The sequence below is a fragment of the Schistocerca nitens genome, chromosome 9, assembly GCF_023898315.1.
Source record: "Schistocerca nitens isolate TAMUIC-IGC-003100 chromosome 9, iqSchNite1.1, whole genome shotgun sequence".
In the NCBI taxonomy this organism is placed as follows: Eukaryota; Metazoa; Arthropoda; class Insecta; order Orthoptera; family Acrididae; genus Schistocerca; species Schistocerca nitens.
In genome coordinates this window covers 153,639,099-153,927,456 of record NC_064622.1, presented here as the reverse complement: position 1 = coordinate 153,927,456, position 288,358 = coordinate 153,639,099, and positions in this window count along the sequence as shown.

Sequence of the window (288,358 nt, the reverse complement as noted above, 5' to 3'; positions counted from 1 at the left end):
AGCACTATGGGACTTGTCTTCTTTGGTCATCAGTCCCCTAGAACTTAGAACTACTTAAACCTAACTAACCTAAGGACATCAAACACATCCATGCCCGAGGCAGGATTCGAACCTGCGACCGCAGCGGTCGCGCTGTTCCAGACTGTAGCGCCTAGAACCGCATGGCCACTGCGGCCGGCTGACATTAATCAAACTGGTAGGATCTCCTACACAACTGTTCAATCCAAATCTGAACGTGGAGACCAGGTTTCTAACAGAAAGACAGCTGACTACAGACAACAAAACGAAGAAGCAAAAACAGGAGAAATATGATAGCAGTATCCTGAAGCCGATCTGGGACCTGCTTTAAGCAACGAGGTTCAACTGCAAAGCACCTGTTAAAGTTAATTCTAGGTATTATATATACATTTGTATTATTTGTTTATTTTAAGATGCGTGTTAAAAGTATATTACCTTCTCTTGCAGCAGTAATTTGCAAACGTCAGGCATTAGCAACAAGTAACTCGGAGTGCCAATTAATATTTCTCCAGAAAATTAATACTGGACATACCATACCAGAAACCATCTCGGAGTTACTGAAATAAGCAACAAATAGTTGCTTTTAATTCGAATCATCTTAAATGTATTCTTATGAACAGAAAATAAATGGTCTTCGAACTGTACGCAAGAAAATTCGAACAGCAGATAACAAAAAAGAAAAAAAAGGTGTTATTGTGCTTCCGTTTAAACTTACGTATACTGAAAATTTGTCGATTTTGGGAATCGGGGTACTGAGATTGTTTACGTGTTACCGACGTTGATGAGGGCAATCGGTCCCAGGTATTCCAACACTTTCGACAGTGTTTTTATTTCAAGTTTGAAGTCGGATGACTAATTAAAAGAAAGCTATTTTCGTGTGATTTAATTTCATTTAACTATTTGGGATTTTTCCCTTCATTTGTATTGAAAAAACTTGATTCCTGCCAAATTTCGTGATTTTAGGTCAACGGGAGTTACCCTATAGAATATAGATTTCGAGTATCAAAGTAGCCTATGTGACACAAATGTGATTGTATTTACTTAGAAGCTCCAAAAATTTTGCACCGCCAAGAGGACATTAACCTTAGTAAGTGACATAAATTTGAACTTCATACGTCCAACTGATCCACAGAAAATTGGTCTTAACAAACGAACACACAGAAAGACAGCCGGCTGAAAAATGACAAAAAAATTTGTTGTATAATTAGAAATTAACAATTCTCAGATTTTTTCTCTTTGCTTGTATATGGAATCCTGTTCCTTGTAAAATTTTGTGGTTCTAGGTCAACGGAACCTCCATATAGTGTTTGACGAGTGTGTTTTCTAATATCAAAATACGTGATGTAAACGGCCGTGTCTTTTGACTATATTGACATAGACATTTGAAATTTTTACGCCGCCAAGAGACCATAGATCATAAAACGTGATATTAAATTCAACTGGTGGCGTTCACTCGTTCCTGAGAAGAAGGGTTCTTAACAGACAGGCAGACGGACAGCAAAGGATTCCGTTTTTACGCGTTGGGGCATGGAGTCCTAAAAATGATTACGAATTCAATGTAATTACGATTTAGCGCACTCTCACGCCATCTGAAAATGAAACAGTAATTCCCATGCATAGTTCGCAATAAATCTAGCGGCTTTCGCACAGTTTTGGGACTATCCCGCATGAATTATTGCCGACTTTAAGATCCTCTCTCATCTTTCTCATTTCGGATCACGGAAATTTATCTTTATTTCACTCGTGTTCGAAATAGAGCACTACCTAGACGTTTATTTACGGCGCGACCGAAATTGAAGAAATCCCTCGCGAAATGAATTTCGGACTGCTCAGCGCAGTCGCCGTAACAGGAGCCCAGCACGTCGCGGGACGACGCGATGTCATATTAATCTGAGACCCTCTCGCGACTGCCATACCGGAAGAAATCGATACGCTCCTCCCTCACTTGGGCTGAACTGGTGACCTTTCTCCCAGTAGTGAAAAGCCTCTTCACCGCGCTGTGGAAGAAAGGGAGGGTGTGGGGGGAGGGGAGTGGAGGAGGGATGGAGTGGGGAGCGAGCGGCCAGAAAGTGGTTGCGGAGGGGGGAGAGCGTGGTGGCGAGAGTGATGGTGGAACAGCCGCTCGGTGTCGCCTATTGAATTACTGGGCTATTCTTGCTGCGCACTACGCTTTCTCCATTTCCTTTTCGTGATTAGACGCACGTTCAAAGGATCCAATGCTGAAGTTTATCTCCTCCGTCCCGAAAGCACCGTAGTGGCAGGGTAAGCCATGCTTCTTCAATCGCACTTCTAAGTTTTCATGTTACGTAGTCCACAGTGAATCAGCTGGTACAGTGTTCCATAGGTTTCACTGTGCTGGTAAACTTGAACTAAATAATGGTAGCAATTCGCTTTTCTGTTGTCAGTGTTGTTTAATATGATAATTGCAAGAACAATAATCCAACAGTCAAAATATTAATCCGAATACTGAATTGTGATGAAACTGAAATGTCTAGGCTAGCAGGAGAGAGCGGATTAGGTTGTGTAAAGGGGCCAACATGACTTTCTGTCAGTTGCACTCAACATACTAATTTTATTTATCAACACACAATGTTACAACAAGGATGCAAAACACTCAACACTTTAATCGATCTCCTTTGATTAACTTTAGATCGGCTGAAGGCCACATTCAAAATACAAGACTTAAATACACAGACGTTGTTGCTCTCGGGAACGTCCCAAAAGCGCGATCTAGGGTCAAATGAAGAAATGTTGACAGTTGAGGCTCGATAGTAAGTTAAGTGAGGACCCAACTTTTATGTCCAACATCGGTGGACGACGAACTTCGTAGCACTCGCAAGCACCACCTGACACTCCAACCGCACGTGCACGCCGCCAGCGGCTCCAGCCCGACTCTGCGCGATGGGGGCTTGCTTGCTGCTCCACGCCAACGGACCGACTGGACTGCTGGTCCGTCCGCGACTGTTGCTCAGTTGCGACTGCACTGCTGGTGCGTCTTCCACTCACTCCCTATCTGACACACGATGACCCGGTAATGCTATCGGTCGCTCCAGAGATGGTGCGGCATTGCGCTTATGGATACGCGCTGCTGCTGCCACTCAGGGGCAAGTAAGGTAGTAACTTAGCGACGCCAGTAAATGGAATAAGAAAACGAGGCGGCATTACCATTGACCCTCTCGCGACCGCCATACCGGAAGAAATCGATACGCTCCTCCCTCACTTCGGCTGAACAACATGACTTCCTGTCAGTTGCACTCAACATACAAATTTTATTTATCAACACACAATATTACAACAAGGATGAAAAACACTCAAAACTTTAATCGATCTCCTTTGATTAACTTTAGATCGGCTGAAGGCCACATTCAAAATACAAGACTTAAATTCACACACTTTGCTGCTCTCGGGAACGTCCCCAAAGCGCCATCCAGGGTCAAATGCAGGAGGATCTGCAGCGAATTGACGCATGGTGCAAGGAATGGCAATTGAATCTCAATGTAGACAAGTGTAATGCGCTGTGAATACATGGAAAGAAAGATCCCTTATCATTTAGCTACAATATAGCAGGTCAGCAACAGGAAGCAGTTAATTCCATAAATTATCTGGGAGCACGCATTAGGAGTGATTTTAAAATGGAATGATCATATAAAGTTGATCGTCGGTAAAGCAGATGCCAGACTGAGATTCGTTGGAAGAATCCTAAGGAAATGCAATCCGAAAACAAAGGAAGTAGGTTACAGTACGGTTATTCGGCCACTGCTTGAATACTGCTCAGCAGTGTGGGATCCGTACCAGATAGGGTTGATAGAAGAGATAGAGAAGATCCAACGGAGAGCAGCGCGCTTCGTTACAGGATCATTTAGTAATCGCGAAAGCGTTACGGAGATGATAGATAAACTCCAGTGGAAGACTCTGCAGGAGAGACGCTCAGTAGCTCGGTACGGGCTTTTGTTAAAGTTTCGAGAACATACCTTCACCAAAGAGTCAAGCAGTATATTGCTCCCTCCTACGTATATCTCGCGAAGACACCATGAGGATAAAATCAGAGAGATTAGAGCCACACAGAGGCACACTGACAATCCTTCTTTCCACGAACAATGCGAGACTGGAATAGAAGGGAGAATCGATAGATGTACTCAAGGTACCCTCCGCCACACACCGTCAGGTGGCTTGCGGAGTATGGATGTAGATGTAGATGTACCATAGTAGAAGCTGACAAACAATTAATGGCCGAACACGAGCCTTGCACGGCTCAGATTCATTTTGAATAGAATAAAATACGCCCCAAATGTGAATTGAGAGGCTCAGCGCTCCAGATAATACACTACTGTTGTAAAAAGTTAAACAATCGAAGCAATGGTCTGCAACACGATACGAGGTCTTTCAGAACATCGTGAGCATAATAAGTGATTTAAATGACAGAGGTGGCTTGGACGTAGGCTCAACAGCGTCCTCGTTTGTGATACTGGCCAGGTTAATACTGCGCAACGCTCAGTCTGTGTAAAGCCGTCACACGAAGTGGAAACACGTAACCAAGTGCAAGTTTGCCTCGCCGACATCACAAGGTGTAGTACTGGCATGTGAGTGCCTTTTAACTGTGCAGAGTTATTGCTGTTCAGGAGGCTAATGTGTCGTTGACATTAAGGCTCGTACAGGCACACTGCTTCAACACTGAAGCGTATGTGAAACCACTGAGAGGGTCACACGCAGCGTCGCAGGGTACTGGAGGACACATGTCACCATAGCGTGAGGTGACAGCCATCTGGTCCACTTTCGTCCACAGTGTTACGCAACATTGGAGCATTAGAAATGCAACGCCCATGCACCTTCGACGACGTCTTCTACGGGTTGGAGTGATATCACGCATGCCATTCCGTGGCTTAAACTGACCAGACCCCAGCACAGCAGCAGACAGCAACGAGCTTGTGAAGGCGGACAATGGCGCGCTGAGTGGCTAAATGTAGCGTTTCTGAACGGGTCTTGTTTCAACTTGTCGTAAAATGACAGCTGCATACGCTTTTGACGCCACCATGGTGGACGCAATAGGACACACTGTATTGCTGACTGGCTATAATGCACTAACGCCAAGCGTGATGGTTTGGGACGCCATTGCCGGCCTGGCTGGCTGAGCGGTTCTAGGAGTTTCAGTCCGGAACTGCGCGACCGCTACGGTCGCAGGTTCGAATCTTGCGTCGGGCATGGATGGGTGTGATTCATTAGGCTAGTTAGGTTTAAGTAGTTCTAAGTCCTATGGGACTGATGACAACTGTTAAGTCCCATAGCTCTGAGATCCATTTGAATCATTTGGGACGCCATTGCCTCTAACCTCCGTCTCGCCTCCTATGCTAACAAGTACCACGACATCAGAGAGGTTTTACAGTCCAACGCACTACCCCGCCGCCTTCCCGCATCCGCCCACAGGTCATTTCAAGTGCCATATATCAGCAGGACAACGCCCATCTGCATGTGGTGAGGAGTGTGCAAGCCTTCTTCGAAGAGAGACAGGTAGTACTGGCTCCCCGGCTTGCCTGTTCGCCTGACGTAGCCCATCGGACATGTCTGGCATTGGGTCTGTCGGCAACTTGCTTTTCCAGACATTTCTGCTGCCATAGTTGATGCTTTTCGGACACGCCTACAAACCGCGTTCAGAGTACTCCCCAGCAGCATATTCACGTGCTCCTTGATTCCATCCCACGACGTCTATCGGCTCTGACTGCAGCAGGTGGTGGCGCTACTCTGCACAGCACTTCCACAGACACAGTCCTTGTACAAATCTGTAATGCCTATCATTTGTTTAAGGTCATTTCCATAATCGGTAGAATAAATTTCAATGTGATTGAAACGCCCGCTAAACCCGCTGGGCAGAAAGGGTGATTAGGATTGTGGAAAGGGCCAAATAAGCTGTCGGTCAGGTTCACTCAAAATTGTAATTTATTGTAATTTAATAACAGCTTTAAACCAAAACGGCTCGTAGCCGAACCTTTAGAACTACGAGTTACAAAAAGGCCTCCAAACAACAAATCTTTAAGCAACAAGATAAATTTCAAGTCCTGAAAACATGCAGTTAAAATCGCAAATAAAATAATTCACACACACACACACATTATACACTCCTGGAAATTGAAATAAGAACACCGTGAATTCATTGTCCCAGGAAGGGGAAACTTTATTGACACATTCCTGGGGTCAGATACATCACATGATCACACTGACAGAACCACAGGCACATAGACACAGGCAACAGAGCATGCACAATGTCGGCACTAGTACAGTGTATATCCACCTTTCGCAGCAATGCAGGCTGCTATTCTCCCATGGAGACGATCGTAGAGATGCTGGATGTAGTCCTGTGGAACGGCTTGCCATGCCATTTCCACCTGGCGCCTCAGTTGGACCAGCGTTCGTGCTGGACGTGCAGACCGCGTGAGACGACGCTTCATCCAGTCCCAAACATGCTCAATGGGGGACAGATCCGGAGATCTTGCTGGCCAGGGTAGTTGACTTACACCTTCTAGAGCACGTTGGGTGGCACGGGATACATGCGGACGTGCATTGTCCTGTTGGAACAGCAAGTTCCCTTGCCGGTCTAGGAATGGTAGAACGATGGGTTCGATGACGGTTTGGATGTACCGTGCACTATTCAGTGTCCCCTCGACGATCACCAGTGGTGTACGGCCAGTGTAGGAGATCGCTCCCCACACCATGATGCCGGGTGTTGGCCCTGTGTGCCTCGGTCGTATGCAGTCCTGATTGTGGCGCTCACCTGCACGGCGCCAAACACGCATACGACCATCATTGGCACCGAGGCAGAAGCGACTCTCATCGCTGAAGACGACACGTCTCCATTCGTCCCTCCATTCACGCCTGTCGCGACACCACTGGAGGCGGGCTGCACGATGTTGGGGCGTGAGCGGAAGACGGCCTAACGGTGTGCGGGACCGTAGCCCAGCTTCATGGAGACGGTTGCGAATGGTCCTCGCCGATACCCCAGGAGCAACAGTGTCCCTAATTTGCTGGGAAGTGGCGGTGCGGTCCCCTACGGCACTGCGTAGGATCCTACGGTCTTGGCGTGCATCCGTGCGTCGCTGCGGTCCGGTCCCAGGTCGACGGGCACGTGCACCTTCCGCCGACCACTGGCGACAACATCGATGTACTGTGGAGACCTCACGCCCCACGTGTTGAGCAATTCGGCGGTACGTCCACCCGGCCTCCCGCATGCCCACTATACGCCCTCGCTCAAAGTCCGTCAACTGCACATACGGTTCACGTCCACGCTGTCGCGGCATGCTACCAGTGTTAAAGACTGCGATGGAGCTCCGTATGCCACGGCAAACTGGCTGACACTGACGGCGGCGGTGCACAAATGCTGCGCAGCTAGCGCCATTCGACGGCCAACACCGCGGTTCCTGGTGTGTCCGCTGTGCCGTGCGTGTGATCATTGCTTGTACAGCCCTCTCGCAGTGTCCGGAGCAAGTATGGTGGGTCTGACACACCGGTGTCAATGTGTTCTTTTTTCCATTTCCAGGAGTATATATATATATATATATATATATATATATATATATATATATATATATATATATATATACAGCGAGGCTCAAGGCAAGGGTGAATAGACAAACATAAACAAAATGCAATAAAACGGCTTAAGGCCCACAACAAAATTTTCAAGATTTTAAATGAATTACCATAACCTTTCAACGGCAGGAAGCCGCAATGTTATTTAATTTTTTTTTTAGATTAGATTAGTACTTGTTCCATAGATCATGAATACGACACTTCGTAATGATGTGGAACGTGTCAGGTTAATAAGAGGTGTCTATACAAGATATTACATTACACAAAATATTACATGACTTGAAATATTTAATTTTTTTTGTGGGGTTTGGGGAAATTACCCACTTACTACATCCAAAAATTCATCTATTGAGTAGAAGGAGTTTCCATTAAGAAATTCTTTTAATTTCCTTTTAAATGCTACATGGCTATCTGTAAGACTTTTGCCGGGCGAAGTGGCCGCGCGGTTCTGGCGCTGCAGTCTGGAACCGCGAGACCGCTACGGTCGCAGGTTCGAATCCTGCCTCGGGCATGGATGTGTGTGATGTCCTTAGGTTAGTTAGGTTTAACTAGTTCTAAGTTCTAGGGGACTAATGACCTCAGCAGTTGAGTCCCATAGTGCTCAGAGCCATTTGAACCATTTTTTGTAAGACTTTTGATGCTATTAGCTAAGGACCAAAGACTTTGGTGGCAGCATAATTTACCCTCTTCTGAGCCGAAGTTAGATTTAAAACTTGAGTAGTGACGATCATCCTTTCTCCTAGTGTTGTAGCCATGTACACTGATATTACTTTTGAATTCGTTCGGATTGTTAATAACAGATTTCATAAGTGAATTTATATATATATATTGTGAGGCTACAATGAAGATCTCTAGCTATTTAAATAAGTGTCTGCAGGATGATCTTGGATGATCTCCAGGAATTATTCAGATTACACGCTTTTGTGCAATGAACACTCTTTTACTCAATGATGAGTTAACCCAGAATATGATGCCATAAGCATTTAAGTGGCTAAAGGCCAACAATTTATTTTCTAAAATTCAAAAATACATAAAATCCAGTAAAAACAAGAACTTTATAAATCATTTTCTATGATAGATTATAAAGAGACAATTAAGCACCGGTGAGAAGGACAAGAAGCAAAACGGCAATCAGAAGCCTCCAGAGACGTCGGTCTGCCCTCTTTCACATTGGCGAGACAGGTGGTGAGCCCAACTACACTTGATCAGTCGGAACCCAACGAGGGGACAGCTTTCGACCGACCGACAAAACGACTTGCTTGCCATCAATCTGTACATGAGAACTGAAACACCAAAAGTTCCGAACGTGATTATTCACAATGAAATATTTATTACCTGTCAAAACTACACACCATGTTGGACAGCAACAACAGGTGAGGTAAGGACGCTGCCTGAAATTACGTTAGTGGCAACAGCAGGTAACCGGAACACTAACGGCCACAAGGCAGAAAATTCCGCTGGTGCACTTGAATTGTAGTGAACCAATATGGTTAATTCCGCAGCACGGTGGCTCGATTTCACCACTACAACCCCTCGGTGTTGCTCACAGGAAAAGCTCCGCTACAGGGAACCACTGAAACGAACGACACAAGATGAATGCACGTGGGTTGGGTAGTTGAAACAACTACTCAACTTTGACGTCCTGGGTCGGTGAACCACGAACCTCGTAGCGATCGGACAGCTCCACACACGCTCCGACACTGCGCAGGGGCCACCAGCAGACCCAGGCGACTGCACAGCGCGAAGATAACTTCCCTGGTCGGCAGCAACCGAACGACCTCTCAGAATGCCATCATCTAAAATAGTCGTCAGTGGACACAACGCCAACTTTACGCACAACCTGACAAACATTTGCACGAAAACCTGAATGATACCCGACAGTAACTAAGCACGCATGAAGACAAATCGGAAGTCGATGCACACAAACACACACAAACGACTCACCAACGATCGGTGACCCAAAACGCGTCGTCTGATAGGATGACCGACCGACGATTCACCAGACCGTGGCCCGGCTCAAGCGATGCGTGGCAGCAATGGTCGGGCGAGCCTTGTAGACGCAGACCTCACTGCTGCTCCAACCCGGCTGCACTAGTGCCGCATTGCAACTCCCCGACTTGCATGTCCGGACTGCGCTCCAGACACGTTCCAATTGGCTGGCAGCCCGAACTCGCGACCCGAACTCGCTTACCACAGACAAGTACCGGGAAGTAGTAGCAGTCGAGCAAAGATACTACGAGAGGGGATAGATATATCGATATGCGCTGATAGCGCCGGTCACGGTCTGACAAGCCAGCAACTCAGATACAATAGTAATTTAAATTAACGTAATGAGGTGCAAGTACGTCAAAAACAGAGTGTAAAGTAGATGTTGGAGGGAACACGAGCCACGCACTGCTCAGTGATCACATCTTTTGGTCTTGATGTTTCACTTTTCCTAAACGATAATTTATACAGGGTGTTACAAAAAGGTACTGCCAAACTTTCAGGAAACATTCCTCACACACAAAGAATGAAAATATGTTATGTGGACATGTGTGCGGAACGCTTACTTTCCATGTTAGAGGTCATTTTATTACTTCTCTTCAAATCACATTAATGATGGAATGGAAACACACAGCAACAGAACGTACCAGCGTGACTTCAAACACTTTGTTACAGGAAATGTTCAAAATGTCCTCCGTTTGCTAGGATACATGCATCCACCCTCCGTCGCATGGAATCCCTGATACGCTGTTGCAGCCCTGGAGAATGGCGTATTGCATCACAGCCGTCCACAATACGAGCACGAAGAGTCTCTACATTTGGTACCGTGGTTGCGTAGACAAGAGCTTTCAAATGCCTCCATAAATGAAAGTCAAGACGGTTGAGATCAGGAGAGCGTGGAGGCCATGGAATTGGTCCGCCTCTACCAATCCATCGGCCACCGAATCTGTTGTTGAGAAGCGTACGAACACTTCGACTGCAATGTGTAGGAGCTCCATCGTGCATGAACCACATGTTGTGTCGTACTTGTAAAGGCACATATTCTAGCAGCACAGGTAGAGCATCCTGCCCAAACGTTCACAGAAAATCTGTGTTGATGACGTGATTGCACAATTGCGTGCGGATTCTCGTCAGCCCACACATGTTCATTGTGAAAATTTACAATTTTATCACGTTGGAATGAAGCCTCATCCGTAAAGAGAACATTTGCACTGAAGTGATAATTGACACATTGTTGGATGAACCATTCGCAGAAGTGTACCCGTGGAGGCCAATCAGCTGCTGACAGTGCTTGCACACGCTGTACATCGTACGGAAACAACTGGTTCTCCCATACCACTCTCCATACAGTGACGTGGTCAACGTTACCTTGTTCAGCAGCAACTTCTCTGACGCTGACATTAGGGTTATCGTCAACTGCACGAAGAATTGCCTCGTCCACTGCAGGTGTCCTCGTCGTTCTAGGTCTTCCCCAGTCGCGAGTCATAGGCTGGAATGTTCCGTGCTCCCTAAGACGCCGATCAATTGCTTCGAACGTCTTCCTGTCGGGACACCTTCGTTCTGGAAATCTGTCTCGATACAAAGGTACCGCGCCACGGCTATTGCCCTGTGCTAATCCGTACATCAAATGGGCATCTGCCAACTCCGCATTCGTAAACATTGCACTGACTGCAAAACCACGTTCGTGATGAACACTAACCTGTTGTTGCTACGTACTGATGTGCTTGATGCTAATACTGTAGAGAAATGAGTCGTATGTCAACACAAGCACCGAAGTCAACAATACCGTCCTTCAATTGGGCCAACTGGCGGTGAATCGAGGAAGTACAGTACATACTGACGAAACTAAAATGAGCTCTAACATGGAAATTAAGCGTTTCCGGACACATGTCCACATAACATCTTTTCTTTATTTGTGTGTGAGGATTGTTTCCTGAATGTTTGGCCGTACCTTTTTGTAACACCCTGTATATCTAGATGCACGAATTGAAACCTGATAATAAGACCAAGGCATCATGTTCCGGGCTTAGGGTGAACGTTTATCCTGAATAAAAGAAGCTGGTATCGTGATAGATTAAAGCGCTTAAGAAAATTGTATGGCATTTGTATTCAAATACAGAGATAAGTAAACAGGCATAGTACGACGCTGTGGTCGGAAACGCCTATATAACTGTGTAGAGCAGTTGTTAGATCGGTTACTGCTGGTACAATGGCAGATTATCGAGATTTATACAAGTTCCAACGTTATGTTATAGTCGACGCACGAGCGATGGGACACAGCATCACGTAGAGATGAGGTGGGGATTTTCCCGTAAGACCATTTCATGAGTGTACCCTGAATATCAGGAATCCTGTAAAACATAGAATCTTCGACATCTCTGGGGAAAAGAACCTTCAAGAACCGGACCAACGACAACTGAAGAGAATCGTTCAACGTGACAGAAGTGCAACCCTTCCGCAAATTGCTGCAGATTTCAATGCTGGGCCATAAACAAGTGTCAGTGTGCGAACCATCCTACGAAATATCATCGATATGTGCTTTTGGAGCCGAAGGCCAAATCTTGTACCCTTGATGACTGCACGTCAGAAAGATATACGCCTCGCCTGGGCCCAGCATCACCGACATTTCCCTTGCTCATGACTGGGAACAAGTTGCCTCGTCGGACGACTCTCGATTCAAATTGTATCGAGCGGATGGACGTGTACAGGTATGGAGAGAACCTCATGAATCCATGGACGTTGCATATCAACAGGTGACTGTTCAAGCTGGTTGAGGTTCTGTAGGGGGGAATGGTGTGGAGCGTGTGCAGCTGAACTGATTTGGGAATCCTGATATTTCCAAATAGACTGGCAGTAGACATGTACATAACCATCATGTTTGATCACCAGCATTCATTCATGTCCACTGTGCATTTCGACGAACTTGGGCAACTCCAGCACGACAATGCGACACCCCACGCGTCCAGAATTGTTAGAGTAGCTTCAGGAACACTCTCCTGACTTTAAACACTTCCTTTGCCCACTAACTCCACACACATGAACATTAGTGAGTACATCACGGATGCCTTGCAACGTGCTGTTCAAAACAGTCCTCTGCTACCTCATACTCTTACGGATTTGTGGACAACCCAGCAGGATTCATGGCGTCAGTTCCATCATGCACAACTTCAGACATTAGTCGACTCCATGCCACGTCGTGTTGCGGAACTTCAGCGAGATCGCGGGGACCCTACACAATATATGGCAGGTCTACCACTTTCTTTGGATCTTCAGTGTAGAAGACTGTCACAAGGAGGTGCTTCACACTGTAAAGTTAGTAAACACATGATATGAATAAGTATTTCTAGGATTATAAGCCCAAATCTCTCTAGTGTTCTATGACACTATATACAGTACACTGGTGTGTAACACTAAAGGACGAAATAAGCTTTCGCATCATACACTACTGCCCATTAAAATTTCTACACCAAGAAGAAATGCAGATGATAAACGCGTGTTAGTTGGACACATATATTATTCTAGAACCTACATGTGATTACATTTTCACGCAATTTGGGTGCATAGATACTGAGAAATTAGTACCCATAACAACCACCTCTGGCCATAATAGAGGCCTTGATACGCCTGGGCATTGAGTCCAACAGAGCTTGGATGACGTGTACAGGTACAACTGCCCTTGCAGCTTCGACACGATACCACAGTTCATCAAGAGTAGTGACTGGCGTATTGTGACGAGTCAGTTGCTCGGCCACCATTGACCAGACGTATTCAATTGGTGAGAGATCTGGAGAATGTGCTGGCCATGGCAACAGTCGAACATTTTCTGTATCCAGAAAGACCCGTACAGGACCTGCAACATGCGGTAGTGCAGTACCCTGCAGCAATGTAGGGTTTCTCAGGGATCGAATGAAGGGTAGAGCCACGGGTCGTAATACATCTGAAATGTAGCGTTCACTGTTCACAGTGCCATCAATGCGAACAAGAGGTTACCGAGACGTGTAACAAATGGCACCCCATACCATCACGCCGGGTGATACACCAGTATGGCGATGACGAATACACGCTTCCAATGTGCGTTCACCGCGATGTCGCCAAACACGGATGCGACCATCATGATGCTGTAAATAGAACCTGGATTCATTCGAAAAAATGACGTTTTGCCATTCGTGCATCCAGGTTCGTCGTTGAGTACACCATCGCAGGCGCTCCGGACTGTGATGCAGCGTCAAGGGTAACCGCAGCCATGGTCTCCGAGCTGATAGTCCATGCTGCTGCAAACGTCGTCGAACTATTCGTGCAGATGGTTGTTGTCTTTCAGATGCCCCCATCTGTTGACTCAGGGATCGAGGCGTGGCTGCACGATCCGTTACAGCAATGCCTGTCATCTCGACTGCTGGTGACACGAGGCCGTTGGGATCCAGCACAGCGTTCCGTATTACCCCCCTGAACCCACCGATGCCATATTCTGCTAACAGTCATTGGATCTCGACCAACGCGAGCAGCAATGTCGCGATACGAGAAACCGTAATCGCGATAGGCTACAATCCGACCTGTATCAAAGTCGGAAACGTGATGGTACGCATTTCTCCTCCTTACACGAGGCATCACAACAACGTTTCACCATGCAACGCCGGTCAACTGCTGTTTGTGTATGAGAAGTCGGTTGGAAACTTTCCTCATGTCAACACGTTGTAGGTGTCGCCACCGGCGCCAACCTTGTGTGAATGCTCTGGAAAGCTAATCATTTGCGTATCACAGCATCTTCTTCCTGTCGGTTAAATGTCGCGTTTGTAGCACTTCATCTTCGTGGTGTATCAATTTTAATGGCCAGTAGTGTAGATCGGTGAAACTTGAGCCGTACATAGAAAAAACTGCTGTAGTGTAGTACTAAAGGTTATTGAAAGAATTATACAATGAAACAAGATGACTCTTTCATTCAAATATAATAATAACAGTGAAGTGAGAGCGGTTCACGGGTGTCTCCTGGGCATTACCATCGGCGGGACATGACTCCTAACAGATTGTGTGATTACCACTGACCTTAGTGAGTGGTCTGCAACGTGCTCCCAAGCTCGTCACAAGGGTGGTTTAGAGTTCTCTTGTGATAGGGCGTTCCATTCCTCGACCGGCGGGGCGACAACTGCCGAATGGGCGATACTGCATGTGGACGTTCTGCAGTAATTCTTCTCAACGCATGCAATACGTACTCTGTGGTATTTAATTCGGGGGAATAGGTAGGCAACTTCATTCGCCGAATATCCTCCAAGAGCGCCTTCACCTGTGATGTTTGATCCGATCGCGCATTGTGATCCATAAAAATGAGGGCAGGGCAAAATATAACCCTGAAAAGACGCACGTGGGGAAGGAGTAAAATGTCACAATAACATTGTCTGGTGAGTTTACCATATTCAAACATTTGGAAATCAGTGCGCCCAACCAACAATGTCTTCACACACCCTAAAATCCGGACTACCAAAACGATATTGTTAGTTAATGCCGGACGTACCCTCATCTGGCGAGAGCTGGGAACACGAAACGCATCGAGGAACAAATAAATTTTGTTTAGTTCAAAGCCTTCGAGTTCACGTAATGTGTACGCAAAAATAAATTTAACGGATTCCTTTTAGTACTCATGAGAATGTTATACTGTTCAGTATTTAGAGTCAATTTCCACTTTGAGCACTATACAGATGTCTTGTCTAAATCATGTTGTAGTTGTCTCAAGAATTTACATCACTTTGTTTTAGACCAGTGCAGCAATTAATCTTCGGAGGAAACTTCTCGTACTTATACGGAACAGCGAAGGTAAAATTGTTTCCTTTATTCATAGTCAGTTTATTAGATCGTGTGCGAATTCATCTAGCACGCTACTGATGCACTTGTCAGTTCTATAGACATTGAATGGGAATTTCAGAATTAAATAGGTCTAACAGTTTTGCCGAGAATAGTAACTATAGTTACAATGAAAATTGTAATTGAGACAATTTCCAAACATAAAAATTCTGATTTCCAGCTGCTTAAAATTATTGAAAACCTACACTTGAACAGGGTGCGTCTGAACGAAAAAGTGATTCCCAATTACGCCGAATTTTATATACTACACGACAGAACGTCATCTGCTAAATTAAAACAAAATGTTGACCAGAAGTAAATTAATGAAACATGATATTGTGTCCTAAAATGGCTGTTATAAATCAGAATATGCAGTAAAATATACATGTAAGTCTATTCTCCATAGCTTACTGTATGAAATGTGATATCAAAGAATGATTTCCAGAAAAATTACACAGGAAATTTTTTGTACTCTCAAGAAACTGCTTGCAGAAAAGTAAGTTCCGGACAATGTGGGGAAAAACTTAAATTGATTTAGTAATTAACATCACAGACATAAGTAACCAAGAATTATAGGTACTTAGGAAAGGCCTCAAGTTCAATATACAGACACAATCTTACGAAAAACGCGTCCACATAATTGTTACTGATGAAACTGCTGTTACAATATGAGATAAAAGATTGTAACATGAAAAATGCAGAAATTAATTTAGAAATAGCTGTAAAACACACAAAATCCTTCAACAGTTCCTTTCATGAAAGCAAATGAAACACAACTTAATCCTGACAGTAATAGAACACAACACTCTTATCCCGAAGGCATATAAAGGAAACACCACTCAAAAGTACTTTCGAAATACTTTCTCTCTCAAGATAATATCGTGAAAATAGCAAAAGAAACTACTGAACTCTTTCAACAAAAAGACAACAGGGAACTTTTAAATTTACGTTACATACATTCAATGGAGTTCAGTTCAAAGTTTTGAGTAGAATACTCTACGAGAGCCCTACAGTCCCTCCTCGAATACGTTGTAATGATCCTAATTCTGTGAGAAAGACAACTGTAATGCTGACAGAGAAAAGTACTGCGCAGACGCTGCTATCCGCATGTGTAGAGGAAACTAATTTGCATCTGGAAGTGACGATAAGAAGTTCCAGGTTATAACAAGGAAAGACGACGGTGACAGTCATACCAAGGATATAGGGGACAAAGTGTAGCGATACGATAAACCTGAAATAATGCTAAATCTGTACTGAAACACTCTTCAGAACCAATATACACTAGTATAGAAGTTTCTAATGTTACTCTTGCTGATTTTTTGAGATTGTACTTTCGGAGCAGATCACTGTGTGGTAGTCAAACATGGGACATCGAAACAGAAAAGAATCGAAGCCGTTCACATGTGTTGCTATGGAAAGGCGTTGAAAATTACTTGAACTAATCATATAAGGAATGAGGAAGTAGAATTAGCGAAGAATGGAACTGATGGAAAACGCTGACAAGAAGAAGGGCAGGATAATAAGACATGTGTTAAGGCATCAGCGAATAATGTCCATGGTACTAGAGGGAGCTGTAGGAAAAAAAAACGGGGTAAACTGAATGACCATGAGCTGTTTTAAACAGACTGGCCTTGTATTCGGTAAGATTGAAGTTCCAGTATCCATCTGACATCCTGATTTAGGGTTTCCGTGGTTTCCCAGAATCACTTCAGGCTAATGCCCAGACTTCACACTGTAAGGCCACAACTAGCCTGCGCGCCTTATAGCAGTGACTATCTCGGAATTTGCCAGTCCCAGCTTTATAAAGCTAGACCTGTAAGTATGTAAATCCGTGCAAATATGAATTCTTTTTTGATTTGTTTGTTCTTAAACTGCAATACCAACGCAAGTCCAGTATTTTTGTAACAGGGATCAACGGATGAATGAAACTATCAGTGCTACTACTACATGACTTTTCTGTAAACTTGAACAATAGAAATGAAAAGCAAAGGCGTGCGATGTTGTATTGTGTTTGTAGGTGTACTGATTAAGTTAAGATCACCCGCTAACCCCCTGTCATCTCTGTCTCGACAATGAGTGGAATCTCAGTGTGCATCCACACAGTAGATATTTCGATTAGTTACAAACTACATCTTAAATGATTTGCGACCTTACATATGATGTTGCTGAGAATAGTAAGGAGAGTAAGAATTGCCGACGTTAAAGAGTGTACTTTTATGTAGTTAAACATGGCAAATATTTCTCTTCTGATTCGTCACACTGGGAATGGAAGTGTTGCTAATGGTTTTGGCACAGGATAATATTCACATAAGCATGCATGAGCTATCAGTAATTATCTGGAGCATCAATGGAAAATCCATCTCTAATCGCTACCTGTATAATTAAGCTTCTGTTTGGTTCCTAAATTTACGGAACCACCTATTCGTGTGTGCATTAATTAAACACAAGGCGTTAATGGACCGCAGTATCATGGAACCGCATGAAATGTAATCGCCATTCATCGTGTGGAGTAGACAGAATGAGAGCTTTACCCATCAGCCTCAAGCGTATCCTAGTGTCCGGCAACGAACATTATTTGCGTCAATGATATGCTCGGTCATAATCAGAAGGAACTTTCGTACGTCTGAAATTGTACTAATGTGATGGCTTGAACGGAAGCAAGCGTTCGAAATTTTGAAAAAAGTAGGAGTAAGTTATAGTGAAATACAAGTACCATGCAATGTGTATAATAACGAAGAAGGAACGATAACATTAGCAGACCATGAACAAAGCATTCCGTTCAAAAAGGGCTGTAAGACAGGAATGCAGTCTTTTTCGCTTACTGCTCAATCTGTACATAGAAGAAGCAATTATGGAAATAAAAGAAAGGTTCAACAGTAAGACTGAAACTCAGGGCGAAAGGATATCAATGATAAGATTCTCTGGTAACATTGCTGTCTTCAGTAAAATTGAAGAGGTATTACAAGATTTCTTGAACTGAACGTACGTTCTAATGACTAAAGAAAATGGAGAAAATGGACTGAGAGTCGAAGTACATTTCAGTATTGTTTGGAGAGTATAGGTGTACACATAGATGTCAAGAAAGGTGATCTGATGTTCAAAAGTTGGAAGTACCGTAAACCACGGTTCAGAAAGAAAATAAATCTAAGGAACTAGCCAATCAAGAGAAGACTCATTTTTCTTGGAAATTTAATAGATCAAGAAGTATCTAACATGCTTGTGAGAAGAGTGGTAACTTGCTGTGGGGTCAATAAAGACAAGAATATCTAGGATGCTGTATGTTACAAGAACGTACGGTTGAAAGGGTGGCAAAAGGTTACAAATGTAAATAATATTTCATTAGATTAGCTGAGAAGTAAGATTCCGACGCGTCTTTTCGGAGATCAACCCCCCATTTTACTGTCGTCTTGAATGGGATAAGTTGGAGGTAAAGAAGTCTGTTTTATCCTACAAGCCAGTCTGACGTTCCATCCAAAGTGGCACGTCGGCGACCGAAAAGCGTACCGTACGTATTCTGCTAACTGAAGTTCGTCACGCACAAATCATCACCTTTTGGTTCTCTCATGTCGTAGCGTTGATAGTACCAACTCAAAATATAAAATCTGCATATCCACTGCTGATTCAAATGAATCACTACCCATTTGAATACCAATGCATCATCTTTTCGCAACCAGTTAAAGTATTATGCTATCCTCCTTCCACCTTCTCCTAAAAATTAATCTGTTACATGTTGACCATTGTACTGGTGTGGTGTAATGGTTAACATCTCTGCCTAGCAAGCACAAAGAAAAAGTTACATAACTGGTGAAAGAATGAATTTCTCGCCGGTGTCAACTAGTTAAACATCGTATGCAATGACTAAGGGTTCAGCCTCTTAATCGAGAACAATTACCGTGTACAATAAGCTTAAAACCGCGATATTCACTTCTGAATAAAAATTCAGATTCCTGTACATTTTTTTATCTCTGTGAGTCCATGAACGCTTAAGGTAGATGTGTTATTAAGTTCTGTAGCTTGATTCCTTCATTTTATAAAGGACTTGCACTCTCTTGTACTTACTTTCCAATAACAAAACATCAGTGGATGCTCTCCGAGCACTCGGTGAGTCTTCCATCGTGTGGCGATAAGTTCTCCTATTTTACAAGGTACTGAGAAAACTGAGCTTGTTATTAATTGCATCGGTGAACACATTCGCAAGGCTGCTATTGGCTTGCAGGAATAGGTGTCTAGAGTTAAAGTTTACAACGCCATGTGTGTAAACAAATAACACGGATTAACTTAGTCTCTAAAATGCAGCAGTGGTTGAATAACTAAATTTACTGATAGAAACTAGCGTATATCATGCGTTATTGTCACCTCTAAAGAAAACAGTTGCCAAAAAAGATCTGTTGAGCTTCATATGCCACTGTTTACATATTCCATGGATCATTATTATGAACACTCTGCACAATCTGAAACAAGTCCGTTAGTGTACAATTGAAATACATATCTCAGTGGAACTTACGGCAACATGTTGATCAACATCAGGTTTTCTCTTATATTAATCTTAAGCTATATTTCATTTTTCATATGGTGAAAAAAGCTACAATTAACTTACTGTGCAGTCTCCCCACTTCAAATATACAGGATGATCCAGCAAACGGCAATGCTGTCAAGTACCACACACAAGACGCTCTCCCTCGCTACGCACTAACTGTTAGTCCTACAAAAATTATGAATTGAACCTTTTGTAGGGAGTTCAATGTAGTTGAATTTAGTATTGGGATATGTTTACGCTAGAGGCCGTAGAATTAACCAAGAATAACGTACAAAAATGACCTTCAAAGGCTTTTTTTCCTAAATAACTTAAAAATCGCGGCCACCAGCGAAAACATATCAAAGTACGAAACTTCACTAATTTTCCTCCAAAAAGGTCCAGTTCATTTTGTTGTGCGAAGTGAGTGATAATATATGATAATCTTCGGCGTGGATTTCGAAGGCGTTGCATAAAACCTATACATTATAAGCTATAGAAGGAATTGTCTAGCTCGTATGATTTCAATTTGTTTTCTAAGCTGAATTTATTGTCTATTAGACTCTTCATATAACTGCGTATGAACTGAAAGACTATTATGGCTGTATACCTCAACCTTTCTTTGTCACACTATGACTGAGCGAAGAGTAATGTGACTCATTCCTGTTTCTGGTATTATGAACGTTATAGTTTCAATACAGACATGTACTGTTGCACATTCGTAAGAGAGTAAAGTCAGGCAGTTGTAAGCACGCCCAAAATTTAAAGAGCCTTTTACAAGGGTGGACACTACATATATTATCCTTATTATAGGCTTCCGTACAACGACCACTTTTTCCTCATCGAATAGTACCCAACACTGTGACACCATAAAACATTACTGAATGGAAGGAGGCCACACATGAAAATTCTTTTGGCTTCACATTTACAAAGTCTGCGTAAATAAAACAATGGTCAAACCGCTATTTACAAAGCATTTCTTAACAACATGAATACAAGAAATTCATGTTAGTAGGCCATGCAAAAAAGCATACAGGTGGAAAAATTCACTTCTACGTCAACCTCTGTTGGAGTACATGTATACGAGTAACGCCGTCAAGGAAAAGTGTACCCTTGAATCTCTGGATCATGATGGAATTTCGGCTGCTGTTTGTAAGATCATTTCTGCGTGTTAACATCCAGTGGACATGCTGAAAGGAAAGTGTAGTGGCTAAATGATGACGCAATTCAATGAAGCAAACTTTGTGCCAGGCACGAGATTTAAATTTGTATTCTGTGCTCATTCGCTACACATGAATAGCAAGTAACGCATCTTCCCCGTAGCCTCCAAAACCGCTGGATACAAATTTTATCAAGACATTGTGACCTCTCTTGAAAAATCGTTAACGAGTTGGTGAATTTCTCCGGCATACCTCAACGAACTTGAAAATTTTCTTTACAAGAAATGCTACGCAATATTATTAATCACCGTTCACGCTATATTTTTCCCCAACTCTTAGGAAGGTCCAGGTAGTTATGTATGCTAAAACAGATTCTCCACCGTACTGGGAATGTGATGTTTAATTTTTCTTTTCGCCTCTGCTAGTACTGTGTATTATCTCAGCGCTGTCTTGCTTGGTGATGAAAAACACAAGGCGCTTTGTACACAAAGGGATTAGCAGCAGTAAAAAGGAAATCGTGCTCAAAAATTATCACTCGCTTTTCTAAGGGTAAGAGCATCAATGAACTTTGCCTGCTATTAATGTTCTCGTTACGGCTGCTATTTTATTTAAAACTTAATTATAATTTTTACAGAAGATAAACGTTTTAATGTGTAACAAGCCAAACACAGCTAAATGAGGAAATATTTACAATGTTCTTGATTAATGTGACGCAAGCCTATAAAGCTGTTTTCACGGACTCGTCACATTTAGCTGTACGTTATCCAGACTTTTCATCAATGTTGCTGTTCTTTTTAGTTGTTTAACCCTCTAAATTCAATGGTTGCTAACGAAATACCCTAGCGAATTTTTTACTCATTTGTACAATTAAACAAGAAGAGGATTTTATAGCAGTTCATTAACATGTAATCTGCAATCAGTAGCTTAATACACTTTTGAAACGTTTAATTGCCTTATTATTCAGATTTCAAGCCAGAGCATGCTCGTCGTCAGGTGTTGGATAATCAGAGGAACTGTATTTTGTTGTTCTCGAACAGTTTGCCGCCATGGCTGTGGTGAAGCTGTAGGATCTACAAAGTTGAGAAAACGCTCTGCCAGAGAAGAGGATTTAGTTCCAGCCTACAGATATTCAGCCTAAAAAAGCTACATTCAACTGCTGTGTCTAAATGATAGTGTAAAACTTATGTTTACCCAGCGTATTCCGTATATCGATCGATGAAAGCGGAACGTTCGTAGGATCACTCTGTTGTACGCTCTCTGTTTGTCTGCCCAACTGTTAAAATTTTTTTTCATTCGGAACGGGTGGACGTATAAAGTGGCAATGTATGTCACAGACTAAGATATACGGTTCCTTGGCGGCGAAAAAATTTAAATTTCTTAGCCAAAGCAGTCCAAAGATACGGACATTTATGTCACATATATTGCTGAGCCAAAACATAATGAGCACCTACTGTCAAGCTTTTGGGTCCATTTCTGGAACGCAACTCAGCAGTGATTCTGCGTGCCATGGATTCGACAAGTATTTAGAAGGTTTCCAGAGCCTACGCACAAGTTACTCACTTCTACTAATTTACGGGCGGTTTGTTTGTTGGTGCGGAGCTGGCGGCAAGAGCGCCACAGTTAGGTTTCATCGGATTAAGGTAAGTCGCACTTGATGGCCAAGAAATCAACGTGAGATCACTACCGTGCTCATCAAGCAATTGCAGCAAGATTCGGGCCTTATGAGGACAGTTGTCCTCCTGGAAGATGGCAACGCTGTTGAGGAAGACATCAAACCCAGGGAGCTACAGGTAGTCCCTAATAATGTTCATGTAGTCCTCGGCTGTTATAGTGCCTTCGGTTACTACCGCCTGGAAGCCTAGGTCAATGTCCCCCATAACGTAACACTGCTCCCACCGGCCAGAATTCGTGCCGCGCAGTATTTCTCGAGCAGCCGTTCACGTGAATGAAGGCGAATCTGACGACCAACGACCTGGTTTAACAATAAACGAGATTCATTCGACCAGGCGACACGATTACACTGATCCGCGATCCAACCTCGATGATCCCGTGCCCACTGTAATCATAGTAGACGAAGTTGTTGGGCCAACGTGAGAACACATAGGGGTCCTGTGCTCCCAAGCACCTGTGCGTATGCCAGCACTGTACTCGATCGTCATATCTGCCACAGATGGCTGCCTATTCTGCTTTAGAGAGGGGGGAGGTCTCCGATTCCTGTGTTATGTGACGAGGTATGGACGTCCAGCTTCTTACAACCTAATCATGCTTTCACAATGCTTCATACATTTTCCACGCGTGCTCACGACAGTAGTACGCGATCAGCCGACCAGCTTCGCCGCTTCCGAAATGTCCGCTTCCAGGCTCTGGGACACAAAAATCTGGTTTTTGTCACAGTCGGGGGATTTCCCGATTTATGCCCGTTATCGTAGCTAGAAAGATTTCTCATTCGTCTCTGCTCCGCTCATATACACATATAAAAAATGCATTGCATCACTTCGGTTCCGAGAGTTCCGGAACCTGTACAGAAAAGACCAAAATAAGCATCATTTCCGCCCTATTTATTGCTCATGAAAACACAACACTGCATGTTGTACCACCATACAGTGAGACAGTGAGACCTTCAGAGGCGGTAGCCCTGATTGCTCTACACACCGATACCTCCAACACCCAGTAACGCGTCCTATTGCACTGATGCACGCCTGTATCCATCTGCATACTGTCCACAAGTTCGTCAAGGCACTCCTCAACGGGGATTCGGCGTAGATCACTCAGTATGACTTTTGGGTCACGTCGTCCATAAACAGCCCTTTTAAATCCATCCCAGGCATGTTCGATAGGGTTCATGTCTGGAGAACATGCTGGCCACTCTAGTAGAGCGATATCGTTATCCTGAAGGAAGTCATTCACAAGATGGTCACGATGGGGGCGCCAATTGTCGTCCGTGAAGACGAATGCCTCGCCAATATCCTGCCTATATGGTTGCACTATCGGTCAGAGGATGGCATTCACGTATCGTGCAGCCGTTACGGCGCCTTGCATGACCACCAGCGGCGTACATAGGCCCCAGATAATTCTACACCAAAACAGAAGGAAACCCTCGCCTTGCAGCACTCGATGGACAGTGTGTGTAAGGCGTTCAGTCTGACCGGGTTGCCTCCAAACACGTCTCCTACGACTGTCTGGTTGAAGGCAGGTGCGACACTCATCGGTGAAGAGAACGTGATGCCAATTCTCTGCGGTTCATTCGGCATGTTGCTGGGCACATCTGCACCGCGCTGCATGGTGTAAGGGTTGCAATGATGGACTTCGCCATGGACGTCGAGAGTGAAGATGCGCATTATGCAGCCTACAGTTCACAGTTTGAGTCGTTAGACGACGTCCTGTGGCTGCACGAAAAGCATTATTTAACTTGGTGGCTTTGCTGTGAGGGTTCCTCCGAGCCATAAACCGTAGGTAGCGGACATCCACTGCAGTAGTAGCCCTTGGGAAGCCACAGCGAGGCATGTCATCTACAGTTCCTGTCTTTCTGTATCTCCTTCATGTCCAAACAACATCGCTTTGGTTCACTTCTAGACGCCTGGACACTTCTCTTGTCGAGAACCCTTCCTGGTTTTTTTTTTTTTTTTTTTTCATCAGTCTGCTGACTGGTTTGATGCGGCCCGCCACAAATTCCTTTCCTGTGCTGACTTCTTCATCTCAGAGTAGCACTTGCAACCTACGTCCTCAATTATTTGCTTGACGTATTCGAATCTCTGTCTTCCTCTACAGTTTTTGCCCTCTACAGCTTCCTCTAGTACCATGGAAGTCATTCCCTCATGTCTTAGCAGATGTCCTATCATCCTGTCTCTTCTCCTTACCAGTGCTTTCCACATATTCCTTTCTTCTCCGATTCTGCGTAGAACCTCCTCATTCCTTACCTTATCAGTCCCCCTAATTTTCAACATTCGTCTATAGCACCACATCTCAAATGCTTCGATTCTCTTCTGTTCCGGTTTTCCCACAGTCCATGTTTCACTACCATACAATGCTGTACTCCAGACGTACATCCTCAGAAATTTCTTCCTCAAATTAAGGCCGGTATTTGATATTAGTAGACTTCTCTTGACCAGAAATGCCTTTTTTGCCATAGCGAGTCTGCTTTTGATGTCCTCCTTGCTCCTTGGTTATTTTACTGCCTAGGTAGCAGAATTCCTTAACTTCATTGACTTCGTGACCATCAATCCTGATGTTAAGTTTCTCGCTGTTCTCATTTCTACTACTTCTCATTACCTTCGTCTTTCTCCGATTTACTCTCAAACCATACTGTGTACTCATTAGACTGTTCATTCCGTTCAGCAGATCATTTAATTCTTCTTCACTTTCACTCAGGATAGCAATGTCATCAGCGAATCGTATCACTGATATCCTTTCACCTTGTATTTTAATTCCACTCCTGAACCTTTCTTTTATTTCCATCATTGCTTCCTCGATGTACAGATTGTAGGGGCGAAAGGCTACAGCCTTGTCTTACACCCTTCTTAATACGAGCATTTCGTTGTTTATCGTCCACTCTTATTATTCCCTCTTGGTTGTTGTACATATTGTATATGACCCGTCTCTCCCTATAGCTTACCCCTACTTTTTTCAGAACCTCGAACAGCTTGCACCATTTTATATTGTCGAACGCATTCTGATGGAATGTTATCTATCCCTTCTGCCTTATTTGGCCGTAAGTCCTCCAAAGCTCTTTTAAATTCCGATTCTAATACTGGATCCCCTATCTCTTCTAAATCGCCTCCTGTTTCTTCTTCTATCACATCAGACAAATCTTCACCCTCATAGATGCTTTCGATGTATTCTTTCCACCTATCTGCTCTCTCCTCTGCATTTAACAGTGGAATTCCCGTTGCACTCTTAATATTACCACCGTTGCTTTTAATGTCACCAAAGGTTGTTTTGACTTTCCTGTATGCTGAGTCGGTCCTTCCGACAATCATATCTTTTTCGATGTCTTCACATTTTTCCTGTAGCCATATCGTCTTAGCTTCCCTGCACTTCCTATATATTTCATTCCTCAGCGACTTGTATTTCTGTATTCCTGATTTTCCCGGAACATGTTTGTACTTCCTCCTTTCATCAATCAACAGAAGTATTTCTTCTGGTACCCATGGTATCTTCGCAGCTACCTTCTTTGTACATATGTTTTCCTTCCCAACTTCTGTGATTGCCCTTTTTAGACATGTCCATTCCTCTTCAACTGTACTGCCTACTGCGCTATTCCTTATTGCTGTATCTATAGCGTTAGAGAACTTCAAACGTATCTCGTCATTCCCACTTCTTTGCGTATTGATTCTTCCTGACTAATGTCTTGAACTTCAGCCTACTCTTAATCAATAATATATTGTGATCTGAGTCTATATCTGCTCCTGGGTACGCCTTACAATCCAGTATCAGATTTCGGAATCTCTGTCTGACCATGATGTAATCTAATTGAAATCTTCTCGTATCTCCCGGCCTTTTCCAAGTATACCTCCTCCTCTTGTGATTCTTGAACAGGGTGTTCGCTATTACTAGCTGAAACTTGTTACAGAACTCACTTAGTCTTTCTCCTCTTTCATTCCTCGTCCCAAGCCCATATTCTCCTGTAACCTTTTCTTCTACTCCTTCCCCTACAACTGCATTCCAGTCGCCCATGACTATTAGATTTTCGTCCCCCTTTACATACTGCATTACCCTTTCAATATCCTCATACACTTTCTCTATCTGTTCATCTTCAGCTTGCGACGTCGGCATGTATACCTGAACTATCGTTTCCGGTGTTGGTCTGCTGTCGATTCTGATTGGAACAACCCGGTCACTGAACTGTTCACAGTAACACACCTTCTGCCCTACCTTCCTATTCATAACGAATCCTGCACCTGTTATACCATTTTCTGCTGCTATTGATGTTACCCGACACTCATCTGACCAGAAATCCTTGTCTTCCTTCCACTTCACTTCACTGACCCCTACTATATCTAGATTGAGCCTTTGCATTTCCCTTTTCTGATTTTCTAGTTTCCCTACCACGTTCAAGCTTCTGACATTCCACGCCCCGACTCGTAGAACGTTATCCTTTCGTTGATTATTCAATCTTTTCCTCATGGTAACCTCCCCCTTGGCAGTCCCCTCCCGGAGATCCGAATGGGGGACTATTCCGGAATCTTTTGCCAATGGAGAGATCATCATGACACTTCTTCAATTACAGGCCACATGTCCTGTGGATACAAGTTACGTGTCTTTAATGCAGTGGTTTCCATTGCCTTCTGCATCCTCATGTCGTTGATCATTGCTGATTCTTCCGCCATTAGGGGCAATTTCCCACCCCTAGGACAAGAGAGTGCCCTGAACCTCTATCCGCTCCTCCACCCTCTTTGACAAGGCCGTTGGCAGAATGAGGCTGACTTCTTATGCCGGAAGTCTTCGGCCGCCAATGCTGATTATTTATCAAAATTTAGGCAGTGGCGGGGATCGAACCCGGGACCGAGGACGTTTTGATTATGAATCAAAGACGCTACCCCAAGACCACCTGGTACAAAGTGAGAATGCGGACGCGATCGAACAGTGATATTGACTGTCTAGGCATGGCTGAACAACGGACAACAAGAGCTGTGTACCTCCTTCCTGGTGAAATGACTAGAACTTACGGGCTATCGGACCCCCTCCGTGTAATAGGTGCTGCTCATGGATGGTTCTTTACATCTTTGGGCGGATTTAGTGACATCTTTGAACAGACAAAAGGACTGCGTCTGTAATACAATATCCACAGTCAACGTCTATTCTCAGGGGTTCTGGGAATCGATGGGATGCAAAATTTTTTTGATGTGTGTACTTCTCTTACCACATCACGCGACACCAAGGAGCATACAACCCCGCGTAGGGAGGTGGGAATGATGTTTTGGCTCATTAGTGAACTTGACGCTCGCAAACTCAGACATTAAAACCTATACGATACTTTTCGTTGGCTTAGAATAACGAAATTTATAAATAAGCACAGTTTAACAAGACAAGCAAAGGAAAAAAAGAATCTTTTTTTATCTGACTTTAGACTTAAAACTGAAACATTCTCGGAGGTTTTGGTTTTCCGTACCTACATCTTGAAAGTATCAATGCCGATAACAAGCAAAAATCGCCAATATTCTCGATTCCTGTGATGGATGAGCTGTCTGTATACATAATTAAGTTAAAACTGATCCCTCAGGGCGTACTTACACCTGCCCAACTTTCTTCTCATAATTTTGCTAGAATCCACCAGCAGTTGCTTTGACCATTATCACAACCGCAGTAACTAGTTACACGTGGAATACATAGTACATTGCATGTTAATGCACAAAAGCTGGTCATAAAAAAAAAGAAAGAACTGATTACTAAAATAGTGCCGACTGATAAAATTGGGAAACTGCAGTCAGAAAATATAAGTAATCTTGGTGGAACTTCACAGTGAAAGAACTGATAATGAGAAGGCTGACCAGCTAAGAAGACAAACATTTGCTGATGAGTTATGTCTTGACAACACACTTCCTCATAAGCATTTTCCATCTCTTTGGCCCCCTCCAGAATTTTTAACTCTCCCCCCTCCCCCTCCCTGTCAAGTTCCCTCCAACAATGAACTGATGATTCCTTGGTGTTTCAGTATCAGGTAACTTTAGTCAGGTTATGCCACAAGTTTCTTTTCTCCCTAATTCTGTTCTGTACAGAGTCATTAGTTAGACGATCTACCCAATTTCCTTGCCATTATATAATCCAAATAAAAACTTATCATATCTCATGATTCTCAAACCAAGTATAACCTTTGACTAGATTGTGCTCTTTGGAGAATTTTACTGGGTGGCTTACCCTTCTATTCTCACTCCCCCTCTCCCCCATGCCCAATGGCTCATGTTGTCCATTATTCTTTCTCTTCCGTCCCTTACTTGGCTAAGGTTGTCTAGTAGTTAGGACACTCGGCTTCGGCTCTGGAGATGCCAGGTTCATTCTTGAATAAAACTAAAGTCTTCCCGAACAGACCATGAGGGCCCAAAGGTACTGACCGGCCACCGGCGTCACTGGATGCGGATATGGAGGGGCATGTGGTCAGCACACCGCTCTCCCGGCCGTATGTCATTTTCCGAGACCGGAGCCGCTACTTCTCAATCCAGTATCTCCTCAGTTTGCCTCACAAGGGCTGAGTGCACTCCGCTTGCCAACAGCACTCGTCAGACCGAATGGTCACCCACCCAAGTGCTAGCCCAGCCGGACAGTGCTTAACTTCGGTGATCTGAGGGGAACGGGTATTACCACTGCGGCAAGGGCGTTGGGTCATTCTTGAATATGGGCGGGGAATTTTCCTCGTTCCAGTGCCTCCAAGGTGGTTCTAGGTGTAAGTAGGCTGTTTAGGTTTTTTTTATTGGTAACGCCACCTCTGTATGAAAATCACTGGCTGTGCTGTGTGCAGCCTGTGGCCAGTTTGCATTGTTGTAATACTCGCCATTGTAGTGTTAGGCAGCTGGCTGTGAACAGCGCGTAGCGTTGGGCAGTTGGAGGTGAGCCGCCAGCAGTGGTGGATGTGGGGAGAGAGATGGCGGAGTTTTGAAATTTGTCATGGTAAATACATTGTTTGTTCTGTATTAATATCTTTCATTTGCTAACTATCCCTATCAGTAGTTAGTGCCTTCCATAGTTTGAATCTTTTATTTAGCTGGCAGTAGTGGCGCTTGCTGTATTGCAGTAGTGGGAGTAACCAAGATTTTTGTGAGGTAAGTGATTTGTGAAAAGTACAGGTTAATGTTAGTCAGGGCCATTCTCTTGTAGAGATTATTGAAAGTCAGATTGCGTTGCGCTAAAAAAATATTGTGTATCAGTTTAAGCACAGTCTTGTAAAATTATTCAAAGGGGACGTTTCATAGGTACACTCAGCTTTCTGTCAGAATGAGTGCTTGAGTCCTTGCTTGGGGTAAAAGGCAGCCGGAGTGATGACCTCATGACCTCCACTCTCCTAGCGCCTTGGTGAATAGAAGGTGGCTCTCTCCCTGGAGGATGGCAGATAGTCCGGTCACAGGACTGACCAGCAGACTTCATTCTTACATCAGCTTCCTTTCCCTATCATCTAATTCCAGTAACCCCCTCCCTCTTTAGAATCATTTTTAACTGTCTGACGAGCTCATCCTCAACGTCTTTATCATCTTCGGAGCAATGGGTACTACAATGCGTTCACTATCCTGTTCATAGTGGCTTATCCGCATTCCTAATTGCTTATTCATGTAAGGGGTGATCAAGCGGTTTCCGTTCGAAGGCCGTAAAATCCGGAATCTGTATGCCAATCTGGCCAAATCGCCGTGGGCACTGACGCCGTCACCCCACCGACGCACCATCGTGAAGGTACTCGTTTGATAAACAACGTGTCCTGGTGCGTGAAGAAGTCTGTAACTGACAGGAATCGTTGACCGTTCGAGATCGTTTTAGAGGAAGTGAAAATCGCATTGCGAGAGATGAGGACTGTAGGGGGTGCGCTCGAGTGTCCCTCACTTGAGTTGAAATCATCCGTTATGGACGAGGCTTACCTACTATATCGACTGGCTTCTCGTGTAGAGTTATGACCAGCGCAGATCTTGGCGCACCATTCCACAACGATGGTTTTCTTCATTCTGCCATGGATGTCTAGCGGTGTTTGTCCTTCAACAGCCAAGATAAAAATAACAGCATGCTAGTGCAGTTCGGGCACATAAGGTGATATTCTCATATTAAAAATATCTGATTTTGTATTATAACCTTCCACGCGCCTGACCAGAAGTTCTGGTCTTTCTGTCACCACACTTGCCTACTTACCACCACATCTAAATTCAGCTTAACCATTTGCCGTCATAAATTATCTAAATTACGAACTCGAATAAGAGATCCAACATATTATGCTCCGACCAACAGAACACGTTCAGTTTTTCCTGACTTCTTCATCCTCCTGAGTAGTCCCGACACAGAGCTCACAACAGGGGACTATTGTACCTCTGGGAAATTCTATGGAAGGGGATTCCATACAGCAGAGTTGCATGCCCAAGAGTAAAATTACGATGTTGTTTCCCCCTTACTTCTCAGCTGTTAGTAGTACCAAAGCAGCGAGGCCAAGTAAGTGTTACAAGGCCAGATCCGTGAATCATCCAGCCAGTTCCCCCTGGGACTATTGAAAGAACTGCTACCCTCTTCAGTAGCCTAAAGGTTACACTGGCCTCTGCGTAAGTAACTCCCTGTTACGGTTGCACATACTGGCTACAAAGAGGTGGACAGGTTTATCGCAGTGTGATTAGTGCATTATTTCAATTCCTTTTGCTCACTGATCCGTTTCTCGAAAGTTAGAATTTGACAGTTAACTACTGCGATGTCAATAGCATATTATAACTGTAAAATCGTGATCCATTTACTATCTCACTTCAATAGTAATTAATATTGTTTGTATTTGTGGCCCGTTAGCACAGTTTTAGACATTATTACCTGAGTATGTTAGTGACCACAGTCAAGAACAAGAGACATCGAGAAACAAAACCATCCTCGAGAAATCTATAACTTATAACCCACGCTTTTCTTTGTTATTTATGCAAACCACTTTCTCCAGAATTGTAGCTCCAGTCTTAAACGGAAGTTACAATACGCGTAGCGGATGAGATTCTAAAAGTTACCGGAACCGCGCGACTGCTACGGTCGCAGGTTCGAATCCTGCCTCGGGCATGGATGTGTGTGATGTCCTTAGGTTAGTTAGGTTTAAGTAGTTCTAAGTTCTAGGGGACTGATGACCACAGATGTTAAGTCCCATAGTGCTCAGAGCCATTTGAACCATTTTTTTCTAAAAGTAAAACAACATCATCGACGCTAACTTAAAATTGATTATTTAGTGCTCATATAAACATTTGACAAGTAAGAATGCAGCCCCACTGTCAATGCTCTTCTCGAAAGCGGTAAGAGTTAGTTAGTTGTTTTTAAACGGCGGTAAATCGCTGTGAGAACCGTCAAGTGATTGCAAGCAGCTTCTAGTGGATACGTTGGGCGAAACGCACAGAGATTTCAAATGTATCCTCAAATTATCCTGTCCTGTGGATTATGTCCCCTCTACTGGTAGTAACAGGATATATGACTGCCCGTCAATCTGATTTAGTATAGTATCACTTCTAGGCAGTGGCCTGCATAGGGAGGGAGGGGTCGAGTACGCCACTAGTTACGCATTCCGCCGCGTCCATACAGCATTTCTCCCTGCTAGTTGTCGTCTGTGTCGCCGGGCGGATAGCTCGGGTGTATTCGGGTCTGAGTGGGTAGGGTCGGTACCGAGTGGTCGTCGAAATGGCGACTGTTGCGTCGGCCGCCAGGTACTGTGGCGTGTCTTGAACAACAAGGATATTCGCCGCGAGCGCTCGACCGTCTGGATATCTTGGGTAGTTTCGGGTATTTCCGGATCTGTAACGGACAAAGGCTCCAGTGTCCACTACCCTGCAAAAGTGTCTTCAAGGCGCGTTTCGTATGGTGTTCAATACCTCACTATTCTTATGTCGTTTGTTAGGACTTGAGGCGTTTTCTGGAAAACTTGCCTTGAACTGGTATTTTTGATATTTGAATACTTTTTGTATGTTGACACCGCTAAGAAGTAATGGCTGCGTTGTTCATTTCAGAAGTGGAGGATATAATAAAGTAAAGTAGTTACATTTCTCAAAAACCCAAGTCCAAGAGTAAAAATTAAACTTTGGGACAATTTTCATCTACACAAAGTCGAGACAACGCTATGATTCCTGGATATGTTCGGTGTGTGTAACTTAAGCATATATATTATGATTCGAGTAATCATCAGGGAATACGAATTTGATTAGGACGTTAGCGTGATATTTTGCGAAGACAAACCGGCCGCTGTGGCCGAGCGGTTCTAGGCGCCACAGTCTGGAACCGTGCGGCCGCTACGGTCGCAGGTTCGAATCCTGCTTCGGGCATGGATGTGTGTGATGTCTTTAGGTTAGTTAGGTTTAAGTAATTCTAACTTCTAGGGGACTGTTGACCTCAGCAGTTAAGTCCCATAGTGCTCAGAGCCATTTGAACCACTTTTTTTTGCGAAGGCAAGCGTGTAGCAACAGTAGAATAGCATCTCAAAAACAGGTGAAACAGACATGAATCCGCACATATTATAACAGTGTATGTATGTATGTAATTAGTCCCACATCTCCTCCTAAACCACTTGATTGGTTTCATCCAAGCTTTCAACACATATTACTTACTGTGTCTAAAGAACAACTGTGTGGGCAAGAATCACCTAGCTGTCAGAGGAGGGAGAGAGTCAAAAGGCAGTGTAGCTCACGATGTACAAATAGTCAAACTATATTCATCCATTATTTGATAACGAGAGTACTTATTGGCTCCCAACAAACTTTGCACGTGTACCATTGAATGTGGCTGCAAAATTATATTTTACAATACAGAGTTCATAGGATATGATGTCCTAAGCATCGTGCTTCTTGGAATCTACGCTGCAGTGAGAAATTCGCTAGAGATTCAGCTGAGGTGCACTATGTAACCAAAGGTATACGGACACCTGGCTGAAAATGACTTACAAGTTCGTGCCGCTCTCCATCGGTAACGATGGAATTCCATATGCTGTTGGCTCACCCTTAGCCTTGATAACAGCTCCCGGTCTCGCAAGCACGCAATCAATCAGGTGCTGGAATGTTTCTTGGGGAATGGCAGCCCATTCTTGACGGAGTGCTGCACTGAGATGAGGTATCGATGTCGTTCGGTGAGGCTTGGCATGAAGTCGGCGTTTCATAACACCCCAAAGGTGTTGTATAGGATGCAGGCCAGGACTCTGTGCAGGCCAGTCCATTACAGGGATATTGGTGTCGTGTAATCACTCCGCCACAGGCCATGCATTGTGAACAGGTTCTCGATCGTGCTGAAACATGCAATCGTCACCACCGAATTTCTCTTCACCATTGGGAAGTCAGAAACTGCTTAAAACATCAATGCAGGCCTGTGCTATGATAGCGCCACACAAAACAACAAGGGGTGCAAGACCCTCCATGAAAAACGTGACCACACCATAACACCACCGCCTCCGAATTTAACTGTTGGTACTACACACACTGCCAGATGACTTTCAAAGGACATTCGCCATACCCAAACCTGCCAACGGATAGCGACATTGTGTACCGTGATTCGCCACTCCACACAAAGTTTTTCCACTCTTCAGTCGTCCATTGTTTACGCTCCTTACACACAGCGAGGCGTCGTTTGGCATTTACGGGCGTAATGTGTGGCTTATGAGCAGCCTTTCGGCCATAAAATCCAAGTTATCTCATCTCCCGCCTAGCTGTCCTAGTACTTGCAGTGGATCCTGATGCAGTTTGGGATTCCTGCCTGATGGTCTGCCTATTACACATTACGACCCTATGTGCTGCACGCTTTTGTGCTATACGTGTCTCTTCACATTTCCACTCAGTATCACATCGGAAACAATGGACCTAGGGATGTTGAGGAGTGAGTAAATCTCGCGTACGGATGTATGACACAAGTGACACCCAGTCACCTGACCACGTTAGAAGTCTCAGAGTTCCGCGGAGCGCCCCATTCTGCTCTTCCACGATATCTAATAACTACAGAGGTCGCTGATGTGGAGTACCTGGCAGTACGTGGCAGCATAATGCACCTAATATGAAAAACGCATTTCTTTGGGGGTGCCCCGATACTTTTTAGCCGGCCGCTGGTGGCCGAGCGGTTCTGGCGCTACAGTCTGGAACCGCGCGACCGCTACGGTCGCAGGTTCGAATCCTGCTTCGGGCATGGATGTGTGTGTTGTCCTTAGGTTAGTTATGTTTAAGTAGTTCTAAGTTCTAGGGGACTTATGACCTCAGCAGTTGAGTCCCATAGTGCTCAGAGCCATATGAACCACTTTTGATACTTTTTATCAAATATTGTATGCGAATTTTTTGAAAATATATATGATATATGTTGTGGTTGGCGGGAGAGCCAACACCGTGTTACTAGAGGAGGCCAAAATGCACGCGTTTTAGCTCACGCAGGCTTGCGTGAGGTCTGGAACAGGACAAGGAAATTAGAATTTAGAAAAACGGACGTAGCTGGTGGAATACTTAACTTTAATCCATTAATGATGATCGTCGCTCTTGATGGTACTTGATTCACAATATCAATGGTAACTGAATATGGCGCCTTGCTTGGTCGTAGCAAACGACGTAACTGAAGGCTATGCTAAACTATCGTCTCGACAAATGAGAGCGTATTTTGTCAGTGAACCATCGCTAGCAAAGTCGGTTGTACAACTGGGGCGAGTGCTAGGAAGTCTCTCTAGACCTGCCGTGTGGCGGCGCTCGGTCTGCAATCACTGATAGTGGCGACACGCGGGTCCGACGTATACTACCGGACCGCGGCCGATTTGAAGGCTACCACCTAGCAAGTGTGGTGTCTGGCGGTGACACCACAATATATACATGATATGTACGTACGCGGGCAAAGCAACTCATTTATTCCTCCTCCAAAGCCCCTGGAACGATTATTATTATCTGAAAAGAAACACTGTGGAGGTAAGAACTAGCAACGTCCTAGTGGGGTGGGGGTAATTACGTGGAAAGGGAAGAGGATAGAATAAGAAGGACAGAGTAGGGTGAGGAGTAGAGGGACAAAGATAGAGGGTAGTAGAACGGGCGGGGAAACTGACAGGGGAGGGAAGATGAGAAGATGGACAAAGAGAGGAAGTATGTGGAGGTGGACAGAGAGAGATGCGAAGGAGATGTACTTAGAAGGGGTGAGGAGGAGGTGGAGGAGGATATAGGCAGACAGAGAGAGGAGAGGAGATGGACTTAAAAGCCTTTGAGGATATAATAGGAGGAGATGGAACGACAGAGGATAAGAGGAGATGGACAAAGAGAGGGAACAGGAGGAGACGTGCTAATGGAATAGATACGTATCCGTGGAACGCCGTTTACTCAGCTAGTAATGTAAACGCTATCTTAGATTTCATCGATATTTTCCCACGATCTCTTTGAGTATTTTTATTCATTTCTCTATGAATATTACCGACAGTAATTATGAACCCGTTACTGTTTTTTCAGTTTTGTATCTGTGCTTTGAACGTGGGTGACCGTTTCAAGAAAGCCACTGTACCATTAAGTAGCACTAGATGTGTGTCGATTCCAAGCTGCGGAGGGGTGACGCTTCATTAAGCTCATGCAGAAGCCTGTTACTGTGAGAGCAACAGTCAGAATGGTAAACTCCAAAGAACTAGTTCCTTACCCTATGACAGTTGCTCGAACACTTCCCAACACTGCAAAAATTTCAATAATAAATGTCCTTCCGGAGATGTTCAGCCAGCACAGATATGTGGAAGGATGAGGGTAGAAGCTACACTGCACTTTAGTGTCACCTCATTAAACTGATGAGGCGTAGTCTAGTACAAACAAGAGAATTTTACTCAGAATTCCCAAATGAGCAGAAGACAGGAGAAGCAATTTTGGCCCCAGTATTACGCCATGCATTTTGTAAGATTATTTGTTAGTAGAAAGCTTTTGTGAATTGATCAAAAGTATACCGATTTGCAGAAATTTGGTATAGTACATGAAACGAACAGGATTGTAAACAGAGTTAGAGTTGTGATTGCAACAGGAATATGACACACGTTTTAATTCAAAAGAACTATTTGGAGTGAATCTGTCAGATATTGCAGCAAAACAACAAAATTCTAAAAATAGTTACAATGGACAACGACTTCCCCCAAATTTTTGTGCGCTTTCTAAAACCGTTTCACAATGAAACAGAAATTACGACAGGGAAAATATCGTACAGTACAGTATTGCCTCCTGAGTTACCTAAGAATAGTGCCGTACTTTCCTTATATTCTCACATTTGGAACAATGCAAAAAAATTTCTAAAGAGAGCTTCGCAGTAATTGCGCCAGAAATTTCATCTTGGAATGAATTAAAAGGTCATTATGTTCCTCGTACTTTTCTCTTCCATAGTAAAGGGAAAAGTTCGATCAGCTTCTCGAGATTTTTGTAGGAGAATGCAACAAAGTGCAATGGAAGAGGAACTGCTGGACAAGGGAAGGAGCGGAGTTACATAGTGTTGTCTGTTTCTGTTACATTGGTCAACAGCTAATTGGTATCGCCAGCCAGTACTCACTAATGGGATGATTCAATACTGATGATCGATTACCACAGCTGTCAACTATATCGGAAAGTATTTTTTTCACTTGCATAAAAGTTCAGTACAGATTTTACAGTCCAACGTAAGCATTGTGCTGATGAGACAGAGTTTGCTGTTAAAACTAATTTCTATATTATAAATGTAATAGAAACATTTATTTGACATTAACAAATCCGTATATAATCAAGTACTCGGAAATGATTATTAAAGTTGAATATATTTCAAAATTCTCTTGTGAGGGGAAAAATGATAGATTATCAAATCGTTAAAACATATTTAGGACATAAGACCATGTTGCTCACATTCTTTCAATGTAAACACATTCTCCTGCACAGCATGCAGAAATATACTCGTACCTGCTTTCGAGTTATATTATTTATTTGTTGATAATCCGAGATATAACATATGTTTCTAATGTCATAGGGTAATGTGTGAAACCTTCAGTGACTACCGTAGCAGAATCTTTTTGAAAGATCTCTCACAAAACCCAAAGAAAAGCCGATCATACGCAGCCAGCGGTACCAAAGGTAGCTCTAGTTTCTACATGTTGAGAGGGTGGTGTTGATCCGCAACTGTATATTCAGTTAATGGAAGGCCGCTCCAATTGCCGGTCTAAATATTATTTACTAGCTCAGCGCGCTCTGCTTCCCTCGTGTAGTCTGCATGGCCTGCACAGATTTTGTTTTTCGTTTTTGTTTCATCGAATTTTAATGTTGTTCATAAACTGAAACACCTTCCAAGCTTTTCACGCTAATTCAGCCCACACAAGAATGGTATTTTTCGAAAGGTCTTCTGACCAAAAAGCGATTGTTGCAGCTAGAGTCCACGGTTATTGTTAATCATGGCTTTTGCATTATTGTGGACATATATCTATAGCAACTGTCATCCCCTAACAAATATTTCTTTACATATAATCCAGAAGTGAAATACTAGTTTTCATAAATTTAGCTTTAAAATTATTTTTAAGGTAACGAAATATTCTCTTAAAAATTTTCATCGTCTCTAAGGCGTTGAATTGTCAGAAACACAAACAACCTCTTTTTTTACTGCTAACCAAAACGCCAAATACGAATTGCAATACATGTAGCCTTAAAACTTCTTTAGTACTTCCTTAGTAATTATTTATTTTCGGAAAACTTTCACCCACTGCATAAACGAATTTTTAAATATGCTGAAACGCGTATCTTTTTTCTGACTCAGAAACCAATTACCAGTTTCCATAGTTCTAGATTGAAATTCACTTCATAACGATATATTTTCAAAAGCCTTTCATCCCTTATTTCACCCTATAGGAGTGGTATTTCGGACAATCCCTTCGTAAACGATGCCTACAGTATAAGATCCACACTCCAAAAATTGAAATGGAAATGTGTGGTAAGGACTATGAGACCAAACTGCTTAGGTCATCGGTTCCTAGGCTTACGCACTACTTAATCTAACTTACGCTAAGGACGACACACACACCCATGCCCGAGGGAGGACTCGAACCTCCGACGGGGGAAGCCGCGCGAACCGTGCAAGACGTCTTAGACTGCAAGGCTAAAGCGCGCGATTCCACACTCTCCCCAAACTTCAAGTTTCTATCATCAGCGATTTGGGCTGGGCGATGATGGGTTAGGGAATCAGTCTGACCCTATTTCACCCCGTTGCCGGCCGGGGTCGCCGAGCGATTCTAGGTGTTACAGTCTGGAACCGCGCGACCGCTATTGTCGCAGGTTCGAATCCTGCCTCGGGCATGGATGTGTGTGATGTCCTTAGGTTAGTTAGTTTGAAGTAATTCTAAGTTCTAGGGGACTGATGACCTCAGAAGTTAAGTCCCATAGTGCTCAGAGCCATTTAAACCACCATTTTTGATCACCCCCTTAGGGGTTGAATTTCCAAAAACCGTGAAAAATGTATTTTTTCATCTCCAGGCAGAAGCCAATTACCAGTTATCAAAGATTTTGCTTTAAAAATGCTGTCGCAATGAAACATTTTCATACAAAGTTTCAGCCCCTATTTCACCCCCTTTCCAAAACCAGTGACAATGTGTATGTTTTATAAGTTGAATTTCCAAAAACAGTGATCGACATATTCTTTTATTTCTGTCTGAGAAGCCAAATTCAAATTTTCATATATTTAGCGAAAATATGCCGTCATAAAAAAGTATTTTCGTTATAAAACATCCCAAGTTTTTTTATTTGTAACCGATAAGTGAAATACCAACGCTCATAGATGTAGCTTAAAAAATGCCTTGTAATTCTTTAATAATGATGTTTTTTAGAAATCTATCACTCACTACTTCACCCCCATAGGGTTAAATTTCTAAAAATGTTGAAACGCATATGTCTTTATTTCTGACCAAGTTTCGTAGGTCTAGCATCAAAATTTCCTTAAAAGCAACATTTTCAAAAAATGCCTTCATTCGCTATTTCACCTCCTGAGGGTTGGGATTTCGAAAAATCGCTTCTTCAGCGATGCCTACAGTATATGATCCAAACTTCCAAATTTCTACCCTTACTGGTGTGTACTGGACGATGATGAGTGAGTGAGTCAGTCGGTCAGGGCATTGCCTTTTATACTCGATATAGGGATTTAAGTACAGTGCATCACGTGTTTCGGTCTTCCACGGAATTTATAGACAGTTATTTATGTTTTCGGACTAATACCCATTCTTCAGAAACCCATTTTCAGCAACGCATTTTAATCCTCCATCGAACAGCTCTGGTTCACAGATGTTTCTCGCTCGGCACTTCAGCGTTTTCATGACAATGCACTTTTCCCACCTCTGGTTATTAGAACTCCTATATAATTAACAGTCAGTGTGAGTGGCATTTTGATGTTGTGTGTGATCCAAGCAACCATCTTATTTTTCACCCAAAAAGTTAATTTAATACTTTCCTCCTCCTCCATAATCAACGGAATCCAACGATTAATCTCACAATAGTGGTAATTAAAGTCCTCCTCCTCCATAAAATATCTGAATCTAATGATTAATGACGTTCATTTGTTAACGAAAATAACTTACTCCTGTTTTTCCATGCCTTCACAACAAAACGTATTGTTCATATAACGGGCCAGACGTTCGATTATTCGTGAGTGCCCCCAGCGTCTGCTCTACGAAATTTTGCTGTGATAGATCTGAAGCTAACTAACGCAAAAACTGGTATTCATAACAAATGGATATACGATCAGTGACTGAATATAATTGCAGAGAAATATTAAGGAATTTGATTTCTGAAAATCAGGCAATTAATTACGTAAAGTATGTGTTTTTTCATATTAAACCAACTTTCTTTCGCTTCCACTATTGTTTTCTAGCCACGTAATACCGTAGGTTACATTTTGTTATTACTGTGTATTAAATAAGATTTCAACAAGCATAAAAGTTGCTCAAAAGTTTATTTAAGTTGTATTTTATGTATAGGCGCAAAGTGATAAATAATCGAAAGCATAGGCACTGTGTGCAGCGTGTTTGTTGCCGTTTAATTTGAAACTGGCGTCATACCATATTTAGAAGAGAACCATCGAAGTAATTAAACCCTAACTACCTTTTTAAATGCGTATGTGGGACAGTGCCCCTTACCAGGTACGATCTAGGGACCCATACTCAAGGAAATAGTAGCAATAAAATTGTGTGAGTCTAAATGAACAACACATTCTACGAAAATTGTAGATATAAACGGTTACAATGCTAATTTTGCAATAAATTTAGTTTATTCGTTCTTCACTAATTCCGGAACAAACACTCCTCAGAATACTGGTTGCTAACCGTCAGCAACTATTCATAGAATGTCACACAAATTACTTCGTGAAATTTGAATTACATTCTGGTTAAGAAAGTATTAAAAATTGAAGCCTGAAAGTGACCTGAAATTCAACAATCAAAGCAGTGAATGTAATTTACTAATCAACTGTGCATATTAATAATTAGTTCACGTTTTGTTACTGGCATGGCAAAGTAAAAACTGAAATTTAATTTCACTGTCACTCATTTGAGAATTTGCACTAAAACTGCAGTACGATCATTGGACATTTCTAAATTCGTCAAGTAAAATTAGGAGATGCTGGTTCTTTGAAATTCCCCATTTCGGCCACAAACTATTAATTAAGTTGAAAAGTACTTCTGTATTACTCGTCGAATCGCGTTCGGTGTTCGTTTCATACTGTTGACTCAAGAGTATTGAAGGAGCGCAGTGAAAAGTAGCAGCACCATAATGTTACACGATATTTCAATGGCAGTGTAGCCAGCAGACCGTTCCTTTTGAAGGTATCTACTTGACACAGCAGTGCTTTCGCCACTTACTGTACTACGGCCGCGGTGTAGAATTTCTCGAGTTCTCCAAAACTTGGAGCATTCAGAGGCTGCGAGATCGTTCAAAGCCTAAGTTTACTTCCGCTTTTTCCGCGTGGCAGCCTGCACTCGGTGGGCCCTTTTGTTCCGGCCTGCTATTATTAAATTCCTCCGCGGGCGGCCGGCCGCTGGCTCAAGTTGTTCCTCTCAGGACTGTCTCGTGTCTCCGGTAACTCGGCTCACCCCTTCCCCCCCCCCCCGCCCCCTTCCAAACCACCCGCGTCTTACCCTACCAATGGTCCGTGTAGTACTGGCACCACCGCCGAGTTAATTGGCACTTGTATCGGGCGTTCCATAGGGCAAACGTTTCTGTGACTATACAACTTGAGACAACATGTTGTGCTGGGAGAAAGGACAGTGTACCGCTGAAAAAAGGCATGCTTACTTGACGTAACGAGTATTAGATTGACATATTATAATTTTCGTTATTTTCTGAGATATACGTTGCCCAATTTCTAATTTTATTATTATGAAACGTGACAATGAATTTAAACATTGTCATGCGATCCTGCGTATTATTTGTAGAACACTTTTTATTCGCAAGTGTGTTGATTGTACACACATCAAAAAAGTTTTGCATTAAGCCGTAGTAAAAATTGCTATTTTGAAGACCGCGCCACAGCGCATTGTGTGAAGTAGTCGCCCTCCGTTTCTGGCGGTGGCGCCGCCGTGGCGATCGTAACTTTGGTGTTTCCCTCTTGTGGGAAAGGGGAAAAGTTGCCTGGTCACGTGCATTTAAGGGCCGATATGATATACGATTGTCGGAAGGACAGACTCAGCATACAGGAAAGTCAAAACAACCTTTGGTGACATTAAAAGCAACGGTGGTAACATTAAGAGTGCAACGGGAATACCACTGTTAAATGCAGAGGAGAGAGCAGATAGGTGGAAAGAATACATTGAAAGTCTCTATGAGGGCGAAGATTTGTCTGATGTGATAGAAGAAGAAACAGGAGTCGATTTAGAAGAGATAGGGGATCCAGTATTAGAATCGGAATTTAAAAGAGCTTTGGAGGACTTAACGGTCAAATAAGGAAGAAGAGATAGATAACATTCCATCAGAATTTCTAAAATCATTGGGGGAAGTGGCAACAAAACGACTATTCACGTTGCTGTGTAGAATATATGAGTCTGGCGACATACCATCTGACTTTCGGAAAAGCATCATCCACACAATTCCGAAGACGGCAAGAGCTGACAAGTGCGAGAATTATCGCACAATCAGCTTAACAGCTCATGCATCGAAGCTGCTTACAAGAATAATATACAGAAGAATGGAAAAGAAAATTGAGAATACGCTAGGTGACGATCAGTTTGGCTTTAGGAAAAGTAAAGGGACGAGAGAGGTAATTCTGACGTTACGGCTAATAATGGAAGCAAGGCTAAAGAAAAATCAAGACACGTTCATAGGATTTGTCGACCTGCAAAAAGCGTTCGACAATATAAAATGGTGCAAGCTGTTCGAGATTCTGAAAATAGTAGGGGTAAGCTATAGGGAGAGACGGGTCATATACAATATGTACAACAACCAAGAGGGAATAATAAGAGAGGACGATCAAGAACGAAGTGCTCGTATTAAGAAGGGTGTAAGACAAGGCTGTAGCCTTTCGCCCCTACAATCTGTACATCGAGGAAGCAATGATGGACATAAAAGAAAGGTTCAGGAGAGGAATTAAAATACAAGGTGAAATGATATCAATGATACGATTCGCTGATGACATTGCTATCCTGAGTGAAAGTGAAGAAGAATTAAATGATCTGCTGAATGGAATGAACAGTCTAATGAGTACACAGTATGGTTTGAGAGTAAATCGGAGAAAGACGAAGGTAATGAGAAGTAGTAGAAATGAGAACAGCGAGAAACTTAACATCAGGACTGATAGTCACGAAGTCAATGAAGTTAAGGAATTCTGCTACCTAGGCAGTAAAATAACCAATGACGGACGGAGCAAGGAGGACATCAAAAGCAGACTCGCTATGGCGAAAATGGCATTTCTGGCCAAGAGAAGTCTACTAATATCAAATACCGGCCTTAATTTGAGGAAGAAATTTCTGAGGATGTACGTCTGGAGTACAGCATTGTATGGTAGTGAAACATGGACTGTGGGAAAACCGGAACAGAAGAGAATCGAAGCATTTGAGATGTGGTGCTATAGACGAATGTTGAAAATTAGGGGGACTGATAAGGTAAGGAATGAGGAGGTTCTACGCAGAATCGGAGAGGAAAGGAATATGTGGAAAGCACTGATAAGGAGAAGGGACAGGATGATAGGACATCTGCTAAGACATGAGGGAATGACTTCCATGGTACTAGAGGGAGCTGTAGAGGGCAAAAACTGTAGAGGAAGACAGAGATTGGAATACGTCAAGTAAATAATTGAGGACGTAGGTTGCAAGTGCTACTCTGAGATGAAGAGGTTAGCACAGGAAAGGAATTCGTGGCGGGCCGCATCAAACCAGTCAGTAGACTAATGCCACCCCCCCCCCCAAAAAAAAAAAAAAAAAAAAAAGAGCTCGGCAGTAAGTTAGTCGGAGGCAGTTGGTCAGCCAGGGCAGTCAGTCAATCTGAATCACCGAGTCTGGTTAGTTGGTTAGCCGAGTTAGTCTGGGTCTGTCTCTCGTACGCGTTGTTGTGGCGGTTAGTGTCCGTCTGTCGTCCGGAGTGCTAGTATGTGTTAGGCCGTGAGTCTGCTCGAGTTTGCTCAGGCAATGGTCATTGGCGGTTGGATCGATCGGTTGGTCGGTTGGTCGGTCGGTCGCGCACTGAGACACAAGATGACTTGTCCGCCTGGAGCATCGGCGCATTTGAGATCGCCACATGAGTCCAGTGGCTGCGCCGTATAGCGGGGCGTAGTAGCTTCGCGGCCGACACGAGAGCAACATGAGTCACACCACGACATCGGTCTGGCCGGTGCCAGCTGCGACGGCGTGAGGCGGGAGATCGGTGCGGCTTCCTGCGTCCGTTGAAGCGACTGGCAGCGGACGGTTCGGGAGAGCGTTTTGGGGGTGCTACGCCAGGCCTTCGCCAGACATCGCCATTTATTAGAAGTTAAGTGATTGCTGACATGTTGTTTCATTTACTTGTTAAATTCTACGTGTTTTCTTGGTCAGTCTCTTGTCCCCAGCTTGTTCGCTTGTCTTCCGTCCGCATTCGTTAGGCAGTTAGTGTTTGTCTGTCTGTCGGTCTGCCATACGTTAATAGCTGCCTCTGTTCATGTTTGTCGGATTCGGTGTTAATGAATTTTTAGAATTGAGGTAAAGGCTGAATTCCTGAGATATGCTTTTATTTTGCCTATCATCTTGCGAGGCGGTATATGTGTAATCTAAAGCACTTTATGCAAGTCTGAGTTTCATGGGTTTTATTTAAATAGTCATTTTTACGAAGTTGCCACTCTTTCACCGTAAGAGCCCTTTTAAAAACAAATTGTACTGTTGGTGGAAAATAAGTTCTTAGTGGGAGTGTTTGTACCATTTCCCTCCCTCTTACGGGGTGCATAGTTAATGTGTTTGTGTGAGTTGTCAAAAAAATTGTTAGTTTAAAGTAATCTGATGTGTTGCAGATTTGCACCAGTGTAGTTTTTCAGATATCGTTGTGAGCAGTCGTGACTACGGCCCTGTTGAAAGGGAGCGGAAGCTTCTCAGCCAGAAGGCTCCTACTGTAACAAAAGTTTTTCTATTCTGCATCTGAATAATTGTAACTTGATATTTCGAGGGTGCTTTTCTGCTACTAAATTTTAAATCTGTTGTGAAAAGGCTTTTATGAATAAAATTTCCATTGGTTGAAATTTAATTTGTTTCCATCAGTTACTCCTTGGCAACTACTTCCGCGCTCACATAGTGTGTTAATGTTCTTGATGAATCGCTACTAAATAAAGTAAATTCTTAAGAAAAGATTTTGGAAGTAAATAAATTTTCACGGTTCATGCATCAACCCGGTTTCCAGAACTCCTGAAGGTAGACGTTGGCTGTCTATCATAGACACAGTCCCTTTGACCTGCCCAAAGATGTAAAGAACGATGCATGAGCAGCGCCTTTTAGACGACGGGGGTCCGACAGCAGATCAGTTCCAGTCATTCCACCAGGAAGGAGGTACACGAATCGTGTTGTCTGTAGTGCAACCATGCCTAGACAGTCAATATCGCGGTTCGATCGCGTTCGGATTGTTACTTTGTTCCAGAAAGGGCTCTCAACAAGGGAAGTGTCCAGGCGACTCGAAGTGAACCAAAGCGATGTTGTTCGGACGTGGAGCAGATACAGAGAGACAGGAACTGTCGATGACATGCCTCGCCTTTGGCGGAAGGGCTACTACTGCAGTGGATGACCGCTACCTACGGATTATGGCTCAGAAGAACCCTCACAGAAAAGCCACCACGTTGAATAATGCCTTTAGTGCAGCCACAGGACGTCATCTTACGACTCAAGCTGTGCGCAGTAGGCTGCATGAAGCGCAACGTCACTTCCGACATCCATGGTGAGGTCTTTCTTTGTAACCACGACACCATGTAGCGCGGTACAAATGGGCCCAACTGCATGCCGAACGGATCGCCCAGGACTGGCATTACGTTCTCTTCGCCTATGAATGTCGCATATGCTTTCAGCCAGAAACTTTCGGAGGCGCGTTTGGAGTCAACCTGGTCAGGCTGAAAGCCTTAGACACACTGTCCAGCGAGTGTAGGAAGGTGGAGGTTCCCTGCTGTTTTTGGGGTAGCGTTATGTGGGGCCGGCGTACGCCGTTGGTGCTCATGGAAGACGCCGTAACGGCTGTACGATACGTGAATGCAATGCTCCGACCAATACTACAACCATAACGGCAGCATATTGACGAGGCATCCCTCTTCATGGACGACAATTCGCGCCCCCATCGTGCACATCTTGTGAAAAATGGTTCAAATGGCTCTAAGCACTATGGGACTTAACATCTGAGGTCATCAGTCCCCTGGACGTAGAACTACTTAAACCTAACTAACCTAAGGACATCACACACATCCATGCCCGAGGCAGGATTCGAACCTGCGACCGCAGCAGCAGTGCGGTTCCGGACTGAAGCGCCTAGAACCGCTAGGCCACAGCGGCCGGCACATCTTGTGAATGACTTCCTTCATGATAACGACATCGCTCGACTAGAGTGGTCAGCATGTTCTCCAGACCTAAACCATATCGAACATGCCTGGGATATCTGTAATTACAGGTTATCCGTCTTGAGCTACACCAGAAGCGTTTCACTTTTATTTCCAAAGAATCATCTGTGGTAGTCTGTAAACTGGATACACACGTTTGTACATTTATTTTTTGATTCTTTTAGGTTAAAAATAGCATTTCCTTTATGTCTGGGATAGATTGAAAAGGGCTGTTTATGGACGACGTGACCCACCAACCACTCTTAGGGATCTACGCCGAATAGCCGTCGACGAGTGGGAAAATCTAGTCCAACAGTGCCTTGATGAATTTGTTAATAGTATGCCACGACGAATACAGGGCCACGCAGGGTAGCCGCGTGGTCTGGATCGTCTTGTCACGGTCCTCCTCCCGTCGGAGGTACGAGTCGTCCCTCGGGCATGGGTGTATGTGTGTTTTCCTTAGCGTAAGTTAAAGTTCGATTAGGTAGTGCGTAAGCTTAGGGACCAATGACCTCAGCAGTTTGGTCCCATAAAACCTTACCACAAATCTCCAACTTTACGAATACAGGCATGCATCATTGCAAGAGGACGTGCTACTGGATATTAGGGGTACCGGTGTGCACAGCAATCTGGCCCACCACCTCCGAAGGTCTCGCTGTATAGTGGTACAACGTGCAGTGATTGGTTTTCATGAGCAACAAAAAGGGCGACATCTATTCCAATTTTGTTTACAGGTTCCGGAACGCTTGGAACCGAGGTGCGGCAAACCTTTTTTTGATGTGTCTATTTGGTTGACTTATAACAACTGAAAAGATTTTGACTCCAATGAGTTATCATCGGAACTAAATTCCTGACATGCAACCACTCTGAGGGATCCGTACTAACGTAATTATATACACAGATAGTTTAGTTGTGTGTTTTGACGAGTGAACTTCCGAGTATTAAAATACGTGTAAAAATGATTGCATTTTTTGATTGCGTTGACTTAGAAGCCTAAATTCTTACACCGCCAAGGAAACATATACCTCTGTATTTGACATAATTTTCAACTTCACGTATTTCTATGTTTCGGAGAAAAAGGGGTCTCATCAGACGAACCAACAAACGGCTAACAAAGTGACAAACTGATCCTACATGGGTTCCGTTGTTACCGATTGAGGAGCAGAACACTAAAAATTCAGGAAAGTAAGAATGTATAATTAACATTAAGAGTAAACACTAAAAAATCTAAGGTAAAGCAAAAACTAAGAACAGATCCAGTATCTTTCAGTTAAGTTACAAGTTAAGTTGTCACCGTGGTCACTTAAGAGCAACCGAGCGAGGTGGCGCGGTGGTTAGCACACTGTACTCATATTCCAGGGGATGACGGTTAAAACGGACTTCCGGCCATCGTGATTTAGGTTTTCCATGATTTCCCTAGATCGCTTCAGGAATGCCAGGAAGGTTCCTTTGAAAGGACACGGCCGACTTCCTTCCCCATCCTTCTCTAATCAAATGGGACGACGACTTCATAGTTGGACCCTTCCCTCAAACCAAACAACCAACTTAAAAGCAAATACCACGCCCGCTAATGCAGAGTATTTTTCAGAACAGTTATTGTGGGCAATCTAGCACTCTTGACACCAGCGTGATTTTCCGATTGAACTGTAATTCTGTCGGAGACGGCAAGCTGCTTTAAAGTTCACTTGAATGGAATGTTTACTGTCTTCAAGCTAAGTTGTACTACGAACGTCAAAATAAATAAAACAAATGTAATGGAGTGCTTTCAAATTAAATTAGGCAATGCTGAGGAAATTAGATGAGGAAATGAGGCATTAACAGTAGATTTGCTATTTAAACAACGAAATATTTGACGATGGTCGAAAAAGCCTGGTATCAGCAGGTAGGCCATTCTGCAAAGAGAAATATTTTAAAGTGTAATGTATGTGTTGTGATGTCTTTCTGAAAGTATTTACCTGGAGTGCAGCCTGGGACGGAAGAGAGCCTGGATACTAAATTTCCAAGAAATAACAGTCTCTGTTGCGTTTCGTTAATAATAACGCGTTTCACGCTGTTAGCTCATCTTCAGCCATGCGAAGCCCTTCATTATTAATAAAACTCTTGCAACGTAGTCTGTTATTAATTATTGGAACATTCATCCACTGTGTTACATCAGGCCAGAATGGAATGGAGTAGTGTGAACTGTGCAGTAATCTTTACAGACAAGAGGTGAAAAGGAGCTTTTGTAATGTGGTGCCAAAGAGTAATAGTAAAGATCAAATGAGTAGTTCCCGTAACTAATGGACAGACATTGAACTGAACTGGGGATAAAAGAAATACATTTGACAGTGCCATTAAAAGTATTATATTTTATGGTAATCCGCAGTTCCAAATATTGAATTTGTTTCTGAAATTCCACTTAATTGTAATATTTATAGGTGTACTACCTAAAGCGACATACGAAAATTTATGCCTGACCGGGACACAAAAGCGGGTTTCCCGCTTATCGCGAACGGTCGCCTTCCAACTTAGACTATCAGAGCGTGCCTCCTGGGACGACCCTAATTTCCATAGACCACATACGTATGTGTGTGTATGTGTATTGAACCGGGGACCTAGAAGCGACGGAGAGGCTTCGTCCCGCCGTAGCCCTCAGTGACTCTCAACCCCACTGCAGTCCAACCACCCCACCGCCGCCCTACACCGAAGTTAAGGGGCTCCGGAAAGGCTCAAAATTATGAAAAGTTCAATTTTTACTTTTTTGCGTTTTCTGAATCTGCAGACTACTACCTTTTAATAGATATATAATTTATTCAATTCCGAAGACTACAATTATTTTTAAATTTTTTTTGAAATGTTTTCTACATGGGCGTGACCCACTGTGGCGCTGTTAAACTGCTGTCAAATTGTGTTATTATTAACGTCCGTGTTCATCAGGTACATTTTAGTGATGTGAGATAAAGTATGTGTTGTGGCTAACCTGTGATGGTTCAATATATATCGCTGGTGTGATTGTCGATTGTTTCATGTTTATTTACTCTGACGTTATATCGAAAATATTCGTAATTAATTCTGTTTCTTGAGTCTCTGTTTTGTTGAAGTATAATAATGAGTAAAAGTAAAGTTATTACAAATCCTCTGAAGGCTTTTAAGAAAAGGAGAAATGTTGGAAAGCCAAAGGTATGTGTTATTACTGTAAACAATAAAGACGATGAAAATCCCCAACATAGCTTGTGCCCCAAAGAAGAAGACAGTTGGTGTAAATATAACAAAGGATTGCTAACTGGTGAAGTGTACACTCATAAGCATAGTCTGCCTCATGCAATAATGGAGGTGATAAAACCTATTTTCAGAGACTTAGCAGCACCTGAACTGTTGAAAAATTGTATTCACGGAAAAACTCAAAACCCCAATGAAAGTGTAAATAGTGTTATATGATCGAGAATCCCCAAGACTGTATTTGTTGGAATAGAAACACTTCACTTTGGTGTGTATGATGCTGTTGCGACTTTCAATGATGGCAACATTGTAAGGTGCAAGGTATTTAGAAATATGGGAATGAAGATAGGTTCTAACATGGTACTAGCGATGCTTGCTTTAGACAAGGAACGCCTTCGGGCTGCAGACAGGGCTGTAAAGAGTCTAGAAATACAAGCAAGAGTAAACAGGAGGAGGAAGCTCGAGGAGGAGTTTGCAGAGGATGAAGATAATCCATCCTATGGACCTGGAATGCACTAAAAAGTTAATCCAATCTTTGTCGCTCGATTCCCAAAACTTTTATTTTCTCATACTAATTACATGTTTTCTAAGGATCTTCCAAACATATTTGTTTCAAACTTTCAGTAAATGTTACACAGTACCTTCTGCATAATTTAACACAACCTTTTTCCAAAAAAACTGTATATTTTTTAATATATAAATAAAAAATTGCAAAAAAATGTTGTGAATTTTCATTACAATTGAAAAAAATCATCTTTATTAACTGAACTAAAATTTTGTAAAATCCCTGTGTTAAGTTGTAGCCCATATTCCAATAAATAATCTGTAAAAAGTTCAACTTCCTACCTCAAATACTTTGTGAGGAAAGATGTAATTTATAAGCGTAATTTAACATTGCAAGTATAGGGCGTTCCGGAGCCCCTTAATGTGAGGTTCAGAACCCGCCCCCCCCCCCCTGGTCCACCCCTAGAAACGTCTCATACCAAACGAATGTAACCTCAAATGTTTGTATGGCACAGTAATTATGGTGTTGTACGCGTACGTGGAGACAATGTTTGCGCAGCAATCGCCGATATAGTGTAACTGAGGCGGAATAAGGGCAATCAGCCCGTATTCGCCTTAGAAACCGTCCGTAGGCTGGACGGCACACCGGAACTCGACAATAATCCGGCTGTGGATTCGTGCCGCGGAGAGGCTCGCCTTCCCGCTCGGGAAGCAACTCGTTAGATCGCGCGGCTAGCCGGGTGATGTTACACATTTATCTGCACTACTGGCCCTTAAAATTGCTGCACCACGAAGATGACGTGCTACAGACGCGAAATTTTACCGACAGGAAGAAGATACTGTGATATGCAAGTTATTAGACTTTCAGAGCATTCACACAAGGTTGGCGCCGGTGGCGACACTTACAACGTGCTGACAGGAAAGTTTACAACCGATTTCTCAAACACAAACAGCAGTTGACCGGTGTTGCCTGGCGAAACATTGTTGTGATGCCTCGTGTAAGGAGGAGAAATGCGTACCATCACGTTTCCGACATTGATAACTGTCATATTGTAGCCTATCGCGATTGCGGTTTATCGTATTGCGACATTGCTGCTCGCGTTAATCGAGATCCGGTGACTGTTTGCAGAATATGGGATCGGTGGGTTCAGGAGGGTAATACGGAACGCCGTGCTGGACCCCAACGGACTCATATCACTAGCAGTCGAGATGACAGGCATCCTATCCGCATGGCTGTAACGGATCGTGCAGCCACGTCTCGATCCCTGAGTCAAAAGATGAGGACGTATGCAAGACAACAACCATCTGCACGAACAGCTCGACGACGTTCGCAGCAGCATGGACTATCACTTCGGAGACCATGGCTGCGGGTACCGTTGACGCTGCATCACAGGCAGAAGCGCCTGCGATGGCGTACTCAACGACGAACCTGGATGCACGAATGGCAAAACGTCACTTTTTCGGATGAATCCAGGTTCTGTTTACAGCATCATGGTCGTCGCATACGTGTTTGGTGAACGCACATTGTTTGGTGAACGCACATTGGAAGCGTGTATTCATCGCCGTAATGGTGTACCACCCGGCGTGATGGTATGGAGTGCCATTGGTTACACGTCTCGGTCACCTCTTGTCCGCATTGACGGCACTTTGAACAGTGGACGTTACGTTTCAGATGTGTTACGACCCGTGGCTCTACCCTTCATTCGATCCCTGAGAAACCCTACATTTAAGCAGGATAATTCACGATCGCATGTTGCAAGTTATGTACGAGCCTTTGTGGATACAGAAAATGTTCGACTGCTGTCCTGATCAGCTCATTCTCCAGATCTCTCAGCAATTGGAAATGTCTGGTCTGTAGTGGACTGACAAGGCAGCCAGTCCACAGAGACGGGTAGCCGAAAGGGCACACGTACACACACGCCGACTGGCGCGAAGTCTGGAACAGGATACGTGATGAATGTGATAAAGAAAAGAACGTAGCTACTAGAACACTTAACTTTTATATCGTCCTTTGGTATACAGCATTCTTGATGATACAAGTGAGACTCTTTAGATTCATGAAGTAACTAATGACGCCTTGCTAGGTCGTAGCCATTAACTTAGCCGAAGGCTATTCTAACTGTCTCTCGGCAAATGAGAGAAAGGCTTCGTCAGTGTAGTCGCTAGCAACGTCGTCGTACAACTGGGGCGAGTGCTAGTACGTCTCTCGAGACCTGCCTTGTGGTGGCGCTCGGTCTGCGATCCTGGAGTGGCGACACGCGGGTCCGACATGTACTAATGGACCGCGGCCGATTTAAGCTACCACCTAGCAAGTGTGGTGTCTGGCGGTGACACCACATGGTCAATGGTGGCCGAGCAACTGACTCTTCACAATACGCCAGTCACTACTCTTGATGAACTGTGGAATCGTGTTGAAGCTGCATGGGCAGCTGTATCTGTTCACGCCTTCCAAGCTCTGTTTGACCCAATGCCAAGGCGTATCAAGGCCTTTATTACGGCCAGAGGTGGTTGTTCTCGGTACTAAGTTCTCAGGATCTATGTACCCAAACTGCGTGATAATGTAATCACATGGCAGTTCTAGTGTAATATATTTGTCCAATGAATACCCGTTTATCATCTGCATTTCTTCTTTGTGTAGCAATTTTAATGGCCAGTAGTGTATTTCTTCTCATCATCTTTAATCCACACTCGCGCACATGATATAGTTTGCATGGAGAGCTGCAGCAAATCAGTCTGTGGACTGAAGACCACAACAACAACAACCACACTCGCACATTTCATGATACCGAGGCAGGTTTTAGAATCGCTGCAACAAGAAATTTACCTATTACAGTTAACCTGAGTTTCAGGAATAAATTTCAATATTTGAAACTGTAGTTCGCCATCAAATAGAAACATCTATAAAGTGAAGATGGGCGTATGACTGAAATGACAACGATAGTGTACCAATTCTCGTTGATTGATTCTAAAACCTTCACGGATATCTCAACACGTGCGGGTGTGGGTAAATGAATCAGTAATCTACGAGTAGAGATAGATAGTTTTGTGTCATATGGATGTATAGGTCATTCCGGTGAGCGTGCTGGATTGCCTAAGTTGTAAGGCGTTCGCTCCAAGATAAGCAGGAAATCAGGGTTAGAATCCCGACCGAGTATATCTGTACTGTTACAGTTAATTAAAATTATAGGGCAGGCACAGTTCGCGTGTAATTTTCTTTCCTTTCACATGTATCAGTCTACTAACGCGGTCACCTTCATTTTTAGAAATTACGTAACTTAGGGTCACACGTTACAAATATCAGCCAGTGTAAGCGCTGCCGTCATATATAACTGTTACTATCAAGTTGAATTTCAATAATGAATTTCGCTACTAAAAGAACTCATCTGTTAGATGGACGCTTCCTGAGCCGTTAAGTAGTAATCTATTCGGTAATGTACGGAAATGTGTGGGGTCAAAATTGGATTGGGAAGGACAAAGTTTTGACAGTAGTGAACTATCTGAAGGATTTGTAGGTTCCAACGGGTATGCAGATCACCCTTGTACAGGACAGACTAGGGTGGATAGCTACACCAGACTAGTATACGACTTATGGTTGCAACAAAGGAAGCAACAACAACTAACATTTACGGAAAAAATTGCAGTCTGTGTCAATTTCGATGTGAACTGGTCAATTAAAGTACAAATAATGTTGACGTCACATGGTGTATTAGTGATGCATATCTTTCTTGTTTCCTAACTACGAATAGTAAAATTAAAATCGAAGCATATGGAATGATTGCGCTTTTCCAGTGTCTGGCCCTGTTTGTGTCCTGCATTACTTGGTTAGTTTTCTGTTGATTTATTCTGCCTCTGGTCTAAGAACGCATATTCGTTATAAAAGTTAAAAGGTAAACAGTCATTGAAATGGATTGTTCCCCACATAACGGAGCGACGATGGCTCGATACCGCTTAATGAAATAACGTCGAGGCCAAACGTCCACGCACAATACATTCCGCTGCAAATCACGTTACGTTTCGGGAGGCTGAAATGCCAGATTGTACAGGATCAAAGCAAGAAAATGTAGCAGGACAATGTGACAGCCATTTCAACACATTTGCGGTGCACAGTAACCGCATTTATTGTGGTATTTTCGACATATGTCCGCTTCACTGTTGGCACTCGGTCCGCTTCCACAAATGAATTGCGCGGAACGGGAAACATCTTACGCATATTTCTCTCTAATTCCACTCGATTAATTTACAATCCCTGATGTTGTTGCTGTCAGCATTTGTGCATGCTTGCCGATAAACAGGTGATAATTTGATTTTAGCTCGTTAACGATACAATGCCCACGCGAACAACTTCACTTGCATCTTCATGACATCTATGTCAGCGTAAGTACTCTGCAATTCATAGAAGTGCATTGCAGTGCTTTCAGAGTGTTTCTCTGCAGTTCCGCTCCCGATCACCGCATGGGAAAAATGAAAACTTAAATACTTCCTTGTGAGCTCTGATTTGTCTTATTTTATTACGGTGACCATTTCTCCCTAAGTTGTTTGGTGTCAATAAAATATTTTCGCATTCGCAGGAGAAAGCCTGTGACTGAAATTTGGTAAAACAGAACGAGGTGCTACGAGAAGCACCTTGGATTTAATTATTGCTGTCCCAACTCGTGTATTATATCCGTGACACTCTCTCCCCTATTTCGCGATGGTACAAAACCAGATGCCCTTCTCTGGACTTTTTCGATGTCCACCGTGAATCATTTAGCAGGGGACGGACAAGCTTAGTGTAGGTACTCTCTTCATTAGACCCGATGCCTCTTTTAAGAGTTCTGCCAATAAAACGCACTCTTTCGTTTGCCTTCCCCACAACATTATCTATGCGAGCGTCTAATTTATGATGTCCGTAATTGTAGTTACCAGGCATTTAATTAAATTGACAGCCTTTAAATTTATTGAGAGCCAACTGCCATTTTTCACGCCGAACTGTTATCGTGCATAAGTTATTTTGCAATTGGTTTTTACCTCATGATGACTACTAGACGGTAAAGGGCGCATCATCTGCAACCAATCTAACAGAGTTGCTCAGATTGTCTCCTAAATCATTGATATATGGTTCAAGAGCACCGAAAGGCCTGTAATACTTCCTTGGGGGACGAGTGAAATCACGTATGTTTTACTCGATGACTTTCCTTTGATCACAACGTAATATGAATTTTCCGACAAACAGTCCGGTCGTGTCAATGAGACGATGCCCCATAGTATGCCCTATATACATGCAGTGTGATTACTATTCACTTGTGAGGAATGGTGACAAAGCCTTCTGGAACTCGAGAACTATAGAATCGATTCCATTACTTCATGAGAATAAAGAACTACTTGCTCTTCGCAAAAACGATATTTTCTGAATCTCTGTCTACTATGTGCCAATATAACGTTTTGTTCGAGGTACTTCATAATGTTCAATCATAATGTTCAACTGTAGCATACGTTGCTAAATCCTATTGCATATCGGCGACAGTGAAATACACTCCTGGAAATTGAAATAAGAACACCGTGAATTCATTGTCCCAGGAAGGGGAAACTTTATTGACACATTCCTGGGGTCAGATACATCACATGATCACACTGACAGAACGACAGGCACATAGACACAGGCAACAGAGCATGCACAATGTCGGCACTAGTACAGTGTATATCCACCTTTCGCAGCAATGCAGGCTGCTATTCTCCCATGGAGACGATCGTAGAGATGCTGGATGTAGTCCTGTGGAACGGCTTGCCATGCCATTTCCACCTGGCGCCTCAGTTGGACCAGCGTTCGTGCTGGACGTGCAGCCCGCGTGAGACGACGCTTCATCCAGTCCCAAACATGCTCAATGGGGGACAGATCCGGAGATCTTGCTGGCCAGGGTAGTTGACTTACACCTTCTAGAGCACGTTGGGTGGCACGGGATACATGCGGACGTGCATTGTCCTGTTGGAACAGCAAGTTCCCTTGCCGGTCTAGGAATGGTAGAACGATGGGTTCGATGACGGTTTGGATGTACCGTGCACTATTCAGTGTCCCCTCGACGATCACCAGTGGTGTACGGCCAGTGTAGGAGATCGCTCCCCACACCATGATGCCGGGTGTTGGCCCTGTGTGCCTCGGTCGTATGCAGTCCTGATTGTGGCGCTCACCTGCACGGCGCCAAACACGCATACGACCATCATTGGCACCAAGGCAGAAGCGACTCTCATCGCTGAAGACGACACGTCTCCATTCGTCCCTCCATTCACGCCTGTCGCGACACCACTGGAGGCGGGCTGCACGATGTTGGGGCGTGAGCGGAAGACGGCCTAACGGTGTGCGGGACCGTAGCCCAGCTTCATGGAGACGGTTGCGAATGGTCCTCGCCGATACCCCAGGAGCAACAGTGTCCCTAATTTGCTGGGAAGTGGCGGTGCGATCCCCTACGGCACTGCGTAGGATCCTACGGTCTTGGCGTGCATCCGTGCGTCGCTGCGGTCCGGTCCCAGGTCGACGGGCATGTGCACCTTCCGCCGACCACTGGCGACAACATCGATGTACTGTGGAGACCTCACGCCCCACGTGTTGAGCAATTCGGCAGTACGTCCACCCGGCCTCCCGCATGCCCACTATACGCCCTCGCTCAAAGTCCGTCAACTGCACATACGGTTCACGTCCACGCTGTCGCGGCATGCTACCAGTGTTAAAGACTGCGAGGGAGCTCCGTATGCCACGGCAAACTGGCTGACACTGACGGCGGCGGTGCACAAATGCTGCGCAGCTAGCGCCATTCGACGGCCAACACCGCGGTTCCTGGTGTGTCCGCTATGCCGTGCGTGTGATCATTGCTTGTACAGCCCTCTCGCAGTGTCCGGAGCAAGTATGGTGGGTCTGACACACCGGTGTCAATGTGTTCTTTTTTCCATTTCCAGGAGTGTAGATGTCTAATTAATCGGATCACTCATATTTCCGTTTTTGAGTATTGGTGTGACCTCCTGAACTTTACGGTCGTTAGGTACGAACCTTTCGTCCAGAGAGCGGTTGTACGTGCATGCTAAGTATGGAACTAATGTACTAGCATACTCTGAAAGGAAACTGAGTAGCATACGATCTGGCCCGAAAGACTTGCCTTTATTACCTGAAGTAAGCTGCCTTGCAACACTAAGGATATCTGTTTCAAGCTACTCATGTTGGCAGCTGTTCTTCATTACAATTCTGGAGTATACTTTCCTTCTTCTTCTTTCACTAAGGAGTTTCGAAGTACTGTGTTTCTTGACTTTGCTTTAGAGGCACTGTTGTCAGTAACATTGCCACTGGCACCGTGCTTTTGACGGTATTGATTGTGTCTTGCTGCTAGTCTACTTTGTATGTTAGTGCAACCTCTTTGGATTTTCTGCCAGATTACGAGACTGAGCTTCGTTGTTTACGCTATTAAAAGCATATAGCATTGAGTCCACGCTGGGTTTAGATCATCAGTGAAACGTAGCCAATCTTGAAGATTGTGTTATTTTAAATTTGGCATGCTTTCTACGATGCTTCTGCAACAATGTTGTGGCCTGTTGTATGTACCACAGGGGATCAGTTCCATATTTTACCAATTTTTTCGGCATAGATCTCAAAATTGCAGCCGATAGTATTTCTTTGAATTGAACCCATACCTGGTCTACACTTCGTTGCTGAATTGGAAGGACTGAAGACTGTGCTTGGAAAAGCGTCAAGCAAATTTTTATCTGATTTTTATATATATATATATATATATATATATATATATATATATATAGGGTTTACTTTGGTGGATTTGGAGGTAAAGGGGTTCAGTCGCGTTAAAGAGCAGATCGCTGATGAAAGCTTGATATCCGTCGACGATCGAGAGAGGAAATTTGGGACACAATCTGCCAATCAGCACATAATTTATGTGCTCATGTATACACAAAAATGTAATCGATTGTTTACTTTTTCAGCAGGTGTCTGCAGCAAAATTGAAAGGAAAAATCAGATCACAGCTGAAGAAGTCGCATGCTGCAAAGAGCTATCCTCCAGGCTGCATGACAAACAACAACACTCCCCACCTCTAACACGGCACAATAAACACATCAAGGAACGCAATAATGAGAATCACATCTGAAGCGATAGGAAATACGGTGTCAGCACAACCGCGATAAAAAATGTTACGTATAGTTCAGCACCTATCTTAATAAATATATTTACTTTTTCGAGTTCTCTACCCCCTCGCGTTGTTAATATCTACTAGCGAGTAGATGTCTTTCTTCGGACCGAGGATGTAAACGCATACTGTTGTAACAGCATTTTCGTCCAAGTAGCATCATAAAGAAATGATTACTACCGAACAGCAGCCACAAGACTTATGTGTGAACAGTGGACTTGGCTGATACAACTGCGTCTTACAGAGTTTGCTCACGTTCAACAATGGAGTCTATCTTACCTGTTTGCTCCGCTATTGTAGGTTAATAAAGGTTAGCGAGTGAGAGGTGAAGTACACTACAGGCCATTAAAATTGCTACACCACGAAGATGACGTGCTACAGACGCCAAATTTAACCGACAGGAAGAAGATGCTGTGATATGCAAATGATTAGCTTTTCAGAGCATTCACACAAGGTTGGCGCCGGTGGCGACACATACAACGTGATTTGTCATACACAAACAGCAGTTGACCGGCGTTGCATGGTGAAACGTTGTTGTGATGCCTCGTGTAAGGAGAAATGCGTACCATCACGTTTTCGACTTTGATAGTGGTCGGATCGTAGCCTATCGCGATTGCGGTTTATCGTATCGTGACATTGCTGCTTGCGTTGGTCGAGATCCTATGACTGTTAGCAGAATATGGAATCAGGTGGGCTCAGGAGGGTAATATGGAACGCCGTGCTGGATCCCAACGGCTTCATATCACTAGTAGCCGAGATAACAGGCATCTTATCCGCATGGCTGTAATGGATCGTGCAGCCACGTTTCGATCCCTGAGTCAACAGATGCGAACGTTTGCAAGACAACAACCATCTGCACGAACAGCTCGACGACGTTTGCAGCAGCATGGAGTATCAGCTCGGAGACCATGGCTGCGTTTACCCTTGACGCTGCATCACAGACAGGAGTGCCTGCGATGGTGTACTCAACGACGAACCTGGGTGCACGAATGGCAAAACGTCAATTTCTCGAATGAATCCAGGTTTTGTTTACAGTATCATGATGGTCGAATCCGTGTTTGGCGACATCGCGGTGAACGCACATTGGAAGCGTGTATTCGTCATCGCCATACTGGCGTATCACCTGGCGTGTTGGTATGGTGTGCCATTGGTTACATATCTCGATCACTTCTTGTTCGCACTGATGGCACTTTGGACGTTACATTTCAGATGTGTTACAACCCGTGGCTCTACCCTTGATTCGATTCCTGCGAAACCCTACATTTCAGCAGGATAATGCGCGACTGCACGTTGCAGGCCCTGTACGGGCCTTTCTGGAGACAGAAAATGTTCTACTGCTGCCCTGGCCAGCACATTCTCCAGATCTCTCTTGTGTGTGAAATCCTATGGGTCTTAACTGTTAAGGTCATCAGTCCCTAAGCTTGCACAGTACTTAAACTAAATTACCCTAAGGACAAACACACACACCCATGCACGATGGAGGACTCGAACCTCCGCAGTGACCAGCCACACAGTCCGTGACTGCAGCGCCAGATCTCTCACTAATTGAAAACGGCTGGTCAATGGTGGCCGAGCAACTGGCTCGTCACAATACGTCCGTCACTACTCTTAATGATCTGTGGTGTCGTCTTGAAGCTGGATGGGCAGCTGTACCTGTACACGACATCCAATCTCTGTTTGACTCAATGCCCAGGCGTGTCAAGGCCGTTATTACGATCAGAGGTGGTTGTTCTGGGTACCGATTTCTCAGGATCTATGCACCCAAACTGCGTGAAAATGTAATCATATGTCAATTTTAGTATAATATATTTGTCCAATGAATACCCGTTTATCATCTGCATTTCTTCTTGGTGTAGCAATTTTAATGGCCATTAGTGTAGATATGTAATCTGACGGGAAGCTTCCGAATTTTTTCGACTGGTGCCAACTATGGACAGGAGTGAAACTGTGGCAGTTAAAGTGCGTCCGACCTCCCCGACCTCCCCGATTTCAAACACACAGAAAAAAAAAGAAACACAGTAGATACGACGATGAAAAATGACCACATTGTAGAGCATCTCAATGAATTTATTTATTTATCATAAATACGCCTCTACAATTGGACCATTTGTTGTACGAAGAATGTCGAGTCTATATTCAGTTTCTTGCCAAATTCTTTGTAACATTTCCTCTGTTATTGTTGCAATCGCATTAGTGATACGATGTCGCTACGTAGGAATATCGTCCACTATGGTCGCATACACGCAGTCCTTCACGAATCCCCACATGAGGAAATCAAGCGGCGTAATGTCGGATGAACGTGGTGGCCAAACAATGAGTCATCCACGTCCGATCCAACGACTGGGAAATTTCCTATCCAGGAACTTTCGAACAGCCATTGACCAATGCGGCGGAGCTCCATCTTGTTGAAAAATGATGTTGCGGTGTAAGTCTTGTATCTGAGGGTACAAAGTGCTCTAAGATGTCCAGATACTTCGACCCATTCACTGTTTGTTCCGCAAAGAAGAACGGTCCATCAATCCTATAGTACATTAGCCCGCACCAGACGTTTAGATTATGGCTACCACGAACATGTTTAATGACAACGTGCCGATTTTGCGAACCACAAATCCGAACATTATACCTATGAACCCTTCCTGATAGATGAAAGGTTGCCTCATCTGAGAATAAACATCTTTCCATGAAGCTGGCATCCATATGAATACGCTGCAGCATATCTGCAGCAAATTGTTGTCGGCGTGGTTTGTCGTTCAGCATCAGATGTTGCTGAATTTGAACTTTGTAAGCACATATACGAAGACGCTGGAGAACTACAGGATGCAATGGTGATCGAGGTATATCAAGTTGCGTAGATGCTTGACGAATTGATCTACGTGGGCTTCTGAGAAACGTTTGTCTGATATCCTTCACTGTCTCTTCTGAAACTCCTTAACGTGCACTGGCAGAATATTACAGAACACTTCCTGTTGCCAGAAACTTCCTGTACCATTCATTAATTGTTTTCACATCAAGTGGATCACATTCACACTCGAGAAGATAATTTCTTTGCACAGTAATCGCCCTTACTGGTGTATCACCCGGCGTAATGGTATGCGGTGCTATTCGTTACACGTCTCGGTCACCTGTTGTTCGCATTGATGGCACTTTGAACAGTTGACGTAACATTTCAGACGTGTTACGACCCGTGGCTCTACCCTTCATTCGATCCCTGCGAAACCCTACATTTCAGCAGGACAATGCACGACCGCATGTTGCAGGTCGTGTACGGGCCTTTCTGGATACAGAAAATGTTCGACTGCTTCACTGGCCAGCACATTCTGCAGATCTCTCACCAATTTAAAACGTCTGGTCAATGGTGGCCGAGCAACTGTCTCGTCACAATACGCCAGTCACTACTCTTGAGGAATCGGCCATAAAACTGCGGCAGCTTGTCTATGAAAACGATTAGGAACTGTGGAAGGTACTAAGTCGAAGATCTATGAAAAAGGAAGCTGCAATCTGCCGGGCACCTCGGGCACGCGTGCAGTCTATGCAGCCCCTGCGCATCTCATCATTTTGAGTTCTCCAAGTCGCAGTCACCACCGGATACCAGGCTGCGCTCGTAGAAGGCACCACTTCTGAGGGACCTATTCGCATTCACATAACACGTGACGAGAGAACAATATCACGGGTATTTCGCCGCCGGTAAAGGCCGGCGCATGGACAACACCTGGCTGTTCTTCCGGCTTCAAGAGCCTCTCGTATCCACTGGCCGGGTGCCTCATTGTCTCAGGACGTTCTCGAGGGACCGACGCCGCCGCCTCAGCTTTCATCTTGCTTCCTCTGTGCACCTAAACTACATAAAGAATAGACTTTTCGAAGTCTTTGTTGGACCTAATCAGGACGGCATTGTTGGGACTTAAATTACTTCTCTTCTAGGTGTATTTCCTGACGAAGCTCCTAGCAGTATTATTACATTCTAGAACACTCAGGCGACTTTATGTAGCAGCTCTCTCAAGCTTCTGTACCAGCATCTACTGATGCGCTGTATTTGGTGTCTTTTGTTTTTACCTTCGAAGCAGAGGTATTTTACCTATCAATAAACGTCTTGGAACTTGACCACTGTTCTCCCCGTGTCCCCACGAGAAAGCATTACGATGCATCAGCTGATTCAGTGACAGAGTTAGTAATGGATAATAGAGGCGTTTTTTTCTCTAGAGTTGTAAGTGTGGATATCACTATTCTTGTGATGCTTCAATTTCTCCAGGCGTATTTTATGAAGAAATAAATCTCGGGTTAACAGCCTGGTATGAGTGTGCATAGGACACAATATTTCGGCAACCGACCACGTTGCCTCCATCAGGTGCGCTGATGTGCTGACCGGCGGTGGGCCAGCGCCATGTCTATATAGGACAATCCCCCTACCGCTCCTCCAACATATACAGGGTGTTACAAAAAGGGTACGGCCAAACATTCAGGAAACAATCCTCACACACAAATAAAGAAAAGATGTTATGTGGACATGTGTCCGGAAACGCTTAGTTTCCATGTTAGAGCTCATTTTAGTTTCGTCAGTATGTACTGTACTTCCTCGATTCACCGCCAGTTGGCCCAATTGAAGGACGGTATTGTTGACTTCGGTGCTTGTGTTGACATGTGACTCATTGCTCTACAGTACTAGCATCAAGCACATCAGTACGTAGCATCAACAGGTTAGTGTTCATCACGAAGGTGGTTTTGCAGTCAGTGCAATGTCTACAAATGCGGAGTTGGCAAATGCCCATTTGATGTATGGATTCGCACGGGGCAATAGCCGTGGCGCGGTACGTTTGTATTGAGACAAATTTCCAGAACGAAGGTGTCCCGACAGGAAGACGTTTGAAGCAATTAATCGGCGTCTTAGGGAGCACGCAACATTCCAGCTTATGACTCGCGACTGGGGAAGACCTAGAACGACGAGGACACCTGCAGTGGACGAGGCGATTCTTCGTGCAGTTGACGATAACCCTAATGTCAGCGTCAGAGAAGTTGCTGCTGTACGAGGTAACGGTGACCACGTCACTGTATGGAGAGTGCTACGGTAGAACCAGTTGCTTCCGTACGATGTACAGCGTGTGCAGGCACTATCAGCAGCTGATTGGCCTCCACGGGTACACTTCTGCGAATGGTTCATCCAACAATGTGTCAATCCTCATTTCAGTGCAAATGTTCTCTTTACGGATGAGGCTTCATACCAACGTGATCAAATTGTAAATTTTCACAATCAGCATGTGTGGGCTGACGAGAATCCGCACGCAATTGTGCAATCACGTCATCAATACAGATTTTCTGTGAACGTTTGGGCAGGCATTGTTGGAGATGACTTGATTGGGCCCCATGTTCTTCCACCTACGCTCAATGGAGCACGTTATCATGATTTCATACGGGATACTCTATCTGTGCCGCTAGAACGTGTGCCTTTACAAGTACATCACAACATGTGGTTCATGCACGATGGAGCTCCTGCACATTGCAGTCGAAGTGTTCGTACGCTTCTCAACAACAGATTCGGTGACCGATGAATTGGTAAAGGCGGACCAATTCCATGGCCTCCACACTCTCCTGACCTCAACCCTCTTGACTTTCATTTATGGGGGCATTTGAAAGCTCTTGTCTACGCAACCCCGGTACCAAATGTAGAGACTCTCCGTGTTCGTATTGTGGACGGCTGTAATACAACACGCCATTCTCCAGGGCGGCATCAGCGCATCAGGGATTCCATGCGACGGAGGGTGGATGCATGTATCCTCGCTAACTGAGGACATTTTGAACATTTCCTGTAACAAAGTATTTGAAGTCACGCTGGTACGTTCTGTTGCTGTGTGTTTCCATTCCATGATTAATGCGATTTGAAGAGAAGTAACAAAATGAGCTCTAACATGGAAAGTAAGCGTTTCCGGACACATGTCCACATAACATATTTTCTTTCTTTGTGTGTGAGGAATGTTTCCTGTAAGTTTGGCAGTACCTTTTTGTAACACCCTGTATAAGGCGCCGGCCCACCGCCGGTCAGTACATCAGCGCACCTGATGATGGCAACGTGGTCGATTGTCGAAATATTGAGTCGTATGCACACTCATAACAGGCTGTTCACCCGAGATTTATTTTGTCATCAGTATACTTCTCAAATTGTGATGGTTTATTTATGACGAATGTGATTAGCAAATATACGTATTGTGACAGTGCAGTAAAAATGCTTCATCTTGAAGAGGTATCTATATGGCTACCGCGGGCGCACGTCACGCTTTTGTACTATCAGTACTTTCTTTGTAACTAATGAGTTAGCCCAGAAATTAATTCCATAAGAGTTCAATGAGAGTAAATAACCAAAATACGTCAGCAAGTATTTTCGTTTATTTCCTTGACTACATGTTATACGAAGAGCGAAAGTAATGTACCACTTGCAGTTCAAGTGTTTGTCAACAAATACATACAAAAATTTGGAGCTTTCTGCCCTATTTACTAATTCCTCTTCACGTGCTATGTCAACTCTTGCCATCAGTATTTGTTGAACGGAACTGAATATAGTGTTTTTCCTCAATATTTAGGGAGTGTCCATTTTGAGTGAATCACATAGAAAATCTTTGAAAAACATCATTAAAAATCTCTTCTGTGTTATTCTCTCTTTTGGTGCTTACTGTAACATCAGTAACGTCTGCAAGATGTACCACTTCTGTTTGTTGAATGTTAAATGGAAGGTCATTCGCAGGGGTCTTCTACGTAGATCTTGAGGAGTTTTCACCGTCTATAGAATCCCGTCACCCCATCGAGTCTCATCCGCCAGTAGAGTCTCATCTCTGCTGAAGTACTACAACTCCCGAAGCCCTATGAATTCAGCAACTCGACACATTGCATGAAACAAAATTTTACTTTTGCAACTCTGTATAATGTGTATCAGCTTGTCGTTTATGTACAATAATTTTCACACGTTAAGTGCACATTTTCAAACAGGAAAAATAGAAACATTATACTAGAAATTCTATGCACTACTGACACATTCCTCTCAGAATCGTCTGAAAATTTTACCGTTCTCCACACACAATCGACCGATGCCAGCACAAAAAGAGAAAAAAACGGAAATCATGCACATTGACATATGCATTGTAAAGCAGATATTTGGCGGAAGTACCGGAATGCCGTTCTGAAAGCAGCCTCTGCAATTTTCATAGCACCGGATTAGCTCACGCGCCACCTGGCCGCCAGCCTGCCGCCGCGGACTGCATAATGAAACCTCCGGGCTGACAATAATAGAGATAAAACATCCGCACCGCCCCTCCGCATCGTCACCGGTCGACCTGAATGGGAATAATTTTTTTTCCCCACCAAGTACGTACCGTCTACGACAAAAATTATTAACATAGGCGCCTTTTTCCGCATATGTTGTTTGCATTAATATTCCGCTCCGGAGTGTGGGTAAATGTTGTTTCCCGTGCTTTTGTCGCTCGGCCAGTATTTTAAATATGCGTTCCCGTATAGCGCAAATGCATTTGCATTTTGGGTCCTCGCGAATAAAAACGGTGCAAAGCGGGGGAAGAATTTGCGGCGGCCAGCGCGTAGTTTGCACGTGCGGCTCTTGTAGGGGCATTAATAACGCGCCGGCGTGACGAACAAACTGCACCGCGCTACACGCCCGCAGCCCGCCGGCCGGCCCGGTGCAGCTGCCGCCGTGTCTCGTTACGCTGAACACACTCGGCGGCGTGTTTCTGTGCGTCAGCAGGGTTGCAAACTGCGTTTCCGGTGGAAACGACACGCAGGTAGCACGGGGACACGTATGTGAGGGGAAAAAAAAGAAAGTGCAGGGATTAGCGTGCACTGCTGTATCCATACTAAGACTTTCGCTATCAATTCCTTTTGTAGAACTTTACTCGTATTCGTAACTTCAGTTTGGCTTTGGGAACGGTTAAGGCACCAGAGAGGCAGTTCTGGCGTTGCGGAGGCGAGACTTAGGAAAAATGAAGACACTTTCATAGGATTTGTCGACTTGGAAAAAAGCGTTCGACAAGGTCAAATGGAGCAAAATGTCAAATGGTTCAAACGGCTCTGAGCACTATGGGACTCAACATCTTAGGTCATAAGTCCCCTAGAACTTAGAACTACTTAACCTAACTAACCTAAGGACATCACACACACCCATGCCCGAGGCAGGATTCGAACCTGCGACCGTAGCAGTCCCGCGGTTCCGGACTGCAGCGCCAGAACCGCTAGCCACCGCGGCCGGACAGCAAAATGTCATAAATTCTAAGGAATATAGAGGTAAGGTATAGGGAAATGAGGGTAGTATACAATGTGTACAAGAACCTAGAGGGAACAATAAGAGTGGAAGATCATGGATGAGGTGCACGAATTAAATAGGTTGTAAGACAGACATGTAGTCTTTCGCCCGTACTGTTCAATCTATACGTTCAAATGGTTCAAATGGGACCTGAGCACTATGGGACTTAACATCTGAGATCATCAGTCCTCTAGAGCTTAGAACTACTTAAACCTATCTAACTTAAGGACATCTCTCACATCCACGCCCGCGGCAGGATTCGAACCTGCGACCGTAGCGGTTGCGCGGTTCCAAACTGAAGTGCCTAGAACCGCTCGGCCACTTCGGCCGGCAATCTATACGTCGAACAAGCAATGACGTAATTAATAGAAAAGTTCAAAAGTGGGATTAAAATTCTAGGTGAAAGGATATCAGCGTTAAGATTTATTCATGAAGATCTTAAACGTGGCTGCGAAACAGCAACTATGTAATTATGAAGAGGTTAAAAAAATCAGCCAACCAGTTGCAAAACAACGGTTTATTAGCCCTTGACCTAGGTTTCGATATTTCTAAAAAAAATCGTCTTTAGGTGGAGTGGGCCTTGTTATATCACATGATGTACAATAGATTAGAAAATGTCGAGCGGCTCTTGTCATATATTAAATTGACAAAATAAGAATTATCCCAAGCCATGGCTTTAGATAGCAGCCAGATCGCATTTATCGTACTTCAGAGTGAATACCCACTAGCAAATGCCCACAGGTAGACGCTCTTGTCAACATAAAATTCTAACAAGATACACAGGATGAAATATTTGCAAAAGTTACGCGTACATCATGCCAGAAACTAAGGCCAAATGAACTTCTCCTAATGTAATGTACCGTCATGTGATGTAACAAGGCTCACTCGATCTGAAGAAGATATTTTTTAGAAATATCGAAACCTACATCTAAGGCTAATGAACCGTTGTTTTGCATCTGGTTGGCTGGTTTCTTCAACTTCTTCAGATTTGCTCATTACTTGGTGTCCTCAATGAAAGTGAAGAAGAGTTACAGGACTTGTTAAATGACATGAAGAGCCAAATGAATAAAAAATATAGACAGAGTAAATCTATAAAAGTAATGAAAGTAGCAGAAATGGGAACAGGAGAAACATAACATCATAATTGGTTATCAAGAAGTAGATGAATCTAAGGAATTTTGCTATATAGTCAGCAAAATAATAGACGACACAAGCAACGAGAAGGGCGTAAAAAGCAGACGAGCACTGGCAAAAAGGGCACTTCTGGCTTACAGAAATCAATTGAATCAAATATAGATCTTAATTTAAGGAAGAAATTTCTGAGAATATATGCTTGAAGCAAAACATTGGATGGCAGAGGCAGATGGGCTATGGGAAAAACGTAACACAACAGATTAGAGGCTGCCGAAATCTGGTAGTACAGAAGAATGCTGAAAATTAGGTGAACTGTTAAAGTAGGGAATGAGAAACTTCTCCACGGAACCTGAGCGGAAAGGAATACATGTAAAATAATGTCAAGAAGAGAAGACAGGATGACACTACATCTTTTAAGTCATCACAGAATAGCTCACATGGTACTGGAGGGAACTGTGATACACTCAGCAGATAATTGAAGACGTGGATTGTAAGCACTAATGAGAGATGAAAAATTTGGTACAGGAGAGGAATTTGTGGCGAACCGCATCAAACCAATCAGAAACCTGACGAACGAACAAAAATAAAGTTTCGAGTTTACCGAACTCACCGCATCTATATGGCATGCAAATTGTCCATCTTCCATTTTCTAGGTCTGAAAAGCGACTGACTGAAGACTGCAGCAGAAGTGATTTAGATTCACAGATAAGAAGAGTTTATTTATTTCTACAGTTGCCCACCCCTGTGTATAAGCTTTATAGATTTACAGTTCAGTTCTCACTACATGTGCAGATTGTATCATCGCCCCATGTCCGACGCCTCTGAATGCCGCGCGCAGCTTTCCCACGCCGGTACTACAGTGTGGCGCGACCCACTTAGGTGTCGACCTCTGCCGACTGCCATGAGGGACGGCCGGAGAGCGGTTGCAACTAGGGAGCGAGACGGAAGAGCGGAGCCCCGGACTGCGTCAGCCTGCTACACGACATGTTCCGAACAGAAGATGCCTTTGGTCGGTGTCGGTGACCCCGAGGATAGTACCGATCATTAACCTTTTTGAGTAATAGTGAGCTGTGGTGACAAACGGTCGTCGCCCAGGGGCCTGAATACCGGGCGTGTTCTATGTGGCTCAGCTGTGGTGTATATTTAACTAAGAAAACTCTGCGGGAGAGGGAGTCCGAAAACTTGTCGTGCTAGCCATATGTTCTGTGTGCAGACGGCTATTTTCGTGTCCCTCCCAGACACAAATTCTGATACTCGTGTTTTCTTTTGTAACTGTTTGCATTGAGCAAATATAGGCGAACGAGGAACTGCAGTAATTTTGATAGGATGAGGGCGTGTATTATACACTCCTGGAAATGGAAAAAAGAACACATTGACACCGGTGTGTCAGACCCACCATACTTTCTCCGGACACTGCGAGAGGGCTGTACAAGCAATGATCACACGCACGGCACAGCGGACACACCAGCAACCGCGGTGTTGGCCGTCGAATGGCGCTAGCTGCGCAGCATTTGTGCACCGCCGCCGTCAGTGTCAGCCAGTTTGCCGTGGCATACGGAGCTCCATCGCAGTCGTTAACACTGGTAGCATGCCGCGACAGCGTGCACGTGAACCGTATGTGCAGTTGACGGACTTTGAGCGAGGGCGTATAGTGGGCATGCGGGAGGCCGGGTGGACGTACCGCCGAATTGCTCAACACGTGGGGCGTGAGGTCTCCACAGTACATCGATGTTGTCGCCAGTGGTCGGCGGAAGGTGCACGTGCCCGTCGACCTGGGACCGGACCGCAGCGACGCACGGATGCACGCCAAGACCGTAGGATCCTACGCAGTGCCGTAGGGGACCGCACCGCCACTTCCCAGCAAATTAGGGACACTGTTGCTCCTGGGGTATCGGCGAGGACCATTCGCAACCGTCTCCATGAAGCTGGGCTACGGTCCCGCACACCGTTAGGCCGTCTTCCGCTCACGCCCCAACATCGTGCAGCCCGCCTCCAGTGGTGTCGCGACAGGCGTGAATGGAGGGACGAATGGAGACGTGTCGTCTTCAGCGATGAGAGTCGCTTCTGCCTTGGTGCCAATGATGGTCGTATGCGTGTTTGGCGCCGTGCAGGTGAGCGCCACAATCAGGACTGCATACGACCGAGGCACACAGGGCCAACACCCGGCATCATGGTGTGGGGAGCGATCTCCTACACTGGCCGTACACCACTGGTGATCGTCGAGGGGACACTGAATAGTGCACGGTACATCCAAACCGTCATCGAACCCATCGTTGTACCATTCCTAGACCGGCAAGGGAACTTGCTGTTCCAACAGGACAATGCACGTCCGCATGTATCCCGTGCCACCCAACGTGCTCTAGAAGGTGTAAGTCAACTACCCTGGCCAGCAAGATCTCCGGATCTGTCCCCCATTGAGCATGTTTGGGACTGGATGAAGCGTCGTCTCACGCGGTCTGCACGTCCAGCACGAACGCTGGTCCAACTGAGGCGCCAGGTGGAAATGGCATGGCACGCCGTTCCACAGGACTACATCCAGCATCTCTACGATCGTCTCCATGGGAGAATAGCAGCCTGCATTGCTGCGAAAGGTGGATATACACTGTACTAGTGCCGACATTGTGCATGCTCTGTTGCCTGTGTCTATGTGCCTGTGGTTCTGTCAGTGTGATCATGTGATGTATCTGACCCCAGGAATGTGTCAATAAAGTTTCCCCTTCCTGGGACAATGAATTCACGGTGTTCTTATTTCAATTTCCAGGAGTGTATTTTCTGGTTGTAAAGTTTTTCGTGGCCAAGGTACCACATTAAATTAAATTAAACGTTTCATTGTATAGTGTTTTTGACATATTGTTTTGAATCAATTTATTCGTGTTTTAGTGGATGGTTAGTTAGAGTAAAATTATGCTTACAAGGGAACCTCCCCATCGCACCCCTCTCAGATTCAGTTATAAGTTAGCACAGGGATAGGCCATGAAAAACTGAACACAGATCAATCGAGAAAACAGGAAGAAGTTGTATGGAACTATGAAAAAATAAGCAAAATATACAAACTGAGTAGTCCGTGTCCAAGATAAGCCACATCAAGGTACGTGTACACTGATGAGCCCCGTGGTCCCGTGGTTACCGCGAGCAGCTACGGAACGGAAGGTCCCTGCTTCAATCCTCCCTCGAGTGAAAAGCTTTAATTTTTTATTTTCAGACAATTATCAAAGTTCATGCACTCAGACATGATCAACTTCGCTCTCCAACATTCCAGGACATGTTCAGATTTGCTTGGACACATGCAGGATTTGACAGTCTACGCACGGAAAAACTTGAAAACGTTAAAAACGAATGTTTTGACAGAGCACAGGGAAAACTGTGCGACTGTGAAACCTGCATTCATTTGTTGCAGTTTATGTGACAAACTCTTATGTCTTCATCACTTTTTTGGGAGTGATTATCACATCCACAAGAAAACCTAAATCGGGCAAGGTAGAAGAAACTTTTTACCCATTCGCCAAGTGTGCAAGTTAGGTGGGTCGACAACATATTCCTGTAATGTGAAGCACATGCCGTCACCAGTGTTGTATAGAATATTTCAGACGTGTTTTCCTGTGGAGGAATCGGTTGACCTATGAATTTGCGATCAAATGTTTTCGTTTCGTATTGGAGAGGCACGTCGTTTCGTCTACTAATCGCACGGTTTTGCGGTGCGGTTGCAAAACACAGACACTAAACGTATTACAGTGAACAGAGACGTCAATGAATGAACGGTCAGATCGTAACTTTGCGAAAATAAAGTAAGTAAAATTTTTACTCGGGGGAGGACTCGAACCAAGTACATCTCGTTCCGCAGTTACTAACTCTAACCACGAGACCACGGCGTTCCTCAGCTTACGTGGTCCTTGATGTTGCATATCTTACACTTGGACTACTCAGTTTGTATAATTTGCTTATTTTTTCATAGTTCCACACAACTTCTTCCTGTTTTCTCGATTGATCTGTGTTCAGTTTTTCAAGGCCTATCCACTGCGTCAATTTATAACTAAATCTGAGGGGGGTGCGATGGGGAGCTTCCCTTGTTAGAATTGTTCTATTACGCCTGCCACCTTACCCGTAGCACTTCCACTTTATGCTCCGTTACACAGGATAATCTAAGTAAACAAAAAAGCTTACAAATATAGTTTGCCCCTATCGCTACCTCCGCTTCATTCGCTCTCTGCCCTCCACTCCCACCCTCCCTCTCCCCACACCCTTCCCTACTCCCTTACGCCGCTTTCCATCCCTCCCGCTCTCTTCTCTTTCACTGTCTCTACGCTTCCCACATTTCTCATCGCATTATTCTTTCCTCCCTTCCTTCTTAGCTCGCTCTTCCCCTTTCCCTTCGCTCTCTCTCTCTCTCTCTCTCTCTCTCTCTCTCTCTCTCTCTCTTTCGTTCTCACACACCAAGAAAGATTGCTACATCTGCCATATGGTGACCCCCCCCCACTCACTTCGCAACCGACGGTGTTCCTCGTGACCTATGCCGCGGCTTTACACAGTGAAATAGGAAACATACCCGAACGAACAGATAGCGGCAGCTCACGGCGAACTGTGGAACGGATACGTCGCGCTGGACCGCCCACAGCTGTCGTAGGACACCCTATCTTAGGAGCCACCCGCGTCCTCCTCGGACATGCCAGTTACGAACGGAGCCGACCCCGAACACTCCGACGATAATCAAGAGGTCATACTGACCTCTGATTTGGAGTCTCGGCAACAGAAGCAGCGATCACCTAAACTCCGGAAGAAGCACCACCTCACGGTGCAGTACAATTGGCAAGATCGAAAAGGGAATTCTGAAGCGTTTCCGCGCATAGATCAGCCGACCGTGGATATAGAAGAGCTTCCTACCGTGAATGCTGGGGGCGCCAGCAGAACAACGGAAACTGTTGGCCGCAATGACAGCCTGGAAGCACTGGAGAAGTATGACCGACGTCAGTAGGATATTGGGGAGGCTACGGCGCCTGTAACGCACGTCAACGGAGGGACACTGACAAACTGATCACACGACCCGCCCCAATGGGCATCAGATTAAGTAGGAGAAGCTGAACCCGCGCACTCTCCGCGGAAGGCTGCATGGAGTAACAGCATACCACATGAATGGACGGGGGGAGGGGGGGGGGGGGAAGGGGGAGGGGGGAGGGGCAGTAGGAAGTGCTCATCCACCGTAAGGTTCCCTATAAGATAACAGCCATGCAACAAGAGAACGGGATAGCGTCCGTTAACGTCAGTAGTATTGGTACTCCTGTAAAGATCAAGATGATCAGTGACATGTTAAGTGCTGCGGTCTTACACACTGGGCTGTTACAGAAAGTCAGAATGCCCTGATCTTTCCTCCATCCCTCCCCATCCGATTTTGCGATTATAATATTTATTGTTCCCATTGTGACAAGACAGGCGTTGCGATATCGATATTACTGTAGGAAGAGACACACCCAGATGACTTGGAGTATTTGACTTCGGCCTGTGCTACGGCCATTACCATCGGCGGCGTGCGTTTGACCGATATTTACGAGCCATCAGGCTATGACAATAAAATGGAACGTGGAGACTTTTACGCCCACGACTTTACACCATTGATTCGGGGGCGATACGATGCTTGTATAATCGGCGGAGATATTAATTGTGTGGTCAACCGGAAGAACCAACAGCCTAAGTAAACCTAGAGCCATGAACTTTGCGAGCTGCTCAACGGGACAGACCTAGTCGATCCATGGGACTCGAACCATCGCAACCAACAGTGGTACACGTTTTTTACAAGCCACTGCACAAGCCGTTTGGACCGGGTTAGTGATGTCGACGGTTGACTCTGCAATTTTGCCATGGCGTTCAGACCATATGAGGCTTATATTTATATGATTACCCTCGTTAGACAGCAGTTATGGAGACGGAGGTTAACTGGAAGACGAAGGTCTCTCATCTGCGTGACGCGGTTTGCCGCCGCATGGTGGAGCAGATGTCGCTCGGTTGCATCCACCGAAGACATGCTTGTGATTCTGTCCTGCAGTGACGGGTCTAGTGTGTGAAATGAACTTTAAGGAGGACATTAATATGTTGTGTCGGCCCCCCAGGGACTGTCTGCTCTACTGCCTTCACCGGAACCTCAGGTAGCCGTCCACCGGGTCAAAGCGAAGCTGACATAACTTGCGACTCTAAGGATGGCGGGTAGAGTGGTACGCGAGGGGGTCGCCGTACTGCATGCTTAATGAACTACCTTCGATGCATCTTGTGGTATGGGAAAGACAATGCAGACGCGGGACATTATTCGTGAGCTCGATCTCGGCGAAGGCCGTTGTTTTACAACACAATGGGACATAGCAAAGGCGTTCACAGATCATTCTTGCAGATTCTACAGGACCTGTGGACCGTCCTGGACGAGACCACAGACTCGGAAAGTGCGAACAGGGAAACAGACGTCTTGGCTGAAGTTACGAGTGAGAAGCTGCAGAAAGCAATTTAACAATCACCCAGGGCCTGACGGGTTCCCGTTGTAATTTTAGCCTACATGATTGACAATTATGACAATGTTATGGTTATGCATGTTTAATAAGCTTCTGCAGAAGGGACTCCCGGTTCCCCTTGAATTCGTGGAAGGCGTCGTGTTCTCGATACACTGGCCGCGTGGCGGCAAACATGCATGTGATTATCGCCCCTTGACCCTCCTTATTAGTGAGTATAGGATTTTTATGCTCATACTTGGCGCGCTTATCAAACCGTCGCTGACGGATCATATTCATGCAAATCAGTCGTTTCTTAGCGGCACAAGCAATAACCGTAGAGGATATCGTGTCGTCGTCGACCGCGCGGCGGCATGTCGCCTCCGCGGGATACTCATCGTCGAAGATTGCGACCGTGGCCTTTGAACCGGTGGTTCATTCATACCTCGTGGCGGTGGTGAACAGAATGGGTATCCCACTATTACTGACCACGGCAGTGATGCGGCTGTTGCACAATGTCAGATCAGCAATGGCCATCAAAGGAGGGAGGACGGAGTACTTTAAGATCCTATGTTCTGTGAGGCAGGATTCCCCCTTGTCGGCCCTCTGCGCGCGTTTGCCTTAGAACCGCGCCTAGCAAGCCTACGATATCGGTTAACTAGGGTATGCCTATGGCATTCATCATTCCGTTGTACAGCATGCGCAAATGGTGCTGTGTGTTTCGTCCTGACCGAGAGGGAGATCGGCTCAGCACTGGACTGGCTACACATGTATCGAATGACAACTGGCAGCGAGGACACCTTCCGCTAAACACAACACGTGCACGTGGAACGTAGACTAGAACTAGGAACGGACGGACCCTTACCTGTAGTGCCAACACTACGATGTTTGGCTGTCATCTTTCATAAGGAGTCGGCGGGAACTTTTTTTTTTTGTGGTTTTAGGGCGCAAAACTGCTATGGTCATTAGCGCCCGGTCCGTGACTGAGGAAATAATAAAAACTGAAAATGGAAAACAGCAAAAATGGGAACGAAACTCGAAAAATTGGAGACACTAAAAGCAGAAACAAGGCTTAAAAGTCCACTACAGAGAGGGGTTGATGGTCCCCGATAAAACTTCAAATGACTGACGTCATTTCACTGTCACTAATAAACTGGAGAACACGGTCGGCTGAGCGCGTGTCATCTGCTAAAATCGACGATAGATCAGGCGACAGCTGTAGACGGGAGCGTAACGGATTAAAATAGGGGCATTCAATTAAAAGGTGTCTTACCGTCCACAGCTGAGAGCAGTGGGGACAGAGTGGGGGAGGATCGCCGCTTAAAAGATGTCGATGGCTAAAAAGACAGTGCCCTATCCGGAGCCTAGCTAAAATCACCTCCTCCCGACGACGCGTTCGGGAGGAAGAGGTCCAAGCGCAAGGAAGGGCTTTCACTTCCCGCAATTTATTTCGGGGAAGTGTTGACCAATGTTCAAGCCATAAATAAGCAACTTTGCGACATAAACCGCTCTGTAGATCGGTGAAAGGAAGCGACTGAATAGCTGGCCGAGGAAGAGAGACTGCAGCCTTGGCCGCTATATCGGCCGCCTCATTCCCACAGATACCAGCGTGTCCCGGGAGCCAGAGGAACGCCACCGAGACGCCCCCCAGGTGGAGCGAGCGCAGACAGTCCTGAATCCGGTGGACCAGAGGGTGCACAGGATAAAGAGCTTGGAGACTGAGGAGAGAGCTGAGAGAATCCGAGCAGATTACGTACTGTATACACTGATGGCGGCGGATGTAGTGGACAGCCTGGAGAACAGCGAAAAGCTCCGCAGTATAAACCGAACACTGGTCGGGAAGCCGAAAGTGATTTGGGGCGTCGCCAACAATATAGGCACTCCCTACACCCAACGATGTTTTCGAGCCGTCGGTGTAAATAAAGGTGGCGTCCGTCATTTGTGCACATAGAGCAGCAAATGCCCGACGATAAACAAGTGAAGGTGTACCTTCCTTGGGAAATTGACAAAGATCACGGAGCAGACAGATCCGGGGACGGAGCCAAGGCGGTGCTGTACCCCAAGTTGTCAAGAAGGTTTTAGGAAAGTGGAAGGAAAGAGAATGGAGCAGTTGACGGAAGCGGACTCCCGGGGGTAGTAGGGAGGAGGAGTGGCCTGCATACCCTACATCAAAGGAGGCGTCGAAAAAAGGGTCATGGGCTGGATTAGCAGGCATGGAAGACAGATGGCTAGCATAACGGCTCAGAAGGACCGCTCGCCGATTGGACAGCGGAGGTTCAGCAGTCTCAGCATAAAGGCTTTCCACAGGGCTAGTGTAAAAAGCTCCAGACGCTAAACGTAATCCACGGTGGTGGATAGAGTCGAGACGCCGAAGAATAGACGGCCGAGCAGAGGAGTAGACTATGCTTCCATAGTCCAATTTCGAGCGCACTAAGGCGCGATAGAGGCGGAGAAGGACCACTCGGTCCGCTCCCCAGGAGGTACCATTCAGGACACGGAGGGTGTTGAGCGTTCGCAGACAGCGAGCCGAAAGATAGGAAACGTGGGAGGACCAGCACAGTTTTCTGTCAAACATAAGACCCAAGAATTTAGTGACGTCTGAAAACGGAAGGTTGACAGGACCGAGATGTAAGGAGGGCGGAAGAAACTCCTTACGTCGCCAAAAATTAATACAAACGGTCTTACTGGGAGAAAAACGGAAGCCGGTTTCGAGGCTCCAAGAGTGGAGGCGATCGAGACATCCTTGAAGACGGCGTTCAAGAAGGCTGGTCCGTTGAGAGCTGTAGTAGATCGCAAAATCGTCCACAAAGAGGGAGCCCGAGACGTCAGGAAGGAGACAATCCATAATTGGATTTATAGCGATGGCGAACAGTAAACACTCAGCACGGAGCCCTGGGGTACCCCGTTTTCTTGAGAGAAAGTACGGGAGAGAGTAGTGTTCACCCGCACCCTAAATGTTCGCTCTGCCATAAATTCGCGAAGAAAAAGGGGCAGCCGGCCTCGAAAGCCCCAAGAGAACAGTGTGCGGAGGATGCCTGTCCTCCAACAGGTATCGTATGCTCTCTCCAGATCAAAAAATATTGCTACCGTTTGGCGTTTCCGGAGAAAATTGTTCATGATATAAGTGGAGAGAGCAACAAGATGGTCAACTGCAGAGCGATGCTTTCGGAATCCGCATTGGGCAGGTGTTAAAAGACTGCGTGATTCCAGCCACCAAGCTAAACGGTAATTCACCATACGCTCCAAAATCTTACAGACACTACTCGTGAGAGAAATGGGGCGATAGCTAGAGGGGAGATGTTTGTCCTTTCCAGGTTTCGGAATGGGAACGACGATAGCTTCCCGCCATCGTCTGGGAAAGGTACTGTCGGTCCAAATTCGATTATAAAGGCGAAGGAGGTAACGCAGACTATGGGTTGATAAATGCAGCAACATTTGGACATGGATACCATCCGATCCAGGGGCGGAGGAGCGAGAAGAAGAGAGGGCATGTTGGAGTTCCCGCATGGAGAAAACAGTATTGTAGCTTTCGCGATTTTGAGAGGAGAAAGCAAGAGGTCGCACTTCCGCTGCACGTTTCTTCGGGAGAAACGCTGGCGGGTAATGTGAAGAGCTCGAAATCTCAGCAAAGTGCTGACCCAATGAGTTAGAAATTGCGACGGGGTCCACTAAGGTATCATGCGCGACAGTGAGCCCAGAGACCGGGGAGAAACTAGGCGCGCCTGAGAACCGTCGAAGCCGACTCCAAACTTCCGAGGAGGGAGTGAAGGTGTTAAAGGAGCTAATAAAGAATTGCCAGCTTGCCTTCTTGCTATCGCGGATGACACGACGGCATCGCGCACGGAGTTGCTTATAGCGGATACAGTTTGCCAAAGTAGGATGGTGACGGAAAATGCGAAGAGCACGTCGCCGCTCACGGATTGCGTCACGGCATGCCTCGGTCCACCAAGGAACTGGGGGGCGCCGGGGCAATTCGGAGGTGCGTGGTATTGAACGTTCCGCAGCTGTAAGAATAACGTCGGTAAAATGTGTGACCTCATCGTCGACGCTGGGAAAGCGACGGTCATCGAATGTCGCTAGAGACGAAAAAAGTGTCCAATCGGCTTGGGCAAACTTCCAGCGTCGCGGGCGCATATATGGCAGTTGAGGCTGCAGCCTAAGGACACATGGAAAGTGGTCACTCGAGTGTGTATCATCAAGGGCGAACCATTCGAAGCGCCGAGCAAGCGGAACAGTACCGATCGCAAGGTCCAAATGAGATAAATTTGTCGTGGAGGCAGACAAAAACGTGGGGACCCCAGTGTTGAGGCAAACTAGATCCGCTTGGTGGAAGACGTCTAGCAATAGGGAGCCACGTGGACAAGGATGTGGAGATCCCCAAAGCGGGTGGTGGGCATTGAAGTCCCCAACCAGCAAATAGGGGGGTGGAAGCTGACCAAGAAGATGAAGGAGATCAGCTCGTGCCATCGGTGTGGATGATGGAATGTATACAGTACAAAGAGAGAACGTGTATCCAGAAAGGGAAAGACGGACGGTGACAGCTTGGAAGGAACTGTCTAAGGGGATTGGATGATAATGGAGAGTATCATGGAGAAGAATCATGAGTCCTCCATGGGCTGGAGTGCCTTCCACAGAGGGGAGGTCATATCGGACGGACTGAAAATGAGGGAGAACAAAGCGGTCATTAGGACGCAGCTTTGTTTCCTGAAGACAGAAGATGACCGGCGAGTAGGATCGTAAGAGGATCGACAATTCATCCCGATTGGCTCGAATGCCGCGGATATTCCAGTGGATAATGGACATAGGGTGAACAGAAAATGGAGGAATGTGACCAAGGGTGCTGTCAACTCAACGACTGCTCAGAGCTTGCGACCGACAGCATGGAATGGCATTCAGCCGAAGGCAGAAGATCCTGATCCATAGGTTGGTCAGGAGCAGCTCCTGCCACCAGCGATCGGCCGGTTGACCGGCCACCAGCAGTGCGCCTCGGCGACACAGAAGACGGCCGCGGGCGATTTCCGCCAGGTGGCGCTGTGGATGGGACCCGCCTTGGCGGAGAAGGAGAGGAACTGGGTTTCTTTGTAGCCTTCTTGGAAGTATGAGGTTTAGAGGAAGGAGGAACCGATGGTGGTGAAGTTGCCGTACGTAAAAACTCTTCACGAGTATGCTCTTTCTTCGAAGACTTGGTGTCTGACTTTTGGGCTCGAGATTTAGCAGAACCCGACGAAGGGTGAGCCAAAGAGTGGGCAGGCGAAAGTGGTGAAGTTGAACGGGCGATCTTTGCGCTGGCCGATCGGACGACCGTGGCACTAAAGGTGAGGTCGCAAGTCTGCGTGGCCGCCTCCTTTGTTGGCCGAGGAGAAGCAAGGACAGTGCTGTATTTGCCTGTCTGAGGCACGGTGGGCTGTCGACTGGCGAATAATTTCCGAGCAGCAAAGGTCGACACCTTTTCCTTCACTCTTATTTCCTGGATGAGCTTTTCGTCCTTAAAAACTGGGCAATCTCTAGAGGAAGCAGCGTGGTCACCCATACAGTTGATGCAGCGAGGGGATGGAGGTGGACAAGCACCCTCATGGGCATCCCTGCCACACGTAACACATTTGGCCGGATTAGAACAGGACTGGCTGGTGTGATTGAATCGCTGGCACCGATAGCAACGCGTAGGGTTTGGGACGTAAGGACGAACGGAAATTATCTCATAGCCTGCTTTGATTTTCGATGGGAGTTGCACTTTGTCAAATGTCAAAAAGACAGTGCGGGTTGGAATGATCTTCGTGTCAACCCTTTTCATAACCCTATGAACAGCCGTTACGCCCTGGTCTGACAGGTAGTGCTGAATTTCTTCGTCAGACAGTCCATCGAGGGAGCGTGTATAAACAACTCCACGCGAGGAATTTAAGGTACGGTGCGGTTCCACCCGGACAGGGAAAGTGTGTAGTAGTGAGGTACACAGCAATTTTTGTGCCTGGAGGGCACTGTGTGTTTCTAACAACAGGGTGCCATTCCGTAATCTGGAACAAGATTTTACAGGACCTGCAATTGCGTCGACACCTTTCTGAATAATGAAAGGGTTGACTGTGGAGAAGTCGTGACCTTCGTCAGACCGAGAAACAACAAGGAACTGTGGCAACGATGGAAGAACTGACTGTGTTTGAGACTCAGTGAACTTACGTTTGTGAGCAGACATAGTGGAAGGTGAGGAAACCATTGCGGAAGAATCCCCCATGATTACCGGCGTCTCCGATGGCGCGCTCCTCCCTTGTGGGGGCCCTCTCTGAGGGCACTCCCGCCTTAGGTGATTGTTCACACCTCAGGTCACACCTCCCGACAAACGGACGGAGGGACCAATCGGCACTTTCGGAAGGTATCAGCTCGGGTAATCACCCCTCCCTGGGCCTGGCCGTTACCAGGGGGTACGTACGTGTCCTACCTGTCTACCCGGGGCGGGGAATTACGCGTTACCCCGTCACCGGCTACGCATGGAAGTGCGTGGGTCGGCCTTCAGACACGCACAGGGAGGAAGAAAGAGAAAGGGAAAGGGAAAGGAAAGAAGAGGTCTCAAACGCCGCAGCGGAGAAAAGGGTAGAGAGAAGAGGTAAGGAAAAGAAGGACAAAGGAAGGACGAAGACTTACAAGTAAGGAAGGCGAAGAATGTGGTACATTTACAAGCGTCCGTCTCCGGACGTAGGCACAAACCATTCCCCCAAAGGGGGAGAAAAGGAAGGAAAGAGCCAGAGGTGAGGGGGGGGCGAAGATGGGGGATGGGGAAGGATGCGGAAAGGGAAGGTATGCAGCCTGGAAAGGAAGAAAGGCCACATCAGCTCGGGGTCCCGTGCTCGCTACGCACGTATCCACAAAAGAGTTGTGGATCCCCTGGGGGGGTCGGCGGGAACGACTGCAAATACCTATCGTCCGTTAGTGAGCAGAGATCGGACGTCTGTACAATGAAACGCTCTGCAGTCGACAGATATGCCGACGTCAGTGTCACTCGTTAACCATTATCGCGCTTCCACGAAGCACCACTTGACACACCTTCACTCTACGACGCGTACGGTGGCTCAGAGGTTTCGCGCGGCTTTTGGACGCTACTTAAGCTTCGGGCAGCTCTTTAAGGGACAGTATGACACACTTACCCTCCCAGAACGAGAATAGAGTTTAGTAAACGTCCACAAGGACCGCGGTCCATGTATATTAATGTCATGCACGAACGGTGGTGCGACAGGAATAACTGCCTTACGGGGGGTGCTCATATGTTACCCCCATTAACGTACGTGCGAACGTCCATCGTTGAACACAGTTACGTTTTCGCACGTTTATCGACTTCCCGACCGTCAACGTCGAAGGACGTGTACAATCTGCTTCTTTGACACATCGTCCGGAATAAAGCGGAACAGAAACATCCCGCCGTAATTGGACAGTGGTGTAGCCCACAATTCACCACCATACCCGCATCAGTCCGCTTGACTTGGTGCTTCGTCATGAACGACAAGCCCCCGACGAATGACACAAAGTACGCTATTCATTTGATGGATTCGCTCATGTGTCAACGATGCGGCGTGGCATGCTGGACTCTGGAAGAAAGATCATGGCATCTACGCGGTGCACTATTCATACAGAACTCTTACGGCATATTGTTTACTCCGGAGGAAACATATTTTCTGCGTCTTATGAGACGAATGCGGTGGCGTGGGTCAAGGATGTAACGGTACATTACATACACCGAGACACAGATACGAACATATTGCATTATTGACAATACATGCAAGATGGCAATACAATACCGTTACGGCTATTCAAATGCAAGAATTGAAACGTACATTTCTTACATTACATATATTAGGTACAGATACGAACGTATCGGATTACTGACAATACATGCAAGGCGGCAATACAATACTGTTACGGCTACTCAAATACAAGAATTGGAATGTAAATTTCTTAAGAACGGTTTCGGCGGACAAGACAGATAGTTGGGGTGTGCCGAGAGCACAGAGATGAGCAGCTGGATGTCGTATGTGGAGGCGATCATATAAAGTGATCAACTTAGGAAACAGAGCGAATAAACGAGACGGTAACACTGAACAGATGCGAGGCTCGCAGTAGGTTTCTTTATCGATAATTTTACTTCATTTTTAGTTTGCGAATTGATGAAGGGTTGTCGAGGTGGTGTTCACTTGTTGTTATTTCCTACTGCAGTTATAAGGTTGTCAGCACATACTAGTCTTTTATTAATAACAAAGATTCCTGTTTCTCCCACTTCCTATGCCCACTACCCAACAGGCAACATAGCGGTGAGGAGGAGAACACTGTGGGGCTGGCCTCGGACTCGTTCCCTGCCCGCGCTGTCCCTCGAGCCCCTACCGGAAAATAAGTAATTGAATAAAACGTCGCGAAAGTTAAACTACCCGAGTTCGAGTCTCGGACCGGCACACTTACACGTGATTACTACGAATTAATAATTGACAGTTGAGGTTGTCTTGGTGTTTCCATTTTTCCCTCAAATCCGTCATGTTTAAAAGCCTTTCTTGGTGAACGACAGTCCTTAATAAATTACTAAGCTGTCAGTTGAAACATGACTAAATGGTTCAAATGGCTCTGAGCACTATGGGACTTAACTGCGGTGGTCATCAGTCCCCTAGAACTTAGAACTACTTAAACCTAACTAACCTAAGGACATCACACACATCCATGCCAGAGGCAGCATTCGGACCTGCGACCGTAGCAGCAGCGCGGTTCCGGACTGAAGCGCCTAGAACCGCTCGGCCACAGTGGCCGGCTCTGTAATTATCATTATCTTCCTACTATAATATACAGGTAATAAGTGTTATAGAGAGCCAGTTGTTGCCTATACGTATTAACACTCCTCCGGTGTCATTCAAGTCAAATCATTGGTGCATTATTTGCAAAATTGTGCTACTGTCTTGTATGTTACCAGCAGAATGGAAGTTTAGTATCAAGTAGAGCCAACCCACGTAGTTAACTTTCTTTATGAACCATGCTAGTACTGGGTACAACTTTGCCAAATTAGGCTGGCGACCGTTTCTTTTTAAGTAGTTACATTTCACTTGATTACTAATAGAACTCTGGTTCGATTTTCGTTTATTTTGTTATTGTTTCCTCTCGATAACAATATTTCTAGAGTGGAAAAACTGTCTGATACCTTTTCATTGCACACGGCCACGGTCACAAACATCCTTTCACAGGAATAATATTACAGATAGTGTAGCCGGGAGTATTATTAACCATCAGTGGGTGAGTCCTGCTCGCTCTCGTCCGAATTCTTTTTATTTGCATTCACCACCGGAGGCGCAACTAGCAGTGGTACCAACATTCACGGCACTTGACGCTTGCTCTAACTACTCTCTGTTGACGTATATAGGGTGTCTAACACGTTGTCACTGGAATGTACTACCGGTGGCTCAGACGAGGTTATCCCGTGGCGCGACATGAACCACCGGTGGCTCACGCTAGATCCTCCCATCGAGCGAAGTGTACTAGCAGTGGCTTACGCTCGACTCTAACAGTTATGCTACCGACAATACACTAAGATGTAGTTTTCTACCTATCAGCCAGACGCCACGAGTAGTACTGAATACAATTTTGTATGACCCCACAATGAGAGAGCTTTCTGAACAAATGAGACACCACACAATTTGTAATTAAGTTAGAGGAAAATTATTTTATATCTCCCGTAGTTTTAAAGCTAAAAGGCCAGTATATTGAAATGATAGCCTACTGCGGTTGAATACGACCGCCGGCCTGAGGCGAGAAAAAGGAAAAGATGTCGGCAGATGAAGAAAAGCACGAAAACGCGCGCCACCCGTCAGCGAGAAACACAGTTAATACTGAAAGAGCGAACGTGTCAGAAAAGAGAGTCACATAATCCTGCAGGAGGTAATATTGTTTAAAATTTGAAGAAAAGTTCATATTATGATATGTCTGCTAATCAGTACCTGTAATATGTATAAAGTGTTTCACTTGTGACTAGTAATATATAGTATTTGATAATGACGGACGCTCACTGTTCAGTTCGTTGCCCATGTCCAGTTGTGGACACTGCAGAAGAGTGATGGCGGCGCTGTTTCCAGTCATAGCAGCGTAACGATCTGCTGCATCAGTAAGTGGAGGTTGTGCTGCTCGTGAACTACGTTACGAGAACAATGTTCGTGCATTGTGAACTAACTGCACAATAAACAGTGCACTAAAGAGCTTCTATACCACTAGAGAAATGGCGGAAGGTATTCTGCTGTGAATTTGTCCGTGGCAGTTGTCACCAGATCCGTGAACTGTATGCCGAAAGATATCCTCAACGCGTCATTCCATCTGCAGGAATGTTGAGAGAGTTATTCCAACGTTTTGCGGGCACTGTATGGTGCGCAAGAAGGACATACGACCGCGATACTGAATAATCTTCATCATAATATTTGCCTGTGTTTATTTGAATGTTAAGTAGCCAGGTTGTACTTGCGGCTACTAGGTGGCCAGCAGTTGTTAACGCAGGCGCCTTAGTCTGATGCTAGCTGTAGCTCGACATATGTGAGCAGCCCGTAGTGGCGTGCTTTCCACGCATTCTACTTTAAAATTGTGACTAAAGCTTTTTCGCTTAGTATTTATTTTATACGTGACGAGTAAGTACTGCTTCTTTTTGTACTGTTAATCAGTTTTCAGTCTTCAAACTGTATTTCTATGCTTTTACATAAGCAAAAATTTACCGTGTCTGCTGTTGTCAAATAAAACTTTGACTGTTAGTCCATGTACTGAATACTGTTCATCTTAACATTCAGTTGTCTATATTTTAAATGTTAAGTATCCTACTTATTTTTACGGCTACTAGATGGCACTCTTGGTGCAATGTCCTCTGCCCGCACTTGCTATCGTGGGCGCCTCACTCTGTTGCTACCTGTCGCTTTATAGGTATGAGCAGGCCATAGTGGGTCGCCTTTCAACTATTCTCTTTAAAATTTTAGTAACTAAAGCCTTCCTGGCTTGATATTTATCTTATACGTTACATGTAAATACTGTATCATTCTTGGACTGTTAGTCAGTTCTTACACTTTTGTATACAAAATTTTCCCATTAATTTATACTTATGTTATAGACCAATTTGAATATTTAATTTCTGTTGAAGGTGGTCGTGTTGAAACCTGGTCAAAATATTAAAAATTGTGACCGAAGGCTAATTTAGTTCAGGGATTGCCGGCCTCTGTAGCCGAGCGGTTCTAGGCGCTTCGGTCCGGAACCGCGCTGCTGCTACGCTCGTAGGTTCGAATCCTGCCTCAGGGATGGTTGTGTGTGTTGTCCTTAGGTAAGTTAGGTTTAAATAGTTCTAAGTCTAGGGGACAGATGACCTCAGATGTTAAGTCCCATAGTGCTTAGAGCCATTTGAACCATTTTTGAATTACTGTTTAAGGTAAAAAGGCATAAACCATATGTTGATGACATTGCTATCCTCAGTGAAAGTGAAGAAGAAGTACAGGATTTTCTGAATGAAATGAACAGTTTTATGAGTACAGAATGTGGATTGAGAATAAATCGAAAAGGGCGTAAGTAACGAAAAGTAGCAGGAATGAGAACAGCGAGAAACTTAACAATAGGATTAATGGTCACAAAGTAGATGAATCAATTCTACTACCTTGGCATAAAAAAAAATCAGTGATCGACTGTGCAAGGAGGACATCAAAAGCAGACTAGCAATGGCATAAACGGCGTTCCTCGCCATAAGAAACCTACTGGAATCAAGCACAGGCCTTAATTTGAAGAAGACATTTCTGGGAATGTACGGTAGGAGCACAACATCGTGTGGTGTTGAAGAATGGACTGTGGGAAAACCGGAAGAGAGGTAATTGAAGCGTTTGTAGTGTGGTGATACAGAAGTGTGTTGAAAATCAAGTGGTCTGATAAGGTAAGGAATGAGGAGATTCTACACAGAATCTGAGAGGAAAGGAATATTTGGAAAACATTGACAATAATAAGGAACAGAATGACAGGATATCTTGTAAGACATAAGGGAATAAGTTCCATGGTTCAAGGGGAAGTGTAAATGGTAAAAACTGTAGAGGACAGAGAGCGGCGTACTTGCAGCAAGTAATTGAAGACTGTTTTCCCTTGCTATCTGAGATGAAGAGGTTGGTACAGGAGTGGAATTTGTGGATGGCCGCATCAAACCAGTCAGACGATTGACAACTCAAAGAAAAAAGGGAGAAGCGGCTGAAGTACATACCAGCGTCATGGTTCCTCAACAGATGATGTTGAACGGGCATAATGGGCGGAAATGCACACTGCGTATCAACAGTGTAGCCCACAGTAATTGTTCAGTGCGGCTACCGCAATCCGATTTCACGGATGGAAACAGCGAGCGTTCTACCCGGGAATCTGTTGTACCGGAAGACAGGCAGCTTCGGCCACAGCAAGAGGGTCTTCATCCCTCGCTGCGGTGTTTTATACACCAATGTCTTGACGTAATCCCAGAGGGAAAAGGCCAAAAGTGTGAGATGTGGTGACAGCGCTGGCCATGGGACAGGACTCCCCCTTCCAACCCAACGATGACGGTATATGTTGCTCATGTGGTCACGAAGATTAATATAAAAGTGGGCTGGTGCAGCGACGTGTTGAAACTTCATCCTTCCACCGACAGCAAAGGCTACAGTCTCCAATAACTGTAGCAGCAAGTCTCCTGGGGAAATCAAGTAACATGGACGAGTCTAAAGGGTAGGTTGGGTGACCTTGGACAATGTCCACTCGTATCTTGAAGAAGAATCGTTGCTGGTGGCCACCGATGGGAGTGGCGTGGGGATATTCCTCACACCAGACTCAGCTGTTGCGGTTCTTGCAAACAGCACCATAGGTGAATAAGGCCTCATACGTGAACAGTACAAACTGCACGAAGTTCGGCGCTACAGCACTGCGGTGGATAATCCAGTGACAGAAGTGAATGTAGAGCAAAAAGTCGGTTGGTCTCAGTGCTTGCACACATTCTTTTGAGAGGGGTGTAATACTTGTTCCACCAGTACTCTCCACGCTGTGTCCTTCGAAGTGTGCGTTTCACAGGCAAGTTGACCGTTGCTTATTGCTAGGTGGTCGCCCACACGATCGAATACCATCTCCACAAACTCTGGTGTCCGGACATTTCTTTCGTTGGAACCTTGGCCGAATCTCTTTGGTATGAACGACCCAGTTTCTCGTAAGTTGGTGTCCGTGGACATGAAATTGGTTCAAATTGCTCTGAGCACTGTGGGACTTGACTGCTGTGGTCATCAGTCCCCTAGATCTTACAACTAATTAAACCTAACTAACCTAAGGACATCACACACATCCATGCCCGAGGCAGGATTCGAACCTGCGACCGTAGCGGTCACGCGGTTCCAGACTGTAGCGCCTAGAACCGCTTGGCCACACTGGCCGGCTGACGTGAAATTCTTTGTGCTTGGACGATGACCGCACGGGGACTGTATCATGTAGCACCGTACATTAAAAGCATGTAATCAAACTCTAGTGACGAGTAACGTTCCATCTTTGATTACGCGTCATGCACTGTGCACAGTAACAGACCTCACAATGGACGCATCACAAGCTATCTGATTCAATGCACAGCTGACGCCAGGGATTGTGGTGTGTATGCGACACAGGTTAATGCGCCGGTGTGATGCGTGCGGTAGTCACATTAGACATGTGCTCTAAGCTCAGCTGTGCACGGTATGCCTGTTTGGTGGTCAGCGGTCTTCGTTGTTTATCGACCGGTGCTTGTTCCGACAATCAACAAACAAGCCCAGGATCTTTGCCGGAATACGGCAGTAGCGCATGTGCCGCTGCGATTCATACATTGAGACTGGCGGTCGTCGCATTGAACCAGACTTCCAGTGAAAATGTTGCGCTGTCTATGTCCCTAACCCAATTAATATGCATTTCTGACCATTGGTACCCTGCCTCACTTTAATCGGTTGTGGACAAATTGTTACCTGTTTCAATTTGACCCAAAAGCTTTGAGACACTCGGCATAGTGTTTGCTTCTAACAAACAGATGACAGTGAGAGGACAGATTGGCCTATATCGAAGCAGGCATTGGTTTTCCGAGATATTATTAGCGGAACTTTTCTTGTGGTTTTGACCAATACTATCGCCTTTAGCCACACTTTCCTTAAACACCATATACACAGAACAGCCAAAGAAACGGTCACACCTGCCTAATATCGTGTAGAGTCCCCGTAAGCAAGCAGAAGCGACGAAACTCGGCTAGGCATGGACTCGACTAATGTCTGAAGTACTTCTGGAGGGAATTGATACCATAAATACTTCAGGCTATTCTTAAATCCGTAAGAGTACGTTGCAAGGCATCCCAGATATATTGAACAATGTACATGTTTGGGGAGTCTGGTGGCCCGAGGAAGTGTTTGAAATCAGAAGAGTGTTCCTGGAGCCACTCTAGAAATTCCGGACATGTGGCGTGTCGCATTGCCTGCTGGAATTGCCCAAGTACGTCGTAATGCACAATGGACATGAATGGATGCAGATGATCAGACAGGATGCTTGCGTACGTGTCACCTGTTAGAGTCGTATCTAGACGTATCAGGGTTTCCATATGACCAACTGCACGCGTCCCACACCATAACAGAGCCTCCACCAACTTGAACAGTCCCCTGCTGACGTGGAGGTTCTATGGATTCACGAGGTTGTCTTCATACCCGTATACGTCCATACACTTGATGCAATTTGAAACGAGATTCGTCTGACCAAGCAACATGTTTCCAGTCATCAACTGCCCAATTTCGGTGTTCACGGGCCCAGGCGAGGATTAAAGCTTTGTGTCGTGCAATCATCAAGGGTACACGAGTGGGATTTCTTCTCCGAAAACCCTCATCGATGGTATTTCGTTGAATGGTTCACACGCTAACGCTTGTTGATGGCCCAGCACTGAAATCTAAAGCAATTAACGGAAGGGTTGCACTTCTGTCACGTTAAACGACTCTCTTCAGTCTTCGTTGGTCCCGTTCTTGCAGGATCTTTTTCTGGCCGCAGCGATGTCTGAGATTTGATGTTTTACGGGATTCCTGATATTCACGGTACACGCATGAATCGGTCGTACGGCAAAATCCCCACTTCATCGCCACCTCGGAGATGCTATATCCCATCACGTGTGCGCCGACTATAACACCACGCACAAACTCACTTAAATCTTGGTAACGTGCCTTTGTATCAGCAGTAACCGAGCTGACAACTGCGCCAGACACTCGCTGTCTTATACAGGCGTCGCTGACCGCAGTGCCGTCATATCCTATCTCTGTACTTGAATACGCATGCCTATAGCAGTTTCTTTGGCGCTTCTGTGTATCAGGGCGCCAGCTTCAGAGTAACAACACTTCGACGAGTCCCAACAATAGCAGCGTTTCACCATGACAGCCACATGGATAGTTGAAATATTGTATTAATTTGAAGAAGCAGCTGTAAATCAAAGTAGAGGATCACAGTAATTAATATGGCTGGCCTGATGTGAAAGGGGGTGTTCATAGATATGCTCAAGTTGTGATGTCGTCCGCAGAATAAGGTCTGATACAAAAGTTGCTACCTCACGCCGGGACCACAAGGGAAGACTGTCGCTGCTTAACGCATCAAGGAATCTGAGACGTCGACGTAGACACGCCTCCGATTTTCCCCTTGCACAGTCATAGCCGGTAAGTTATTTATGTTCTAGCGCAGTGTCACTCATCCCAGTCTCTAATCTATCGCCCAGTCTAAAAAAATGGTTCAAATGGCTCTGAGCACTATGGGACTCAACTGCTGTGGTCATAAGTCCCCTAGAACTTAGAACTACTTAAACCTAACTAACCTAAGGACAGCACACAACACCCAGCCATCACGAGGCAGAGAAAATCCCTGACCCCGCAGGGAATCGAACCCGGGAACCCGGGCGTGGAAGCGAGAACGCTATCGCACGACCACGAGATGCGGGCAATCGCCCAGTCTCTATGTAATCAGTGGCCACCTGTAACCGTCGCTGACGATGACATAGCTCACATCCGGCTGCATGCGAATACAACAGTTATTTTGAAATTAGTATCAGTTAATCACTGTCATACTCTGACGTGAAACCATGATTCTTCAGTGACGATGAGTTAAATATTGTCTCAGCTACAACACGAAAGATGTTCTATCTGTGTGGTCATTAACTGTTTTCAAAGTGTCTAGCATGTTGAGGTTTTAATAAATCACCAATAATTTGTGGATTTTGAGTTGTAGTATCTGCTCGACCTCCTGCTGAAGAAGTTCTTTGGTTGATGCAATACACCACAAAAGTGAAACTATGTAACAATTAAAAACGAATTTTATCTTCCTTTCATATTTATGTCTTAACCGTTGTGAACCCTTGGCATAATTTGTAGATCGTTTCTCTAGAACTTGTTCCTCCTTTAGGTGTTTTCAGCCCCATTTCACTGTACGCCGAATCCGTCGGAACTGTGCCTAGACTGGTCTACAGTTGTTTGTCAATCAAGGTGGTAAAGCTTCCCGACACGGATACCGTTTGCCATGTAACGGGTGATCAAAAAGTCAGTATAAATTTGAAAACTGAATAAATCACGGAATAATGTAGATAGAGAGCTACAAAGTGACACACATGCTTGGAATGACATGGCGTTTTATTAGAACCAAAAAGTACAAAAGTTGTAAAAATGTGCTACAGATGGCCCTTCATCGGAGCAGAATAGCAATAATTAGCATAACAAAGTAAGACAAAGCAAAGATAATGTTCTTTACAGGAAATGCTCAATATGTCCACCATCATTCCTCAACAGTAGCTGTAGTCGAGGAATAATGTTGTTAACAGCACTGTAAAATGTCCGAAATTATGGTGAGGCATTGGCGTCGGATGTTGTCTTTCAGCATCCCTAGAGATGTCGGTCGATCACGATACACTTGCGCCTTCAGGTAACCCCAAAGCTAAAATAATCGCACGGACTGAGTTCTGGGGACCTGGGAGGCCAAGCATGACGAAAGTGGCGGCTGAGCACACGAGCAACACCAAACGACGCGCGCAAGAAATCTTTCACGCTTCTAGAATATGGGGTGGGCCGCCATCCTGCATAAACATCGTACGTTCCAGCAGGCTGGGGATGATGTGATTCTGTAACATATCGGCGTTCCTCTCACTCGTCACGGTAGCATTTACAAAACCAGAATCATGCATTTCCTCTAAGAAAAAAGGCCCGATAACGGTAGATGTGATAAATCCAACTCATACCGTGATTTTCTCGTCGTGCAATGGAGCTCCCACGACAGTTCTAGGATTTTCGGTAGCCTAAATTCTGCAGTTGTGGGCGTTGACAGACCCTCGGAGCGTGAAATGACCTTCGTAGGTCCACAACACGTTATTCAACCAATCGTCATCTTCCGCCATCTTTTGAAACGCCCACACCGCAAATGCCCTCCGCTTCACTAAATCGATGCCGATGGATTTTGTACAGATAGTATCGGAGGGTACGCCTAAGTGCTAACCAAACAGTAGTGTATGGAATGCCAGTGCGACGTGCGACTGCACGAGCGCTGACTTCCCCGTGCACAGACGAACCAGCTACAGTCTCCATTTCTTCCTGAACTGTCTCAGCAGCATTAAGCCTTGGGCTCGGTCGGCCACTACGCGGTCAATCGTCTAAGCAATCCGTGGCTTCGAACTTCGAAATCATTGTCCCCAGAGCTGCATTTGCCAACGGACCTTTACCCGTTCGAATCCCCTTCCTATGGCGATAGGATCGTAACGCTGAACTCTTTCCCCATTCTGATAATACAGCTTCACTGAACGCTCCTTTGCAGGTAACGTCAACATGATTCTCTCTCTCATTACAGGTCCTTTAATACACGATTTTCATGCGCAGTCACTGACGTTTTGCTGTCCAGAGCCATCTGTCGGACATTTCGTGAACTTTGTTTTTTTTTTGTTCTAATAAAACCCCATGTCATTCCAAGTACGAGTGTCAATTTTTACCTTTCTATCTACATTATTCCGTGGTTTATTAAGTTTTCTAATTTATACTGACTTTTTGATCACCCGGTACTTTACCGAGTCAAGGTTTACCTAAGATGGATAAGTTACAGGCCTCATTGTGTATATTGTGAAATGAATAGTACTGTCTGGCTTGTGCTAGGTGTATCGAGTAAGTAATGGAACACGGACTTGTGTGAGGCCTTGAGTTTTTTTTTTTTTTTTTTTTTTTTTTTTTTTTTTTTTTTTTTTGGCGACGAACACACTAGTCGTTTCTTAAATTTCCTGATAGCACAGCTGGGCGGGCCGGCTGTCACGCGGGAGGTCGGACAAGTTTGCGAGACGTTGTTGCGATTGTGACGGACGCCTCGCCCAACGACTCGCCGTGGTTTTGTTGACTTCCACGTCTCCGTAAATATTCTGCAAGCGCCTGAGATTAACTGGGATTCTCTGGTTTTTCGCTAAAAGAAACTTAACTATTGCTCTTTGCTTGGAACGCACCTCCGTTACAGATGCCATTTTGAAGGTTACGCATAGCGCCACTACCTAAAGGAACTACATGAAACTGTAGGGGCTGAAGCAGCAGTATTTCATAATGTTCCACAACAAATTCCGCATTTTTTCAACGTAATTTGGTTGAGAAAATGATGTGTTGCATGACTTATCTAACGCCCCTCGTGCCTTCGCCTGGTGATAACGTAGACGTAGAGCTGAGACGTCCGCTGCGCTATAGGTAATGAGCACTGTATACGCTGTCGCCATTGAGGATGGCTAGATACGACACAGAGAGGAGGAACTCCTCTCGGCTCGTGTTGCGGCTGTGGCGGAGGTCAGACATGCTCAGGGATTTCATCCATCATCAGGGGCCTACTCGGCTACCAGCCTGCAGGCCGCAGCGCGCTGTCAATGGCACGGGAGGGTGTAGGGCCTGGCTGTACACAAACAGCGCCGGAGGACTGATGAGGCGCTGCCGAAAACTCCGCCCGCGGGCGCCACTGGCGAATGCCGCAGCCCGGCGCCGGTGGCCTGTGAGGAATGCACCGGCAGAGGCAGTGGAGGCGGTATTGACACGGCCCTCCGTCTGCCACTTCTAAGCTCTGCTCTGTGCTTCCCAGCAGTGGCTCACTTTCAGTGCTTCCTATTTACGCTCACAACGTGACGTCTCCACGGATGCGGTCGAATTTTTGAAACGACGTACAATCTGGTTTAGGTTGGAGTTGCGACGGGGCGGTAAAATAATGTGTGGTCAAAGAGAGTTCGCAACAATGTGCATATACAAATGTTGGTTAAAATGTTATTGCAAATTCTGGCTCTCACGTAACTCTCAGGAGATGATTTCCACACTTGGTGCATTAGTGCACTTCCACACCCGCGCATTTGTTATAGTTTTTGAATTAATTGTTCAGTCAGACATACACTCAGTCACAAAAGTATTCGGACAGTGGGAAGTTTCACAATGAGTACTCGAGAAACACTGACTATGAAACCCAAACATATTTATTAGCAATATATATGCGTAACAACATTAATTACAAAAGAAGTATTGTATTGTTTCGTTTGCAAAACATAAATAACAGAAAAATTAACAACAAAAATGAAAAATGCTGCATACCCTGCTGCTACAAAAGTATTCGGACACTGTCCAATAGCCGGCCGCGGTGGTCTAGCGGTTCTGGCGCGGCAGTCCGGAACCGCGGGACTGCTACGGTCGCAGGTTCGCATCCTGCCTCGGGCATGGGTGTGTGTGATGTCCTTACGTTAGTTAGGTTTAAGTAGTTCTAAGTTCTAGGGGACTTATGACCTAAGATGTTGAGTCCCATAGTGCTCAGAGCCATTTTTGAACTGTCCAATAAATGTTCATAAGTTGTACGACGAAAATGTCAGTACCTTGCGGGTCCAGCTTTCATTTTCAATGCCTCCTTCAATCTACTAGGCATACTTTCCACGAGTTTTTTCGTGAAATCTGGCCCTATATTTGCCCATTCTTGGCGCAGTTTCTCTTTCAAGGTCTCCTTCGTATAGATGTCCGCGCGGAGGGTCCGTTTCAATTTATCCCACGAATGATCAATTGGATTAAGGTCTGGCGACTGGGGAGGGGGGGTGCAATACTTTCGGTCAATTGAAGAGAAACCACATTTGTACAATATTCGCGGTATGCTTCGGACCATTATCCTGATAAAAATGAAAGTTGTTCGCAATACTTACATGTCGTGCACTCTGCTTCAAATGTCCTCGCAGTATATTCAAATACCGTTCCTTGTTCATCGTATCATCAATGAACACTCAATCACCCACACCATTGCCGGACATGCATCCGCACACCATGATGCTCCCACCTCCATGTTGGTTTGAGGTTCCTGGGATTCAGCTCTTCATTGGTCTTTCGCCACACGTTTGTCTTTTCGTCGCTTTGCCATAATGTAAATTTACATTCGCCGCAAAATATCACCCGATTCCACCAAGCCTGATCGTATTCGGCGTATTCCCTCGCAAACTCCATACGTTTCTTCTGGTTCACTGCATTTATGAATGGCTTTCGCCGTGCCACTCGACCATGATAGTGCGATCGTCGTAGTACTCTCCGGACGGTTTCGGGATGAACTCTTATACTAAGGTCTCCCTCCACCTCACTTGCAATTCGCGTGGCAGATATTTTCGGATTCTGTTGTACCTTTCGCACAATCACACGTTCATCTCTCTGTGAAAATGTCCGTGGGCGTCCTGTACTGCAACGGAATTCTAATCTGTCTTCTTTCTCGAACCGTTTAATAATGTCGTGAACTGTACTTTCCTTCATGTTCACTACTGCGGCATTTCCCTGTAGGTTTTCCCCTTCGCGTGACCATAAACGACAAGTTGCCTTTGCCCGAACGTAAAACACTTCCCTCTGCGTCCCATCGTCGACCAGCACAGGCTCGCGATACGTGTTTACTAATCATCGCTATAGTCTCGCGGAAATGTCGGACACACTGCAGTCGCTTCACCCTCTGTGCGTCTCGGAATAAACTATTCACTCACGTTGTCCGCCTTTGTCCGAATACTTTTGTTGGACCTTCCCATGGCGTTTTCATGAAATATTACGTAACAGACACATGTCCAACAACAATTAGCCGGCCGAAATGGTCTTGCGGTTCTAGGCGCTGCACTCTGGAACCGCGAGGCCGCTACGGTCGGAGGTTCGAATCCTGCCTCGGGCATGGATGTGTGTGATGTCCTTAGGTTAGTTAGGTTTAAGTAGTTCTAAGTTCTAGGGGAGTAATGACCTCAGTAGTTAAGTCCCATAGTGCTCAGAGCCATCTGAACCATTTGAACAATAATTCTTCGTATTTGACGCCTGTTTCACGTTGCGACATCGTACCCAGAGTCCCAAATACATTACAAAGTGCAATTTCTGTATTTGTTCATGCGGCAAACTGCAAAATTATGCGCCGTTACGTGCTGTGCGAATACTTTTGCTACTGAGTGTAAGTACAGTTTATGCTAGGGAACAAGAATTAGGCGATTATTATACTAAAATCAGTTTTTCACGACACAGTTCAATTACTATTTATTAGCGTTGTCGCCGGCCGCGGTGGTCTAGCGGTTCTGGCGCTGCAGTCCGGAACCGCGAGACTGCTACGGTCGCAGGTTCGAATCCTGCCTCGGCCATGGGTGTGTGTGATGTCCTTAGGTTAGTTAGGTTTAAGTAGTTCTAAGTTCTAGGGGACTTATGACCTAAGATGTTGAGTCCAATAGTGCTCAGAGCCATTTGAATATTAGCGTTGTCCTTTTCTTTCACACAATGAAATTAGCAGTGGTTAGACGGTTTACAGTTTTACTTTAATAATAATTTGACTCCGAGCCCCCAATAGCAGTAATATCGGCTGCTATAAACGAAAATTATTCGAATAATTCCAACAGAACCACAAGTCCCACTGTCCTCTTTGTTCTAGCAGTTGTGGCGCCAAATCACAGTCGCCATATGTTCACTTACGCCGATGTATACCTCGTAATTCGCACTCACACAAATAATCGTAGCACTTTCAGTTCACCAAATATATTCTTGCACGTTTGCACTATCAAACAATACTCTTTGTCGAAATAAATCGGCGCCAGAAGAAATTCTCAAACAACTACATGGGCAACTCTCAAGTGGGCTTGCTCGCCACCCATCTTCCCAAACGACTGACCAACGACTGACCCCTGGCCAAAATGGCCGCTCGCTTATATAGGCTCAGATGTCCAACCCCTGGTTATTTAAGTACCAGTCTCATCAGTTAAGGTTAGAAATTTTGATACATACATCCCTCGACAGAAACAAGTACACCATCGGAACCGTGCCAAAAAGTACATCTCATTTACTATGTTACATTATTTCTAGGATTATTCTATCGCCCGTAAATCAAGTTTTAGTTTTTGCAAAATTTCGCCACTTTGCGCAAATTTGTTTGTTGACATCTCTGCTGCAAAGTTTTAACATAGAACTTCATATAGCACCGTTTTTAGACGTAATCTATAGCGATCTACACATTGCGCTGCTCAAAACTTTCATATCTATAATAATTAATTAATTATGGGTGATAAATGTTAATAATAATTTGCAAACAATGAAAACTAATGCAAGTTAAATATATAGTATAGCTTAACTAGTTTAAAATACATGTGATGCCACCCAAAATATTATATAGTGCCGTTCTTTAGGTCATGAATTTTCTATTGAATTTTATAAACAATTTCCCCTCAAACTTTGTTTATTGCTCTTTACAGGCTCAATTATTTATGGATCTTAACATATGACTACAGCACTCGATCCGCTATGACGAGACGTTTTTAATGAGTGCTTGCTCATCCATGTAAGTTGTTATTTACTATTTTTATTTATCTTTCAGTATTCATGATATTAACTGATTTTGAGGTTATTATAACTTTTGCGTCTCGTGATTTGAAATAAAGATCGAACTTTCAGAGGGTGCATATTGCTGACGACAATCCACTGCCGAATCCCTCTTCACCATAAGTTACATAGTTTTTGTGTAATGCGCGAAAAACCAAAGAATGCGTCAAACAGCGGGCCACGTGGAGACATTCCAACGACCGTTGCAATTCTCGCGCGGGCGCGCCACGCGCTTCCGCTAATTACGCACCATGTAGCGCGCTCGCTCTCCACAAAGCAATTCTTCCATACTAGAAATATTCATCTAGTAACGGGGGTTTGTACCGTCACAGGGTCTCAGTGTAGCCACCCTCTCTGGCAGGCCTTTTTAACCTATACGTTAACGACCAGCAAACACCTAACCATACTAAGCATTTCCTATACGCAGATGACCTGGCAATCACAGAACAGGGGAGGACTTTCGTGGAGGTAGAGCAGAAGCCGAAGAAAGTGCTCAGGTTCTTCTCAGAATATTATTAAAATATTAAAATAATTCCCTTAAACTGAATCCTTCGAAGACTCAGGCAAGCGCTTTCTACCTTCGATCGGCAAGCAAAGCGAAAAGTCATCGTTTCCTGGAATAATACCACAATGGAAAACACAAATAAGCCGAACTCAAAAATGTTCAAACGTGTGTGAAATCTTATGGTACTCAACTGCTAAGGTCATCAGTCCCTAAGCTTACACACTACGTAACCTAAATTATCCTAAGGACAAACACACAGACACCCATGCCCAAGAGAGGACTCGAACCTCCGCCGGGACCAGCCGCACAATCCACGACTGCAGCGCCCTAGACCGCTCGGCTAATCCCTCGCTCAGCCGAAGTATCTTGTGTGTGATGTTGGATAGATCCCTGTCACACGGATACCAGTGTGACAAGCCTCGTCAGAATGTGGCCTCCACAAACAATATTTTGCGAAATCTCTTAAAAGCTCCTTAAACACGGACATCGAAGAGCCCCCCACTTATGGTCCATCAGCCAGGTAGAGCCTGGCGACTCCACAACAAACTGGAAAACATGGAGTACCCTGAACTGCGTAAGAAGAGGGGTGTGCCAAATAAAAACAAAAATGATCATGCTGGGTCACGGTAGGATGACGAAATATACCTCTGTGGTGCTGTGCAAGACATGAAAGACCTCATCGCCTGTCCAAACTGTCCAAACAGATGCGACGTCGACAAGAGAGAAGCCCTGAAGGTGTCCGAATACTGTGCTGGAAGACTATCACTGGTTTCCTGACACGAAACAGTAAAATATTGTTCAAAAATTGCTCTGAGCAGTATGGGACTTAACATCTGAGGGTATCAGTCCCTAGAACTTGGAACTACTTAAACCTAACTAAACTTAGCACATCACGCACATCCATGCCCGAGGTAGGATTCCAACCTGCGACCGAAGTGGTCGCGCGATTCCAGACTGTAGCGCCTAGAACCGCTCGGCCACTCCGGCCGGCAGAGTATTGTCTCGAATGTATAATAGCCCACAGTTGCACTAAATTATGTTTATTTTAAACCTTGACCATGGTTTCAGCTATAATAATATATTCTTCTTCAAAAGTCCTAAATATGATCAAAATCACATCCTGACCAGTAATACAATCTACACATGAACTTCAAAATTACGTAAGTGATAACATATTACTTACATGCACACTAATAAATGAAAAATGTCTTAGCCCAGCGGCTGCGTCAAGACCAATGAAATAACTTCAACAGACATTAGTATTTTCCGAACATAAGTAAAATTACATATGGCACCGTGTGTCCTCCGCCACCACCTCTGTTGCAATGGGCGTACGGTCCGTCATGCGTGCCGCACCCCGCGCACCATAGGTGGTGCTCACCACACTCAGCTAAATCGAACCGTTTATCAGGCAACTAGTCAATACATACGACAATAAATTCATCACAAACCTACATGTGCAAATTTCATCCGTTGGACATTCTTATTATTAAGCATACGGTCCTTCATTTTACTGAAATGTAAGGCCAGGATGGCTCGCCAAGAAGAGCAAGAAAGCGGGTCGTAGAATATCGTCGACGTGCCGCTCCGCTATGGGATGCCGTGGATTACAACCAAAGTGATGGTGCTATGAAATCACATGGCACACCGGACCGTCACTCGTGGTTCTCAGGCCGTACGCCGTACGCAAAAGTCAGGTTGGCACCCGCCGCTGTCCGGAACGTCTGCAGACAAATATTCGTTGATCATTCGGGCTCAGTTCGAAGCCGGACTCATCACTGAAGACAATTGTATGCCAGTCCATAGATCGCTCCCATTCAAATGTCGAGTGATTCGCAGATTACTCCAACCGGCATCTTTGAGCCCTACTGCATGTGTGTGTGTGTGTGTGTGTGTGTAAAATTTTATTGGATATAACCGCTAAGGTCATCAGTCCCTAAGCTTACACACTACTTAACCTAAATTATCCTAAGAACAAACACACACACCCATGCCTGAGGGAGGACTCGAACCTCCGCCGGGAACAGCCGCACAGTCCATGACTGCAGCGCATCAGACCGCTCGGCTAATCCCGCGCTCCCCTACTACATGTCCTGTCTCAATAGCTGACTTTTCGTATACGTGTATTGTGCACGCGTCTGTCTGTGAGGCGTAGTCACTGTCCATCTGAGTACACGAAATGAAATTCGCACAGACTTTATTCCCTGGTATCGATATGTCCCCTGTTTACTAACTTTTCTGTCAGCCCCGATACCAGCCGGCACGGTAGCTCAGCGTGTTCGGTCAGACAGGCGGTGGCCCTCTGTAATAAAAAAACTGAGTAAAGGAATCAACGATTAACTTGAACGGATGTCATGTGACGTCCGCCCAGACTAAAACAAAAAACAAAAAACCATAAAAATGCAACGAACAACAGCAAAGAAAAAAAAGAACCTGTGGCAGGCGTGATGGAATGGCCTGAAAAGGGGTCCGGGTTCGATTCCCAGCTGAGTCAGAGATTTTTGCGCTCAGGGTCTGGGCTTTATGTCACCCTGATCATCATTATATCATCCCCATCGACGCGCAAGTCGCCATAGTGGCGTCAACTCAAAAGACTGGCACCAGGCGACCGGTCCACCCGACGGGAGGCCCCAGCCACACGACATTTCATTTTTACTACCCTATCCAACTGTGTGGTGAAAACACGCTGCAGCGTTACACATTCATCCATCGGTCACCAAAGTTCACAGTTTTGCATTTCCCGCCGATACGGGTGTGTGTCAGAACGTGTTACAACCTTCCGACGGTTAGTCAGACTGAAAATCCTATCCACAAGAAGAAAAGCCTGATACAAAGTGGGAGACTGCATGCATGCTAGACAAACGCTTTCAGCAGCCATAATGAATGGAAATACTCTCAAGTAATATATTTAGTTCAGTCATGACCATTGGGATCCTCACGAATTTTCTTGGCAGTCTAACAAGGCTTCTCACATCATGTGGACGGACCAATTCAGGAATATGCGTCTCCCTTTTCACTAAGTCAGACTTGTTTCGAATGAACAGAAAAGTACCGATTTTACGTCCAGCATTAACGCGAAATATATCAAATTCTTACAATAACGTCAAACAATGCTGCTGAAAATTGCAGTTCATTACCTCTCATCGCTTTATTTGCACGAACTCTCTCGTATCTTTCTTATTGTTGTTGTTTCGTCTCACGTGTATGAATAGCGCTTTATTTATTAATTGAATCAAAATTTGCATCAGAATGAAAGCTGATTCTAAAATTGTCTACTTCCAAAAATACTCCATATGGACGCTGGATGTAATTTACTACGGAGAGAATTGGGTTATTGACCCTCTGTCCTACATAGATTGTGCTAAGGTACGGACGTCATTCAAGACACAGTAAGTTATTGCACAGTCAAGACTCTATGCATTTGCCGTACGCTAAGTTTAAAGTTAGTAACATTGCTGGGTCCTCCGGATATGACCACAACTGAACGATGTTACTCGTTGACACTGGAAAAAAGTATTTTGCATGAGGAGTCAGGGCAAAGAGCCGCAAGAGGCTGTATGAGAATAGCAGTTACATTTTTTGAGTCGAAGGCATACTGCAATGTCATCAGTTCTGAGTGACAATTATGAATTACACAGGGAACTGCTCAATGAATACGTCACACACACACACACACACACACACACACACACACACACACACACACACACACGAACGTAGTGTTAATCTCCAAAAGTGCTCAGAAAGGAAATGAAAAAAGTTCAAAATCTGTTGCAATACTGCGAAAACAACACAGGAGCAAGTGAAAAAGTGAGACTGTAATTACGGCGCCATCCCATGTTCTTGTCCAAGTGTAATCAGAAAAATAATAAATTAAATGCACACATATTCTCAGCTTGTATAAACACACGCATTCGTCACATAAATTAGTATCAAACACAGATAACGAATCACTGACCACAATACGTTCAAATGTATACGTTTTAGACATTCGGATAAATCTCTTCAGTTCACCATGATACTTCAGTCCAATTCAATCGTTCTAAATCACTGGCAGGAGGAAGAAGGAAATGTCGAGACAACGTCCCCAGTGTTCCGTCATACATCTTTCTATGCACCACCGCTGGTTACGTAAAATTCATCGAAACAGGCAGCGTGCCCTGACACCTGATCATTCTACTTTATCAGCCCGGTAACCCAGCCATTCAAGTGTACATTTATTTTTCACCCTTGCCTCCAACCTGCTGGCTTTATACTGAGGCACAGCAGTTACGCAAGAAACAATAGTTTCTGGACACTTTTTCCTGGTGCACTTGTTTTGGTATATTCATTGGTACATTTACTTGCACAACTTCATCTGACATATGTATGTTTCTCCTTAGTAGATTAAGTAGTCCGTTTCGTTAAATGTAGCAAAATACACTGCAGATGTTGAATCAGTGAAGTAATCTTTACTGTGCCCTTTTGTAACCCATACTGCTTACAAATGAACATATGTCGGGAATGAATTATAGATTATGTTAGAACTTCCTCGGACACGTTGTGGTTCTTTAGTGGATACAGGAGTGAAGAACAGATGCTGTTCATGAACAGAGTATTCAGATATTGATTGAGTATAAATCCAACATCACATAGTAAAAATAATACATAACTTTTTTGCTGTAGTTGCATCGTCAGTTGCTAACAGTAGCTATGCATCTGGAAACATTTGCAGATAACGCAGATTTACAAGTCAGTCATTCTTCAACACAGTAAATCACAACCCTGCCCACTATGAAAGTATGGCAGACGCGCAAAATGGGGTCAGTCCAAGAAAGTTTGAACATAACTTTTTTAGGCACCTGCTGGCTACTGCTCTTATGACTCAAACAATGGTACAATTTGTATGCTTTCGCTTTCTGAACAGTCGATTGAAACTGGTAGGTTCTACAAAGTTTCTACATACGTAGATGGAAGGAAATTGATTGTCAGATTTTCCAATAACCTGAATGACACCGCGTTACACAATATTGATCTCTGCTGCCGTATTTTAAAATTATATTACGTATAGGCGGTAAGTACAAAAGCAGCTAACACATGGTTCAGCTGGTGTCATATTCTCGTCAAGTTACTGCAAAAACTATGTGTCAATATTGAGTATCGTTTTGTTACAAGAGAATTAAACATCCAACCATCGGAAGAAATTGTTAATTACTTCAACTTAGCTTAATTGTTAATTAATAGTCAGATAATACCAAAATTTCTTTGTATAAATGCATTTTGTTAATACAACACATTCTTTAAACGTTTGTAAAATTAGCTGCAGATTGTTTATTTTTTGTTGATGGCATAATTTCACGATAAGTATGTTTCGGTATATGTGTATTCCTGTCGACAATAAATTTATATATAACTTTATTCTACATCTACATAACAATATTACGAGATTTTATATTACGTAATACTTATTCTAGATGGAGTGACGCCTACAAAACATTTTATTACTTTCTTTTATACGCCACGGTGTTAACATACAGTAGCTCAAGTATTTCCTTTCTAAAGAAATTTCTTGTTTTTTTTCTTGACCGTTGTAAAATGACAGATCGATCCAATGTAGCTGTATGTTAACAAGTTCATTATAGAATGAAATTTTCACTCACAGCGGAGTGTGCGCTGATATGAAACTTCCTGGCAGATTAAAACTGTGTGCCGGACCGTGACTCGAACTCGGGATCTTTGCCTTTCGCGGGCAAGTGCTCTACCGACGTTTTTTTTATTTTTTTTTTTACATTCGGTGTAACAATAACAAACATAAACTGCTTCGAGCATTTGTTACTTTAAATATATAAGACGATGACTTTATAAAATAAAATTTTTCTGGGAAACGTAAATAAGTGGACTTTTTTTTTACATAATAGTGAAAAAAATAAAATAAAATATCCTGCTTCTGTCAGTACAAAACAATAACGTTCTACGTTCCTCTTTTAGGCGCGTACCTCGCTAATCCCGTCATACCTCGCGTTGGTGTCGGGTACGTCTTCACGTGTGTTTGTGGATCCTCTCCACTGTCCTGGTCCTTTCTTGTTCTGATACTTATAGACAATAATTACATTCTCCTACCCGGGACACCCCAACTGGGTGGGGGATCAAGCAAGGCACTCCATAAAAAATTTGCGTAATATGTTCGATATCTCGGATGTCTCATAAGCTTTGAGTGATGTTCCTGTAGTAAGACCCAAAAGTCAAGCACATTCTTACTGCCGTCTCGGAAAAGATAACGCACAGTCAAGCCACGAATCCAAGTCACTGCGTTTGTCTTCGTTCGGGGATAATATGTCCTATCTGGGAGAAGTAGTGTGCGTGGTTCTATTGTTTGCGGCCCCACCCGAAGGAGGAAGGCGATCATTTTTTTGACCAAACACCATACGTCCGCCGAAGGACCGCATATCAGGCGATGCTCCTCAGTGTCTATAACATTGCACTGCGGACACAGTGGCTCGTCCGCCATATGAACTGTATGCAACCTGGAACGAGTCACGTATTTCCCATTTACCAACTGATACCACAGTGCGCGCGTTCCCGTATCAAGGTGTGGGTGGTGCACTGTACGCCATACCACTGACCACGTAACTGTTGGTTGGCGGCGCTCTACGGCATTATTCGGTCGTCGTCGAGTCAAGATGTGATATATATCACGTGCCGTTGCCGTCCTGGTAGTCGGTAGTTCCATATGTACATAACTGTGTTCCACAAAGAAGGTTCGCATATGGGCAAGCGATGGTGAGATGTGAGCCACCGCTACCGGAGCCGAACGAGAAGGTGGAGCGAGTTCGTCTATCAAGCTGCCCGTCAGACTTGTCTGGTGTCGTGTCCACATCTTTATCATTGTGGTTACATAAATAGCCACTGCTCGGTCGCGTACGTGGACTAGTCCAAGACCTCCACGACTACGAGGAAGGGTGAGGGTTTCGTATCCTACCTTAAAAAGCAGACCTGTGCTCACAAAATATCCTAGTGCCGCCAGGATTCGGCGGGCCAACACCACCGGCATAGGAAGAACTTGTGCCAGGTGGGGGATGCGAGAGGCTAGATAAATGTTGGCAAAGGTGACCCGTTGTATCATATCCAGTGCACTTAACCTGTGACTTCGGACACTCGCACGAATTGTTTGCAGAAGATGTCTGTAACTCAGTGCCGCCGTGCGTCGATCGTCTGTAGTGAAGATAATTCCTAGGCATTTCATCTTGTTGATCGGCTGTAATGGTGCTACACTTCCTGTCGGGAGTCCTCTCCCGATGTTCATCGCTCCCGACTTTGCCATGTTCAGGCGACTTCCCGTAGCCATACAATACAAATTAATCCAATGCAAGGCCGCTCTTGCCTCGTCGCCTGACCGTGCTAAAAACACTAGGTCATCTGCGTATGTTCGGCATATAAACTTGTTGTGCCTTATCGTCATTCCTTGGAGTCGATTCCCGAGCCCGCAAAGCAGCGGCTCGACAGCGATGGCATACAATATCGTTGACAGCGGGCACCCTTGTCTGACCGATCGTGAGATGGTGATGGGCCCCACCAAGCGTCCATTGACGAGCACTTTGGATGCGGCTCCGTGGAGTAGTCTCATGACGACGGTGACAAAACTTTCCGGAAACTTCATTTTCGTCATCACGTCCGTGAGATAAGCATGACTCAGCCTGTCAAATGCGCGATCGAAGTCAATCGATACCAATACACCCCGGAGACGACATGTTGCAGCCAGTGCGATAACATCGCGGTAGTCGCTGAGTGCTGTTAGTATATTGCTAGCTCCTCCTAGCTGGGTTTGGTCGAGTGAAATCACTTGGCGTATCACGCGTTTAAAGCGTGCTGCAAGTATCCTGGCGTAGATTTTGTAGTCGCAATTAAGAAGGGTCAGTGGCCGGTACGCCTGTATCCCTGTGCCGCCAGATGGTTTGTGGATGGGGATGATCATTCCTTCGACGAAGGAGGGTGGAAGAGGCACGTTGGGAGACATCAATTCGCAGTACATGGCAGTCCATCGTGGAGTCATGAGATCTTTAAATGTACGATAGAACTCTAACGGAAACCCGTCGGGCCCCGGCGATTTGTGCGACGCTCCCTTATGAATCGCTTCCATTACGTCGTCAACTGGGATTTCACCTGTTAACTCCAGGTTGGCCGACTCATCGAGACACGCGGAGAGCGTTCGTCGGACCTCATGAAAGGCTGCCTGATCGTGTTCCGCTTCTTCATAGAGATGACCGTAGTGTTCCACGAAAGCGTTGGCAATGTCTTTTTGCGTTGTCATGCGGCGACCATCTGGCAGTACGACCGTCTGTATTAAGGTTCTGCGGCTACGTTGTTTTTCTCTGATAACGTGATACATCGACGGGGATTCTCCACGAACTCGTTCAAAGGTCCTTGCACGGATTGCGACACCCTCCAGTCGGCGGCGCGTTATGGAAATTATTTGGGCCTGTGCTCGTTTTATACCGGCACGACGCTCCTGTGAAGGTGCTTGTACAGAAAGTTCGCGGAGCATCGTGAAATAAAATTCCATCGTGTATCGCCTCCACATCATCTGCTCTCTTCCGTATGCAGTTAACGCTCGGCGCAATGCAGGCTTAACGCATTCCAGCCACCACTGCAACGTCGTCGGATATGTCGGGAGGCGTCGTTCACATACATGCCAAGTGTCTTCGACTAAGCGTCTGCACTCAGGTTCCCTAAGGTGTGCTGTATTCAGTTTCCAAACACTGCGACTCCTCCACACTTGTTGACGACTCAGGTAGACCGTGCATATATATGCTATGTGATCTGAAAAGGCGACAGGCCACAATTCCGCATCGAGGATCGCAGGTTCGAGACGACGTGTTACGTAAATGCGATCGAGACGGCTTGCAGAGTGACTCGTGACGTAGGTGTATCCACGTCTGTGGCCATGTATCTTCTCCCATGTATCTACGAGATTCATGTCCTGTATGAGTTGCCGCAGCTCCGGGCACGAAGTATAACGTGGGTGTTGATCTTTTGGTGCGAGCACGCAGTTGAAGTCGCCTCCAAATAATACATGTTCATATCGACCTAAGAATAGTGTTGCAATCTCCTCTGCATTAAATCGGGATCGGTCGCGCCGTCTGTCTGACCCCGACGGTGCGTAAATGTTAACGACCCGTACTCCCAGCACTGTGAGCGCCAGTCCTCGCGCTGACGGCAGGTACACCACGTCCTCGGCTACTATGCCGCTACGTAGAAGTATCGCTGTTCCGCTGCCGCCGTCAGTCGTAGGTGTAATGTACGTATCGTACTCATAGAGGTCGGGGAAGCTCTCAACACATACTTCCTGCAGCAGAACGATGTCGACGTCTGACGCATGCAACATGTCTCGTAATAATTGCAATTTGACAGGCGTTCTGATCGTATTAATATTAATAGAGGCTGTTCGATATGCCTGCCGCTGTTCCGCAGTGCGTAAAGCGCACATGAACGCTTATGTTAATTTGTGTGCTTTTGCCCGGTGACATGCTGTCTGTGCGTCAGTCTGCATCTTCTGCGCGGTTAACATCCGGTGGACGCAGCACTCGCCATGGCGGGTGCGTCGTCGGTGTGGGGGTCAGTATCGGATTCGTCGGCCCAGTTCCTGTGCTGAAGGTCCAGCTCCCGTCGTGTGTCACCGGCCGGGCTGACCGAAGGCGGTGGCGTTGCTGCGGTGGGTGGAGGGTCTCCTTCCGTCGGCTTTCCGTCCGGTGTGTCTGTGTTCAACCCCTGTGTAGCATGATTCGCGTCGTACTGCTGTGTGGGAGGTATAACCTCCCGTTGCGCATCCGGAAGCACTGTATCGACGTCACACCCAAGTCCGTCTGACGTGGACTGCAGTAAGAAGGTATCCGACGGCGCTAGCCGTCGTTTCTTGTGTCGCTTCGGCGATCGTTGTTTGCGCGTGTGCGCCTCCGTATCCGAGTGCGGAAGTGACTCCCGGTGCTCAGGTACGAAAGCAGCTGTCAGCACAACAGCAGGATCAATTTCCAGTTCTCCTACCGATCCTTCCCGCTCGTTTAAGTGGGTCGTCGGCGCCGGAGCGGCAGAGGTTTGCGTCGTTTCGTCACTGGAGGCGGTCTCTGCCGCAGTCGGTTGCCGTAAACTGTCAGGATTCTGTAGCTGGTCATTCTTCGGGATGGGATCCGTTCGAAATGCGTCCGCATACGTTAGTGGCAGCGGCGTCAACGTGGACGGAGGTACGGGTTCGCCGTGTGGAACTTGCACTATCCTCCGCTGCATACATTCGGAACGGACGTGACCCTCTTTCCCGCAGCCTGAGCATGTTTTGGGTTGTCCATCGTATATGACTATAGCTCTGCATCCGCCGATGAACAAGTACGAGGGTAAATGTTGTGTCAGTTCTATTCTGATTTGACGCACCCCATTGAGAACGGGGTAAGTCGTGAAGTTGGACCATTTTTCCTCAACGTGGCTAAGCACTCTTCCATATGGGCGTAAGGCGTCAACGACCAAGTCAGACGGAACCTCGAAGGGAAGTTCGAAAATACGTATGTTTCGTAAGCCCAATCCTGCGTGATCAATAGTTACTTCTCCAACATGTCCATCAGAGTGACGAAATTTGAGTCCATGTTTAGTATCTCGGATGATTCTGTCACATACTGCATCGTTAATCAGCTTGACGTAAACAACACTGCTCACTATGGAGAGGTGGATTCCGATAAGTTCGTTGTAGTCAAGTTTAACTTCGTCTCGTAGGAACCTTTCTATTTCGTAGGCTTTCGGTCTCGCATATTCATTCGAAAAACTAATCTTGAGAGTCGACTTTCGGTATGCATGTGCCATTCTATATCGAGTCTTCTAAACGCACGAGTACGCCGAAGAGGTAAACAACTGCGCGAGCGCGAACTTCTCCGGCAGGGACGTAAACAGACGTCCGTGCCGTAGCACCGCCGAAGGCAGACTGACTGAGCTACCCAAGCACGACTCACGCCCCGTCCTCACAGCTTTAATTCCGCCAGTACTTCGTCTCCTACCTTCCAAACTTCACAGAAGCTCTCCTGCGAACCTTGCAGAACTAGAACTCCTGGAATCCCAGGCTGTGGCTAAGCCATGTCTCCGCAATACCCTTTCTTCGAGGAGTACTAGTTCTGCAAGGTTCGCAGGAGAGCGTCTGTGAAGTATGGAAGGTAGGAGACGAGGTACTGGCGGAATTAAAGCTGTGAGGAGGGGCCTGAGTCGTGCTTGGGTAGCCCAGTCGGTAGAGCACTTGCCCACGAAAGGAAAAGGTCCCGAGTTCGAGTCTCGGTCCGGCACACAGTTTTAATCTGCCAGGAAGTTTCATATAAGGTTCATTATATCTTATATATTACAAGCATCAAAAGCGATACGTAGTTTCACCGTTATTCGTCTATTAAAAGTAAATATATCACCTACAACATAGTACATAAAAGTACTTACGTTCCAAAATGATTTATTGACCTCACTCACATCTAGATGTGATTGTAGTACAAGATAAAATCTCATAGTACTATTATACAGACGTGAAATAAAATGATATATGAGTGTAGTGTCAACAGGAACAAGTTTATCTTGAACTTACGTAATCAACAAGAAATAAATAATTTTCAGCTAATTTGGTAGAAAGACCACAATTTTCAGTATACAATTAAAGCATAGTTGTTCTCTAGAACCTTCGTCGAAGCATTCAAATCTTAAAAAAAGTGGTGAACACGCACTGGGAAACGTAGTCATGCAATGAAATGCGTTCGTATTATGTGACAACAAGACTATGAACAGTGTATAGTTAAAACTACATCATGAGCGAACCATGTTGTAAACAATAATCTCCAAGTACGACGGTAATAAAGAGGGAAAACTGCTAATTACCTTTGTAAAACTTGCATCACACGCCAATGATTTGCTGCTAATTTTGTACCGTCGCGTATACAGTTGTCATTATAATACCTGTTGTAGGATTGCAGTTACTAACGCAAATGGCAATTTTCGTCCTTTATTACCGTCACATTGCGAGATTATGGTTTACAGCCTGACTTTCTCAAGATGTTTTTAAATATATGGGCTATCATAGCCTTGTTGGCCCATAATACGAATGCATTTCATTGCAGGACTATAGCTAATGATGATCTTAACGCATGTTCACTGCTTTTTCTTTATGGTCTGAAGGTGATTGGAGGAAACAACCAAAACCACTCATCGTGTTATAACTGTATGTTGTGTGGTCTAGGCATAAAAAGTTTTTATATTAATTTTTTTCTCTTTAATTAATGACATTAAGATCGCCGTCCCAGTCCCCTCGATGACAATGTCAGATTTCACTAACAAACGAATGTATCTAATTTTAATAGATTATGATAAACATTTGCTCCAATTTTCTCCAAATTAGTACTAACGACTCCGCAAGAAACAAAGCATTGATATAATTTGTTTCGGTATACTGCAGAATAAATACGCCATTGTTACAAAATCCACCAGTCTACGCCAGTACGAAGAGTCAGAACTCATTTGTCGCCAAAGGACATTCCGTACCATCAAAACTATCCGCAGCTGTTCTCATAACCTTAAAATGATAAAGCGAATAAACAGTACCTTTGAATGGATCATATCTGAACCACGGTAGTCCTGCTGCCTACAACTACGCTTCGGGCCATGCAACACGGGGAAACATACCTCCACCCAGACATTATGCATTCGTTGTAAATAGTCGCCGTTGATGCGCCAACAAACAGGGGAAATTCAACGATATTTTCCTCAGGGGCACGTCCAACAACGACAGCTCCTTTCTCACATTCTGTCACGACACCACAAGAACCCATCTAACTGCGATGATTCCACACAGCAGACTGACGCACCGCTTCACTACACCGACTTAAGGCAGCAATGGAAGGTCTCGTGACAGCGTGGTCTCACTTGTACACCAACTTAGGCGATCCAGATGCGCCGGTGCGCTATTGTAAAGGAGCAACTGATATTTTGTATGTTGAGTTTATAATAAGTTGTAACCAGCATACAGAAAAGGACATAGCACAAAATAAACACGTAGTCTTGCAACCATTAGATGAGTTTTTATATTTAACAAATTTGACGACAACGACTGGATGTGGAGCAAAATAAATTAGCAGGGCAATAATACAAAGCTGGAGTTCTTTAGTTAAACTAGATATAGCTTTCGGAACGGAACTTCAGATGTATGTATAGGGGAAGGTTTATATACAGTCAGCGCATGTTGCCACTTTTGACTTGAGATATGAAAACGACTTCCCATTCTGACGGAACCATCAGGAAAATAAGCTGACAACAGCAGTTAGTTACATGTCGGGGATCACTAGAAACGTAATGGATTTAAAGAAGTTACAGCGAATTTAATAATCATTACTTGAAGGGGAGGGGAGGGATAGTGGGTAGACGTGTATCCAGGTAAACTGACATTAGATGCTAATAAATCGTCCTGGACCGAAACAGCGAACTAATGGAGGAAGAAGATTAGTCTTATTAAGAGACATAAAACGGAGCCACGTAAATTAATGGGAAGGTCAAATGTCGCACTGAGATTAATCTCAAGATTACCTCAGAAATGTAACTCCCTTACAATTAGGTATCTAACAAGACTCTTGCGAAATTCTCGAGATCGGTTCGTCTGTCTTGAGTGTATATCAGATACAACTAAATGATAAAACTGAAAATTATGGGAAAAACTGTCTTACTTCTGGCACGTTTATTCGGTCGATAAGGTTTCGAAATTCTCGTTAGTCTCCACCGGAATTCTGCACAGCAAATGCGTCTTAAGCGAATAAGAGATTAAGAAACTTCCTGACATATTAAAACTGTGAGCCGGACCGAGACTCGAACTCGGGACCTTTGCCTTTCTCGGGCAAGTGAAGTTTGGAAGGTAGGAGACGAGGTACTGGCTGAATTGAAGCTATGAGGAAGGGTCGTGAGTCGTGCTTGGGCAGCACAGTTCGTAGAGCACTTGCCCGCGAAAGGCAAAGGTCCTGAGTTAGAGTCTCGGTCCGGCACACAGTTTTAATCTTTTAGGGAGTTTCATATCAGCGCGCACTCCGCTGCAGAGTGAAAACCGACTACGCTACATACATATCTCGCTGGTTATAGGGGATAAAGTGTGACATAGATTAACGCACATAAAACATTTTTTTCAGGTTACTGTCTTCTGCACTCCATTACGAATTCCTGTCCTGTTGCGTATTCTTCATTTCATAGAAAAAGTAGTACACAACGTCCTCAGTTATTTGTTTATTATACAATAATCTCTGTCTCCTTCTACGCTTTTTACCCTCTACAGTTCACTCTAGTCCCACAGAAGTAATTTTCTCACGTCTTGACACACGCCCTGTCGTCCTGTCCCTTTCTCTTGTCAGTGTTTTTCACATGTCCCTCTCCTCGCCGATTTAGCGGAGGACCTCCCCATTCCTTATCTTTTTAGTCCAAAAAATTTCAGCATATTTCTATAGCACCTTATCTCGAACGCCTCGATTCTCGTATTTTCCGGTTTCTCCACCGCCGATCACTTCCCTACAACGCTGAGCTCCAAACGTACATTCTCAGAAACTTCTTCCTTAATTTTAGGCCGATGTTCTATACTACTGGGCTTATTGTTGACTATGAATTCTCTTTTAGCCTGTCTCAGTCTGCTCTTTGTCTCCTCCTCGCTTCGTCTCGCATATGTATTTTGGTTCCGAGGTTGATGATTTCTCTACCTTAGTGTACTTGCGACGGTTGGTGGAATGGAAAGGGGCTGCAAATGTTCCTACTCGATGGCTCTCGTCGTCTTAGTTGGGGATGATCTCCTATCCTTTCCACGAAAAAAATGGCTCTGAGGACTATGGGACTCAACATCTTAGGTCATAAGTCCCCTAGAACTTAGAACTACTTAAACCTAACTAACCTAAGGACATCACACACACCCATGCCCGAGGCAGGATTCGAACCTGCGACCGTAGCAGTCCCGCGGTTCCGGACTGCAGCGCCAGAACCGCTAGACCACCGCGCCGGCCCTTTCCACGACCACACACGTGCGCTTAACGCCTGTTAAAGTGCATAATTGAATAATCTCGATGCTGCTGACCGATAAGTACAAATGTTAACCAGGGTACAGTCTACGAGGCTGAAGTCAAATGAATCGAATGTGTGTGTTAAGTACCTTAAAATTCACAAGTTTTATTCATAACCAAACACAGCTCACTGATGCTATCTCCCAAACAGTGACGTGCCGTTTTAATTATTGCTTCTACATCTACATATATACTCCGCTAGCCACCAAGCGGTGTGTGTCGGAGGGCACAGTTCGCGCGAAAGTCATATCCCCCCCCCCCCCCCCTCTCAGTTCCACTCGCGGATCGCGCGAGGGAAAAGCGACTGTCTGAACGCCTCAGTACGAGTTCTTATTTCCCTTATCTTTGAACGTGATCATTAGGCGATTTGAAAGTTGGTGGTAATAACATATGCTCTACATCCTCGGCGAAGATTGTATTTCGGTATTTACTGAGCAGCCCCTTCTGTTTAGCGCCTCTTCTATCTGCAAGTGTGTCCCACTTCAAACTTTCTACGAGATATGTAACGCTCTCACTATGGCTAAATGTACCAGTCACGAATCTTACCGCTCTTCTTTGGACCTTCTCAATTTCTTGAATCAGACCCAACTGGTAAGGGTCCCATACAGACGAACAATAAGACTGGACGAACTAACGTATTGTAAGCTATTTCCTTTGTTGAAGGACTGCATCGCTTCAGGATTCTACCAATAAACCGCATGGTAGAGTTCGCCTTACCCGTTACTTGTGTAATCGGACCATTCCATTTGAGTTCTTTTCGAATAGTCACACCCAGATACTTGACTGATGTTACCGCCTCCAAAGACTGATCATTTATTTTGTACTCACACATTAACGGGGATTTTCGCCTTGTTATACGCAGTAGGTTACACTTACTAATATTCAGAGATAACTGTCAGTCATTACACCACGCATTTATTTTCTGCAAATCCTCATTGATTTGTTCAAAATGGTTCAAATGGCTCTGAGCACTATGGGACTTAACATCTGTGGTCATCAGTCCCCTAGAACTTAGAACTACTTAAACCTAACTAACATAAGGACATCACACACATCCATGTCCGAGGCAGGATTCGAACTTGCGACCGTAGCGGTCACGCGGTTTCAGACTGAAGCGCCTGAACCGCACGGCCACACCGGCCGGCTCATTGTTTTGTTCACAACTTTCCTGTGATACTACTTTCCTGTAGACTACAGCATCATCAGCAAACAGTCTAATGCCGCTGTCAATACCATCAACCAGATCGTTTATGTAAATCGTAAAAAGCAGCGGACCTATTGCACTGCGCTGGGGCACACCTAAAGTTACTCTTGTTTCTGTTGAAGTTACCCCGTTCAGGACGACATACTGCTCCCTGTCTGTTAGAAAACTTTCTATCCAACCGCATATGTCATCGGACAGACAGTAAGCGCACACTTTTTGTAGCAAGTGACAGAGTGGAACTGAGTCGAACGCCTTTCGAAAGTCGAGAAATATAGCATCAACCTGGGAGCCGGTATCCAGAGCCTGTTGTATATCATGCACAAACAGGGCCAGCTGGGTCTCGCATGACCGCTGTTTCCTAAAACCGTGCTGGTTTCTGCAGATGAGCTTCTCAGAGTCTAGAAAGGTCATTATGTCTGAACACAAAATATGTTCCATGATTCTACAACAAATCGATGTCAGTGAAATTGGCCGGTAATTATGTGCATCCGATTTTCTACCCTTTCTATAGATTGCTATGAGCTGGGCCTTCTTCCAGTCCCGCGGAACTTTCCGCCGTTCCAATGATCTCTGATAGATGACGGATAGGAATGGTGGTATATTTGTAGTATAGTCAACATAAAATCTTACGGGGATACCGTCTGGGCCAAAAGCCTTCCTGGCGTCTAAGGATCTTAAATGTTTTACAATCCCGGATACACTAAACACTATGTTAGCTATCCTTTCGTTTGTTCGATAATTGAAAGGGGGAATGGTGCTGCAGTCTTCTATCGTAAACGAGTTTTTGAAAGCTAGATTTAGATTTCGGCCTTCTGTTTGTCATCATCAGTTACATTACTCGTTCTGTCAGCAACAGAAGGTATTGAATTCTTTGTAACGTTCATAGATTTTACGTACGACCAAAATTTTTTGGGGTTATTTTTAGAATTTGCGGTAAGATATTGCTTTCAAATTCGTTAAAAGAGTCTCTCATTGTCCTTCTGACAGATGCTTTCATTTCGCATAATTTCTGTATGTCAGCGGGCCACTGACTACGCTTAAAACGACTGTGCAAAATTCTCTACTTTGCTTGAGCTCCCAATAGCGATACTGAACACGTATAAATTTTAATAAAAGTTGCTGAATGCTGAATAGCATGAATTGATATTTAGCAAATCGATCAGTTCGCTAAAATGCGGACAAATGCCGATGATCAAAGTTAACTCGACACTAGCTTGAATTCATAAGCGTCAGATACCACAAAATATTCGAAGTCCCAACTGCTTTAAACACAATTAAAGTTCTGTGACTGTGAGTCCAACCTGACCGTATCAGAAACTAAGCCCGTTGGTATCCCAAAACACAGTTCAGAATGTACAAAAATGAACTGTCCCCCAGTAGCGCTACAGTGGCCTAGTGTGGCGGCACTCGAATGGAAACAGAGTCCCGGAGTTACGATTTTTCAGCAAAGTCCCGTTTGGTTACAAAAACAATCATCAAAAGACACAACGCGTGAAAAACACAAGTCCACACTGTTTTCCTCAACAAAAATATCCTCATTCTGGATTCTTCGCGAAAAATTCTATGTTCGTTTGGCGCGCACACGAAATTCGGCTAAGTCCAACACTTTTGCAACCGCAAAACTATTACCAAATTGTCGCGTCGAGCAACACAGTTCCGGAGTCGGCAAAGGCGTGTAGAACTCAGTGATAGAGCTTTATGTCAGCTCCGTTTAAAAACCCTCGATCCGAAATTCCCCAAGCTACGTCACGTAACTACTTTTCATTGATCACCAGTTCTCTGCGTAACTTTTTTCACACAAAAACAACCTTACTTCTGTTCGCACCATTATATGCATGCTCAAATTCTCATCAAAAATCATACATTGCACAAATTTGTAGCTACAATAGCTTGCGCAGAATTAATGCTTTAATGTTTTGCAATTATCTATGCAGAGTGTGAAAATAGTTTTGGTCCATTTGTGCCACTAAATAAAATTACAGTTCTGTATAAAACACAACTTTGTATACGTATTTGAGGCGCTCTTTCTGATGCGCTGCTCATAATTGACATATAGAAAAGAGTTAAATAAATACAGACAAAACTATGCAACAATTATTAATGAACAAAGTCAACATATCGTAATAATAACATGTTGTTGTTGTTGTTGTTGTGGTCTTCAGTCCAGAGACTGGTTTGATGCAGCTCTCCATGCTACTCTATCCTGTGCAAGCTTCTTCGTCTCCCAGTACCTACTGCAACCTACATCCTTCTGAATCTGTTTAGTGTATTCATCTATTGGTCTCCCTCTAAGATTTTTACCCTCCGTGCTGCCCTCCAATACTAAACTGGTGATCCCTTGATCTATTTTCTAAGTTAAGTCGTAAGGTCAGTATTGCCTCACGTGTTCCAACATTTCTACGAAATCCAAACTGATCTTCCCGAATGTCGGCTTCTACCAGTTTTTCCAATCGTCTGTAAATAATTTTTTTTTTTTTTTTTTTTTTTTTTTGCAGCCATAGCTTATTAAACTGATAGTTCGGTAATTTTCACATCTGTCAACACCTGCTTTCTTTGGGAATGGAAATATTATATTCTTCTTGATGTCTGAGGGTATTTCGCCTGTCTCATACACCTTGATCACTAGATGGTAGAGTTTTGTTAGGACTGGCTCTCCCAAGGCTGTCATTAGTTCTAATGGGATGTTGTCTACTTCCGGGGCCTTGTTTCGACTTAGGTCCTTCAGTGCTCTGTCAAACTCTTCACGCAGTATCATATTTCATCTTCATCTACATTCTCTTCCATTTCTATAATATTGTCCTCAAGAACATCTCCCTTGTAAAGACCCTCTATATACTCCTTCCACCAATGTGCTTTCCCTTCTTTGCTTAGAACTGGGTTTCCATCTGAGCTCTTGATATTCATACAAGTGGTTCTCTTTTCTCCAAAGGTCCCTTTAATTTTCCTGTAGGCAGTAACTATCTTACCCCTAGTGATATGCGCCTCTACATCCTTGCATTTGTCCTCTAGCCACCCCTTCTTAGTCATTTGGCACTTCCTGTCGATCTCATTTTTTAGACCTTTGTATTCCTTTTTGCCTGCTTCATTTACTGCATTTTTGTATTTTCTCCTTTCATCAATTAAATTCAATATCTCTTCTGTTACAGAAGGATTTCTATTAGCTCTCGTCTTTTTACCTACTTGATCCTCTGCTACCTTCACTATTTGGTCTCTCAAAGGTACCCATTCTTCTTCTACTGTGTTTCTTTCCCCCATCCTTGTCAATTGTTCCCTAATGCTCTCCGTGAAACTCTCTACGACGTCTCGTTCTTTCAGTATATCCAGATCCCATCTCATCAGTTTCCCACCTTTTTGTAATTTTTTCAGTTTTAATCTACAGTTCATAACCAGGTATCACAAACTAATGATGTTAAAGACCATACAGGAAGACAGCTCTAACTCACCATACATTGCTGCTAGCTGGAACAGCCCAGGAAGCAATAACTAGCAATGAACGAGGAGATGTCACAGCAGTTGAGGTTTCATAACAGGTTTACTGATCACTCAGCTTCAGTGTCCAGGTTCGGTGGGAAACGAACTTAGTAGCTCTCACAGCTACCACCTCACAATCCGACCGCACGCGCATGCCGCCAGCGGTCCCAGCCTGACCGCTTGCCGCAGAGACTTCGTCCTCGCTTTGTCGCAACTGACTACCTCAATCCAGCATGCAGACAACATTAAAATAACTGCTCAGTCAAAACCACACAAGCTACACACGGGTCCGCAAAAAGACTTCCACAAACAACTCGAACAATCCTAAAACCAGTCACTGTGGAACAACTAGGAGGAATCACAAGTCGACACACACAGAGAACCTTGAAGCGGTTGGCGACCAAGTACACGTCGTCCGATGAGACGACCGACCGAACGACCAACCAAGGTCGTCCCCACTCAAGTCATGTGTTTTGGCAATGGTCGGGCGAGTCATGGCTCTCCGGACCTTACTGCTGCTACGTCTCGACTGAACTCCCGACACTCGACGACCCGGAAATACTTGCCCTCACACCAAAGATAGTACGACAGTACTCTTATCGATAAGCGCTGCTGCTGCCACTCACGGGCAGGCAAGCCAGCAACTTAGTGACGCCTGTAAATCGAATAAGAAAAGGGTCGGCAGTACCGCAAAGACAAGATGTCAAGCAATAAACGGCACGAACACGAGTCGCGCACGGCTCAGTAACTAATCTCATTTCTGGTACTCCTCACAGTCTTTCTTCAGTTAACTCTCAATCCATAGTCTGAGCTCATTAGACTAGTCGCATGAGCTTTACTTTCATTTCCGTCACGTTGAACAGTGAGGGAGTATGAGTGAATCCTTACCTAACGCCCCATTATCTTATCATGGTCTTCTATTGCTCCTGCTTGGTCCTAGTAAATATTGTATATTACCTGCCTTACCCTTCAGCTTAAACTAGTCGCAGGAGCTTTACTTTTATTTCTGTCACTTCGAACAGTAGGGGAGTATGAGTGAATCCTTGCCTAACGCCCCATTTCCATATCATGGTATTCTATTGATCCTACTTCGTCCAATAAATATTAAATATTACCTTCCTTTCCGTTCAGCTTACGCCTGTTGTTCTGAACGTCGTCACCAGTTTACTTACCCGAACGGTTTTTCTGTGTTCATGTTTTATAGGTCTTCCATCCATCGTTAAGCGCTTCAGAACCGCCTCTATAGTGCGTTAAACTTTCCTAAAAGCAAGCTGTTCGTCATTTAATGGAGTTGACCGTCATGATCACTTCGTGTTATCTACGTTGGAACGACTAACACAAGGCTTACCAAAAACGATATTAGGGTGCTACAATTACTGATCTGTAATTTTTCGCGCCCCATTAACGGAAGCATTCCAGTTTCATTGCTGTCAGACCACATGTTTGTTAACACTTACTGAAATATACTGTAAGTAACGTCTCATCACGTATTAAAGACTGTACTACATTACCCCTCTTCTCTACATCTCTGTTTCTCTATTAGTCTTCCACACCAGGCCAAAAAAATGAGTAGATGTAAGTAATTGAAGCAATTTATGATCCGGAAAATAATACACTAACATACAATAGGTAATTTCTGGTACCAAATGCAGTATCTATTTCTCCAAATGTTGTCCTAATGATTCCAGTATTAGATTCAGAAACGTCCTGTAACACACAACACTCAATGAATGTAGTCAATCTGGAAGTTTAAGTTTACTTTAATCGCGGCGCGAATGATTGAAATGAACATCATCTAGTACGAACTGTCCCCCGTGTCTCGGAACACACACACACATACACACACACACACACACACACACATACACACACACACACACACACACACACACACACACACACACACACACACACCATATGTCTGTATCTCATGAGTACAGCAGACCAACTGTCTCTAGTTCAAATACTACGACCAGTGCGCACATATTGCGAACAAAACAAAGCTGGCGGGTAAAGACTATTTATACTGCTGGGAACGATTCATCCACCTGTGTATCTGTAGATCTGTCGATAGTTCACGTCTCTGTACAGTTGCACGAAAAATTATGCTTAATAAAAGTGCGGAACAATTATTAAATACTGGTGACTTGTGAGGACATAGGAGCGTCACGGTACACATGGCGAAATTTTATAGTGTAACCCCCCTAGTTGCAAACCGCCTCTCCGGTAGCTTCTGCGGTTAGAGATGTATGAGCATCTTCAAGAAGCCTTCATGAACGAATCCCTGGCGAAACTCAGTGCTCTTCTTTCGATCTTATAGGATCTGACAAGGGTCCCACGCTGTGCTGAAACTCTTAGCAATCCGTCGAGCAATGATTTAGTAAACCACTTCTTTTGTGAATGAATTACATTTCCTCTACACTCCTGTAACAAGGTGCAGTGTGTTATAGACTACAGTGGCTGCTACTAATAATTTCATGTTGACGTTTCACTATATGCCGCTCCAGAGGAGTACTTGCAGATATTCAACAGTCGTGATTCTCGCCAGTAATCAATCAATAGTCAAACAACAGTGAGTCTTTGCACCGATTAATTCTTAATGTTTACAGTATCGTGGCTATCTACTAACAGTCTTGGGAGAGATCAGTCAAACATTTTTCACCTAGATAGCGTCCAAAGTGCCCTTCTTGTAGCCGAGCAGCTACGATCAGAAGCGATATTTCAGCAGCGTGCTGATCGCCACTTTGGGTGCGACTGACCCTCCGGTGCCTGCCATATCCGGTAGCCTTCAGGACCGCCGCGTAACCAACATGGCTCAGACGAGAGGGTCGTGCTACCCCGCTCCTCCCAGAATCCCACGCAAGTGTTCTAACCAATGTACCAGATGAAAATATTAATCGTGTATACGTAAGGTCCGTTAACAGGCAGTTCGGTGTTTAGACTATCAGATGTCAAGTAGTTTACATGCTGGATAGTCTCTTGTAGAATCTCTATGAGAGTTACGTGCAGCAATATGGTGCAGGTACTTTTGTTAAACCCTCGACAGACGCCGCACAAGTTGAAAATGGGCGAGGAACAACTTTGCTGTAAGATAAAGCTATGCGTAAATGATCGCCTGGGTGGATGGACTGCAGTAGATGTTAATAAAAGATCGGTGACAAGGTACGGACCAATACAATTACGGGGGAAGTGTTTAGGTGAGGAAGTACAGTAACTCCCAGAATGAATTTTTGCTCTGAAACGGAGTGCGTGCAGATCTGGAACTTCCTGTCATATAAAAACTGCCCTCCATACCGGAACGCGACACTGGAACCTTAAAGTGTGGCTACGAAATCATTGGTCCCAGAATCGAGCATACAGTTTTAATTTGCCGGTAAGATTCAGTGGGGTACCTCTCTCTCACTGTATAGCACAGGTGAACAGTGGAGATACATGCTGAGAGATGATGTACAGTCAGCAGCTCGTGGTCGTGCGGTAGCGTCCTCGCTTCCCACGCCCGGGTTCGATTCCCGGCGGGGTCAGGGATTTTCTCTACCTCGTGATGACTGGGTGTTGTGTGCTTTCCTTAGGTTAGTTAGGTTTAAGTAGTTCTAAGTTATAGGGGACTGATGACCATAGATGTTAAGTCCCATAGTGCTCAGAACCATTTGAACCATTTGATGATATACACCTGTTATATTACTTTGACTTCTAGTCGGAGAACTCAGCACACAGCAAGGTAATGTACCAGTTCTGGTTTGTGACAAACGTCATATCGTTCGGGTGAACGTGCAACGAAATAAGGTGCGGAAAGATAATAGCTTGAAGTACACTCTAAGAGAATTCAAGAGTCAAAACTACCAAAACGGAAAGCAAGCGGCATAACATGTGGTAGCTGTGTAGAACAAATAGGAGGTACATACGTTTGGAGGTCCCTTCGTTACAAGCCGCTGTTGCAAATTGGTATTACGCCACGACACATACACAAAGTGAATACAGCCTATAGACACGTCAGTGACAGAATTGAACGTTCGTAATTTTGTGGAAAACAATAAATGTGACCGAATGCAATTCGAACCCGGAACTCCCGCGTCGCAATCAAACACCATGACCACACAACCACACGATGACGGTTAACGTTACTCGATATTGCACATATTACGTTTGACCCGTTGACTATTTCTATTCTTCTTCTTTTTCCACAGTTTACGACACATTCTTCCCATTTTCGTGCTCGGTCTGTATTCAGTTTTTTTTAAGCCGACCGCTGTGGCCGAGCGGTTCTAGGCGCTTCATTTCGGCACCGCGCGACTGCTACGGTCGCAGGTTCGAATCCTGCCTCGGGCATGGATGTGTGTGATGTCCTTAGGTTAGTTAGGTTTAAGTAGTTCTAGGGGACTGATGACCTCAGATGTTAAGTCCCATAGTGCTCAGAGCCATTTGAACCATTTTTTTGTATTCAATTTCTGTCGGCCTGTCCAATGGGCCAGCTTACCAATAAGTCTAAGGGGGCGGGGGGATGCCATGGGGAGTTACCCTGTTAGAATCCATATAAGAAGAGCAAATCGTGATATCCGTCGAGCAATAGACCGATGCACCCGATCAACACAACAGGCTCTGCTAAGGGTATCGTACGAAGTCGATACAGTTGCCAACAGGTTACACAAAATCGTGGTGCCTACTCTTAAGGACACTAAAACTATGAAACATCTATCTATTTTGTATAAGTTCTAAGTGAAGTTTCTGCCCTTTTATTTGACTTTTTGCGAACAGCTTCGGGGCCGCGGTGCCACCCTCGAACACTCAATCGTGCATCCAGTAAGGCAGTTAAGCTAGAGTCTGGCATTTTCTTTGGTTCGTCAATGATGTAGCTGTGCAGCTTTGGTATCCAAAGCAAATAGACAAGCCGTACCAGAACTCCATAGACAAAGTGTTACTGGTTGTTCAAGAATAGCTTCTGATTATTTTCGTACAACGGATCCAAGGTCTACAGCGGCTATCTACAAAATTTGTGTAGTTTGTTTGGATGATGATGGATTCGTCGCGGTGGTCCTGTTCCATGGCCAGCTTGGTCACCAGACATAACACAAATGAACTTCTTACGGGGGTATATGAAACGTCTAATTTACGAGACTTTGGCCGACACTAGCACGGAACTGGTTGCTAGGATTATCACAGCCGTGGAAGTACAGTAGCACGCCAAACTCCTGGAATTCTTCAACTTGTAAACAGTCCATGGTGCATTGCTGTGCACTGTGCCGTGACCATGTTGGTCGAAACTTTCAAGAATACCTGTAAGGGGACAGTTCAGCATTTGTTACGTTCTATACTGGACACTGACAGAACAGACTCAACACACGGTGATAAAAGTGTGCGTGTTTCGTCTCAGGGATGTTGCATTACTCTTTTTGTATGTTGTACGTTTTTGGATGTTGCTTATTATAGGATTCTTCAATGTTGTGAAAGTATTTTTATACACTGAAGAGCGAAGGAAACTGGTACATCTGCTAACATTGTGCAGGCTCAACGCGAGAACCCGGAAGTGCCGCAACACGACGTGGCTTTGGCTCGACTAATGTACTTGTCACCTGTCACAGTCGTATCTAGACGTATCAAGGGTCCCATATCATTCCAACTGCACACGCCCCACACCATTACGTTCCCACCAAACTGAATAGTCCCCTGCTCACATGCTCACTCCTGGAAAAATAATGATCCAATTAATGAACTTTCGAACAGATATAATCGGTAACTAGAATTGACTTTATATACAGGTCAATTCTAGTTACCAGTTCCAATATTACTAACTTTTTCGCGAAACTTCAGAGAGCAATTACGAGTGCATATATAGTACTATATTTTCCACAGGTACTGCAAAAACTATCTAAGTAATGAACCATCGAATAGTAGGAGTCGGTAACTAGAAGCAAACTATGTAGGATGTTATTTCTAGCTACCGATTCCAATGTTACTGTTTCGCATTAATACAAAGAGCAATTGCAAGTGCAAAAGCCTTATAACATGTGAGAAACGTGCTTAAGAAACTATCTTCTTAGTGAAGTACAGAATATGACTAGACTTTCCAAATTGAAAATCTTTGCAAACATTACTGCACACTCAAAAAAATTAAACGCAAAATGACCAAACCTTGGAACCGATAACTACACGAAAACCGATAACTACACCAAAGTGACATCAGCTACAGTACCTGCAAAATAACACTCAATAAAATTGATACATCAGGAATGAAACGGAAATTAAGAGAAGGATAGCAAAAACATCGAAAAGGAAAACATAACAGCAGCTACATAAAAAGAACTTAACACGTATGAACTTCCAAAGGAGTGTAAGATCGAGGCTGACAAGAAGAACAAATAAGGACGTAACAAGAAATAATAATGTTATGAGTTCAACTATAACGAAATACGCAAAATCCAGAGGAGCTATTGGAAGTGGTACCACCCAAATCAGTTTTTCACTACCACACAACATTTAATTTTTTTTAAATAAAAAAATGATATCACGAGTCAATCACATAAACCCCAGGCAAAGCACACAATAACCCCCCTCGGTCCACCACTGAAACCAAACAATATTAAAACGACCGAAAAACCTTTCCCCTGATAAACAAAAAAAGAGGCGAAAGCACAGTACAGTAACAGAAAAAACGCAACGTAGCAACGTAAAAAAAGAAAACAGTATCAGACCCACCAACCTGTAACTAACAAAACGAGGCTTCTACCTCTTGCTGACTATTTTCATAAATGCAAGAAATACACAATGACCTTTAGGAGTACTCATCGTCCAACAGTATTCATCCAAATGGCCTTACAACACTGAAATCTTTCTCTTTCCCCGCCCGACAACAGATTAACAGATCTTATAGCCCCGCCCCCCCCCCCCCCCCCCCCCAATGCCGCTCCATAGTTCTGGTACATGCCCCCGCCTTTTAATCTTTAAATTGAATATTGTGATTCACGACCAAATGATGATAGCTCCTTTCGCCCAACTCCTTGTACGAAGCAAACGAATCCGACATGACTACTGAACCTTCTTCCACATATTCATCTATTAAAGATGTCAACACTTCCTTTCTACGATTTGGTACGACCCTAAATATAACATCAGCACAATACCCTCCAGAAATTACTACTCCTAAAACCCTAAGACCAACCACCTCATGCCCGCTTTCGTACTTTCTCTTTCCAAAATGTGATTCGTCTACTTCAACATTATCCACTGCCACCCCCACCCCCCCAATGATTCCCTATACTTTATTAATTCCCCGCAAACTTCTCTACAAAATGAAAACCAGTCAAAACAGTGCCACACGAAACCCCTGCTTCGTGCATGACAGATTTACGAGAATATTGATAGCAAAAATTGTAGGTTAACGTCACTATTACTTCTAAATTCATCCTCAATCTTTCGAACCAGGTTCCACTGCGTATCGACCTCCATATATTATTTTTTCTGCACCTCCACATGTATTGGACGGAAGTTGGTGATAATGGAATCTTTGTCAAAACCATTACTTCTAAATTCATCCTCAATCTTTCGAACCAGGTTCCACTGCGTATTGACCTCCATATATTATTTTTTCTGCACCTCCACATGTATTGGACGGAAGTTGGTGATAATGGAATCTTTGTCAAAACCATATAAATTCCACAAACACTGCACTTGCCAAATTCTGCAATAACGCCTAATGATTGCAAAAATCTTATAGTTGATTTACGGTCAGTCATTTTCTGAAGGAGAATTTTCGCTGTATACAAAACTGACTCATCCATAACGAAAAGCAACTGCGCGAGAAATCAAGATCTTACAAATCACGAATACTTTCATTAACAAAAGATGCCGAAAACTAATTACGATATGAAAACAAAACAATGTGCATCGAATTTTTAATATACACGCGTATCGAGGAAATTCAGACCCATGATTTAACGTTCATTGACCACAATCTGCTGCACAAACACAATAACATCACACATTACGTCATTGGTCAAAGCCGACGGGTGGAATCGGACACTAGAATTGACCCATGTTTATCACTCAAATTGATACACAATTTGGACACTGATTCCCATGCTGCAGAGTGAGTACGTCATAGCACCCAAGACGGCATCCCCACGGCGTACGATTGTGCTTCTAATTGTTTTAAGAATTTTCAGAGCCGACGATCGCCGGAATTCTGCAGAACCACAGAGATTTCGTTACAAGTTCAAACTTCGAAGGCGAGGGTCAGAGTATGATTATGTACTTTTAACTTCTAATCATTTTGTTTTGTAGAATTAAGGATTCAAAACGATAACTGTTGTGAATTTGCAGGAGCCAATTCACGGGGTTTCGAGGAAGCCGAAAGGCACGCGTTTAAGCTCACGCAGGCTGGCGTGAGGTCTGGAACAGGTAAAGTAATTATACTATAAAGAAAAGTACGTAGCTGCTGGAATACTTAACTTTAATCCATAATTGGTGAACATCGGTCTGACTGTACATGCATCACAAGATAAATAGCAAATGATAATTGCGCCTTGCTAGGTCGTAGCAAATGACGTAGCTGAAGGCTATGCTAACTATCGTCTGGGCAACTGAGAGCGGAATTTGTCAGTGAACCATTGCTAGCAAAGTCGGCTGTACAACTGGGTCGAGTGCTAGGAAGTCTCTCTAGACCTGCCGTGTGGCGGCGCTCGGTCTGCAATCACTGACAGTGGCGACACGCGGGTCCGACGTATACTAACGGACCGCGGCCGATTTAAAGGCTACCACCTAGCAAGTGTGGTGTCTGGCGGTGACACCACAATAACAAAATTTTTACCTGAACTGTGGGAGACAGTTGTGTGAAAATGTGGGAGAAGCGACTTCTCTCGACCAAAATTTCCCTTTCGAGCAACTGCATATTATTCCCTCATAATAATTCAACTTCAAATTTTGGTAGGAGAGAAGTTAAATTGGCGATCGTTTAGGCCAGGACTCAGTATATAAGATTTGTGTGTATCTGTTTCATTCCACAATTGAACGAGTATTGCTGCTACGACATTGAGTGAAGACTACGCAGGTCCATCAAATGCGAATTTCAGACCAGAAACTCGACGGAAGACAGTATGTAAAGGCATGACCTCCAACCAATAATCTTTCTGTATATTTTATGCCACCAACTTCGTTCTTGTAGTGAGTAGAACTGGCAAAAACTCTGTTGCCGTTCTATTTAAAGGATAGTTTTCCATCTTCGCTATCATCCAGTAGAAAAAGTTCTGTAGTGGCAGTTTGTGAAATGATACGAGATTTCAACTGCATGTGAAAGGGTGACTCAATTTCTTGTGTGTGCTGGCAGCATTTCATGGTCTTTACTCGCGCGCAGTTTAAAATGCAAGCGGAACAAGAAAGCGAAATGCAGTCAGCTAACCTAACGGACGCCGTAGACGACCCCACAGCTGCGGCGTGGGATCTAGCTAGGTCGTCAGCACCCGCGATTGACCCCCTCACGCCGCGCTGTAAGGCCGCGCGGTTTTAGGCGTCATGTCACGCGCAGCGCGGCCCCTCCCGAAGGAGGTTCGAGTCCTCCCTCGGGCATGGGTGTGTGTATGTGTGTGTTGTTCTTAGCATAAGTTAGTTTCAGTTAGTTTAAGTAGAGCGTAAGTCTAGGGACCGCTGGCGTGAGCAATTTGGTCCCTTACGAATTCACACACATTTGAGCAGTGGATCACCTCACCGCAATTATGCAAACGCTTGGATCGATATCTGATAATATGCCTCATATCGTGCCAGCACAGTCAACCACGGGCACAAGCGCAGCCTGCTTAACTGGGTCGTAACGTGCTTCCCTCCCATGCACTGCTCCCGGTTTCGATTCCCGGCCGGGTAGGAGATTTTCTCCGCTCGTGGACTGGGTGTCGTGCTGCTCTTACGATCATTTCTTACTCATCATCGACCGCGAGTTGCCCAATGTGGCGCCGACTGAAAAAAGATGTGCACTTGGCGTCCGAACCCGAATGGGGCCTCCTAGACAACAATGCCATACGATCATTTCATTTCATTACAAGCGCAATCAATCAGGGCACAAGCGAAGTGTAAAATAAAGACATAGGTTCACTTAATCAAGCTGATCGTGCAAAATCAAACGATATGCTAGAGACGATAGCTTATCTTTTGAGAAAGCAAGAGGCCATGTCGAATGAGTTACAAGAACTGCGACGTACTCAGGACAAATTTCCAAAAGAGATCGAAAAGATAGGCGATACTGTCAATGAACTTTTGAATCGACAGAATGAGGTAGAAAGAACGGTTACTAGCCTCAGGAAAACAGTACAAAATATTTCCTCAGGACAGGAAGATAAAATCAAAGAAAATTTTTAGGTATATAAATGTTATTTTTAGCAGGAGATCGATAACTGGGTAAAGGCAAAGGAACAGCAGCTGAATCAGATGGTGTAAAATCTGCTGTCTCATCCCTATCCCCGGATGAATTGGAAGAAGAGAATTTCTTTACGAAAGGATCGGAAGAGGTTAAGACGCAGCTAGGCTCCGATTTTGTGAAATGGATAGAGCAAGGCGAGGAATCTATCAATATGAGCAAGGAAAACTAAGAGAGTTTCGAGGTGTTGTGAACAGTGATAGCAAGGTGTATCAACCTACACGACAACAAACTTCGGGAGACGCATCCATCCGCGGCAATTCAAATGTGTATACGGCATACAATAGCGCCCCATATAGTCCACAAGAAGCCTATACGGGCCAGTACGTGTATCACACCCAATATCGAAGAGAAAATGCTCAAATATCGGCAATTTCACATATTCAATTCCTATAAGACGACGGTAAATCCGTTGTGTTCGTGCGAAGCTTCAGGGGAGTTTCAGCAAGGAACTGGACGATAAGCTTTATATTAGATTACATTCAGGGACAAGGTGATGGGCAACCGGCGCATGCGAATCTTGTCGGACTTTTCGATGAATTTGAACAGGCGTTATTAGCAAAATACTGGTTTTGTCGAATCCAACAAAGGTTGTTCCAAGAAGTATTTTACCCTGAACAATTATCATTCAAGCAAGGGACGTTAAGAAAGTACTTCGAAAAATATCTTAATAAATATCGCTAAGGGGACAATCCGCTACCACAACAGGATATAATGAGAATATCAAAAGCTAGATTACAGGTCAGTGTGAGAAATCAGCTAGTTAATGTGACAAACGAAAATTTGGAGGAATTTGTATCTGTGTTAGATTTGATCGACCTGATCCAAGAAGATCTGAAGTCCACGTCAGAATCGAATAACGGTTATAATAATGCGAACACTGGCATCTATCATACACCAAGTGGCCGGGAAAATCGTAGAAATGTGCGAAGAACCAAGCAAATGTATAAAGCAAATCCAAGCTATGTACCAAATGGTAATCCAAACAATAATTGGAAGAACAACAATAGAAATGGAAATGGTAGTGGCTTTCGACCGGCCAGGAACAAATTTAATAGAGGTGATCGGAGGTACAATTCCAGTCCAACCTAATAACCAACAATCGCCAGCTAACCAATTTTGGAACAATAACTTTTCCCAACCGCAACAAGAGAATCCTATGCCAGGATATTGGCACACGCAGACACAAGTAATTACGGATGTAACACACGGCGTAAATAGTTGCAGCGACGCGCGTCCAACAAACTAGTTGTGACCTCGTCGAGCAGCAGAGACGCAGTCAGAGAATCGAATTGGGGCTACGACCAGCAATTTGCAGATGCTACAATATAACGGCATTACGATGGAAAGGCATTATCGACGGAATTGTGTGAGGATGTTTATCAGTGCGACGAGGTTTATGCTTTCCCGTGATACAATCGAAAGAATTGCAGTCACTGTAAAATTAAACAATGGAGCTTCGGCTAATGTGATATCGAGCGCTCTGTTCCAAAAGCTATCGCGAAAAGCAAAACAACCAATTTTGACAGTGGAGAACTGTAGAACTATAGGAGCACTAAGCACAAGATCCACACGTGTCAAGATGCAGACGCAACTGAAATTGAATTTGGGAACTGCTGCAATTACATGCGCATTCCTAATTCTTGAAAAATTAATAGAATGTATCCTGGGTATAAATAGTATACGATAGAGGGACGTAAGTGTCGCCTTCTCAGCGGGGAAAGCAAAATTTTTGGTAGAAGGCGCTTTAGTGGAGTTTGACTTAGTACGGAAGCAAGGAGTACATGAGCAGTACTGAAGTGCGACCCGCATAAGCCTGATCATCACAAATAATAATGGCCGAAAAATGTCTTCGCTGAACACAATGGAAGTATCCACATTTTCAGACCAAATAATCATTAAAGGAACCTATGCAACTCATTGATGAACAGAAGAACCACTTATCAAGCCTCTTATTAAATCATTCGGTTGTTTTTGAAGAAAAACCCGAAACCGCCAAAGGATATCTGCGCCATCTACATCTTATACCATACGGTCATAGCTTCTATCAAGTTCCCTGGTGTCGTAAGAAACCTGTAGAACAGGACAATATGAACAACTTGCTTCAAGAATCAACAAAATTCACGCCTATTGAATTGATGTTTAGAAGAAAGGAAAGAATTGAATGGGTAAACAAAATTCCGAAATCGGATGATACTGACATACCTTGGGAAGAGAAAATTAGGCAAGCTCTGGTTAATCTCGCCAAAAGGTCCAGATAATGACAGCAAACTCAGACGGATCCAGACATTCGGGATCAGCGAAAAGATACTGCTGCGAGCACATCCGCGATACTCATTACATTCCACAAAGAGTAGGAAGCAATTAATTTACACTGGACCGTTCGTAATTCTGAAGATTCCAACTCTGGTGTGTATTTACTGGCGTATCCAAAAAGTTTACCAATAAAAAGACAGTATCCCCATCAAGATATTAAGAAATATCATATGAAGTATTAACGGTGTACAAAGTACTATGATGATTAAATTCATAGTGATTAGGAATTACATAATGATGAATAACGGACTATGATTAAATTTATGGTAATTGCGTTCTGTGTTGAAATATGATGCACTCATAGTGAGATCAGAGTTAGTCATAAGAGACTATGAACCGCATAGTTAGTACTTTAGAGTGATAATGATAGTGTTTGTTGTTGTGGTCTTCAGTCCTGAGACTGGTTTGATGCATCTCTACATGCTACTCTATCCTATGCAAGCTTCTTCATCTCCCAGTACCTACTGCAACCTACATCCTTCTGAATCTGCTTAGTGTATTGATCTCTTGATCTCCCTCTTCGATTTTTACTCTCCACGCTGCCCTCCAGTACTAAATTGGTGATCCCTTGATGCCTCAGAACATTTCCTACCAACCGATCCCTTCTTCTGGTCAAGTTGTGCCACAAACTCCTCTTCTCCCCAATTCTGTTCAATACCTCCTCATTAGTTATGTGATCTACCCATCTAATCTTCAGCATTCTTCTGTAGCACCACATTTCGAAAGCTTCTATTCTCTTCTTGTCTGAACTATTTATCGTCCATGTTTCACTTCCATACATGGCTACACTCCACACAAATACTTTCAGAAATGACTTCCTGACACTTAAATCTATACTCGATGTTAACAAATTTCTCTTCTTCAGAAACGCTTTCCTTGCCATTGCCAGTCCACATTTTATATCTTCTCTACTTCGACCATCATCAGTTATTTTGCTCCCCAAATAGCAAAACTCCTTTACTACTTTTAGTGTCTCATTTCCTAATCTAATTCCCTCAGCATCACCCGACCTAATTCGAATACATTCCATTATCCTCGTTTTGCTTTTGTTGATGTTCTTCTTATACCCTCCTTTCAAGACACTGTCCATTCCGTTCAACTGCTCTTCCAAGTCCTTTGCTGTCTCTGACAGAATTACAATGTCATCGGCAAACCTCAAAGTTTTTATTTCTTCTCCATGGATTTTAATACCTATTCCGAACTTTTCTTTTGTTTCCTTTACTGCTTGCTCAATATACAGATTGAATAACATCGGGGATAGGCTATAACCCTGTCTCTCTCTCGTCCAAACCACTGCTTCCCTTTCATACCCCTCAACTCTTATAACTGCCATCTGGTTTCTGTACAAATTGTAAATAGCCTTTCGCTCCCTGTATTTTACCCCTGCCACCTTCAGAATTTGAAAGAGAGTATTCCATTTAACGTTGTCAAAAGCTTTCTCTAAGTCTACAAATGCTAGAAACGTAGGTTTGCCTTTCCTTAATCTTTCTTGTAAGATAAGTCGTAGGGTTAGTATTGCCTCACGTGTTCCAACATTTCTACGGAATCCAAACTGATCTTCCCCGAGATCGGCTTCTACCAGTTTTTCCATTCGTCTGTAGAGAATTCGCGTTAGTATTTTGCAGCTGTGACTTATTAAACTAATAGTTCGGTAATTTTCACATCTGTCAACACCTGCTTTCTTTGGGATTGGAATTATTATATTCTTCTTGAAGTCTGAGGGAATTTCGCCTGTCTCATACATCTTGCTCACTAGATGGTAGAGTTTTGTCAGGACTGGCGTAATGATAGTGAGTACCCAATTAATTCTTTTTACTGATGACCAAGTTAATTCTTTATTTTTAAGAAGAATGTGTGTATATTTGAGTGGTTGTTTGATCTTCAGTTTTAATTACATAAGTTTTGATTTAGGGTGTGTGTATGTGTTTTAGGCACGCATTTCTTAGCATCATAAGTTACTCCTTTGTGTGAGAGGAAGTTTGCATGAATTGATTGAACTTACCCGAAGGAGGTATTCTGGTTTATAATGACGGTGCCATTTCAGGGACCTGCAGGAATCATCCATGACGAACAGTAAAATTTTGCTGCATTCTCGCCACTTAGCGTAGCTGCACTTTGGTTTGTATTAAGATGTAGATTAGGATTGGTTTGTTTATTCCTTACCCTAACGAAGTTTACTTTCAGGAAGATGAAATCCTTTGTGTATGTTTGTATGGCTTTTTTTGTTTCAAACGATCATAAATGTAAGAGGAATTAATGTATCTATCGGCTCTAAAGCGAATTCAGATTCGGGCGTGGTCTGAAAAGAAATTGAGGAGGCATAGGTGTTTAATAGACAAACGTCTAATGAAAGCGTAGAAATGCTGCAAAGGCAAGGTGCAATATTCACTTTGGATGTATATAAAAATTTGTCTTGTCCTACTATGAACGCAGATATTGTGATATAGATTCCAAGAGAGAAAGACTCCTAAAATAAAGGATTATCTTTCTTGAATATCGACTAATACGAAAAATCATACGCAGTATAAGTTGGAAAATATTGGATAATCTGCCGACTTCATATAGTCGAAGAACACCTAAATGTAATTAATGGATCATTAGCAGTGATTTGCCTTGGAAAGACTTATTTAAAATAGATAAAATCGATGGCCATGGAGTGGACACTGCAGCGGATCATACCTCTTCTGAATCTACAGAATTAATGAAGGATCCGATGGAGATATGTGCTACTAACCCGTTCAGTGTGTAAGGTAAAGATCTCCGACTGATCCAGTGTCTCAAATTGTTTCATGTCCTATTGGTCCGATTTAGTGCCGTCAGGTTCGAGGTCATACCACTTACCTGCAACCTGGTTCCCGCAAGATTCCTCCTACCTCGACTCAAACAGTTCGAGTCAGCCTCCAGCATCCGTCTGACGACCAACTCCACCCAGCTCCATCAACCTTCGTGGAATCCGTCTAGTCAAGCCAACAGATTATAATTGTTGCCAGTGAACTCTTTAAAAACTACAAAAACTGTAGTTTATTCCCTACTAGTAATCTGAACATTCAAACACTTTACCAAACGGAATTGGTTAACATTCTAAACATAAAATGTTATTTGTACATGCTGTTTTAATTTTTCTTTTCGGTGTGTAATTTTCAAAATTTTAATATCCATTTTATCTATTTATCGTGAATAAGTCAAGGTTTCGCGCCTATATTCCGGGGTTATCCATGGTTGCCTTCTGGAATAAAGCTCCCTAATGGGTAGACATGAATTTATTGTGATCTTCCATGGTTGTGTGGTAGAGTGAGATATGCGCCTCTCCACAACTCAAAGCGAGCAACCTTGTACCTAACGAGATATATTTTTGTAAACCCATGCTAACCTGAAGAGAATGAATAGAAATTTAGTAAAAATTAAGACAACAAATTTTGAATAGTTTGCCAACGAACATGATAAATATTTCTCCGTTCAACATATATCAAGAATATTGAACATTCTTTCCTTAATTGGCAGCAACCAAATGTAAACAGCATTTAATGTTTGCTGCTACCACGAGGAGCATTTGTAGAGACATAGATATATTTTTGTAAACCCATGCTAACCTAAAGAGAATGAATAGAAATTTAGTAAAAATTAAGACAACAAATTTTGAATAGTTTGCCAACGAACATGATAAATATTTCTCCGTTCAACATATATCAAGAATATTGAACATTCTTTCCTTAATTGGCAGCAACCAAATGTAAACAGCATTTAATGTTTGCTGCTACCACGAGGAGCATTTGTAGAGACATCTTATCTGTATACATTTTAATGACAGCACAAACTAACAACCGCTCGAGGAAGCAATTTATATGGCTCGAATACTCCTTACGACTGCGAGAAGCTGATAATCTCTGACATGTGATAAAAAGATTCTATGGATATAATGTGCAACATTATATGTACATTAACTCTTGATTAAGAATTGCGAAGAGTAGAATCATAGTGGAACTTGTAAGAGGTATGCGCTGCCTGCAATAGGCAAGGCATAGGAGAGTCTCTGACCAGAGAGCAGTGTGTTGTTAGTTGTTGCTAGTGGCCAGTCAGCAGTAGTCTGCGCGTGTCTGCTCTGGTCGGGATTCTGGAAGCTGAGTATTATTGTATAAGGTAAAGAAGCAGCCTCGAGCATATCTAGTAATGTATGTGAACTGTCATTCAATTTTTTATAAAATACCCTAATAATAATTTTTTATAATATAAAGTAATTTTTTTTTAAAAAAGCATTCATCTCAATTTAAAGAATTTATCCAATGCATTATCATTCCTTTCCCGAATCACAAATGTATAGGCCACCATTGCACGGAGCTGTGCTGAAAATTTTTTAGGTAAGAGCAGATATATTCACCGTTTTTATTGAGGTAAGAATTTTTGCTTTTTTATTCAGAATACAGGGCCGTGGCGCAGCGCTGCTGTCGTCCTAAAATTTACCAGGTTACAGAATTTTTTTATTTCGGGGTTTAGAAATTTTTCTGTTTCGAACTTAACATTAAATGAGAAAAGAATTTTGTGGGTACATCAAATGTGAATGCATTTCTGCACGGAGATTATAAATGGGAACCAAGTTTGTTCAGAGGTTACACTAAATTAGAATCACATTCATTATTCATATTTAAATTTATTTAATTATTATTATTGTGGGGAGGTTACACTTGGCGACATCCGGCCAGGATCGTATTTCTTTGTGAATCTCTGAGAAGTAGTCATATATCTGCTCTTATTTACTTAAATGTAGTTTGCATCTGGAGCAACGCATTTACTAATTTGTCACTCTTTCTTTCACAGATCATCGGCAATTTATTGCTCTTTGTTGTAATTGTTTGTTCCATTTTTGCTTCGTCTTTGTTTCATTTGTGCTTAATTTTGATTTGTGAAAAATGCCGCGAAAAACTGTTAACAGTACATCGCGATGTGTAATGAGTGAAATAGCCGACTCGAATAGTTTGACCGATAATACTTGCGACACTCTGTGTAATAGCGATAGTCCTCCATTGACAGACAATCAGTGCGTACCGATCACTAACATTGATTTTGGTCCTAATGATGAGCGAACAAAGGCAATTATGTCCAGAGTAAATGTAACAATTGATGACGCGGCACGTTCTATTACAATGAACGCTGCCCAGCTTGACACACCCGGTTTGCAAAATTTACGTAATGAACAGATAAATGTTTCTAACGAATATTAACAATGTACTCAAAGTACGTCAGATTTATTTAATTCCGGTGTAGTGACCAACAGTGTACATCCGATTAGCAAACATTTTCAAGAATCACAGAATGACCAAATAGTTACACAAAGGCTTGTGCTAGGAACATTAGTGAAGAAATCAGATCTGTGGCACAAGAATTAAATAATGCACATGCAGCTACAACTAAATTACTTAGAGACGAAATTAGTGCAGTCGCTAAACAATGATCTGAAAAAGCAACACAGTTACGCGACGAGTTTAAATTAATGCCAGCAGAACTTTCGAGCATGCTGGATGCAAAAGTAGACGCGAAATTTGACCAACAGAACAGCCAAACTGACGAACGCTTTAATCACCACCTACAAAACGGTGAAACGCGTTACCGTAAATTTATACAGGAACAGAATAAAGTAAATCGACAAGTCATGGAAACAATTACTGTACAGAGACAGGAAGATAAGCATAAATTGTTTACGAAAGCTAAAACATACGTAGACAACAATATTGCTACAGTGTCAGACGAAATTAATACTATCAAACAGTTGAACATCGAATTACGTGATGAAATTTCCGATCTTAAATCAAAAACAGATACACACACAGTAGACTTTCAGACAGTGACCGACAGACTTGAACAATTAGAACTAATACAGGATCCCGATGCCATCAAAGCAGACGTTAAAAAGTTGAACAAAGCCACACGTAAAATACAAAAACAAATTAATGCTTGTGACACTAAAAACGATGAAAAGGTAAAAATAATGACTGAAAAATATGATGAATTGGCCAGTCGTATTGACGTTATTGAAAGTAATAATGACACCAAATCAGACGATGCTTCACCGATTTCGTTTAATCAAACGCCTGAATTCCAAAATTTACAACAGACGATCAGTGAGATATATTCGTCCAATAATACATTACGTAGAAAATTGTCAACTTTACAGCAAGAAGTGACAGAGATGAAAAATGTTTCAATCACCAACACGTCACAGCATACGCCACTTTGCGAACATTTGTCAGACTCACACAGCCAGTATCATTTAGGTAATTTACAGGGAATACGTGAGTTAGATTCCGAACAATCACAGACAAATAGATTCTCATACAATCCTGAACCTGTTCAGACATACAGAGACGATAATATTGATTATAAGCAATTTTATCCGTAAAAAAATTTAAAGTATTTAAAAATGACAGAGCACAGGTACACGCTTTGAACTGGATACGTCAATTTATTTTTGTACTTTCATCAGCTTGGCCTGTAATGCAGAAACTAGAATTGGCATGGATACAGCAATTTGCTTTTGAATTTTCACCGGCATTGCCTGTAACGCAGAAACGAAAATTTATTTGTAGCGCGTAATTGACCTCAGGGGATTCATTACGCTTCGATGAATATGTGCCGTAGCGTGCACATGGCCCCGAGCCGTAGTCGTGCTATTTCATCTTTAGTTTTCTGCACTGCTGCCTTCTCTTCTACTATCCTTTATATCTATTAAAACAGCTCTTCAACGATCGATCTATCTATGATTAAGAATGAGTAACGAAAACCTGATAAGACAAGTTTTACCGAAAGTGACATTTTTTATTAGACACTCCCGAAATGGCAAGAACTACCAGCATAATTTTAATAACAAACAAAATTTTAATTATCAGTATCGTCAAAATTTCGGTAACAATAGAGGCTTTTGTCCGCAACAGCAACAAAACAAACCGGTTAGCATACCTAACCAACAATGTAATGTACAAGGTCAACCAAGCTTTAATGTTTCGCCGCCTGCACGTATAGCGTCAGCTCCAACAAATAGTAATGCACAGCAACAAGGAAATCAGTACGTACAGAAAACACACCATTTCAATTCCTATCGCAATGTACCGTATAGAAATGACTATCATGACAGACGTAAAAGTAATGAGCACAACTTTCAGCGTACGTTTAATAACGGTCGGTCTTACCAGCAGCAAAATCATCCGCAACAACAGATTATCATGAATGAACCAGACAGTAGATATCATCCCGAACGTAATACGTCAGGAAGATATGACAGAACAGTTCAAATAGTGGAAATGCCACAGCATCCTCCTGAAAATAATAGCACGTCAGATAGAATTTGACTAGATACAGTACAGGTTGCATCTTCCAGTAACGCAAGCAATACTTTTGACACACATAATCTTGTTCACGAAAATGTTATTACTTTTGACGACATCCGAGACACTCTTTTGCAGGAAAGACCAGTTATTCAAAAAACCATTTCACACCCTGTCATCGAAGTAATGATTGGATCATCCAAATTTTCAGCAGTAATCGATTCTGGATCTCCTATGTCAGTCATAAATGAGGAAACTTTCAGCGAATGTAACAAAGAGAATACCTATCCTACATTACCATTAGGTAAAACTAAAGTAAAAGGAGCAGTATCTGGTAAAGGAGTAGATGTAAAATTGCAGAAACATTTATCATTTTGTATTGCAGGTCATACATTTCACTCAAATTTTTGGATTGTTCCCTTATTGACGACAGACGTTATTTTAGGTACGAATTTTCTGGTACAACACGACGCAATTATTGACTTTCAAAACTCCTATTTAATGTTAAAGGATAAAAATGTACAACTGGATTTAGAATTTCAACACTCTTTATCTGCTGAAGAACAAACAATTAATCGTACAGAGGTCATTTCCGCATCACGTAACATAGACTGTCATTCCACACTGTTAACAGATACGCACGTACAGAACTATAATACTCCAGGCGAAGCCGACTATGCCGTTATACAGATGATTTCTGATAAAGTTAAACAGAGCAGTGCAAATAGAGACGATGAACGCACGCAACTACGCAAAATTCTTTTACAGAAAGCTCCAGTTTTTGACAACGTTCCTCGTACTATGTCCGGTTTTATGTATGAATTTCAAGTTAAACAGCACGACACACTTAAACCCAAACATTATCCCATTCCGTATATTCACAGAGAGCAAGTTAAGAAAGAATTGCAAGCTATGCTTGACCAAGGAATTATTGAACCGGCAGTTAGTCCGTACATAAACCCGCTCCGTATTGTTAAGAAAAAGGATGGTTCACTTCGCCTCGTACTTGATTCGCGTCGCCGGCCGGAGTGGCCGAGCGGTTTTAGGCGCTACAGTCTGGAACCGCGTGACCGCTACGGTCGCAGGTTCGAATCCTGCCTCGGGCATGGATGTGTGTGATGTCCTTAGGTTAGTTAGGTTTAAGTAGTTCTAAGTTCTAGGGGACTGATAACCACAGCAGTTGAGTCCCATAGTGCTCAGAGCCATTTGAACCATTTGATTCGCGTCACATCAACGACATTATTATTAATGAAACAGATCGCCCACAGACACTAGAAGAACTCCTACAGAAATTTCATGGTACTGCTATTTATTCCACATTAGATTTGAAATCGGGATTTTGGCAAATTCAACTCCATCCGGACTGCAGAAAGTACACGGCTTTTCTCTGTTTTGGTGAATTATCAATTTTGTAAATTACCGTTCGGTTTAACTATTTCTTCAGCAGCATTTATTCGCGGTTTGAATACTATACTTCCGACAGAACTTAAAGACAGAATCACAACGTATGTAGACGACATTCTTATTGCAGAAACTAACTGGTCTGAACACAATCTGATTCTTGAACAACTGTTACGAACTTTTCGCGCACAAGGACTCACAGTTAATCTCAGTAAATCGCACTTTGGCAAAACTTCTATAAAATTTCTTGGACATGTAATTTCAGCAGAGGGCATTGCGCCTGACCCGGAAAAACTTCAAGCTTTACGTGACATTACTCTTCCTACGACGAAGAAACAACTACGCAGCTTTTTGGGTTTAATTAAGTTTTTTCATTAATTTATTCATTACTCTGCTTTAGAGACCCCTAGATTATGTCAACTGACAGGTAAAAACACTATTTGGTCCTGGGATAGCCAAGCACATTCTGAATTTGTGATCCTGAAACAAGCTTTGTTGAATGCACCACTTTTATCACATCCAGATCTTACTAGAAATTTTTCCATTGCCACCGACAGTTCTAACACCGCTTTAGGTGTACACATTTTTCAGGAAATTGAAGAAGATGGCACTACAGTAATTAAAAACATCGCCTTTGCGAATCGCATTGTCACCTGCTGAACGCAATTATTCTGTTACAGAACTTGAAACATTATGTGTTGTATGGGCATTTACGAGATTTCGGTATTTTCTTTATGGAAGACACACTACCGTTTACACAGATCATAGAGCTATACAGTTTTTACTTTCCGCTAAATTTACACACAACAGATTAAGCAGATGGAAACTTTATTTACAGGAATTTAATTTTACAATTGTTCACATTCCCGGTACACAAAATATTGTAGCAGACGCACTATCCCTTTCTCTCAGCAACAATCAGCAAGACATCGCAACCAACTTCTGCAAAGCAAATTTCAGCTTTCATGTACATTCAACAAGTTGCATTTGAGAATTTCATTTCCTCGTCATTACGAGACATAGCGCCAGAGCAGAGTAAAGATGACGTGTGGTAACAAATTAAACACCTTTGGCAAGATAGTAATAATGTTACCATTAGAAACCATTACACTGTACGCAATAACATTCTGTTTCGCCGCTCTCACCCTGACAGCAACAATTGGTTATTATGCATTCCTGACGAACTTGTTAACAAATTAATTTGGTATACTCATTTAAGTTACGCACATTACGGAGCCAGAAAATGTTTTCTTATTCTGAGACAGAACTGTTATTTTACCAAAACATGGAGAAACGTATTCGACGAGTTTTAGCGTCATGTAAAATCTGCCAGAAAGCTAAGTCAGATACGACTTCACATATTCCTCCGTTACATCCCATTGTACCTGTTAAATCGAGACACATGGCTGCTGTAGATATTTTTGGTGCGATTCCCAGAACTAATAGAGGTTATTGCTACATCTTTGTCGTTGTTGAACTCACTTCGAAATTTGTTACCTTCACTCCGTTACGCAAAGCTACTGCTAAAACTGTTTCGAAAGCATTTGTAAAACATTTTCTATTCCATGTAGGGCATGTATTGAAATTAATTTCCGACGATGTATCACAGTTTCGATCTGCTATGTGGACACGTATATTACGAGCTAGAAACATTTCTCCGATCTATATATCCAGGTACCATGCTTCTTCGAACCCTTGTGAACGATTAATGAAAGAAATTGGTAAACTGTGTAGAATATACTGCCATAAAAAACATATTGATTGGGACACACACATACTCTCATTCCAGGATGTAATTAATTCCATACCAAATGAATCTACTATGCTATCTCCGGCTGTTATACTTAAAAATGTTGAACCACCTAACAAAATGAAAGAATTAGCAACCTTTCCTACATCTCGTCGACTACGACACCACGAAATAATTGACATTGCGCTGAACAACATCAAACGTGCCACAGAGCGCCGGAGAAGACAGCAAAACCAGGTTTGTACACGCCGTGACTTTCACATTGGACATTAGTACGTACACATTATTTATCTAACAGAGGAAAAAGTAGATGTAGTAAATTTGAGCTTCTATATGCAGGTCCATATCGAATTCGCAGCATTCCTCACCCCAATGTAGTACACATCGAAACTCTAAGAACCAGAAAAAGTAAAGGCAATCACCATGTCTCCAATATTAAACCCTTTATTGAATGAACATACATTATGATTTATCACACTGTAATGCCATTTCCTGACTTTTATATGACCACTTATGCAATTATATTTATGTGACTACTTACTGACGATTATCGGTTTTTTTTTTTTTTTTTTTTTTTTGGGCAAGTGCCCGGCAAGGTAAGGTTAACAGGTAGCATTTCTTGTCGTTACACATCAGACCGTGCACATTTTCCATTCTTCATCTGTGTATGATTGTTTTCCTGTTTTGTTTGTATGCACTATGAAATATTTAAGATATAACAAACACCAGTTGACTATGACATTTTGCCTTATGATATCTCAACATCGTGACTATTTTACATTTTTTTTACTGCTACATTGTGATACCCTGTGTACATTTTTGCACCTGAACACTGTCTATGTTTATGACATATTACATTTTCTGTCATGATATGCTGTATGCTCAATTATATCGCTAGAAACCAGTTTTCATTTAATGGGTATATGATTTAAATGCAAGACATTAATCATTGTTCATCATTTTCAGAAAGCAATTATGTGTAAAAGAAATAAATTAAACAAACCACAGTGGATTACTATGAAATGGGAATTTCACCTTCGGAATGGACGAAAGAAGATGCAATACCTCGTCACGAAGATTGAATGGATCAGAATTTACAAGCATTAACAAGAATATACTGTACACATCGTATGATAGCAGTCTTAACTAATTTTTTCTTTCAGAATACGAGGCGATTGATGCAGGCTGTCAGACAGAACAACACATCTTAGTTTTAGTGATGAAATATGCTAGAAATAAGGAACTCTATACTATGAATAGTTGTATGATGAAGTGTCTTTTTGCAGATGATAATGAATGGTGATGAATAGTGATTAAGAATATAGTAATATGAATATGAAGTTTTTCTTTACAGGTGATGATAACAATGGAGTTATGGTATAAGAATAATGAAGTTTTTGTTTACAGGTGTTGATAGTGATAAACTTTATATGGCCACTAAACACACCACTTTTAAGTTTTTCTTTGCAAATGAGGATAATGTTGAAGTTTATGTATTTATGCTATGTAGTTATTTAAGTATTTGTTGCAGTTAGTCTTGACAGTATGTCTTATGTCGCATGGTATGATGACTGAAGCTTTTGGAAAGGACAGATAGAGAACATATATATTTAATACACATTTCATTACCTGTTAATTCGAAATTCACTACTTTTCAGCGTAATATGCGTTTCTTCTTTCAGCTTAATAATCCATTTTGTATTTTTTTCCAGGAGAAGCTATTCATGAAATTAATGTGCTATAAGCAGTTGGTTATTAAACCTGTTCTAGTGCTTGCATTTTTTTACCCATTTGTATGTGTCATTCATGAATGTGATCACATATACTTTATTTGTTTCATAACCTTGCTACAGCTGACTCATGACAAATGACGTTACCTATCCTCATTTGCAGCAATAAGTCAAAAGCAAATATTGTTATGTCCCAGCAATTAATTATCGATCCCAACGCAATGCATTGCTTGCACAAAAAAAAAGTGTATTACCAGTCCCAAATAATGCTACCAGTTTAAGAGAGTTATGAGTAATACTGAATGATGTTTTCCAACCACAGACTTGAGTAATAGTTACAGTATGTTACATTTTAAATATGTCTTATGTCACTTGAATGACGAGTTCTGAGTAATAGTGAATGATATTTTGTAATAATGCATGCATGCTCTACACTCTTTAAATTCTGTTTTGAAGGATGACTTCTGATGTTTTGTAACTGGCCAATGAGTGCCAATAATTATTTTTAAATATGTCATATGTCACTTGAATGATGAAAAATGTTTTGTAATATTCAATACTTGCTGGCCAATGAATGCCACTGTTTCTTATATTTTAAATTTATATTATGTCACTTACATGCTATATATATGAATACCAGTAGCTTGATACTACACTCATTAGCTCCTGTTTTGAATGATGACTTCTGATGGTCAATGAGTGCCAATGTTCTCTGTAAACAAATGACTTATGAACATTATTCTGTAATATTTCATACATGGTACAGAAATGTTCAGTAACTGGGCGATGAGTGCCACCAATTACTCATATCAGTTGATTGACTAGTGCAATTATCAATGATGACTGGCATAAGACTTAATGTCCTTCACCTTCTCACCTAATTACCAGAAATTACTGCAATATCCGTTGGTCCTGTCTATCCTCATGATCATGGAGCACTATATTTGGTTTTTGCACTATTTCCACGTTGGTGTACCTTACAAGAACGTGGTGTTGACATGACTTGCTGTCCACCACCTTGAGCTATGGAGATGTTATTATGGTCCCACTGTTTGGTGTACCTAATGTACTACCAAAATGATAACATGGAATATTAATACGACATTTCAGTGTCTTGGCTACACTGATTAATACTTCAGGGAAAAGAACTTCAGATTGTCTCACTTGGTGTTGTGCTTCTGTAGAAAGATATGGACTTTCAGTGCAGCTGCGTGCAACCTAATGTGCTACAACCATGATGCAATCCTTCCCTTTCCTATCCTAGTTCTTGTAAAATAGTAAAAAAACTACACTGCGTGTACACTTTTGTTATTTGTTAGTATGTTTTGTAGTCATTGCGTATACATTTTGTGATTTCCTGATATGTTCTGTACTACAGTGCGTGTGCACTTTTGGCATTTGTTAATATGTTTTGTACTCATTGCGTATACATTTTGTCATTGCTTGATATGTTCTGTACTCAGTGCATGTGCACTATATTTTATTTCATGTTCTGCACTTATATATATGTATATATTCTGTGATTGTAAACTTAGTTAATTAAGAAAAAATTTGTTGCTCATGGCAAGTCCAATTGACTCACCATCGCTGCCAAATTCCCCCCCCCCCCCCAGTGGAGGGTTATGCGCTGCCTGCAATAGGCAAGGCATAGGAGAGTCTCTGACCATAGAGCAGTATGTTGTTAGTTGTTGCTTGTGGCCAGTCTGCAGTAGTCTGCGCGTGTCTGCGCTAGTCTGCAGTAGTCTGCGCGTGTCTGCGCTAGTCTGCAATCTGCTCTGGTCGGGATTCTGGATGCTGAGTATTATTGTATAAGGTAAAGAAGCAGCCTCGCGCATATCTAGTAATGTATGTGAACTGTCATCCAAATTTTTAAAAAAATGCCCTAATAATAATTTTTATAATATAAAGTAATTTTTTTTAAAAAAAGCATTCATCTCAATTTAAAGAATTTATCCAATGCATGATCATTCCTTTCACGAATCACAAATGTATAGGCCACCATTGCACGGAGCTGTGGCGAATTTTTTTTAGGTAAGAGCAGATATATTTGCCGTTTTTATTGAGGTAAGAATTTTTGCTTTTTTTATTCAGAATACATGGCCGTGGCGCAGCGCTGCTGTCGTCCTAAAATTTACCAGGTTACTGAATTTTCTGTTTCGAACTTAAGATTAAATGAGAAAGGAATTTTGTGGGTACATCAAATGTGAATGCATTTCTGCACGGAGATTATAAATGGGAACCAATTTTGTTCAGAGGTTACATTAAATTAGAATCACATTCATTATTCATATTTAAATTTATTTAATTATTATTGTTGTGGGGAGGTTACAAACTGTAATTAGTGGCATTGTTGTAAGCTGCCATCTTGATCACGGAATGAAACTTGATTAGATATAACAACATTTTATCTCATAAGAGGATGATGTATAGTGAAACGTAACTAGGAAAATCGTTTATGGGAAATTATAATTTCATGAATGGGAAACGTACGTTGTATTTTTTGTTTGTTTTATGTTCTTCGTCGTTTGTGGTTCGGAACATTATTTGGTGTGTCGTAACTCGTAGGGAACGTTGTATGCTGGGAAATCGGTAGAGCCTGCACCACGGTCGTTCATGCTCGATTTTGAGAGATTAAATTTTGCACCACATAATAATTGATACACAACTTGGACACTGAGTCCCATGCTGCAGGGTGAGTACGTCATAGCACCCAAGACGACCTCTCCACAACGTACGATTGTACCTCTGATTATTTTATGACTTTTCAGGATCTACGACGCCGGAATTCTGCAGGGCCACAGAGATTTTATTGCAAGCACCAACGAACGACGAGGGTCAGACAGAGCATGATTGTGGACTTTAACTTCAAATCACTTTGTTTTATAGACTTAAGGATTCAAAACAGTAACAAAATTTCTACCTGAAAGTGTGGGAGACAGCTATGTAAAAATATTGGAGAAGCGACTTCTCTTGACCAAAAATTTCACTTTCAAGTAACTATATATTATTCAGTCATAATAATTTAGCTTCAGATGTTATGGGGACTGAAGTTAAAATGGGAAAAATGTGACAAGGGGTATTGCTTATTCGTGATAACCCACGTTCCCATATCGCAAATTCGTAACGCAGACGTTACCCGAACTCAATGGTGATCTCTCTCCCATGCGATTTTCACGTCATCGGTCGCTTAAAAAAGACTTTGAAGGGTCGATGATTCCTATGGGACGAGGACGTGCAGGAGGCAGTTACTGACTTTTCACATAGAAGGATACGGTGTTTTAAAAAACGGGTATCTTCAATCTGGTGCATGGGTATGATGATTGCCTCTACGATCGTAAAGATTTTGCCTGGCTGGCAGATCAATTCTGGACGTTCGAGCAGAATTTATTTAATTTTCCCTTATACACATAATGTAACGAGCATAAGTGCAGATATTTTTATATGCGGCAATTTAATATGTACAGACGTAAGGTTGTTGCTTGTTTTTCTCTGCATCGAACAGTCTTCCCGGAAACATATCACAAAATTTATGATATGATGCTTTCTGACCGGTCTGCTGCACCACGTCTTTCAGTATACTCTAATAATTTTGTGTCCACACTTTAACACCTGACCTGCTGTCGAGGGGGAAATAAGTATTAATGGCGCTCTTTCACGTGTACTTGGAGGTACTAACCAACCTAAAAACATTCGACGTAATGGCTATAGTTATAAGTCTGCAAGTGACGTAAATATTGATGTAATATTGTTCAGCACACCGCCCTTAGTAAACAATAATAATACCTGCACTTACACCCCGTTGCACTTTTTAGAGGATATCTGTGCCGTGAGATACCACGGAGGGGTTTTTACACGAAGAGTAATTTATAATTTACTCTAGTCATTACCGTACGCTGCTGAAAACACTACGAGTGCATCCCTGATTTGACATACAGTCGGCGTTCCGAGCTAATGCAGAAGGATTAAGCGGGGGCGGAAGTTTTCCCGGACTCAGAGAAGTTGGATCACCTCAGCCACCTCCCGCAGCTGTCCTGTGGCTCAGGCGTCGGCCATTAATCTAGTGAGGACGAGGGAAGCGACGCGCTGAAGGGAAAAGGGCTGTTCTCTTTCCCAGACTGTCCGCGGAGAGATTTCTAATTTCGGCCGAGGAAAGCCGGAAAGAAAGCGCGTGGGCCGTCTCTCGCTGAAGAGGCCCCTAATAACCTATAGAAAACATCTCTGAGTCGACGGCGAATGAAACCGGCCACAAAATTACTTAATGGACTCTGTCATTAAGCGGTGGGGTGGAGCAGGAGCTGCGACAAAGCGACTGGATGGGGATCGGCGTAAGATGGGGGCGTATGAGACGCTGAGCGCGTTCTCTCTGGGCGAGGCATTCTTCTAACACAAACACACCCTACGATTACGCTTGACCGATTTGTAAACAACTTTCAGTACTCAACGGCCCAATTCTCGCCACCCATGGCAGTTAATACCACAAAGATAAACCTGCTTTTCAGTTCTTGTGTAATGAATGATGAAAGGTGGCTACACTGAGTCACAGCGCCAGAGTTTGCGCCAAAGATTATTATTCCGCCGCCTCCACTGGTGCAGTAGTAGTTCACAGGATGTTGAGGGCAGTAGTTGTTCTGTTGGGTGAGAGAGTAGACGCTGTTCGGTTGGTGTAATGTATAGCTGGAAGAAGTTGCAATTGTCAGAGTGTATTTGAGGAGATGGGCTTTTGATTTATAATCCTGGTGTAATGGAAAATTTTCCTCAATATATAATGAGGTAAAAAGGTATTACAGTTTTCTTTAATGACAATGCCTCTTGCTCACAGGTACAGTCAACAAGGCATCTGGTTCGTTTTGATTTATTAGAAGTGTAATTCTGGTTTCTATGTGCAATTATAGTATTTCTGGTTTTTCAATTAGTTCATTGTAAACGGCGTTTAAAACATTTTGTCCTGTTGAGAAAGAACCGAGCCAGATACATGTACGTTGAGTCACACTACCACACACAAAACAGTTACACTTGTTCTTTGTTGTTTCGTAGCTTTTATAGTTGAAGGGGACTTAATTAAACAATTGTGTTAATGGAAATTCCTTGTCATTCTTTATTTTTATTTTATGCAGTCAGATTGCGTGCTTATAATAGTCAGGGCCAACCGGTTACGAGACTTCGTAACCGGTCACACAGCTACTAAAATTACTGCATTTACAGTATTTTCTTTTTAATTAAGCCCCCATGCAACGAATACCTGGTCTTGATATTGGTTACCACAGCCGCACATACGAGGGCTGTTGAAAGGCAGTTTCTGAAAAAAATTCTGGTTAGAAGGTTTTCTATTTTCAATCTTGAATTGCATTTTATCTTTGTTATAAGATTGGTTCGTTCGTTACTTGAGGAACTGCAATATTTTCTGCCAAGGTATATTTGTATATACACAGATTCGTGATCTCGTGTCAGAGAGGTAACAGGTCGTAGTAACTGAAAAAGTCATCAACCAAAACAGAACTGATTTCTGGAGTTCACCGACGTAGTGCTAATCTAAAAGCTGTAAATTCAACTAAATACCTTGGTATTACAATTACGAACAACTTAAACTGGAAGGAACACACACAAAATGATGTGGGGAAGGCTAACCAAACACTGCATTTTATTGCCAGGACTCTTACAAAATGTAACAGATCTACTGAGGAGACTGCCTACACTACGCTTGTCCGTCCGCTTTTAGAATACTACTGTGCGGTGTGGGATCCTTACCTGATAGGACTGACGGAGTACATCGAAAAAGTTCAATGAAGGGCAGCACGTTTTGTATTATCGCGAAATATGGGAGAGAGTGTCACACAAATGATACATGATTTGGGCTGGACATCATTAAAAGAAAGGCGTTTTTCGTTGCGACGGAATCTTCTGACGAAATTGGAATCACCAACATTCTCCTCCGAATGCGAAAATATTTTTTGGACACCGACCTACATATGAAGGGACAATCACCACGATAAAATAAGGGAAATCAGAGCAGGTACGGAAAGATATAGGTATTCGTTCTTTCCGCGCGCTATACAAGATTGGAATAATAGAGAATTGTGAAGGCGGTTCGATGAACCCTCTATAACACCCCCCTGATTCCCGGGATTTGCAAAATTACAAGTTGACCATGAATTATGAATTTCGACCAGTGTCGGGATAAACTTGATCGTTATTGAATGAGTAATTCCATTCAATAACGATCGGTAAATGAAATGGTGGAAATAATTTGGAAATAAATTTTGCCAGTGGAAATTTTTCCGAAAGAAATGATCAAGTTGTAAAATCAATTAAAAAATCTGTCGCCAGCTCAACTGTTGAGCGACAGAACTGTTAATTACGTGAATAATTGAGTCAAAAATAAAGTTTACCTGTTTGTAGCGCAGTAGGTGGAACGGGAACTTTTACGTAAGTACTGTGTCAGGCTCAGTAGTCATAAAATAATGTCATAACAATCTTACTGCACTTAAACATTAATGGTTAACTTTCAATAAGTATTCTGATAATTATTTTGTTCATAATATGTCAGCTAAGTGCAATGCTGACAACACAGATAATTATCTATCGATACTTTGAATAATGGACAGTCATTCTGTCTTTAAAATTACGTACTTTGCACAGTTTAGTCTACTGATAATGAAATATATTGCCAATAATTGATTAACTATGTTTTGAATGATAATAATTCATTAATCGAGCGACTTTCACGTGGAATAAGCTTTATAGTTTCATGAAATATCCTTGAAGTAACTTCAGGTGAATATGCCTTGAAACAAATCTTAATAATCAAATTTATTACTTCAGTCTATTATTAAGTTACTACGGTTGGCGTAAGCTTATTAAGTGCAACAATTAACTACGATAACCAATCGTTCAAATCAGTCTGAAATTTACTCCTCACCGTCTATGCAAATAATTTGATAATTAACATATTTTCTCTTGATAATGGCGTGACACACTCGGTTCAGTAAGGTAAGGATCGGAAGGAACATACTTGGTGTTATTGTCGGGTGAAATGTAACTGCAACAGTTCGATAATAAAGTGCTTGTTATTAATTGTTCAACTTCAGAGGAATGCACAGTCACTGGCAAGCCTTCTAAAATTTTATCCTACGAAAATTACGTAGATCTTATTTCCCTCGTTGTCGGTGGATCGATGGAAGTCCACGGCGGCGACACAATGTGGCAGCGGGCTTTTACTGTTACGACTTGGGCCCACAGTGCGCTTCAGATTTAAGCCCTCGTTTCTTCAGCACTATGCCCATTAATCCATAATAACGTGCCCGGCCATGCTTCCAGATATGCCGATCATTACTTTCCCGTCGTACTTAGATCCACACACTAGCCGTTAGATGTAACACAGCTAGGAATAGCAGCACTCGACTGTACGTCTTACTCCGAGCACGGCGTCACTGCTACTACTGCCCGCTGGCGCGCTCCCGCACCCAGCGGCACAACTAAACCAACCTCTCTGACTTCAACTTTAATTAAATATGCCCTGACTTGCCAGTGTTAAATATTATATAATTTAAACATAGTATTTACAATACATATTTACACTAGACAATACATCGCATACAGTTTCATGTGCTAAGTAAGCGAAAAAATTCATATCAAGGACAGCGTTGTAACGTCACACCTCTGCCAGCCACTTAAATGTGATTTGCAGATTATTCATGTAGATGTAGAGCACCCCTTGGGATGCTGTTCGTGAATGGCAGCACATCACGTCGAATCACTAGACTGACGTGCAAATTTGCTGTCAAGGTGCGTGGGATAACCACAAGAGTCCTCCTGCTGGCATACGGAATCACATCCCTGACCGTAACTCCAGGTGTCAGTACAGTGTGTCTAGCACGTAGACAGGTTGGTCACAGGTCCTCAGCTGGCCTTTCTCTGACCAATACACGGCCATCGTTGGCACCGAGACAGAGCCACCTGTCACCAGAAAACACAAAACGCCTCCCTCCACCCTGCCCTCCTATGAGCTCTCGCGTGACACCACTAAAGTCGCAAATGGAGATGATTTGGGGTCAGTAAAATGCACGCTGCAGGGTACCTGATTTGGAGCTGTCGTGGAAGTAACAGGTTTGAAATAGTCCGTTGTGTCATTGATGCCAACTGCTGCTCAGATTGCTGCTGTGGATGCAGTACGATACGGCAGAGCCATATGTCAAATACGATAGTAGCCCTTGGCCGTCTGGAGCCGTGTCCTCTTGCGACTCAACATTCCCGTAAAAGCCGCTGCCATTAATCACGTACAGTAGCTACATACCTGCCAAGCTCTTTTGCAATATCGTGGCAGGAACATACAGCTTTTCATGGACCTATTACTTGACCTTGTTGAATCCCAGTGAGGTGTTGATAATGGCGCCTTTGTCACCTTAAAGGCATCGTTGACGAGCTTTAAATCTCCACTAAGGTAACTACTGCTCACGACCGTTACAGCGTGTTTTTAAAACAAACCTGATATGCATCCTCATAACGGCGGTACTAGCGCTATTCTTATCCGACTGGCGTGACGTTTGAATGGACATCATCTTTCAGATGTAGAAATATGCTTACCAACTTTATGTCGGACAGCTCCTTCTTGGTGTTGCGTTTCTTCCGCATCAATGTATAGACTGCCTGGCTAGAAAAGTGAAGCACCCAGAAGGAGAGGAGGAAAGGAATAAGTATTCATGGCTTGAGAGGTGTGTATGATGTTACAACAGTTATTAGAAAATAGAACATGAGCCCACTTATCTGTATGACGTTGCATCCTGTCCGGTAGGAAGGTAAGCGTTTTTTCGGTTGGGAAGGACGTTGTAAAGGCCTGGCTCGCAACTGTTGTAACTGCTTCGTATGTCCTGGATAATGCTTCTGGGCTGCAGTTGACATCTGAGCTGGTCCCATAGATGCTCTATCGGGGACAAATCAGGAGACCTTCCTGACCAGAGGAGTACCTCTACATCACGCGACGTCTCAGAGGCACATACCTTATGTGGACGAGTTTTCTATTTAGCAAAATGGCGCCACAGTACTGTCGGTTGATAACCCATGGGAACGTAGGGCACCCGTGACGTACCGTTGTGCCGTCAGAGTTTCCTCGATCACTATCAACCGTGGCTTGGTCATACCGGTAGCTCCATGTACCACGACGTCAACAGTAGCACTGTCGTGTCTCTCCAAAATATTTTAAGAAACGGATGTCACCCACGGGCGACGCCGTATTCGCCGACAATAATCATTTAGAATAGTGCATAGACGCGATTCAGCGTTGAACGCAGTGCTACGCCATTCATCATGCTTCCCAGTCATGCCACCGCTCCAAAATCAACGTTTGTGTTGTGGTATCTTACGTATGGGATAATAGCCTCGTGTCACTGTTGCAGGATGACAGAGAATGTAGCAGGAAATTCTTAGATGGGACGCGCAGATGTGAAGGAGTTTCTGTGTGCTTGGAGCACAATACGGTGTTGCTCCTTTGTGGTGGTCTGAAGGGGTTGACCGGAAATTTGACAAGTAAGTGTGTCCTGACTTTCTCATGAAGTCCAACATCGGACCATTTACCTCCGCATGCACCACAAATCTGGATACTGTACGATTCGACCAACCAGTCAAATGGAGAGCCATAATTAGGCCCCTTTCAAACTTTGTCAGCTGCTGACGACGCCATCTCACACGCGTACGCTTCATCTCCGTGTCCCTCATAGCAATCACTCAGCATCTGAAACTATTCACGCTCCTTATATACGCTACTACTCCTAGTAACAACACTAGGTATGAACAACAGTAAAGCACTGTGATTGGCGTGCTACCTATCAAAGAGAATTGCAACTCCAATCATTTACAAAGCCGTCGATGGCGTGTACTTGTACCAAGTTATATTTACATCCGACCATGTCTCCAACGTGCCCCACAATTTTATCTGCCACGTACAGGTACAAGTATCTTGTTGTTGTTGTGGTCTTCAGTCCTGAGACTGGTTTGATGCAGCTCTCCATGCTACTCTATCCTATGCAAGCTTCTTCATCTCCCAGTACCTACCGCAACCTACATCCTTCTGAATATGTTTAGTGTATTCATCTCTTGGTCTCCCTCTTCGATTTTTACCCTCCACGCTGCCCTCCAGTACTAAATTGGTGATCCCTTGATGCCTCAGAACATGTCCTACCAACCGATCCCTTCTTCTAGTTAGGTTGTGCCTCTAACTTCTCTTCTCCCCAATCCTATTCAATACCTCCTCATTAGTCACATGATCTACCCTTCTAATCTTCAGCATTCTTCTGCAGCACCACATTTCGAAAGCTTCTATTCTCTTCTTGTCCAAGCTAGTTATCGTCCATGTTTCACTTCCATACATGGCTACGCTCCATACAAATACTTCCAGAAACGACTTCCTGACACTTAAATCAATAGTCGATGTTAACAAATTTCTCTTCTTCAGAAACGCTTTCCTTATCAGTGCCAGTCTACATTTTATATCCTCTCTACTTCGATCATCATCAGTTATTTTGCTCCCCAAATAGCAAAACTCCTTTACTACTTTAAGTGTCTCATTTCCTAATCTAATTCCCTAAGCATCGGCGAACCTCAGAGTTTTTATTTCTTCTCCATGGATTGTAATACCTATCCCGAATTTTTCTTTTGTTTCTTTCACTGCTTGCTCAATATACAGATTAAATAACATCGGGGATAGGCTACAACCCTGTCTCACTCCCTTCCCAACCACAGCTTCCCTTTCGTGTCTCTCGACTCTTATAACTGCCATCTGGTTTCTGTACAAATTGTAAATAGCCTTTCGCTCCCTGTACTTTACCCCTGCCACCTTCAGAATTTGAAAGAGAGTATTCCAGTCAACATTGTCAAAGGCTTTCTCTAAGTCTACAAAAGGTAGAAACGTAGGATTGCCTTTCCTTAATCTAGCTTCACCAGTATCTTATAATAGTGAAATAGAATTTTGTTCAATGGCTCAAATATCTCTGAGCACTATGGGACTTAACTGCTGAGGTCATCGGTCCCCTAGAACTTAGAACTACTTAAACCTAACTAACCTAAGGACATCACACACATCCACGCCCGAAGCAGGATTCGAACCTGCGACCGTAGCGGTCGCGCGGTTCCAGACTGTAGCGCCTAGAACCGCTCGGACAATCCGGCCGGCTCGAACTTTATTCTACAACGGTCCGCCAGACAGCCCTAAAGACGGCATGGAGAGAAACCCCGACGCAGGGTAAGACATACGGTAATGTCATCACAAACGCATCAGTAAACATGTGAAACATCTGTATATGAACAAGACACTAGCGAGAATTTATTTCCTAGCTTCTAATAACTTCATTAGGAAATACTGTCCGAGTTAATACAAACAAATTTGGAAAGTAAGTTTTACTGGGCCCAAATTTCGACCATGCCTTTCTAAAACGTTGTGGAGTCTGGTATATGCATGATTGGGCACCGGTACAACCTGCTGCTGTAAAACTAGATCTAATGCACCAATGTGGTCTAAGATGAACAGATCGAGCACGACTTGTACCCTGGCCTCAAAAATCACTTGACCTCAATACTCCGGATTTTTCGGTATTGGATAATTTAAAAATTATGTGTATAGAATTGGAGTAATGAATACTGTAGTCTTCTCAAGCTTTAGAGCTGTACTAATCGCCGTAGAGAGGAGTGTGCTGTTGTACCGATGTGAGACCACAGCAACACCTTTACCCTTTATGGGTACGACAGTGCAGTAAGTTATAACATGTAACGTGCTGAAAAAGAGTTTTGTACTTCTTGTTAAGGCAGACCATTAGTGACATTTGAAACCGATTAGATGGGAACTAAATCGAAAAGTATACATTTTTCAGTTACATTTGATACACAGGGTTATTCCGTGATGATGTTACAAAGTTTCAGGGATTATGGAGAAGTATAACTGTATCAATGTGACATAAGGCACCTGGTCCGCAAAAGACGAGTCGAAAGTTGTGAGCGAAAATCTTTGTGACACCTCTGACAGTGGAGTACATCTCGAGCGATAGTGTTTTTCCTAAGATTGTAGAGTCGGTAACTTTCAGAGGTGGCAGTAAGGCCAAAACAAGAAAAATTCATAGCCCAAGAGCTATGAAAGGTTGTTCATCTTCACTAGTGTGAAAAAACTCTTCTACTGCAAGATATTTGGTTTTAATATTTGAGGAGGAAGTAGCTTGGACGAAAAACGACAAAAATATCCAATAAATATCGGTTCTAAAATGCTTAAGAGCTATGGGCATAAATTAAGCACTAGAGATGTGTTCATAGTAGCGAAGCTGAGCAATTGCTCATAGCTCATAAGTTGTACACTTTGGATCCTTGTTTACCAAACTCTTTTACTTGTTTTAGTAGCAGCAATACCGGTACATATACACTACTGGCCATTGAAATTGCTACACCACGAAGCTGACGTGCTACAGACGCGAAATTTCACCGACAGGAAGAAGATGTTGTGATATACAAATGATTAGCTTTTCAGAGCATTCACACAAGGTTGGCGCCGTTGGCGACACCTACAACGTGCTGACATGAGGAAAGTTTCCAACCGATTCCTCATACACAAACAGCAGTTGACCGGCGTTGCCTGGTGAAACGTTGTTGTGATGCCTCGTGTAAGGAGGAGAAATGCATACCATCACGTTTCGGACTTTGATAAAGGTAGGATTCTAGCCTATCGCGATTGTGGTTTATAATATCGCGACATTGCTGCTCGCGTTGGTCAAGATCCAATGACTGTTATCAGAATATGGAATCGGTGGGTTAAGGAGGGTAATACGGAACGCCGTGCTGGATCCCAACGGCCTCGTATCACTAGCAGTCGAGATGACAGGCATCTTATCCGCTTGGCTGTAACCGATCGTGCAGCCACGTCTCGATCCCTTGAAACGACACTTAGAAAAATTATTGAATTACTGTGCTGATAAACCTTTTACATTATTTGATTTTCAAACAGGTAAGCAGAACTGAACGTACTCAGACATTTCGCTCTTTACCTTTTCAGAGCACCACTAAACTGACACACAATATTTTTAGCGCAACGCAATCTGTCTTTCAATAATCCCTACAAAAAAATGGCCCTGACTAACATTAACCTATACCTTTCACAAATCACTTACCTCACACAAATCTTCGTTACTCGAACTACAGCAATACAGCGAGTGCCAATACTGCCAGCTAAATAAAAGATTCAAACTACTGAAGGCACTAAATACTGATAGGCACAGTTAGCAAATGAAAGATTTTGATAGAGAACAAACAATGTATTTACCTTAACAGTGTTCAAAAGTCTTAATATACACTCCTGGAAATTGAAATAAGAACACCGTGAATTCATTGTCTCAGGAAGGGGAAACTTTATTGACACGTTCCTGGGGTCAGATACATCACATGATCACACTGACAGAACCACAGGCACATAGACACAGGCAACAGAGCATGCACAATGTCGGCACTAGTACAGTGTATATCCACCTTTCGCAGCAATGCAGGCTGCTATTCTCCCATGGAGACGATCGTAGAGATGCTGGATGTAGTCCTGTGGAACGGCTTGCCATGCCATTTCCACCTGGCGCCTCAGTTGGACCAGCGTTCGTGCTGGACGTGCAGACCGCGTGAGACGACGCTTCATCCAGTCCCAAACATGCTCAATGGGGGACAGATCCGGAGATCTTGCTGGCCAGGGTAGTTGACTTACACCTTCTAGAGCACGTTGGGTGGCACGGGATACATGCGGACGTGCGTTGTCCTGTTGGAACAGCAAGTTCCCTTGCCGGTCGAGGAATGGTAGAACGATGGGTTCGATGACGGTTTGGATGTACCGTGCACTATTCAGTGTCCCCTCGACGATCACCAGTGGTGTACGGCCAGTGTAGGAGATCGCTCCCCACACCATGATGCCGGGTGTTGGCCCTGTGTGCCTCGGTCGTATGCAGTCCTGATTGTGGCGCTCACCTGCACGGCGCCAAACACGCATACCACCATCATTGGCACCAAGGCAGAAGCGACTCTCATCGCTGAAGACGACACGTCTCCATTCGTCCCTCCATTCACGCCTGTCGCGACACCACTGGAGGCCGTCTGTACGATGTTGGGGCGTGAGCGGAAGACGGCCTAACGGTGTGCGGGACCGTACCCCAGCTTCATGGAGACGGTTGCGAATGGTCCTCGCCGATACCCCAGGAGCAACAGTGTCCCTAATTTGCTGGGAAGTGGCGGTGCGGTCCCCTACGGCACTGCGTAGGATCCTACGGTCTTGGCGTGCATCCGTGCGTCGCTGCGGTCCGGTCCCAGGTCGACGGGCACGTGCACCTTCCGCCGACCACTGGCGACAACATCGATGTACTGTGGAGACCTCACGCCCCACGTGTTGAGCAATTCGGCGGTACGTCCACCCGGCCTCCCGCATGCCCACTATACGCCCTCGCTCAAAGTCCGTCAACTGCACATACGGTTCACGTCCACGCTGTCGCGGCATGCTACCAGTGTTAAAGACTGCGATGGAGCTCCGTATGCCACGGCAAACTGGCTGACACTGACGGCGGCGGTGCACAAATGCTGCGCAGCTAGCGCCATTCGACGGCCAACACCGCGGTTCCTGGTGTGTCCGCTGTGCCGTGCGTGTGATCATTGCTTGTACAGCCCTCTCGCAGTGTCCGGAGCAAGTATGGTGGGTCTGACACACCGGTGTCAATGTGTTCTTTTTTCCATTTCCAGGAGTGTATATATCAGTCCATGATATCCAATATTACAAATTTACTGTCTCTGATGGACACACGTCCAGATCATCTGCTCTCGAAACTCCGCCAACTCTCTCCCCACATCCAGCACTGCTGGCGGCTCACCTTCAACTGTGCAACGCTACGCGCTGTTAACAGCCAACTGCCCAACTCTAGAATAGTAAATTCCAACAATGCCACCCAGCCACAGACTGCACACAGCACAGCCAGTGATTTTCATACAGAGCGCTACGTGGCGTTAGCAATATAAAGACCTAAACAGCCTACTTACGCCCTGAGTCAACAGATGGGGACGTTTGCAGGACAACAACCATCTGCACGAACAGTTGGACGACTTTGCAGCAGCATGGACTATCAGCTCGGAGACCATGGCTGCGGTTACCCTTGACGCTGCATCACAGACAGGAGCGCCTGCGATGGTGTACTCAACGACGAACCTGGCTGCACGAATTGCAAAACAATTTTTCGGATGACCCCAGGTTCTGTTGGCAGCGTCATGATGGTCGCATCCGTGTTTGGCGACATGACGGTGAACGTACATTGGGAGCGTGAATTCGTCATCGCCATACTGGCGTATCACCCGGCGTGATGTCATGGGATGCCATTGGTTACACGTCTCGGTCACCTCTTGTTCACATTGACGGCACTTCGAACAGTGGATATTACATTTCAGATGTGTTACGACCCGTGGCTGTACCCTTCGTTCGATCCCTGCATTTCAGCAGGATATTGCATGACCGCATGTTGCAGGTGCTGTACGGGCATATCTGGATACAGACAATGTTCGACTGCTGCCCTGGCCAGCACGTTCTCCAGATCTCTCACGAATTGAAAACGTCTGGTCAATGGTGGCTGAGCAATTGGCTCGTCAGAATACGCCAGTCACTACTCTTGATGAACTGTAGTATCGTGTTGAAACTGCATTGGCAGCTGTAACTGTACACGCCATCCAAGGTCTGTTTGACTCAATGCCCAAGCGTATCAAGGCCATTTTTATGGCCAGAGGTGGTTTTTCTGGATACTGATTTCTCAGGATCTATGCACCCAAATTGTGTGAAAATGTAATCACATGTCATTTCTAGTATAATATATTTGCCAAATGAATACTCGTTTATCATCTGCATTTCTTCTTGGTGTATCAATTTTAATGGCCAGTAATGTATTCAACATACGTAGGTATCAAAAGCGTTTGACTCCGTAGGTTCTGGACCGTGGTCCCTGAGCTCAAATTGATACGTTTTCCCTTCTCCATCTTTTCTGAAAGTTTATTATTACGCTCTATATTGAATCTCTCTCTCTCTCTCTCTCTCTCTCTCTCTCTCTCTGTCTGTGTGTCTGTGTCCATGTGTATTGTGTGCCACTTTTTATTTATTTCACAATAACATTTTTATTCTCACTTCACAAGCCCTGTCAGTCCCTTGAGATTAATATGGTAGTTTTATCGCCTGAGTACTTCGCATAAATGTGTACTGCGAAACGAATACTAAAGCTCTGTTCTGTATAAACACAGAATATTTCAGTAGGAACAGTAAACTCTCTAGGTGGTGTTGGCACAGACAGCTTCGAATAAAACATCCCACATAACATGTGTTCAATTTTTATTCGTTACAGAGATACTGCTGGTTACAGAGATCAGTTTTTATTCCACGTGTTGAGACTCTTCTTGCTCCAGGTTTATTAACCGGCCATAAACTTTGTTTTGAAGCTCAAGTTGTCTGTCGTTCGTTTGCACATTGAAAATTGAAACTGTGACTACAGTATTGTTTAAGCATGCCACACGTATTTACAAACGATGAGAGTGCTGATATGGTATTTGTGTGAGCGTTTTGTAGTGGAAACAGTGCTGCTGTTTGTGGAGAATACGGTAGACGATTCCCCAACCACAAAGTGCTATATTTCTAGGGCTGGACCAAAAAAACTTTAGACATTTGTGTCGGCAATGTTGTGGGTCCTAGGAAGCCCAGATTCACCTCTGGGGGAGGTCGAGCGGATACATATCCATAGGAATGTTACTTAAGTATTTGTTACTTTCTCTGGGCACTACAGAGAATGACAGTATCATCTCAGAGTACAACTACGTATAAACTTCTATATACACGTCTGACTTCTAAAACTACTCGTGTTACTTGATCTCATTGTGACGATGTTATTCTCGCAAGCAGTGACTAAACAGCGGGGTGTGCTCTGACGTAAGTAATCTTCCGGCAGTGGCGGCGGATGGAACCTAATGAGGGCGTGTCTGCTCCTACGTCTCTCATTCCTTGCAGTATCAGGCAGCGACTGTTCTTACGTGTGGTTCCGTCGCGATGTACCAGCTTTGACGCGGTACCACAAGATTCATGTGTGCTTACGTGTATTTTCACTAAACTGTGTACCGATGCTTCCGTGTCCAGCCGGCGTATCCCATCTGAATGTTCAAGTTAACAGCGGTGGGAAAATAAGAGAAATCAGAGCTTGAACAGAAAGGTTTAGGTGTTCGTTTTTCCCGCTCGCTGTTCGGGAGTGGAATGGTAGAGAGATAGTAAGATTGTGGTTCGATGAACCCTCTGCCAAGCACTTAAATGTGAATTGCAGAGTAATCATGTAGATGTAGATGTGAAGTAGAGGACATTACTCAGTTGGTAGGGGGCAGTCCTCCAACAAGCCTACCCACCATATCCAAGCGTATCGGTGTTGCACAGACCATGGCGGACATTATGTATGCATGGCGTGATTCCTGATCATTTACAGATGATTCAACAACTTCGAGAAAGAGATGAAGGTGGATGATTGGAATCTGTTGTTGAATAACTGCAAATCACCAGGTGATGCCATTCATTCTGTTTACCGATGAAGCGACATTCACTCGCTCGATCTCCCCCAGAAGTGAATCTGGGCTTGCTAGGACCCACTACATTGCCGTCACGAATGTCTAAATTTTTATAGTCCAGCACTACAAATCTAGCACTTTTTGATTGGGGAATCGTCTACCGTATTCTCCAAAATCAGCAGCACAGTTTCCACTACAAAACGCTGACATAAATACCACATCAGCAGTCTCACCATTTATAAATAAGTGCGGCATGCTTCAACAGTACAGCAGAACTGGCCAACAAACCCCATTCACAGTTGCAAGTTTCAGTGTGTTAACGAAACACAGACAACTTGAGCTTCAAAACAAAGTTCATAGCCGATTAATAAACCCGTATTAATCTGAGTCCCAACACGTGAAATGAAAACTGATCTCTATGACTCACATTTGCGGTCCGACTGAAGTTCCTGTCCCTTTGTGGATACACATTTTTCAAGAACGCTTGTCTGTTGATGTGAGATGTGATCAGATAACTAATTGATGATACCTGTTGCGTTACCACATAATCTTGCAGCGACAAGTCATCTATCATTTCTTTAAAACGATCTATCAGAATTACTGGAAAAGATTGCTTTGGCTATCCAAATGGTTGTATTTTTACAGCATGATTGGGCCTCTGCCGATTCTACTCGGTGAGTGACATATCTAAATCTAACATTCCCCAGAAGACGGATAAACTGAAAAGGACATCTTTCTTGGCCACCAAAGTCACTTACCGATTGCAATATTTGCCTGTGGGGATGGTTAAAAGACGACATACATAATGAAAAATAAACAATAGAGACGACTCGTTCGGATTATGAACAGTTATGGCCTCATGAAAGAATGCCGAAACGATCCGAGAAGAGCTACACCTGGTACTGTTAACAGAATTTGAAGTTCATTAAGCCGGTGTAACACCCCAAATATGGAACCCCTAATGAAAGCCCTTTGGTAGTACAGAAATAGCAAAATTTGTTATGTTGACATTGACGGGAGCTACTGACAACAAAATTAACGCTATTGCAAGTTTGACTAACAAAAATACTATGTAAATAATAACGTTTATTATGAATAAAGAACTAAACGAAAGACTATCAAATGATACGAAGTCTGTACCTTTAAATAAATAATTCAAAATATGTTCCTTACGAAGGTTAAAGCACTGACCATAAATAGATCAGAGAGAACATTTATCCAAGAAGATAGTTGTAGCCGCATCGAGCTGTAAGTTCGCTGCGACTACAATGTAACACTGTAATGAAGATGTTAATTCAGTATCTCTTTTAGACGTCGCAATAGTAGTAAGGATATTGAACGCTACTATATTGTTTTAAACCGCTCTGAAGTTTTAAAAGTTTTCCAATATCAACTTGGCGTACTAGCAGGAATTTCGAACTGAAGTAAAATAACATTTACGGTCTAGCCAGACAACGGAGCAGTTATTGTACGTGAAAGAAAAGTAAAACGTGCGATACCTGATTAACTCTGGGACTTAGCCTTCGTGATCTGTGATTGCCACGAATATCAAAAGGACACACCAATATACCAAACGCCGACGTAAACTATTACTAGCCTTGAGTAGGAAACAGCTACACGCGATAACGAAGAACTTACAGTTACGCCGTGTTGTTGGAAGCTGTAGTCAGTGTCAGAATCGCTGATGCAAATAGATTCAACACCCTGAATGACAGACCGGTGTGTTTTCAGTGCAGGTTTAAATGATTACGAAGTTCATTAACCTCCAATATAACCTTAATGCTTCGTGTCGGCTATGTCATTTAATGAAAATTTATTCTGTAATTGTGAAATTTACTATTTCTTGACAGAACGCAGAAGTTAAAGGTATTTAGTGATTTTATTAATAGTGAACAGCAAGTTTAGAACGTAATACGACGCTTTCTGTACGTTGTCAGAAAAGTATTTTATCTCTGGAATTACGTCGTGTTACTAGTTGAATTAACACCCTAGCGACGCCTTGACGATGCTATATTAATTAATAAATCAACATCCTCGCAAAACTATGATGTGGTATCGGCTTGAGTGATGGACTATATAATTCAAGACATCCTATTATCTGCGTTTGAACAGTCATTAGCAAACCGGGCATAAGAAGTACAGTTATCAAGTTTGCGTAAGCTTATCAACCTGTCGCGAACACGCGAAGCTTATTTGGTTACTTGTTTCAGATCAAGGGAGTGGTTGCGGTACCGAGTGGCAATCGCTGTGGGTTCGAAGTAAGGAAGACCGACAGACTTCGAACACCAGTGCTTCAACTTTAAACAAGGATTGCTCACACATTCCGGCGTACTGCTACATCGATACGCTGATATCAGTCTAAGTGTCTGAAACTAATCAACCAAGCGAGGAGTTCGTTTTCAACAGTTACAGATCGGAGTCGTCACGATCGATGGACACTGTTCCATGTCAACCAGACTTAGACAACCATCACACAAGTAAAACGCCACACCGGTGATAAATCTCATAAACATCTACTTTGAACTTACGCATTTGCCTTTGCATATCACCTTTTGCGACTTTTGTTCGGCTTGACATATGAAGAACTGTACTTCGGTGACAAATAAAAGCCGAACAAGTGCCAGTAGCCCTCGTGCTCTGAGGTACTGTGCAAACTTAATATATATAGAGAGTTTATCTATGAGTTTTCGTGAGTGAGTTTGCGAGTACAAAATATGTGATATAAATGGCCGTATCTTTTGATTACATTCACTCAGAGGCTTAAACTTTTTACACCGCCAAAGGACCGTAATCTTAAGTACATGACATAAATTTCAACCTGATGCCTCTACCCGTTTCTGAAAAGGAAGAATTCTCAACAGACGGACAGAGAAACGGATAACAAAGCGATCCTATAGTGGTTCCGTATTCACAGAATGGGTTCGAAACCTTAAACATTACACATATTTTACACGCTTTGTGCGAATGAGGCTATACTCCTAAATCATACAGGGCGGTCATAAACAGTCTGAAAACTTGTAAGGGTGTAGTAGGGTAAGTTTTGCTGCCCAGAACATGTAATAAATGTCAGTTGTTCTAACAGCGTAGCTGATAGCGTATGAGGCTCAGGTACGATCTTTACTACCATGTCAAATCCAGTTTTCCTCACGAGTTCTTGTCGGTTTTACGAAATCCAACGAAGAACACGTTGGGAAACACCCTCTCTGGTGGGCTGCTTGAAATTGCCTAGCTTCAGTACTACACTACCGGTCATTAAAATTGCTACACGAAGAAATGCAGATGATAATCCGGTATTCATTGGACAAATATATTGTACTAGAACTGTCATGTGATTACATTTTCTCGCAATTTGGGTGCATAGATCCTGAGAAATCAGTACCCAGAACAACCACCTCTGGCCGTAATAACGGCCTTGATACGCCTGGGCATTGAGTCAAACAGAGCTTCGATAGCGTGTACAGGTGCCGCTGCCCATGCAGCTTCAACACGATACCACAGTTCATCAAGAGTAGTGACTGGCGTATTGTAGCGAGTCAGTTGCTCGGCCACCATTGACCAGACGTTTCCAATTGCTGAGAGATCTCGAGAATGAGCTGGATAGGACAGCAGTCGAACATTTTCTGCATCCAGAAAGGCCCGTACAGGATCTGCAACATGCGTTCGTGCATTATCCTGCTGAAATGTAGGGTTTCTCAGGGATCGAATGAAGGATAGAGCCACGGGACGTAACACATCTGAAATGTAATGTCCACTGTTCAAAGTGCCGTCAATGCGAACAAGAGGTGACCGAGACGTGTAACCAATGGCACCCCATTGCCATCACGCCGGGTGATACAACAATATGGCGATGACGAATACACGCTTCCAATGTGCGTTCACCGCGATTTCGCCAAACACGTATGCGACCACCATGATGATGTAAAGAGAACGTGGGTTCATCCTAAAAAATGGCGCATTGCCATTCGTGCACCCAGGTTCGTTGTTGAGTACACCATCACAGGCGCTCCTGTCTGTGATGCAGCGTCAAGGGTAACCACAGCCATGCTTTCCGAGCTGATAGTCCATGCTGCTGCAAACGTCGTCGAACTGTTCTTGCAGATGGTTGTTGTCTTGCAAACGTCCCCATCTGTTGACTCAGGGATCGAGAAGTGGCTGCACGATCCGCTACAGCCATGCGGATAAGATGCCTGTCATCTCGACTGCTGGTGATACGAGGCCATTTGGATCCAGCACGGCGTTGCGTATTACCATCCTGAACCCACCGATTCCATATTCTGCTAACAGTCATTGGATGTCGACCAATGCGAGCAGCAATGTCGCGATACGATAAACCGCAATCGCGATAGGCTACAATCCGACCTTTATCAAAGACGGAAACGTGATGGTACGCATTTCTCCACCTTACACGAGGCATCACAACAACGTTTCACCAGGCAACGCCGGTCAACTGCTGTTTGTGTATGAGAAATCGGTTGGAAACTTTCCTCATATCAGCACGCTGTAGGTGTTGCCAGCGGCGCCAACCTTGTGTGAATGCTCTGAAAAGTTTATCATTTGCATATCACAGCATCTTCTTCGTGTCGGTTCAATTTCGCGTCTGTAGCACGTCTTATTCGTGGTGTAGCAGTTTTAATGGCCAGCAGTGTAATTAACACGGAAACGGCACAACGTATCGAATTTTTAATAAATAATAATTTCTCAGCACAACTTACTCTCCAACACAAGCTTTACAGACTGTTTCTGACCACCGTGTGCAACAGTAAAAGGTGGCTTCCTACGACCTTAATGATGTAGTTTTTCATATCTAAGCTACATCAGCTAAAATAGGGAATAGTTGTAGAATAAGCTACAAAAAATACCTCCTATTGTGGACACACAGATAAGTGCGACAGGCCACTTTAATCGGTTCTTGAATCGCAGTAGACGACACAGCGTTGCAGTGCGCACAGGTTGGTGCGCTGCAAGCAGCGACCTGACGAGTAATTCCTGGCCTGTCTTCCTAGCGTGGATTTACAGTGTTTTTCTCGCGGGGGATCGGCGGCCATATATTGGGGGTGCAACCTCCACGAGCGAGCGGCCAAATCCCGCGCTGGAGGACCCCTGGCACGCTGCGGACGCTCCAGACGTGCCTCGCTGGAGCTCTTCTGGCTCTCTCTCTCTCTCTCTCTCTCTCTCTCTCCCCTACTCCCACCCCCGTTCCTCACTCGATTCTCAGCCTTTAAAGGGCACCTACACAGAACTCGGAAGCAGATACGACGCCGCGTAGCGTACCTCTTCCTCGTCCTATACTGCTGCCATCTGTTGTCACTTTCGCGCTACACAGCAGCAGAACCTAACATTTTCTAGAAAGTTTTTTATCAGTAATCAAGTGTTTAAGAATACCGAAAATCTTTTTTACTACGATTCTTTCAAAAAGTGTTTTCCGACTCTAGAAGAGGTTACTTTTTATATAAATTACCTTGGTATGAATTATAACTTACTCAAAGGACATAAAGTACGAGGGCAGTTCAATAATTAATGCAACACATTTTTTTTCTCGGCCAATTTTGGTTGAAAAAACCGGAAATTTCTTGTGGAATATTTTCAAACATTCCCGCTTCGTTTCGTATAGTTTCATTGACTTCCGACAGGTGGCAGCGCTCTACGGAGCTGTTAAAATGGCGTCTGTAACGGATGTGCGTTGCAAACAACGGGCAGTGATCGAGTTTCTTTTGGTGGAAAACCAGGGCATCTCAGATATTCATAGGCGCTTGCAAAATGTCTACGGTGATCTGGCAGTGGACAAATGCACGGCGAGTCGTTGGGCAAAGCGTGTGTCATCATCGCCGCAAGGTCAAGCAAGACTGACTGATCTCCCGCGTGCGGGCCGGCCGTGCACAGCTGTGACTCCTGCAATGGCGGAGCGTGCGAACACACTCGTTCGAGATGATCGACGGATCACCATCAAACAACTCAGTGCTCAACTTGACATCTCTGTTGGTAGTGCTGTCACAATTGTTCACCAGTTGGGATATTCAAAGGTATGTTCCCGCTGGATCCCTCGTTGTCTAACCGAACACCATAAAGAGCAAAGGAGAACCATCTGTGCGGAATTGCTTGCTCGTCATGTGGCTGAGGGTGACAATTTCTTGTCAAAGATTGTTACAGGCGATGAAACATGGGTTCATCACTTCGAACCTGAAACAAAACGGCAATCAATGGAGTGGCGCCACACCCACTCCCCTACCAAGAAAAAGTTTAAAGCCATACCCTCAGCCGGTAAAGTCATGGTTACAGTCTTCTGGGACGCTGAAGGGGTTATTCTGTTCGATGTCCTTCCCCATGGTCAAACGATCAACTCTGAAGTGTATTGTGCTACTCTTCAGAAATTGAAGAAACGACTTCAGCGTGTTCGTAGGCACAAAAATCAGAACGAACTTCTCCTTCTTCATGACAACGCAAGACCTCACACAAGCCTTCGCACCCGAGTGGAGCTCACAAAACTTCAGTGGACTGTTCTTCCTCATGCACCCTACAGCCCCGATCTCGCACCGTCGGATTTCCATATGTTTGGCCCAATGAAGGACGCAATCCGTGGGACGCACTACGCGGATGATGAAGAAGTTATTGATGCAGTACGACGTTGGCTCCGACATCGACCAGTGGAATGGTACCGTGCAGGCATACAGGCCCTCATTTCAAGGTGGCGTAAGGCCGTAGCATTGAATGGAAATTACGTTGAAAAATAGTGTTGTGTAGCTAAAAGATTGGGGAATAACCTGGTTTATTTCAATGCTGAATAAAACAACCCCTGTTTCAGAAAAAAAAAATGTGTTGCATTACTTATTGAACTGCCCTCGTATTTATTTCCAAAGAATTGTTTGATTCTATAGTGGTATACACTTGACGTGTATGCTCGAGTAACCTTGGTGTACTTTTTATAGTTACGTTCAGCATCTTAATTTTCGTTTACCTTCCAAAAGCGTGTGGTACGCCGTCTATCGCAAGCACGATAGAAAACCTGACGATAGTTATACTCGTCCAATACTTCTGCGAGCATGTCTGGTGCTACTGAATTTTCTAGAGTTTGAAAAAAATAATGGTTCAAATGGCTCTGAGCACTATGGGACTTAACTTCTGAGGTCATCAGTCCCCTAGAACTTAGAACTACTTCAACCTAACTGACCTAAGGACATCACACACATCAATGCCCGAGTCAGGATTCGAACATGCGACCGTAGCGGTCACGCGGTTTCAGACTGAAGCGCCTAGAACCTCACGACCACACCGGCCGGCTTCTGGAGTTTCAATGCAACATCATAGTTCATACAAAAGTTGATGAAATCAGAAGCGCACGAGCTAAGTTATTCAAAGTCCCCCGCAATAAAAATAGGGAAAATTGTCTATTGCGATATCAGACAGCCTTGCCGGCCAATGGCGCCGCGTGGGATCCGTATGTCTCTTACGATGAAGCCGACGGCATACAGACCGTTGAGCGAGCCGAGTTTCTGGCGTTTGAGCGTGGAGAAAAGCATTTTGAAGTGTAGAGCAGTATCGAGCAACGACGGATATTATGGAAGTGAGTTTGAATGTAGATCAACGAAAGAGAAAAACGCCACCTACATAACACGTACGCCATCTCTTTTCAGAGCAGAATCAGGAGACACCATATTGGCTTTCAGTTCAAGCCCATGTTTCGTGGATTTTATATTATACCTTACGTCATATAAATATATGCAGTTTCAGACCACCAGCAAATTGATCTCTCGAAAACGCGTAGTTTATTGGTACGACTTGTTGCGATAAAAGGGCGGGGAATATCGGTGGTTAAACAATTTTTGAACTGTAACTAGCATGTTATGAAAGTCTGCCATTTCATGGCAAATGGAAACTGAAGATCCATCAAAAATACGTTTTTCTTGGGACGATTTGTTATAATCGTGTGTCAGTTACTAAACGCCTAGAAACGTGGCGGCTTGTGCATACGGTACTCATGTCTACATGTGGTATAGGCGGTCGGCTATATCTGCCTAACAACTCACATATTTTGTTTACGAAATGGATAGGCGCAAAATTGGTATGTCAGCTATGTCAAAGCGCACAATTCTTCCCGTGTCCATATGCTAGTCACGTTGTTTTGTTTGTAGTATAAATAAATAAAATCTTCAATATCCATGAACAATGACCATATTTTAAGGCAGAAAAGAAAGTGCCATATAGAATCAGTCTGGACATCACCTTAGAAAAATTTCGTTACGCTCTTTTGTATATAAAGCCTATCGAAGACACCCACCCCCGGAAGAAAGAGCGCACTTATATTTACCTACCATCGAATATTGTTGGATGTACATGAGTTACATTTAAAAGAAAATATCAGAAACCACTAGAAGGCGTGAAGCTGGGTAAAAGAAAGTTATCTGTAGTGAGACGCAAACCTGTAAAACAGAACACTTTACTTTGCGCCTCTACGTCTCTATCCATTACCCTACACTGAACATACGTATCACGTGACCTCATCTTTTATGTTTATATGTTCTGAAGGCTTTAATCACGGAAATATTATTAACTGGCATTTAATTATATAAAATCGTCCCAAGACTAATGTATTTTGACGGATCGTCAATCTCTCTTTGGCTTGAAACGGCCCTCTCTCGTAACACTCAAGTTACAATTGTTTAACCACTGATATGACGTTTCCCATCATTTTATCGCAACAAATCGTACCAATAAACGATGGGTTTTGGAGAGATCCATCTACTGGGTCTTTAAAACGGCATATAATCATAGGACGAAAGCTGTAATAGGAAACCCACAAAATATGGACTTCAACTGAAAGCCAATATGTCCTCTCCAGACTCTACACTGAACAGGGATTGCGCCCAGCTAACGTAGGTGACCTTCTTCCATCTCACTTCTCCACTTAAATGGAACTGAACAATGAACAAGAAGGGAAATTATCTTCCATCACTACCCTCAAAATAGATACATGAACCACAACGTGTAACAGTTTCTCGCGCTGTCGCGGAAAGATCAAAGCAGTAGAATCTTGCACTCTTCGAGACACAAATATCGCCGCCAAACACTCCAGACTGGCACAAACACTATGTGATCAAACGTATCCGGACACGTGGCTGAAAATGAGTTACAAATTCATGGTGCCCTCCATCCGTAATGCACGAATTCAATATGGTGTTGGCATACGTTCAAACAGGTGCTGGAAGGTTTCTTGGGGAATGGCAGCCCATTCTTCACGGAGTGCTGCACTATGGAGAGGTATCGATTTCGGTTGGTGAGGCCTGGCATGAAGTCGGCGCTCCAAAACATCCCAAAGGTGTTCTATAGGATTCTGGTCAGGATTCTGTGCAGGCCAGTCAATTACAGGGTTGTTAATGTCGTGTAACCACACCACCACAGGCCATGCATTAAGAACAGGTGCTCGACCGTGTTGAAATACGCAATCGCGATCTCCGTATGGGAACGAAGAAGGAGCGTAAAACATCAATGTAGGCCTGTGCTGTGATAATGCCACGCTAAACAACAAGGAATGTAAGCGCCCTCCATGAAAAGCACGACCACTTTATAACACAACCACCTTCGAATTTAACTGTTGGTAGTACACCCGCTGGCAGATGACTTTGAAAGGGCATTCACCATACCCACACCCTGCCATCGGATCACCACATTGTGTACCGTGATTTGTCACTCCACACAACGGTTTTCCACTGTTCAATCTTCCAGTATTTACGCTCCTTACATCAAGCGCAGCGTCGTTTGTCATTTGCTGGTGTGATGTATTGCTTATGAAAAGCAGCGCGACAATGAATTCCAAGTTTTCTCACCCACCGCCTAACGGTCATAGCACTTGCAGTGGATCCTGATGCAGTTTGGAATTCCTGTGTGATGGTCTGGATAAATGTTTGCCAATTACACGTTAGGATCCTTTTCAACTGTCGGCGGTCTCTCTCAGTCAACAGACGAGGCCGGCCTGTACACTTTTGTGCGTTTCCACGTCACTATCACATCGGAAACAGTAGACCTTGGGAATTTTTAGGAGTGTGGAAATCTCACTTACAGACATATGACAGAAGTGACACCCAATCAACTGACCCCGTTCGAAGTACGTGAGTTCCGCGGAGCGCCCCATTCTGCTCTCTCACGATGTGTAATGACTTCTAAGGTCTCTGATATGGAGTACCCGGGGGTAGGTGTCATCACGATGCGCCTAATATGAAAACGTGTGTTTTTGGGGATGTCCGGATACTTCACATAGTGTAGGTAATGGCTAACTCTCGGCTGGCGAGTAGACTTCTATAGACTACGTACAAAACTCTGGTGAGTGCCCTCTGCATCTTGAGCAATAGCACGAGAGTAACGTGTGTTGCTATATTTATCGCTAATATATACACAGCTCACATAATACCTCAGATAAACTGCCAATATAGTGAGAACTCTCGCGCCATCGTTGAATACTTTGTGCTTTAGGAGTACTATCGTCGAATATCGCGCCACACAGATGTAATAAATGTCACCTGTGGAAGCGGAAAATGCAAGAAGTCATTGGTTACTGTGTTATCACCACGACTAACTGGCACACATTTTTAATGAACAAGGGGGAAAATAGTTAGTTTCACAGGCAACGACACGAACCTGCAATTTACACCTCGCACCAAGGTAAACGTTTGGTCTCGATATGAAATATAACTCACCTCACGTCTCCGCCTTCATTCATGTGGAAGACATGACATTGTGAAACAACACTCTGCCAGCAGAGCTCTGTTTGACTGACCATTGCTCAGGCAACATAGGTAATTGCTAGGGTTGGACAAGAAAGTCTGTTGCTTTTGGATGGTGAAACCTTCCCGCAGAACGCCAAGCAGGCACTCGGTTTTGCTACGTCTGCAGAAAATTATCGTCTTTGTACAAACTAAAGGATAAGAGGGGAGACTTGAACAAGGCAGTCCTTTCTTATAGGAGTGTTAGTTCTGCATGGTTCGCAGGAGAGCTTCTGTGAAGTTTGCAGGGTAGGAGACAAGGTATTGGCAGAACTAAGAAACTGTGAGGGCGGGACGAGATTCGTACTTGAGTAGCTCAGATTGTAGAGCACTTGCCCGCGAAAGGCAAAGTCCCCGATTTCGAGTCTCGGTCCAGCACACAGTTTTAATCTTCCAGGAAGTTTCATATCAGCTCACTCTCCGCTGCAGAGTGAAAATCTGATTCTGAAAGCTTCAGATGTTAACGGTAGCTCTCCTAATACGTGGACAGACACGAAGAACGTTTTATATTAATTTCAACTTTAGTATTTCTAATCATTCATGGCGCGCCATTTGACTCATAATTACAGCTGCAAGTACGTTGAGCTTTAGTCAAAGCGTAGGTGGCAGGACAATCACAAGGAGTGTAATCCCTGTACTGGCCCAATTTCCTATCTGCTCTCATTGTGTGAGCGGACAAGATGGAGTATGGATATCAAGCACAGCGCTGGAAAACGTGTAAAGGAGGGGGGGGGGAGGGCGCGTAAACACTGCATATGTTTGCAAGTGCGCAGAGTGTGTGCCGTCACAGAAGGTGCTCTTGCAACGCGACAACGCTCGTCCCCATACGAGCAGGGAAACGGCAGCTCCCATCTCTAAAATGGTATTCCAGGTAATACCGTATTATCAGCTGGCTCCTCTGATTATCACTTCTTCTGTCTATGAAGGAACACCGGCGCGACATCATCTCACTAACTTTCAGGAATAGCAGATAGCTGTCCAGCGATGGATATGATGAATTTCAGGTGGTTCTAGAAGGGCCTGCAGAAGTGGAAGGGGTTACGTCGGGAGCGCTGCATGTTGCAGGGGCTCTTTTTGTGACGGCGCACACGCTCCACACATTATCACGTGTCACCTGTGTATATCTTCAGTGTTTACAACCTCCTTGCATGCAAACCACGTCGTTCACGATTACACTCGATGTTGTCCGCTGACGTAATGGCAGCAGTTGGGAATAGATGACTGAGTCAGGAGTGATTCTGCGACGGATCTTCAGCGGATACCGTATTTCACATAACAGTGAGATGGATGATAAGGGTTGGATTTTGGACGCTCAATAGCAGCGACCTTACATGTCTCGTGCTTTCAACAATGGTTACTCTCTCAAGAGATGATTTCTAAAGAACACACTGTACCGTAATGGATATCTTAAGAATGTATGGCTACTTTGACACAAAAGTGTGATCAGTATGTACTAAAATCGTCCAATGGTTTGGAAAGGCAATGGCATTTTAATGACTCATTTCATGTTATACGGGTGGATGATAGCTTCAACAAAATTTACTAGGTCAGGCTGTATCCAGATGCAGCACACCTGGTTAGTGCAACCTGCTAATTCACTAATGTCTCTTCGTCCCAGGGTTGGCAAATTCAATAGGAAAAGGCCTAGCTCCGCCGGAAAAAGTAGGTAAACATTTTGTCTCTAACAAGATTTGTTCCCCATGATCCCATCACCTCTAGGCGACTGATACAAAGACTTAAGATGAAAATTAAAATAGTCCACAACAAACTGCATCGTAAGTTAATAGGCAGTCTCATGCATTTACTCACTCTAAATTTGAATATAGATCTAAAAATTTAGGAAAATGAAGCTACATCAGCAGTTTGTTTCCCGAGATAGACTGTTATCGTTCATCTTTCTTCGTGCTTCTTGTTCGTGTCGGTTGCCGTCCCATAAAATTCCGTTTTGACTCGAGTTTAACGCCAGCAATCCCAAAATGGCAAAATGTTGCGGTGACTTTCAGTGAGTGGTAGCCACCGAAGAAATACGACCTTTTTTTTATTTTATCGATCTATGGAATCGGAAAGAAATATGATTTGGAAACAGTCGGCATGCCTTGTACTTCGCGTTTTAGCAGGTTTCAAAATTGGGGGTAATTCAAAAAGTCCGAGGTCGAGACACACACGTATTGTTTATGACTGCTTAATGCTCGAAATGGAGGCACTGAGCCATTACTGTTACACCACTGTGTCAACGAAAGAAAATTACAATGGCAGTATGCTCGGAGTGGAGACATTGAGTTATTACTTTTACAAAATTGTCTAAACGAAATAGAATACCAAAAAATTATCATTTATGGTAGTTATTTTAATTTTTTATTATGTTTTGACGTTTAGGGTCCTAAAACCGGAGCGAGCTGTTTCAGATCTACTGACTTCCGTCTGACTGATGTATGATGAATTTGTAGTTTTGGTTTAGTTCAGAGACGGTCGCTTGTTTCTTATTTATACTAAATTAAATATAAGTAGTGACAAATATAATATCTGTCTGTCATACTATAACCGAGAATATAATATCATTCTCTCCTACTGTGACCGCATTTTAGTATGATGTTTTTATACGGCGATAATATAGATAATTATAATGAAAGAAAATAATCCTTCGCATTTTCAGAGGAACAATGATATACTTACCTGGAACAATAAAGGGAAAAATGACATTTATTACCCATTATTAAAGCTCTCAGTGACTCGGAAAGGATTTAAATATGCAGCAACAAAAATCTTTGACTATTTGCCTAATAACACAAAATGTCTGGCACCTAGGAAAGCAAGGTTTAAATCTAACCTAAAAACATTTATCCTCAGAAAAAAAAATTTATAGGTGTAGCTGCATGCGGAGGACTCAAAAGTTACTTATTCATTAATGCTGACACCTGCCATGTAAACTCATCCTGTAAATGACCTGTTCCACATTCTTTCAATAAAAGGCTCATTCAAATGATATAGGAAACATATAAACATCTAACGAATGAAACCTCTACATGATGGTTCTTAACGCTTCCCATCGTTCCTTATGGTTTTGGTGGACAATCGGCCGGAGTTTTATGTTGGTCTTCATTGACGCCTCAAACTGCGCTGTGCTGATTGTATTAATTTTATTCCGAACGAGCTGAGCTGCGGCTCAATCTCCTTAAGTGGAAAAGAAAGAGAAGAGAAAGCACATGCTTCTAATGTGCATGGGCACTGGATATATGTCCTAATCCCCACCCCGCCTTGTCTCTGTTCATCTCCTCCTCCCCCTTTCTTTGTCCATTTCCATTTCCACCACCTATCCCCCACTCTGTCCATCTCATTCTACCATCCTCTCTCCCCTTTATCTGTCCATCAACTCCTCCCACCTTTCTATGTCGATCTTTCTCTCTACAGCTTCTCCTTCACCCTCTCTCTGTTCATCGCGTTCTTTTCGCTGTCTACGTCCATTTCCTCCCACCCCTCTGTCCACCTCCGTTCCCCCACCCCCCCCCCACCCCTCTCTCTCTGACACTGAGCGTTGTTTGTTATTACTGAATATTCAGGTTCAGTGGTAGTGTTCTAATAATAAACCCACAAGCCATAAAGACAACTTTTCTATGAACGTTTTATATTTAAAAATTTACAGCCTGTATGTGTCCAAACCTTTATTACATGAGTGCAATGTTGCGTAAAATTTCGAAGAATTCGGTGAAGAACTTTCAGAGATTTAAGATTTTGAACCATCATTTAGACTTTTATATAGATTTCCCAAACAAGTACTATATATGTACTTATACATCGTATGGCTCCTCAAATTCAACGTTGCGTGAAACTTTGAAAGCAATCGTTGAAGAACCATCGGAGAGTTAATATTCTCAACAAACGAATATTTACGTTTGTGTTTATATAGATGTAAATGTTCGTTTATTCAAAATTGTGTATCTCCGAATGTTCACCAATTGCCCTGAAAATTTGACACACCATTGCACTCGTCACGCTCATATTCGAATGCAACGTCTTGTCAAAACTTGAAACAAATCGATGACGTAAATTAGTAGGTTTAAGATTTTGAACAAACGAACATGATGTTACTGCTAACAACATATCCTCTTTCCTATTATATATGCATTTCTATACCATAAGCTAGTCCAGTAGGTATATAAAGACAGTCTCATATTCGAATGCTACGTTGCATCATAATTTCAAACCAATCGGTGAAGCACTTTCCGAGATACACGATTTTGAAGAAGGGGGCGTTTACATATAGATTTATTGGTGCCAGTGGTTGAGACATTGAGCCATTACTGTTATAACATGATGTTTACAAAATAAAATTACAAATACTGCATCGTCTATCGTGGTTATTTCACTTTCTTGAGATATTTTGACATTTAGGTTTCTAAATGATAAGTGATGAACTTACGGTTTCGATTTAATAAGGAGATGGTCGCTTGTTCGTTAATTATATTAAACTAAACAAAAGGACTTTTAAACAGAATGTCAGTCACTGCTATTGAAGCCATGTGTCAGTGTGATGACATGTATAATGAGATATGAGTAAAGATAATGATAACGAAAGGAAATTGTGTAACGCTACCGCCCTTAAACGGACGTGCGTTAGCTGTATAAAGCCTGTACTGTAATAAGTTCACGGGCTTCACCTTATAACCAAGGATTTTAGTACATAAATTGACCGCGTGTACCTAATAGAAGCAAGATCGGACTTGTACTCAGTCAATAACTACAGTGATGCATCAAGCAAATGTAAAGCATAATTGCTCGTTCGCATGGACTAGAAGTATACACAGTAGATGCTACCTATAATTAATGATTCGGTCGCCAGCCTACTTAGGCAATGAGTGAGCTTTTCCTTGTACAAGTGGGTGCATGTACAAGCATAGTAACACGTAGTAATGATGCGTTATATGGCAAAGTTTGGACCTGGAAAAATCCACTGAACTAAAGCTTTCTCTTTTTGTACTAATTTGGACGAGCTAAATTCACACAACACCACACAGCAATGATTATTACGAACTGCCTTTCGTATATTGATCAGACTGAAATCGGGCATAGATTTTCCTAGAGTGCACGGTTTTGAAAACACACATACAATGTCACTATTGAAATTGGGAAAACAACACTAATACACTTAGGTTCAATAAAGGACTTAAATTTACTGGTCATATATGTATCAGCACATTTCAAGGTTTGAAAGAATGAACAAGAGAAGGGGGGGGGGGGGCCTGAAACTGTTATGGTCGTTATACTGAAACAGTTAAGTACTAAAAGGCAAATGAACACTCAAATTTATCAATCAATGGATAACTACTCTTTTGTCTTACTTCTGAATAATTTAACTGTCATTAGTTCTGTCTCAAGTTAATTAAATAGCATCGCTAACTCAATTCAAAAAACTCTCCTTCAGTTTAGTCATACTTTTGTCCTTTACCAACATTTGCAATAATTCACAGAACTTTTAAATTTCTTTATAGCAAAAGTTTGACTGCTGATAATTCTCATTTACACTAATTATAAACTTTCAGTTCAGGATACTCGGGGGTTGCACAATACGAGGTAAGGATCCTGTCTAGGTCAGTGATCAGGATAAGTCATGGCTAAGGCAATTCTGGTAAAAGTCACGTTATTATTGAACAGTTAGAAACATTTTCGACACTGGTCCACACAAATACACTTCTAAAGATGAAATAAATGTTTGACCTGTGCAAGTCGGTGCGGCGGTTGGCGGGCAGCGAGGTAGCGGGCAGCACGACACACATACAAGCGCGGCTAAGGCTCACGCTACATAGGCACTTTCCATCTTCTTAGCGTCGTAATCTTTCCAGTTTTGTGCCTCAGAATATAGCCATGCCAAGTAGTCGTCGGAGTCGGTGTACCCGAGGCTCAATGGAATCCACTTTTCCTAGGTAGCCGCCTCGGTACAGTACGTGTTCCTCTGACCAATTCACCACTTCGACTCTTAGTGATGCTCGCCTCCGACTGACTACTGAGCCCGTTGTGCCGAACCGCGCCCAGTGTGCGTTTTCCCGCGCTCGCCTGCCTCCACCTTTTCCCGTTCCCCTACAGGTAGGGTATTCACCACAGGTTTTCTACTACACATATCCTAATGCATTACCTACGTATGGACCAAGTGTTTAAATTACAATTTCCACATTTTACAATAGTTTTAACATTAAGTACACTTTCTTTTGATTATCACATCATTTGAAATCTAACATAATTAATAATATTCATTTCAAAAGTTACCCACAGTTTCTTTAACATCACGAAAAGAGAAAGAAATAAATTCAAACATGTTTCACACCAATATATCGAAATTCATAAAAAAAATTATTATATGTACAGTTGTCGTTACAATTGGAATTGTTAAATTAAATCCAGCCTCGCTAAAAGAATATTAAAAGTGTTGCGGGGCACATTCTGAAATCATTTTGTGAAGATTCGTTTCTCCGCTTGCCACAAATATTCATCACCTTTAAGAACAGCAGTGTCCCCTACTCCTGTTTCTGTACCGTTGCCACTGTTGTGTTACTTTTCACACGGCTTGAAGAAAAAATTACTTTAGTTGGACTCTAATTGGAAGCACTCTCAGAGTTAATCAAGTCAGTTTCTACTTACTGCAAGTGAGACGACGCACCTCTAAACTGTTCAAACTTTTGGATTTGTTTTAAGTGGTACCTGCTGCCTTCACATGCCATGTAACTTCAATTTTAAGTTTAGTTCAGATACACAGAGGCGTAACTGTACGTGGCAACCAGAGTGTGTGCAAGGGCGCAGTTCTACGACGGGTGGAATGGAATTAGGAGGGGAAGAAAGGGCTAGCAAAAGTAAACTGTGTGTGCTGCTTTATAGCACATAACCCGAGGGTAACCACAGATAGCATGACGAGATTTTACTCACTCGTCTGTCACACTTCGACTCCAGATTCGTACCACTGCGGCATCTCACACAGTGTGTTGAGGGACAAAAGGAAAGAAGTAGAGGGGATACGAAGTAGACAGTGGAAGAAGACGATACTATTGTACTGCATTTATACTGTAGCGGTACGGAGATGATGACAATAAATCACAAGGAAGTTATAATCGGATAAGAAACCATGAGAAAATTCGGATTGGACTACGTGAAAAAACAGTTAACTGGTATTTAAAATATTAGTTATTACAGTTCGTTGTTAATGATGTAAACCACACTGTGCAACACAATTAAAGAATCACCTACTCGAAACCTAATAATTATCTGATATTGCGTCGCATAAGATTTTAATCTGGCAGAAAAGTGCCTACAACTATCCTCTGTATTTCTGCAAAAGCTTGGTACCCTGTGTCTCATATTAGGGCTCGGCGACGCTTTAAACAGAACGATGTCGACGCACGCCAGAAAAAGGCCGTAAGTCAGAAGTTCATGTGACGCGTGAAGCGGATTAATGTAGTCGCATTGACACCAAATTTCACCAAAACTCTGCCCGGACGTGTCACGTGGTGGGAGGGTCGCCACACCTCCACCTTAACATGCCACTCCACCTTTTGCGATGGAGATCAGAACCGCGAAGCTCCGAGCTGAAATCACATTTGACGATGGGTGGCCGAGGAAAACGATTCAGGTATACTTCGCTCTGGTCCGACACGAATAGGCCTCAAAGGACAGTCCCTTTTCTTGGGGCGTAGATTCCCACACATTTCGCGGTCGAAAATGACAGTTCGCAGTGCGATGAGCAACAGTACGACATTTTTGATACTGCTGGCACCACAGAACGTTTCAACCCTTCCATTAAGACGTTATGGGCTACATCCCCATTGGAAGTGATCGCACCCCATCAGAGAGCAGTGAGAAAGCTTTATAGCTCTAGTATATAGAATGAAACTATTAGGGACCGTTGAAAACCATGCGACGAAATGTGACCGCCATCAGAAGCAGGGAAAGGTTCTTATGCATCTTCAGCCTTCCTGCTTCGCGCCCTCCTAAGGCGTTATGACAGGAGGGTGCCACATTGACGCACGCGTCAATAAAAAGACAAAGGGTCCCTCTATGACCGGCACCAGCCCACCTATGCTTGTACAGGGACAAGCTGAGCAATAATCATAGGCGCCTGCAGATAGACAACCCTTGACACGCTCCGATTCCAGATGTCTGCCTGTAGGTACCTAGAACCACTTTCCTGGCATGATTTTTAAAATTACAACAAAGGAAGGAGAGTGCCAGCGGGATATTGCTAAACCGGGCTCCCTTAGAAGGACCGTTTCCGATATATTCACGCATGTAACAATGGCACAGGCCCACAAGACCCCCTCTCCCGTCCCACCCCCGCACCCTAGTTATCACGCAAGAGGAGGGTACGAAACAGAAGGCTAACAGAAAATGAACATCCTTTGCTACTTCGTCTAATGTTTTTCAACTCTGCCTAGTGGTTCTAGCCTGTACACGAGACCAATTATCAGCCACACTGCACTTCAAAGCGGTGCGATCACCTTCAGTGGAAATGCAGGAATGCAATGTCCTTGTAGAAGGGATGAAACGCCTGGAGGTGTCTGCAGTGCCAACGAAATATTGTTAAGAATATCTTCCTCTTGTTCGTCGCACTGTGAACTGTCGTTTCCGACCGTGAAATGCGTAGGAAACAATGCTCCAAGGAAAGGGGTGGTTCCTTTGAAGCTCTTTATGCTATCCGGTGAGGTCTTCTCGTCTCGATTCTCCGTGGCTGGCTGTCTCAAGCGTTTTCTTCGGCCACCCGAAACAAAACTGTGGGATTTCAAAGCTGTTCTGCCGCAGCCGCAGAGGCTCAAATAAATAATGAGAGAGGGGTGTGACGAACTTCCTATCGTGTGACACTTACACGGAGGCACTGGGGAGGTTTATGGTGTGACTTAGTGACAATCTGACACCAAGAACTCATATTAAACGTCTCATGATCTTCTGAGCACGAGCCTTTTCTTCACATTTGTCGACATCTTGTTGTTTGAATTATAGCTGAGAATGAGAGTGACGTCATTAGGCGTCACTCGTTTGTACCGTTACAGAGGAAGGTCGTAGGCCCCTTTGAGCGAAATTATAAACTTCTGTGTTGCAATGGAAGGCAATTGTGGCGTTTCGGTAAACTGAAGCTTTAATTTTGTTGCCAAGTGTTGTTATTGTGCTTGAAAAATTGTAACTGGGACTGTTACAAGAAGTATTTAAAAAATAGCACTGTTGCAGCATCTTCCTTAACATGATATCATTTATCAATTCATTAATACCTACTACACAATGGAAGAAGCCGTTTGTATCTTATTCTTGGCTACTAGATGGAACCCCCATTGTTATCCCAAGTGAGACAAAGCAACGAAATTGTACGGGGCATTTAAGAATTTTTTATTATTGTTTTTAACAATTTTACATAGATAGGCAATAAAGCAATGAGAAACTAAACGCGTTGTTCTTGCATGCAATATGACTGCAGGGATGAGTATTAAATGGAAAGTGGAGCGATTTCGGCAACAAGGGAAGTGGAATCACCACAATTTGGAGGTAACATCATATGCCAAGATGTGGGATTATTGATGTTGTACGTAACGCGTTATAAACCATCTTCCGACCGGCTTACAAAATCATATACTGCATCCCCTATCTGGTAATACCAGAAATATTGTAAACATTGACTGTGTGTGTGTGTGTGTGTGTGTGTGAGAGAGAGAGAGAGAGAGAGAGAGAGAGAGAGAGAGAGAGAACTTAAATGATATATCTGAATGAAGTTGTATGGAAAATGACATGGTAATACAGCAAAAACAAAGAGTAAGGTTAACGCCACAGGAAAGAGACTGGCTAATATAAGATAGGTCACTTTTTACCAACCAAGTAAGAGCATTCAAATATCTTGGAAGTACGGGACTAAACACTTGCATTGCTATAGGGGAGGGGGCATTGAGTAGAAAGAGATTATTATACAGGGTACTAGATAAGAGGCTCAGGAAACTGCTTAGAAAGTGTTCTATCGGGAGAGTGGTAGTACATGGGGCAGAAACGTGAACAGCAACTAGAGGCGATGAAAAAATAGCTAGAAGCATCTTAGAAGAGAATGGAGGGGATAACCTAGTGATGGAAAAGTGTTGGAAAGGGTTGGTGAGAAGAAGATCGCTGCATGTTTTAAGAGAAATGAAGAAGAATAGGATGGGACACTCAATGAGACGGGAGTGACTGCTAACGGACGGTTTGGGAAACCTAGTTTGTGGGAAGACGTTGGAAGGAAGCAGGAGATTCAAAATGATAGACGACATTAGGGGAAGCGGACATTAAGCGGACCTGGAGAGAGTGGCAGAAGACAGGACAGCTTAGATCTGCCTAAAAAGAAGTTTTATGAAGATGAAGCAAAGCTTCGTACGTCTTTCTAGTTAGTTTCTCAGCGAAACCTTTACATTCTCTTAAGAAAACAAAGGGCGTAGCGAATGTTTTGGGATTCGCGCTTGTTCTAACCTACGCAGTTTTTCTCATTCGATTTTGAGGATGCTGTTCCATTTACTGTAGTCAAATATCGCAGCTTGATCATGAACTTATTTTCTTTTCGTTTTCGTCCATAGTTATTGTGGTACGTCAAGGTAAATTACAGCACCACGCTTATTTTGAAAAGTTTGCAGTGAAAACTGTAGTCGCTAGTCAGTTTACATTTGCTGCATTTTATAACATACATTATTAGTGGAGAAGTATAGCTAACATATCGAAATTGTTTTTAACGTTAGGAGGAGATTCATACGTCTCATGTATTGGTCTGGCAAGGTGGCAGGGTTAGATATAGGTAGGTCGGTGCACCAGTTACAAGAAGTGAACACTATATTGGTAACAATAAATATAGACAGTTCACAATTCTGATATGAAGATTGAAAAGTGAAGCCACTTCTAGTGAAAATAGACATTCTCAATATAGACCAGATAGGGGTCTTGATAGGTATTGAGTCGACGTTGGGTAGGTGACGGTCGTTAATGCCAGATGGGCCGTAGACAGCAGTCGGTGTCGAGCCCGGAACGAGAGTGCCTAGCTGCTTTTCGAACGTCTTCTGAATTGGTTGCTCCTATTCGTCGTTTTAATGCAGTATATTATCCAAAGGTAATACCTGCCGTGTCTGATCTGTGATGGTTAGTAGTATGGACTTCTGGGGATACTGATTTTCTTCCCAGGTGCCTTAAAGGGATATTAACAGCAATAATAAATTCACGTGGCCCTACTGCCTATGAGTTAGGGCCACAGGCCACTTAAAGCGGTCAGCTGCTTCAACACGCCGTCCTAATCTTCGTATGAGGGCGTCTGACGACGATGTGTTGCTTGTGTTCCTGAAATCGTGCATGTTCAGTTGGTCCTTCTCTGCCTCGTGAAGGTAATAGACTGGGTAATTATCGGATACGTGGGAAATGCGCCGAGGCTCTTTATTCTGGATGCGCCAAAGATATCGCTATATGTATGTTGGCTGCTGTCTCCCACTCTGGGCAGGCATACTCTGTGACACACTGGAAGGACGCTTTGTATAGGGTGCCTAGCTGTGACCACCATGTGCTATATATAACCCGGAGGATGGATTTCAGTGCGGGTCACGTGGCAGCCGAACGAAAAGCAGAGCCGTGGATTGCAACGCACAGTCGCCTGTGCGCGCTGCTGGCACGTGATAACTGCACCTCTAGCTGTACTTACTGGAATCTTGTCTGTACACAACCGAAAGCTTATGCTTTCGTTGTCCTTCGAACACACAGCAGAAATGTTGTTGTTTTAGTCTGCCCTGTACACAGCGTGGTACAACCAGAGTATTTGTTGCTGTGCGTCCCTAGCTTCGGTAGGGGACGCCTACGAGTGTGGCAACCCGCCAGGCACCAATGTCTTCCATGCTGGTATGTGGCCAGGCGAATGGCCGGATAGTACAATACTCCCTTCCATTCTCCAGAAAAAACGCAAGATATATTGGAGATTGTCCGCTACGAGGTTGGCGCTTAAGCGCTACATACTTGGCTATAGCCGTCTGCAATGCGGGGTGTGAAGCAGTCTCATGCGTCTCTTCTTCGTATGTTGCCGATACGAATTCCAGCTGGAAATGAAAGATAAAGAAATGAAACAACACGGGCAGACATCAGCTCATGACGCTGACTGTATGCTTTTAAGGTTCCGTACCTCCATCGATAAAAAGGGACCCTTAGAGTATCACTTTTTTGTCCGTCAGTACGTCTCTCTGCCTGCCTATCTGCTTGTAGGACTATTGAAAACCCTTTCCTCATTAATGGACAGAAATATCAAGCTGTAATTTATGTCACATACTAAGATTGTAAGTAGGCTGTTTAGTTTCTTATCTTAGGGCCACAGTGAAAATCACTGGCTGTGCCACAGTGAAAATCACTGGCTGTGCTGTGTGCAGTCTGTGGCTGGTTGGTATTGTTGTTGTAATATTCGCCATTGTAGTGTTGGGCAGTTGGCTGTTAACAGCGCGTAGCGTTGCGCAGTTGGAGGTGAGCCGCCAGCAGTGGTGGACATGGGGAGAGAAATGGCGGAGTTTTGAGAGCGGATGATCTGGACGTGTGTCTATCAGAGACAGTAAATTTGTAAGACTGGATGCCATGAACTGCCAAATATATTATGACTTTTGAACACTATTAAGGTAAATACATTGTTTTTTCTCTATCAAAATCTTTCATCTGCTAACTATGCCTATCAGTAGTTAGTGCCTTTAGTAGTTTGAATCTTTTATTTAGCTGGCAGTAGTGGCGCTCGATGTATTGCAGTAGTTCGAGTAACGAAGCTTTTTGTGAGGTAAGTGATTTGTGAAAGGAGGTTAATGTTAGCCAGGGCCATTCTTTTGTACGGATTATTGAAAATCAGATTGCGTTGCGCTAAAAATATTGTGTGTCAGTTTAGTGCTGATCAGAATAGGTGAAGAGCGAAATGTCTGAGTACGTTCAGTTCTGCTCAGCTGTTTGAAAATCAAATAATGTAAGAGGTTTATCAGCACAGTAGTTCATTAATTTTTTATGGGGACGTTTCAAGATCTACAGTCCCTTGTCGGTGTAGGAACTTTGAACTTGTAAGTCAATGTAATCAAAGGAGATGGCCATTAATGCCACGTATTTTAACACTCGTAAACTCATCAAAAGATACAGGTTACTTCCTGTTGACCTAGAATCATGAGATTTGAGAAGAAACAAGGTTTTACAGTATGAGTGAAGAAAATATCCAAAAATTATTTATTTGTAATTATATCACACGAAGGAAATGTTTGCTTGTCCTATTATCCGACGGACTGTCCGTCTATTTGCGTCACATACTAACACCTATGGTCCTTTAGCGGTTCAAAAAAACATAAACCTCTGTGCCAATGCTCTCAAAAGATACATATTTTGTTTACTTAACTGTACATTAATAACAGTTCGGCGATTAAAGCCTATAGAAGACTGTCAGATACAATCCGAAGCTGTTGGTAACCAAGTCAGAGCCTTGTATAATATGTAGCGGTGCCCTGTCATGACTCTGTTAGATCGATATGGGGTTTTAGTCCTGTTGTATGCTTTCTTTTTCCTTTTTTTATCTTCGCGTTTCCGAAACGACTTGGGGCTTTCTTACGAAATTGATAGAAATAATTTCTGTGATATGTAAATATAAGTAAGTCCGCTGTCATGAATGAGTTTGTTCGCTTTGGTGAACTTTTATAAGTTGATTTCCTTACTAACTCAGACACTTTCATTTTCGTATTATTACATGTTTAGGGATACTGAATCTCTTATTTGTGTTTGCCACAGATGGAAAAAGATGAGTAACATTTGGATAAGGGAGGGAATGTGCGTATTAATAGAGGTAATCTAGGAATTTTACACGAGTCCTTTTTCTTGAACAAATTGTGTGGTCTGCGAGCCAAATAAAGCTGACAACTGCCACTGGAGAGCACTGAGAGAGCAAAATCACGTTAGCCAGATCGTCCCGTGTACCGACGGCGCTCTGCCTCGTGACGTTGGAATCCCGTCTGCGTGCACGCCAAAGTTAGCTGCCTCGTCGCAGGTGTCGACGGCTTGACTTACGGTGTGCAAATTACCCAGCCTATATTCATCCACTCTGGGTGATTTGTACGCCTGAGTTACGTTGCTGAAGACACACATACACACACTATCTAACTGTAATACTGTGTTTGACTTATTCATCCAGTGATCGTCTCTGTCGCTGAGGCGCACTAAATTTCAAAACAAAAGGAAAAACGGAAGGAAAGGTATAGGATGTATCTCACAATGGAACACCACAAATTGGTGAAGGACAGAAATCACAGGGAGAACTACGCAATCCTATGAAAGAATACCATAAAGTAAAACATAAGAAAGAAACAGCAAGACATGTAAATCGTAAGGAAGAAAACAGCAAGAGAAGATCAGGGAAAGAGCTACAAGAAGGTTGTTTGACCTTTGAACCTATGGACTGGTATTAACTATTTATCACAGATTTTTTCTCTAAGGAAACACTTGAATTTTATTTTTGCGTAGGAAGAAAGTTTAATTCTTGAAGACCACTGTCTTCAATTTATAAAATGTGTATCAAACTATGGAGAGAAAAGAAATTAATGTATGATGGAAAAAAATTGTTTTTTTCTGAAAGATGATTTGGAGTTAATCTTTGAAAGAAAGAGGTCTTCATGTTTCTTTTTTATGAAAAAAGTGATGAAGAAAAATAGTGGTAGAGTGCCAGCTTCGTATGCAGATAGTCCTGCGTTCATATGCGAGGTTATCCACAGTTTTTTCCGTTTAAATTTACATTTATACCTCAAATTTGTTCTCTTTTCATTTACTGAGTTTCAGATTGTTTTAGTGATTTATCTATAAAACGTTTATTTCCTGAGAAACATTTTTTCATTACATCTACGTTTAAATATCAGCACCCATTAAAATGTTATGGTACTAGATATGGAAATGAAATGGTCAGCGTCGCTGCCTTCGGAGCGGAAAGACCCGGGTTCAGTTGCCTGTACTTCCCCAGATTTTACCTGAGATTGAGAGGTGTGTAATGGGATACACTCAACGTCTACTGCCTACTCTGCTACAAGGACCGGTGGCACACTGGTCTTAAGTCCCTTGATCATACACATCGCTTGTCACACTGTCTTTTAGGCAGCAGCTAGTCCGAGCAGACCTAAGGCTTAAACGCAGAGTGGTATTTACGTTTATATACATAAGGCATATAACAATGAGACCACTTAGCAACTTCCGACAAGCTTGACAGATAATTTCAAAACTTTGCAAAACTTTTTCTCACTATACCCCCCTCCCCCCCCCCCCCCCGGTTCATCCTCCCAGCCCAACAAAGAAAAATGTTTATCGCTTAATAAATTTTCCCTGCGCAAACAGTAGACTGATGTGTTAATTTATTACTTGTTTATTACTAACTTTATTCGCAACAGGTTCTTCAAAACCGCCACTGAATGTACCTGCAAAATTGTATCAATGTACAATACATTGCTCGGGAGATATGAAGTTTTATACTTTGGAGTTCGATTCCTTAAAGAAACGGGACGGAAGTGTTTACTGGTATATTACGTATGCTCTGTGACGTACTTCCCTGTGTTTGCAGAATGTAGATGTAAGTGAAGATGCGTACGTAGACATACCATGAAAAATATCAGTAGCAGGTGTTTGAATAAAACCGTGTAAGTCGTTTCGTTGGCTTTCTTTCCTAGAGTAGCAACTAGGTTGTTGTAGGCTCGATACCCTAGGTAACACCATTTGAAACCTTTACTGTATCAATTTGTGGCAGTCGATGTCTTCAGGGAGATTCCATAGCTCCTCAAATGAAAAAAACTAGTATTTGATAATTTCCAAAAATGGTTCAAATGGCTCTGAGCATTATGGGACTTAACATCTTAGGTCATCAGTCCCCCAGAACTTAGAACTACTTAAACATAACTAACCTAATGACATCACACATATCCATGCCCGAGGCGGGATTCGAACCTGCGACCGTAGCAGTCCCGCGGGTCCGGACTGCAGCGCCTAGAACCGCACGGCCACCGCAGCCGGCTGATCATTTCCAGAATTTATTGAATTAGACTGATGAACAAAATCACGTGAACAACACATTGATGCGGGCTTGAGATTATCACATAACATAATTTTTAATACAATGCTTTTTGCAGCCGACCATGTTACTGTAAATGGTAACGAGCGTTCGTTATGTAGATCCACCTGTAGACTGGAACAAATTTCTAAAGAATATGAGAACATCCATTCCAAAACCAAAGTGATCGCTTTCAAAGGTACAACGCTTCTGGGAACTAAGTTAATAATAGAAAACAAAACCTCTAAACAATTCAGTCACTTTAGTTACCTTCAAATTGTTGTAAGCTTCCACAATGAACACGACATTGACAACGAACCACAGAAATATCAACTGATATGCGGAACAATCAAAAGAACATTGAGAAATAAAGTGAAGAAAGACACAAAAATGGCCACACCTGTGTTGCTATTTGGAAGAGAAACCTGGACAACCAATAAAAAGCAAGAAAGTAGAACTCAAGCGGCAAAAATGAAATTACTAAGAAGAGTTCAGGTCTGTACAAGATTACACAGACTAAGAAACGAAGACAGGAGGAGAAAGCTTGGGACATACGCTGTAAATGAAAAGATCAAGGCTAATCGACAAAGCTAGTTAGAACAACAACAAAAAATGCCAGATTCAAGACTACCAAAACAAACCTAAAAATTAAACCTTTTGGTACAAGATCCGTAGGAGGACCAAAGAAGATGGCTGCATACATAGAAGAGGGAACAGGCCTCTATGGCCTAGACCAGTGGTTCCAAAACTTCTCTGTAACGCACCCACTATTTTTCTGGAAACATTTTCGCGATACAGTATATGCATATGTATGCTCTACGAATACAGTCACTATGCAGTAGTTTATAGTAATATAAGAAATATATATAATATGAAACTGAACTTAGTATTGTTTGAAAAAATGCCTTGATGAGTAATAATTTAGAAAATGGTAAATGGAACATAATTAAAGGAAAAAAAACAATACTTTGGCCCATAAGAATTTTGTTTCATGCAAATTAAATGGTGAGCTTAATGGGACTAGTGGTATTGTTCAGTGTTGGTTTTTATGACACTTTCTATATCTGGAGTGAAGCTTGTTAGTTTTAGTAGTTTTCCACGCAAAGTTTGTTTCTGTATTTGGTTTTTAAAGAAACCAAGCTACAAGAAGCACGTTCACATAAATAAGTAGTTCAAAAATGGCTTTGAGCACTATGGGACTCAACTTCTGAGGTCATCAGTCCACTAGATCTTAGAACTGCTTAAACCTGACTAACCTAAGGACATCACACACATCCATGCCCGAGGCAGGGTTCGAAACAGCGACCGTAGCGGTCGCGCGGTTCCAGACTGTAGCGCCTAGAACCGCTCGGCCATCATGGCCGGCTAAATAAGTAGTTGTGAATCGCATTAGTTCCTTCAAAGCTATGTTTGCTACCACTACAGACACTCCCTTCAATTTGATCCAAAATGGAATTAGGCTTAATTTTTGAAATAAAGTTTTCAAATAAGAATCACACGACAGTTCTACCAGGGAGTCTTCCGCCGATGCCGACAGTTTTAACTTTTTAAGGCTGTCTTCTTCAAACAGATTTGTTATCCGTAGCAGTTCCTTAGGAACTCTTGGAAAGTAATACCTACAACAAGTAATCAGTATTAAGCAACATTCTTGAATAAACAAACAACAATCGGTGGGGTTAATGTGAAACTATCAGATTCTTTTGAGTTCCCTATGTGGGGACGGCCTAACTATCGTTTCGAAAATGGAGGTGGCTGAACTGAACTGTTACTTTTCTGTATTTAGTGAAAACCAATAACATAAAAATTATAAATATGTTTAATAAGAAATATTTCAAGTCCAAGTGATAACTAGTAAAATTATTTCAGAATAAGTACCTGAAACTAGGGGCCATGCTTCAAGATGTTCCTTCATGGCAGCTGCTGTTTCCTCGTTAACTTTAATTCCATGTGTTTCTAAGAAATCACTGAAGAGTAGAAATGCATCAAAACAGCTCTCTTTCACTTTACTGGACCATCTTTCAAGTTTTTTAATAGTTGTCTCTATTTTATCTTGAACATAGAATTTGTGGACATCCTTCCTCGGCAGCTATAAATTGAGGGTACTAAGAGCACTGAATACGTCACCCAAATATGAAAGACGTATTAGCCAGTTTTCGTCATTTAACATGTTCAAGAAACTGTTCACAGATTTCGCATCACTTTTGTTCTCATCTCAACACTCTTGACAGCACTTTCCGTCTTGACAAACAGCGTACTTTACGTTGCAGGAGAAGTGTTTTGTGCTCACTGCCCATCTCGTCGCACAGTATGACAAACAATCTTGAGTTTTGTGGTCTACATTTAATAAAATTCATAATGTTCACTGCGTCATTAATGATTTTCCTTAGGTTTTCTGACAGACTTTACCTACAAGGGCCTCTAGTAGTAGGCTATAGTGAGTCCACTGAACAGAAGAGGCAACTGCCCTACCTTTGGTAATCAAACCTGAGTAAACGCCAGGCATTGCACGGGCACAATCAGTCGTCAGTGGAACACATTTTGTCCACTCTGTTTCATTTTATATCATAAATCCATCAGGACATTTAAAAATTTCTTCCCCTGTTGTTGCCACTTATTTGGAAAACTGAATTCTTCTTCGACACTCCCATCAAATTCAAACCTACGAAAAGGTAAAAGAACAGCCATATATCTGTGTTTTCAACAAACTGAAGTGAAAAGTACTCACTTTGCTTGAGAACTGTGACCATGGACTGTTTTAAAAACTCCGACATTTCATCGATCCTTCTCTTTACCGTTGTATTTGAAAGGGGTATTTCGCCAATTTGTATTATGTTATTTTCGCCAGATAAAGATATCATTTAGGACTGTGGTAAAAGCCGGCCGCGGTGGTCTAGCGGTTCTGGCGCTGCATTCCGGAACCGCGGGACTGCTACGGTCGCAGGTTCGAATCCTGCCTCGGGCAAGGGTGTGTGTGATGTCCTTAGGTTAGTTAGGTTTAAGTAGTTCTAAGTTCTAGGGGACTTATGACCTAAGATGTTGAGTCCCATAGTGCTCAGAGCCATTTTTGACTGTGGTAAAATAATATCGTCTCCTACGGTATGAACTGCCCCCTTTTTGGCTGTCAGTGATGCCTGTCGACATGAAGCGATCGTAGCTTAATTATTTTGTTCCCCAGAAATCAATTTTTTCATCACTCGTTTTCTGTTTTGGAAAACATAGATTGATTTACTTGCGTATTGTGGATGTTTCTTTGATAATTTATTTTCAGTTTTGAGGGTTTCACACTGTCATTATCAAGCACTTCATAGCACACAACACACTGAGGAAGCGGCTCATGATCCGTGCCAGTACACACAAACCCATATTTCAAATAATCATCATTGTATTTAAGAAAGCAACATTTTGCCTTCTTCTGGAAGGAGTTCGGTTCGCTAACATCACTAACACAGACACCTTTAGGTGTATTACATGATGCACTTGTACCGGATGTGGAAGGTTTGTCATAATCAGATGAAGTCTGTCTCTTACGGCACGATCCTGTTTTAATCCATACTTCCATAGTGAAATAAAATGAAACAAGCCACCACAATAAGCACGCATGCACACATTATACCAAAAAACGAACAAAGCACGTTCTCACAGTCATGAGTGACACTGTCGCAAGTGGAAGGGAAAGCAGTGATACACTAACGCAATTACCGATGAGTCCTGCGCCTGCGCTCTTCTCGTTTCACCCAGAGCACGTTATTAAGCGACAACAGTTTCTTGCTTAGAATGATTTTGTATACAACTGTTCGCATTATAACACTTTCCTCTTGTAGTAAGATTTAATATTCTCAGTCTGTATTTTACTGTTTGAGAAGCACTTACCTAGACCGTGAGGAAACAAGGAGAACAACACTGTCAGAACAGTATCCCCCCTCCACTACTCACAAACCCTTTATTTCACAATTCTTCCAAAGCCCTTCTAAACAGTAAAACACATGCATAACAAAGAGCGTATGAGAACACACACTGTAACATACATTATCACTCTGATACATGTAAAGTAATACTGAGCTAGCTTTGGCTCCAAGCACTCGTATTTATAATAAATCACATTGTTTTGGCACACTAGAACAATGCTATCAAGCCAGTTTATATATTTAACATCCACTAAATACAAACATTGAAAAGCGCACTGTTGGCTTTTAAAAAGTCTGTGAATCACAGTTTTGATGGTAAAAGTTTATATTACATTGGAATAACATCAAAACTGTTCCAAATATTTGACTCGGAATAGTTGTTTACGTTTTACACAACTGCATTTTTATGCATGAGACAAACTTTTGAGTTAACGTTTTTATGAACATTTAATTAATTTGATTAACTTCTCATGATTGGGATTCTCAGCCATAAAATATTTCTTAAAAGACATCGTATTCGCCGTTGACTGTATAAAATATTTATTGTTACTATTGCAATTTCGGCCTTATGGACATTTTCGAGTATCACTGCAAAGACACATACTGTCAGAATCTACTTATGTCAGATAGTTTTATATTCTGACAGTATGTGACTTTGCAGTGTTACTTGAAAATGGCCATAAGGCTGAAATTGCAATAGTAACAATAAATATTTTATACAGTCTACGGCGACTATGATGTCTTTTAAGAAATTTAATTAATTGTTAATTAGTGAATAATAAAATATTGCTGGCTATATCATGGAACATATTTGGGAATTCGTAAGTACACGTGGTTTATTTGAAACGAAACGTTATTGAATTTTTAAGCAAACTACATGTTTTTGGCATGCTAATGTTCTTTAAAATTATGCTTTTGAACTACTTTAACGTATAATTCATAGGATGGCTATTGTCCTGTGACTTTATGTTCTGTTGTTTAACTTCATAAACAAACTTAATATTCAGGCAGACTAAAGATTAGCTTCGAATTTCGTGTTCCTCACTTGAAGTTTAATGTAAAACTGGCATCATACGCTTCACATCATCACTTTCCCCAGGTTATAGGTCTGTTACAAGATGCAGAGGTTATCTGGCACTCCCATTTCACAGTTCATTCCAGCAGTGCTCTCTGTGATCCACCCGTAACCAACTGTGCTCTCCTGGAAGGATCCGACGCCCAGTCAGCGGTCGACACACAAAAAAGCAGCAGAGGGAGCGACCGAAGTCTGCACAGCAGGAGCCGGCAACCGGCAACTTAAATTGCATCGGGCTGTGGCGGCACTTGCTGCTGGGCTGTGGCTATCTGCTTTCCCCGCCACTACACAAAAGAGCTCTCCAAAAAAATTTAAAAAGTAAGAATGGGGTTGAAGGGGAGCGGCTGGAGAGGGAGTGGAGGGTTCGCACGAGCGGCGATGTTGTGGGTAGCAGGTGCGGGTTGGAGGGAGAAAAAAACTGAAGCAAGTGGTAGGGACGTGGCGCTGAAATGCGACTTTGCGTATCTCGCCTTCCGCATGGCGGCCGGCTCTGTTCCTTTATCATCTCTTTAAAAACAACTACTGCGTAGGTGGAGGAGGAACAAAGGGGGAGCGGAGGGAAGGCTGGGGAGAGCTGAAGGAGGCCAAGGTAGGGAGGGGGGAGTCCAGAGCGGAGGAATTAATATTACATCGAGGCACCGGCCCGGGCGCCGTCGTCGTCGTCCTGTTGACATCGCGCCTCTCCGCCAGACGGGCTCGTAAGCTCTTACTCCTGCTTCTCTTGCTGCTTTCCTTACGTCCGCTTCTAGAAAAATGTCTTGGCAAAGAAATTTTAATTAATACAACTACTTCAGAAACGCTCTTATTTTACGCGCCTTAGACAATGAACGTTGTAGCGAATTTTATAGTTAAAGAAAACAATATCTACATCTACATCTACGTACATACTCCGCAAATCCACCATACGGTGCGTGGCGGAGGGTACCTCGTACCACATCTGGCATCTCCTCTCCCTGTTCCATTCCAAAACAGAACGAGGGAAAAATGACTGCCTATATGCCTCTGTACGAGCCCTAATCTCTCTTTTCTTATCTTTGTGGTCTTTCTGCGAAATATAAGTTGGCGGCAGTAAAATTGTACTGCAGTCAGCCTCAAATGCTGGTTCTCTAAATTTCCTCAGTAGCGATTCACGAAAAGAACGCCTCCTTTCCTCCAGAGACTCCCACCCGAGTTCCTGAGGCATTTCCGAAACACTCGCGTGATGATCAAACCTACCAGTAACCAATCTAGCAGCCCGCCTCTGAATTGCTTCTACGTCCTCCCTCAATCCGACCTGATAGGGATCCCGAACGCTCGAGCAGTACTCAAGAATAGGTCGTATTAGTGTTTTATAAGCGGTCTCCTTTACAGATGAACCACATCTTCCCAAAATTCTACAAATGAACTCAAGACGACTATCCGCCTTCCCCACAACTGTCATTACATGCTTTTCCCACTTCAAATGGTACAAATGGCTCTGAGCACTATGGGACTTAAGATCTTAGGTCATCAGTCCCCTAGAACTTAGAACTACTTAAACCTAACTAACCTAAGGACATCACACACATACATGCCCGAGGCAGGATTCGAACCTGCGACCGTTGCGGTCGCGCGGTTCCAGACTGAAGGGCCTAGAACCGCTCGGCCACACCGGCCGGCTGTCCCACTTCATATCGCTCTGCAGTGTTACGCCCAAATATTTAGTCGACGTGACTGTGTCAAGCGCTGCACTACTAATGGAGTATTTAAATATTACGGGATTCTTTTTCCTATTTATCTGTATTAATTTACATTTATCTATATTTAGAGTTAACTGCCATTCTTTACACCAATCAGAAATCCTGTCCAAGTCATCTTGTATCCTCCTACAGTCACTCAATGACGACACCTTCCCGTACACGACAGCATCATCAGCAAACAGCCGCACATTGCTATCCACCCTATCCAAAAGTTCATTTATGTAGATAGAAAACAACAGCGGACCTACCACACCTCCCTGGGGCACTCCAGATGATACCCTCATCTCCGATGAACACTCACCATCGAGGACAACGTACTGGGTTTTATTACTTAAGAAGTCTTCGAGCCACTCACGTATTTGGGAACCAATACCATGTGCTCGTACCTTAGGAGTCTGCAGTGGGGCACCGAGTCAAACGCTTTCCGGAAGTGAAGGAATATGGCATCCGTCTGATACCCTTCGTCCATGGTTCGCAAGATATCATGTGAAAAAAGGGCGAGTTGCGTTTCGCAGGAGCGATGCTTTCTAAAGCCGTGCTGATTCATGGACAGCAACTTCTTTGTCTCTAGGAAATTCATTATATTCGAACTGAGAATATGTTCGAGAATCCTGCAACAAACCGAAGGATATTGGTCTGTAATTTTAAGGATCAGTCCTTGTACCCTTCTTATATATAGGCTTCACCTTCCCTTTTTTCAAGTCGCTCGGGACTTTACGTTGGGCAAGAGATTCGCGATAAATGCAAGCTAAGTAAGGAGCCAGTGCAGTAGAGTACTCTCTGTAAAACAGAATTGGAACCATCCAAGCATTTACTGTTTTGGCAACCGGCAACTCTTAATATTTCTTTGCCTCCTTTGTGAATATACGAAAACGTAGAAGAATGTGTATATGCAGTGGTTGGACAAAAAGATATGAAAACACGAATAGAAACGCACGCTTGAACGTAAATGCAGGTAATAGCCAAGTCTCCGGGTTGCGCTGTTGCATTTGACCGCGCACGGCACCTTTACCATGCCCTCGTCACGTTTCCAGTGTCAGTCGTGGTCAAAACGGTGTTCTTTGTAGGTTAGTGAATATGAAAGTGGGAAAATTTTTTGTGCCTCCGTACACAAGGTAGCCGAACTGTTGAGTGTCTCAAGAGGTACCGCGTCCAAGGTTTATAATACACACACAAGGAAAACAGAAAAGCATCAACCGCAAAGTCACAACGTGGACAGAAGTGTGTGTTGCGTGATTACGACAGACAGTTAGTGAGGAGGATTGTGACAAAAAATAAGGGACCAACAATTGCAGAAGTCAATGAAAAACTGAATGTCGCACTGACGAATGCTTTCAGCTACAAAATAACGTGAAGGGAGCACAATGGCCTGGGAATGGTATACAGTGCTGGAATTCCAAAACCGTTCGTGAGTGATGTAAATGTCTGTTAAGGAAAAAGTTGTTGCCGATGATCACCATATTATTGAGCTTCTGTGGAGCAATCGAAGAAAGTCGCTAAGTCGGGTGGGACTTGACATCCCAGGAGTGAAACACTGCAGGTGTTTGGTAAAGATTTGGACCACCGTATCGTAGAATTCCGTGAGGTCAACGGATACTATGCGAGGTTCCATTACTACCGATGATTATGTGACCATTTTGGCTGATCAGGTCCATCCCATGGTAAATTGTTTGTTCCCCAGTGGTTCCAAGACTCAGGGCCTCAGCTCACGCAGCTCACATCCCCTAAGTTTGTCCTCGATGGTGAGTGTTCATCGGAGGTGAGGGTATCACCTGGAGTGCGCCAGGGAAGTGTGGTAGGTCCGCTGTTGTTTTCTATCTACATAAATGATCTTTTGGATAGGTTGGATAGCAATGTGCGGCTGTTTGCTGATGATACTGTGGTCTACGGGAAGGTGTCGTCGTTGAGTGACTGTAGGAGGATACAAGATGACTTGGACAGGATTTGTGATTGGAGTAAAGAATGGCAGCTCACTCTAAATGTAGATAAATGTAAATTAATGCAGATGAATAGGAAAAAGAATCCTGTAGTGTTTGAATACTCCATTAGTAGCGTAGCGCTTGACACAGTCACGTCGATTAAATATTTGGGCGCAACATTGCAGAGCGATATGAAGTGGGACGAGCATGTAATGGCAGTTGTGGGGAAGGCGGATAGTCGTCTTCGGTTCATTGGTAGAATTTTGGGAAGATGTGATCCATCTGTAAAGGAGACCGCTTATAAAACACTAATACGACCTATTCTTGAATACTGCTCGAGCGTTTGGGATCCCCATCAGGTCGGAGTGAGGGAGGACACAGAAGCAATTCAGAGGCGGGCTGCTAGATTTGTTACTGGTAGGTTTGATAATCACGCGAGTGTTACGGAAATGCTTCAGGAACTCGGGTGAGTCTGTAGAGGAAAGGAGGCGTTCTTTTCGTGAATCACTACTGAGGAAATTTAGAGAGCCAGCATTTGAGGCTGACTGCAGTACAATTTTGCTGCCGCCAACTTACATTTCGCGTAAAGACCACAAAGATTAGATAAGAGAGATTAGGACTCGTACATAGGCATATAGGCAGTCATTTTTCCTCGTTCTGTTTGGGAGTGAAACAGGGAGATAGGATGCTGGTTGTGGTTCGAGGTACCCTCCGCCACGCACCGAATGGTGGATTGCGGAGTATGTATGTAGATGTACACTGTTTTTTGTGAATAATCACGAATTGTCCAATCTCTTTTGGCCACCACAATCCCCAGATCACAATATTATTGAGCTTTTGTGGTGTACTTCGGAGACAAGGATGTGTGATCACTGTCCACCTCCATCATTGTTTCTGAAGTTGCCACTATTTAGCAGGAAGAATGATATAAGAATCTCTTTAAAACTCTATAGGACCTGTATGTATCCGTTCCGAGACGACTGGCAGCTGTACTGAACGATAACTGTAATGCGTTATGGTTTTGGTGCGCCCATAATTTCTTCCACCCTTCACGTATTTCATCACACATGCTCCAGTGCCTTTTGTGCCCTACATCCTGCACGAAGATTGATCTCCTGCAAGCCACTCCAAGCGCCTTCGAGGTTGCAAAGTACTGGGCACATGTAATATAAATACAATTTGTGTATATAGATGTACATATTTATTGATGTGTATGGCTACTGTAAATTTGTATGTTTCTGATTCGAGAATAAAAAAAAACACCTGTACTACTGCTTTCACGCTGCTATGTATGAGTTCTTATGCGCCATGTATGAGTGGCATGTAGAACTTGTGTGTAAGAATTGAAATTTGTGTAAGGACATATGGAACCAAACTGCTGAGGTCATCGGTCCCTATGCCTACACACTACTTACACAAACTTAAACTAACTTACGATAAGGACAACAGACACACACATACCAGACGGAGCCACACGGACCGTGACAAGTGGCCTCAGACTCCGGCTACCCCGCGCTGCCAACTTGTCTGTACTGAGTATTCACAATTATAAATAACCGGTTGTAATGAAATACGACTATTTACTGTGGACAGCCTGTGTGTTTGATGAAAACAAGATCAGTTCGAATCCTGGTGGTGGATGCAAACTTCACTTTTCACCGCTAGTATTTGGTCAGAAAGTGGAGGAGGAGTTGTGATGAAAAATTTATGACCACCAGTCTTTGTCTGTCAGTCTGTGTCAGTCAGTCAGTCAGTCAGTCAGTCTGTGTCAGTCAGTCAGTCAGTCAGCCAGTCTGTGTCCGTCGGCCAGCCAGTCAGTGTCCGTCAGCCAGCCAGTCAGTGTCCGTCAGCCAGCCAGTCAGTGTCCGTCAGCCAGCCAGTCAGTGTCCGTCAGCCAGCCAGTCAGTGTCCGTCAGCCAGCCAGTCAGTGTCCGTCAGCCAGCCAGTCAGTGTCCGTCAGCCAGCCAGTCAGTGTCCGTCAGCCAGCCAGTCAGTGTCCGTCAGCCAGCCAGTCAGTGTCCGTCAGCCAGCCAGTCAGTGTCCGTCAGCCAGCCAGTCAGTGTCCGTCAGCCAGCCAGTCAGTGTCCGTCAGCCAGCCAGTCAGTGTCCGTCAGCCAGCCAGTCTGTGTCCGTCAGCCAGCCAGTCTGTGTCCGTCAGCCAGCCAGTCTGTGTCCGTCAGCCAGCCAGTCTGTGTCCGTCAGCCAGCCAGTCTGTGTCCGTCAGCCAGCCAGTCTGTGTCCGTCAGCCAGCCAGTCTGTGTCCGTCAGCCAGCCAGTCTGTGTCCGTCAGCCAGCCAGTCAGTGTCCGTCAGCCAGCCAGTCAGTGTCCGTCAGCCAGCCAGTCAGTGTCCGTCAGCCAGCCAGTCAGTGTCCGTCAGCCAGCCAGTCAGTGTCCGTCAGCCAGCCAGTCAGTGTCCGTCAGCCAGCCAGTCAGTGTCCGTCAGCCAGCCAGTCAGTGTCCGTCAGCCAGCCAGTCAGTGTCCGTCAGCCAGCCAGTCAGTGTCCGTCAGCCAGCCAGTCAGTGTCCGTCAGCCAGCCAGTCAGTGTCCGTCAGCCAGCCAGTCAGTGTCCGTCAGCCAGCCAGTCAGTGTCCGTCAGCCAGCCAGTCAGTGTCCGTCAGCCAGCCAGTCAGTGTCCGTCAGCCAGCCAGTCTGTGTCCGTCAGCCAGCCAGTCTGTGTCCGTCAGCCAGCCAGTCTGTGTCCGTCAGCCAGCCAGTCTGTGTCCGTCAGCCAGCCAGTCTGTGTCCGTCAGCCAGCCAGTCTGTGTCCGTCAGCCAGCCAGTCTGTGTCCGTCAGCCAGCCAGTCTGTGTCCGTCAGCCAGCCAGTCTGTGTCCGTCAGCCAGCCAGTCTGTGTCCGTCAGCCAGCCAGTCTGTGTCCGTCAGCCAGCCAGTCTGTGTCCGTCAGCCAGCCAGTCTGTGTCCGTCAGCCAGCCAGTCTGTGTCCGTCAGTCTGTCTGTGTCCGTCAATCTGTCTGTGTCGGTCAGTCTGTCTGTGTCGGTCAGTCTGTCTGTGTCCGTCAGTCTGCATCATGAAGTGCCGACGTGTTACGCTCTTGATGGTGAGTGGATCAGTCGTCCTTGGCCTCCTTGGTGCTATACGTGAGGAGTGGTCTATGTGCGGGCTCTGGTTTTCACTCCCACCCTTCTTTCATCATCCATCACGAACATGACACAACACAACACTCATATCATTACAGCCGCCAACATTTAATACATACACTAACCTATACAGCTCTCACATTTCACGACTCTGAGGGTAGAGAGAACATTTCCAATTAGGCGCCAAACTTACTATTCTTTGTCTCCCAGATATTCAAGCCATACGTCTGTACTTTAATATGAAAACAACGAGAGAGCGTCGTTGCCTTATGCAGGTAGTATTTCCAGCAGGATTGGTCTTATTCAGCGGAAACATGGTGTGAACTGCCTTTTACGCCCATCATATAAGATTGGAGCTTTTTACTACATGTAACAAATTACCTTATTTCCGTAAGGTGGATGTCCACCGTATCCTATTGAGATGTTGCACGTCAGACCGTGGTCAGCACCATGACGGCCGCAGAGAATTGGAGTTCAGAGTACAAGCGTCACACACACACAACAAGCGAGCAAATCTGCTGTTGCAGAACACTGCCTTGGTATCGGTTATCCTATGGAGTATAACAATAGAGAGATTCTACGTACACTTCAGCTATTCGGATAGTGTTACCATAGAAGCAGCTGAGAGTAAATTAGCAAGCGCCCTCATAAAAACAGATGGTACTTTTTGCTTTTAGACCCTGCTTGCTCTCTTCCAGATCAAAGAACGGAACGACAGAGTTACCTTACTTGCTCACACGTTGATAATTAATGTTCACTATCGATAACTTCTAACGTTGGTCATCTTTGGCAGTGTGCTGGCATAGTTGGGTTGGGTTGTTTGGGGGGAAGAGACCGAACTGCGAGGTCATCGGTCTCATCGGATTAGGGAAGGATAGGGAAGGAAGTCGGCCGTGCCCTTTGAAGGGAACCATCCCGGCATTTGCCTGGAGTGATTTAGGGAAATCACGGAAAACCTAAATCAGAATGGTCGGAAGCGGTATTGAACCGTGGTCCTCCCGAATGCGAGTCCAGTGTGCTAACCAATGCGCCACCTCGCTTGTTGCTGGCATAGTGCTTTACAGAGAGACAGAGAGAGAGAGAGAGAGAGAGAGTGCGTGTGCGTGTGCGTGTGTCCACTTAAGCTCCATCATATTCCTGTAACAAATCAGTCGCTTCGATTTTCTTCCTTTCAGGTTTCCCCACCACCTCAGCTTTACATCTTTACAACACTGTGATCCAGACACACATTATCAGAAACTTCATTCACACTTAAGGTCTGTTTTGATACTAGTACAATTCGACTGCGTGTCAGTTTCTCCTATCTGTGTTTGTCTCCTCTTTCTCGTTCCCTCGTTCGTCAGGCACTCTTTTGACTTCGAAGTATCAGAATTCAATCACTTCGCGTATTTCGTCGTCAACAATTTTCACATTTTTGTTGCCAATCTGTCATTTCTTAATACTCTCGTCTTTCTTTGGTTTACACTGATTCCAGTCGTATTCTCATTGGTATATTCATTCCACTGAAAATCTCTTATAATTCTTCGTCACTTTCACAAAGGGTGGTCAGTGAATAGTATCATCGATGTAGATGGGTGACGGGGCAGGCACTGTTCTACTCCTGTGATATTTCATAGTGACAACTGACCGACATATTAGGGTGCGACGAAAGGTACTGTTGATCTATGACTGAAGCCACGTAACTCAACATTATGGTGGTCACACCTAAAGAAGTCTGACCCACTGAGAATGTATTGTGCGGATATCAACAAATCCGAAGTCTCAAGCAAGAACCATTTCTATAATTAGTCCATCACAAAAGCATCAAGAAACTCCGAATACCACTGATTTTCAACATGAAATTTATTTAAATGTTATGCGTAAAGTTCAATACATATTAACTGCTTGATACATCAACGTAATATACTGTATGTAGGCCAGGAGATACGAGAACTACTTTCACACTTTTATAAGTTTTACATAGCTACATATTTGGAATAAGTGTAGTCATTCGAATAACGATAGTTGGCATCAATCACAAATATGTCATTTCGGGAAGTATCTTCGTTTAAAAAAGTCACAGTGTACGACGGGCAGAATAATGAGTTACCTTAGTGGTCACGGTATGCTCAATAACGAAACTCTATACAACTTATCCAGTTAATAACTACTTTAAAACAAAGGAAATAGTATATGTAATAAGATAAAATGGAAAAGGAGTCTCTTATTCGTGATCCATAAGACATCTTCGAAAAATATAGGTAAGAATCCGGGCTTCCACGATGTCCTTCTGCCTGTGATAGTTAAAAGGCTCTTTTATTTTCCACAAATAGTAGGTTTTCGCACAAAATCGGTATGAAATGCCACAAGCCGGTTAAAATATTTTCTAACGACAAAAAAAAAAATGGTTCAAATGGCGCTGAGCACTATTGGACTCAACTGCTGAGGTCATTAGTCCCCTAGAACTTAGAACTAGTTAAACCTAACTAACCTAAGGACATCACAAACATCCATGCCCGAGGCAGGATTCGAACCTGCGACCGTAGCGGTCTTGCGGTTCCAGACTGCAGCGCCTTTAACCGCACGGTCACTTCGGCCGGCACTTCTAACAACACCTCACTCATCCCAGAACAGACAGTATGTGCTGAGAAAAAGAGATGTTGAGACGTAATGTCTATGATCAATTATTAAAGTCATAGGTGGGGATGTAAGTTTTATAAAGTGATGCGCACTTACTCCCGGCCAATTTACGGAGTATTTGTCTGAAGTATTTTCAGACTATGAGGTCATGTCCACCCATTGCGAAAACGTGTGTTTGTGTAAATGTAAATGTTTTATGGTCAACTGATTTTAAGATACACTAAATTACAAAAATATTATCTGCAAAATAAAGAATTCGGACTATTTGCGTGACCAATAAGTAGCCAAACGAGGCAAGTCTTAAATTACGAGCTAGTGAAATCGGTTCATGTGCTGAATGGACATTCAGATCTTTTTTATAGTAACTAGTATTTTTGAGAAAATCAGGTAACAGAGCAAATTTATAAATTTGCTACGTTATGAAGTCATCAAATAAAAACTTTGCAATTACTGCAGAGTTAAACCAAATGCTTTAAAAACAAATTGCTTCAAAGTTTACCTATTTAAAAATAAGGAAACCGTAATCGCTGTTTTTCCTCTACTATCAAATTTGAAGAGAATAATGTTTCGTATAATTGTCAGTGTTGACTAATTGAGCATCAAGAGAAGTAAGCGTAAAATCAATATTCATAAGTATAAACTGATTTTACAAAGTTGTATTTGTTTTTCTCATCCGATATATGTGTGAAGAACTTTTACTCAAAGATGTGTCACAATGAACAAACACCAAATCAAGCCAGAGCAATGCAAGGTTTTGTTGCGTAAAGAATAATTAGATACGTTAACGTCAGCGTTGATAGTATGACAGTACAACGTCAATATTCAAATTATACTGTTATTGACACATTAAACTGTAAAATCGATGAAGATGTTTACATCTTAGAAAAGAATAAAACATAAGGCAGAAATTTGTTTCGGCTCCTTTAATATTACTTAGTTTAATTTTATCATTCCTTTCGGCTCTTGAATCTGAGACAGAACTAGGAACTGTTCCTCAAAATAGCAAATTGTTGAATTGCAAAACCCAGTGCCCACGGATTCTTCTGTAAACTAATTTGCATACTTCTCTCACATTTTTTAGTATTTTTTTGTTAGGAATATTATCCACACATTAAATTTATTCATCGTTTTGAACCAAAACCAGCGATTTATTTACAGAACGATTAGAAACTGCAGCATGTCTACTGAAGAGACTGCTTACACGACAGTTGTGCGTCCTCTTCTGGGGCACTGTGGCGTGGTGTGGGATCCGCGTCAGGCAGAACTGACGGAGGACATCGAAAAAGTTCGAATAACTAATCTCGCGGATATGCGTTTGGGTGACAATCATTGAAACATTGGTGATTCTCGTTGCAACGTGATCTTTTCAGGAGATTCCATTCTCCAACGTTCTTCTCTGAAAACGAAAACATTTTGTTGAGACGCACCCATTTAGGGAGAAATGACCATTATAATTAAATAAATCAGAACTCGTACGTCAAGATTTAAGTGTTCGCTAGTGGAACGGTGGAATTGTGTGAAAATGCGTCGATGAACCCTCTTCCGCGCACTTAAGTGTGAATTGCAGACTAACCATGTAGATTTACATGTACTGTATTGTAAATCCTTCTAGTCTCTTCCGCTTCGCTTTTCGTGGAGCCTAACGGCATGAACTGTATTTGTTGGGGCTAATAATTCATAAACATTAACAGTATTTTGGAAAATAAATTAACTCAAATTTAGATGAGGGAGTCTGTCAGGTAACAGAGCAAATTTATAGATCTGCTACTTTATGAAGTCATCAAATAATAACTTCGCAATTACTACAAAGGCAGTGAAGTAAATTTTTCTTCGTGTACTGCAACAGGTACTTGCTTTAGTGGCATTCGATAAACGTTGAAGTAAGAATACATGCGTACTACGACGTATTTCACAATGTTGATAATGATATCGACGAAACGTCACAAATACGAGGTTTATCAGTACGCTACGTATGTATTTAAAAAAAATGGAAGGCAGAAACTGAGCTATTTCTTAAAGAAAATAAGGTCCTACGAAGATTTCTGTTAGAGACGGAAATGAAACGGCAAACGACGTTTTACGAGTAGATACAGAGCGGCAGAACTAGGTAATGAGGACTCGTGCTGCATGCCACAGGTTTCACTTTACAAAGCAGTCGCCTCTGACAGGAAATTGGTCGTTAGCCGCGGACAAAGAACTCCCAAGAAAAATAACATGCGAGAGAGGTACGAAACTGGTAGAAAGCATTTTGTGCAAAGCTTTTACGTTGGCTTGGATCTAACTGATCGAGAGGTAATGCAATTGCAATGGAATAGAATTACTGGAGCTCAAATTGTCGGTGTTTGTTACCCATAATAGCATGATAGACATAAGTGTTACCTCAGTAGTTAGGAAGAAGACCATCTGTAACCTCTCTTCATTTATGTCGTTCATAGTGGCAGATTGTCATTTTTGGCTGCATCCGCAGGTGTCTATGTTGTCATTCAAATCAACAGAGCGTGGAGTACCACTGAACAGTTTACACATAGAAAACATTCTGCAAACCATCGTTAGAAGAAGTCGATTAAGAGTACACAACACCCATTCTGACGTCAAGACTCATGCACTGGCGCTTTCTAAAAGTATGAAACTTACGTACCATGTCGTTTGTATTCAGATACCGCTAAGCGGGCAAGTATTTGAAGTGATAATCAAGAATGTTCCTCTAGAAAGGACCTATCCGATATATTATTTGGCTTTATGCATATTCCATCTGGATAATTAGAAAAATGGTTCAAATGGCTCTGAGCACTATGGGACTCAACTGCTGAGGTCATTAGTCCCCTAGAACTTAGAACTAGTTAAACCTAACTAACCTAAGGACATCACAAACATCCATGCCCGAGGCAGGATTCGAACCTGCGACCGTAGCGGCCTTGCGGTTCCAGACTGCAGCGCCTTTAACCCCACGGCCACTTCGGCCGGCAATAATTAGATCCAGTGGGGGTGAACAGTAACTGTTTGCTACATACCGTAGTGGTTTAGAGAAAATCGAGTCATTTGATATTGGCCGGCCACGTTGGCCGAGCGGTTCTAGGCTCTTCAGTCCGGAACCGCGCGACTGCTACGGTCGCAGGTTCGAATCCTGCCTCGGGCATGGATGTGTGTGATGTCCTTAGGTTACTTAGGTTTAAGTAGTACTAAGTCTAGAGAACTGATGACCTTAGATGTTAAGTGCTCAGAGCCATTTGAACCATTTTTTGATATTGACATTAATGGTGATCTATCAGACCGATAAGCAGCTTCAAATTAAACTGCAAAAGTCACCGAAGCTACAGCAAGATTTTGAATATCCTGTCACACTCTTACCCTCTAAACCGTTCGAATTTCATTTCTCCTTTTCAATAGCATTTTAACAAAGTAACGATAACGATTAGATTGTTTTGTTTTTCTAGCCAGCATACTACGAGGTTACTGTGCTTCTAAGGATTATACTTACATCAAATTGCAAACATGATTAGTGTTTTCATAAAGCCTTATTCTTTCGTTGTTATCACGGGAAACTTCTTTTAACCCAATAAAAAATTCCAAAATTCTGACCGACTAATCCCGTCGCATAGGAGGGTGAGAGGATATTCAAAATCTCGCGCACTGTGCATGCGCCGTTGTTTAGATGGCTTTTGTAGACCAATCTCCGGTTGTTTCCCAGATTGATAGACCACTATTATCCTACAACAAATTGTTCATGACCTCCTCTGCTGCACTGCGATAACGGGTCGCCTCACCAAATGACGCTACAGTGGCGCTCCTAACGCATAAAAAGCAGACTACAGCGTCCGCGACGTGGGGTAATGCAATGATATGAGTGGCACCCCTTCCCCGACATGCCACGCCAACAAATTATGGCTGAAAACACGCTTTTTGGAGAGTGCATACAATGTATGTTCACACCACCTTTAAATGTTTTCATTTGTATACGCGTTTAACTTATGGTGTTTTACAGCAACTGCATAGGAAATTTCTATTGCAAAATTCTGCAACGCCGTTAGTACGAGGGCTATTCCGAAAGTAAGGTCCGATAGGTCGCGAAATGGAAACCACGGTAAAAATCAAAAATGTTTTATTTGCAACAGTTAGATACACCTTGCAGCTACTTATCTCCATAGTCGCCGACCCGACTTAGACGTGTATCGTAGCGTTGTACCAACTTTCCCATACCCTCGCTATAGAAGGCAGCCGCCAGTGCTCTCCGCCAATTCTCTACGCTGGCCTACGGCTCGTTGTCTTGTGCCGAAATGTTGTCTTCATAACCAGCGGTTCATGTGACCTGAGCTGAAACTCAGAGGGAGACAATTACGGGCTGTATTGTGGGTAATCTCACACTTCCATTTGAAAACGATGCAGGAGCATCTTCATTGCCCCTGCAGAATGCGGCTGAGAATTGTCTTGAAGACGAAACAGCACGACAGTTATGTAATGTTAGCTGCATAGCTTCAGGAGAAATTTCTCACCAGGCCCCCGTACTTGGCGGCAGACACTATTTTCTAGACATCTTTACGCACTCACTGCGAGCTCAGAAATGAGAAGAGCGACGTGATGCTAACTGGGGTTATACTAGAGACACTACCCAACACATCTGTGCAAAGCTTTATCGGATTTTCATAGTCGTTTCCATTTCGTGACCGATCGGACCTTACTTTCGGAATAGCCCTCGTACCTGGAGTATATGACCAAATATGCTTTTTCTAGAAGGACCTGTATTTCATACCAGTCTGATGTGTTTTGACGTATAAATATTATTGCTTGAAAATGGCCTAACACCGAAATCTGTGTCGTATAACAAAAAAATAAAAATTATTACAGTCAAATGGCGGCAGCACCTTTCAAAAAATTTACCACGATGCGTCTTGTCAAAATAAAAATTATAGAGGAAGAAAGCATTTCAGAAACGCCTAAGTTTGTAAACCATTTGCCTGCAGCTGTGGTTAACGTATACCGCGCATGATGACAAAATGACACTGCTCAAAACTGGCATCGAGGCCACTGTGGTGCACCACGGGCCATAGACCACAAGGTTGGGGGGGGGGGGGGGGGGTGGGACGATTACGGAGATACGTCCGAGCGTATAGACGTGCAACTGTTGATCAATTGACCGTCCAGGTGAACCAAGAGGCTACCAGCACCGTCTCCTCAACGACTGTTCAGCAAACGTTGTTGCAAATGGGCCTCCACAGCAAGCGCTTGGTTCATGTACCCTAGCTGACGCTGTTGTACGGCAACGAAGGCCAGAATTACCCCGAAAATACAGCAACCGGACGTCCAATGAATGGTGAGGAAAAACCCTGTAGCTGCATCACGATTTATGCTCCACGGAACAGACGGCCAATAGCGTGTACGGCGTGAACCGTCTGAAAGGAAACAGCCTGCACAATCATCGGAAGAGACCAGGCCAGAGGGCGTTCATTGGGTGATCTCGTCTATCTGGAAGGCACAATGAATCAATACAAATATGCATCTGTCCCCGGCGAAGATGTCCACCCTGTAATACTACCCTCCCACACATCACTAATAAATTTTTATTAGTGTCTTCACGAGTTTCAAAAGCTTCGACAGACGTAAGATTTACAAAAGAAAATCTTTTTCCTTCTCTTCATTTTATCTTCCTGTTGGTAGCTCCAGTTATTGCGTCAAGGGCTACATTCTTGCAGCTGAAATTTTGATTTGTAACCTTTTGGGTTCCTGGTGACTAAATAACTGATGAATATTTGCCTGTATTATTCTTGAATTTTATTCTTTGTAAAATTTTTCAGTATCACACCACAAATTACATTATTAGTGACGCAATCAAAAACACGTCTGATTCCATCAGGGTCATGCACACTACCACTAACATTCTGCGGTATTCACAACATTCCTAACAGTTTACAAAGCAAAAAAGTTTACAAACTTTATTGACAAAAAGAATAATCTTCGCTAAAATACATCACTATTTTGCAAATGAGTCCAGAAATAAATTTTATAATTAGCGTTAGATTGTGCAATTAATAATGTGAATTTTAAATATGTCAGATGTTTCGTAATTTCAATTTTTAAAAAAAAACAGTAATTTTAACTGTCAGTACATATCGAGTGTACCACATTAATTTATTTTTATACATTTTATCCTGTAATATAATACATCGTATACAAAATCAAATGAAATTTTTTCAGTGAAACAGCCGAGAATGTTCACACATAATGAATCGATAGAATGTATGGTATCCGTTATTTCCAGAAGAAGAGAAAAAGGTAATGCTAGAAGAGGGTGTCTCTTTACAACCCCTATATGCAGTTTGTTTTTCTTCGACAGGATGACATCAACCATCAGGATAATGCAAAGTGTAACACAGACCACAGTGTACTTGCGTGGTTCAAAGAGCACCCCAATGACTTTGCCGCACTCTCCCCGACGCCATACTTCCCGGATTTATATTCATTATCAAAAACAGTCTTGATCACAAATTACTTATTCCGGTGACCGGTTTCGACCACAACTGTGGTCATCCTCAGACCAATGAATAAGAACCTCCTTCTGGTGGTAAGTCACTAGAGTACTGATTTACCACCAGAAGGAGGTTCTTACTCATTGGTCTGTAGATGACCACAGTTGTGGTCGAAACCGGTCACGGGAATAAATAATTTCTGATCACGACTGTTTTCGATAGTAAACATTTGTAATAACGTTGATCACTGCATACTCCCACAATGTATTCCAAAGTAATTCCCAGGTTTATACCGAGCTGAGAAGCTAAGGGTCCACCTCGATCAGGCTGTTCGCGCTTTGGATCCTGAACCGAGAAACGTAGCGCAGCCGGCCACGTAATGGAGTATGTGGGCTCCACATCTCTCCCAGCACCTTCCAGAAACGCATACATTCTCTTCCTGCACGTTTCAAAGCGGTCTGCGCTGCAAAAATTGGTTTTGCAGGCTTCTGAGAGGTGGTCCCTTAATGTGACTGGGCAGTGTACGTATTGCATAGACAAATGTGAGGCAGTCTATGACAGTGTTTTATGGAGAGCATCCACGTTTTATAGATAGCGCCCATCTGCTCGAGAATAGCTTCATAATTACCTTAGGAAACAGGTTGAATGGGCACGAATGTTTAATTTCCTACTTGATAATGTTAGCGCTGAACCGTTGGTAGCACTGTTATCCTTAGTCACTTTCCCAAGTGTATAAAATGGTTTATTGTATTTGTCAATAAATTAAAATCTCCACCCAGAACTATAAAGTGGTCCGTAAATCTACTCGAAATATTTACCCAAATTTTCCTTCAGGTGTTCTGCCACAACTGCTGAGCGAGGGGGCCTATAGAGACATCTAACTATCGTGTTTGCGCCTGCTTTAACCGTGAACTTCACCCAAATTATTTCATATTTCGGATCTCCATCAATTTCCTTCGATACTGTTGCACTTTTTATCGTTATAACCACGCCTCCCCCTTCACTGTTGAGCCTGTCTCTACGGTATACATTCCAATCTGAGTTTAGAATTTCATTACTGTTTACATTTGGTTTCAGCCAGCTTTCCGTTCCTAGTACTATGTGGACATTGTGACCGTTTATTAATGAGAGCAGTTCTGGGACCTTTCTATAGATGCTCCTGCAGCTTACTATTACCATATTAATATTGTGATTCCCTGTTGCGTTTTGCCTACTGATACGTTGTTGCGTCTCAGGAGGCGTCTTGTCGGGCCGAGGGAGGGAATTCTCTAACCTAAAAAACCCACATGTGCACTCCACACGTACTCCGCTACCCTTGTAGCCGCTTCCTGCGTCTAGTGCACGCCTGACCTATTCAGGCAGACCTTACATTTCTCCACCCGATAGCGGAGGTCGATAAATTTGCAGCCCGCATCTCCGCAGAATCGTCTGGGTCTCTGGTTTAAGCCTTCCACTCGGCTCCAAACCAGTGGAGTGCGGTCGGTTCTGGAATCGATACTACAAATAGTTAGCTCAGATTCCACCCCGCGAGCGAGGCTTTCCTCCTTCACCAACTCCGCCAACTGCCTGTATGAACTGAGGATGACCTCTGAACCCAGACAGCAGGAGTCATTGGTGCTGACATGAGCAACAATTTGCAGTTTGGTGCACCCAGTGCTCTCTATCGCCGCCGGCAGGACCTCCTACACATCTCGGATGAGGCCCTCCGGCAAGCAGACAGAGTGAACACTGGACTTCTTCCCCGACATTTCCTCTAAGGGAGTCCATCACTCGCCTAACATTGGAGCTCGCGATCACTAATAAACCCCTCCCCCCGTGTGCCTGCTCGGACCTTGCTGAAGGAACGGCCACATGTCCACTCACTGGCAGAGCGGGCGATGCCACACGGCCAGCCTCCACATTGACCCTCCGCCTCCTGCGTCGCGAACGCCGATGAACCTGCAACTCCCCTTTGGGAGAGGGTGGCCCAACAGCACCCGGTACCCGCGAAGATGTGACAGCAGGGGCCGTGGGCGAAGCATGTAACACCTGGGATGTACCATGCGACGCACCAGACTTCCCACTGCCGCTACACTACGAGGCAGCAGCCTGAAGACGGCTGACCGCGGCCATCAGCACGTTCAGCTGTTCGCGAATAGTGGCCAGCTCCTCCTGCGTCCGTACACAGCAGTCACACATCCTACCCATCCTAAGAAATCAACACTAGAGAGTTAATCAACTTTTAACTAGACTGCTAATTCAATAAAGGCGGCTGATAGCTGACTAAACTGTGGTTACTAGACACTTCTTGTTGGAAACAACGAAAATAAGCACTAACTGTCTCTGGACTGTATTCATAACAAACACGAAATCTATGGAACACTATTACTAGTACTCGAAAATTAAAGCTTCCTAAAAGCAAAAACACACTGGAAAAGAAGTGACAAATAAGAAAAACACAGTTAACACTTCAATATACGTAGCTTGCTGCACAGCAGATGTGAAGCAGACGGCAGTTACGACGACACATGTTGGCTACGCTATGAGCGTTATAAGCCTTAAAAGAGTCTCCGCGTTACAAACACCGACTTCATTAATTTAACTTATGATGCCCCAGACATACCATCGTCTCCATCCAGCTCACAACTCACGCACGGTTGGGACAGATTGGCACCCGGCAAAGCAGCGAGCTTATGTAGTTCGATATTGAAGCCGATTATAGATTTCACCTCGTTTTATGGACCTTCACTTCCGTTTTTCGGAACTTCATTGACATACTGATGCGTAAGGCTATTATGGTATGCGCTCATCGATACCAGTTCAGAGTCACGCTACTGGCACTCCTAACTTCCACTCTCTACTGAGTTTGTAACTATGTGTGGGTTTGCACACGTTATGAGGTTCAAAGCAGTATTCTACTTGGTTTAGTGTCACATTATGACCCGATGACACGCAGAAGAGAATGCAGACTCAGTGGTATTCAGTGCCAGTATGTACCGGAGTGACTTGCACGTCACGCTACGGACAAGACACCATTGAAGAGTCGCAAGCCGCAAGAGCTGAAGGAGCAACAGCGCCGGCAGCGGAGGCGGTGGCGGGAAATCCCCTGGCCGGCCGGCTGGCTCTACGGGTCCTCAGGGATCACCCGGCGCCTCTGGGAGGGGGGAGAGATTATCCCCTCGCCCCTTCGCCGTACCCCCCACCACGACGCCAGTCCCTCAACAGGCTCCTGCACACACACGCGTAATCGGTTGATCTCACATGCGGGAGCTGGCGCGCGCTGATCCAATCGGCCTTCGTCCCTCGGAGATTGTAAGGCGAACCTAGCGTCTCCAATATAATGCAAAATGAAGATCTCCTACCAGTTTTCCCAATCCAGCGTATCGTACATTAACATTCATATTCATATTTCTTTGTCTTGCTTCTGCCGAAAAATTTTGATTTAGAACAAATTTCCTAATCCCTTCATCAACGAATATTACAAAAAGTGTGCGTGAGTGTATGTTTCACATCTCCTCCTAAACCGTTGCACTGATTTCAATTAAACTTGGTGCACGTATCCCTTACTGTCAGACAACAATCACTGGGGAAGGGGGGGGGGGGTTAAGAACCATCTTTCTGTCATAGATCAGGAAGTATGACGTCATAAATAATGGCCTGCGTGAAAGTGAAAAACCGACGCAACATGCATGACGTCTAAAATTATTACTACTATGCTACTAACTATATTCGCATCGAATTTCGCAGAGAATACACACATATGCCGCTAAATGCACCTACAGAATTAAATCGTAGCACCACACATTGTTCAGGAGATATGATGTCAGAAAAACTGAGATACATGGAAAATTGCTGCCTTGTGCGGAACGTTAAATTTATTACTTCTTTGCCACTAACTATATTCGCAACACGTTTCACGTACAGTATCCAGTTATGCCGCTAAGTGTACGTACCGTACATAAATATATGAGTGTATGACATATTGTTCAAGAGATATCACTGAGATGTGTGAAAAACTTCCCCATTATGAATGAAGTTATGATACATTTGTTATTTACTGCTTGGACACTCCTACAATCGAGTCAGCTTAAAGAAACCCTTGAGTGCTAAGAAGAAGCGTTGCCATACAGACGTTAACAGAATCGCGTTGTAAACACACGAAGCAGCTGCTACCAGCGTACAGAAATTGTTTCATAATTTCAAAGGTGTTATCACGAATACATGGACATGAAATTTTACCGGTATTACATTACGAACACAGGTCATTTTTGCTTTCGTTTCGGATAGAAAATTGGCACAATGAATAGCCGGGCAGTGCCGGGTCTGTCAGCTAGCGTAGTAAAGGTATAAAAATGACTACTTGGTTTTTCCTCATCTGTTGGTTCCTCCACCACTCATCCGATGGCAATGACACTTTGGTGAGCTGTTTTGCGCGGACGCGTATAGGTGTCTGTATTGGTAAGAACCATGTACTACCCATATGGATGAGGGTGAAAAGGGGGAGACATACAACCTTAACTGGGGCAATTTCCATGAGAATATGGGCTTCTGTAGGGAGTGAGAGGATGTGTCACACAAGCAAAATCCAACACTACTATCAACACGACCAATATTAGTAAGAAATTCACAGTTTATGGAGTCGATAGACTTACTGGTGACAGCTACTATGTCGTTTCACCCCTTATGTTGGGGATGAAAAGCACGTAAGCATATATTTCTGTAAAACTTCAAGCATTCTCTGCAAAAATTGGTATATGTATCTCTCTTTATCCAAGAAAATTTTCTCTGACAGTAAGACAACCCTATGCCGCCCGGAGTGTCCAAGCGGTTCTAGGCGCTTCAGTCTGGAACCGCGCGACCGCTACGGTCGCAGGTTCGAATCCTGCATCGGGCATGGGTGTGTGTGATGTCTTTCGGTTAGTTAGGTTTAAGTAGTTCTAAGTTCTAGGGGACTGATGACCTCAGATGTTAAGTCCCATAGTACTCAGAGCCATTAAGACACCCCTATCAATTCTATGGCAGAGGTTATGGAGTGTAAATTAGCTCCACAGGACCATAGCTCTGAAACGCCTTCAGCAATTTCCACCAAATTGCTTATATGCATAAGTTATTATTTTGTTTTCAAATACTATGACAATAATATAATAGTACTAGCGCTATGTGCTGGGGTGACCATGAGAATTATTCATATGTAGGTACGTTCGATGGCGCCCTGTTGGTGTTTCCTTCCTGTAAAATAGCTGTCTTGTAATATTTTCAAAGTATTAACACCCATCTATTTCTAATTTGCGTTGTTCAGGCACCAACCACATCGTGAGAATGATCACTGCCGGGAACCAACAAGGTTGCCAACCTGTGTCCTGGCTAAAAACCAGGCCTCACCACTCAGTTCAGCAATTTCAGCCGAATTTGGTACATGCATGACTTACTGTTTTCGAATACTTTGAGAATAATATACTCGTACTAACGCTAGGAAATGGGGTGACGATGAGAATTGGAGATACGTATGTACGTCTGAAGGTGAGCTGTTGGTATTTCTTTCCTGTAAATAGTTGACTTTTAACACTGTAAAGGTATTAAGGCTCATCTGTTTCTCATTTTCGTTGTTTAGTGCACCAACCACATCGTGAGAACGATCACTGCAGGGAACCCATAACTTTGCCAGCCTGTGTCTTGGCCATAAATCAGGCCACACCAATCAATACCATACATACGTTTCACGCCCTCACGTGGTGTAAAGTAGTGGAGAATCAGACAGTTGACAGCTACAGTCCTTTTCCTCGAAGCGACAATGAGTTACTGGCAGAATTAGAAGTTTCCTCAGAATTGAGATGCAAACGCTTGACGAAATTAGCTAGAGATTCGAGTCAAATACCTGTGAAATACGCACATCAAAAAAAGTTTTCCATCACCTCGGATGTACAGCAAAATGGAATTGAGATCAACATAAACATCATTCCCGTCCTTTTCATTGCTCATGAAAACCACACATTGCATGTTGTACCACAATACAGTGAGACCTTCAGAGGTGGTGGTCCAGATTTCTGTACACACCGGTACTTCTAATACCCGGTAGCACGTCCTCTTGCACTGATGCATGCCTGTATTTGTTGTGGCATACTATCCACAAGTTCATCTAGGCACTGTTGGTCCTGATTGTCCCTCTCCTCAACGGCGATTCGGCTTAGATCCCTCAGAGTGGTTGGTGGGACACGTCGACCATAAACAGTCCATTTCACTCTATCCCAGGCATGTTCGATAGGGTTCATGTCTGCAGAACATGCTGACCACTCTAGTCGAGCGATGTCGTTATTCTGAAGGAAGTCATTCACAAGGTGTGCATGATGGGGGCGCGAATTTTCGTCCGTGAAGACGAATGCCTCGCCTATATGCTGCCGATATGGTAGCACTATCGTTCGGAGGATGGCATTCACGTATCGTACAGCCGTTAAGGTGCCTTCCATGAGTAATAGCGGCGTACGTCGGCCTCACATAAAGCCACCCCAAAACAGTAGGGAACCTCGACCTTGCTGCACTCGCTGGACAGTTACAGCCTGACCGGGTTGCCTCCAAACACTTCTCCGACGTTTGTCTGCTTGAAGGCATATGCGACACTCATCGGTGAAGAGAACGTGATGCCAAACCTGAGCGGTCCATTCGGCATGTTGTTGGGCCCATCTGTACCACGCTGCATGGCGTCGTCGTTGGAAAGATGAACCTCGCCATGGACGTCGAGAGTGAAGTTGCGCATCATGCAGCTTATTGCGCATAGTTTGAGGCGTAACACGACGTCCTGTGGCTGCACGAAAAGCATTATTCAACATGGTTGCGTTGCTGTCAGGGTTCCTCCGAGCCATAATCCGTAGGTAGCGGCCGTCCACTGCAGTAGTAGTCCTTGGGCGGCCTCAGCGAGGCATGTCATCAACAGTTCCTGTCTCTCTGTATTTCATCCATGTCCGAACAACATCGCTTTGGTTCACTCCGAGACGTCTGGAACTTCCCCTGTTGTGATCCCTTCCTGGCACAAAGTGACAATGCAGACGCGATCGAACCGCGGTACTGACCGTCTAGGCATGGGTGAACTACAGACAACACGAGCCCTGTACCTCCTTCCTGGTGGAATGACTGGAACTTATTGGCTGTCAGACCTCCTCCGTCTAATAGGCGCTGCTCATGTATGGTTGTTTACATCTTTGGGCAGGTTTAGTGACATCCCTGAACAGTCAAAGGGACTGTATCTGTGATACAATATCCACAGGCAACGTCTATCTTCAGGAGTTCTGGGATCCGGGATGATGCAAAACATTTTTGATGTGTGTATAGAAAACGTATGTGAAATATATACATGTGTGAAACATATATGATGAATGCCCACAAGATCAAAGCAGTAAATAAAAAGGTATTCCATTACATAATAGTCGTTAGTGAGCCTGTAACAGTAAAAATATAAAGTCACTTTTCGTCAAAAAGTTAATTTCTGCAACTACTTATTGTTGCTTTACTCTTATAAGGGCGACAGGTTTCCAGAATTAATTCTTTCTCTAAGGCCCTGTCATATTTATTGTCGTATGTGATGATCAATTTGTGGGCTATTCCTTATTGAGTTAGTACATTTTGCATTTCCCTTCATTTGATTTTAATACTGTAAAGAGCGACCACCAAGTTTCAAGTTGAGGGTGTTGCTGCAGCGTATTGCAACATACCGCGACTCTGCTGTCTGTCTATAAACAACTCTGTGTAGGAAAGAGCTTAGTGTGACATCTTTCCCTTTATGACTTGCGTGCGGTAATTGCGGGAACGTGAGCTATGGCGACGTTATTACCAATTGCGTCCAAATAGGACCAACGTGTTGTTAGTCATTCCTTGGCTGCCGAAGGACAAACACCGATAAACATCCATCGGCTAATTAAGAACATGCGTAGAGCAGCATTTCTGTCGAAAGCCACCGCTATGTATTATTGCACCACGGGTGTTGCTGCTCCGTTGTGACGCACGTCTCCATATCGTAAATGTTGTAATGCAGTAGACACTAACGAACAGATGTTACTATTCAGCATGTACTTCGTTAGAATGGCAACATGTAGCTAAACAAACTAAATAGGAAGAGATATAAAGGGGAAAAAATAGTTGCGACCTTAAATCATAACTAGTGACAGAAGACTACTATGGTTCCAAAGCAGTTAGCGCAAAGAACATGAAAAATGTGATGAAATAAGTTCGTAACGTGAAAATGTGCATATGATAGCTAAGTGAAGTTTTAGTGCGACGTCCAGCAAGTGACCAGATGAGAGGAAACGCAGAAGCCAGCTAAAAACACGAATAACTGTTAGTAATCACTTAATAACAAAAAAGAAGTGAACTGTTTATAACTTACAAATATCACATTTCAAAACAAACGTTTATCATTCTAGATTCCACTGAAGGGGCCTTAGAGTAAAAGACGAACTGCGCCAGGTGCAAATAAAACACATTGCAATAGTAAAAAGGGGATTATTATGTTCGAAGACGAATAACTATTTTGTGCTCACACGCACTTCCAAATACAGTGATGAAATGAAAGTCCAAACTGAAATATTTGAACAAGTAAACCAAACCGAATTTCTGAGCACTGTTTTCATTTCATGAAACAGTGTAGAAAATGAATATAAATCCCGAGAGAAAACCAAAATGTGTGTCTACAAGCTATTTATACAATCCGTTCTAACAAAAAAAGTGTGCAACATCGGCTCTGAAAACGGAAAGTACAACGTAAACTTTATCACTCTGTTGGTAGAGAACGGTGCATAAAACTTGGAACTGTGACAAATTTAAATAGCCTGATAATGTATCAGAAACAAAATCTAAAATGATGAAGTAGGTGTATGACGTACTGCGATTATAAGAAGATCCATAAAGGTTGTGTTAGAAGAATCCATCACAAGAATGAAATACCAGAAACACTTAGAAGAAGATTTTAAGATGATGTAGAAAATTACATCTTAAAACTATGAAAACTACGAACTGTAGAAATGTTCAAATGTGTGTGAATACCTAAGGGACCAAACTGCTCAGGTCATCGGTCCCAAGACTTACACGCTACTTAAAGTAACTTATGCTAAGAACAACACACACACACCCATGCCCGAGTGCCCGAGGGAGGACTCCAATCTCTGGCTGGAGGGGCCGCGCAGTCCGTGACATGGCGCCTCAAACCACGCGGCCACACGCCGCGGCACGAACTCTAGAGAAAGCAATGAAAACGGGCAAGTTTGGGAAAATATTGCTAACTCAGCAGCAAAGAGCGTTCATAGATATCCTAACCAAAAGGGGGATGTTCGTTAGAAACATTTGTCTCCTGTTTCAAAATGAATGGAAGGGGCGAAGCTACGCTATATGTGTGAAGCAATTACCTTCGTAATCTCATTGATGCCATCCTATATGGCCCCACCATTTTGCCATTCGTGAGAACGTCTAACACTTTAGACAGTTCACTGTATTGTGTTGTTTTCAACCAGTCAGCTTGTATTCTGTTTTCGGAGTAGAGGAAATGCATTTAAACATTCGATCGCAGGCGGGGATTGAGATTTTAATTTTCCTTTTCATTTCGCTCAAATGCCTTCGCTTGTTTTGATGTATAACATGGTCTGTTCGTACTTTGAGTACATTTTTTCCCGTATACCTCCCACACAAAATACCATCTACTAACCACCTTACGCGTTCTTACCATGGTCATCCCTCAAAATATACGCGATCAGCTGTTACTAGAAACCTGAAGTTCACTACTACTGGTTTCCTTAAACGTTGTTGCACAAATTTATCCCCTTATCGTTCTAATTAGAGTTCTTTCCTAACGTTATTTGCCCACTTAATTTTAATATCACTCTTTGCCACAACAGTTCAAAGAATTTTGTTTTCTAGCACAGTCCATTTAGACATCCACGTACTAACAATAACTCAAGAACATTTCCTCAATTAACCATCAATATTTGAACTTTCCTTTGGAATCAAGAACAACTGACAACATGAGTAACGTAGAAGGAAATATTCTCTGAGTAGTGAAGCAACAAATTGTTTAATAAAAGAAAGTCTTCTGGTCCAGACTGTATACCAATTAGGTTCCTTTCGGAGTATGCTGATGCAGTAGCTCCATACTTAATCATATACAATCGTTCGCTCGACGAAAGATCCTTACCCGAAGACTGGAAACTTGCACAGATCACACCAATATCCAAGAAAAGTAATAGGGGTAATCCACTAAATTACAGGCCCATATCGTTAACGTCTATATGCAGCAGGTTTTTGGAACATATATATTGTTCGAATATTATGACATACCTCGAAGAAAACGGTCTATTGACACAAAGTCAACATCAACTTAGGAAACATAGTTATTGTGAAGCACACTTTTCACTCGCATGAACTGTTGAGCGCTATTGACTGTTGCGTGCTCATGGAATTTCGTCTCAGTTATGTCGCTGGATTTGTGATTTCGTGTCAGAGAGGTCACAGTTCGTAGTAACTGACGGAAAGTCATCGAGTAAAACAGAAATGATATCTGGCGTTCCCCGAGGTAGTGTTATAGGCCCTTTACTGTTCCATATCTATATAAACGATTTGGGAGACAATCTGAGCACCCGTCTTAAGTTGATTGCAGATAATGCTGTCGTTTATCGACTAATAAAGTCATCAGAAGATCAAAACAAATTGCGAAACGATTTAGAAAATATATCTGTATGGAGAAAAAATTGGCAATTGATCCTAAATATCTGAGAGTGTGAGGTCATCTACATGACTGCTACAAGGAATCCTTAAACATCGGTAACACGATAAATCAGTCAAATCTAAAGGTTGTAAATTCAACTAAATGCATAGGAATTACAATTACGAACAACTTAAACTGGAAGGAACACACAGGAAATGTTGTGGGGAAGGCTAACAAAAGACTGCGTTTTATTGGCAGGACACTTGGAAAATAAAACAGACCTACTAAAGAGACTACCTACACTACGCTTGTCCGTCCTCCTTTACCATACTACTGCGCGGTGTGGGATCCTTACCAGATAGGACTGACGGAGTACGTCGAAAAAGTTCAAAGAAGGCTAGCACGTTTTGTATTATCGTGAAATAGCGGAGAGAGTGTCACTGAAATGATACAGGATTTGGAATTGACATCATTAAATCAAAGGCGTTTCTCGTTGCGGTGTAATCTTCTCACGTAATTCTAATCACCAACTTACTGCTCCGAATGCGAAATTATTTTGTTGACACCGACCTACATAGGGAGAAACGATAACCATGATGAAATATGGGAAATCAGAGCTCGTACGGAAAGATGTAGGTGTTCGTTCCATCCTTGCGCTATACGAGATTGGAATACTAGATATTTGTGAAGGTGGTTCGATGAACCCTCTGCCAGGCACTTAAATGTGATTTGCAGAGTATCCATGTAGATGCAGATGTATATGTAGGAGAAAGCATTGTTGGACTTCTTCAGTCTGTTTCGGTTCGCTTCCTTTCTGCCATTTCCCGTATATTATTGCTTCATGCATAGCAGAATTTCTTCTCTAATCCTACTACGTCTTTCCCAGTTAAGACGTGCCTGACATCAGTTCCTTCTCTTTTGTTCCGCAATCCAAGATTACGTGGTAGGCTGCATTTTTCGGTTTTTCTTCTCTCTTCACGATTTTCGGCCTGAGGGTCTATACGGCGTATAATCTTTGTCAAAGCTACCTGTTCCCTGTGGACTCAAACTATCGTCCGTTTCATTTACTGCTTCTTCCAGAAACAAATTATAAAAACCCTCTTTCTATCACGATTACTGCCATGTATCTCGTTACTATTTTTATACTGTACTTCTGCAATATCGATAAAAGTGAATGAAAACAATCTGTAAACTTCTCCTGCAAAATCTGATGAAAATTTCAGTCGTGAATCGTTGTCTGCGAAACTATGGATTTGATCAGAAAAGAAATGGTTTGCTCATGTACATTACTATTGTCATTATACATAATGAGTCTGTGATAAAGTTGTCAGTTTGGTTTCATTCTGACAACTGTATACCAAATAGTGCAATTGCTCAGAAAGGTTCTAGATTTCGTGTAAAATGTTTTACTTAGACAACTATAAAATTATCCGATAAGTATGGTCAAAACAGTACACAGTCCTTTCCGTAGTTCAGCCGCAATCGCCATTGCATTGATAACGCCTAGGGGACTCTTTCCGTGTACATGAACGCACCGCCGCTACACGAGTCCGTAAATTACCAGCACGCATTTGCATTCTGTTGCCTGTGTCAGATTATGGCTATTATCCCGGCATATCACGAATGCAATAATGCAAATGCGCTGAGAATATTAATGATTTTGCATACCGGAGCACGGTGCGTTGTTAATTGACAGGTGTATTTGAAATCAGATAACCGAAATGCGTCAGCCGAAATTTAAGATGAATAACTGCCCCTGATCGTACTTCATAGAACATTTTGTTTGTAGCAAATACCACAGACGGAGGCGTTTGACATAATCTACAGTGAGGTAGTAACGTAGTTTGTTAAGATAGTTGTCATTCCATGTAACGAAACAAGTCATTAAGAACAGAACTATCTTAAGACGGTTTGAGACTTGAAAAGCAATGTAAAATAACGTCTATTTTCGCTGGGTGACACATCATGGTTTGTGGGTGATATTCCACTTAAGCCTCTATGTTTTACAATATTAGCTTGTTACTGCAGTGTGCCTTTGTGTATTTGACGTATTTTTCTAATAATTATTGTTAATAGAATTTTCTCGTTTTGAAGGAACTGAAGGGCGATCTGTTTAATTGTCAAAAACCATTCAACAGCTAAGATCGTGTAATTTTTTTTTTTATTTAAGACAACTACTTTCAAAGAATATACTCTCACCTTCAGGTCTTAAAGTCTATTGTTGTAAAAGATGTTCATTTTACGCTAACCTCATGCACAAGATGTCAAGTGGATAAAAACGGCACATTATAAAAGTTTAATAGGACATTATAAAAGTTTGTCATCGCTAAGATATTTAAAATATAAAGTACTTGTGGAACAGGCTATGTGCATATACATAATGCTCACAGTTGCTTATTTCATCATGCAGACACGGTACACAACAGCACAACTGTTTACATATACTGTACATATTCTAAAGAGCTGTTTAGGACGCTCCTCGCTCAAATAGGAAACCATCATTAAGACTCCACCCCCCCCCCCCCAAAAAAAAAACCGCGATTCTGCACGCTGTCTTTTCATGCATATTTGTTACATCGCTTCCGTGCTCTGGCGATACAATCGGTTACAGGGTTACTCTGCAATTGTAACAGGAGTGTTTTATTTCCGTCTGACATGTAAGCCTTTTTTTTCTTTTTCGTAGTATTGGTGCCATGTTAAAATTAGGTTCTTTTGTGGAAATACAGAGTGCGTTACAAAATTTCAACTTACTGACATGGTAAAGCAGTTGCAGTTACTTCAGAATCCTGAAACAATGTACTATCAAACAAAGAACGCAGCCGGCCGAAGTGGCCGTGCGGTTAAAGGCGCTGCAGTCTGGAACCGCAAGACCGCTACGGTCGCAGGTTCGAATCCTGCCTCGGGCATGGATGTTTGTGATGTCCTTAGGTTAGTTAGGTTTAACTAGTTCTAAGTTCTAGGGGACTAATGACCTCAGAAGTTGAGTCCCATAGTGCTCAGAGCCATTTGAACCATTTGAACAAAGAACGCAGGCCAACACATGTCAACAATGAACAATGAAAATCTCATGGTCAGCAGCAAAACGGGCGTGTGATTCCTTCGCTTACCTTATTGCAAACACATACTAATTCTCATTTCACGAACTGTGGACCTTAAAATAATTACTTCTTTGGAAGAACCTGCACCTAATCATGTGTTTCAGTAAGTCACAAATTTTCGAATGTAAAATTTAATGCAAGATACTCTTAAATGTGTGTGTTGTCATGTGTTTTGGTATCTCAAACCATTTATGAGACATGCAGGATGTTATTAATATTTCACTTCTACTCTGTTGTTTACACACATGATTGTGAGAGCAGTACAAGCAATCAGTTTTCTCAAGAATGAAGATAGATATTTAGATCTTGTCTCAATTTTAAAGAAAAATTCAAGGTTTTACTTATATTTCAAATGCAGCAATGTATAACCTGACGTCCACGAAACTCAAAAACTGTGGAGAACCTTTTTTATCACTGCAATATTTTCGAATTTGGCACAGTAGTTAATATATCACAATAACTATAACCATCAACGAAGTTACTGGCAGTTCATAATGAAGCTGATGAATGAGGCTATGAGATTCGAGAGAAACAAATTTTTTACCCAATATTGTCCTTAAAATCGTCTGAGGAAAGTGTGGACACATCAATTCCCACATTGTAGCCGAGCCAGGGAGATAGTTTTTTGTTTACAACATATGAAACGCATTTGACAGTAAAATAAAGCATTCGGCCTTGGGAGCAGAGAGGTGGACTCGCCCTGCACTGAGAATGAGAGTGCGTTTATGTCCTGCGTTTATCTTGCGATAAGTTCACATGTTTCCGTAATCAGTCCCTGAAGCTTTTGTTCGACTAACAACACAAACCCTCTTCCATTTAAACTAAATAGATTACGGACACGAATTAAGTGGAAATGCTAAGGCGTCACTGTCAGATAATACGAATCCTTGTTGGACTGGATTTCCTTGACAAATTAACGATGTAGTCTTGCTATTAGCCCAGTTTCTGGTGTAAAAGTAAACAAAAAGACTCATCCGATTTCACTCTGTCTCCTGTGTCAATGACGAAAGAAATCGAGGGACGTCTTAACTGACGCATGGGAACTAAAAGCTTATCGTGATGTCAGCTGTAAGTTCATTTGGTTCCCGATAGGGGTCTCACTGGCGCAGCTGGCTCCATAGCTCGTTTGTTCATTACGTAACATGCATCGAGTGGAGGTGGCGATAAAACAACAACAAGAGGCGTTTTGTGTTGTTAAATTCTGCAAGTCATTTGCATTTTGACCGTGTAATTTTCATCGATAGTACAGAATTGCATCTTCTACAGCCCAAAGCAAGCCATTCTAACGCTCCAGTTATTTTAAATTCCCAACTAAATTATTCATTTAAACTAGGAAACTATTAATGTAAACATGTTGGAGTTACTGAGTGGTGGAAGAAGGGCGACAAGAGTGGAAAATTTCTTCTGTTGATGAGTTTTGGCAAAAATAATTCTTCATATGGTCGGCAAAGGATGGTCGAGCCACAACCGAGTTTCAAATTCCAGCGAGGAGGAGGAGGATGAGGAGGAGCAGGTGATTAGTTTTGAATGTCCAGTCAACATTTAGAAATTTAGGGCAAGAACCTATGTGACCAAACTGCTCAGGTTATCCGTCCCTAAGCTTACACACTACTTAATCTAACTTAAACTAACTTACTCTAAGGACACCACACGCACCCATGCCCGGGAGAGGACTCGAACCTCCTACGGGAGGACGTCCCGTCAACATTGAGGTCATTAGAGGCGGAGCACAAGCTCGGGTTAGAGAAGGATGAGAAAGAAAGCGGCCGTGACCTTTCGGAGTAATCATCCCTTCATTTCCCTTAAGTGATTTAGGGAAATCACAGAAAACCTGAAACAGGATGACCAGAGCCGGGTTGGAACCTTCGTCCCACCGAAAGCGAGTCATGCTGCGCGGGATAACCCCGCGGTCTGGGGCGCCTTGTCCCGGTCCGCGTAGCTGCCTCCGTCGGAGGTTCGAGTCGTCCTCGGGCATGGTTGTGTGTGTTGTCCTCAGAGTAAGTTAGAGTTAGAGTAAGTTGTGTGTAAGCTTAGGGACCGATGACTTCAGCAGTTTGGCCCCATGAGATCTTACCACAAATTTCCAATTTCCAAAGCGAGTCCATTGTGCTAACCACTGCGCTACCCTGCTCGGCAGTCTCGGTGATAAGCTATCCAGAGAATTGATACGATGAAGCATGCACCTTTAACAAGCACGGAATCCGCAACCCGCCGTTGTCCAGCGGAATAAAAGTAATGAAAGTACTTAGTCATTCAGCGCTCTGTATTCGTTCTGGCCGACCGATACATATTTGTGCCAAAGCTATTGCAATCACGTTTCATTTCTTTTTAGAGACTGTTAGGAAGTTGTTAGTACAAGGCGCACTGACTGTAATATTATTTAAAGAATATGTACTCTACTTTGTTCTCAAGAGTCCGCCGTTTCCTTTAGAAAGTGAAATGAAATTAAAATATTTAATTTTGTTTCCGGTAGTTTGGTGCAGTACGTAATTTTCTGAACTGCTGCGAGAAGCTGAGATATTTATGTCCTCTTTGTTTTGCCATTCAGTATTGTTGTTGTTGTGGTCTTCAGTCCTGAGACTGGTTTGATGCAGCTCTCCTTGCTACTCTATCCTGTGCAATCTTCATCATCTCCCAGTACCTACTGCAGCCTACATCCTTCTGAATCTGCTTAGTGTATTCATCTCTTGGTCTACCTCTACGATTTTTACCCTCCACACTGCCCTCCAATGCTAAATTTGTGATCCCTTGATGCCTCAAAACATGTCCTACCAACCGATCCCTTCTTCTAGTCAAGTTGTGCCACAAACTTCTCTTCTCCCCAATCCTATTCAATACCTCCTCGTTAGTTACGTGATCTACCCACCTTATCTTCAGCATTCTTCTGTAGCACCACATTTCGACATTCTGTATTATCTGGTGCTTAATGGCGACCGAAGCAGCGATGTAACGGCAGGAAGATGCCTGTTCTACGGCCCCAGTTATTATTCTTACGCGGGTAACTTCAGTATTTCAGACGATTTCTATTTTAGGCTCCTTATAGCGCTGGTTCACCCAACAGAAACTATAACAACTTGATTTCTTACTGAACTTTACCCACTTACAAATGATTCCACATATTTATTAAAAAGGAACTCGCCACACTGTGATGGCGCCAGAAGTTCAAAGATACACTTTGTTTATGTAAGGGGAAATCCACAGACTATGTGAAGGCGTCGCATTCAACAGATTTCTTAACTTAGTCAAATGATTTCACACACTGATAAGCAAAATATTATTACCACTGTCCACAGGGACGTCGGATGACGTGGCGTTGCGGGCACGTTAGGCGGTAACGTTAGTATCTAACCGGAGCGAACACATACTTCACCAGTATGCAAAGCCCGTGAACGACTATCTCGATAATGGCGAAACTAGTCGAATGTGCTATTGTCACGAACAGCTACGGAAAGACCCAGAAGGACAGTGAAATTACCACTAGGTGCTAAATGGTTGGACGTCCACGTCTCGTCAAAACGTAGGATTGTTTGCTCAGTAAAGTCGAAGAGATGGCGATCTGTGGCATCTATGCCGAAAGAAGACAATGCTATTGCACGGACAAGTGTTTCGAAGCACACCGTTCATCGTTCATTCTTGACCATGGAGTCGGCAGCAAGGCACCCCTACGAGATCACATGTTGACCCAATGACGTAGTCAATTACGATTGCAGTAGCTACGGTACCATCAGGACTGGACCGTCGATCAATGGAATCGTGTCGGCTCTTCAGGTGAATCACATTTTTACTACAAGAAGTCGTGTACACTAACGCCGTCACAAGGCAGGTGAACGGCGGCTCGAAACGTGCAGCGCACCAGGACGCACGGTGGTGGGAGCCGTATTACGTTATGGGAGACGTTCTCCTGCTCTTGCATGGGACCTGTGGTAGTAATCAAAGACGCTCTGACAGCTGCGAACCACCTGCATCCCTCCGTGCCTCAAGTCTTCCCCGAGCGCGATGTCATTTTTCAGCAGTATAATTGTCCATTTCTCGGAGCCAGAACCGTGCTACTTTGGTGTGGGGAGAATTATAGTGAACACATGCTGATGTCTCGTTGACCATATTCACCTGATGTAAATCCCCAGGGCCCGTCATTTACGCGAATTACATGGCCTGTGCATAGACATCTAATGTCACATACTTCCACAAATCTATCAACAAACTGTAGGGTCTCTGATACGCAGAATCAGTTATGCATTTCGTTGCAAAGATGGTAAAATAAGTTGTTAAGCAGGTAGTCATAATTTTCGGCTCATCCTTGTACGTTGTGCCAGATGAGAGTTATCTAGTCCTTATGTGTTTGTGCATCGCGAATTTCGATGTTTTTTTTCCAAACTGTATAGTACTAATTTGTTACGAAGACACTACGACCGACCTGTAATGAATTTTCAATTCATTCTGGGCGTGGAGATGGAAGATAACCGTCTGCTGTCAACCATACTGTTCTATTTAAGCTGAAAAGTTAACATAAGCAAAGTAAAAATACTATATATACTGCAGCAATTTATCAGAGGCGATGGCAGTGGAGACTCCCCAAAGCTGCAAATATTTTTTGGCGTTTGCCAAGAAAAGATATAAGGCCCAGATTTGGCAGAGAGATGGCTGAAGAAATCACGTAGCTGCTTTTTTCTGAACATATGCCGAAAAAACATTGTTTTTTCGATAGATCGGAACACGAGCGCATTGGCATCTGCAATGAAGTGTATACAGGGTGGCGCAAAATACGTGTTAGAAAGTGTTTGTCTAATCCTATCCTGCAAATATTTCTCCGTGTGATATTGCTGCTAATTTAATTTTTAAACAAACTCTCTTTGCCATGGAAATGTAACAACGAAATTGTTTGATCGTTTGTGTAGAGTCTTTAGATTACGAAATTACGAAGAACACCAATCGGAAAGAAGGAAAATTAGTTATATAAGTCACATGCTGTTTTCTGTAATTTTAATTCCACTTGTGTAATTTTACAGTTGAATGCATTTTTACACTTCTATACTTTAATTGCTTTACACTTTTCATCGGTACACTTATGTTATTGTACGTAATTTCGATATTATAATTGTTTTTAATTTTAGCAGGGTCCACACCATGATCAACTTCTTGGACGCAATTAGTTTCCTCTACATCTACATACAAACATACTCCACGTGTGCCACTGATTGGTTTGTGGCGGACGGCACCGTTGTACCAGTACTAGTCCTTTTCTTTCCTGTTTCACTCGCAGATAGTGCGACCATTACACGTTAATAATGTGTTAATGCAAGTAAATCCTTCGCTTGCAGCACTGTACACAGTTCGAAACCACAGTATGTAGAATACAAAAGTGCACCGTAGTTGAGACATTTTATATGTGACATTGTAATGCGCAGGTCAGCATAAATACGACGGTTACTTGCTCAATTACGAAGCTATATATTATAGTTATATGTAATACATGTAATATTAGTACAGTAATGGAAAATAGCTACTTTGTTTTTTACTTTGTTTTATTTATCGATACGGAGAAAAAAAAAATGCTCTGAGCACTACGGGACATAAATTCTGAGGTCATCAGTCCCCTAGAACTTAGAACTACTTAAACCTAACTAACCTAAGGACATCACACACATCCATGCCCGAGGCAGGATTCGAACCTGCGACCGTAGCGGTCGCGCGGTTCCAGACTGTAGCGCCTAGAACCGCTCGGCCACCACGGCCGGCGATACGGAGATAATCAGTATAGAGCGAAACTAATAAACATAAAAAATATATGTGCAACTGAAACCCTGAAATAAAAGATACGGGGAACTGGGGGAAATTGACGCACAATAGGCATTATGTTCATAACACTACAAATATACGGCAACGCGTTTTAGTTCAAAAATGGTTCAAATGGCTCTAAGCACTATGGGACGTAACATCTGAAGTCATCAGTCCCCCAAACTTAGAACTACTTAAACGTAAGTAACCTAAGGACATCATACACGTCCATGGCCGTGGCAGGATTCGAACCTGCGACCGTAGCAGCAGCGCGGTTCCAGACTGAAGCGCCTAGAACCGCTCGGGCACATAGACCGGCATGCGTTTTAGAAAAACAAAAAAAACTAATAACTACTATATCATTCCACTGCGTCGTTTAGGCCGACATATCGGGTAAAATGACGCAGCACGTGGGGTAAATTGGCGCAAGAAAGAGAATAATGTATTCAATTCCGCTTTTATTGCACAATATATACAGGTTGTTTTTATAACAGCGAGCAAAAATTTAACAGGACATAGAGGATGCTCCACTGAACAATTTGAGCTGGGCAACCTGGAGTCGGAGAAGCCAACTTAAGGATATAATAGGAATAAAATCACTTTACTGTGTACTTTATTTACATTAGTGACAGGTAACTACAAATACCATCACTGACACAACGAACGTACCATTTGTACCGTATCTTAGAAAATGTGCTGGAACTGACGGCCATCAATCGCAATGCAAACATGGCGTCGACGAGCAAGATTATGACGCAATCTGACAAGTATCATTGGTGTGTTTGGAATCGCATCACAGGCAGCTACAATTCTGGTACTAATTCCATTTCCGTATCCACTGAGGCATTGAGACGTCCCCGTAGGAAGTAATCAAAGTGATTCAGGTCAGGTGACATCACAGGCCATGGGATACTACTTTGCCTCCCAATACAGCGACTAGGAAACACAGCATTGAGATGGTTGCGCACTTCCACACCGAAGTGAGGCGGTGCACCGTCATATTGTATCCACATCCTCTCTCGAACAGCCAATGATACGGCCTCCAACAACTCAGGTAGATCTCTTTGTACGAACTTCAAGTACATGCGGCCATTCAGACGACCAGGTAGAAGATATGGCCCAATGAGATTGCCGCTTACAATGCCGGTCCAAATATTTACAACAAAATGAACTTAGCGGCATGACTCTGCTACAGTACGATGGTTTTCCTCATCGCACGCATGGCTACTCTTGCTGTTCGAAATACCGTAACGATCAAATAAGGCGTCGTCAGTACACAGCAAGTTTTGGTGGGAATCTGTTCCATCAATCTGTTGGAGCAACTACTGACACAATGCAACCCTTGGTGCGAAGCCAATCGCCAGCATTGCATAGACTCGTTGTAGACGATATGAGTGTAATACTCGTATATTGTTTGTTCGTGGAGTACTCGCCACAGGCCAGTATGTGCAGCGCCCACTTCATGTGCTTACAGTGAGGTCCGCTGCAACACGTTTCAAAATCGGGTGTGCAAGTAGTCTTCATGTTACTAGGTCCATCGTTTCTTCATTCCGTTGAACCAGTCTCCAGCATTTGTCGATCGAGAGAAATAAACACTCTTCGTGACGGATGATGCTAGATGTAATATCGTTTCCTGTACAGCCTTTCAGCAGCGAGAGCATTGCAGCGTACTTCCCCTCACACAAGCTGCATGTCAGTGAGCTCAGCGAAACTGTACCGATGCTGCTCCATCGTATCGTACTGTACGCTCAGAATAGCACTGAGTAATGAATGGGTCTGTCGTTGGTCCATAGCACGTTCTGTCATGGGACAATGTACACTACTGGCCATTAAAATTGCGACACTACGAAGATGACGTGCTACAGACTCGAAATTTAACCGACAGGAAGAAGGTGCTGTGATAAGCAAATGATTAGCTTTTCAGAGCATTCACACAAGATTGGTCGCCGGTGGCGACACCTACAAAGTGCTGACGTGAGGAAAGTTTCCAGCCGATTTCTCATACACAAAGAGCAGTTGACCGGCGTTGCCTGGTGAAACGTTGTTGTGATGCCGCGTGTAAGGAGGATAAATGCGTACCATCACGTTTCCGAATTTCATAAAGGTCGGATTGTAGCCTATCGCGATTGCGGTTTATCGTATTGCGACATTGCTGATCGCGTTGGTCGAGATCCAATGACTGTTAGCAGAATATGGTATCGGTGGGTTCAGGAGGGTAATACAGAACGCCGTGCTGGATCCCAACGGCCTCGTATCACTAGCAGTCGAGATGACAGGCATCTTATCCGCATGGCTGTAACGGATCGTGCAGCCACGTCTCGATCCCTGAGTCAACAGATGGGGACGTTAGCAAGACAACAACCATCTGCACGAACAGTTCGACGACGTTCGCAGCAGCATGGACTATCAGCTCGGAGACCATGGCTGCGGTTACCCTTGACGCTGCATCACAAACAGGAGCATCTGCGATGGTGTACTCAACAACGAACCTGGGTGCACGAATGGCAAAACGTAATTTTTTCGGATGAATCCAGGTTCTGTTTACAGCATCATTATGGTCGCATCCGTGTTTGGCATCATCGCGGTGAACGCACATTGGAAGCGTGTATTCGTCATCGCCATACTGGCGTATCACCCGACGTGATGGTATGGGGTGCCACTGGTTACACGTCTCGTTCACCTCTTGTTCGCATTGACGGCATTTTGAACAGTGGACGTTTCATTCCAGATGTGTTACGACCCGTGGCTCTACCCTTCATTCGATCCATGCGAAACCCTACATCTCAGCAGGATAATGCACGACCACATGTTGCAGGTTCTGTACGGGCCTTTCTGGATACAGAAAATGTTCGACTGCTGCCCTGGCCAGCACATTCTCCAGGTCTCTCACCAATTGAAAACGTATTGTCAATGGTGGCCGAGCAACTGGCTCGTCACAATACGCCAGTCACTACTCTTGATGAACTGTGGTATCGTGTTGAAGCTGCATGGGCAGCTGTACCTGTACACGCCATCCAAGCTCTGTTTGACTCAATGCCCAGGCGTATCAAGGCTGTTATTACTGCCAGAGGTGGTTGTTCTGGGTACTGATTTCTCAGGATCTATGCACCCAAACTGAGTGAAAATGTAATCACATGTCAGTTTTAGTATAATATATTTCTCCAATGAATACCCGTTTATAATCTGCATTTCTTCTTGGTGTAGCAATTTTAATGGCTAGTAGTGTAGATACAACAGAGCCGCCTTATGGACCAGTAAATGAAACCTGTATCGTGACATTCTTGTAATCAGGAACTAAAGAATGTACATGTAAATAACCAGCACAGTACGTGTAATCTTGTAAGCTTATTGCAAATAAGTTGTAAAACAGTAATGCTAGACAAGTTTACTTTCAGATCTCCTTAAGCTGGATTCTCCGTCCTGAGGTTCCCTACCTCAAATTCTTCAGTGTAACATTCAACTTGTCCTGTTATAGTTTTGTCCTCTCTTACGTAAACACCTACAAGTATCGAATATTACGATTATCCAACGAAACACTAAACAACATAGTTTACGAAAAGAAAATAGTGAACCTATCAGCTTAATTAACAATGGAATAGATGCGAAACCATGATAATAGTTTTCTTCTAAGACGAAAAAGATTCGAGTATAAGCGTATTCAATAATTGGTCTCTTGATTATCTACGAAACTACTAAGGCTTTTTCAGATAGAAATCGCAGCTATAGTTTTCAGAACAGTCCCACCCACAGCATTCAGAATGACGCCAAAAGACACAAGGAATACACCGGTACTAAGCCTCGTCATCTTTGCCGAATTCACCTCATACTACACACAGGTCTTCACCTCTGGTATGTATTGCTGCAAGGGGGCTCTCTCCAGCAGAAGTCCCATTGTGAACAGGATTAACAGCATTTTTTTAAATCATCAACAGTCCAAGAGATTCTCTGTTTTACGGGTATACGTCCTCTGTATCTGAACAGAGGAAAACATTATTATAAAAATGATGTACTATTTTATTATAACTTTCATTAAACATACATTAACGTATCTCATTTAGCTACATACTTTCATTATTGTGAAACTCAAGTGAGGTAAACGTCAAGCACTCGGCCTCAGTGTGTCACATTACCCCAGCTGCAGTTCCATAATCGCAGTTTGCCTAGTGGAAATAATACTTGTATAATCGTGAGTATTAATGTCCAGGGATAGTTATAACAACAATTTGTTACAACATAAAACTAAATGGACTATCCGTTAGCAACTAGAGATCAAATGTTAGAAGAAACAAAGACGAAAGACACTTGCATCTTGCACCGACAAATGGCAGTAACAGTTCCCTTGTTGCCTCGTTATTTATGTAACTGAGCACCAGGCGGCAGCACCGGTCAGATAAGACTAGCGCTCACTGTTGTGTGTCGTTTTAGGCGCTGCACCAAGTTCCCCCACTCTCCCCTTCATTTACATCTCGTGACGGGAAGGTGGGCAACAGTGAATTACGGAATTGTGTATAATCTTTGCAAAATTCTCACTGTGAAAACACTATCGTGAAACGGTGTCAATACCTAAAAACTGTAGTGAAAAAGAGTTAACTCTCTGGACACCAACAACACTCATGGTTTCTTTCAGTAAAAAAGGAAAAGACTATATCGATTCAAGAGACGAAGCTGGAAATGAATAATCTAGTTCCAGGAAGGGAAGCGTTACTGCCAGGTTTAATATGTATAAATCGCATTATGTGTAACTCTTTCTGCCCTAAATATAAGCATATCAGCTTTCCCAGTAAAATATCGATAAGCTGCATTGATATTTGATTCCAGAGGCGCTGGGTAATGCTGCTGTGTTCATGCCTTAATTCTATGCTACCAGCCAATGTTTGAAGCAAACGCTTTTATCCTCGTGTATTTGCTCTGCTGCACCAGGAAACGGTCCATCGTGTGAATGTGCCTTCGACGGAACGTAGCACCGTAGCAAATACGTTTCATATTTGGTCGTGCACCGGTATAATTTAAACTCACTCGAGAGATGGCAAAAGGTGGAGTCTTGTCGTTTCTTGGCAGCAGCAGTTTTACAAACTAAAGTAAAAATGGTAAGCGTACTCAAGGAATTTGAAGATACTGCTGAATTTGATCCAAAGGTTACAGTAAAAGTTAAGAACTAATCGCATGACGCTTTGCATTCAGAAATGCGCACTACATGAATTACAAAAATTACGTGACGGGAGAAAGTTTTCCGAAACTGCGGAACAGTTAAACAGCAACCACCAGACGTATTTTACGGTGCTGTTGTGTACTCTCTTTGAGGGGATCCGTGGGCTCTATTGTCACTCACTATGGGTATCTGTTAAGGATCTGCGGGGAATTCGAGGAGTTTGTGGTGGCGACGACGGTATAAAACAGATCTCTCGAATTCATTTCAAATATTCTACAACGGATTCAGGCACTGGGAACTGACTGGCTGCGAACATGGTCACCTATTAGCAGTTTATTTCCCACAGTACTCGTAGATCGATGCCAATGGATGTCGTGGTCCATGAGGTGGAAGTCTAGACCAACTGCGTGCCTAAGCACACGACTGGTTTCAGTGATTGGTCGGTACTTATGGGCAATAGCAGTACTGTAACGACCAGAGTGAGGATAGGAACCTCAGTACCGACATTCTACAAGATGTCTCCACACGCCAGGAATACGCCGCCACCACCACCTGGTCTCTATTCACGATGTTTATCCCAGCAGCAGTTTCTCCAAAAAATTATAGAACTACTGAGGCAGCTATAAATCCTGCACTTAATTTTCTTTCAGGTGTCATCAGATTCACAATCTGTCCATAGTCGCGTCCAGTATTTCTGGTTCGCGACAACTACCATCCATCACCATGTTTGGGAGATATTGAGCAGTTTGACATCGTGTCCAATGCTTCGTATTCTGCAACCATGATAGTTTATTCGGGCAGCTACTCGTTCGGTTTTCTATTTTTCCTTTTATAAAATAAATTGTAGCAGCCAGTGCGTAGGATTTCACATAATCTCTCCCAAGTAAGCATTTTGTTCTTCTGTTCGTGGCGGGTAACTATTCCTAATCTACATTAAAACAGCGTAAAAGTTTTCAGTTGGCACACTGGAAAACTACTGTCAATGGAGAAGTACAATTCAATCGTGGGAATGAGAGGAAAAACACTTTATGTAGTCCATAGCATTTAATCATTATAAGAGGAATTTCCAATATTAGTCAGAATACTGGAGATGCATCTAGCAGAAAAATTTTGAGCACACATATGAACTTATGCGCTCTTCTATCGAATGCACTGGATGAAATGTTGTTGTGGAAGGCTAAAATTTCATACTTAAATGCTGAATGTTGTGTATGATGTACGACACTTAAGGCACAAGAGCAGTAAGGGCGCACTCGCCATTTTAAGCCGAGTGATTATGCGATGACATTTATTTATTACCCTTCTACGAACAGTTATTACACCGCGGCTACGCTATCGTTTCGTGAGCTGCTCAAAAAAGACGTGAAAATAAGACTGGCCGTCTAGGGGCGCATGTTTATCAAAAAAATGGTTCAAAAATGGTTCAAATGGCTCTGAGCACTATGGGACTCAACTGCTGAGGTCATAAGTCCCCTAGAACTTAGAACTACTTAAACCTAACTAACCTAAGGACAACACACACATCCATGCCCGAGGCAGGATTCGAACCTGCGACCGTAGCGGCCGCGCGGTTCCAGACTGTAGCGCCAGAACCGCTCGGCCACCAGCGGCCGGCAAAAAAATGGTTCAAATGGCTCTGAGCACTATGGGACTTAACATCTGTGGTCATCAGTCCCCTAGAACTTAGAACTACTTAAACCTAAGTAACCTAATGACATCACACACATCCATGCGCGAGGCAGGATTCGAACCTGCGACCGTAGCAGTCGCGCGGTTCCGGACTGAGCGCCTAGAACCGCTAGACCACCGTGGCCGGCGCATGTTTATCAGAACTTGAACATGAAATGACGTGTTATACGGGTAGATCTACTCCAACGCTTGCGTTAAGAAAGATTTGCTTTACATATAACTGCAAATCATTATCTACAACTTAAGCAACTTAACCTTATTTTGTCATAAAGGGCAACCGATAATGCAGTCTACGATGTTCGACTACCTCCATTGAGTATTCTAATGAACATTACAGTTTTAAATGTTAATACTTGTTCTCATATCCAGTTCTTCCTATTTTGTGTGTCGTGTGCATATGAGTAGCAGAAGAATAAGACACAAAAATAAGTTTTACCTCGCCATTGAAACTTCAATACCAGAAAAGAGAGTAAATCACGAAATTTCACTTATTATGCGTGAACAGTATAGTCGGAAGAATGCGTGATTAAATGAATAGGTATGTTTTTGGTATACGGGGCGCGAAATTTAGTCCATAGCGATGTCAACAATGGCAGCAATAAAGGCTCAAATTCCGCTGGGTTTCGGGTCTAACTGAGCTTGGATGACAGATTTGGATACGACATTCCACCCTGTTTTGCCAGATGTCATCATACGTAATTGTGAGTGGCAGTGTCTCTGCAACCCATAACTAGATACTTTCAGTGGCTGAGAGGTCTGGAGATCGAGGTGGCAGGGGCAACACTCGAGCACCATCTGTTTCATGGTAGGTTAGCAGACCAAAAGAAAGATACGGTCTTGCGTTATCTTGTTGAAAGGATTCTTCACAGCGACCGTTAAGATAAGGCACTGGCACCGACCGTAACCCGTCACAAATCTTACTCACGGTGTCCGACATAAAACTGATACGCCTCACGTACCGGTTAATCATCTCTAGTCGAACTGCTTGTGAGGTGGCAACACTGTCTCGGTAGTTGGCTACACTACATTTTATCGAACAGTTGAGTGCAGCTGTGTGTTCGTGCGTCAGTTGTTGTGAGAAGCTCGTACTGTTGAGTTGTTACAAGAATGAGGCAGTTTGCATTACAACACTGAATTGATTATTGTGGAGAGTTACGTAGCGACAGGCTCCACCAAGGAATGCAAAGAAATGTTTCAAGCGAGGTATACTGATAGGAAACTCCACACAACCAGCACTTGAAAATCCGTTTATGAGAGGAGAGGTGTAGGGATGGTTCAGAATGTGCAGAGGAATAGGCGACTGACAGTGACCACGCCAGAAATTATAGACAGATTCGTATGGACATTAAGAGAAGTCACAGCAAGTCGGTAAGAAGATTAAGGTGCCATCGTGTACTAGAAGATAGTTCTAGGCGCTTCAGTCTGGAACCGCGCGGCCGCTACGGTCGCAGGTTCGAATCCTGCCTCGGGCATGATTGTGTGTGATGTCCTTAGGTTAGTTGGGTTTAATTAGTTCTAAGTTCTAGGGGACTGATGACCTCAGATGTTAAGTCCCATAGTGCTCAGAGCCATTTGAACCATTTTGAACCAACACAGAGAAACTTGGTAGTTGTCAATTATAGCGCCATCTACCATGTATGAGAAACAATGGTTTGATTAACCCGTACGTATTTTTTAGCACATAATTGAATATGCAACGTGAATCGGAAGCTTCCATTTGAAAGTACGAAGTTGATCCCGCACACGCAAGAGATTTTGACTAGGAGGTAGGCAGTTTTAGGACGGACAGATTTTCCTTTACAAATATTTGATTTTAACCTAGAACATTTTTTCGTACTACTCTTCGTTTTCGAAATCCTTAATTGTATGTTAAAACAAAAACCTTATATATTGTTCAATAGTCAACTTAATTAAAAAAAAAAAAGTGGTTCAAATGGCTCTGAGCACTAAAGGACTTAACATCTGAGGTCATCAGTCCCGTTGAACTTAGAACTAATTAAACCTAACTAGCCTAAGGACATAACACACGTCCATCGCCAGCTGGTGTGTCCGAGCGGTTCTAGGCGCCTCAGTCTGGAACCGCGCGACCGCTACGGTCGCAGGTTCGAGTCCTACCTCGGACATGGATTTGTGTGATGTCCTTAGGTTAGTTAGGTTTAATTAGCTCTAAGTTCTAGGGGACTGATGACCTCAGATGTTAAGTCCCATAGTGCTCAGAGCCATTTGAACCAACACGTCCATGCCCGAGGCAGGATTCGAACCAGCGACCGTAGCGGTCTCGCGGTTCTACACCGTAGCGCCTAGTACCGGTCGTCCACTACGGCCGGCGAAAACTTAATTACATTACAATAGCAAATAGTAAAGCGTTTCCCTGTGTCTACTTCTTCATTCTGTCGTATGCACAGTATAACGTACACGACTAGAAGGAATTACACGTGAAAAAGTTTTAATATTCAAAATTTTAATCTTCTTTACTATCAGTCTTCGAAACATGGTCTAATATTTATTGACTGCATACTTTGCTCTTTTTTGTGATACAGACAATAAATGATAAGCTTAGTTTTACGCAGGACTAGCGACTCTCCTAAGCTTAAATGTTGGCAATATTAGTCCTTTTACTTAGATGTGGTCTGAGTTATAAAATGCACATAACAGGACAGGGAAGCATCTACGGTAATCACAGAAAGCTTTCTTTTCGAATTACTGAAGCGAGAAGCGTGTACCGTGTGGTTCTTTGTTCTGATCGGTGCTGCCATCTGCACTTTGACGGCTCCTCATCTGCAATGTAGAAGAGCTCCGCCAACACCAGGGCGGCCAACTGCTGCAAAGCTGAAGGAGGCGAAGCTGCCACGGCGGCGCGCTGCAAGCAGTTACGGCGAACTGGCGGGAACGGTGCTTTGAGTTCCCGTCTATACTGGTCTCCTCCGTCTTTAGTCTATGCAAATTTTGGTCCTCCTGCGTTCAGTCAGTTGTGGTTCGTGCCGCCCGGTAGTAATTACTGCATCTGACTTTATGCCTGGAATCCTTCGCGCGGTGTTTGACAAAGGCTACCTAACGGAGTATGCCTTTTAAAGACACAAGCGAACATTTCTAAAACGACATTTTACAAGTTACAGTTCTTCAGATGCTATGTGGATGTATTTGATCACTTTCCTCGTAAATTAAAGGTGCTAGCATATAATAAAAGTTTCAGAAGCGAATTGAACTCTTTTGTTTTCAAGAAGATTTCATATTATTTATTTGAATGTGTTGTATCACAACAAGAGAAGATTTTTACTGTAGGGTAAGTATGAAAAAAAAACTGCCAAGTAAATGGCCAGCATGTAGTGTAAGATTTCTGGCTTAGTCAGTCATCGTATTAGGCCCCAAGAAGCTGTTCCCAGAGCAGTGGAGATGCAAAAAGTATGTAGATGACGAAATGTGGTCTCAGGTACCTGTGACATGTTAGATTCGGTACCACCCTGTGAGAAAGACCGCCTGCATAATGCTACTGCTCTGTGATTGGCTGCTGTTTTCGGAGCAAGGGCGCCAAAACGTTAAAGTATAGTTATTATTATTAGTTAAACTACTGATTGGAATGACTTCAGTTATTAAAATGAATATCTCTTAACAGCTGACTATCAGTCATTCTAGAATCATTAAAAACAATTTAAATAAAAAAGCGAAAGACTGACGAAATTGCGGACGAAACACTTCGGAAGCGTTCGGGTCACGCCTTTTCTATTACGGCGCGCGGAGTGTTTCGGGCTGTTCGTCACTCTGGATTAGGCAGTCCAGAATAACAGACATGTTGTCTGTCGTAGGAATGATTTCCAATTTTTATTTAAGTTCCCGTTCGTCACTCTGGATTAGGCAGTCGAGATGTACAGTCATGTTGTCTGTGGCAGGATGTTTTAGCCAGTATTCGGTATAAAAAAGATTCACTCCGGTAATCATGAGGCACAGACAAGTGCCACAAATAGTATTTTCGTAAACATTGTTTTTGATCATGTACCTTGCTGTATCAGAAGGTGTTGTATTAAGATCATGTAGTCTTCTCGTGTGGCTATATTAAAATACGTGAGTGGCATCCCAAAGACGTGATACACTATTTCAGAACAGAACCTCGCTAAAAGTCAGTTTCAGCCTCAAGATTCGCAACCTACGACCTGCGTGCTGTTTTCTGCGCTGGGGACATCAACTTGAAGACAGCAGGTAAGTGAACTATAACAGAACCTTCCTATTCCACACGGGAAACAACTAGGTGCCTCACGTGTACTGCATGCACAGAACAACTGTGCTCAGTGACACGTCATCTGCAGTAATGCAGAGGAGGTGAAGGAGGATGATCGTTATTAACACCAACAACCAATTCATTATTCCTTTCTTGCTGTAGTGGCTAACTTTTCACATAGAAAATTATCATATAATACGGTAGATCAGATAACGTGTTTCCATCTGCAACAAAGAAATTAATACGTGAGACGGGTATTGATTTAAATAGGGAAACGTAAGAAACGTCACTATTATAATAATTTATTTAGTTACTTTCGAGGACCATACAAAGATGAGCTCTAGGCTTTCAAATAAAAAGTTTTTAAATACATTAATCTATTTAAACTAAATGTGTAAGGACTACGTTGTATCAAATTTTCATGAATTTCAACCAGAAATGTTTAAAATTTTGGACGTGAATGCAACATTTTCTACGCAATTACCTGTGTTCATACGGATATTTTGGTACGGGAATGTTCATTTAATTCAGGAGTTTAAACGAATGCCCATTTTACTAAATACACTGCTGGAAATCATTTCAGGTTGTTTGTTAAATCCGGCAACGGTGCCGACGATTCCCGAAGATAACGGCGTCGAAACCATATGACTTGCACTCAAAAGCGTAAGGATATGTTCTGCAGTCTAACCCAACATGACTTAATACTTTGCAGGGAGGGTGCTTGTCGTTCCACGACATTCGCAACTGTACGTCTCGTTCGCACGTCGCGCCTCTCTTAGATGGTCATTTTGCTGTCAGAATGTCCCTCTAAACACAGCCAATTATGTACAACATGTTGCATCAATCCCTAAAACTAAATCTTGCCAGCTTGTTAACTAAAGCTTGTTTAAACTAGCTTGCAGTTGGTTAGCTAATTAATAGAAAAAATGATGCTCTGTTTAAAAAGTTGCAATTAATTGATGTAACTTTCTAAAAAATAACTAAAACTGAACCAAACTGAAGAGTAAAGAAGTTTCTTACGTTTATCTGTATACACAAATACTTATTACGCATGTTAGTTTGTAAGTTCCACATCGTGCCGAGTTGTCACGAAATACGGGGGTGTTCAAAGTCTCTCCACAGTGCCATATGATTGTTAGCCGCGCGTGTCGTATGCCGCAGTAAATACGAGGAGTGTTTTTTAAGTAAGTACCGTTTTGAAATTAAAAAAAGACGTGCTAAGATATCTCAATAAGTTAAGTTTTACGTGAAAGCCTGTACCTTAATCTACTTTTCTACATAATTTCCGTCAATATTGAGGCACTTGTCATAACTTTGTAGCAGGTTTTGAATACTGTCCTCAAAGAAGTCTGCCGCATGACTTATTAACTACTGCATCACCACTGTTTTGACTTCGTCTTCGTCTTGAAGACGCTGACCGTCCAGGTGTTTCTTCAGGTGCAGGAACAGATGGTAGTCGGCGCAAGATCGGGGCTGTATGGAGGATGATCTAGAGTTTCCCATCGAAATGATGTGATGAGATCTTTGGTCTGATTCGCCACATGCGGACAGCCATTGTCTTGCAGTAAAACGATGCCCTTGCTCAACTTCCATGGACTGTTGCTTTGATTCTGGTGTGTCGTAGGCCACCCATGTTTCATGGCCCGTAACTGTTTGGCTTAGGAAATCATCACCGTCGTTGTGGTACCACTCAAGGAAAGTCAATGCACTGTCTAAACGTTTGGTTTTGTGCACATCCTTCAACATTTTCGGTACCCAATGTGCGCACAGTTTTCGGTAATTCAAGTCCTCGGCCACAATGCCGTACAAAACGCTACGAGAAACATTAGGAAAGTCATCCCGCAAGGAGGAAATCGTATAGCGTCTATTTTCTCTCACCTTATCGTCCACTTCGTGCACCAAGCTTTCCTTAACGACTGAAGGACGTCCACTCCGTTCTTCATCATGCACATTTGTGCGGCCATCTTTAAATGCTCTCACCCACTTTCTTACCATTCCATCACTCATAAAGCTTTCTCCGTAAACTGTACAGATCTCACGATGAATATCGATCGCTTTTAGGCCTTTAGCACTAAGAAATCTTATAACAGCCCGTACTTCACAGTCAGCGGGACTCACGATTATCGGAGGCATCTTAAACACTCAGTACACAACGTAAACAAGGAAGCATCAGACTGTAATGGCGTCAGTGCATAGATTAAGGTACAGGCTTTCATGTAAAAATAAAATTATTGAGATATCTTAGCACGGCTTTTTTAAATTTCAAAACGGTACTTACTTAAAAAACACGCCTCGTATACCGAAATGAAATTCAGTGAAATACAAGTTATTAATTTACCGAATATGCATTTTTACTTCCAAATTTTCACATTAAATACTGAAAGTGTCCCCCCCCCCCCCCCCTGTTGTTGAATACACAATTCAATTCGTCTAATCATATTTCCCAACACAAGCTGTAACATTTCTTCTGTAAAAGAAGCAGTGAAAGTGGGTATTGCAGTTTTCGATTCATCTATGTATTTTTGACGGTTTTTATAGACAGTTGCTTTCGCTGCATCCCAGAAGAAAACGTCAGGTGGTGTTAGGTCAGACGATCTTGGAGGTCAACGTCCCTGTTAAATTATGCGATCACCAAACACATCAGCAAGCAGTGACATTGAAACGCGAGCTGTATGCGCGTTTACACCATCTGATTGACAATAACCGTTCAGCATTTCACGTAACGCAAGTTCTCCTATGAATGGGTACAGAATTTCACTGCAGTGTCGTTATGCGTTTATTGTTTCGTTGAAAATTATGGGACCCACAATTCAACGTCTAGAAATTACAATCCAAACTCCTATTTTCACAGAATGAAATGGTTCCTCATGAATACACAACGGATTTGCAGTACTCCACATACGATAATTTTGCGGGTTCATGTACCCTGATAAATGAAACCACACCTCATCAGTGAAAAACATTTCATTAAGAATATCCCTTCCATTTCGTTGAACGAAATTTTTGAACTATTGACAATAATGCAGTCTCTTGCGATGATCAGTACTTCTCAGTTCGTGCACGACTATCACTTTATATGGGAAAAGTTCTAATTTTTTCCCTACACCTGTGTGGGCCGTTCCGACACTAACATCGTTTTCTTGGGGAGAGTTTTCTTGCTGACTTGTTCGGACTCATGGACATTTTATCGGAAATGTCGAGTAGTTTATCCTCAGACAAAACGCTAAGACGACCACTTCTCGGTGCATCTATCACTGAACCCGTATTTCGAAATCTGTTAGTCAAATCTCGCACAGTATCGCGAGGTAGGAGTGTTGTCTCCGGAAAAAATGAATTAAATGTTTGACGAACTGAAACTGTGTGTTTACCGCCAGCTTTGAACACTTGTTCGACTAAAAACACCCGTTCTTCAGTGGTTAGCATTTTAACAATGACAAAAACGAAACAATCGAACAAAGGAACTAAAAATGTTCACGTCAACACGCAATGACATACACCAACGAGATTACTGACGCTGACTGAGATAAACTGAACAGTGGAATTTTGGGAGAGTCCACTTGAAGGGAAGTAACCCCGGCAAGCTATAACAATCATAAGGCACACGCGGCTAACAATCGTACGGCACTGCGGAGACTTTTTGAACACATATATTTGTGTTACATATGTTAGTTTATAATTTCCACATCGTGCCGAGTCGTCGCGAAATACAAACCGCGTAAGACGCAAATAAGTAAACTAAACTATGTAATACATGAACGTGAAGGATTCCATTTACACATTTCTCGGAATTCACCTGCACCTCTTCTTCGCTCTCACAGACACTTGGCGCCATATTCGTTGCTTGTAGCTCCGAATCCTACCTCAAGTTGGCACGACAATTCATCTAACTCAGGGGCATTCATTTTTCTAGTACTGAATTCCGCAAACGCCTCACGGGACTGTGGCTGTATAAGGGCCGCAAGCAAATGTGTATACTATTGTCTCTCGTACGGGTCGTCAGCCGCATTTCCGCCGGTGTTCCAGCATATATTACCAGTTTCTTTTTTGCAGCGTCTAACTAGAGTCAGTATAGATATATCCCGTTCATCACGTCCTTCGTACGACGCCCAGAGCCGACGGAAAGCGTTGGTTTATTTTCCATCACAAACAAAATGATTCTGAAAATGGAATTTTAGTATCCCATCCAATAGAGGGGTCCCAAGTTAGCCTAAATCGATTGCGGCGTTATTCTTTTTACCGATGTATATTACCAGGATCGGTCAAACACGAAGTGTAATCAGTACTCAACCAGCGACTATGCAGCGATTCTGCATGGCAGTGGTATTCAGAGCGGGCCAGGGCGTTGCTTCCGATCTTGGAATATTGGTTACTGTGTGCTTTACTGTCCCTGTTAATACATAACCGTAAGAGGAAGGGCCAGCCGCTGGTGGCAGAGCGGTTCTAGGCGCTTCAATCTGCAACCGCGCGACCGCTACGGTCGCAGGTTCGAATCCTGCCTCGGGCAGGATGTGTGTGAGGTCCTTAGGTTAGTTAGGATTAAGTAGTTCTAAGATCTAGTGGACTGATGACCTCAGATGTTAAGTCCCATAGTGCTCACAGCCATTTTAACCATTTTAAGAGGAAGATCGTGCTACACTCAAGTTGCACTGTCGAATGGGCACGTATAATTCCACATTAAAAATAGTTTTGTTTGTAACTTGAAACAAACTGACTTTTCGGAAATACTGGTCGTCACATGAAAGACTTAATGAGCAAAAGTTGTTTGGGGCGACTTCAGCTAAACGTTGCAGAACAGGAATTGCAAATATCTACCGAAACACTAGAGCAAATGCTCCTGAACTCTCTTAGCAGAGACACCCTATATATACCGAAGAGAAAAATATGTGGCACACCTATCCAGTATCGTGTAGGACCCCCGCGAGCACGCACAAATGCCGCAGCACGACGTGACATGGACTCGACTTATGTCTGAAGCAGTGCTGGAGGCAGTTGACACCATGAATGCTACAGGCTGTCCAAATATCCATAAGAGTGCGGGGGGGCTCTATAGCTCTTCACAATAATGTCTGCGAAGCTTGGTCGTCAGCGGAAGTGTTTAAACTCAGAAGAGTGTTCCTGGAACCACTCTGTAGCAATTCTGGACTTGGGGGGGGGGGGAGGGGGGTGGCGTCGCACTGTCCTGCTGGAGTTGCCCAAGTCCGTCGGAATGCACAATGGACATGAATGGATGCAGGTGATTATACAGGACGCTTAGGTACGTGTCACCTGTAAGAGTGTATCTAGACCTATCCGGGGTCCCATATCACTCCTGCACACGCCTCACACCATTACAGGTACTGCACCAGCTTGAATATTCCCCTGCTGACAAGCAGGTTCCATGGATTCATGAGGTTGTCTCCGTACCCGTGCACGCCCACCCACTCTATGTAATCTGAAACTAGCTCGACCACGCAACATGTTTCCAGTCCAATGTCGGTGTTGGCGGGCCCAGGGGAGGCGTAAAGCTTTTTGTCGTGCAGTCATAAAGAGTACACGAGTGGGCGCTCGGGTCGTAAAGACCATATCGATCATGTTCCGTTGTTGGTCCAGCATTGAAATCTGCAGCAATCTGTGGAAGAGTTGCACTTCTGTCACGTTGAATGATTCTCTTCAGTCTTGCAGGATATTTTTCCGGCCTCAGCGATGTCGGAGATTTGACGTTTTACCAGATTCCTGATATTCACAGTACACTCGTAAAATTGTTGTACGGGAAAATGGCCACTTCCTCGCTACCTGGCCGGCCGCTGTGTACGAGCGGTTCTATGCGCTTCAGTCTGGAACCGCGCGACAGATACGGTCGCAGGTTCGAATACTGCCTCGAGCATGGATGTGTGTGATGTCCTTAGTTAGTTAGGTTTAAGTAGTTCTAGAGGACTGATGACCTCAGATGTTAAGTCCCATAGTGCTCAGAGCCATTTGAACCATTTTTGAACCTCGCTACCTCGGATATGCTGTGTACCATCGCTCGTGGACCGACTATAATACCACGTTGATACTCACTTAGATCTTGATAACGGCCACTGTAGCAACAGTAACCGATCTGACAACTGCGCCAGACACTTGTTGTCTTATATAAGCGTTGCCGAACATAGTGCCGTCTTCTGCCTGATTACATACCTCTGTATATCAATACACATGCCTATACCAGTTTCTTTGGCGCTTCAGTGTATGATATACGAGGCCTGTTCAGAAAGTAAGCTCCGATTGATTGCCAAATTGAAACCACAGTGAACATCAGAAATGTTTTACTTGTAACAATTAGCTACACCTTTCAGATACTTCTCTACGCAGTCGCCGTTCTGACTTAGACTTTTGTCATAGCGTTGTACCAACTTTTCAATAGCCTCATCATAGAAGGCAGCCGCCAGTGCTTTCCGCCAATTCTCCACGCTGGCCTACACCTCGTTGTCTGTGTCAAAATGCTGTCATCAAAGACAGCGGTTCATGTGACCAGAGATGAAACTCAGGGGGAGACAATTGCGGACTGTATTGTGGGTAATCTAACATTTCCATTTGAAAACGATGCAGGAGCATCTTCATTGCCCCTGCAGAATGCGGCTGAGAATTGTCTTGAAGACGAAACAGCACGACAGTTATGTAATGTTAGCTGCATAGCATGAGGCGAAATTTCTCACCAGTCCCTCGTACTTGGCGGCAGACACTATTTTCTAGACATCTTTACGCACTCACTGCGAGCTCAGAAATGAGAAGAGCGACGTGATGCTAACTGGGGTTATACTAGAGACACTACCCAACACATCTGTGCAAAGCTTTATCAGATTTTCATAGTCGTTTCCATTTCGCGACCGATCGGAGCTTACTTTCTGAACGCCCCTCGTAGTTTCCGTACCTATGCGATTTATGCAGCTCGCAACGTCTTCAAAAAGCATGTGTAATTTTCATATTCCCTCATTTACTAAAGCCCAACTATTGGTCCTAAAATAAAAGAAATAAAATAAAAACAAAACAGAGGAGGACATTTTTTGTATGAAATGTAATGTAGTAACGCATTATCCTGGGATATGTTTTCACTGGAGGCCACGTTTCCCGAGTTAGCCAAGAAAAAGGGGTTTGAAGATAATTTTTGTAATTTTTTTACTAACGCGGGAACTACGACCTCTAGCGAAAGTGTATCGAAGTACAAAATTGGCTACGTTACATTTCCGTAAGAAAGGTCATGATTATTTTTTCTGTAAGAGTGATAGCCTCCATGTAGTGAGAGAGAGAGAGTATGAAAATGCTGCGAGCGGTATTCACAGGTGTCGTTTCACAAAGACTTAGTTTATTTAACAAATGCAGGGTGGTCCATTGATCGTGACCGGGGCAAATATCTCACGAAATAAGCGTCAAACGAAAAAAAACTACAAAGAACGATACTTGTCTAGCTTAAAGGGGGAAACCAGATGGCGCTATAGTTGGCCCGCTAGATGGCGCTGCCATAGGTCAAACGCATATCAACTGCGTTTTTTAAAATAGGAACCCCCATTTTTTATTACATATTCGTGTAGTACATAAATATGAATGTTTTACTTGGACCACTTTTTTCGCTTTGTAATAGTCATTACCACATGGCTCATTATTTTAGACGAACAGTTCGTAACAGGTACTTTTTAAAATTAAAATACAGAACGTAGGTACGTTTGAACATTTTACTTCGGTTGTTCCAATGTGATACATGTACCTTTGTCAAATCATCATGTTTGAGAACACATGTTGTTACAACGTGATTACCTGTAAATACCACATTAATGCAATAAATGCTCAAAACGATGTCCATTAACCTCAATGCATTTGGCAATACGTGTAACGACATTCCTCTCAACAGCGAGTAGTTCGCCTTTCGTAATGTTCGCACATGCATGTTGTCAGGCGTTGTCGGTGGATCACGATGGTAAATATCCTTCAACTTTCCCCACAGAAAGAAATCCGGGGACGTCAGATCCGGTGAACGTGCGGGCCATGGTATCTTGCTTCGAGGGCCAATCCCCCTGTCATGAAATATGCTATTCAATTCCGCTTCAACCGCACCCGAGCTATGTGCCGGACATCCATCATGTTGGAAGTACATCGCCATTCTGTCATGCAGTGAAACATCTTGTGGTAACATCGGTAGAACATTACGGAGGAAATCAGAATACATTGCACCATTTAGATTGCCATCGATAAAATGGCGGCCAATTATCCTTCCTCCTATAATGCCGCACCATACATTAACCCGAAAAGGTCGCTGATGTTCCACTTGTCTCAGCCATCGTAGACTTTCCGTTGCCCAGTAGTGCATATTATGCCGGTTTACAATACCGGTTTTGGTTAATGACGCTTCGTCGCTAAACAGAACGAGTGCAAAAAATCTGTCAGCGTGCCGTAATTTCTCTTGTGACCAGTGGCAGAACAGTGCACGGCGTCCAAAGTCATCGCCATGCAATTCCTGGTGCAAATAAATATGGTACGGGTGCAATCGATGCTGATGTAGCATTCTCAGCACCGACGTTTTTGTGATTCCCGATTCTCACGGAATTTGTCTGCTACTGATGTGCGGATTAGCCGCGACAGCAGCTAAAACACCTACTTGGGCATCATCATTTGTTGCAGGTCGTGGTTGACGTTTCACATGTGGCTGAACACTTCCTGTTTCCTTAAATAACGTGGAGCACCCTGGGTGGTTGCACAAATGTCTTGTACCAGAAACGTTATTTATACACTTGGATGTGAAACATGGCACACCTTTAGTTTCACAGTTGCTTTGATGTTTGGATCAATTTTTGTCGTTTATAAATGCAAAACTGAGGGAAAACTGACTCTAAATGGTGATTTGTCAAGGAGTGTCAGTTTCTTATTCGTTAATGTTCATTTTGGAAGAAAACTGTTCACATTTGTAAGATGAACCAAAGCGGCTAGCGTACTTTAGCACAATACCTACCAATAACCTGAAAACCCTTCCTGTCGACTCAACAGAAATTCAGCACAATGGCTTCATCAAATTTAACTTGCAGTGTCTCATTATCTTTTCTGTCCATTAAGAAAGCTGCACATTTTCTGTTGCGGTTTCCGATAAAATGACAAAAGAGTTTGTAAATATATCTAGGAACCTGTGAATCGAAAAAAAAAATACAAGAAGGAAAAGTGACGAGCAGGCCCCACCACAAAATCAATTTTTGACCGCAAGTGACCTTCGTGCCGCGGGCTGTGCCTCCCTGATGTTATAATTGCGCACCAGCATCACCTACGGAGCATCTCATCGCTCGTTTACGCGCTGCCTCCGTGCAATTTCACCAGCGACGCCTGCGTTTTGGAGAGCCCTGGGTGGCTGCCACCACACGCCTCCTTTTCGTCGCTGGCGGTGCGACAAATTCCGGAGGTCGCGGCACCTCATTACTGGACGCGGAGGCAGCTTTATTGGTCACTAAAGCCCAGCCCTCGCCGCACCTCGCAGCACCACGCCCCCCTGCCCTGCCCCTCCAGCTTTATGAGGCGGCCATGGTAATGAGAGCCCCACATCACGGCGCGGCCGAACGGAGACGGCACGTTGCCGCTGCCTCAAGGGACCTCGCACTCACAGCATTTCCTTCCCGCTCTGGCGGTGCCAGGGGGGAGTGCAGACGCCTTTCTACGTCGTCAGTTTCCGACAACAGGTCCTGAGGGGAAGAGGATGAACGTCACACACATACGCTTGAAACTACGATCGCATCGGATAACGAGCTGAATTTGGACTGAGGATTGCTTAGTAGGGATTACGCAGCACGTTAAGCAGGATGGTGAGTCATAGCCAGCTGTCGGACTAACTTCAGGTTGTCGCGTCCAGCGAGCGGTCTAGACGCTCAGTGACTGTAGTAGGTCAGTCGAGTCAGCAAACGTGCAGATGGATAACTGGAAGTTTGAAAGAGTTATAGAACTCGGTCGGGATATACACTATTGGCCATTAAAATTGCTACACCACGAAGATGACGTGCTACAGACGCGAAATTTAACCGACAGGAAGAAGACGCTGTGATATGCTAATGATTCGCTTTTCAGAGCATTCACACAAGGTTGGCGCCGGTGGCGACACCTACAACGTGCTGACATGAGGAAAGTTTCCTACCGATTTCTCATACACAAACAGCAGCTGACCGGTGTTGCCTGGTGAAACGTTGTTGTGATGCCTTGTCTAAGGAGGAGAAATACGTACCATCACCTTTCCCACTTTGATAAAGGTCGGATTGTAGTCTATCGCGATTGCGATTTATCGTATCGCGACATTGCTGCTCGCGTTGGTCGAGATCCAATGACTGTTAGCAGAATGTGAAATCAGTCGGTTCAGGCGGGTAATACGGAACGCCGTTCCGGATCCCAACGGCCTCTTATCACTAGCAGTCGAGATGACTGGCATCTTATCCGTTTGGCTGTAACGGATCGTGCAACCACGTCTCGATCCCTGAGTCAATAGATGGGGACGTTTGCAAGACAACAACCATCTGCACCAACAGTTCAACGAAGTTTGCAGCAGCACGGACTATCAGCCCATGGCTGCGGTTACCCTTGACGCTGCATCACAGACAGGAGCGCCTGCGATGGTGTACTCGGCAACGAACCTGGGTGCACGAATGGCAAAATGTCATTTTTTCGGATGAATCCAGGTTCTGTTTACAGCATCATGATGGTCGCATCCGTGCTTGGCGACATCGCGGTGAACGCACATTGGAACCGTGTATTCGTCATCGCCATACTGGCGTATCACCCCGTTTGATGGTATGGGGTGCCATTGGTTACACGTCTCTGTCACCTCTTGTTCGCATTGACGCCACTTTGAGCAGTGGACGTTACATTACATTTCAGATGTGTTACGACCCGTGCCTCTACCCTTCATTCGATCCCTGCGAAACCCTACATTTCAGCAGGATAATGCACGACAGCAAGTTGCAGGTCCTGTACTGGCCTTTCGGCATACAGGAAATCTTCGACTGCTGCAGTGGCCTGCACGTTCTCCAGATCTCTCACTGTTATAACCAGGAATAACACAATAACCTCTTCAGTCTGGTTTATTAAATCACAAATCACTTTTTAACAATTATGTTAGCCAAGCGTCTACCCAGGCTCACACTCAGAAGTACTGCAGAATTAAAGTTTCGTTACACCAATGTCCAAATGTGCATGGTAGGGGTGCACGTCCCGTAATTATTACCACGTCCGGTGAAGTTCAGTCTCTCCGAGTGAAGTCGCAGGATTTCCGCCGAGCAGCCAGGTAACCTCGAGTGGTGCGGCGAGTCATCCACAAGCAGCTGGAACACGGCGTACTGCACTTCCCGATGAGAACTGTCGTTTGCGGCAGCGGCCGGGATTATATAAGGCTTGCTAGTTAATGGAGCCGTCGGCTGGGGTCGCTGTTTTCCAGGGAAAACCAATCGCAATGTTTCCTGGCATAGCCAGTTGCTGGGTGCTGACAAACGCGCGCGCGCGAAGGCGGCCAGCGATGGTAGCCGCGAGCCGCCCGGAGAAGTGCGGCCATCGATGTATTTCTAGGCCACGCAAGGGGGCGGGCATGTGAAGACGGCCATCGATGGAAGCAGCAGGCCGCCCAGAGAAGTGCGGCCAGCGATGTATTTGGCGGCCGCGTACTGGAGCGCGTTGTTCGGTGTTTGTTAGAAGTGGTGTATAGCACACTCACCAATTGAAAACATCCGGTCAGTGGTGCCCGAGCAACTGGCTCGTCAGAATACGCCAGTCAATACTTTTGATGAACTGCGGTATCGTGTTGAAGCTGCATGCGCAGCTGTACCTCTACACGCCATCCAAACTCTGTTTGACTCAATGCCCAGGCATATCAAGGCCATTATTACGGTCAGAGGTGGTTGTTCTGGGTACTGATTTCTCAGGATCTATGCACCCAAATAGCGTGAAAATGTAATCACATGTCAGTTCTAGCATAATATATTTGTCCAATGATAACCCATTTATCATCTGCATTTCTTTTTGGTGTAGCAATTTTAATGGCCAGTAGTGTAGCAAGACTTGAATAATTATGATCTTTAATCGTTCGTCTGAGACAGGATTGGATAATGGCTTGAATGAATGTGTACTTCTCCTGATTGCAGACTCCAATGGAGGGAGGTACACGACTAATTAGGAGCTCGAGCAGACCCAGAATCGATACTACAAGTCGAGGTCTGGACCGCTGTCTGTACTGAACTCTCTCACGGGTCGTGCGTCAGAAGGTCACGCTGCCCCTTCCACATTGGCACTTCCCGACACCGCCCTGTACGGCCTCGAGTGTGACCATATATGGTCACTGCCAGGGCACTGCCGCGATAGCGGCTTGGCACGTGAGCTCACCATCACCATCACCATCATCACCACCACCACCACCACCACCACCACCACCACCTCTCACGTGCACACATTTCCGGCCAACGCCCAGACCGAAGTCCTCCTTGTGACGTCTCCTTTGTATTCCGAGATCTTTCTAGAAATCTTACTTCTTCCGGCTGCAGTTCTGTTGCGTTTCAGGCGTTGCATTTTTTAAATATGCGACAAGTTGTACCCCAGAGAAATACCTAGGGTCACAGTCTTTTTCATGTTGTATCTTAATTAACCAGCTCAACCTTTTCGCAGACGATGCAGTTATGTAAGGGAAATACGGTTCGTAAAAAAGCTAAAAAAATACTCAATCAGATTTCGATACGATTCCGAAGTTGTGCAAACGTTGGCCTATCACTACAATATCGACGACTCACAAATGTAAACAGTTAGCTCGTACCTTGCTGTAACAAGTTGTAGGAACATGAAATGGAACGGTCACATAGGTTCGGTCGGAGGCAAAGCGCGTGGCAGACTTCTGTTCATTGGAAGAATACTACGGTTAAGCAGCCAGTCTAGAAAGGAGATTACTTTCAAACTTTAGTGTTACTAATTCTAAAATAGACTTTTAAGTGTGTTGGACCCATACCAAATTGTACCAATTGCCGATATTAAATATATACAATGAATGGTCACAGTTTTGTTTCTCCCTCGTGAGAGTTACACGGAGATACTGAAGCGACTCAACTGGTAGTCACTTGAAGACAGCTGTCTGCACACACATCTACGAACATCCTCCGCAAGCCACCGTACGGTGCATGGCGGAGCGTACTTCGTAGCCTACTAGTCATTCCCTTTCCAGTGCCACTCGCAAATAGTGTGAGGGAAAAACTACTGTCTGCAAGCCTCCTTACGGTCATAAGAACCCTAGTTTCTTTCGTCTTACCTTTGTGTTCCCCATGAGAAATGTACATTGGCTTCATTAGTAGCCACCTGCAGTCGACCACAGATGCGAGTTATCTAAATTTCCTCAATAGTGGTTGGCGTCAAGAACGTCTTCCCTCTGGGGTTTTCCATCTGAGTTCACGAAGCGTCTCTGCAATTAAAACCTCGTGTTTTGGGAAAGGCCAGATTCGGTGTGGACGGGGCCGTAATCAGTTGCCGTTGGTTGCTCATATTTTTTTAAAATCACGTACACTTTATTTGGAAACAATTGCAAATAAGGTTGACTATATGGATCAATTATTCAATTTGACTGTAAAGACACAATGTCTAATTAAAAAATCTTAAGCAACTTGCACTCAAGGCTGGAGGCCCTATTGAGCAGAAATTCAAATTATTTGTCGACTGAAGACCCCAATAGTAACAGTTTGACAGCTGAAGGCCTGGATAGCAAATTTTTAAGAACCAGTTAAACTTCTCCAATAGATACTAAAGCATTTTAAAAAATGACATTCATCAAAGTTTCACTATTAAGAGACAATATCTAATCAAAAATCCTTAAGATCAGTTGTGTTCACGGCTGAAGGACTTATTGACAAGAAATGCAAATTATTTGTCAGCTGAAGTCCCCTATAGTAATAACTCAAAAAACAGTTCATTGGGTGAAGACCTAGACAGGAAATTTTTGAGATGCAATTAAACTTCTTCGAGAGGTATTTAAAGAACAATCATCAACATTTCAGTGTTAAGATATTTTGTCTAATTAAAATTTCTTAAGACAAGTTACACTCACGGCTTAAGGTCTTATTAACAAGAAATGCAAACCCTTTGTCGCCTGAAGGCCCAAACAGTAATGATTAACAGTTAAAATGTTAAAAAAAAGACAATCATCACAATCTGACCAAATCAAGAGAGAAGTGGGGCTCAGTCAGTGCTCCAAGGAACGACCTTGGAAAGTCCCTAAAATTCGTAAACGATGAGACAGGCAGTGAATACAACTTAACCAGATGGCAACTCAAACTAGTGACAGTTTAAACGCAGGCCAAAACTCTTGCAAAATCTACCTGTCTGATAACCAATACAACGATGGAATAACCCAGGCAAGACGGAACCAGCGGACAGCACTGCCTCTTCAGAATCCGGTGCTTAGAACATCCAGAAGCAGAGGGAACCACTACGACCATGGTAGTCCAAAAGAACAAAATATCCGAACAACAATCAAGGAGGTTGTCGAGCTACACGCCTTACCTGACAGCAGCGTCAAGGCGAGGAAAGGTACACTGCCGCGAAAATACGCAGACCTCCAAGGCAGGTAACTGGGGCGTTAGCGGCCACTAGGCAGAAAAATAGCGCTGTTTGAACTTCACCACTAATAACACAAGGAATTCAATGATTAATAATAAGAAGTTGAGGACGGCTAATTAATTTCGCCAACTCCAAAGTCTCTACTCATTGCTCTTCGTCTCGACGACCATGCGAGCAGCAATGCGCGAACAAACGGCATGATCTCAAAATAGTGGAGGTTTCATCACTGGGTTAATGTTCACTCAGCTTAAACGTCCTGTGTCCGGTGGACAACGATGATGTGGCCCTCGCAACTACAGCCCCTCAATCCGGCAGTGCATGCGTGCCGCCAGTGGTCCCGACGTGTCCTCGCGCTTCTGGACCTCAGTGCTGCTCTTCCCAACCGATTTAAATTGGCGGTGATAAATCTAGCAGCATGCCTCTGAACTTTTTCTATATCTTCCTTTAATATGAACTGGCGGTGATCCAATACACTCGAGCGGTACTCACCAGTTGGTCGTTCTAGTGTTCTGTACGCTGTCTCGTTTATAGATAAGCTACACTGTCTCACAATTGCCCCAATAAAACCAAGTCGACCGTTCGCCATATCTACTGCCACCCTTACATGCTAGTTCCATTTCGTATCGCTTTTTAGCGTTACGCCTAGATATTTAACCAACGTGATTGTATCAGACAGCACACTACCAATTCCGCCTTGAAACATTACAGGACTGTTTCTCCTACTCATGTGAGTTTACTTATATTTTTCTACATTTACAGAAACCAGCCGTTCGTCACACTATAAATTTTGTCTAAGTCATCTCGTATGCTCTTACAATCCTATGGTCACTCTACATCAACTGTGCACCAAGGAAGTGCTGGAGGACTTCTAATGTTCTCAGTAAATATAAACAAACACTTTATCAATGACGGCCAGTATCACTATAAAATTGCACGCAAACGATTCCAGAAAACTCTCTCAAAATTTACTTATCGTTACTGAATAGTAGCTCAGCTCTTTGTAAACATAAATAAATGCAAGATAATTTCCGTAAGGAAGAGAATAAAACCGATAGTGTCTCATATCTGATAACTATGTAAATGATGAACTTTCAGTTTACCTTACATGAAATATAAATTTTTACGAATAATACTAAGAAGTGATATTAAATGGAAAAACGCAACATCAGTAGCAAGGTAGGATGTAGTGATCCACAATGTGAATTCCTCATCGAACATGGTGGCCGAAGTTGAACGATTCTGATACCACGATACTAGGATCGTATCAGCTCGGCTCGCCTCATACAACAGTGCGTCATAGATGCTCATTTAACTTAAATCTAAACACTTTCTAATCTTCTGCCCATTGACATTTATTTTGTTACCAATCGGATTTCAGCTTCTCAGTCCATCGTCAGATGACAAATGAGTCTCTCTCTGCCTCTCTCTGACACACACACACACACACACACACACACACACACACACACACAAACTGACGTGCGATTTACACAGATATCATTTATACAGAAGACACACAAAATGATGACATGTAGAGTCTTTACGTAGCTAATTATCACCATTTTTTATAATGGATAAACACTTACAGTAACCAAAAAAGAAAATAAAGTTTTTAGTGTGGAAATACATTTAACAAGTGATGATAAATAAAGATGAAATTACGATTATAATTAAAAATATGATTACTTAAAACTTCAGAGCGGGGATAAAGATCACCGAGTTGGATCATTTAATGGTAAGCTGGCATCCTGTGTCATATGCTTGTTGACTTTCAGTATTTCCAGTAGATTTCTTAACACAGAGTGAATCGTTAGATTCTACATCATATGAGTGGTTTTCTCTTTAAAGTAATGCCAAAATTTGAGGGAACCTCACAAGAAAATTCAAGTCTCGCTTCTATAGATCTGCATGTCGTAATACCAACAGTGTGTAAAATTTTAATTCTGTAGGAAAGAAAAACTGTAATCCTTGGTTGAGAGTGGTGTGCCTTACGAAATTACATACAAGCACTGAGGAAAACTGTATACTTGTAAGTCAGACAGAGGTGTGGCATTTTGGTTATCTGAACATGAAGAAGCTGGTGATAAAGCACGTACTTTAACAGAAAACCACTCACATCACATGCAAACGGCGTTCGAGGAAGACTGTGCGACATTACTGTTGCCATCTTCGTGTATTTCGTACAGTAATGTGAGCAGCACATGCATATGACTGAGAATGACATTAATGGGATAACACTGAGGTGGGACGTGAAGTCGTTATATTTCCCTCAGTACGAGAATGGAATACGACAGTCATTCAGCAATATTGTTATACATTGAGCCTAGCTTGCCCAGTATACACATGGGCGAATAAACTGTGTTTGTCAGTAAGAGTGCAGGCGGTGTTTCCCTGTTCTGGCTGGATTAGTGCTACAAGCAATTGGAGACGCGCTCATCGCCTTATAATTACGTATTATCATGGAGTGTCACTGAAAGCTGTTGAGAATTAGCGCCCTATCATTACGGAACGTCATGTTCGAATGCTATTCTCACATTCTGCAGGTCGTCCAGAGACCGACTGGAAGGTATTTACCGATACATCCGTGGTTCCTAATGTTACAGAGTAATGTAGAGAGATCGTAAATACGTCAGTTGTTGTTCATTGTGGACGCTGATGGCTTCGCTTCAATCGACTAGTTCGCAGCGGTGGTACCTATTAATAGTAGTAAACTGTCTCATTCGTGTGATAGTGGGCAATTTATCTTCTACAATAAGAACTAATTATTTTATTCCTATTCGGCAAGGGCACATTAATAAAATTACCTTTCGATTCGGTGGCTTTATGGTAAACGGCCTCTCTTATCGGCGATAATAGCACGAGTGATCGACGATTATATTCACTGATGAAAGAAAACTCTCACTGCGTAACGGGGAAGATTGTCCGTGAGCAGACATCAATCAAACTGTGCCAATATGCGAGGATCGACCGGCGAACGTCCCTGTAACACGTCCTCCACGTGGCCATGATTGATCTCTGATATAATATATGGCCACGAACGCTCGGCGGAGGGAGATATAGGTGGGAAACTGGAGGGTAGGATCGGTCAAGGAACCGGGCACGTTATCGGAAGAGACCGCAAAAGGGAGGTCGCAGAGAGGACCTGGCCGTGAACGGCGGAGGCAGGGAAGCGGGGACTGCGACGGCGAGGGAAGAATACAGCAATTAGGCTCAGCAGGGACGCGAACCCCTATATCGATTCTGGACTGTGGCTCAATTACGTGTGGTACAGAGCAATGGAGCAGGGCGCTGATGCAGTGGGTTTCGAGCGAGCTCGTACATCACTGACTAATTTGTCATCGAAAAATTAACAAAAACTTTCACTGTAACAATTCTCGTTAGCTTGTGCTCTATTTCGCATAGCGGTTTGTTGAAAAGCGTCCATATACAACAGCGAATGGAAATTTTACCAATTTAGGCGCAACTAAATCGACTTCTTGGACGGTTTTCAACACACACAGTGTTTCGTATTCACTCTAGTCTTTCTTCATATTCACGTGATCGTGTAAACAACTATCCTAAGGCAAGTGGAGTAGAGGTAAGTGAAACGTGGGTACTCACTGGAATTAAGTAAAACATGGAACGGAGGATCCACCAATAAAATTTTCTTTTCACACAACCTGTTTCTTTACCAATCCATAACCATCATTTTTTTTTTTACAGAATGAACAAATTTGCAAAATGTATAAGCTTTTGCAAGAGAAATCAAAACAGCAAAATATATTACAATAATTACAAGATGGTCGGACCTGCAGCCCGCCCTTTATCGGGGGAAACAGCGGAGTTTAATACCACGCTGGACACAGTTTCTCTTATTAAATGCCCTTCTGCAACACACGAAAACTATATAAGCACCATTGATGACAAGAGCGATTCAATTACTCTAAATAGATGACATACCTATTAATTTGAAAACTGTAGGAAACAATATGAGAATGATAAGGCTTACTTCAAAGCAACCATCCTCTTAATTTCAATCGGCAGCCAAGGTGTGACTGGATCACAACCCGTCCCTTTGGACAATCTTATTTTGACTAAAGTCCTAATGAGTTAGCTGCTAATATTTTCAATGTTAAACTGATTGTCAGTTATTAAGACCGCTCTGAAGGAAGGTCTTAAAACATTACTTGTGAACAATTATTACAAGAGAACTCACTCGGCCGAAAGACTAGATCCAGCTAAAATACACCAATAACGACCCGCTCTTTCAAACACAGCAACACGCAGCTTAGTACAACAGGTTATTCAGGTTACAACTAATAACTGAGAAATGCAATCAAAGAATTGAATTGGTTAACATCTAAATATAACCACAAGGTCCCTGTTTTATTTCAGTGCAACCTGCTCTCTAGTACAATTTTTCCGGCTGTATTTACGACCAGGAGCCGATTCATTAGAACATTTATGATCGGGTATAAGCCAGAGAGGAAAGGCAACAGCGGGACAAATTTTCAAACGACAACTATTGTCTCAGTACAATACTGCGACCTATATTTACAACCAAAGAGCCGTCCGAGTGAAACTCTGAGGGTCCAGTACAAACCAGAAAATAATAAGAAGGGCAGGTAGACAATGACACAAATTACCACGAGGATTAAAAAATGTTACTTCATCAATAAGTAGTTCCATGGTTCCACGGTGCGTCGCAGCGGTTGCTGACAAGGGAACCTCCCCATCGCACCCCCCTCAGATTTAGTTATAAGTTGGCACAATCGATAGGCCTTGAAAAACTGAACACAGATCAATAGGGAAAACAGGAAGAAGTTCTGTGGAACCATGAAAAAATAAGTAAAATATACAAACTGAGGAGTCCATGCGCAGGATAGGCAATATCAAGGATAGGCTGAGCTCAGGAGCGCCGTGGTCCCGGGGTTAGCGTGAGCAGCTGCGGAACGAGTGGTCCTTGGTTCAAGTCTTCCCTCGAGTGATAAGTTTACTTTCTTTATTTTCGCAAATTTATGATCTGTCCGTTCGTTCATTGACGTCTCTGTTCACTGTAATAAGTTTAGTGTTTGTGTTTTGAGACCGCACCGCAAAACCGTGCGATTAGTAGACGAAAGGAACCGAAAACATTTGATCGCAAGGTCATAGGTCAACAGATTTTTCCAAAGGAAAACACATATGATATATTCTATACGACACTGGTGGCGGCATGTGCGTCACATGATAGGAATATGTTGTCGACCCACCTAACTTGTACGCTTGGCGAATGGGTAAAAAGATTCTTCTACCTTGCCCGATTTAGGTTTTCCTGTGGATGTGATAATCACTCCCAAAAAAGTGATGAAAACATAAGAGTTTGTCACATAAACCGAAAATAAAAAATTAAACTTTTCACTCGAGGGAAGTCTTGACCCAAGGACCTCTCATTCGGCAGCTGCTCGCGCTTACCACGGGACCCCGACGCTGCTGAACTCATACAATCCTTGATATTGCTAATGTTGCACATGGACTACCGAGTTTGTACATTTTGCTTATTTTTTCATAGTTCCACACAACTTCTTCCTGTTTTCTCGATTGATCTGTGTTCAGTTTTTCAAGGCCTATCCACGGTGCCATCTTATAACTAAATCTGAGGGGGGTGCGATGAGGAGGTTCCCTTGTGAGTGGTGCCGATGAAAGATAGGTAGAAGAGGGCAACCAGGTCACGAGCGGTCGTCCGACACGAATGTTACCAACCAACCGACGGGATGTCAAATGGCTCTGAGCACTATGGGACTCAACATCTTAGGTCATAAGTCCCCTAGAACTTAGAACTACTTAAACCTAACTAACCTAAGGACATCACACACACCCATGCCCGAGGCAGGATTCGAACCTGCGACCGTAGCAGTCCCGCGGTTCCGGACTACAGCGCCAAAACCGCTAGACCACCGCGGCCGGCGACGGGATGTCGGCCTGCTGCTTGGAGTCGATGCTGACCCCGGTGAAGTACTCTGGTATCTTCGCTCTGCGCAGACCCTCCTTGCGCAGCTCGTGGCTTCGGCCGCTCGGACCTCGTGAACACCTTTCATTGTGACGCTACCACCAATCCCCAAACTTCGTGCCTCCGCCTCTCGGGTCAGCGAACCACGTATATATATCGCAAGGAAAGACCTAAGGACACAACCCACAGATACCAACTCTTCCTCATAGATATTGTCAAGGAACCGCAAGAGGGGTAGTCGATATTGCCCTTGAGCCAGTGGAGCCAGACGTTACAGTCCACTAACTCAATGACGTCACGGCTCAGTAAGACACACTCACCATCTCCACGGAGCCCCCTATTCGTAGTCGCTTCCAGAATCCACTCTTACGCTACCGTCACACGGGACGTCCCAGCTATAGCTGACGTGGCGCGCTACTGGTTTTGTGTCTACTTCCTGCGGTTAGATGTTGTGGAGCCCACAGAGTATAAATTACTATAAAGTGAGCGTGCGGATGCGCAGAACGAGAATCCGGTTTGCAACGTTTCCTACAGCTCAAGTCACGGGGCTTTGGGACGGCGCATTTTAGGCCGTATAGCGCTTGTCGTATTTTGAAGGTTATTATAACACTTCGCTACTACAGGTAAATTACCTTGAGAAGTACCGTGAAACTGTCAGGCACAAATTTTATCTCCACATGAACAAGGCATCAATATGTGTAAACTGACTGGCAATATCCTCAAACACACTTGCAAAATTTGTGTATTACTTGTCTCGTAAACACACAGGCTGGCCGGAGTGGCCGAGCAGTTCTAGACGCTACAGTCTGGAACCGCGCGACCGCCACGGTCGCAGGTTCGAATCCTGTCTCGGGCATGGATGTGTGTGATGTCCTTAGGTTAGTTAGGTTTAAGTAGTTTTAAGTTCTAGTGGACTAATGACCACAGCAGTTGAGTCCCATAGTGCTCATAGCCATTTGAACCATTTGAAACACACAGCCATAAAATCGCAGAAACTATTTTTACAATACAAGACTTAGTAACACATAAAATGACTAATATCAACATATATATATATATATATATATATATATATATATATATATATATATATATATATATATATATATATATATATATATCAGTGCAAACCTTTGAAAACAGACTCCTTTCACATACTTCCTTTTACACCCTTAGCAATGACAATACTGGCCATTAGCTGTTGACTAAACTCAAACTAGCAGAAACGTATATAAAAGCACGACGAATTAGTATATTATTCATGTATCGTTATTACCGCAAATTGTAGGCATGCAGCGTCGTCCCAAAATCAAGTGAGTAGTCCAGTTTGATGTCGAGAACATGAGCAGTAGGCTATGCTCACTCAGAGCATTATTGCTTGTGCAATAATTTCGCAGCAAACCACGCATATTTCATTACCTTTCTGAATACTAGTTCATGCAGTAGATTATGATCAAGATATATTACATGAATTTCACCTAAAATAATTTCACATAATCTTTCCATTCTTTGTTCTTATTCTTACTTTTAATTCATTCACCAATCATGTAATTAGTAGAAGATTAACGACAACATTATTTCAGTTTACGTCGGAAGAAATTCGTATAGTAATCTTCTACGGACCTGGGTAGGTGAATGAAAAACAAAACTAACAGTGGGTTTCGAACACGGGGTGTTAAAGTGTGAAGCCGTGACCGTAGTCACTATCCCACTCACCGCTTTTATTGGAATTCTTTCTCGCTAAAGGGCGCATAAAGTACTTCGAAAACTTTAAGCGTCGTTTTCTCAGAGACGGTCGAATATCTGTGAATAAGCCGAGATACCTAATTTTGGCTGCTCTTCCACTGAGCGGAATTTCTGGGAAATCGGTTTGTGGAGCTTGCCGTGTTCTCTTCATTCAGTCAGAAGCCACTAAAGCGTCGAGCTTCTACATGTGTAAACGTCATGTAGGCGAAGCGGAGAACTTTCTATCAGTGTTTAACTGACCTGCGGTTCCGTAAGATGTTCTAGACGTATAGTGTTGTAGTAAGCCCTAAAATAACTTGTTGCGTATGGTCCCTACCGTCTTTCTCGAGTTTTTTGTCGATAATGACAGATGACATCTGGCCCCAAGTGTCAGCTAAACTGTGTCGTCTTGTGGATCACAAAGTACTTTTTTCATAATACTTAATGGAGCTCCAATGTTTGGCGGGTGATGGAGCCCCTTAGGGAAATAGCGGAAAAGTAGGGGAAGAACGCAGTGTTCTCTCTGTCTACTTACCGGGGGTTCTCATCCGAGATGTGGAGGAGCCCCTGCCGGTGGCGATAGAGAGCACTGGGTGCATCCGACTGCAAATTGTTGCTCATGTTGGCACAAATGACTACTGCCGTCTGGGTTCAGTTCATACAGGCGGTTGGCGGAGTTTATGAAGGCGAAACGCCTCGCTCGTGGGGTGGAATCTGAGCTAACTATTTGTAGTGTCGTTACCAAAACCGATCGCGGTCCTCTGGTTTGGAGCCGAGTGGAAGGCTTAAACCAGACACTCAGACGATTCTGCGGAGATCTGGGCTGCAAAATTCTCGACCTCCGCTATCGGATGGAGAAAAGTATGCCCCCCCCCCCCCCCCCCTGAACAGATCAGGCGTGCACTACACGCAGGAAGCGGCTACAAGAGTAGCGGAGTACGTGTGGAGTGCACATGTGGGTTTTTAGGTTAGAGAATTCCCTCCCTACGCTCGACAAGACGCCCCCTGGGATGCGACAAGGTAGGAGTAGGCAAAAAGCTACAGGAAATAACAATATTAATTTGCTAATAGTAAACCGCAGGAGCGTCTATAGAAAGGTCTCAGAACTGCTCTTACTAATAAACGGTCACAATGCCCACATAGTCCCAGGGAAGGAAAGTTGGCTGAAACCAGATGTAAAATGTAATGAAATTCCAAACTCAGATTGGAATGTATACCGCAGAGACAGGCTTGACAGTGAAGGGGGAGGCGTATTTATAGCGATAAAAAGTGCAATAGTATCGAAGGAAATTGACGGAGATCCACAATGTTAAAGCAGGCGCAAACAAGGTAATTAGATATCTCTATAGGCCGCCTCACTCAGCAGCTGTTGTGGCAGAACACCTGAAGCAAAATTTGGAAAATATTTCCAGCAGATCTGGGTGGATATTTTAATTTACCAGATATTAACTGGGAGACTCAAACGTTTATAATGGGTGGCACGGACTAAGAATCCAGTGAAATTTTTTAAGTGCATTATCTGAAAACTGCCTTGAGCACTTAAACAGACAACCGACTCGTGGCGATAACATATTAGACCTTCTGGTGAGAAAAAGACCCGAACTATTTGAAACAGCTAACACAGAACAGGGAATCAGCGATCATAAAGCGGTTACTGCATCGATGACTTCAGCCGTAAATAGAAATATTAAAAAAGGTACGAAGATTTTTCTGTTTGGCAAAAGTGGAAAAAAAACAGATTTCAGGGTACTTGACGGCTCAACACAAAAATTTTATCTCAAGTACAGACAGTGTTGAGGATCAGTGGACAAAGTTCAGAAGCATCGTACAATATGCGTTAGATGAGTATGTGCCAAGTAAGATCGTAAGAGGTGGAAAAGAGCCACCGTGGTACAACAACCGAGTTAGAAAACTGCTACGGAAGCAAAGGGAATTTCACAGCGAACATAAGCATAGCCAAAGTCTTGCAGATAAACAAAAATTACACAAAGCGAAATGTAGTGTGAGGAGGGCTATGCGGGAGGCGTTCAATGAATTCGCAAGTAAAGTTCTATGTACTGACTTGGCAGAAAACTCTAAGATATTTTGGTCTTATGTCAAAGCGTTAGGCGGATCAAACCAATATGTCCAGACTCACTGTGAACAAAATAATACTGAAACAGAGAGACTAAAGGCTGAAATACTAAATATCTTTTTCCAAAGCAGTTTGGCAGAGGTACACTGCACTGTAGTTCCAACTCTAGATTGTCGCACAGATGATAGAATGGTAGCTATCGAAATAGATGACAGAGGGTAGAAAAACAATTAAAATCGCTCAAAAGAGGAAAGGCCGCTGGACCTGCTGGGATACCAGTTCGATTTTTCACAAAGTACGTGGAGGGACTTGCCCCCCTCCTTGCAGCGTTGTACCATAGGTCTCTAGAAGAGCGTAGCGTTCCAAAAGATTGGAAAAGGGCACAGGTCATCCCAGTTTTCTAGATGTATAGATCTATATCTCTAACGTCGATCGTTTTAGAACTTTGGAACACGTATTATGTTCGAGTATAACGACTTTTCTGGAGACGAAAAGGTCGTGTGAAACCCAGCTCGCGCTATTCGTCCACGAGACTCAGAGGGCCATAGACACGGGTTCACAGGTAGATGCCATGTTTCTTGACTTCTGCAAGGCGTTCGATACAGTTCCCCACAGTCGTTTAATGAACAAAGTAAGAGCATATGGACTGTCAGACCAATTGTGTGATTGGATTGAAGAGTTCCTAGATAACAGAACGCAGCATGTCATTCTCAATGGAGAGAAGTCTTCCGAAGTAAGAGTGATTTCAAGTGTGCCGCGGGGAGTGTCGTAGGACCGTTGCTACTCACAGTATATACCGGGTGGTCCATTGATCGTGACCGTGCCAAATATCACACTAAATAAGAGTCAAACGAAAAACCTACAAAGAACGAAACTTGTCTATCTTAAAGGGGGAAACCAGATGGTGCTATGGTTGGCCCGCTAGATGGCGCTGCCATTGGTCAAACGGATATCAACTGCGTTTTTTAAAATAGGAATCCTCACTTTTATTACATATTCGCGTAGTACGTAAAGAAATATGAATGTTTTAGTTGGACCACTTTTTTCGCTTTGTGATAGATGGCGCTGTAATAGTCACAAACATATGGCTCACAATTTTAGACGAACATTTGGTAACAGGTGGGTTTTTTAATTAAAATACAGAACGTAGGTACGTTGGAACATTTTATAACGGTTGTTCCAATGTGATACATGTACTTTTCTGAAATTATCATTTCTGAGAACGCATGCTGTTACAACTTGATTACCAGTAAATACCACATCAATGCAATAAATGTTCAAAATGATGTCCGTCAACCTCAATGTATTTGACAATACGTGTAACGACATTCCTCTCAACAGCGAGTAGTTCGCCTTCCGTAACGTTCGCACATACATTCATAATGCACTGACGCATGTTGTCAGGCGTTGTCGATGGATCACGATAGCAAATATCCTTCAACTTTCCCCACAAAAGAAATCCGGAGAAGTCAGATCCGGTGTACGTGCGGGCCATGGTATGGCGTTTCGACAACCAATCCATCTGTCATGAAATATGTTATTCAATACCGCTTCAACCGCACGCGAGCTATGTGCTATTTTGAAAGTACATCGCCTTTCTGTCATGCAGTGAAACATCTTGTAGTAACATCGGTAGAACATTACGTAGGAAATCAGTATACTTTGCACCATTTAGATTGTAATCGATATAATGGGGGCCAGTTATCCTTCCTCCCATAATGCCGTACCATACATTAACCCGCCCAGGTCGCTGATGTTCCACTTGTCGCAGCCATTGTGGATTTTCCGTTGCCCAGTAGTGCATATTATGCCGGTTTACAATACCGCTGTTGGTAAATGACGCTTTGTCGCTAAATAGAACGCGTGCAAAAATCTGTCATCGTCCCGTAATTTCTCTTGTTCCCAGTGGCAAAACTGTACACGACGTTCAAAGTCGTCACCATGCAATTCCTGTGGAATAGAAAAATGGTACGGGTGCAATAGATGTTGACGTAGCATTCCCAATACCGACTTTTTGAGATAGCCGATTCTCGAGCAATTTGTCTGCTAGTGATGTGCGGATTAGCCGCGACAGCAGCTAAAACATCTACTTGGGCATCATTATTTGTTACAGGTCGTGGTTGAAGTTTCACATGTGGCTGAACACTGCCTGTTTCCTTAAATAACGTAACTATCCGGCGAACGGTCCGGACACTTGGATGATGTCGTCCAGGATACCGAGCAGCATACATAGCACACACCCGTTGGGCATTTTGATCACGACAGCCATACATCAACACGATATCGACCTTTTCCGCAATTGGTAAACGGTCCATTTTAACACGGGTAAAGTATCACGGAGCAAATACCGTCCGCACTGGCGGAATGTTACGTGATACCACGTACTTATTCGTTTGTGACTATTACAGTGGCATCTATCGCAAAGCGAAAAAAGTGGTCCAACTGAAACATTCATATTTCTTTACGCACTATACGAATATGTACTAAAAATGGGGGTTCCTGTTTTAAAAAACGTGGTTGATATCCGTTTGACCTATGGCAGCGCCATCTAGCGGAGCAACCACCGCGCCATCTGATTTCCCACTTCAAGATAGACGAGTCTCGTTCTTTGTAGTTTTTTTCGTTTGGTGCTTATTTCGTGAGATATTTGGCCCGGTCACTATGAATGGACCATCCTGTATAAATGACCTTGTGGATAACAGCGGAAGTTCACTGAGGCTTTTTGCGGATGGTGCTGTAGTATATCGAGAGGTTGTAACAATGGAAAATTTTACTGAAATGCAAGAGGATCTGCAAAAATTGACGCCTGGTGCAGGGAATGGCAATTGCATCTCAAAGTAGACAAGTGTAATGTGCTGCGAATACATAGGAAGAAAGATCCTTTATCATTTAGCTACAACATAGCTGGTCAGCAACTGGAAACAGTTAATTCCATAAATTATCTGGTAGTATGCATTAGGAGTGATCTTAAATGGAACGACGATATAAACTTAATTGTCGGTAAAGCAGATGCCAGACAGATTCATTGGAAGAATCCTAAGAAAATGCAGTCCGAAAACAAAGGAAGTACGTTACAATACACTTGTTCGCCCACTGCTTGAATACTGCTCACCGGTGTGAGATCTGTACCAGATAGGGTTGATGGAAGAGATAGAGAAGATCCAACTGAGAGCAGCGCGCTTCGTTACAGGATCATTTAGTAATCGCGAAAGCGTTACGGAGATGATAGATAAGACTCTGCTGGATAGACGCTGAGTAGCTCGGTACGGGATTTTTTTGAGGTTTCGAGAATATACCTTCACCGAGGAGTCAAGCAGTATATTGCTCCCTCCTACGTATATCTCGCGAAGAGACCGTGAGGATAAAATCAGAGAGATTAGAGCCCACACATAGGCATACCGACAATCTTTCATTCCACGAACAATACGAGACTGGAATAGAAGGGAGAACCGATAGAAGTACTCAAGGTACCCTCTGCCACACACCGGCAGGCGGCTTGCGGAGTATGGATGTAGCTGTAGATGTAGATTTCCGTCGTCCAAGAGGTTGATTCTCAGACTGAATCCTGCATTCATGTAACGTTCCCGTTCAGCTTGTCTGAAATGTTCTTGAATCCTCATATACATTTGTGACACATCTGTCCAAATGACTAACCGACTAATTCGTAATGTGTACAGTTACTGCATTCACACATAAAACACTAACTATTGCACTTTTCCCTGATGAGTCGCCTTGTCTCTGTATCTACAGTATCGCTTCACATTCTTCATCGATCACGCCTGTATCGTCTTTAACGCTGGCTTCTCAGTCCCCACAGTTTCACCAGTTAGGAGAACGTTGTTTGTCGTTAGGCGTGTGGCTGCCGTCACTGAGCCTCGTAAGTAGCCGTCGTTAGCAACTCGCCTGATTTATCAACGTCGCTGCCATTCTCCGGCCAGTGGAGCGAACGATGTTCTCCCTCGGTGTACCCGACTTTACCTTCCTCAGTTGGTACTGAAAACTACATTCCGTTTGTCCCCAGCAATCACCGAATCTCGGTGGAACTGATTTCAAATAATCTTCGTTTACTTGTGAATGGTCCAGGTGACGAAACCGGTCATACTAAAAAACAAGTATAGTGTACACTTTATTGGTAGAAACTAAAGTTTAAGCAACTACATGCGTTATTTATTTAGTTCAATTACGTTCAGTTTGTTGTCCCTTGCAAAATGCCACCATCCATTATGAATACGATTTTGTTCCTACCTTTCTAAGGAAGTAGCATCTTTAATTTGGTGAATTCTCACTCTCTTGCACATGATATATTAAAATAGAATGTGTTTAATATTTAGCACCCACCACGGTATGCTGCGTCATTGTCCTGACTGACTGACTGAGTCATCACAGACCAGCCCAAATTCTTAAGAACAGAACCTTGAAAGTTGAAGAACGTGTGGATCTTGCGCGGTAGGCGACGGTTAAGAAGGGATTTTTCGAGATTGCAGTCCTAAGTGGTTGAAACAGCGAATGAAGGGGTTTTTGAAAAATGTTTCTATTAAGGCAAATTTGAAGCTAGACCTACGAAAATTGATACTTGGTTTCCCGCTCAGAAATAAAGAAATAGAGTTTCAGAATTTTTTTAAATTTAACCAGATGGAAGTATGGCAGGGGGGTGAAAACTTTTTTTGAGACTTCATTATTATTAAAGAACTTTTAAAGTATCTTAAAGCTAACTCTATGAACATTTTTATCTGACTTCTCCGTTACAAATGAAAAAAAAAAAAATATGTTTCAGTGTTTTTGGAACTTGGACCCATAAGGGGACGAAATAGTGGATGAGTTTTTTTTATGAAAATATTTTATTAAGTTAAATTTTTAAAGCTAAAGCTACGAAAATTTAAATTTGGCTACTCAGTTAAAAATAAAAAAATACTTTTCACTGTTTTTAGAAATCGAACCCCTGTCGCGGAAAGGCGGAGAATAAAAGTCTGTATGGAAATATTTAATTATGTAAGCATTTTTGAAATTAAATCTATGAATGCTTGTATTTGGCTTCTCTGTTAGAAATAAAATGTTCACATTGTCACTGATTTTGGAAATTCTACCGCTAAGAGGGTGAAATAGGGGGGTGAAGGGTTTTATGAAAATATTTGATTGCGGAATAACGTTTAGAGTGAAAACTTTGAAAATTAGTGTTTGGTTTCTCGGTTAGAGATGAAAAATACGTGTTTCACTGTTTTTGGAAAGTCAGCCTCTAAGGCAGGGCTTAACAACTGGCCGGTTTTGAGCGCGAGTACTCGCGTCTGCTCAGGGACGTGCTCGCGAGCAGCTGCAAGGTCGAGGAGTACGGTGGGAGGGGAGGGAGGGGAAATGCGCGCGCACGTTTGAATAGGGCCGCAGCGTGCCTATTGAATTCGCGCCGACTGTGTAACGTTTAAAGTACTGCGATCAGCTCTTAACAGTCACTTCGCTGGTTAAGAATCATGTGAAGTCGCCGTTGTGTAATCCCAACCATGCTTTCGCAGTTCAACCCCCATTGGGAGGAATTGTATCTGTTTACTGAAAAAGATGGTGTTGCAAAATGTTTAGTATGTCACAAAACGCTGAATTCTTTTACGAAATTTAATTTGCAGTGACATTATATGTCGTACCACGCGAAAGGCTACGGACGTGGAAAATGTGATTGACCAGATCGTGCACAGGAAGTTATTAAACTTAAAAGGAAGCTATCCGAAGAAGATCTGGACGACGAAGAAAAATCAACTGAGGCAGCTCTCAGAGTGGGTTACAAAATTGCTTTGCTTTTAGCAAAATCCCTGCGACCCTTAACTGATGGCGATTTAATAAAAGAATGTTTGGTAGTTGCAGCGGAACATTTGTGTCCATCTCAAGTTGAACAGTTTCGGATTGTGCCATTATCTAATATGACCATTATGCGTCGCATACATGACATGGCAGACGACGTCCAGAGCCAGCTTGCAAATATCTGTTAAGATTTTATGGCGTATTCTCTAGCTCTGGACGAAAGTGTTGATATCACTGGAACAGCGCAGCTTGCCATATTTATTAGAGGTGTTAACAGAGATCTTCAGGTGAGGGAGGAGCTCCTCGATGTAGTAGCCACGAAGAACACTACAACCGGAGGTGATATTTTAAGTAGTGTTGAAGAAAGTGTTGAAAATATAGGATTGTCGTGGAATTCTTTAGTTTCAGTGTCTACAGATGGTAGAGGCATACACTAAGCTAATAAAATGATGTGGCACGTGTACATTCTCCTTTATTTGTTTCATTTGTCGCAGTAATAATTCGTGAGTGATATCCCTGCAGGTGGCCGCGGATTTACATTGACTGGCGGCAGCTTTTGTGTACCCCACGTGACTCTCCCCACTCTCCGCTCTGGTCTGGTAGTGGGGGTAGCGTGCTCGCGCTGCTCCCTGCTCGCGCCTTGCTGCTCACAGCTTGCTCCGCGAGCACGTATGTTGTGAAGCCCTGCTCTAAGGGAAAGCAAATAGGGTCAGACCGGTTTAGTGACTCATCATGACGCAGCCTGAACTGCTAGTGATAGAAACTTGAAGTTTCATGAGGGTGTGGAATCTATATTATAGGCATGATCTGAGAAGGTATTGTCCGAATTTCCACTCGTAAGGGATTGAAATAGTGGATGAAAGGCTTTTAGAAAGTATGACGCTATTAAGAGAATTTTAAAGATAGAACTTCAAAAACTGGTATTTGGTATCTCAGTCAGAAAATGTAAAATACATTCTTCAGCACTTATGAAATTCAACCTCTAAAGGGATAAAACACTGGATGGAAGTTGCTTGAAACTAATTAATTATGAAACAACAACTAAATGCTTTTTAAGGCTACATCTATGACAATTGGTATATGACTGCCTGTTTAGAAATAAAAAAACTACGTGTTTCAGTGTTTCTGGAAATTATACCCCTAATGGAGTGCAATAGGGAGTGAAAATTAAAAAAAATGTTTCGTTACCTTAAAATTATATTAATGATAAATTTTTTAATATTGATATTTCACTTCTCGGTTAAATACACAGAAATATTTTTTATGAGATGAAAGTTGCTCCAGAAGAACGCAAAAGGCATGATTAACAAAAGCTTTGGACACCAGCTACCAGAATCGCTATTTAGCCACAAGTACATTCCGAAAATACCACGCTTATGTGGTCTTAACTTATAGATGGACACCTATACAGACTGACCAAACAGATCTTTGACTGGGTAACCACTAGAAACAACAAATGCGTGGCAGAGGTAAAAGCGACATGAACCAACTCAGCATAACAGCAGGTACAATAAACGACAGAATAAAATTCAGAAACATCATTAAGGAAACTAAACTAAGATACACTGTGACAAACGTGTGTGTGTGTGTGTGTGTGTGTGTGTTAAGAAGCCCTCCATCTAATAAAGTGCGCCATTGAGTCCGCATAGCCACAACGGACGACCCTCACAGAACAGCTCTTAAGCTTCGCACCACTGCCCACCCAGCACCACGTGGAGGTGTAGTGTTTTGGAGATATTTTGTGTAGCTTTCTTTAGATGACAGCTGCATTATACCTATAAAACTATTATATATAACTGGGAACAGGAAATAACAAAAGAAAAAATTTTTGATTTAAGGAGAGGGATAAGAAAAAATAGGTCGGCCTCAGTAGTAGATGTCCCTTCTTTGCCTTGGGATGAGGTCTTGGAATGTCGCTATCCAACATCGAATCCAAGTCTGGCACACAGTTTTTCATGTGCCGACTGATCCAGCGTTACTTTTGTAAATAGCTAGTGAGCAGCTTCAGCTTTGCAGGGGCAGCATTAAGTATCTACATATGGACTTATATGGCATAGTGGTAATAGATTATATATACAAACCTGCCTCGTGAATCAATCTATTCGTGGAAACCGTATTAACGTATACATTTTCTGGCAGATTAAAACTGTGCTTCGGATTGTGATTCGAACCGGGCCTTCTTGCCCTTTCGCAGGCAAGTGTTCTACCAGCTGAGCTTCCCAATAGCGACTCATGGCCCGTCCTCACAGCTTTACTTCCGGCTGTACCTTATCTACTACCTTCAAAACTTCAGAGAAGTTCTCCTGCATAAACTGTGGGACTAGCGTTCCTGGAAGAAAGGGTGTTGTGGAAATATGGGTTTGCCGCACCATGAGGGATTGTTTCCACAATAGACTTTCTACTGTGTAACTGAGTAGGCCTATGTGCTGATACGAAACTTTCACCGAGCGAGGTGGCGCAGTGGTAAGACACTGGACTCGCATTCGGGAGGACGACGGTTCAATCCCGCGTCCGGCCATCCTGATTTAGGTTTTCCGTGATTTCCCTAAATCACTCCAGGCAAATGCCGGGATGGTTCCTCTGAAAGGGCACGGCCGACTTCCTTCCCCATCCTTCCCTAATCCGACGAGACCGATGACCACGCTGTCTGGTCTCCTTCCCCAAAACCAACCAACCAACCAACGAAACTTTCGGGGGTCCCACTCTGACACAAAATTTTTATGTGCAGGAAAGTTTCATATCAATGCACAGACTGTTGAAGAGTGAAAAATTCATTCTGGAAACAATCCTGGAGGCTGTGGCTAAGCCATGTCTCGTCAATATGCTCTCTTTCACGAGTACTAGACCTAAATGTTTTGAAGGGAGAACTTCTGTGACGTTTGGATGGTAGGAAATGAGGATAGCCACTAAGTCGTACTTATGTAAATTGGTAGAGCATCTGCCCGAGAAATGTACAGATCCCAGGTTTGAGTCACAGTCCATCACACAGTTATAATCTTCGAAGGAGTTTCGTAGCATTGCACACTCCACTGCGAAGTGAAATGCGTTCTTGTACTAAAGTTCTTTCAATAGTTGCTGAGATCTCATCACATATAGACAGAAATAGGCTGTGGGTGACTTTAATTCAACATAGTTCTGCCAGTTTGCAAGATATATTTGTAAATTATACACACAAATATTCCTCACGAATCAATCTGTCCATTGGTCGAAACCGTATCAATGTCCCCAGTCTAGTTCTGAGGTGAGCCTTTACTTACAGACACAAAACTACGCGTTATTATTTAAAGTCCCTCGTCAGGTTTTTCTATATATGTGAAGACTAATTTTAGAAAGTACTGTAGGAATTTTCTACGGTTTGCTCTAATAGACTGATTTACAAGGAAGGCTTGTGCGGACAGCAGATATGCTTAATGCAATCCAAGCAAGCATCAGGATGCCCAGAGCTACCGCTACGGGCAGGCTAGCGCTATCTACGGAAGACTGTCCTTGGGGGTAGGGAATAGTCTCAATCTGTATTCTTTCAGAAACCGCAGATAGTTCGATGCACGCTTCAGTGTTCTCGAGAGTACAGCATCTAAGGCTGTCATTAATCTGAGATAATGTTTGGTAGTTCATGATCTCAGGAACCACTCTGCGAATACTTATCAGTGTCCCACACACGTTGACCAGTGATACAATTGTACCATGCATGGAATGTCACAGTGAACAATGTAACCTGACTGGTGCTGGATGTTTGTAAAAAAAATAATAATAGTAATAATAATAATAGTAATAATGTACTTTTATAAGTTGCTATCACTTTTGGTTCTCACGTGAAATACCAGTTCCAACTGTAGAACTGAAGTGTATACATCTAGCAGTCTGAAAAGAGGCAGAATAGTCGAGGGGTGCCAGCTTTACCACCCAACGGCCTTGCCGAAGTGGTAACAACGGTTTCTGTCAGATCAACGAAGTAAAGCGCTGTCTGGCTGGGGTAGCACGTGGATGGCCCTGCCAAGGGCTGTTGGCAAGCGGGGTGCACTCAGCCCTTGTGAGGCAAACTGAGGAGCTACTTGATTGAGAAGTAGCGGCTCTGGCCTCGGAAAATGACATACAGCCGGGAGAGCTGTGTGTTGACCACATGCCCCTCCATATCCGCATCCAGTGACGCCTGTGGGCTGAGGATGACACGGCGGCCGGCGGTACCTTTGGGCCTTCATGGCCTGTTCGTGAGGAGTTTAGTTTTAGCCAGCTTTACCGGACTCACAATAATCTTCAAAAATGCCCAATGCTGACATTAGTCCACGTACTTTTGATGCACGGATGTGTCATAATGGAAATCGTTCCGTTGCTGATTGGTTGGCTGTCTAGAGATGTGCAGGAAGCTCTGAATACTGACATCCGCCGTTATGGAGATAATGTTACGCTCACATATTCCGGTTGGAAAATGATGCTGGTATCTTCGGATCCTCTCATCTCGAGATTCCAGTACATGACAACTGGCTCAGATAAACAGACGCCACCAGAGGTAAAAGAATCTGCTTTTCGAACCATCTCCCACTGGACAACCAGACAGCGACCCTTGTGGAAGCTATAATGACACAAGCGATAAATATGAGTCCGATTCGATTGAAAAATGTAATGTCGAAAAATCTATTTCAATACGGAAATGTAGAGTTCTAATTCGTTATTAGCGACCTCGAACTGCTTAACAACCCACGTTTTACTTGAATCCACTACATTTATAACTTTTGACCCATCAAATTGGATCGAACACTTTGAATTTTGTAATCCCGACATCGGATTCCAAACCAGCGACCAAAAGAATTTCAAGAGAATACAGTTTTGTAGGGGTTTATATCTAGTTGTCTATTTTGTCCACTACAGATTTTGAAACGAGTTGGTCCATTGTGCGACAGCATAATGAGTGCCTACAACGGCATCGACACTGTTCGTGACAGAAAAGTGAGAAACAATAAATATTATTTCCCAAAATTGTTTCACTGAAGAAAGTCGAGCTGAGGTTGTCGCACAAAGGCCAAAATGACAGGTATCGAAGTAAGTGACCGCAGGATAGAAAATCAGCTAAAATCGTTCAAAAAGTGTTTTTAATAGGATCTGATGGGATTCATATACGATTCTACATAATGCGAAAGAAATTAGCTATTCTACAGCAGCAGCCTACCGTATATCGTTGGAGCAACAAAGTGGCCCTAGTGACGGATATGTACTGGAATAACCCGTTGTCAAGAAGCGTCCAGATCGAACGCACGCAACTGCAGGTCCTATGACGAACTGTTCATTGACTTCTGTTTTGGGATCTTCGGCAGACCTTCGATTAACGATGATCCTAACGTTTCGCCAGCACTAGTAGTCGGCAATGTCGAAGCTGCACCTTCCATTACTGGTGACGCATCAGCCACTTGTGCCGGCACAACGAAAGGGAAATCGTTAACATTCGTCAGCCGAAACTCTCCAACCAGAAGTCAACAAGCAATACAGCAACAAGCGTCTGTGGAAGCTTCCTTAACACTGAAAGAATTTTGCTACACGCTCTACTAACATGACCCTTCTGGAGAGTGAAAATCCTCTCTCTAGCAATGAACATGAATTCAGAAATAAATATCGTGCGAGAAAGCCTGGTAACCTCGGGTCGTTCACGAGACCCAGAAGGCAGTAGATACCGAGAACAGGTAGATGCCGCGGTCCTTCTAGAAGGCGATAGATACGTTTCGGTGCTGTCATCCAGTGAACCAACTACAAGTGTACGAACTATCAGACCAGCTTTGCGACTCAGTTAAAGAGTTTCTAGCAAATCTTCAGCAAGTCCTTCAGCATTTTGCTATCTCTGTAGCGAACAGTGGGAGGATCTGCAGAGAATCTATGGCTGTTGCACGGACTGGCAGTTCACACTCAACGTAAACAAATGTAACGTACTGTGTACAACCAGGCGGAGACGTTCGTTTTTGTTGCACGAGTCTAGAGTAGTTGCTTGATGCATTCGCATCGCTTAAATATCTGGGACTATGCCTACGGAGCGGTTTAGAACGGAATTGTCAGACACAAAACTAATCGCAGGAAAGGCCGATGCAGATGAAGACTGAGATTCATCGTAAGAATGATCAAAGACTGAAGTCCACACACGAAAGGGATAGCTTACAAAGCCTTTGTTCGATTAATACTTGATTAACGATTGTCAGTCTGTGACCAACATCAGACAGGACGAATGCATGAAATGGTGATGACGCAATGAAGTGCAGTAGTTTTGGCCTCAGATTCATTTAGTGAGAGCGAAAGCTTCATGGAGAAGCTCATCCAACTCCAATGGTAGACGCTACAAAAGAGGCGTAGAGCATCTTGATGTAAGTCACTGATGAAATTCCGAAAACTATGTTCCTAGACTACTCAACCAATATATGGCTGCCTCCTTCGTGAATATCTAGAGAACAACACACACGAAAAATTACAGAGATTCGAGGTAGCACGGAGATTTAGTAACAACCGTCATTCCCGTGCACCATTAGTACTCACCGCCCCATACCATAGGGCTGCTTTCGAAATATGGATGTAGGCACAGACCAAAGAAGCAGCTAATACTTTTCTGCACGGACTCAAATACATTCTACGCCGAAGGCAACCACCACGAAGCGGTCGCGTTTGGTAAGCGTACATACTAAACCGGATTAGTTTCTTTCTTTCGAGTCGGTTCTCGTACAAACATTTCTAACTGGGCGCAAGCACTGTTTTGTAGGAAACTTCAAAAATGGCTCTGAGCACTATGCGACTTAATTTCTGAGGTCATCAGTCGCCTAGAACTTAGAACTAATTAAACCTAACTAACCTAAGGACACCACACACATCCATGCCCGAGGCTGGATTCGAACCTGCGACCGTAGCGGTCGCTCGGCTCCAGTCTGTAGCGCCTAGAACCGCACGGCCACTCCGGACGGCTGTAGGAAACTTCTTGAGCGTTGTCAGTACAAGGGGAATTGGATAAAAAAGGTTCCGTGCGAGGGCGTTGCCGCAGCGTATATGCGACGTACCGCGAATTTGATGCGGGTATATGAGCACCGACATGAAGACAAGGGATTAATTGGGTATTCTTGACTGCGATGTGCTAGAGATAAATACGGCGTCGTTAACTATGGAGAATTTATTACGAAATGTGTACAAACAAAACTTAAATGCTGCTGCTCTTTTCGTATCAACCGAAGGACAAACACCGCTAGATATCCAGCCGAGAATCTAGAAGGAAGAATGTGCGCGGGGCAGTATGTCCGTCGAGAAGCATCGTTGTAGAATGCTGTGCCAAATTTCGTGCTGGCAGCGATTCGAAACCAAACGCTAGTGGATCTGTGAGGCCATCTTTATTCAGAACGGATGATTTCAATTCGTGTGAGAGACTCTCGGGTACCCGCCCTGTAGTCCTGATGTCTCCCCACGCCATTATCACCCTCTCAATCCCTTAAAAAATTCCTTGAAGGTTAGACGATTCCTGCCGGACGGGGACGTGCAGTAAGCACGCAGTAGGACACAGTGTTTTACCAGCTTCAACATGGTACGTTGGTAGTACGATTTCCTCAGTGCTTACGGCGAATTTGCCTGACTGGTAAAGCGAATCTGGGCTGTACGGCCTTCGAACAGAAACTTTTGGATCGGTCCTTATATACTGATTTTAATGAAACTCCCAGCAGCGTAATAACACAGTTCAAGAACAAGAACCAGTCTGGACGCCTATTGAACATAATTTTACTACAGTCGACATCTCTTGGGCGTTGACACTAAGTGATTTGAACCTGTTTTCACTTTTACGTAATTATTTTTCTTGTATGTTAACAATTCCTTTTCTGTTTGAATGAGTGCTGGATATCGTGCATAACCTGTTTTTAATTTCTCTACAGTAAGATGTATATTTCTGGAATAAGTGGCACTGTTACCTGTCCTTCCTAATGATGGTTTCTCGATGTATGATGCATACTACTTGTATTATAAATTTATTTCAGTAACACAATTAGAATTATAGGTACTTGTAAGTCTGCTTTTATTTCATATGGGTCCCATTGCTACTATAAGTTTTGTAAAATCAAATTATTTTTATTAGTATTCAAAACCGGTTACTTGGCAATTTTATCACTGTTTTATCAACCTTTGAATGTGTCTATGGGTTCTGAACCAGTGCTGATGTGGCAGCGTACAACCAGTGTTATAAAAAATGTTAGCTTGTCCAAATGGGAAGAATGATATGTACATCATCGCGTTGTTAAATATGATAACAAAATTGTTAGTCTACACCCTCAAAACTTTTTTTGTTGTTGTAATGAATATTGTTTCATGGCATTTGAGGTGTTATTTAGTAGCATTTTTCGTACTATTACTATTTCTTATATATTTGACTCCTCAGTATTAACGTAATATTTTACGTAAATCAAGAACGATATACTTCTAACTTCCCAAGCCAAATTGTGGGTCCTGTGTTTCAGATTAAGCAACCGTGTAGGTTTGATGTCATGTATGTATGGGTTCTGATCCAGTGCTTATGAGGAAGCGTATAATCATTGTTATACACTCCAGGAAATTGAAATAAGAACACCGTGAATTCATTGTCCCAGGAAGGGGAAACTTTATTGACACATTCCTGGGGTCAGATACATCACATGATCACACTGACAGAACCACAGGCACATAGACACAGGCAACAGAGCATGCACAATGTCGGCACTAGTACAGTGTATATCCACCTTTCGCAGCAATGCAGGCTGCTATTCTCCCATGGAGACGATCGTAGAGATGCTGGATGTAGTCCTGTGGAACGGCTTGCCATGCCATTTCCACCTGGCGCCTCAGTTGGACCAGCGTTCGTGCCGGACGTGCAGACCGCGTGAGACGACGCTTCATCCAGTCCCAAACATGCTCAATGGGGGACAGATCCGGAGATCTTGCTGGCCAGGGTAGTTGACTTACACCTTCTAGAGCACGTTGGGTGGCACGGGATACATGCGGACGTGCATTGTCCTGTTGGAACAGCAAGTTCCCTTGCCGGTCTAGGAATGGTAGAACGATGGGTTCGATGACGGTTTGGATGTACCGTGCACTATTCAGTGTCCCCTCGACGATCACCAGTGGTGTACGGCCAGTGTAGGAGATCGCTCCCCACACCATGATGCCGGGTGTTGGCCCTGTGTGCCTCGGTCGTATGCAGTCCTGATTGTGGCGCTCACCTGCACGGCGCCAAACACGCATACGACCATCATTGGCACCAAGGCAGAAGCGACTCTCATCGCTGAAGACGACACGTCTCCATTCGTCCCTCCATTCACGCCTGTCGCGACACCACTGGAGGCGGGCTGCACGATGTTGGGGCGTGAGCGGAAGACGGCCTAACGGTGTGCGGGACCGTAGCCCAGCTTCATGGAGACGGTTGCGAATGGTCCTCGCCGATACCCCAGGAGCAACAGTGTCCCTAATTTGCTGGGAAGTGGCGGTGCGGTCCCCTACGGCACTGCGTAGGATCCTACGGTCTTGGCGTGCATCCGTGCGTCGCTGCGGTCCGGTCCCAGGTCGACGGGCACGTGCACCTTCCGCCGACCACTGGCGACAACATCGATGTACTGTGGAGACCTCACGCCCCACGTGTTGAGCAATTCGGCGGTACGTCCACCCGGCCTCCCGCATGCCCACTATACGCCCTCGCTCAAAGTCCGTCAACTGCACATACGGTTGACGTCCACGCTGTCGCGGCATGCTACCAGTGTTAAAGACTGTGATGGAGCTCCGTATGCCACGGCAAACTGGCTGACACTGACGGCGGCGGTGAACAAATGCTGCGCAGCTAGCGCCATTCGACGGCCAACACCGCGGTTCCTGGTGTGTCCGCTGTGCCTTGCGTGTGATCATTGCTTGTACAGCCCTCTCGCAGTGTCCGGAGCAAGTATGGTGGGTCTGACACACCGGTGTCAATGTGTTCTTTTTTCCATTTCCAGGAGTGTAATAATGTTAGCTCGTCCAAAGGGACAAACGAGATGTACATCATCATGTCGGTTAAATATGATAAGCAAATTGTTTGTCTACACGTTCAAAACTTTTTTATAATGGATATTGTGTTTCACGGCATTTTAATTATTACGTAATGGCATTTTCGTGCTATTACTATTTTTATATATTTGGCTCTTTAGTCTTGACGTAACAAATGGCTCTGAGCACTATGGGACTTAACTACCGTGGTTATCAGACCCCTAGAACTTAGAACTACTTAAACCTAACCAACCTAAGGACATCACACACATCCATGCCCGAGGCAGGATTCGAACCTGCGACCGTAGCGGTCGCGCTGTTCCAGATTGTATCGCCTAGAACCACTCGGCCACTCCGGCCGGCCTTAACGGAACAGTTTATGTAAATCACGAACGTTGTACTTCTAACTTCCCACGCCACGTGGTGGGTACTTTGTTTTCTTAAAAAAACTGTGTTATACCTCATTTCATGTTATTCATATATTTTCCTTTTTCCTTTTCTTTTTCTCTTTTACTTATCCTGCACTCTGACAACTTATTATCGATCTGTTTTATGTTTTGTAATTTGGTTTTTTAAAAAACAATACGGCAGTGCACTTTAGATGTTTCCTTTCCCCTTCGTCTGCTATGTTTTTTACGTACATTTTAAATTTGAATTACTTCAGGAGTCACAAATCCACAAGAGGTATTTTGTGTTAACATCTTGAAAAACCAGTAATATTAAGTCTTCACGTGACAAATGTCACATAGAGGGCGTTCCAAGCCCTCTCACACCGTGGTCTGCTTGTAACCTCCCCCTCACTTATCGACCTTAATGACAGTGAAAAATGAAACCGCGTGTACCTAATGGGAAATTTGGGAAAGCAATCGTCACCGAAGTTAATCTGTCGGTAAAGAGGGAGGAAAGGGTTACATCTAAATGAAAGGAAAATTGCAAATGAAACTGGTAGAAATTAATTTTGAAAAGGGGTAAAGTTAATAAAGAAAGTAAATGTGCGGCCGTTACGTTAACAATTAACTAGCGGTAATTAGATATTTGAGATTTGGGGGAAATCGCAGTCGCCAGTCCTAAGGACAATCACTATAGTAACTGAAAAAGAAAGGTTATTACACATATAATTAGCACTAGAAGCGTGGCAACTGAAGGTTGACACGTGTAGTGTGAAAACTGGAAGTTTGTCAGAAGTAATAAATTTCGCTACACTCTGACTTAATTTAACAAAAGAGTTAATAAAACCGGAAAATCGAAAGTTAATTTAGTGACTGAAGTTAATAGTGAGCTTTCTTTCTGAAGCACATCGAAATCCAGTAAAATACGGTTAGTCTTGGACTACCTCAACAATCATTTCTAAAGCAACTTGACTCTACGCAATTTAGAAACAAGAGATTTAACTTTGAACTTGAATTAAATGATTCTGAATAATTAACAATAGTAAAATTTAGTACGTACCAAGCTGAGCTGCAGTCACAGGTAAGCTAAAATATGCTAACAAAACTCGCACTCTTAATTTGTGCTCGTGTAATCTAAATATTGTAGCCAGCTATGAATACCTTAACTAAGCTTTGAAATTAAAGCAGTGAAATCTAATTATATTATTTTAATGCTGGCGTTTGAATTTCAACGACACTCGGGTTCATTTCGGAAAAGGAAGGGACCCTGCTTGGCAATGCAATTGGGACAATGAGCAACAAAGGTTCATGTTAAGTTGCTGTAATTTTGCGAGGCAAATGGAACAATTTGAAAAGCTGAGGTCTGCCATACAGTTCTGAAACTTTACGTGCTTTTAGTCTTCCTTGTTAGTTGATTGAAGGTTTGAAGCCGTCGATCGAGGAGGTGGCGACAGTCACTCATTGTCGGCCGTCGCTGTTGCAGAAGCTGGATGTTGGCGCGCCTTCTTCTCAACACGGTCACCAGACGAAACGGGCTCTTGATGTGCGCCAGCTAAGGCTTCCCGTCCGCGACACCATGTCAGAAACTATCATCGCAAGTCGAGCGCAATTACATGCTGCTAAACCCCGAAAGCGCGGCAACTCGCGGGAGCGTCACACCACACACCTGCTCCACTCGCTACTCCAGCCAGACTTCCACTGCTCTGCCCGCGCTCCACGCGGCAGAGTTAACACTACCAAAGATCCTACACACTTTGATTCTTCACACGACCTATCGATGTAATCGTTCGATAGCAGTTTTCCCTAGGCAAGACCCAGCGTAAAAATACAAATAATATTTACGAAACAAACCAATTATACACCGACATAAATGCATATATATATATATATATATATATATATATATATATATATATATATATATATATATACAAATAGTAAAACAATTACAATATATAAAGGCACAGAAATGTCATATATTCAGGTAAGAAAATAAGGAAAAAACTTACAGTACAATAGATGGAAATAGGAGGATATGCATTTCCGGCGTTACACGTGCCCCACATTGTCTGAGGATGTTCGTGTAACGTAAACAGACTCAGAAAATGTCCAAAAAAAGAAACAGCGGAAATGCATATGCTCAAAACGTCAACAAAATTTAGCATTCGCCTAATTAAGCATAAATCAATTTTTTAGACCATAAAAATTGAGTGGAGACAGTCCTAATCTTATTCGACTCTGTCATCTTGCACAAAATAAAACAGGTTGACAACATATTAAAATTCATAGAAAGCATAGAAAATGGTTTAGCTATTCCAAAATCATTAAAATTCGTAATACTATAAGAAATGGAATACTATTTGCAAAATTAATTAGAGTACATGGTCATAAAAAACAGGTATATCAAAATACGCAAATTAATAATTAATTACATAGAATACACATTTTATATAACCTTTTCATAATTATTATCTCGTCATGAGATTCCACTTAACGCTAAACAAGAAAATAATATACAGTAGATCGACAAAAACATAAATGTTGACAACAGAATTCTTTCATGTCAGCTGTCCGGGAAGAAAAACAACTCCGCCTTCCGTACTCGCAAGTACAAAGAATGCCGACAGCGGCACAAGAGCCGACAGCGACCCAAGAACCGACAGCGGCTCCACCTTGCCAGTATTGTTGCGCCCGCCTGTGCGGCACGCTTGATCTCACTCGCCTGTGTAGCGGCATTTCCAGAACGTCCGTTTCACTGAATTCTCTAGGAAAACTCACTCCCGAGTAATCTCAAGGAGTCCCTTAATACTATCACAGTGGATAACTCAACACTGTCCATCATCACACGCTGTACTAGCCTGAAACTTAAAACAGCGTCTAAGTACATCGGCAATGACTAGTAAAACACACATTCATGAAATCTGACAGCTAGTTACAAAAGCATATTTACATTCCTTAATCTACTGTGACTCAGCTGAAAACTTAAACTAGCAGCTTGGATTTTTCAATTGGTTAAAACGTCTAATCAAAAATTAATTACTTGTTAATTACAAGTTCTTTAATGACCTCTAGGTCAGGCAACAGCATCGCAACATGGCACATCCTTAAATCTTACACTCTATATTACATACTGTACAAATTACCCATTCTGTGGTATTAATCAGTCCTAGGTTGGTACAATTTCAAGTCTACAATATTCCGTATACCTAATCGTTTTCCAGAGCTTGGATACTCTAAGCAATAAGCATTTGTGTGAGGTATACCAATGACTTTATATGGTCCATTATAAACAAACTTAAATTTAGAGATTTCATTGTCTATCTCGCTCGATTTCTCATGAGCTTTTACAAGTACTAAGTCTCCGATTGCAAACTTAGCAAAACGCGCTTTAGCGTCATGACGACGTATGCGAGCATCAGCTTTTAGCTTCATTACTTCTCGCAAACGATCTTTTTTCACACCAATATTAATGTCAATCCGTGGAGGGAATTTGATTATCTCTTCCAATTCACTTTCTACACTTTTGTCAATGCCGAAATTCCTCACGTTACGGCAGTTCAAACTCATTCCTACGTCAATGTTATCCGGCCAGTTAACAATGTGTATAGGCTGGTATTGCCTATGCACACCGTCTCCTGCCTCGTCAAAACCAACTACCATTGTTTTATCTAGTGACATACATGTCAAAGTTTTGCTTTCGCAATTAATCACTGCACGGTACTTTAATAGCCAATCTAACCCGATAATTACTTCCGTAGTTAAGTCTGGCAAGACGACAAACTCTTGTTCAAATCGTGCCCCACATATCTCGAAGTTGACAAAAATCTGTTTTGTGACCGGTTCACTGGCCTTCCCAGTAGCACCGATAATTTTCACTCCTGTTACTGGCATAACTACGATGCCAGGTCTGTCTTTCAGTAACTCAAATATTTTCCCAGATACAGCACTCAATTCTGCACCGGTGTCAATCAACACGTTTAGTTGTAGGTCGTGCATATTAACAGACACTACTATCTGTCTACACTTGTCCTCGACTGTTTCTTTATTTTCCCACAATAAATCCTCGTCTATATCCAGGTCATTCCAGAAAAAACCATCCGGCTTTGATCCTAAATCCGGTTTATCTGGCGGCTTTTTCAGCCTCTGTTCACATACAGTTTTAATTTCAACACGTTTGTCCTGAAGCTTAGTCTGTAGCTTCGCCTCCAATACCGAAACCTTTTCCTCTAACTCGTCAACTAGTGAGTGTTGCCCTGCTATCAATTCACTAATTGTCACCTTCGTTGATTCCTCTTTAATCAGATTGATCTCATCTGCCAATCTACCTGGAGAAATGTGCCCAGTAGTATCTGCAATTACTTCCTCTAGATCTGCGCAACCCACACTGTTATCTTCTGACCGTATAATGTCAGCTCTAACCTCATACACGCTGTAATCTACGTGCTTTTCTACCAATCGTGTCCGGCTATCACTAAAATTTTCGTAATCTTTCTCCTTAATACTCCCGCAATGTTTAAACTGGAGGCTTGCGTCGGATGGGTCGGCTACTTCTACCACTACGACTTTCGGTAAAGTCTGCCGGTTAGGGCCAGAACTTTCCTTTACTACTTCAACATTCAACTCCTGCGGGACGAAACACGACGCATCTTGCTCGTGCTCCCGATTAACATCAACTATTTCTAGTAAAGTCTGCCGGTTAGGGCCAGAACTTTCCATCACTTCACAAATACTATCTTCCTGTGGGACGAAACGCGGCAAATCCTGCCCGCGCTCCCCATAAACACTTCTCCCATACAGGCCCCTATAATCTCTTAGTTCGTCGTATAAGCGACCGAACTGCCTTAACCAGACCTCATCCCTCTCTGCATCCCCTCGCTCGATGACGGACGTTTTATCCGACATCTGATCTTCTCTCAACACTTGCGAATCATTCTTAAACTCAATCTCCAGTTCCGCTGTGGGTATTACAGCTGCCACTTTATAATCGATTTCCGGAACACTACTTAAATTGTTCTCACTGACAGTGAATGTACTTCCTACTGCCGTGTATACAGCTGATTTACTACCTGTGGGCGCACTCCTTTCTCCTAACACTGGCACACTCTCCCGCCGTTGATTATTCCACACGGAATTTTCATAACGACGACACCTGGGTTTTCTACTGTTATTGGGCCGCCAAAATTTCTCCACGCCCGGTCGGCCCCTCACCGGCGCGGCTAATGGTTTCCCTGTCTCGTCCCAGCAGATACGCTCCCCGGATGCTGCTGAGGCGGCTGATCACACACTCTGGCGTTATTACTATTCTGCGAAGCCCGTATCACGCTAGTATGATACTGGTTTCCGTCATTCCTGTTATTATTTGCATTGTATCGATTGTCATTACGGCCCGAACCACTATTGTTACTGCTGCCAAGATTGCGGTATGCATTATTCCCATGGTTATCGTTGTTGTGGTTGCTGTGGTACCCGTTGTTGTTACCACGGCCTCTACCACTGTCGCGATTATTGCGCCAATTGTCCTCGTCCTCCACTCTTTCCAGGAAATCATTGATTGTCCTGTAATTGCTTCCTACGTAGCGTTTTGTATCATCTGGAAGCTTCTTGTAGAGTTCCCAGACTATTTCGGATTCCGTGCGGCGATCACGCAAATATTCCAACTTGCGGATCCAGCCCTCACAAAACTCCTTCATCGAGCCGCGCGAATTCGCATCGAAAGGCCTCGATACGACAAATTCGCGCCAGACACTTTGCTGTTTTTGCTCTGACCAGTATTCAGCCAGAAACAAATTTTTAAACTTGTCAAAGGTCAGGTTCGTTATGTTGAGGTTTAAGCCCCAACGCTTGGCATCACCAGCCAACACATCAATAACCGCATTAATTTTTCTCTCATTAGTCCATGATCTGGGTAAAACTCTTTCACAGTTTTTAATGAAATCCGTCGCGTGTATACCGCCTTTTTTCAAGGGGTCGAACCGCTCCTCTTTCGTCAACAATTCCGAACTGTGTGCACAGATTGGCACATAGCTCTGTTTTTCTTCAAGTTTCTTTTCTAATTCCGACACTCTCGTAATCACTTGGCAAGTGGTTGTCGCAAGCGTTTCCACTTCCCTCTTTTTCTCTTCGCAGGTATTAGCCTGCTTCCTCACTTTGGTATCTACTTCGGATACTAAAACCTTTAAAGTTTCCACCTTCTGTTGATCGTCTTTTCTCACTAATTGAATTTGTTCCGTCACCTTATTCTCGATGATCGGAGCAACTGCGTCTCCTACACTTTTCTCGATTCTGCTAATTTCGGAATTAAAACGCGTATTTATGCTCGCAATTTCCGCCTGAACGCCTATCATTTCCTGTTTAAGATTACCGATTTCGGTATTAATCACAACAATATCTTCTTTGATTTTATCAACTTTTGTGTTAACAATTCCAACATTGTTGTTAACAACATTAATAGCTTTGTTCTGATTGTCTAGCTTCCTGTCAATTTTTTCAGACTGAGCTTTAATTTCTGCCGATTGAGTTTCTATCTTGCTAGACTGAGCCTTGATTTCGTTAATCAAAACATTCAATAAATCAGTTAAATTCCCGGAAACTACCGGTTTTACTTCCGTAGCGGCTTCCTCTTTAATTGTCCCCCCGTATTCGTCATCAAGGGATTCCGATTTGATTTTCACTTCCGATTCCGAAACATTTTCTAATGTTTGGAATTCCATTTCCGCTCTTTGTTGCGTTTCGGCGGTCGCGTCTATCACGCTAGCCGCCTGCCCCTGAACAATGGGTACCGCGCTGCGCGTTTCCCACTGTTCGACCGATTGTTCCGTATCCAAGTCTACCAAATTTTGGTAATTGTTGCCTTCACTCATTTTAATAATTTTCAATATAAATAACAAATCTCAAATCTAATTAGGATTCCTCCCACTACTTAATCTCGCTGACGTAACTATCTGTTCGTAACCAATACTTTGTTACGACATTTGCACCAAACAAAATTCGTGTCCAGAACAACCTCAAATCTGAAGATTGTCCTGTCACCAGGTCGCCACGTGTAACCTCCCCCTCACTTATCGACCTTAATGACAGTGAAAAATGAAACCGCGTGTACCTAATGGGAAATTTGGGAAAGCAATCGTCACCGAAGTTAATCTGTCGGTAAAGAGGGAGGAAAGGGTTACATCTAAATGAAAGGAAAATTGCAAATGAAACTGGTAGAAATTAATTTTGAAAAGGGGTAAAGTTAATAAAGAAAGTAAATGTGCGGCCGTTACGTTAACAATTAACTAGCGGTAATTAGATATTTGAGATTTGGGGGAAATCGCAGTCGCCAGTCCTAAGGACAATCACTATAGTAACTGAAAAAGAAAGGTTATTACACATATAATTAGCACTAGAAGCGTGGCAACTGAAGGTTGACACGTGTAGTGTGAAAACTGGAAGTTTGTCAGAAGTAATAAATTTCGCTACACTCTGACTTAATTTAACAAAAGAGTTAATAAAACCGGAAAATCGAAAGTTAATTTAGTGACTGAAGTTAATAGTGAGCTTTCTTTCTGAAGCACATCGAAATCCAGTAAAATACGGTTAGTCTTGGACTACCTCAACAATCATTTCTAAAGCAACTTGACTCTACGCAATTTAGAAACAAGAGATTTAACTTTGAACTTGAATTAAATGATTCTGAATAATTAACAATAGTAAAATTTAGTACGTACCAAGCTGAGCTGCAGTCACAGGTAAGCTAAAATATGCTAACAAAACTCGCACTCTTAATTTGTGCTCGTGTAATCTAAATATTGTAGCCAGCTATGAATACCTTAACTAAGCTTTGAAATTAAAGCAGTGAAATCTAATTATATTATTTTAATGCTGGCGTTTGAATTTCAACGACACTCGGGTTCATTTCGGAAAAGGAAGGGACCCTGCTTGGCAATGCAATTGGGACAATGAGCAACAAAGGTTCATGTTAAGTTGCTGTAATTTTGCGAGGCAAATGGAACAATTTGAAAAGCTGAGGTCTGCCATACAGTTCTGAAACTTTACGTGCTTTTAGTCTTCCTTGTTAGTTGATTGAAGGTTTGAAGCCGTCGATCGAGGAGGTGGCGACAGTCACTCATTGTCGGCCGTCGCTGTTGCAGAAGCTGGATGTTGGCGCGCCTTCTTCTCAACACGGTCACCAGACGAAACGGGCTCTTGATGTGCGCCAGCTAAGGCTTCCCGTCCGCGACACCATGTCAGAAACTATCATCGCAAGTCGAGCGCAATTACATGCTGCTAAACCCCGAAAGCGCGGCAACTCGCGGGAGCGTCACACCACACACCTGCTCCACTCGCTACTCCAGCCAGACTTCCACTGCTCTGCCCGCGCTCCACGCGGCAGAGTTAACACTACCAAAGATCCTACACACTTTGATTCTTCACACGACCTATCGATGTAATCGTTCGATAGCAGTTTTCCCTAGGCAAGACCCAGCGTAAAAATACAAATAATATTTACGAAACAAACCAATTATACACCGACATAAATGCATATATATATATATATATATATATATATATATATATATATATATACAAATAGTAAAACAATTACAATATATAAAGGCACAGAAATGTCATATATTCAGGTAACAAAATAAGGAAAAAACTTACAGTACAATAGATGGAAATAGGAGGATATGCATTTCCGGCGTTACATGCTGTACAGGTGCATGTAAACAGCGGCCTCAGTTTATGTGATTGCTCTAAGCTTGTGGTTATAGCTTGATACCAGTGCCTACCAATTTTAATTGTATATTACAGATATGTTCCTACTAGCCGTTATGTTCATACGCAGTTGCAGTTTTGATTTTCGGTTTTATACTCTCTGATCGTTATGATAAAATTTTTAACTTCTAGCGCTGTGGATGGTCGATCGATTTTGCTGACAATAAAACAACAATACGGCCAATGCTGATTTTCCTTTCAAATCTATCCACTATGTAGTCGTGGTGCACACAACAAGCCATGGAGTCACCAATCAGTCACACATTGATACACCACGAAAAAATCAAAGCCTTAACAACACATCAGGAACTATGACACCATGGTACCATTTCAAACTATGATTAATTACAAGTGTATTATCTAGGTTTCAAACATTGTTACACAAATTTGACCTTAATATAACTAATTCGACACAGAAAGACCATTTCCAACGTCACAATTGCCTATGTATAAGGATGCTACGATTATGACATCTGTATCTGACGATAACAGTTTTGGATCTAAACAGATTTCGAAAATAATGTAGGAATAACTATTATTAACATATTGACAAGAATAATTACTGTTCTCCGTTTATAACAGATTTTTTACTATCGCTCTAACTAATTATGTTTTAGCTAATTTTTTGTGGCGACTATAGTGCTTTTTATGTTTCTTCTGTTTAGTGTATGTTCATTATCTCTAGTGTACACACTTCTGGAACCTCCTAACTACATATTAAAAAGTTCACTGCACTTTACCTTGTCACTATAATCTTACTGTGTACTGCCGAGTTGGGTGAACATGTTTGAATACAACAATAAAAATTCAGTGGCAGAAATCGAATTAAAATCTACAAGATAAATGGCATTGAAATGCCAACTCCGGAATTGGGGCCGCAAACATTAATACTATAAAATTCTTCATTTTAGCAGTTGTCTGTATT